The 223,966-nt window shown below is 39.2% G+C and overlaps 6 protein-coding genes and 1 long non-coding RNA gene across 9 annotated transcripts; 5 read left to right on the top strand and 2 right to left on the bottom strand.

Moving 5' to 3' along the window:
- The first annotated feature begins 3,523 nt into the window (after nucleotides 1–3,523).
- LOC146733844 (uncharacterized) lies at nucleotides 3,524–31,405 on the top strand. The gene is made up of 2 exons (XR_014926653.1): nucleotides 3,524–3,635; nucleotides 31,292–31,405. It is a non-coding gene; the product is annotated as an uncharacterized LOC146733844 (long non-coding RNA).
- Nucleotides 31,406–32,684: 1,279 nt separating this feature from the next.
- LOC100377611 (acetylcholinesterase-like) lies at nucleotides 32,685–77,579 on the top strand. Its single transcript, XM_085491006.1, has 6 exons — nucleotides 32,685–33,092; nucleotides 33,618–33,774; nucleotides 75,837–76,666; nucleotides 77,052–77,155; nucleotides 77,274–77,435; nucleotides 77,558–77,579. The coding sequence occupies exons 1-6, from the start codon at nucleotides 32,685–32,687 to the stop codon at nucleotides 77,577–77,579; spliced, it is 1,683 nt and encodes a 560-aa protein (XP_085347132.1).
- Nucleotides 77,580–89,241: 11,662 nt separating this feature from the next.
- Nucleotides 89,242–149,239, top strand: LOC100374704 (protein pelota-like). The gene is made up of 10 exons (XM_085491411.1): nucleotides 89,242–89,419; nucleotides 110,627–110,870; nucleotides 113,265–113,355; nucleotides 143,002–143,226; nucleotides 143,578–143,618; nucleotides 144,244–144,364; nucleotides 145,113–145,233; nucleotides 145,676–145,747; nucleotides 145,877–145,983; nucleotides 148,485–149,239. Exons 1-10 carry the CDS (start codon nucleotides 89,379–89,381, stop codon nucleotides 148,574–148,576), a joined length of 1,155 nt encoding a protein of 384 aa, XP_085347537.1. The 5' UTR covers nucleotides 89,242–89,378; the 3' UTR covers nucleotides 148,577–149,239.
- A 1,178-nt stretch (nucleotides 149,240–150,417) lies between these two features.
- LOC144358480 (N-lysine methyltransferase setd6-like) lies at nucleotides 150,418–169,194 on the bottom strand. Its single transcript, XM_085491410.1, has 10 exons — nucleotides 169,111–169,194; nucleotides 164,415–164,547; nucleotides 160,551–160,695; nucleotides 159,382–159,529; nucleotides 155,895–156,023; nucleotides 155,497–155,686; nucleotides 152,203–152,301; nucleotides 151,076–151,246; nucleotides 150,860–150,959; nucleotides 150,418–150,724 (listed from the first exon to the last, which is right to left on the bottom strand). The coding sequence occupies exons 2-10, from the start codon at nucleotides 164,541–164,543 to the stop codon at nucleotides 150,480–150,482; spliced, it is 1,356 nt and encodes a 451-aa protein (XP_085347536.1). The 5' UTR covers nucleotides 164,544–164,547; nucleotides 169,111–169,194; the 3' UTR covers nucleotides 150,418–150,479.
- Nucleotides 169,195–169,249: 55 nt separating this feature from the next.
- On the top strand, nucleotides 169,250–188,208 carry LOC100373679 (coronin-1C-like). Of its 3 annotated transcripts, XM_006820697.3 has the most exons (11): nucleotides 169,250–169,340; nucleotides 169,866–170,066; nucleotides 173,751–174,003; nucleotides 176,811–176,986; nucleotides 179,140–179,256; nucleotides 180,490–180,594; nucleotides 180,768–180,974; nucleotides 181,446–181,874; nucleotides 183,405–183,500; nucleotides 184,298–184,331; nucleotides 186,342–188,208. In XM_006820697.3, the coding sequence occupies exons 2-11, from the start codon at nucleotides 169,869–169,871 to the stop codon at nucleotides 186,347–186,349; spliced, it is 1,623 nt and encodes a 540-aa protein (XP_006820760.1). In that variant the 5' UTR covers nucleotides 169,250–169,340; nucleotides 169,866–169,868; the 3' UTR covers nucleotides 186,350–188,208. The 3 variants fall into 3 exon arrangements, with proteins under 3 accessions (XP_006820760.1, XP_085347533.1, XP_085347534.1); XM_085491407.1 differs by lacking the exon at nucleotides 184,298–184,331; XM_085491408.1 differs by lacking the exons at nucleotides 169,250–169,340; nucleotides 184,298–184,331 and adding an exon at nucleotides 169,581–169,602.
- Nucleotides 188,209–188,210: 2 nt separating this feature from the next.
- LOC102800713 (notchless protein homolog 1-like) lies at nucleotides 188,211–204,435 on the bottom strand. Its single transcript, XM_085491409.1, has 13 exons — nucleotides 204,330–204,435; nucleotides 196,177–196,315; nucleotides 195,620–195,837; nucleotides 194,726–194,805; nucleotides 194,499–194,575; nucleotides 193,764–193,898; nucleotides 193,258–193,413; nucleotides 191,739–191,859; nucleotides 191,603–191,649; nucleotides 190,821–191,023; nucleotides 188,699–188,741; nucleotides 188,404–188,591; nucleotides 188,211–188,294 (listed from the first exon to the last, which is right to left on the bottom strand). Exons 1-13 carry the CDS (start codon nucleotides 204,332–204,334, stop codon nucleotides 188,282–188,284), a joined length of 1,425 nt encoding a protein of 474 aa, XP_085347535.1. The 5' UTR covers nucleotides 204,335–204,435; the 3' UTR covers nucleotides 188,211–188,281.
- Nucleotides 204,436–204,639: 204 nt separating this feature from the next.
- Nucleotides 204,640–208,035, top strand: LOC100379071 (large ribosomal subunit protein uL18m-like). The gene is made up of 3 exons (XM_002738758.4): nucleotides 204,640–205,012; nucleotides 206,015–206,246; nucleotides 207,831–208,035. Exons 1-3 carry the CDS (start codon nucleotides 204,723–204,725, stop codon nucleotides 208,008–208,010), a joined length of 702 nt encoding a protein of 233 aa, XP_002738804.1. The 5' UTR covers nucleotides 204,640–204,722; the 3' UTR covers nucleotides 208,011–208,035.
- The last annotated feature ends 15,931 nt before the right edge of the window (nucleotides 208,036–223,966 follow it).

Here is a 223,966-nt window from a genome sequence, read left to right on the forward strand (position 1 = left end):
ATTACATAAATTTTGATAACACTCTGGATAAGTATTACATAAATTTTGATAACACTCTAGATAAGTATTACATAAATTCTGATAACACTCTGGATAAGTATTACATAAATTTTGATAACACTCTAGATAAGTATTACATAAATTCTGATAACACTCTGGATAAGTATTACATAAATTCTGATAACACTCTAGATAAGTATTACATAAATTTTGACAACACTCTGGATAAGTATTACATAAATTATGATAACACTCTAGATAAGTATTACATAAATTTTGATAACACTCTGGATAAGTATTACATAAATTTTGATAACACTCTAGATAAGTATTACATAAATTTTGACAACACTCTAGATAAGTATTACATAAATTTTGACAACACTCTGGATAAATATTACATAAATTTTGATAACACTCTGGATAAGTATTACATAAATTCTGATAACACTCTGGATAAGTATTACATAAATTCTGATAACACTCTAGATAAGTATTACATACATTTTGATAACACTCTGGATAAGTATTACATAAATTCTGATAACACTCTGGATAAGTATTACATAAATTCTGATAACACTCTAGATAAGTATTACATAAATTTTGACAACACTCTGGATAAGTATTACGTAAATTTTGACAACACTCTGGATAAGTATTACATAAATTTTGATAACACTCTAGATAAGTATTACATAAATTATGATAACACTCTGGATAAGTATTACATAAATTTTGATAACACTCTGGATAAGTATTACATAAATTTTGATAACACTCTGGATAAGTATTTCATACATTTTGACAACACTCTGGTTATGTATTACATAAATTCTGATAACACTCTAGATAAGTATCACATAAATTTTGATAATACTCTGGATAAGTATTACATAAATTTTGATAACACTCTAGATAAGTATTACATTAATTTTGACAACACTCTGGATAAGTATTCCATAAATTTTGATAACACTCTAGATAAGTATTACATAAATTTTGATAACACTCTAGATAAGTATTACATAAATTTTGACAACACTCTGGATAAGTATTCCATAAATTTTGATAACACTCTAGATAAGTATTACATAAATTTTGACAACACTCTGGATAAGTATTCCATAAATTTTGATAACACTCTGGATAAGTATTACATACATTTTAGCAACGCTCAGGAACATTGTTATATGAATTGTGATCCTATTTTATTTCATTTTATTTTATTTTTATTTTCTAAGCTAGCATTTATTGCACACAAAAACAAACTAGAAACAACACAATACATATTTCGCCAATGTAGACAAATAGATTACCTAATTACGACTACCTGCAACAATGCTCCATGACTCGTCGTGGAATATGGTGACGGTAATAGCCACGTGATCGTGTAACATGGTTTCCATAGGCAACAGCGTACATGTATGCACTTACCACACCTGGTATGATTATCATCATTAACGCATGACAAATGATTCTATAATCAATGTTATTGCTTTTAAACCAATTCTCAGGGGAATTAAACCACTGTTTTAGACAAAACTACTTTTCGTTTCCATAGTGATTCAGTAACTGTCGACAAATTTACTGAACGAGTGACAAAAGGTGGTCAATTTATGAAATTACATTCTCGTCATTAGCATTCATTTTGCATTTTGAATGCCGGGAAATATGTGTATATATTATATAATGAGTTAATACACATTTCGAATAAGATGAATTAAAATGTCAATCATTTTACTCGAATGTCAATTTAAAAAATGTTAAAACAAGCTTTAAGTTAAAAGAATGTATATTGATAACAGCATTTACATTTGCTTACATCCTAGTGTGATAACATATCATTCTACTCTGATGATTGTTGTAGAATTAGATACAATAAATTGTAGAGGTTAGACCAGAGGATCGCAATGTACACCAATTATTTATGATTTATACTCTTTTTACGAGAAATAACAGTAGTGTTTTACATTCAAATTTAAACACGTATGTACTAGTATACGGACTGTGTGAACTGGTTTATCTCCCTGTCTCAAAGTATTGCGCTTGGGGTTTGTCGATAACATTAGCCATTAATCGACATACGTTACGTAATTAAGAATGAACGACTTTGTTACCCGTAGCCATTGACATTTGGAGGATATATTTACTACGTTCACGTTACAGGATCACGGCACGTGCCGAAATTTTTAATCCTTTGTGGTCGCAGTTGCGTTCACGTTATTCGGGACCCACTTAGGATCGACTTGGCTCGTGCCGAAATCACGCCCTCATTCGTAGCCCAAACATGGAAAATGATACACATATGATGATAATAATAATTGCTATATTGAAATTATATCCATTTGTTGTTAAGGTATTTATTACAAGTCATCATGCACATGAACGACAAAGAAGATTCGAAACACAATTATTATTTTCACGTCAATGTAGCATTGCAAGAAAATAGCGGTTGGAGCAGCACATAAATATGCGTCGCTGACGACGGTTTGCATTCATTTCATTCATCATTACAGCATCCAACTATATACTAGTAACTATATTTCTGTCATCGTCATTTTATACTAGTATGAATCAGAATATGTTCTCTTAAATTTAAGTTTCTTTCCTAAAGATCTATGGGACCGATTTTTTTTCGGAAACTCTATCGTGAACGCCACCATAAACTTGTGCTTTCGTAAATAACTACTAAATCATTGTTGTACTATTTGAATACATTGCAATAGTTTGCTTTAAGCTAAACTATTGGAATTATTGGGAATCTCGGCAAGAATTTGTAATGCGTAATTATATCTCTATTACAAAATTACTAGTCCAAAAAACTATGGAAGTTGTTTAAAAGATCAGTTACATCTAATGACGGACGACCACCTATACAAAGAATAGATAAAAAAAGACATCATCTATTACACCACTTTACGTCACAGAGTCTCTTTGTCGCTAGAGGGCGCTACTTATATGAATGACGTAATATCAGGGGTGACGGGTCAGATGATTATATTAGCATAATCGCGAGAGTAAGTCATTCACAAAAATGAATCAACTAAATAGTCAGTTTATTTTGAAATCGATCATACGCACGCGGACACTGTGAAGTTTAGTTACGCATGAATAGTCTGCCAAGCGATGTTGAATCATCAACGTTATACGGATATATGGCATACGTTTTAGGTACCAAACTCACAACATACATCACCTGGTCAATCTTTAGACTGCGTTTTAGACGGAAAAGTAAAAATGATAGAAGAATTGTCGTTCTGACAACGTTCATCAAATTACAGTTTTGGTCAAAAATTCTAGAGTCTGACACTCACAAAACAAACAAGAGACTATAACCAAGTCTAGTTTAACCATTGTGTGTCACGGATAGTCCTGGAAGTTCGTCTGCAATTCGCCCAATCGCTATTTGCACGAAAATCGTAGCTCCGCCTACAAATCTGATTACTATGATAATTTATACCAATAAAGAGTTCGGATTCTATAAACTCTTTACTCGTGACTAGTAATCCCCACTCTGTGTTGCGCATTGCAAAAGGGTAGACAAGTGACTGATCAAGATTAAAAGTGTCAGCAAACTAATTTCGCATCGAGCAGTGTACGAAACGGTTGGATAGAAGACGGATTTCAGAATGGTAAGTTTAGTTTCCTGTTCATCTAACTTATCAGTCACTTTTCAATTAAACCCGTTCACATAATTACATTCTTGACACAAACACATAGCGGCACGGGTATTTTACGCTGTATTCAATAACAATGTGTTCTGTATCATTTGCTTATCGATATCAACTAAATAGTCTTTGTCCAAAATGACAAAAACAGGCCCTGTTGATTTTCATTCATTTCAAATACAAGTCATAACAACCAGCATATGTATATGACGAAACTATTTGAACATTTGGTTTGAGTCTTTATTACTAATGACGTCACAGGAAAATGTATCAACTGTCTTCGACACATTCCTCAGTAATTTAATAAAGTTAGGAAGCAGTGTTTTTGTTAATTTACAAAAACAAACGGCACCACAACTACGACATACATCAGTGTCATTTGTTGCTCTTTGTATTCAGACTTGTATCAGGCTTACCTTACTTATTATAAATTAAAATATGAGGCATCTTCATTATGAAAGATGAAACCAGTCGAAATATGTTCGGATAGATTGTTCATATCCCTTAGGTTGTTTGGCAAATTGCGACGAGATGTAATACTTTTCAGCTATGGTTCTCCGCCTGATCACTTATGTAGAGTACCATCAGCTTTGAACAAATAAGATATTATCGTTTCTTGTAATTATTGAACTTGCCTGTGTGTGATTGTCTCATCTAATATTAAGATTGACTGAAGATTATATCTTCTATTATGAGGCATGCATGCTTGTTTTTTAGTTTTGTTTTTTTTGCAACATTAACAATAAAGCAACCAACTTAAGTATGGTTTCACAGGTAGTGTGTAGTTAGTTAGTTAGTTACTAATTGTATTATATAGTACTATTAATTGTATTTGTTAGTCACACTCAACAAAATTTATCGCATTTGTTTCATTTTTCGAGTTATTCCACTGCTTCACACTGATTCGCAAAAGTAAATTGTTGTATCACCACACTATTTACATAAATGCTAAAATGAAGAATAGCAAGGCAGCTGCTCGGGATATTCAGCCATGGCGACGATTGTATAAGGAACTTTAATATTTCATTGGACTTCAGTGAGTATTTTAGTTTAGCAGACTAAATGTTTGATATTAAAAATACTCTCATAAAATTTGTGAATGTGATGGGATTCATGTTGAATTGTACACTTACTTACAAACGTTGATTTTTATAGTATAGAGTATAGAATTTGTTTGATAGAATTCAATTGTGAAAATCCGCGAGTCCCTCATTAATACGTACAAGTAATTCAAAACGCATGCGCAGTTTCGTAGTTCAATTTTTCATCTAATAGTAACGAATTACTATTAAATTATTAGCAATTAAAATACTGAGAGTGTTTCACATAAATTGGCGTGTCTTGTACACGATGCCTTTCTGTACAAGTCCCCGTGGTCACGCGAATATCTACTAAGGAGCTGACGAATTGGAAAAGTGCATGTTTTTTACGTCGTACAGTCGTACAGTGTCACAGAAGCACCTGTATAACTTGTGTACCAGACCGCTAACCCACTAACACTTCACGTGAAAAACAATTTCAATGATGTTTTTCGCAATAATGTTTCTACAAATCCTGGAAGTAGAAATCAATGTATATTCACAAATCAAGCCTGTCTGTCTGTGTACTCGTACTTTCATCATGTATTACTAATCGCAAATGGGTTTTAATTTCCTGTGAGGTAAATCTGCCATCTGCTCCGGTAGAAATATAATGCCGTAGAAAATCACCGGTTGTAATAACTACCATCTTTCGCTTGTTTTTTAAATCACCAGTAAAAATCAAATATTCATTTGACTGGAAATGTGTATTTTTGTTTTTGGTGCTTTAATGTTAGACAGGATATCCCGACATATTTTTAAGCAGACACAAAATAAGGAACCAATGTATCGCTACGATAACAATTTATCGACGTTATTTTTATAATCAGGGGCGTCTTCAAAAATATCTGTAATTGTTGTATAAAGTGGGATTTATCAATAGTCACGTGGCTGCTGTTGAGAAAAGTCAGCGTCGATTTGTCTAACATGGTGAATTAATGAATGAATGAATAAATGAATGAATGAATGAACGAATGAATGAAAGAATGAATGAATGAATGAATGAAGGAATAAATGAATGAATGAATGAATGAATGAATGAATGAATGAAAACCATCCGATAAGTTTGGTGTAAACGCACATTTTAACAATGTAAGATAGACAACCCAACCGCAACCCCAACACAACTCAGTAAACCAATCCCATACTTGTCCCGCTCCTAGAGCTTCTTCTTCTACTAAGCAACTGCACCAATCAGCGTATCCCTCAAGCTTTTTGGGGAGCCATTCAAACGGGTTATGTTATGAATAGAGTTCCGCGGATATAACAGATGAACAAGAAAACGGTCAAATGATTATAGCTCTGTTCACACTCGACACAACTAAACAGCTTCAGTTCGATCCATAATCAGTTCAGCTGTCTTCACTTGAGCTTAATTAAGTTCAAATCCGCGTAAATAATTATGGTCGAAGCCAAGGTTTCTTTCGAACCGAATTAACTAATCCGGATTACCTTACGTAGTTTATTGTTCTGAATCAAACCATTTCATCCACATGACACCATCAATAGCTGCGCTTCCGGTATACCTGGCCGCGTAGTGTGCGCGCGCATTGTTACGTCCATTTTTGGACGAGCACGTCATGACGAGCACCGTAGACGTCGTGCCCTTCACAACGTTAACTGTGAATCCGTTGTCAGTTTTTATCATGACAGTCAAAACCCGTTCTGGAGTGAACACAGTGGTGCTTCGTGACATGTACCGATGAAGGCGCCTAGGATGAATTAGGATCTAAAAAGCAAGTGTGTTTGAATCGAGATAACGTTTATGAAAATACAGGGAATCCGTATGGAACTCAACTGGGTTAACGCGGACTCGATTTCGTTCCAGTGTGGACAGAGCATGTGTTGACAATGAATAAATTAACTTCATATTAGTTCTTTTTTATGATTTTTACTTGTGAATATTTTGCCAGTTTAAAATTATGCTTGAAGACAAACGAAAAAAGCGGTATAACCATAATACAAGCAAGATCCTCAAATGAAAACACCATTCAGCAAAATGTGCGTGACGATATCTTTATATCTATTCATTTGACTTGTTATCAACGTTATATAAAAGCTATCAAATGTAAGGGAAAATTTCAAAAGCGTCAGTTCATGCATGGATACATCTAGTAAAATATCACTATAGTGCAATCTCACTCAAGATTATACATTAAGGAATAAGTAATTTTATTTTTGAGTGGGCAGACCGTGAATACTACTTTCGGATATATTATAATATCCTGTGTTTCTCAACTCTGACAGACGATTCAGTCGAATAATTTACATAAAATTACAAAAGTGCTTCAGAAGTCTGCCATTGAAATTTACATTTATTGATATCTCCTATTCCAGTTATATTTCAATATATCGTTAAGTTACATTTGGAATTTGAAATATCTAACAAAAGGTTTTCTGTTTGTGTTGTGTTTTTGTTGCATACAATATTATAGTACTTGCTTGGAAACTGACATTTTTAAATAAAATAATATGTAGTATTGTTAAATCCAGGTAGTATTACCAAGAGTCGTATTTCTTTTTTTCTGTTTATGATAAACACAAAGACTTCTTTCGTTAACATATATATAGCATTTTACCACTTAAAATCATATTTATTAATGTTCATACAGCTTTTGTACAAACTGCATAATTTGGAATTTCATTCAGCTTTTTCAGTCGTAATATAAAACACTTAAAATACAATAATATATTATCTTTTTTTGTAATATTCGAGCGTAATTGATTTTTATGAAAATTATCATCGGTGTGCATATGGAATTTATTTCATTATAAATAATAATAATAATTTTTCAGATTGCCCCTCCCAAACGAAAGAACTTCAAAATATCGAAAACGGAAAGTGTTTATTGAAGTAGTGTTGATATTAATCTGAACGCTACTATCAGTAATGAACATTACTACTATGTGCGACTGTGTGATATTCAGCAAACCAATGCATGTTGTTCTCACGTGAAAGTGCGAATACGCCATTAACGGCCAGAGAAAATCTAAAATGATAAAAAATTGTACGTGGGCCAGACACTACTTAAAAAGTCTTGAATATTCTGTTCGCTTTTCATGCAAGCCTGGGATATCGTAAAAACAGAGTGTACAACGATTTTGATCGTAAAAACAGAGGGTACAACGATTTTGATCGTAACAACAGAGGGTACAACGATTTTGATCGTAAAAACAGAGGGTACAACGATTTTGATCGTAAAAACAGAGGGTACAACGATTTTGATCGTAAAAACAGAGGGTACAACGATTTTGATCGTAAAAACAGAGGGTACAACGATTTTGATCGTAAAAACATAGGGTACAACGATTTTGATCGTAAAAACAGAGGGTACAACGATTTTGATTATCAAACATTTTTACTTCCTCAACGTTCGCTGTGTAACTAATTATGAGTGTACGTTCTGTTACTATGGCTACTATAATGTATTGACAGTCTGATATATGTCACTATAAGAGTTATTATGATGCCAATATATTTATAAGTTAATATTAATATTTGTCTTAAAATATTATGGTTAATTGATATATCAGACTATCATTAGTTTAATAGTAATTGCTATCCAAATTTGTATACAATTTTAAAATCATAGTCTTACTCTCGTTACAAAATAGCTTGGTTATAACAGTGAATAACTACTGAAGAATCATAGTCTTACTCTCGTTACTAAATAGCTTGGTTATAACAGTGAATAACTACTGAAGAATCATAATCTTACTCTCGTTACAAAATAGCTCGGTTATAACAGTGAATAACTACTGAAGAATCATAGTCTTACTCTCGTTACAAAATAGCTTGGTTATAACAGTGAATAACTACTGAAGAATCATAGTCTTACTCTCGTTACAAAATAGCTCGGTTATAACAGTGAATAACTACTGAAGAATCATAGACTTACTCTCGTTACAAAATAGCTCGGTTATAACAGTGAATAACTACCGAAGAATCATAGTCTTACTCTCGTTACAAAATAGCTCGGTTATAACAGTGAATAACTACTGAAGAATCATAGTCTTACTCTCGTTACAAAATAGCTTGGTTATAACAATGAATAACTACTGAAGAATCATAGTCTTACTCACGTTACAAAATAGCTCGGTTATAACAGTGAATAACTACTGAAGAATCATAGTCTTACTCTCGTTACTAAATAGCTTGGTTATAACAGTGAATAACTACTGAAGAATCATAATCTTACTCTCGTTACAAAATAGCTCGGTTATAACAGTGAATAACTACTGAAGAATCATAGTCTTACTCTCGTTACAAAATAGCTTGGTTATAACAGTGAATAACTACTGAAGAATTATAGTCTTACTCTCGTTACTAAATAGCTTGGTTATAACAGTGAATAACTACTGAAGAATCATAATCTTACTCTCGTTACAAAATAGCTCGGTTATAACAGTGAATAACTACTGAAGAATCATAGTCTTACTCTCGTTACAAAATAGCTTGGTTATAACAGTGAATAACTACTGAAGAATCATAGTCTTACTCTCGTTACAAAATAGCTCGGTTATAACAGTGAATAACTACTGAAGAATCATAGTCTTACTCTCGTTACAAAATAACTCGGTTATAACAGTGAATAACTACCGAAGAATCATAGTCTTACTCTCGTTACAAAATAGCTCGGTTATAACAGTGAATAACTACTGAAGAATCATAGTCTTACTCTCGTTACAAAATAGCTTGGTTATAACAGTGAATAACTACTGAAGAATCATAGTCTTACTCTCGTTACAAAATAGCTTGGTTATAACAGTGAATAACTACTGAAGAATCATAGTCTTACTCTCGTTACAAAATACCTCGGTTATAACAGTGAATAACTACTGAAGAATCATAGTCTTACTCTCGTTACAAAATAGCTCGGTTATAACAGTGAATAACTACCGAAGAATCATAGTCTTACTCTCGTTATAAAATAGCTCGGTTATAACAGTGAATAACTACTGAAGAATCATAGTCTTACTCTCGTTACAAAATAGCTTGGTTATAACAGTGAATAACTACTGAAGAATCATAGTCTTACTCTCGTTACAAAATAGCTTGGTTATAACAGTGAATAACTACTGAAGAATCATAGTCTTACTCTCGTTACAAAATAGCTTGGTTATAACAGTGAATAACTACTGAAGAATCATAGTCTTACTCTCGTTACAAAATAGCTTGGTTATTACAGTGAATAACTACTGAAGAATCATAGTCTTACTCTCGTTACAAAATAGCTTGGTTATTACAGTGAATAACTACTGAAGAATCATAGTCTTACTCTCGTTACAAAATAGCTTGGTTATAACAGTGAATAACTACTGAAGAATCATAGTCTTACTCTCGTTATAAAATAGCTTGGTTATAACAGTAAATAAATACTGAAGAATCATAGTCTTACTCTCGTTACAAAATAGCTTGGTTATAACAGTGAATAACTACTGAAGAATCATAGTCTTACTCTCGTTACAAAATAACTCGGTTATAACAGTGAATAACTACTGAAGAATCATATTCTTACTCTCGTTACAAAATAGCTTGGTTATTACAGTGAATAACTACTGAAGAATCATAGTCTTACTCTCGTTACAAAATAGCTAGGTTATTACAGTGAATAACTACTGAAGAATCATAGTCTTACTCTCGTTACAAAATAGCTTGGTTATTACAGTGAATAACTACTGAAGAATCATAGTCTTACTCTCGTTACAAAATAGCTTGGTTATAACAGTGAATAACTACTGAAGAATCATAGTCTTACTCTCGTTACAAAATAGCTTGGTTATAACAGTGAATAACTACTGAAGAATCATAGTCTTACTCTCGTTACAAAATAGCTTGGTTATAACAGTGAATAACTACAGAAGAATCATAGTCTTACTCTCGTTACAAAATAGCTTGGTTATTACAGTGAATAACTACTGAAGAATCATAGTCTTACTCTCGTTACAAAATAGCATGTTTATAACAGTGAATAACTACTGAAGAATCATAATCTTTTTCTCGTTACAAAATAGCTTGGTTATTACAGTGAATAACTACTGAAGAATCATAGTCTTACTCTCGTTACAAAATAGCTTGGTTATAACAGTGGATAACTACTGAAGAATCATAGTCTAACTCTCGTTACAAAATAGCTTGGTTATAACAGTGAATAAATACTGAAGAATCATAGTCTTACTCTCGTTACAAAATAGCTCGGTTATAACAGTGAATAACTACTGAAGAATCATAGTCTTACTCTCGTTACAAAATAGCTTGGTTATAACAGTGAATAACTACTGAATAATCATAATCTTACTCTCGTTATAAAATAGCTTGGTTATTACAGTGAATAACTACTGAAGAATCATAGTCTTACTCTCGTTACAAAATAGCTCGGTTATAACAGTGAATAACTACTGAAGAATCATAATCTTACTCTCGTTACAAAATAGCTCGGTTATAACAGTGAATTACTACTGAAGAATCATAGTCTTACTCTCGTTGCAAAATAGCTCGGTTATAACAGTGAATAACTACTGAAGAATCATAGTCTTACTCTCGTTACAAAATAGCTCGGTTATAACAGTGAATAACTACTGAAGAATCATAGTCTTACTCTCGTTACAAAATAGCTTGGTTATAACAGTGAATAACTACTGAAGAATCATAATCTTACTCTCGTTACAAAATATCTCGGTTATAACAGTGAATAACTACTGAAGAATCATAGTCTTACTCTCGTTACAAAATAGCTTGGTTATAACAGTGAATAACTACTGAAGAATCATAGTCTTACTCTCGTTACAAAATAGCTTGGTTATAACAGTGAATAACTACCGAAGAATCATAGTCTTACTCTCATTACAAAATAGCTCGGTTATAACAGTGTATAACTACTGAAGAATCATAGTCTTACTCTCGTTACAAAATAGCTCGGGTAGAACAGTGAATAACTACTAAGGAATCATAATCTTACTCTCGTTACAAAATAGCTCGGTTATAACAGTGAATAACTACTGAAGAATCATAATCTTACTCTCGTTACAAAATAGCTTGGTTATAACAGTGAATAACTACTGAAGAATCATAGTCTTACTCTCGTTACAAAATAGCTTGGTTATAACAGTGAATAACTACTGAAGAATCATAGTCTTACTCTCGTTACAAAATAGCTTGGTTATAACAGTGAATAACTACTGAAGAATCATAGTCTTACTCTCGTTACAAAATAGCTTGGTTATAACAGTGAATAACTACTGAAGAATCATAGTCTTACTCTTGTTACAAAATAGCTTGGTTATAACAGTGAATAACTACTGAAGAATCATAATCTTACTCTCGTTACAAAATAGCTCGGTTATAACAGTGAATAACTACTGAGGAATCATAATCCTACTCTCGTTACAATATAGCTCGGTTATAACAGTGAATAACTACTGAAGAATCATAATCTTACTCTCGTTACAAAATAGCTTGGTTATAACAGTGAATAATTACTGAAGAATCATAGTCTTACTCTCGTTACAAAATAGCTTGGTTATAACAGTGAATAACTACTGAAGAATCATAGTCTTACTCTCGTTACAAAATAGCTTGGTTATAACAGTGAATAACTACTGAAGAATCATAGTCTTACTCTCGTTACAAAATAGCTTGGTTATAACAGTGAATAACTACTGAAGAATCATAGTCTTACTCTCGTTACAAAATAGCTTGGTTATAACAGTGAATAACAACCGAAGAATCATAGTCTTACTCTCATTACAAAATAGCTCGGTTATAACAGTGTATAACTACTGAAGAATCATAGTCTTACTCTCGTTACAAAATAGCTCGGTTAGAAAAGTGAATAACTACTAAGGAATCATAATCTTACTCTCGTTACAAAATAGCTCGGTTATAACAGTGAATAACTACTGAAGAATCATAATCTTACTCTCGTTACAAAATAGCTTGGTTATAACAGTGAATAACTACTGAAGAATCATAGTCTTACTCTCGTTACAAAATAGCTTGGTTATAACAGCAAATAACTACTGAAGAATCATAGTCTTACTCTCGTTACAAAATAGCTTGGTTATAACAGTGAATAACTACTGAAGAATCATAGTCTTACTCTCGTTACAAAATAGCTTGGTTATAACAGCGAATAACTACTGAAGAATCATAGTCTTACTCTCGTTACAAAATAGCTCGGTTATAACAGTGAATAACTACTGAGGAATCATAATCTTACTCTCGTTACAATATAGCTCGGTTATAACAGTGAATAACTACTGAAGAATCATAATCTTACTCTCGTTACAAAATAGCTTGGTTATAACAGTGAATAACTACTGAAGAATCATAGTCTTACTCTCGTTACAAAATAGCTTGGTTATAACTGTGAATAACTACTGAAGAATCATAGTCTTACTCTCGTTACAAAATAGCTTGGTTATAACAGTGAATAACTACTGAAGAATCATAGTCTTACTCTTGTTACAAAATAGCTTGGTTATAACAGTGAATAACTACTGAAGAATCATAGTCTTACTCTCGTTACAAAATAGCTTGGTTATAACAGTGAATAACTACTGAAGAATCATAGTCTTACTCTCGTTACAAAATAGCTTGGTTATAACAGTGAATAACTACTGAAAAATCATAGTCTTACTCTCGTTACTAAATAGCTTGGTTATAACAGTGAATAACTACTGAAGAATCATAGTCTTACTCTCGTTACTAAATAGCTCGGTTATAACAGTGAATAACTACTGAAGAATCATAATCTTACTCTCGTTACAAAATAGCTTGGTTATAACAGTGAATAACTACTGAAGAATCATAGTATTACTCTCGTTACAAAATAGCTTGGTTATAACAGTGAATAACTACTGAAGAATCATAGTCTTACTCTCGTTACAAAATAGCTTGGTTATAACAGTGAATAACTACTGAAGAATCATAGTCTTACTCTCGTTACAAAATAGCTTGGTTATAACAGTGAATAACTACTGAAGAATCATAGTCTTACTCTCGTTACAAAATAGCTTGGTTATAACAGTGAATAACTACTGAAGAATCATAGTCTTACTCTCGTTGCAAAATAGCTCGGTTATAACAGTGAATAACTACTGAAGAATCATAGTCTTACTCTCGTTACAAAATAGCTCGGTTATAACAGTGAATAACTACTGAAGAATCATAGTCTTACTCTCGTTACAAAATAGCTTGGTTATAACAGTGAATAACTACTGAAGAATCATAATCTTACTCTCGTTACAAAATATCTCGGTTATAACAGTGAATAACTACTGAAGAATCATAGTCTTACTCTCGTTACAAAATAGCTTGGTTATAACAGTGAATAACTACTGAAGAATCATAGTCTTACTCTCGTTACAAAATAGCTTGGTTATAACAGTGAATAACTACCGAAGAATCATAGTCTTACTCTCATTACAAAATAGCTCGGTTATAACAGTGTATAACTACTGAAGAATCATAGTCTTACTCTCGTTACAAAATAGCTCGGGTAGAACAGTGAATAACTACTAAGGAATCATAATCTTACTCTCGTTACAAAATAGCTCGGTTATAACAGTGAATAACTACTGAAGAATCATAATCTTACTCTCGTTACAAAATAGCTTGGTTATAACAGTGAATAACTACTGAAGAATCATAGTCTTACTCTCGTTACAAAATAGCTTGGTTATAACAGTGAATAACTACTGAAGAATCATAGTCTTACTCTCGTTACAAAATAGCTTGGTTATAACAGTGAATAACTACTGAAGAATCATAGTCTTACTCTCGTTACAAAATAGCTTGGTTATAACAGTGAATAACTACTGAAGAATCATAGTCTTACTCTCCTTACAAAATAGCTTGGTTATAACAGTGAATAACTACTGAAGAATCATAATCTTACTCTCGTTACAAAATAGCTCGGTTATAACAGTGAATAACTACTGAGGAATCATAATCTTACTCTCGTTACAATATAGCTCGGTTATAACAGTGAATAACTACTGAAGAATCATAATCTTACTCTCGTTACAAAATAGCTTGGTTATAACAGTGAATAATTACTGAAGAATCATAGTCTTACTCTCGTTACAAAATAGCTTGGTTATAACAGTGAATAACTACTGAAGAATCATAGTCTTACTCTCGTTACAAAATAGCTTGGTTATAACAGTGAATAACTACTGAAGAATCATAGTCTTACTCTCGTTACAAAATAGCTTGGTTATAACAGTGAATAACTACTGAAGAATCATAGTCTTACTCTCGTTACAAAATAGCTTGGTTATAACAGTGAATAACAACCGAAGAATCATAGTCTTACTCTCATTACAAAATAGCTCGGTTATAACAGTGTATAACTACTGAAGAATCATAGTCTTACTCTCGTTACAAAATAGCTCGGTTAGAAAAGTGAATAACTACTAAGGAATCATAATCTTACTCTCGTTACAAAATAGCTCGGTTATAACAGTGAATAACTACTGAAGAATCATAATCTTACTCTCGTTACAAAATAGCTTGGTTATAACAGTGAATAACTACTGAAGAATCATAGTCTTACTCTCGTTACAAAATAGCTTGGTTATAACAGTGAATAACTACTGAAGAATCATAGTCTTACTCTCGTTACAAAATAGCTTGGTTATAACAGTGAATAACTACTGAAGAATCATAGTCTTACTCTCGTTACAAAATAGCTTGGTTATAACAGCGAATAACTACTGAAGAATCATAGTCTTACTCTCGTTACAAAATAGCTCGGTTATAACAGTGAATAACTACTGAGGAATCATAATCTTACTCTCGTTACAATATAGCTCGGTTATAACAGTGAATAACTACTGAAGAATCATAATCTTACTCTCGTTACAAAATAGCTTGGTTATAACAGTGAATAACTACTGAAGAATCATAGTCTTACTCTCGTTACAAAATAGCTTGGTTATAACTGTGAATAACTACTGAAGAATCATAGTCTTACTCTCGTTACAAAATAGCTTGGTTATAACAGTGAATAACTACTGAAGAATCATAGTCTTACTCTTGTTACAAAATAGCTTGGTTATAACAGTGAATAACTACTGAAGAATCATAGTCTTACTCTCGTTACAAAATAGCTTGGTTATAACAGTGAATAACTACTGAAGAATCATAGTCTTACTCTCGTTACAAAATAGCTTGGTTATAACAGTGAATAACTACTGAAAAATCATAGTCTTACTCTCGTTACTAAATAGCTTGGTTATAACAGTGAATAACTACTGAAGAATCATAGTCTTACTCTCGTTATTAAATAGCTCGGTTATAACAGTGAATAACTACTGAAGAATCATAATCTTACTCTCGTTACAAAATAGCTTGGTTATAACAGTGAATAACTACTGAAGAATCATAGTCTTACTCTCGTTACAAAATAGCTTGGTTATAACAGTGAATAACTACTGAAGAATCATAGTCTTACTCTCGTTACAAAATAGCTTGGTTATAACAGTGAATAACTACTGAAGAATCATAGTCTTACTCTCGTTACAAAATAGCTTGGTTATAACAGTGAATAACTACTGAAGAATCATAGTCTTACTCTCGTTACAAAATAGCTTGGTTATAACAGTGAATAACTACTGAAGAATCATAGTCTTACTCTCGTTACAAAATAGCTTGGTTATAACAGTGAATAACTACTGAAGAATCATAGTCTTACTCTCGTTACTAAATAGCTTGGTTATAACAGTGAATAACTACTGAAGAATCATAGTCTTACTCTCGTTACTAAATAGCTCGGTTATTACAGTGAATAACTACTGAAGAATCATAGTCTTACTCTCGTTACAAAATAGCTTGGTTATAACAGTGAATAACTACTGAAGAATCATAGTCTTACTCTCGTTACAAAATAGCTTGGTTATAATAGTGAATAACTACTGAAGAATCATAGTCTTACTCTCGTTACAAAATAGCTTGGTTATAACAGTGAATAACTACTGAAGAATCATAGTCTTACTCTCGTTACAAAATAGCTTGGTTATAACAGTGAATAACTACCGAAGAATCATAGTCTTACTCTCGTTACAAAATAGCTCGGTTATAACAGTGAATAACTACTGAAGAATCATAGTCTTACTCTCGTTACAAAATAGCTCGGTTATAACAGTGAATAACTACTGAGGAATCATAATCTTACTCTCGTTACAAAATAGCTCGGTTATAACAGTGAATAACTACTGAAGAATCATAATCTTACTCTCGTTACAAAATAGCTTGGTTATAACAGTGAATAACTACTGAAGAATCATAGTCTTACTCTCGTTACAAAATAGCTTGGTTATAACAGTGAATAACTACTGAAGAATCATAGTCTTACTCTCGTTACAAAATAGCTTGGTTATAACAGTGAATAACTACTGAAGAATCATAGTCTTACTCTCGTTACAAAATAGCTTGGTTATAACAGTGAATAACTACTGAAGAATCATAGTCTTACTCTCGTTACAAAATAGCTTGGTTATAACAGTGAATAACTACTGAAGAATCATAGTCTTACTCTCATTACAAAATAGCTTGGTTATAACAGTGAATAACTACTGAAAAATCATAATCTTACTCTCGTTACAAAATAGCTCGGTTATACCAGTGAATAACTACTGAAGAATCATAGTCTTACTCTCGTTACAAAATAGCTTTTTTATAACAGTGAATAACTACTGAAGAATCATAATATTACTCTCGTTACAAAATAGCTTGGTTATAACAGTGAATAACTACTGAAGAATCATAGTCTTACTCTCGTTACTAAATAGCTCGGTTATAACAGTGAATAACTACTGAAGAATCATAGTCTTACTCTCGTTACAAAATAGCTTGGTTATAACAGTGAATAACTACTGAAGAATCATAGTCTTACTCTCGTTACAAAATAGCTTGGTTATAACAGTGAATAACTACTGAAGAATCATAGTCTTACTCTCGTTACAAAATAGCTTGGTTATTACAGTGAATAACTACTGAAGAATCATAGTCTTACTCTCGTTACAAAATAGCTCGGTTATTACAGTGAATAACTACTGAAGAATCATAATCTTACTCTCGTTACAAAATAGCTTGGTTATAACAGTGAATAACTACTGAAGGAATTATTAGTTTAAAATAAAGTTTTACGTAACATTGCCGCACGCCGTGAATAAATGCCCCCTAATTCATATAAATACATATCTTTCAATTATTTAATACTAAGTATATTTAAATGTTTTATGCAAGTAAATCTTCTGACCAATTACAGCTGTGCTGTTTTTTCTGTTAATACTTTTAATAATAATAATAATAATAACTTTATTACACTACTAAAAAACCTTCAGAGGGTTTTTGTATGGTAAGGAACATAAATACATACAATACATAAGAGATAAAAAAATAAAATGTTAGTAAAATAAAATAAATTAATTACTTTCTGTGGTTTTAAAAATTGTGCTCTTTAAGTATTTTGCTAAAGCTATTTTATTCTCCATAATCTTTTTAAATATGGAATTCACATCCATTGTGTAAATATTTATTGAACACTCATCAAACAGTTTTTTTCTTTGTTCTATATAGCCAGTACAAAATAGCAGGAAATGTTTTTCATCTCCTAATGCTTTAGTGTTACATTTATTACAGTGTCTATTTTCTAATTCTATTTTGGGCTTTGTTCTTCTACCTAATTCTATTTCTAAGTTGTGGTCACTCAGACGGAATTTTGAAAGCATTTTCCTGAGACTGAAATTTGAAATGTTTTGCAAATAATTTTCCATATTATAGCTTACTTTGAATAGTTTGTATGTTCTCAGTTTTGTTCCCCTATTTTCATTGGTTTCACTGAAATTTAGTTTTTCTCTCCATCTTTGAATATAAAACTCAGATAGTCTGAGTTTTACTTTTTTTAGTATTTGATTCCAATTTTCCATATTGTGATCATTTTTTATTTTAATTAGATCATGTCCCAGTGTAGCATTAATAGTCCTTACCCAGTTTGAATTAATTTTTATCATTTCATCCAGGGCTAATTTTAAAATGTGATTATCTGGCAGACTATATAGTCTATGGCAGTATTTAATTTGAGCCAAATTAATTTTTAATTTTACTGGTAACCTACCAAGTTCTGCTTTCAAACCACTAATTGGCGTCATTTTACTCACTCCTAGGATAAACCTGTAAAAATGACTGCAAACTTGCTCTAAACTGTTACTGTCAGTTGTGATTTCATTGGCCCAGATTTCTGCACCATACATGAGTATAGGTGAAATTAATTGGTCGAAAATTTTCAAACTAAGTGCTGGTGAAATTATTTTGTGGTTTAAGACTGTTTGTCTGATGCTGAAAAGAGCCTTCATTGATTTATTTTTTAACATAGATAAGTTTGTTTTAAATTTCCCATTTGGAGTAAATATTGCCCCTAAATAGCAAAACTCGCTAACAGCTGTTATGTCTTGGTTGTTGATTTTAAAATTCATGTTTTTAATCAGTCTGTTGCTGCAATTAAATACCATGACTTTAGTTTTCTTTACGTTTACTTCTAAATTCCAATTTATACAATAGTCATTTAATTTGTTCAGACAGCTTTGTAGGCCGTCTTCCGTTTCTGAAATAAGTGCAAGGTCATCTGCATATTGGATGCAATTTATAGGTTTCTCGCCCATTAGAACTGGTTTATCAATTTGATCCCCAAATAATTCTGGCAGATCGTTCAGAAAAATGTTAAATAAAGTTGGTGATAAATTGCAGCCTTGCTTAACTCCACAGGTAGACTGAAATCCATCAGTTATACCCTCTGACAATTTAATTTTATATTTAATATCCTTATACATAGATTTTATTATTTCATAAAAGTTCCCCGTGATACCACTGTTTTGTAACTTCAGAAAGAGTGCATCCCTCCAGATGCTGTCGAAAGCCTTTCTAAAGTCAACAAAACATGTGTATAACCGTCTTCCAGAACTGCTGCTTTTATTTTTATTATAAATTGTTTTTTCAACTGCTGTTTTTAACAGGAAAATTGCGTCTGTCGTTCTCCTGTCTTTCCTAAAGCCAAACTGCATGTCGGTAAATAAATTATTTTCTTCCAAGTATGTGGTCAATCTTTGATTCATTATGCCAGTAAATAGTTTTGAGAGACAACTTGTTAATGCAATAGCTCTATAATTACCAAGATTTAATTTGTCGCCTGATTTGTGTAGTGGAACAAGAATCGTAGATTTCCAGGTTGCAGGAAATTTTCCACTATCTAGAATACAGTTGAAAAGTTTCTGTAAACATCTTATCATTAACTTATTTTTGGTTTTCAACATTTCATTGGCAATGCTGTCATCAGCAGCTGATTTATTGTTTTTTAGTTTGCTAACAGCGCTAAGAATTTCTTTGTATGTGATATTTGAGTTTAATATGGAATAATGGAATAATTTAATATGGAATAATGCAATTTATTTTACTTATTTATTTATTTTTATTTATTTATTTTATTGAAATATGGAATAATTTAATATGGAATAATGCAATTTATTTTACGAGCACACGCAAAACAAAATATTGCACAGATATACAGGTTTAAATATGTGTTTTCGGTTTCACGGAAATGGAAAACAAAGATTAACTCTAAAATCGTTTGAAAAACGTCACATGCTGTTAAGTATCTATTTTATGTTCTTAATTAACTAATAAATAAAATATGATATATAAGAGATGCACCAGACATCCAATAACGCGACGTGTTACAGTATGTTGTGCCAGACATCCAATAATGTGATGGGTTATAGTAAGTTGCACCAGACATCCAATAACGCGATGTGTTATAGTAAATTGCACCAGACATCCAATAACGCGACGTGTTACAGTAAATTGCACCAGACATCCAATAACGCGACGTGTTATTGTAAATTGCACCAGACATCCAATAACGCGACGTGTTATAGTAAGTTGCACCAGACATCCAATAACGCGACGTGTTACAGTAAATAGCACCAGACATCCAATAACGCGACGTGTTACAGTAAATTGCACCAGACATCCAATAACGCGACGTGTTATAGTAAATTGCACCAGACATCCAATAACGCGACCTGTTATAGTAAATTGCACCAGACATTCAATAACGCGACGTGTTACAGTAAATTGCACCAGACATCCAATAACGCGACCTGTTATAGTAAATTGCACCAGACAATCAATAACGCGACGTGTTACAGTAAATTGCACCAGACATCCAATAACGCGATGTGTTACAGTACATTACACCAGACATCCAATAACGCGACGTGTTACAGTAAATTGCACCAGACATCCAATAACGCGACGTGTTATAGTAAATTGCACCAGACATCCAATAACGCGACGTGTTATAGTAAATTGCACCAGACATCCAATAACGCGACGTGTTATAGTAAATTGCACCAGACATCCAATAACGCGACGTGTTATAGTAAATTGCATCAGACATCCAATAACGCGACGTGTTACAGTAAATTGCACCAGACATCCAAAAACGCGACGTGTTATAGTAAATTGCATCAGACATCCAATAACGCGACGTGTTACAGTAAATTGCACCAGACATCCAAAAACGCGACGTGTTATAGTAAATTGCACCAGACATCCAATAACGCGACGTGTTATAGTAAATTGCACCAGACATCCAAAAACGCGACGTGTTACAGTAAATTGCATCAGACATCCAATAACGCGACGTGTTATAGTAAATTGCACCAGACATCCAATAACGCGACGTGTTATAGTAAATTGCACCAGACATCCAATAACGCGATGTGTTACAGTACATTACACCAGACATCCAATAACGCGACGTGTTACAGTAAATTGCACCAGACATCCAAAAACGCGACGTGTTATAGTAAATTGCACCAGACATCCAATAACGCGACGTGTTATAGTAAATTGCACCAGACATCCAAAAACGCGACGTGTTATAGTAAATTGCACCAGACATCCAATAACGCGACGTGTTATAGTAAATTGCACCAGACATCCAAAAACGCGACGTGTTATAGTAAATTGCACCAGACATCCAATAACGCGACGTGTTACAGTAAATTGCACCAGACATCCAAAAACGCGACGTGTTATAGTAAATTGCACCAGGCATCCAATAACGCGACGTGTTATAGTAAATTGCACCAGACATCCAATAACGCGACGTGTTATAGTAAATTGCACCAGACATCCAATAACGCGACGTGTTACAGTAAATTGCACCAGACATCCAATAACGCGACGTGTTACAGTAAGTTGCACAAGAAATCCAGCATAGTCACTAACATGAATTGACAATGACGTGTTTTCAGATATTTACTGCCATTGGGCAATAGAGATGTTGCTTTTTCTGCCATTTCGCAAGGGATAGGGAATTTGTTAACCACATTTCTCAATACGAACATTGAGAGAATTCGGATAACATCGCTAAAACCTGATTTAGGAATAACGTGATGGGAAAGGGGGTTGTAAGTAAGACTTTTCTGACTACAAAGCGCAATGAAATTCTGAGAAAACATGCAACCTCTTATTTATGCGTTAAATAGACACTACATACGAAATGTAACACTCAATTGATTATAGGCTAAATACAGAAACCCCCAGATTACAATATTGTTAGATGAAAATACATTCTCGACAGTAACTTTAACTAACCCTCATTAGCTATGTGCTATAAGACAGCAAAACCGTTCTTACTTATATCACCAGAAATAAAAACAACCCCAATAATTGCGGCCAAGGATAACTGATTCAATTCCATACCTCATGTTTCATTCAATCGAAGGCAGTTTATTTTTTTCGCGGCAATATAACTTCAAGTTTCAGTCGACCAATAGTAATGTGAAATTCCATACATAATGTCACGGCAACAAAAACGACACTCAAAATGCTGTACTTTGTGCACAGACAATTCAGTAAATGGGAAATCAGAATGCATCATGGGAACTTGACGAAGGTGATTTAAGATGAACAACTCACCCAGGTCATTCTTATATCGTTTCGACACGTATTGTTTATGAAGACAAATTTTCAAGTTCAATTCTCGGTTGAAATTAGCCTCCTCTCTTATTTTATTAGACTGCTCGATAACAAAAATACAAAATATGTTGAAAAAGACAGATGTGATTTAAATGATTGAAAGATAAAAGCAGTGGTTAGACATGATGTATATATTTCTGCTCAGTAATCTGTCATCTCCAATACCATGAGTTGATGAATTCAGTTCTCATCGATCAATAAAATCATTGCCTATGATGCTAGTAGGGCATACACATGGGAGGACATATTGCTTATTTCATGTTTGCATGCCACCCGAAGGAAAACGTGGATGGCACAACTGACCTTTGACTTTCCAGTATTAGAAAGATGTCGGCCTTCTTCTGAATGCGTAACTACTCTGCGTCGTGTGAGTCAACTGGGAATACATATCCAAAGACACAAACATGTTTCGTTTCAATAAATCCGTCATTCACATATCGTAAAAGCAAGAGCCGTAACGTCTAATGTTTGTTCAGAAACTCGAAGATATTTTAATTGTTATGGCTATCTGGCACATATAGTACCATGGAGGTATATTACCTTCATGATAGTACGGACCGAATTTAGTGACATTAGGATCAGTAATGTTGTACGCACTGCTGCTTCAACGTCGCATACGTAGTAGTTGACGTTGTTCATAATGGCCGCACTAAAACGCTTAACATACAAAGTCACGTCTCATTTAACAAATTCAGATATTTTTACGTTATAAAGCGGTCAAAATAGTCACATTTGCTTTATTGAAATGTACCAATCCCATCACACATTGATGATTATATAGTTGTCCTGCCCAGTCTATGCCAGCTGTCCTGCCTAGTCTATGCCAGCTGTCCTGCCCAGTCTATGCCAGCTGTCAGTCTATGCCAGCTGTCCTGCCCAGTCTGTGCCAGCTGTCCTGTTCAGTCTATGCCAGCTGTCCTGCCCAGTCTATGCCAGCTGTCCTGCCCAGTCTATGCCGACTGTCCTGCCCAGTCTATGCCAGCTGTCCTGCCCAGTCTATGCCAGCTGTCCTGCCCAGTCCATGCCAGCTGTCCTGCCCAGTCTATCCCAGCTGTCCTGCCCAGTCTATCCCAGCTGTCCTGCCCAGTCTAAGCCAGCTGTCCGGCCCATTCTTTGTCGGTTAATTCTGCCAAGTGTTCGTCCACTTATCCTGCCCGAGATATTTAAAAAAACAGTCCTTTGCCTAACTTGTACCGAAATAAATGTATGGGAACAATAAACACGATTTCTAATCTATAAAAATAGGTAGCTGGCAATGCCCGGTGAGCCATTGACCGGAAGAGCGACTTTGTTTTTGAAACTGTTCGGGTATGTAGATTTCTTCCATACATAAACATTATAGCACGCTTGGTCAGCAGCTCTTGGGCACTATCACTGTGATCGCTATTACCTAGTTCAATGTTTCAGAGTATTTATAGCCCCGATATTTTCTCAAATTTCCTATCGATTAACCAATCCCACCTATGGTTGACAGATGACCTAGGAACGGGCATGAGAGTACATAGCCCGCTAGAGTATCACATACTGGAATGAACCATTTATCAACGATGGATGCCGTGTGAAATAGCTAAATAGCTAAATATTTAAATAGCTATACCAGTATACTGTATTTTAGTAAATGAAGCAATACGAATGTGGTTAGTCTTGTAGTGTTTACAATCTATTTTGACTGAGTGATATATCATAATTACCATTGTTTGAACTTGTAATAGGTGATTTTATATGTCATCAATGCCGCCTATCTGGTGTAGGGTTTATAATCTACGTTGTATATAATGGCAGGTAGCATATGGAACGAAGCGTGTTCTTCTTTCAAAACATCTGACACCACCTCTTGCTATATACCTTTCGCTTTCACTGTTTTGACCATGTTTTGTAATATTATGTAATGTCTACGTACTATTCAAAATCTTGAGTGTTTTTAGTATGCGACTTTCGATTATTGATCTATGAATCACATTACTCGGGAGAATTGAAATAGACCAAGAATGGTTCATTGTGTGCGGTGTGAGTGAATAGTAAAATAGATCAAGAATGGTTCATTGTGTGCGGTGTGAGTGAATAGTGAAATAGACCAAGAATGTTTCATTGTGTGCGGTGTGAGTGAATAGTAAAATAGACCAAGAATGGTTCATTGTGTGCGGTGTGAGTGAATAGTGAAATAGACCAAGAATGGTTCATTGTGTGCGGTGTGAGTGAATAGTGAAATAGACCAAGAATGGTTCATTGTGTGCGGTGTGAGTGAATAGTGAAATAGACCAAGAATGGTACATTGTGTGCGGTGTGAGTGAATAGTAAAATAGACCAAGAATGGTACATTATGTGCGGTGTGAGTGAATAGTAAAATAGACCAAGAATGGTTCATTGTGTGCGGTGTGAGTGAATAGTAAAATAGACCAAGAATGGTTCATTGTGTGCGGTGTGGGTGAATAGTGAAATAGACCAAGAATGGTACATTGTGTGCGGTGTGAGTGAATAGTAAAATAGACCAAGAATGGTTCATTGTGTGCGGTGTGAGTGAATAGTGAAATAGACCAAGAATGGTACATTGAATGCGGTGCGAGTGAATAGTAAAATAGACCAAGAATGGTACATTGTGTGCGGTGTGAGTGAATAGTAAAATAGACCAAGAATGGTACATTGTGTGCGGTGTGAGTGAATAGTAAAATAGACCAAGAATAGTACATTGAGTGCGGTGTGAGTGAATAGTAAAATAGACCAAGAATGGTTCATTGTGTGCGGTGTGAGTGAATAGTAAAATAGACCAAGAATAGTACATTGAGTGCGGTGTGAGTGAATAGTAAAATAGACCAAGAATGGTACATTGAGTGCGGTGCGAGTGAATAGTAAAATAGACCAAGAATGGTACATTGTGTGCGGTGTGAGTGAATAGTAAAATAGACCAAGAATGGTTCATTGTGTGCGGTGTGAGTGAATAGTAAAATAGACCAAGAATGGTTCATTGTGTGCGGTGAGAGTGAATAGTGAAATAGACCAAGAATGGTACATTGTGTGCGGTGTGAGTGAATAGTAAAATAGACCAAGAATGGTTCATTGTGTGCGGTGAGAGTGAATAGTGAAATAGACCAAGAATGGTTCATTGTGTGCGGTGTGAGTGAATAGTGAAATAGACCAAGAATGGTACATTGTGTGCGGTGTGAGTGAATAGTGAAATAGACCAAGAATGGTACATTGCGTGCGGTGTGAGTGAATAGTGAAATAGACCAAGAATGGTACATTGTGTGCGATGTGGGTGAATAGTAAAATAGACCAAGAATGGTTCATTGTGTGCGGTGTGAGTGAATAGTAAAATAGACCAAGAATGGTTCATTGTCTGCGGTGAGAGTGAATAGTGAAATAGACCAAGAATGGTACATTGTGTGCGGTGTGAGTGAATAGTAAAATAGACCAAGAATGGTTCATTGTGTGCGGTGAGAGTGAATAGTGAAATAGACCAAGAATGGTTCATTGTGTGCGGTGTGAGTGAATAGTGAAATAGACCAAGAATGGTACATTGTGTGCGGTGTGAGTGAATAGTGAAATAGACCAAGAATGGTACATTGTGTGCGGTGTGAGTGAATAGTGAAATAGACCAAGAATGGTACATTGTGTGCGGTGTGGGTGAATAGTAAAATAGACCAAGAATGGTTCATTGTGTGCGGTGTGAGTGAATAGTAAAATAGACCAAGAATGGTTCATTGTGTGCGGTGTGAGTGAATAGTGAAATAGACCAAGAATGGTACATTGTGTGCAGTGTGAGTGAATAGAGAAATAGACCAAGAATGGTACATTATGTGCGGTGTGAGTGAATAGTGAAATAGACCAAGAATGGTACATTGTGTGCGGTGTGAGTGAATAGTAAAATAGACCAAGAATGGTTCATTGTGTGCGGTGTGAGTGAATAGTGAAATAGACCAAGAATGGTTCATTGTGTGCGGTGTGAGTGAATAGTAAAATAGACCAAGAATGGTTCATTGTGTGCGGTGTGAGTGAATAGTGAAATAGACCAAGAATGGTACATTGTGTGCGGTGTGAGTGAATAGTAAAATAGACCAAGAATGGTTCATTGTGTGCGGTGTGAGTGAATTGTGAAATAGACCAAGAATGGTACATTGTGTGCGGTGTGAGTGAATAGTAAAATAGACCAAGAATGGTACATTATGTGCGGTGTGAGTGAATAGTGAAATAGACCAAGAATGGTACATTGTGTGCGGTGTGAGTGAATAGTAAAATAGACCAAGAATGGTTCATTGTGTGCAGTGTGAGTGAATAGTAAAATAGACCAAGAATGGTTCATTGTGTGCGGTGTGAGTGCATAGTGAAATAGACCAAGAATGGTTCATTGTGTACGGTGTGAGTGAAAAGTGAAATAGACCAAGAATGGTTCATTGTGTCCGGTGTGAGTGAATAGTGAAATAGACTAGGAATGGTACATTATGTGCGGTGTGAGTGAATAGTAAAATAGACCAAGAATGGTTCATTGTGTGCGGTGTGAGTGAATAGTAAAATAGACCAAGAATGGTTCATTGTGTGCGGTGTGAGTGAATAGTGAAATAGACCAAGAATGGTATATTGAATGCGGTGCGAGTGAATAGTAAAATAGACCAAGAATGGTACATTGTGTGCGGTGTGAGTGAATAGTAAAATAGACCAAGAATGGTTCATTGTGTGCGGTGTGAGTGAATAGTGAAATAGACCAAGAATGGTACATTGAATGCGGTGCGAGTGAATAGTAAAATAGACCAAGAATGGTACATTGTGTGCGGTGTGAGTGAATAGTAAAATAGACCAAGAATGGTACATTGTGTGCGGTGTGAGTGAATAGTAAAATAGACCAAGAATAGTACATTGAGTGCGGTGTGAGTGAATAGTAAAATAGGCCAAGAATGGTTCATTGTGTGCGGTGTGAGTGAATAGTAAAATAGACCAAGAATAGTACATTGAGTGCGGTGTGAGTGAATAGTAAAATAGACCAAGAATGGTACATTGAGTGCGGTGCGAGTGAATAGTAAAATAGAGCAAGAATGGTTCATTGTGTGCGGTTAGAGTGAATAGTGAAATAGACCAAGAATGGTACATTGTGTGCGGTGTGAGTGAATAGTAAAATAGACCAAGAATGGTTCATTGTGTGCGGTGAGAGTGAATAGTGAAATAGACCAAGAATGGTTCATTGTGTGCGGTGTGAGTGAATAGTGAAATAGACCAAGAATGGTACATTGTGTGCGGTGTGAGTGAATAGTGAAATAGACCAAGAATGGTACATTGTGTGCGGTGTGAGTGAATAGTAAAATAGACCAAGAATGGTTCATTGTGTGCGGTGTGAGTGAAGCATGTATCTCAGATGACGCTGTGAATTGTCACAAAGTTACACTGTGAATACCTAATAAAGTACAGCGGGGAAAGGCTACCATGTGTAAACTACGCTTGTTATGAATGAGAAGCTTATACTACTACTAAGTATTAATTCATTACTTAAACATATCCATCAGTCTGTCCAACTTTGAATAATATTGAGAAATGTCTGAGATTAAATTAAATCCTTTGGCAAGATTTTGTTTTTAATATGCTCCGAGGGGGGTATTTATGTAACCATGCGTTAACTAAGCTTTAGAAATGCTAGGGCATCAATCTTTTAACAAATCCCTCTTAAATAACAAAAATATGCGATTTTGTCATAAATTACTACGTTTCTTAGCAATAACAAAACAACGTAGTCTGTACGCAGTCGGCTATAATCACTAGTTATCACTAACATGGCGAATGTCACAGAGAAAACATGTCTACAGATACAGTAAACTAAATTTTCAACAGATTGGCCGATTCGAGAAATTGTTTTTAAAAAAAGTGGATTCTATTTCACAACTTTGACTACACAATACATTGGATATATACTCCCAGGTGAATACGAACACTACAACACATAATTGTATCGAATGTAGTACTGACATAAAATAAACTTTGTTGACCTCGTAATATGCAAAAGTATTATAATTTTAGAGCGAAATATTGTTTTTTGTTTTGTTTTCTTCATATGTCAGGAAAACTCCATTGAGACGCTTAGTTACTTCGTCGTACCGACAGTGGCACGATTTTATCTGAGTATAGCAAATTTACAACATTTCATATTTAAATCTGTCTGAGTTGGTGAGAAATGGTGAGATAGGCGCCAACCGTCAGCGTATCGTTCCTAAGCAACTGATAAACTCATCATTTATCTTATATGTCAAACAACGTAGGATTTACAGAATCCGATAATCGGATTTCACTTTTTACGGATAAAAAGAAACCCATCTGGATTTCAACACATTTTGTTGATTATGATGACTGTTGACATTTCGATCTCCCCAGTTATTACGTACTTATGTCACTCTCAATGAACTCAATCGAGGTTGAAGATGTTCACATGTAAAGTTAGTTCGGTTTCTTTCAACCCTGGTATTGGGGTTTCAGAAAACACGGGTTTCAATAAACCAAAAGGAATTATTGGCGAGTCTCTTTGCAACGTTTTTTTTCATCCTTTGGTCATGTTTTATTTTCAAGTCTATTTAATCTAGAAAATAGAAAATACTGTTATTAGGGCGGAACATTATATACATGCCAGATTGTATAGTTGTCGTGTACTTCATGTAGTGTAATGATAGTTTCAGTTCCTATAAACAATGACGTGCAGCTGGACTATGTTTTTACGCTATTTTAAATATTATTAACGAAATGAATCATTCTACGTTTTTTATTTTGTGTCCCATGGGTGACCGCTGATTGATCTAAGGTCTTTTCTATCTACGACGCCATTATGGCAGATAGAGCAGCTAATTTTTGAGCAATTATCGAAGTAATGGAGGTCTCTGGGATTAACAATTGGCATTCTTAAGAGAGTTAAATTTTCGAGCGACGTCATTTGTTCACGGATTATTATCCAATTATGATCACGATTTGTTCTTTTACTGTAGAAAGGCGCCGTTGTTGTAAACGGATCCTTTGGTGACGTCACTATAGGACCTGTGACATCACTGTTCATGCGACGTGGGAGTGTGTAATGGCATGTTTAGTTGTGTGTAAGCAATTTAATACAAGAACACAGTGCACAATTAATACTAATGGATTTGAGGTAGTTCATGCTTGGGGCGCTGTAAACGCCAGAATGCTATAATTAGAATCTATCACAAGAACACCTCGATAAGCAATGGAACAATCATAAATTGTAAGGAAAGTGTACATCGTTCCAGTGATATTCATTATTTAGTTGTGGTTAAAGTTCCTGTTTAGTGATACACTTTTTTGAAGTTAACACGAGCTGTGGAAAATTTGTTCAGTAATTTAGAACAATGGTGTACAAAGCTTATTCAGGCATTGTGTTTATAAGATACGTACGTGACCAATTTAATTATAAATACAATACAGCTCAAAACTCTAAAGTATTGTTATCATTTTAGGTGGATATATAACTGTAGAGAAAGTATTAACATTTGTGGTGGGTTTACAACTACTGTGGAAGTATTGTTAACATGTGTGGTGGGTTTACAGCTACAGTGAAAGTATTGGTAACATTTGTGGTGGGTTTACAACTGTAGTGCTAGTATTGTTACCATTTTTGGTGGGTTTACAGCTTAAGTGGAAGTATTGTTAACATTTGTGGGGGGTTTACAACTACAGTGGAAGTATTGTTAACATTTGTGGTGGGTTTACAACTATAGTGCTCGTATTGTTACCATTTGAGGTGGGTTTACAACTATAGTGCTAGTATTGCTACCTATTATGGTGGGTTTACAACTGTATTGCTAGTATTGTTACCATTTGTGGTGTGTTTACAACTATAGTACTAGTACTGTTACCTATTATGGTGGGTTTACAACTATAATGCTAGTATTGTTACCATTTGTGGTGGGTTTACAACTATAATGCTAGTATTGTTACCATTTGTGGTGGGTTTACAGCTATAGTGCTAGTACTGTTACCATTTGTGATAGGTTTACAACTGTAGTGCTAGTATTGTTACCATCTGTGGTGTGTTTACAACTATAGTGCTAGTAATGTTACCTATTGTGGTGGGTTTACAACTGTACTGCTAGTATTGTTACCTTTTGTGGTGTGTTTACAACTATAGTGCTAGTAATGTTACCATTTGTGGTGGGTTTACAACTATAGTGCTATTAATGTTACCTATTGTGGTGGGTTTACAACTAAAGTGCTAGTATTTTTGCATATTGTTGTGGGTTTACAACTATAGTGCTAGTATTTTTACATATTGTTGTGGGTTTACAACTATACTACGTACACTAGTATTCAGTGTTACTATACTGAGTTACTGAGTTATTGTCAGGTACATTGATTTGCAGGAAATATTAACATGCTGCTTGTTGGTGTCAAGGTAAAGACACGCTAATGTGGTATTGTAGCAGTATATCTGATATTGTCCTTGAAGATGGTTGTATGAGCTTGAAAAGTGAGTTCATATTGTCAAATACCTTATATTCTTTCCTTCTTTCTTTCAGAGGCTAGATGTGATTATAATGTTTATTTGTTTGGTCGGCTGTTGCACTCTTCTTCAAGGGTCACTAGCTCATTCAGGTACGAGAGCTTTTACAATATGGAATAAATTAATCATCTCCATACGCTCCAGAGTTCGTGTATCTAGAATAGCTAACGCACAAGGTATAGCATATTTCCACTTATAGGAAACAATTAGCAAACATACTCGTCATCTTTGCTTATGCATTGTGTCACAGTGTAAAGCCTGCTTATTGATGTTGAGGGGGACACCCTCAACTCACATAGGACAGGGGGTTCTTTCACTGCTAGAAAGGGGATAGACAAGACAATAGTACTGGAAATAAAATACACATACACCAACATATCACAGAAACAAAACACAGAATAATACAATGCATAAATTCACTAAAAATAGGGGATTGTCTAGTGAACTGTGCATTGGTGATATATCAGGGGGGAATTATTTTCTTCGGGGTTCTCCACACGTGTCAGGGGGAAATCTTGTCTCGTCTCTATATCGCGTCCCCTTGAGGTACGGGATCGGGAAAGTCACTTAAACTTTACAGTCAAATAAGACGCACACAACGAAATACGTTTCAACTCTCGTCTTAGACGGTCAGTCGAGCACTCTATAAGACACAGTGCCCTGGGGAAAATCCCCAAAACTATCGCAAGGCTGACCCAAGACTCTGTCCAAGACTGTGTCAAGACTCGCCCCAAGACTCTCCAGGACTGCGTCTCTCGTGGTGTACTCGCCAAGACCAACTAAAAACTCTTTATTCGCTTTCAAAACATTAACCAATTACAAAGCAGTAAAAAGACGTAACCTTCAAACATACAGCCAACCACACTAAGTACTGAACACGTCATATCTTTTGATTAATCGTTCACTACATTAATAATTGCGAATACTAACTGTCAGAAATAGTAGTCCGAATAGCGACGGTTGTCTCGTAATTAGTTCCAAATCACTGAACCAAGTTCCGTCCAGAACCTCGAATGGCCTAAACGGTGCCAGACATAACACATCCATTCACTAGTAATCAGCTAATTAAGTTGATTAACAGATACGCGTAAAAAATTCATCATAGATAACTCATAGTTCCAGGATGTAGAAATTTATGACAACGAAGAAATGCAGGGTTCTTGCTTGCAGAGAAACACTGTTATTCTGGAGGGCATCACTGATAGCAGGAGATAGCAGAACAGTTCACACAAGTTTTACAGAATGATGGTTGAAGCCTGTATCACTTGTCTCACACTATCGCAGCAATAAATCATAGAGTACTCAATTGAAAAGGTGGTCCACAACTGTCGCCTAGTTATAGGCATATATGGCCCAGTTGCAGATACACCACCTGGGTTCCCATGGTTGCTACATATAATGACGTAATTATGTCAGTAGCGCCATCACAAAATAGCAAAAAAAAATTCTCGTATTCATTTCATATTTATATCACTTATATTTTAGAAAATCCTGAAATTAAGACACGGTATGGGAAAGTTCGCGGCAAAACTATGGGTTTGCCTGATGGTCGGGGCAATGTATACGCTTTTCTGGGAATACCTTTCGCTGAGCCGCCAGTTGGAGATCTTCGTTTTCGTGAGCCTGTCCCAATATCGAAGTGGAATGGTGTTTATGACGCCACTAATTATGGAAATTCCTGCATGCAGCAAAGGGACGATTATTTTCCTGGTTTTCGAGGTGCAGAGATGTGGAACGCCAATACACCAGTTAGCGAAGACTGTCTATATTTAAATGTGTGGACTCCTGTACCAACACCACGAAAAGCTGCAGTCATGGTAGGTTTTTATAAGATTAAAACATGTTGCGTGTGTTGAGTCGGTTCACTGCTTTGTTTAAACTTCATATTAAACACAAATTATAATTTATATTAAACATGAAAATTAAGAAGCCAAAATACACATGAGCATTAGTCATTTGGTTAAAAAGCTTTGATATTTTGTTCTGTTTGCTCTGAACTTTGGTGTGTTTATCTACAAAATACGTGTTATTATAAACATTATATACAAAAACAATGTTGAATTGAATGTCTACCTTAAATGGCAACATTCTCAGATGTGAACAAAATACACTATCCACAATTCAAGACGTTAATTTTGTATGAATTGTAGAAGGTTGATTTATAACAAAGATTGTCCAATCATTTTACCGAGTATCAAAGAATTATATCATCAGAAAAAGCACATATTGTACAAATGAAAACAAATTATATATTATAAATTGACAATGTGTCTATATATCCCAACCTATTTGATGCCAGATTATCAAACAAAATTAACCGTTAGATGTTCATTTAAACACAGGTTTGGATATATGGTGGTGGGTTTTATAGTGGCACAGCTTCTCTTGATGTCTACGATGGCAAATACCTTGCAGGAACTCAGAATATTATCATGGTATCAATGAACTATCGTGTTGGTTCATTTGGTTACTTAGCAACTGGAGACCAAAGAGCTACAGGTAAGGATAGCATCACCTCGGTCATTTTGTTCAGTATTTGTGTTCATGAACTGACATGATATTGCAAAGATACAGAGGATGGCTTCATGGCAGCAATTTTGGAGTGTGCTATCTATGAACTACGTGTTAGCTTCTTAGGTCACTTTGGTCAACTTGGAGATCAAAGAGATACATGATATGATGGCTTTCTTGCGGTCATTTGGTTCTGTCATTCCACGTGTGGATTTCTGTGGTTATTTGGCAACTGGAGACACATGTATAATTAGCCTCGCAGCGGCCATTTTGTCATAGATGACAGCTGATATATTAATATGTACGTCGCACAAGTATCAATAGTTCATATTGGCGTCATGGGCTTATTTTACGTTCATTGCAAAATACAATGAATTATTTTATTTCACTCAACGCTATTAAATGGTGCCTTTGTGTTGATTAACAAAACTGTATATGGCAGAAATAGTTGTTAAGTGTGTAATAACTTATGTTGACACGCGTAGTGATGGTATGGGTTTATGTGTGTTTGTATGTGTGACTCTAGTAGAATGGATAGCATGTGTTTATATTGTGGTGATATGGGTGTTTATGTGTTGACTCTGGTGGTATGGTTTAGTATGTGTTGTCTCTGGTGGTATGGTTTAGTATGTGTTGTCTCTGGTGGTATGGTTTCGTATGTGTTGACTCTTGTGGTATGGTTTAGTATGTGTTGACTTTGGTGGTATGGGTTAGTTTGTGTTGTCTCTGGTGGTATGGTTTAGTATGTGTTGTCTCTGGTGGTATGGTTTAGTATGTGTTGACTCTTGTGGTATGGTTTAGTATGTGTTGACTTTGGTGGTATGGATTAGTTTGTGTTGTCTCTGGTGGTATGGTTTAGTATGTGTTGACTCTTGTAGTATGGTTTAGTATGTGTTGTCTCTGGTGGTATGGTTTAGTATGTGTTGTCTCTGGTGGTATGGTTTAGTATGTGTTGAATCTTGTGGTATGGTTTAGTATGTGTTGACTTTGGTGGTATGGGTTAGTTTGTGTTGTCTCTGGTGGTATGGTTTAGTATGTGTTGACTCTTGTGGTATGGTTTAGTATGTGTTGTCTCTGGTGGTATGGTTTAGTATGTGTTGACTCTTGTGGTATGGTTTAGTATGTGTTGACTTTGGTGGTATGGGTTAGTTTGTGTTGTCTCTGGTGGTATGGTTTAGTATGTGTTGACTCTTGTGGTATGGTTTAGTATCTGTTGTCTCTGGTGGTATGGTTTAGTATGTGTTGACCCTTGTGGTATGGTTTAGTATGTGTTGACTTTGGTGGTATGGTTTAGTCTGTGTTGACTCTGGTGGTATGGGTTAGTTTGTGTTGACTCTGATGGTATGGTTTAGTATGTGTTGACTCTTGTGGTATGGTTTAGTCTGTGTTGACTCTGGTGGTATGGTTTAGTATGTGTTGATTCTGGTGGTATGGGTTAGTTTGTGTTGACTTTGGTGGTATGGGTTTGTATGTGTTGACTCTTGTGGCATGGCTTAGTCTGTGTTGACTCTGGTGGTATGGGCTAGTTTGTGTTGACTTTGGTGGTATGGGTTAGTTTGTGTTGTCTCTGGTGGTATGGTTTAGTATGTGTTGACTCTTGTGGTATGGTTTAGTATGTGTTGTCTCTGGTGGTATGGTTTAGTATGTGTTGACTCTTGTGGTATGGTTTAGTATGTGTTGACTTTGGTGGTATGGGTTAGTTTGTGTTGTCTCTGGTGGTATGGTTTAGTATGTGTTGACTCTTGTGGTATGGTTTAGTATGTGTTGTCTCTGGTGGTATGGTTTAGTATGTGTTGACTCTGGTGGTATGGGTTAGTTTGTGTTGACTCTAGTGGTATGGGTTAGTATGTGTTGACTCTGGTGGTATGGTTTAGTATGTGTTGACTCTTGTGGTATGGTTTAGTATGTGTTGTCTCTGGTGGTATGGTTTAGTATGTGTTGACTCTTGTGGTATGGTTTAGTATGTGTTGACTTTGGTGGTATGGGTTAGTTTGTGTTGTCTCTGGTGGTATGGTTTAGTATGTGTTGACTCTTGTGGTATGGTTTAGTATCTGTTGTCTCTGGTGGTATGGTTTAGTATGTGTTGACCCTTGTGGTATGGTTTAGTATGTGTTGACTTTGGTGGTATGGTTTAGTCTGTGTTGACTCTGGTGGTATGGGTTAGTTTGTGTTGACTCTGATGGTATGGTTTAGTATGTGTTGACTCTTGTGGTATGGTTTAGTCTGTGTTGACTCTGGTGGTATGGTTTAGTATGTGTTGATTCTGGTGGTATGGGTTAGTTTGTGTTGACTTTGGTGGTATGGGTTTGTATGTGTTGACTCTTGTGGCATGGCTTAGTCTGTGTTGACTCTGGTGGTATGGGCTAGTTTGTGTTGACTTTGGTGGTATGGGTTAGTTTGTGTTGTCTCTGGTGGTATGGTTTAGTATGTGTTGACTCTTGTGGTATGGTTTAGTATGTGTTGTCTCTGGTGGTATGGTTTAGTATGTGTTGACTCTTGTGGTATGGTTTAGTATGTGTTGACTTTGGTGGTATGGGTTAGTTTGTGTTGTCTCTGGTGGTATGGTTTAGTATGTGTTGACTCTTGTGGTATGGTTTAGTATGTGTTGTTTCTGGTGGTATGGTTTAGTATGTGTTGACTCTTGTGGTATGGTTTAGTATGTGTTGACTTTGGTGGTATGGGTTAGTTTGTGTTGTCTCTGGTGGTATGGTTTAGTATGTGTTGACTCTTGTGGTATGGTTTAGTCTGTGTTGACTCTGGTGGTATGGGTTAGTTTGTGTTGACTTTGGTGGTATGGGTTAGTATGTGTTGACTCTGGTGGTATGGGTTAGTTTGTGTTGTCTCTGGTGGTATGGGTTAGTATGTGTTGACTCTAGTGGTATGGGTTAGTATGTGTTGACTCTGGTGGTATGGGTTAGTTTGTGTTGACTCTGGTGGTATGGGTTAGTTTGTGTTGACACTGATGGTATGGGTTAATATGTGTTGACTCTGGTAGTATGGGTTAGTATGTGTTAACTCCAGTGGTATGGGTTAGTATGTGTTGACTCTGGTGGTATGGTTTAGTATGTGTTGACTTTGGTGGTATGGGTTAGTTTGTGTTGTCTCTGGTGGTATGGTTTAGTATGTGTTGTCTCTGGTGGTATGGTTTAGTATGTGTTGACTCTTGTGGTATGGTTTAGTATGTGTTGACTTTGGTGGTATGGATTAGTTTGTGTTGTCTCTGGTGGTATGGTTTAGTATGTGTTGACTCTTGTGGTATGGTTTAGTATGTGTTGTCTCTGGTGGTATGGTTTAGTATGTGTTGTCTCTGGTGGTATGGTTTAGTATGTGTTGAATCTTGTGGTATGGTTTAGTATGTGTTGACTTTGGTGGTATGGGTTAGTTTGTGTTGTCTCTGGTGGTATGGTTTAGTATGTGTTGACTCTTGTGGTATGGTTTAGTATGTGTTGTCTCTGGTGGTATGGTTTAGTATGTGTTGACTCTTGTGGTATGGTTTAGTATGTGTTGACTTTGGTGGTATGGGTTAGTTTGTGTTGTCTCTGGTGGTATGGTTTAGTATGTGTTGACTCTTGTGGTGTGGTTTAGTATCTGTTGTCTCTGGTGGTATGGTTTAGTATGTGTTGACCCTTGTGGTATGGTTTAGTATGTGTTGACTTTGGTGGTATGGTTTAGTCTGTGTTGACTCTGGTGGTATGGGTTAGTTTGTGTTGACTCTGATGGTATGGTTTAGTATGTGTTGACTCTTGTGGTATGGTTTAGTCTGTGTTGACTCTGGTGGTATGGTTTAGTATGTGTTGATTCTGGTGGTATGGGTTAGTTTGTGTTGACTTTGGTGGTATGGGTTTGTATGTGTTGACTCTTGTGGCATGGCTTAGTCTGTGTTGACTCTGGTGGTATGGGCTAGTTTGTGTTGACTTTGGTGGTATGGGTTAGTTTGTGTTGTCTCTGGTGGTATGGTTTAGTATGTGTTGACTCTTGTGGTATGGTTTAGTATGTGTTGTCTCTGGTGGTATGGTTTAGTATGTGTTGACTCTTGTGGTATGGTTTAGTATGTGTTGACTTTGGTGGTATGGGTTAGTTTGTGTTGTCTCTGGTGGTATGGTTTAGTATGTGTTGACTCTTGTGGTGTGGTTTAGTATCTGTTGTCTCTGGTGGTATGGTTTAGTATGTGTTGACCCTTGTGGTATGGTTTAGTATGTGTTGACTTTGGTGGTATGGTTTAGTCTGTGTTGACTCTGGTGGTATGGGTTAGTTTGTGTTGACTCTGATGGTATGGTTTAGTATGTGTTGACTCTTGTGGTATGGTTTAGTCTGTGTTGACTCTGGTGGTATGGTTTAGTATGTGTTGATTCTGGTGGTATGGGTTAGTTTGTGTTGACTTTGGTGGTATGGGTTTGTATGTGTTGACTCTTGTGGCATGGCTTACTCTGTGTTGACTCTGGTGGTATGGGCTAGTTTGTGTTGACTTTGGTGGTATGGGTTAGTTTGTGTTGTCTCTGGTGGTATGGTTTAGTATGTGTTGACTCTTGTGGTATGGTTTAGTATGTGTTGTCTCTGGTGGTATGGTTTAGTATGTGTTGACTCTTGTGGTATGGTTTAGTATGTGTTGACTTTGGTGGTATGGGTTAGTTTGTGTTGTCTCTGGTGGTATGGTTTAGTATGTGTTGACTCTTGTGGTATGGTTTAGTATGTGTTGATTCTGGTGGTATGGGTTAGTTTGTGTTGACTTTGGTGGTATGGGTTTGTATGTGTTGACTCTTGTGGCATGGCTTAGTCTGTGTTGACTCTGGTGGTATGGGCTAGTTTGTGTTGACTTTGGTGGTATGGGTTAGTTTGTGTTGTCTCTGGTGGTATGGTTTAGTATGTGTTGACTCTTGTGGTATGGTTTAGTATGTGTTGTCTCTGGTGGTATGGTTTAGTATGTGTTGACTCTTGTGGTATGGTTTAGTATGTGTTGACTTTGGTGGTATGGGTTAGTTTGTGTTGTCTCTGGTGGTATGGTTTAGTATGTGTTGACTCTTGTGGTATGGTTTAGTATGTGTTGTCTCTGGTGGTATGGTTTAGTATGTGTTGACTCTTGTGGTATGGTTTAGTATGTGTTGACTTTGGTGGTATGGGTTAGTTTGTGTTGTCTCTGGTGGTATGGTTTAGTATGTGTTGACTCTTGTGGTATGGTTTAGTCTGTGTTGACTCTGGTGGTATGGGTTAGTTTGTGTTGACTTTGGTGGTATGGGTTAGTATGTGTTGACTCTGGTGGTATGGGTTAGTTTGTGTTGTCTCTGGTGGTATGGGTTAGTATGTGTTGACTCTAGTGGTATGGGTTAGTATGTGTTGACTCTAGTGGTATGGGTTAGTATGTGTTGACTTTGGTGGTATGAGTTAGTATGTGTTGACTCTGGTGGCATGGTTGACTCTTGTGGTATGGGTTAGTATGTGTTGACTCTGGTGGTATGGTTAGTATGTGTTGACTCTTGTGGTATGGGTTAGTTTGTGTTGACTCTGGTGGTATGGGTTAGTATGTGTTGACTCTGGTGGTATGGGTTAGTATGTGTTGACTCTTGTGGTATGAGTTAGTATGTGTTGACTCTGGTGGTATGGGTTAGTATGTGTTGACTCTGGTGGTATGGGTTAGTATGTGTTGACTCTGGTGGTATGGGTTAGTATGTGTTGACTCTGGTGGTATGGGTTAGTATGTGTTGATTCTGGTGGTATGGGTTAGTATGTGTTGACTCTGGTGGTATGTGTTAGTCTGTGTTGACTCTGGTAGTATGGGTTAGTTTGTGTTGACTCTGGTGGTATGGGTTAGTATGTGTTGACTCTAGTGGTATGGGTTAGTATGTGTTGACTCTGGTGGTATGGGTTAGTTTGTGTTGACTGGTGGTATGGGTTAGTCTGTGTTGACTCTTGTGGTATGGGTTAGTATGTGTTGACTCTGGTGGTATGGGTTAGTATGTGTTGACTCTGGTAGTATGGGTTAGTTTGTGTTGACTCTGGTTGTATGGTTTAGTCTGTGTTGACTCTTGTGGTATGGGTTAGTATGTGTTGACTCTGGTGGTATGGGTTAGTATGTGTTGACTCTAGTGGTATGGGTTAGTATGTGTTGACTCTTGTGATATGGGTTAGTATGTGTTGACTCTGGTGGTATGGGTTAGTATGTGTTGACTCTGGTGGTATGGGTTAGTATGTGTTGACTCTAGTGGTATGGGTTAGTATGTGTTGACTCTGGTGGTATGGGTTAGTATGTGTTGACTCTGGTGGTATGGGTTAGTATGTGTTGACTCTGGTGGTATGGTTTAGTATGTGTTGACTCTGGTGGTATGGGTTAGTATGTGTTGACTCTAGTGGTATGGGTTAGTATGTGTTGACTCTGGTGGTATGGGTTAGTATGTGTTGACTCTAGTGGTATGGGTTAGTATGTGTTGAGTGGTGGTATGGGTTAGTATGTGTTGACTCTGGTGGTATGGGTTAGTATGTGTTGACTCTAGTGGTATGGGTTAGTATGTGTTGACTCTGGTGGTATGGGTTAGTATGTGTTGACTCTGATGGTATGGGTTAGTATGTGTTGACTCTTGTGGTATGGGTTAGTTTGTGTTGACTCTGGTGGTATGGGTTAGTATGTGTTGACTCTGGTGGTATGGATTAGTATGTGTTGACTCTTGTGGTATGAGTTAGTATGTGTTGACTCTGGTAGTATGGGTTAGTTTGTGTTGACTCTGGTTGTATGGTTTAGTCTGTGTTGACTCTTGTGGTATGGGTTAGTATGTGTTGACTCTGGTGGTATGGGTTAGTATGTGTTGACTCTAGTGGTATGGGTTAGTATGTGTTGACTCTTGTGGTATGGGTTAGTATGTGTTGACTCTGGTGGTATGGGTTAGTATGTGTTGACTCAGGTGGTATGGGTTAGTATGTGTTGACTCTAGTGGTATGGGTTAGTATGTGTTGATTCTGGTGGTATGGGTTAGTATGTGTTGACTCTGGTGGTATGGGTTAGTACGTGTTGACTCTGGTGGTATGGTTTAGTATGTGTTGACTCTGGTGGTATGGGTTAATATGTGTTGACTCTAGTGGTATGGGTTAGTATGTGTTGACTCTGGTGGTATGGGTTAGTATGTGTTGACTCTAGTGGTATGGGTTAGTATGTGTTGACTGGTGGTATGGGTTAGTATGTGTTGACTCTGGTGGTATGGGTTAGTATGTGTTGACTCTAGTGGTATGGGTTAGTATGTGTTGACTCTGGTGGTATGGGTTAGTATGTGTTGACTCTGATGGTATGGGTTAGTATGTGTTGACTCTTGTGGTATGGGTTAGTATGTGTTGACTCTTGTGGTATGAGTTAGTATGTGTTGACTCTGGTGGTATGGGTTAGTATGTGTTGACTCTGGTGGTATGGGTTAGTATGTGTTGACTCTGGTGGTATGGGTTAGTATGTGTTGACTCTGGTGGTATGGGTTAGTATGTGTTGACTCTGGTGGTATGGGTTAGTATGTGTTGACTCTGGTGGTATGGGTTAGTCTGTGTTGACTCTGGTAGTATGGGTTAGTTTGTGTTGACTCTGGTGGTATGGGTTAGTATGTGTTGACTCTAGTGGTATGGGTTAGTATGTGTTGACTCTGGTGGTATGGGTTAGTTTGTGTTGACTCTGGTGGTATGGGTTAGTCTGTGTTGACTCTTGTGGTATGGGTTAGTATGTGTTGACTCTGGTGGTATGGGTTAGTATGTGTTGACTCTGGTAGTATGGGTTAGTTTGTGTTGACTCTGGTTGTATGGTTTAGTCTGTGTTGACTCTTGTGGTATGGGTTAGTATGTGTTGACTCTGGTGGTATGGGTTAGTATGTGTTGACTCTAGTGGTATGGGTTAGTATGTGTTGACTCTTGTGGTATGGGTTAGTATGTGTTGACTCTGGTGGTATGGGTTAGTATGTGTTGACTCTGGTGGTATGGGTTAGTATGTGTTGACTCTAGTGGTATGGGTTAGTATGTGTTGACTCTGGTGGTATGGGTTAGTATGTGTTGACTCTGGTGGTATGGGTTAGTATGTGTTGACTCTGGTGGTATGGTTTAGTATGTGTTGACTCTGGTGGTATGGGTTAGTATGTGTTGACTCTAGTGGTATGGGTTAGTATGTGTTGACTCTGGTGGTATGGGTTAGTATGTGTTGACTCTAGTGGTATGGGTTAGTATGTGTTGACTGGTGGTATGGGTTAGTATGTGTTGACTCTGGTGGTATGGGTTAGTATGTGTTGACTCTAGTGGTATGGGTTAGTATGTGTTGACTCTGGTGGTATGGGTTAGTATGTGTTGACTCTGATGGTATGGGTTAGTATGTGTTGACTCTGGTGGTATGGGTTAGTTTGTGTTGACTCTGGTGGTATGGGTTAGTATGTGTTGACTCTAGTGGTATGGGTTAGTATGTGTTGACTGGTGGTATGGGTTAGTATGTGTTGACTCTAGTGGTATGGGTTAGTATGTGTTGACTCTTGTGGTATGGGTTTGTATGTGTTGACTCTGGTGGTATGGGTTTGTATGTGTTGACTCTTGTGGTATGGGTGAGTATGTGTTGACTCTTGTGGTATGGGTTAGTATGTGTTGACTGGTGGTATGGGTTAGTATGTGTTGACTCTTGTGGTCTGGGTTAGTATGTGTTGACTCTGGTGGTATGGGTTAGTATGTGTTGACTCTAGTGGTATGGGTTAGTATGTGTTGACTCTTGTGGTATGGGTTTGTATGTGTTGACTCTTGTGGTATGGGTTTGTATGTGTTGACTCTGGTGGTATGGGTTTGTATGTGTTGACTCTGGTGGTATGTGTTAGTATGTGTTGACTCTTGTGGTATGGGTTAGTATGTGTTGACTCTTGTGGTATGGGTTAGTATGTGTTGACTCTGGTGGTATGGGTTAGTATGTGTTGACTCTAGTGGTATGGGTTAGTATGTGTTGACTGGTGGTATGGGTTAGTATGTGTTGACTCTTGTGGTCTGGGTTAGTATGTGTTGACTCTGGTGGTATGGGTTAGTATGTGTTGACTCTGATGGTATGGGTTAGTATGTGTTGACTCTGGTGGTATGGGTTAGTATGTGTTGACTCTGGTGGTATGGGTTAGTATGTGTTGACTCTAGTGGTATGGGTTAGTGTGTGTTGACTGGTGGTATGGGTTAGTATGTGTTGACTCTGGTGGTATGGGTTTGTATGTGTTGACTCTTGTGGTATGGGTTTGTATGTGTTGACTCTGGTGGTATGGGTTTGTATGTGTTGACTCTGGTGGTATGTGTTAGTATGTGTTGACTCTTGTGGTATGGGTTAGTATGTGTTGACTCTTGTGGTATGGGTTAGTATGTGTTGACTCTGGTGGTATGGGTTAGTATGTGTTGACTCTAGTGGTATGGGTTAGTATGTGTTGACTGGTGGTATGGGTTAGTATGTGTTGACTCTTGTGGTCTGGGTTAGTATGTGTTGACTCTGGTGGTATGGGTTAGTATGTGTTGACTCTGATGGTATGGGTTAGTATGTGTTGACTCTGGTGGTATGGGTTAGTATGTGTTGACTCTGGTGGTATGGGTTAGTATGTGTTGACTCTAGTGGTATGGGTTAGTGTGTGTTGACTGGTGGTATGGGTTAGTATGTGTTGACTCTGGTGGTATGGGTTAGTATGTGTTGACTCTGATGGTATGGGTTAGTATGTGTTGACTCTGGTGGTATGGGTTAGTATGTGTTGACTCTGGTGGTATGGGTTAGTATGTGTTGACTCTTGTGGTATGGGTTAGTATGTGTTGACTCTGGTGGTATGGGTTAGTTTGTGTTGACTCTGGTGGTATGGGTTAGTATATGTTGTCTCTGGTGGTATGGGTTAGTATGTGTTGACTCTGATGGTATGGTTTAGTATGTGTTGACCCTGGTGGTATGGGTTAGTCTGTGTTGACTGGTGGTATGGGTTAGTATGTGTTGACTCTGGTGGTATGGGTTAGTATGTGTTGACTCTTGTGGTATGGGTTAGTATGTGTTGACTCTGGTGGTATGGGTTAGTATGTGTTGACTTTGGTGGTATGGTTTAGTATGTGTTGACTGATGGTATGGGTTAGTCTGTGTTGACTCTTGTGGTATGGGTTAGTATGTGTTGACTCTGGTGGTATGGGTTAGTATGTGTTGACTCTGGTGGTATGGGTTAGTTTGTGTTGACTCTGGTGGTATGGGTTAGTATGTGTTGTCTCTGGTGGTATGGGTTAGTATGTGTTGTCTCTGGTGGTATGGGTTAGTATGTGTTGACTCTGGTGGTATGGGTTAGTATGTGTTGACTCTGGTGGTATGGTTTAGTCTGTGTTGACTGGTGGTATGGGTTAGTATGTGTTGACTCTGGTAGTATGGGTTAGTATGTGTTGACTCTTGTGGTATGGGTTAGTATGTGTTGACTCTGGTGGTATGGGTTAGTATGTGTTGACTTTGGTGGTATGGGTTAGTTTGTTATGACTTTGGTGGTATGGGTTAGTTTGTGTTGACTCTGGTGGTATGGGTTAGTATGTGTTGACTCTGGTGGTATGGGTTAGTATGTGTTGACTCTGGTGGTATGGGTTAGTCTGTGTTGACTCTTGTGGTATGGGTTAGTATGTGTTGACTCTGGTGGTATGGGTTAGTATGTGTTGACTCTGATGGTATGGTTTAGTATGTGTTGACTCTGGTGGTATGGGTTAGTATGTGTTGAATCTGATGGTATGGTTTAGTATGTGTTGACCCTGGTGGTATGGGTTAGTCTGTGTTGACTGGTGGTATGGGTTAGTATGTGTTGACTCTGGTGGTATGGGTTAGTATGTGTTGACTCTTGTGGTATGGGTTAGTATGTGTTGACTCTGGTGGTATGGGTTAGTATGTGTTGACTTTGGTGGTATGGTTTAGTATGTGTTGACTGGTGGTATGGGTTAGTCTGTGTTGACTCTTGTGGTATGGGTTAGTATGTGTTGACTCTAGTGGTATGGGTTAGTATGTGTTGACTCTGGTGGTATGGGTTAGTATGTGTTGACTCTGATGGTATGGGTTAGTATGTGTTGACTTTGGTGGTATGGGTTTGTATGTGTTGACTCTGGTGGTATGGGTTAGTATGTGTTGACTCTAGTGGTATGGGTTAGTGTGTGTTGACTGGTGGTATGGGTTAGTATGTGTTGACTCTTGTGGTCTGGGTTAGTATGTGTTGACTCTGGTGGTATGGGTTAGTATGTGTTGACTCTAGTGGTATGGGTTAGTATGTGTTGACTCTTGTGGTATGGGTTTGTATGTGTTGACTCTTGTGGTATGGGTTTGTATGTGTTGACTCTGGTGGTATGGGTTTGTATGTGTTGACTCTGGTGGTATGTGTTAGTATGTGTTGACTCTTGTGGTATGGGTTAGTATGTGTTGACTCTTGTGGTATGGGTTAGTATGTGTTGACTCTGGTGGTATGGGTTAGTATGTGTTGACTCTAGTGGTATGGGTTAGTATGTGTTGACTGGTGGTATGGGTTAGTATGTGTTGACTCTTGTGGTCTGGGTTAGTATGTGTTGACTCTGGTGGTATGGGTTAGTATGTGTTGACTCTGATGGTATGGGTTAGTATGTGTTGACTCTGGTGGTATGGGTTAGTATGTGTTGACTCTGGTGGTATGGGTTAGTATGTGTTGACTCTAGTGGTATGGGTTAGTGTGTGTTGACTGGTGGTATGGGTTAGTATGTGTTGACTCTGGTGGTATGGGTTAGTATGTGTTGACTCTGATGGTATGGGTTAGTATGTGTTGACTCTGGTGGTATGGGTTAGTATGTGTTGACTCTGGTGGTATGGGTTAGTATGTGTTGACTCTTGTGGTATGGGTTAGTATGTGTTGACTCTGGTGGTATGGGTTAGTTTGTGTTGACTCTGGTGGTATGGGTTAGTATATGTTGTCTCTGGTGGTATGGGTTAGTATGTGTTGACTCTGATGGTATGGGTTAGTATGTGTTGACTCTGGTGGTATGGGTTAGTATGTGTTGACTCTAGTGGTATGGGTTAGTATGTGTTGACTCTGATGGTATGGGTTAGTATGTGTTGACTCTGGTGGTATGGGTTAGTTATGTGTTGACTCTTGTGGTATGGGTTAGTATGTGTTGACTCTGGTGGTATGGGTTAGTATGTGTTGACTCTGGTGGTATGGGTTAGTATGTGTTGACTCTGGTGGTATGGGTTAGTTTGTGTTGACTCTGGTGGTATGGGTTAGTATGTGTTGTCTCTGGTGGTATGGGTTAGTATGTGTTGTCTCTGGTGGTATGGGTTAGTATGTGTTGACTCTGGTGGTATGGGTTAGTATGTGTTGACTCTGGTGGTATGGTTTAGTCTGTGTTGACTGGTGGTATGGGTTAGTATGTGTTGACTCTGGTAGTATGGGTTAGTATGTGTTGACTCTTGTGGTATGGGTTAGTATGTGTTGACTCTGGTGGTATGGGTTAGTATGTGTTGACTTTGGTGGTATGGGTTAGTTTGTTATGACATTGGTGGTATGGGTTAGTTTGTGTTGACTCTGGTGGTATGGGTTAGTATGTGTTGACTCTGGTGGTATGGGTTAGTATGTGTTGACTCTGGTGGTATGGGTTAGTCTGTGTTGACTCTTGTGGTATGGGTTAGTATGTGTTGACTCTGGTGGTATGGGTTAGTATGTGTTGACTCTGATGGTATGGTTTAGTATGTGTTGACTCTGGTGGTATGGGTTAGTATGTGTTGAATCTGATGGTATGGTTTAGTATGTGTTGACCCTGGTGGTATGGGTTAGTCTGTGTTGACTGGTGGTATGGTTAGTATGTGTTGACTCTGGTGGTATGGGTTAGTATGTGTTGACTCTTGTGGTATGGGTTAGTATGTGTTGACTCTGGTGGTATGGGTTAGTATGTGTTGACTTTGGTGGTATGGTTTAGTATGTGTTGACTGGTGGTATGGGTTAGTCTGTGTTGACTCTTGTGGTATGGGTTAGTATGTGTTGACTCTAGTGGTATGGGTTAGTATGTGTTGACTCTGGTGGTATGGGTTAGTATGTGTTGACTCTGGTGGTATGGGTTAGTATGTGTTGACTCTGGTGGTATGGTTTAGTATGTGTTGACTCTGGTGGTATGGGCTAGTATGTGTTGACTCTAGTGGTATGGGATAGTATGTGTTGACTCTGGTGGTATGGGTTAGTATGTGTTGACTCTAGTTGTATGGGTTAGTATGTGTTGACTGGTGGTATGGGTTAGTATGTGTTGACTCTGGTGGTATGGGTTAGTATGTGTTGACTCTAGTGGTATGGGTTAGTATGTGTTGACTCTGGTGGTATGGGTTAGTATGTGTTGACTCTGATGGTATGGGTTTGTATGTGTTGACTCTGGTGGTATGGGTTAGTTTGTGTTGACTCTGGTGGTATGGCTTAGTATGTGTTGACTCTAGTGGTATGGGTTAGTATGTGTTGACTGGTGGTATGGGTTAGTATGTGTTGACTCTAGTGGTATGGGTTAGTATGTGTTGACTCTTGTGGTATGGGTTTGTATGTGTTGACTCTGGTGGTATGGGTTTGTATGTGTTGACTCTTGTGGTATGGGTTAGTATGTGTTGACTCTTGTGGTATGGGTTTGTATGTGTTGACTCTTGTGGTATGGGTTTGTATGTGTTGACTCTGGTGGTATGGGTTAGTATGTGTTACTCTTGTGGTATGGGTTAGTATGTGTTGACTCTTGTGGTATGGGTTAGTATGTGTTGACTCTGGTGGTATGGGTTAGTATGTGTTGACTCTAGTGGTATGGGTTAGCATGTGTTGACTGGTGGTATGGGTTAGTATGTGTTGACTCTTGTGGTCTGGGTTAGTATGTTTTGACTCTGGTGGTATGGGTTAGTATGTGTTGACTCTGGTGGTATGGGTTAGTATGTGTTGACTCTGGTGGTATGGGTTAGTATGTGTTGACTCTGGTGGTATGGGTTAGTATATGTTGACTCTTGTGGTATGGGTTAGTATGTGTTGACTCTGGTGGTATGGGTTAGTTTGTGTTGACTCTGGTGGTATGGGTTAGTATGTGTTGACTCTTGTGGTATGGGTTAGTATGTGTTGACTCTGATGGTATGGGTTAGTATGTGTTGACTTTGGTGGTATGGGTTTGTATGTGTTGACTCTGGTGGTATGGGTTAGTATGTGTTGACTCTAGTGGTATGGGTTAGTGTGTGTTGACTGGTGGTATGGGTTAGTATGTGTTGACTCTGGTGGTATGGGTTAGTATGTGTTGACTCTGATGGTATGGGTTAGTATGTGTTGACTCTGGTGGTATGGGTTAGTATGTGTTGACTCTGGTGGTATGAGTTAGTATGTGTTGACTCTTGTGGTATGGGTTAGTATGTGTTGACTCTGGTGGTATGGGTTAGTTTGTGTTGACTCTGGTGGTATGGGTTAGTATATGTTGTCTCTGGTGGTATGGGTTAGTATGTGTTGACTCTGATGGTATGGGTTAGTATGTGTTGACTCTGGTGGTATGGGTTAGTATGTGTTGACTCTAGTGGTATGGGTTAGTATGTGTTGACTCTGATGGTATGGGTTAGTATGTGTTGACTCTGGTGGTATGGTTTAGTCTGTGTTGACTGGTGGTATGGGTTAGTATGTGTTGACTCTGGTAGTATGGGTTAGTATGTGTTGACTCTTGTGGTATGGGTTAGTATGTGTTGACTCTGGTGGTATGGGTTAGTATGTGTTGACTTTGGTGGTATGGGTTAGTTTGTTATGACTTTGGTGGTATGGGTTAGTTTGTGTTGACTCTGGTGGTATGGGTTAGTATGTGTTGACTCTGGTGGTATGGGTTAGTATGTGTTGACTCTGGTGGTATGGTTTAGTCTGTGTTGACTGGTGGTATGGGTTAGTATGTGTTGACTCTGGTAGTATGGGTTAGTATGTGTTGACTCTTGTGGTATGGGTTAGTATGTGTTGACTCTGGTGGTATGGGTTAGTATGTGTTGACTTTGGTGGTATGGGTTAGTTTGTTATGACTTTGGTGGTATGGGTTAGTTTGTGTTGACTCTGGTGGTATGGGTTAGTATGTGTTGACTCTGGTGGTATGGGTTAGTATGTGTTGACTCTGGTGGTATGGGTTAGTCTGTGTTGACTCTTGTGGTATGGGTTAGTATGTGTTGACTCTGGTGGTATGGGTTAGTATGTGTTGACTCTGATGGTATGGTTTAGTATGTGTTGACTCTGGTGGTATGGGTTAGTATGTGTTGAATCTGATGGTATGGTTTAGTATGTGTTGACCCTGGTGGTATGGGTTAGTCTGTGTTGACTGGTGGTATGGGTTAGTATGTGTTGACTCTGGTGGTATGGGTTAGTATGTGTTGACTCTTGTGGTATGGGTTAGTATGTGTTGACTCTGGTGGTATGGGTTAGTATGTGTTGACTTTGGTGGTATGGTTTAGTATGTGTTGACTGGTGGTATGGGTTAGTCTGTGTTGACTCTTGTGGTATGGGTTAGTATGTGTTGACTCTAGTGGTATGGGTTAGTATGTGTTGACTCTGGTGGTATGGGTTAGTATGTGTTGACTCTGGTGGTATGGGTTAGTATGTGTTGACTCTGGTGGTATGGTTTAGTATGTGTTGACTCTGGTGGTATGGGTTAGTATGTGTTGACTCTAGTGGTATGGGTTAGTATGTGTTGACTCTGGTGGTATGGGTTAGTATGTGTTGACTCTAGTTGTATGGGTTAGTATGTGTTGACTGGTGGTATGGGTTAGTATGTGTTGACTCTGGTGGTATGGGTTAGTATGTGTTGACTCTAGTGGTATGGGTTAGTATGTGTTGACTCTGGTGGTATGGGTTAGTATGTGTTGACTCTGATGGTATGGGTTTGTATGTGTTGACTCTGGTGGTATGGGTTAGTTTGTGTTGACTCTGGTGGTATGGGTTAGTATGTGTTGACTCTAGTGGTATGGGTTAGTATGTGTTGACTGGTGGTATGGGTTAGTATGTGTTGACTCTAGTGGTATGGGTTAGTATGTGTTGACTCTTGTGGTATGGGTTTGTATGTGTTGACTCTGGTGGTATGGGTTTGTATGTGTTGACTCTTGTGGTATGGGTTAGTATGTGTTGACTCTTGTGGTATGGGTTTGTATGTGTTGACTCTTGTGGTATGGGTTTGTATGTGTTGACTCTGGTGGTATGGGTTAGTATGTGTTGACTCTTGTGGTATGGGTTAGTATGTGTTGACTCTTGTGGTATGGGTTAGTATGTGTTGACTCTGGTGGTATGGGTTAGTATGTGTTGACTCTAGTGGTATGGGTTAGTATGTGTTGACTGGTGGTATGGGTTAGTATGTGTTGACTCTTGTGGTCTGGGTTAGTATGTTTTGACTCTGGTGGTATGGGTTAGTATGTGTTGACTCTGGTGGTATGGGTTAGTATGTGTTGACTCTGGTGGTATGGGTTAGTATGTGTTGACTCTGGTGGTATGGGTTAGTATATGTTGACTCTTGTGGTATGGGTTAGTATGTGTTGACTCTGGTGGTATGGGTTAGTTTGTGTTGACTCTGGTGGTATGGGTTAGTATGTGTTGACTCTTGTGGTATGGGTTAGTATGTGTTGACTCTGATGGTATGGGTTAGTATGTGTTGACTTTGGTGGTATGGGTTTGTATGTGTTGACTCTGGTGGTATGGGTAAGTATGTGTTGACTCTAGTGGTATGGGTTAGTGTGTGTTGACTGGTGGTATGGGTTAGTATGTGTTGACTCTGGTGGTATGGGTTAGTATGTGTTGACTCTGATGGTATGGGTTAGTATGTGTTGACTCTGGTGGTATGGGTTAGTATGTGTTGACTCTGGTGGTATGGGTTAGTATGTGTTGACTCTTGTGGTATGGGTTAGTATGTGTTGACTCTGGTGGTATGGGTTAGTTTGTGTTGACTCTGGTGGTATGGGTTAGTATATGTTGTCTCTGGTGGTATGGGTTAGTATGTGTTGACTCTGATGGTATGGGTTAGTATGTGTTGACTCTGGTGGTATGGGTTAGTATGTGTTGACTCTAGTGGTATGGGTTAGTATGTGTTGACTCTGATGGTATGGGTTAGTATGTGTTGACTCTGGTGGTATGGTTTAGTCTGTGTTGACTGGTGGTATGGGTTAGTATGTGTTGACTCTGGTAGTATGGGTTAGTATGTGTTGACTTTGGTGGTATGGGTTAGTTTGTTATGACTTTGGTGGTATGGGTTAGTTTGTGTTGACTCTGGTGGTATGGGTTAGTTTGTGTTGACTCTGGTGGTATGGGTTAGTATGTGTTGACTCTAGTGGTATGGGTTAGTATGTGTTGACTGGTGGTATGGGTTAGTATGTGTTGACTCTAGTGGTATGGGTTAGTATGTGTTGACTCTTGTGGTATGGGTTTGTATGTGTTGACTCTGGTGGTATGGGTTTGTATGTGTTGACTCTTGTGGTATGGGTTAGTATGTGTTGACTCTTGTGGTATGGGTTTGTATGTGTTGACTCTTGTGGTATGGGTTTGTATGTGTTGACTCTGGTGGTATGGGTTAGTATGTGTTGACTCTTGTGGTATGGGTTAGTATGTGTTGACTCTTGTGGTATGGGTTAGTATGTGTTGACTCTGGTGGTATGGGTTAGTATGTGTTGACTCTAGTGGTATGGGTTAGTATGTGTTGACTGGTGGTATGGGTTAGTATGTGTTGACTCTTGTGGTCTGGGTTAGTATGTTTTGACTCTGGTGGTATGGGTTAGTATGTGTTGACTCTGGTGGTATGGGTTAGTATGTGTTGACTCTGGTGGTATGGGTTAGTATGTGTTGACTCTGGTGGTATGGGTTAGTATATGTTGACTCTTGTGGTATGGGTTAGTATGTGTTGACTCTGGTGGTATGGGTTAGTTTGTGTTGACTCTGGTGGTATGGGTTAGTATGTGTTGACTCTTGTGGTATGGGTTAGTATGTGTTGACTCTGATGGTATGGGTTAGTATGTGTTGACTTTGGTGGTATGGGTTTGTATGTGTTGACTCTGGTGGTATGGGTTAGTATGTGTTGACTCTAGTGGTATGGGTTAGTGTGTGTTGACTGGTGGTATGGGTTAGTATGTGTTGACTCTGGTGGTATGGGTTAGTATGTGTTGACTCTGATGGTATGGGTTAGTATGTGTTGACTCTGGTGGTATGGGTTAGTATGTGTTGACTCTGGTGGTATGGGTTAGTATGTGTTGACTCTTGTGGTATGGGTTAGTATGTGTTGACTCTGGTGGTATGGGTTAGTTTGTGTTGACTCTGGTGGTATGGGTTAGTATATGTTGTCTCTGGTGGTATGGGTTAGTATGTGTTGACTCTGATGGTATGGGTTAGTATGTGTTGACTCTGGTGGTATGGGTTAGTATGTGTTGACTCTAGTGGTATGGGTTAGTATGTGTTGACTCTGATGGTATGGGTTAGTATGTGTTGACTCTGGTGGTATGGTTTAGTCTGTGTTGACTGGTGGTATGGGTTAGTATGTGTTGACTCTGGTAGTATGGGTTAGTATGTGTTGACTCTTGTGGTATGGGTTAGTATGTGTTGACTCTGGTGGTATGGGTTAGTATGTGTTGACTTTGGTGGTATGGGTTAGTTTGTTATGACTTTGGTGGTATGGGTTAGTTTGTGTTGACTCTGGTGGTATGGGTTAGTATGTGTTGACTCTGGTGGTATGGGTTAGTATGTGTTGACTCTGGTGGTATGGGTTAGTCTGTGTTGACTCTTGTGGTATGGGTTAGTATGTGTTGACTCTGGTGGTATGGGTTAGTATGTGTTGACTCTGATGGTATGGTTTAGTATGTGTTGACTCTGGTGGTGTGGGTTAGTATGTATTGACTCTGATGGTATGGTTTAGTATGTGTTGACCCTGGTGGTATGGGTTAGTCTGTGTTGACTGGTGGTATGGGTTAGTATGTGTTGACTCTGGTGGTATGGGTTAGTATGTGTTGACTCTTGTGGTATGGGTTAGTATGTGTTGACTCTGGTGGTATGGGTTAGTATGTGTTGACTTTGGTGGTATGGTTTAGTATGTGTTGACTGATGGTATGGGTTAGTCTGTGTTGACTCTTGTGGTATGGGTAGTATGTGTTGACTCTGGTGGTATGGGTTAGTATGTGTTGACTCTGGTGGTATGGGTTAGTATGTGTTGACTCTGGTGGTATGGTTTAGTATGTGTTGACTCTGGTGGTATGGGTTAGTATGCGTTGACTCTAGTGGTATGGGTTAGTATGTGTTGACTCTGGTGGTATGGGTTAGTATGTGTTGACTCTAGTGGTATGGGTTAGTATGTGTTGACTGGTGGTATGGGTTAGTATGTGTTGACTCTGGTGGTATGGGTTAGTATGTGTTGACTCTAGTGGTATGGGTTAGTATGTGTTGACTCTGGTGGTATGGGTTAGTATGTGTTGACTCTGATGGTATGGGTTAGTATGTGTTGACTCTGGTGGTATGGGTTAGTTTGTGTTGACTCTGGTGGTATGGGTTAGTATGTGTTGACTCTAGTGGTATGGGTTAGTATGTGTTGACTGGTGGTATGGGTTAGTATGTGTTGACTCTAGTGGTATGGGTTAGTATGTGTTGACTCTTGTGGTATGGGTTTGTATGTGTTGACTCTGGTGGTATGGGTTTGTATGTGTTGACTCTTGTGGTATGGGTTAGTATGTGTTGACTCTTGTGGTATGGGTTTGTATGTGTTGACTCTTGTGGTATGGGTTTGTATGTGTTGACTCTGGTGGTATTGGTTAGTATGTGTTGACTCTTGTGGTATGGGTTAGTATGTGTTGACTCTTGTGGTATGGGTTAGTATGTGTTAACTCTGGTGGTATGGGTTAGTATGTGTTGACTCTAGTGGTATGGGTTAGTATGTGTTGACTGGTGGTATGGGTTAGTATGTGTTGACTCTTGTGGTCTGGGTTAGTATGTGTTGACTCTGGTGGTATGGGTTAGTATGTGTTGACTCTGGTGGTATGGGTTAGTATGTGTTGACTCTGGTGGTATGGGTTAGTATGTGTTGACTCTGGTGGTATGGGTTAGTATATGTTGACTCTTGTGGTATGGGTTAGTATGTGTTGACTCTGGTGGTATGGGTTAGTTTGTGTTGACTCTGGTGGTATGGGTTAGTATGTGTTGACTCTTGTGGTATGGGTTAGTATGTGTTGACTCTGATGGTATGGGTTAGTATGTGTTGACTCTGGTGGTATGGGTTTGTATGTGTTGACTCTGGTGGTATGGGTTAGTATGTGTTGACTCTAGTGGTATGGGTTAGTGTGTGTTGACTCTAGTGGTATGGGTTAGTATGTGTTGACTCTGGTGGTATGGGTTAGTATGTGTTGACTCTGATGGTATGGGTTAGTATGTGTTGACTCTGGTGGTATGGGTTAGTTTGTGTTGACTCTGGTGGTATGGGTTAGTATGTGTTGACTCTAGTGGTATGGGTTAGTATGTGTTGACTGGTGGTATGGGTTAGTATGTGTTGACTCTAGTGGTATGGGTTAGTATGTGATGACTCTAGTTGTATGGGTTAGTATGTGTTGACTGGTGGTATGGGTTAGTATGTGTTGACTCTGGTGGTATGGGTTAGTATGTGTTGACTCTAGTGGTATGGGTTAGTATGTGTTGACTCTGGTGGTATGGGTTAGTATGTGTTGACTCTGATGGTATGGGTTAGTATGTGTTGACTCTGATGGTATGGGTTAGTATGTGTTGACTCTAGTGGTATGGGTTAGTATGTGTTGACTGGTGGTATGGGTTAGTATGTGTTGACTCTGGTGGTATGGGTTAGTATGTGTTGACTCTTGTGGTATGGGTTTGTATGTGTTGACTCTGGTGGTATGGGTTTGTATGTGTTGACTCTTGTGGTATGGGTTAGTATGTGTTGACTCTTGTGGTATGGGTTAGTTTGTGTTGACTCTGGTGGTATGGGTTAGTATGTGTTGACTCTAGTGGTATGGGTTAGTATGTGTTGACTGGTGGTATGGGTTAGTATGTGTTGACTCTAGTGGTATGGGTTAGTATGTGTTGACTCTTGTGGTATGGGTTTGTATGTGTTGACTCTGGTGGTATGGGTTTGTATGTGTTGACTCTTGTGGTATGGGTTAGTATGTGTTGACTCTTGTGGTATGGGTTTGTATGTGTTGACTCTGGTGGTATGGGTTAGTATGTGTTGACTCTGGTGGTATGGGTTAGTATGTGTTGACTCTGGTGGTATGGGTTAGTATATGTTGACTCTTGTGGTATGGGTTAGTATGTGTTGACTCTGGTGGTATGGGTTAGTTTGTGTTGACTCTGGTGGTATGGGTTAGTATGTGTTGACTCTTGTGGTATGGGTTAGTATGTGTTGACTCTGATGGTATGGGTTAGTATGTGTTGACTTTGGTGGTATGGGTTTGTATGTGTTGACTCTGGTGGTATGGGTTAGTATGTGTTGACTCTAGTGGTATGGGTTAGTGTGTGTTGACTGGTGGTATGGGTTAGTATGTGTTGACTCTGGTGGTATGGGTTAGTATGTGTTGACTCTGATGGTATGGGTTAGTATGTGTTGACTCTGGTGGTATGGGTTAGTATGTGTTGACTCTGGTGGTATGGGTTAGTATGTGTTGACTCTTGTGGTATGGGTTAGTATGTGTTGACTCTGGTGGTATGGGTTAGTTTGTGTTGACTCTGGTGGTATGGGTTAGTATGTGTTGACTCTGATGGTATGGGTTAGTATGTGTTGACTCTGGTGGTATGGGTTAGTATGTGTTGACTCTAGTGGTATGGGTTAGTATGTGTTGACTCTGATGGTATGGGTTAGTATGTGTTGACTCTGGTGGTATGGTTTAGTCTGTGTTGACTGGTGGTATGGGTTAGTATGTGTTGACTCTAGTGGTATGGGTTAGTATGTGTTGACTGGTGGTATGGGTTAGTATGTGTTGACTCTAGTGGTATGGGTTAGTATGTGTTGACTCTTGTGGTATGGGTTTGTATGTGTTGACTCTGGTGGTATGGGTTTGTATGTGTTGACTCTTGTGGTATGGGTTAGTATGTGTTGACTCTTGTGGTATGGGTTTGTATGTGTTGACTCTTGTGGTATGGGTTTGTATGTGTTGACTCTGGTGGTATGGGTTAGTATGTGTTGACTCTGGTGGTATGGGTTAGTATATGTTGACTCTTGTGGTATGGGTTAGTATGTGTTGACTCTAGTGGTATGGGTTAGTGTGTGTTGACTGGTGGTATGGGTTAGTATGTGTTGACTCTTGTGGTCTGGGTTAGTATGTGTTGACTCTGGTGGTATGGGTTAGTATGTGTTGACTCTAGTGGTATGGGTTAGTATGTGTTGACTCTTGTGGTATGGGTTTGTATGTGTTGACTCTTGTGGTATGGGTTTGTATGTGTTGACTCTGGTGGTATGGGTTTGTATGTGTTGACTCTGGTGGTATGGTTTAGTCTGTGTTGACTGGTGGTATGGGTTAGTATGTGTTGACTCTAGTGGTATGGGTTAGTATGTGTTGACTGGTGGTATGGGTTAGTATGTGTTGACTCTAGTGGTATGGGTTAGTATGTGTTGACTCTTGTGGTATGGGTTTGTATGTGTTGACTCTAGTGGTATGGGTTAGTATGTGTTGACTCTGATGGTATGGGTTAGTATGTGTTGACTCTGGTGGTATGGTTTAGTCTGTGTTGACTGGTGGTATGGGTTAGTATGTGTTGACTCTAGTGGTATGGGTTAGTATGTGTTGACTGGTGGTATGGGTTAGTATGTGTTGACTCTAGTGGTATGGGTTAGTATGTGTTGACTCTTGTGGTATGGGTTTGTATGTGTTGACTCTGGTGGTATGGGTTTGTATGTGTTGACTCTTGTGGTATGGGTTAGTATGTGTTGACTCTTGTGGTATGGGTTTGTATGTGTTGACTCTTGTGGTATGGGTTAGTATGTGTTGACTCTTGTGGTATGGGTTTGTATGTGTTGACTCTGGTGGTATGGGTTAGTATGTGTTGACTCTGGTGGTATGGGTTAGTATATGTTGACTCTTGTGGTATGGGTTAGTATGTGTTGACTCTAGTGGTATGGGTTAGTGTGTGTTGACTGGTGGTATGGGTTAGTATGTGTTGACTCTTGTGGTCTGGGTTAGTATGTGTTGACTCTGGTGGTATGGGTTAGTATGTGTTGACTCTAGTGGTATGGGTTAGTATGTGTTGACTCTTGTGGTATGGGTTTGTATGTGTTGACTCTTGTGGTATGGGTTTGTATGTGTTGACTCTGGTGGTATGGGTTTGTATGTGTTGACTCTGGTGGTATGTGTTAGTATGTGTTGACTCTTGTGGTATGGGTTAGTATGTGTTGACTCTTGTGGTATGGGTTAGTATGTGTTGACTCTGGTGGTATGGGTTAGTATGTGTTGACTCTAGTGGTATGGGTTAGTATGTGTTGACTGGTGGTATGGGTTAGTATGTGTTGACTCTTGTGGTCTGGGTTAGTATGTGTTGACTCTGGTGGTATGGGTTAGTATGTGTTGACTCTGATGGTATGGGTTAGTATGTGTTGACTCTGGTGGTATGGGTTAGTATGTGTTGACTCTGGTGGTATGGGTTAGTATGTGTTGACTCTAGTGGTATGGGTTAGTGTGTGTTGACTGGTGGTATGGGTTAGTATGTGTTGACTCTGGTGGTATGGGTTAGTATGTGTTGACTCTGATGGTATGGGTTAGTATGTGTTGACTCTGGTGGTATGGGTTAGTATGTGTTGACTCTGGTGGTATGGGTTAGTATGTGTTGACTCTTGTGGTATGGGTTAGTATGTGTTGACTCTGGTGGTATGGGTTAGTTTGTGTTGACTCTGGTGGTATGGGTTAGTATATGTTGTCTCTGGTGGTATGGGTTAGTATGTGTTGACTCTGATGGTATGGGTTAGTATGTGTTGACTCTGGTGGTATGGGTTAGTATGTGTTGACTCTAGTGGTATGAGTTAGTATGTGTTGACTCTGATGGTATGGGTTAGTATGTGTTGACTCTGGTGGTATGGGTTAGTTATGTGTTGACTCTTGTGGTATGGGTTAGTATGTGTTGACTCTGGTGGTATGGGTTAGTATGTGTTGACTCTGGTGGTATGGGTTAGTATGTGTTGACTCTGGTGGTATGGGTTAGTTTGTGTTGACTCTGGTGGTATGTGTTAGTATGTGTTGTCTCTGGTGGTATGGGTTAGTATGTGTTGTCTCTGGTGGTATGGGTTAGTATGTGTTGACTCTGGTGGTATGGGTTAGTATGTGTTGACTCTGGTGGTATGGTTTAGTCTGTGTTGACTGGTGGTATGGGTTAGTATGTGTTGACTCTGGTAGTATGGGTTAGTATGTGTTGACTCTTGTGGTATGGGTTAGTATGTGTTGACTCTGGTGGTATGGGTTAGTATGTGTTGACTTTGGTGGTATGGGTTAGTTTGTTATGACTTTGGTGGTATGGGTTAGTTTGTGTTGACTCTGGTGGTATGGGTTAGTATGTGTTGACTCTGGTGGTATGGGTTAGTATGTGTTGACTGGTGGTATGGGTTAGTCTGTGTTGACTCTTGTGGTATGGGTTAGTATGTTTTGACTCTGGTGGTATGGGTTAGTATGTGTTGACTCTGATGGTATGGTTTAGTATGTGTTGACTCTGGTGGTATGGGTTAGTATGTGTTGAATCTGATGGTATGGTTTAGTATGTGTTGACCCTGGTGGTATGGGTTAGTCTGTGTTGACTGGTGGTATGGGTTAGTATGTGTTGACTCTGGTGGTATGGGTTAGTATGTGTTGACTCTTGTGGTATGGGTTAGTATGTGTTGACTCTGGTGGTATGGGTTAGTATGTGTTGACTTTGGTGGTATGGTTTAGTATGTGTTGACTGGTGGTATGGGTTAGTCTGTGTTGACTCTTGTGGTATGGGTTAGTATGTGTTGACTCTAGTGGTATGGGTTAGTATGTGTTGACTCTGGTGGTATGGGTTAGTATGTGTTGACTCTGGTGGTATGGGTTAGTATGTGTTGACTCTGGTGGTATGGTTTAGTATGTGTTGACTCTGGTGGTATGGGTTAGTATGTGTTGACTCTAGTGGTATGGGTTAGTATGTGTTGACTCTGGTGGTATGGGTTAGTATGTGTTGACTCTAGTTGTATGGGTTAGTATGTGTTGACTGGTTGTATGGGTTAGTATGTGTTGACTCTGGTGGTATGGGTTAGTATGTGTTGACTCTAGTGGTATGGGTTAGTATGTGTTGACTCTGGTGGTATGGGTTAGTATGTGTTGACTCTGATGGTATGGGTTTGTATGTGTTGACTCTGGTGGTATGGGTTAGTTTGTGTTGACTCTGGTGGTATGGGTTAGTATGTGTTGACTCTAGTGGTATGGGTTAGTATGTGTTGACTGGTGGTATGGGTTAGTATGTGTTGACTCTAGTGGTATGGGTTAGTATGTGTTGACTCTTGTGGTATGGGTTTGTATGTGTTGACTCTGGTGGTATGGGTTTGTATGTGTTGACTCTTGTGGTATGGGTTAGTATGTGTTGACTCTTGTGGTATGGGTTTGTATGTGTTGACTCTTGTGGTATGGGTTTGTATGTGTTGACTCTGGTGGTATGGGTTAGTATGTGTTGACTCTTGTGGTATGGGTTAGTATGTGTTGACTCTTGTGGTATGGGTTAGTATGTGTTGACTCTGGTGGTATGGGTTAGTATGTGTTGACTAGTGGTATGCGTTAGTATGTGTTGACTGGTGGTATGGGTTAGTATGTGTTGACTCTTGTGGTCTGGGTTAGTATGTTTTGACTCTGGTGGTATGGGTTAGTATGTGTTGACTCTGGTGGTATGGGTTAGTATGTGTTGACTCTGGTGGTATGGGTTAGTATGTGTTGACTCTGGTGGTATGGGTTAGTATATGTTGACTCTTGTGGTATGGGTTAGTATGTGTTGACTCTGGTGGTATGGGTTAGTTTGTGTTGACTCTGGTGGTATGGGTTAGTATGTGTTGACTCTTGTGGTATGGGTTAGTATGTGTTGACTCTGATGGTATGGGTTAGTATGTGTTGACTTTGGTGGTATGGGTTTGTATGTGTTGACTCTGGTGGTATGGGTTAGTATGTGTTGACTCTAGTGGTATGGGTTAGTGTGTGTTGACTGGTGGTATGGGTTAGTATGTGTTGACTCTGGTGGTATGGGTTAGTATGTGTTGACTCTGATGGTATGGGTTAGTATGTGTTGACTCTGGTGGTATGGGTTAGTATGTGTTGACTCTGGTGGTATGGGTTAGTATGTGTTGACTCTTGTGGTATGGGTTAGTATGTGTTGACTCTGGTGGTATGGGTTAGTTTGTGTTGACTCTGGTGGTATGGGTTAGTATATGTTGTCTCTGGTGGTATGGGTTAGTATGTGTTGACTCTGATGGTATGGGTTAGTATGTGTTGACTCTGGTGGTATGGGTTAGTATGTGTTGACTCTAGTGGTATGGGTTAGTATGTGTTGACTCTGATGGTATGGGTTAGTATGTGTTGACTCTGGTGGTATGGTTTAGTCTGTGTTGACTGGTGGTATGGGTTAGTATGTGTTGACTCTGGTAGTATGGGTTAGTATGTGTTGACTCTTGTGGTATGGTTTAGTATGTGTTGACTCTGGTGGTATGGGTTAGTATGTGTTGACTTTGGTGGTATGGGTTAGTTTGTTATGACTTTGGTGGTATGGGTTAGTTTGTGTTGACTCTGGTGGTATGGGTTAGTATGTGTTGACTCTGGTGGTATGGGTTAGTATGTGTTGACTCTGGTGGTATGGGTTAGTCTGTGTTAACTCTTGTGGTATGGGTTAGTATGTGTTGACTCTGGTGGTATGGGTTAGTATGTGTTGACTCTGATGGTATGGTTTAGTATGTGTTGACTCTGGTGGTGTGGGTTAGTATGTGTTGACTCTGATGGTATGGTTTAGTATGTGTTGACCCTGGTGGTATGGGTTAGTCTGTGTTGACTGGTGGTATGGGTTAGTATGTGTTGACTCTGGTGGTATGGGTTAGTATGTGTTGACTCTTGTGGTATGGGTTAGTATGTGTTGACTCTGGTGGTATGGGTTAGTATGTGTTGACTTTGGTGGTATGGTTTAGTATGTGTTGACTGATGGTATGGGTTAGTCTGTGTTGACTCTTGTGGTATGGGTTAGTATGTGTTGACTCTTGTGGTATGGGTTAGTATGTGTTGACTCTAATGGTATGGGTAGTATGTGTTGACTCTGGTGGTATGGGTTAGTATGTGTTGACTCTGGTGGTATGGGTTAGTATGTGTTGACTCTGGTGGTATGGTTTAGTATGTGTTGACTCTGGTGGTATGGGTTAGTATGTGTTGACTCTAGTGGTATGGGTTAGTATGTGTTGACTCTGGTGGTATGGGTTAGTATGTGTTGACTCTAGTGGTATGGGTTAGTATGTGTTGACTGGTGGTATGGGTTAGTATGTGTTGACTCTGGTGGTATGGGTTAGTATGTGTTGACTCTAGTGGTATGGGTTAGTATGTGTTGACTCTGGTGGTATGGGTTAGTATGTGTTGACTCTGATGGTATGGGTTAGTATGTGTTGACTCTGGTGGTATGGGTTAGTTTGTGTTGACTCTGGTGGTATGGGTTAGTATGTGTTGACTCTAGTGGTATGGGTTAGTATGTGTTGACTGGTGGTATGGGTTAGTATGTGTTGACTCTAGTGGTATGGGTTAGTATGTGTTGACTCTTGTGGTATGGGTTTGTATGTGTTGACTCTGGTGGTATGGGTTTGTATGTGTTGACTCTTGTGGTATGGGTTAGTATGTGTTGACTCTTGTGGTATGGGTTTGTATGTGTTGACTCTTGTGGTATGGGTTTGTATGTGTTGACTCTGGTGGTATTGGTTAGTATGTGTTGACTCTTGTGGTATGGGTTAGTATGTGTTGACTCTTGTGGTATGGGTTAGTATGTGTTAACTCTGGTGGTATGGGTTAGTATGTGTTGACTCTAGTGGTATGGGTTAGTATGTGTTGACTGGTGGTATGGGTTAGTATGTGTTGACTCTTGTGGTCTGGGTTAGTATGTGTTGACTCTGGTGGTATGGGTTAGTATGTGTTGACTCTGGTAGTATGGGTTAGTATGTGTTGACTCTGGTGGTATGGGTTAGTATGTGTTGACTCTGGTGGTATGGGTTAGTATATGTTGACTCTTGTGGTATGGGTTAGTATGTGTTGACTCTGGTGGTATGGGTTAGTTTGTGTTGACTCTGGTGGTATGGGTTAGTATGTGTTGACTCTTGTGGTATGGGTTAGTATGTGTTGACTCTGATGGTATGGGTTAGTATGTGTTGACTCTGGTGGTATGGGTTTGTATGTGTTGACTCTGGTGGTATGGGTTAGTATGTGTTGACTCTAGTGGTATGGGTTAGTGTGTGTTGACTCTAGTGGTATGGGTTAGTATGTGTTGACTCTGGTGGTATGGGTTAGTATGTGTTGACTCTGATGGTATGGGTTAGTATGTGTTGACTCTGGTGGTATGGGTTAGTTTGTGTTGACTCTGGTGGTATGGGTTAGTATGTGTTGACTCTAGTGGTATGGGTTAGTATGTGTTGACTGGTGGTATGGGTTAGTATGTGTTGACTCTAGTGGTATGGGTTAGTATGTGTTGACTCTAGTTGTATGGGTTAGTATGTGTTGACTGGTAGTATGGGTTAGTATGTGTTGACTCTGGTGGTATGGGTTAATATGTGTTGACTCTAGTGGTATGGGTTAGTATGTGTTGACTCTGGTGGTATGGGTTAGTATGTGTTGACTCTGATGGTATGGGTTAGTATGTGTTGACTCTGGTGGTATGGGTTAGTTTGTGTTGACTCTGGTGGTATGGGTTAGTATGTGTTGACTCTAGTGGTATGGGTTAGTATGTGTTGACTGGTGGTATGGGTTAGTATGTGTTGACTCTGGTGGTATGGGTTAGTATGTGTTGACTCTTGTGGTATGGGTTTGTATGTGTTGACTCTGGTGGTATGGGTTTGTATGTGTTGACTCTTGTGGTATGGGTTAGTATGTGTTGACTCTTGTGGTATGGGTTTGTATGTGTTGACTCTTGTGGTATGGGTTTGTATGTGTTGACTCTGGTGGTATGGGTTAGTATGTGTTGACTCTTGTGGTATGGGTTAGTATGTGTTGACTCTGGTGGTATGGGTTAGTATGTGTTGACTCTAGTGGTATGGGTTAGTATGTGTTGACTGGTGGTATGGGTTAGTATGTGTTGACTCTTGTGGTCTGGGTTAGTATGTTTTGACTCTGGTGGTATGGGTTAGTATGTGTTGACTCTGGTGGTATGGGTTAGTATGTGTTGACTCTGGTGGTATGGGTTAGTATGTGTTGACTCTGGTGGTATGGGTTAGTATATGTTGACTCTTGTGGTATGGGTTAGTATGTGTTGACTCTGGTGGTATGGGTTAGTTTGTGTTGACTCTGGTGGTATGGGTTAGTATGTGTTGACTCTTGTGGTATGGGTTAGTATGTGTTGACTCTGATGGTATGGGTTAGTATGTGTTGACTTTGGTGGTATGGGTTTGTATGTGTTGACTCTGGTGGTATGGGTTAGTATGTGTTGACTCTAGTGGTATGGGTTAGTGTGTGTTGACTGGTGGTATGGGTTAGTATGTGTTGACTCTGGTGGTATGGGTTAGTATGTGTTGACTCTGATGGTATGGGTTAGTATGTGTTGACTCTGGTGGTATGGGTTAGTATGTGTTGACTCTGGTGGTATGGGTTAGTATGTGTTGACTCTTGTGGTATGGGTTAGTATGTGTTGACTCTGGTGGTATGGGTTAGTTTGTGTTGACTCTGGTGGTATGGGTTAGTATATGTTGTCTCTGGTGGTATGGGTTAGTATGTGTTGACTCTGATGGTATGGGTTAGTATGTGTTGACTCTGGTGGTATGGGTTAGTATGTGTTGACTCTAGTGGTATGGGTTAGTATGTGTTGACTCTGATGGTATGGGTTAGTATGTGTTGACTCTGGTGGTATGGTTTAGTCTGTGTTGACTGGTGGTATGGGTTAGTATGTGTTGACTCTAGTGGTATGGGTTAGTATGTGTTGACTGGTGGTATGGGTTAGTATGTGTTGACTCTAGTGGTATGGGTTAGTATGTGTTGACTCTTGTGGTATGGGTTTGTATGTGTTGACTCTGGTGGTATGGGTTTGTATGTGTTGACTCTTGTGGTATGGGTTAGTATGTGTTGACTCTTGTGGTATGGGTTTGTATGTGTTGACTCTTGTGGTATGGGTTTGTATGTGTTGACTCTGGTGGTATGGGTTAGTATGTGTTGACTCTGGTGGTATGGGTTAGTATGTGTTGACTCTAGTGGTATGGGTTAGTATGTGTTGACTCTGGTGGTATGGGTTAGTATGTGTTGACTCTGATGGTATGGGTTAGTATGTGTTGACTCTAGTGGTATGGGTTAGTATGTGTTGACTGGTGGTATGGGTTAGTATGTGTTGACTCTAGTGGTATGGGTTAGTATGTGTTGACTCTTGTGGTATGGGTTTGTATGTGTTGACTCTGGTGGTATGGGTTTATATGTGTTGACTCTTGTGGTATGGGTTAGTATGTGTTGACTCTTGTGGTATGGGTTTGTATGTGTTGACTCTTGTGGTATGGGTTTGTATGTGTTGACTCTGGTGGTATGGGTTAGTATGTGTTGACTCTTGTGGTATGGGTTAGTATGTGTTGACTCTTGTGGTATGGGTTAGTATGTGTTAACTCTGGTGGTATGGGTTAGTATGTGTTGACTCTAGTGGTATGGGTTAGTATGTGTTGACTGGTGGTATGGGTTAGTATGTGTTGACTCTTGTGGTCTGGGTTAGTATGTGTTGACTCTGGTGGTATGGGTTAGTATGTGTTGACTCTGGTGGTATGGGTTAGTATGTGTTGACTCTGGTGGTATGGGTTAGTATGTGTTGACTCTGGTGGTATGGGTTAGTATATGTTGACTCTGGTGGTATGGGTTTGTATGTGTTGACTCTGGTGGTATGGGTTAGTATGTGTTGACTCTAGTGGTATGGGTTAGTGTGTGTTGACTCTAGTGGTATGGGTTAGTATGTGTTGACTCTGGTGGTATGGGTTAGTATGTGTTGACTCTGATGGTATGGGTTAGTATGTGTTGACTCTGGTGGTATGGGTTAGTTTGTGTTGACTCTGGTGGTATGGGTTAGTATGTGTTGACTCTAGTGGTATGGGTTAGTATGTGTTGAATGGTGGTATGGGTTAGTATGTGTTGACTCTAGTGGTATGGGTTAGTATGTGTTGACTCTAGTTGTATGGGTTAGTATGTGTTGACTGGTGGTATGGGTTAGTATGTGTTGACTCTGGTGGTATGGGTTAGTATGTGTTGACTCTAGTGGTATGGGTTAGTATGTGTTGACTCTGGTGGTATGGGTTAGTATGTGTTGACTCTGATGGTATGGGTTAGTATGTGTTGACTCTGGTGGTATGGGTTAGTTTGTGTTGACTCTGGTGGTATGGGTTAGTATGTGTTGACTCTAGTGGTATGGGTTAGTATGTGTTGACTGGTGGTATGGGTTAGTATGTGTTGACTCTGGTGGTATGGGTTAGTATGTGTTGACTCTTGTGGTATGGGTTTGTATGTGTTGACTCTGGTGGTATGGGTTTGTATGTGTTGACTCTTGTGGTATGGGTTAGTATGTGTTGACTCTTGTGGTATGGGTTTGTATGTGTTGACTCTTGTGGTATGGGTTTGTATGTGTTGACTCTGGTGGTATGGGTTAGTATGTGTTGACTCTTGTGGTATGGGTTAGTATGTGTTGACTCTGATGGTATGGGTTAGTATGTGTTGACTCTAGTGGTATGGGTTAGTATGTGTTGACTGGTGGTATGGGTTAGTATGTGTTGACTCTTGTGGTCTGGGTTAGTATGTTTTGACTCTGGTGGTATGGGTTAGTATGTGTTGACTCTGGTGGTATGGGTTAGTATGTGTTGACTCTGGTGGTATGGGTTAGTATGTGTTGACTCTGGTGGTATGGGTTAGTATATGTTGACTCTTGTGGTATGGGTTAGTATGTGTTGACTCTGGTGGTATGGGTTAGTTTGTGTTGACTGGTGGTATGGGTTAGTATGTGTTGACTCTTGTGGTATGGGTTAGTATGTGTTGACTCTGATGGTATGGGTTAGTATGTGTTGACTTTGGTGGTATGGGTTTGTATGTGTTGACTCTGGTGGTATGGGTTAGTATGTGTTGACTCTAGTGGTATGGGTTAGTGTGTGTTGACTGGTGGTATGGGTTAGTATGTGTTGACTCTGGTGGTATGGGTTAGTATGTGTTGACTCTGATGGTATGGGTTAGTATGTGTTGACTCTGGTGGTATGGGTTAGTATGTGTTGACTCTGGTGGTATGGGTTAGTATGTGTTGACTCTTGTGGAATGGGTTAGTATGTGTTGACTCTGGTGGTATGGGTTAGTTTGTGTTGACTCTGGTGGTATGGGTTAGTATATGTTGTCTCTGGTGGTATGGGTTAGTATGTGTTGACTCTGATGGTATGGGTTAGTATGTGTTGACTCTGGTGGTATGGGTTAGTATGTGTTGACTCTAGTGGTATGGGTTAGTATGTGTTGACTCTGGTGGTATGGGTTAGTATATGTTGTCTCTGGTGGTATGGGTTAGTATGTGTTGACTCTGATGGTATGGGTTAGTATGTGTTGACTCTGGTGGTATGGGTTAGTATGTGTTGACTCTAGTGGTATGGGTTAGTATGTGTTGACTCTGATGGTATGGGTTAGTATGTGTTGACTCTGGTGGTATGGTTTAGTCTGTGTTGACTGGTGGTATGGGTTAGTATGTGTTGACTCTAGTGGTATGGGTTAGTATGTGTTGACTGGTGGTATGGGTTAGTATGTGTTGACTCTAGTGGTATGGGTTAGTATGTGTTGACTCTTGTGGTATGGGTTTGTATGTGTTGACTCTGGTGGTATGGGTTTGTATGTGTTGACTCTTGTGGTATGGGTTAGTATGTGTTGACTCTTGTGGTATGGGTTTGTATGTGTTGACTCTTGTGGTATGGGTTTGTATGTGTTGACTCTGGTGGTATGGGTTAGTATGTGTTGACTCTGGTGGTATGGGTTAGTATGTGTTGACTCTAGTGGTATGGGTTAGTATGTGTTGACTCTGGTGGTATGGGTTAGTATGTGTTGACTCTGATGGTATGGGTTAGTATGTGTTGACTCTAGTGGTATGGGTTAGTATGTGTTGACTGGTGGTATGGGTTAGTATGTGTTGACTCTAGTGGTATGGGTTAGTATGTGTTGACTCTTGTGGTATGGGTTTGTATGTGTTGACTCTGGTGGTATGGGTTTATATGTGTTGACTCTTGTGGTATGGGTTAGTATGTGTTGACTCTTGTGGTATGGGTTTGTATGTGTTGACTCTTGTGGTATGGGTTTGTATGTGTTGACTCTGGTGGTATGGGTTAGTATGTGTTGACTCTTGTGGTATGGGTTAGTATGTGTTGACTCTTGTGGTATGGGTTAGTATGTGTTAACTCTGGTGGTATGGGTTAGTATGTGTTGACTCTAGTGGTATGGGTTAGTATGTGTTGACTGGTGGTATGGGTTAGTATGTGTTGACTCTTGTGGTCTGGGTTAGTATGTGTTGACTCTGGTGGTATGGGTTAGTATGTGTTGACTCTGGTGGTATGGGTTAGTATGTGTTGACTCTGGTGGTATGGGTTAGTATGTGTTGACTCTGGTGGTATGGGTTAGTATATGTTGACTCTGGTGGTATGGGTTTGTATGTGTTGACTCTGGTGGTATGGGTTAGTATGTGTTGACTCTAGTGGTATGGGTTAGTGTGTGTTGACTCTAGTGGTATGGGTTAGTATGTGTTGACTCTGGTGGTATGGGTTAGTATGTGTTGACTCTGATGGTATGGGTTAGTATGTGTTGACTCTGGTGGTATGGGTTAGTTTGTGTTGACTCTGGTGGTATGGGTTAGTATGTGTTGACTCTAGTGGTATGGGTTAGTATGTGTTGAATGGTGGTATGGGTTAGTATGTGTTGACTCTAGTGGTATGGGTTAGTATGTGTTGACTCTAGTTGTATGGGTTAGTATGTGTTGACTGGTGGTATGGGTTAGTATGTGTTGACTCTGGTGGTATGGGTTAGTATGTGTTGACTCTAGTGGTATGGGTTAGTATGTGTTGACTCTGGTGGTATGGGTTAGTATGTGTTGACTCTGATGGTATGGGTTAGTATGTGTTGACTCTGGTGGTATGGGTTAGTTTGTGTTGACTCTGGTGGTATGGGTTAGTATGTGTTGACTCTAGTGGTATGGGTTAGTATGTGTTGACTGGTGGTATGGGTTAGTATGTGTTGACTCTGGTGGTATGGGTTAGTATGTGTTGACTCTTGTGGTATGGGTTTGTATGTGTTGACTCTGGTGGTATGGGTTTGTATGTGTTGACTCTTGTGGTATGGGTTAGTATGTGTTGACTCTTGTGGTATGGGTTTGTATGTGTTGACTCTTGTGGTATGGGTTTGTATGTGTTGACTCTGGTGGTATGGGTTAGTATGTGTTGACTCTTGTGGTATGGGTTAGTATGTGTTGACTCTGATGGTATGGGTTAGTATGTGTTGACTCTAGTGGTATGGGTTAGTATGTGTTGACTGGTGGTATGGGTTAGTATGTGTTGACTCTTGTGGTCTGGGTTAGTATGTTTTGACTCTGGTGGTATGGGTTAGTATGTGTTGACTCTGGTGGTATGGGTTAGTATGTGTTGACTCTGGTGGTATGGGTTAGTATGTGTTGACTCTGGTGGTATGGGTTAGTATATGTTGACTCTTGTGGTATGGGTTAGTATGTGTTGACTCTGGTGGTATGGGTTAGTTTGTGTTGACTGGTGGTATGGGTTAGTATGTGTTGACTCTTGTGGTATGGGTTAGTATGTGTTGACTCTGATGGTATGGGTTAGTATGTGTTGACTTTGGTGGTATGGGTTTGTATGTGTTGACTCTGGTGGTATGGGTTAGTATGTGTTGACTCTAGTGGTATGGGTTAGTGTGTGTTGACTGGTGGTATGGGTTAGTATGTGTTGACTCTGGTGGTATGGGTTAGTATGTGTTGACTCTGATGGTATGGGTTAGTATGTGTTGACTCTGGTGGTATGGGTTAGTATGTGTTGACTCTGGTGGTATGGGTTAGTATGTGTTGACTCTTGTGGAATGGGTTAGTATGTGTTGACTCTGGTGGTATGGGTTAGTTTGTGTTGACTCTGGTGGTATGGGTTAGTATATGTTGTCTCTGGTGGTATGGGTTAGTATGTGTTGACTCTGATGGTATGGGTTAGTATGTGTTGACTCTGGTGGTATGGGTTAGTATGTGTTGACTCTAGTGGTATGGGTTAGTATGTGTTGACTCTGATGGTATGGGTTAGTATGTGTTGACTCTGGTGGTATGGTTTAGTCTGTGTTGACTGGTGGTATGGGTTAGTATGTGTTGACTCTGGTAGTATGGGTTAGTATGTGTTGACTCTTGTGGTATGGGTTAGTATGTGTTGACTCTGGTGGTATGGGTTAGTATGTGTTGACTTTGGTGGTATGGGTTAGTTTGTTATGACTTTGGTGGTATGGGTTAGTTTGTGTTGACTCTGGTGGTATGGGTTAGTATGTGTTGACTCTGGTGGTATGGGTTAGTATGTGTTGACTCTGGTGGTATGGGTTAGTCTGTGTTAACTCTTGTGGTATGGGTTAGTATGTGTTGACTCTGGTGGTATGGGTTAGTATGTGTTGACTCTGATGGTATGGTTTAGTATGTGTTGACTCTGGTGGTATGGGTTAGTATGTGTTGACTCTGATGGTATGGTTTAGTATGTGTTGACCCTGGTGGTATGGGTTAGTCTGTGTTGACTGGTGGTATGGGTTAGTATGTGTTGACTCTGGTGGTATGGGTTAGTATGTGTTGACTCTTGTGGTATGGGTTAGTATGTGTTGACTCTGGTGGTATGGGTTAGTATGTGTTGACTTTGGTGGTATGGTTTAGTATGTGTTGACTGATGGTATGGGTTAGTCTGTGTTGACTCTTGTGGTATGGGTTAGTATGTGTTGACTCTAATGGTATGGGTTAGTATGTGTTGACTCTGGTGGTATGGGTTAGTATGTGTTGACTCTGGTGGTATGGGTTAGTATGTGTTGACTCTGGTGGTATGGTTTAGTATGTGTTGACTCTGGTGGTATGGGTTAGTATGTGTTGACTCTAGTGGTATGGGTTAGTATGTGTTGACTCTGGTGGTATGGGTTAGTATGTGTTGACTCTAGTGGTATGGGTTAGTATGTGTTGACTGGTGGTATGGGTTAGTATGTGTTGACTCTGGTGGTATGGGTTAGTATGTGTTGACTCTAGTGGTATGGGTTAGTATGTGTTGACTCTGGTGGTATGGGTTAGTTTGTGTTGACTCTGATGGTATGGGTTAGTATGTGTTGACTCTGGTGGTATGGGTTAGTTTGTGTTGACTCTGGTGGTATGGGTTAGTATGTGTTGACTCTTGTGGTATGGGTTAGTATGTGTTGACTCTGGTGGTATGGGTTAGTATGTGTTGACTTTGGTGGTATGGTTTAGTATGTGTTGACTGATGGTATGGGTTAGTCTGTGTTGACTCTTGTGGTATGGGTTAGTATGTGTTGACTCTAATGGTATGGGTTAGTATGTGTTGACTCTGGTGGTATGGGTTAGTATGTGTTGACTCTGGTGGTATGGGTTAGTATGTGTTGACTCTGGTGGTATGGTTTAGTATGTGTTGACTCTGGTGGTATGGGTTAGTATGTGTTGACTCTAGTGGTATGGGTTAGTATGTGTTGACTCTGGTGGTATGGGTTAGTATGTGTTGACTCTAGTGGTATGGGTTAGTATGTGTTGACTGGTGGTATGGGTTAGTATGTGTTGACTCTGGTGGTATGGGTTAGTATGTGTTGACTCTAGTGGTATGGGTTAGTATGTGTTGACTCTGGTGGTATGGGTTAGTTTGTGTTGACTCTGATGGTATGGGTTAGTATGTGTTGACTCTGGTGGTATGGGTTAGTTTGTGTTGACTCTGGTGGTATGGGTTAGTATGTGTTGACTCTAGTGGTATGGGTTAGTATGTGTTGACTGGTGGTATGGGTTAGTATGTGTTGACTCTAGTGGTATGGGTTAGTATGTGTTGACTCTTGTGGTATGGGTTTGTATGTGTTGACTCTGGTGGTATGGGTTTGTATGTGTTGACTCTTGTGGTATGGGTTAGTATGTGTTGACTCTTGTGGTATAGGTTTGTATGTGTTGACTCTTGTGGTATGGGTTTGTATGTGTTGACTCTGGTGGTATGGGTTAGTATGTGTTGACTCTTGTGGTATGGGTTAGTATGTGTTGACTCTTGTGGTATGGGTTAGTATGTGTTAACTCTGGTGGTATGGGTTAGTATGTGTTGACTCTAGTGGTATGGGTTAGTATGTGTTGACTGGTGGTATGGGTTAGTATGTGTTGACTCTTGTGGTCTGGGTTAATATGTGTTGACTCTGGTGGTATGGGTTAGTATGTGTTGACTCTGGTGGTATGGGTTAGTATGTGTTGACTCTGGTGGTATGGGTTAGTATGTGTTGACTCTGGTGGTATGGGTTAGTATATGTTGACTCTTGTGGTATGGGTTAGTATGTGTTGACTCTGGTGGTATGGGTTAGTTTGTGTTGACTCTGGTGGTATGGGTTAGTATGTGTTGACTCTTGTGGTATGGGTTAGTATGTGTTGACTCTGATGGTATGGGTTAGTATGTGTTGACTCTGGTGGTATGGGTTTGTATGTGTTGACTCTGGTGGTATGGGTTAGTATGTGTTGACTCTAGTGGTATGGGTTAGTGTGTGTTGACTGGTGGTATGGGTTAGTATGTGTTGACTCTGGTGGTATGGGTTAGTATGTGTTGACTCTGATGGTATGGGTTAGTATGTGTTGACTCTGGTGGTATGGGTTAGTATGTGTTGACTCTGGTGGTATGGGTTAGTATGTGTTGACTCTTGTGGTATGGGTTAGTATGTGTTGACTCTGGTGGTATGGGTTAGTTTGTGTTGACTCTGGTGGTATGGGTTAGTATATGTTGTCTCTGGTGGTATGGGTTAGTATGTGTTGACTCTGGTGGTATGGGTTAGTTTGTGTTGACTCTGGTGGTATGGGTTAGTATGTGTTGACTCTTGTGGTATGGGTTAGTATGTGTTGACTCTGATGGTATGGGTTAGTATGTGTTGACTTTGGTGGTATGGGTTTGTATGTGTTGACTCTGGTGGTATGGGTTAGTATGTGTTGACTCTAGTGGTATGGGTTAGTGTGTGTTGACTGGTGGTATGGGTTAGTATGTGTTGACTCTGGTGGTATGGGTTAGTATGTGTTGACTCTGATGGTATGGGTTAGTATGTGTTGACTCTGGTGGTATGGGTTAGTATGTGTTGACTCTGGTGGTATGGGTTAGTATGTGTTGACTCTTGTGGTATGGGTTAGTATGTGTTGACTCTGGTGGTATGGGTTAGTTTGTGTTGACTCTGGTGGTATGGGTTAGTATATGTTGTCTCTGGTGGTATGGGTTAGTATGTGTTGACTCTGATGGTATGGGTTAGTATGTGTTGACTCTGGTGGTATGGGTTAGTATGTGTTGACTCTAGTGGTATGGGTTAGTATGTGTTGACTCTGATGGTATGGGTTAGTATGTGTTGACTCTGGTGGTATGGTTTAGTCTGTGTTGACTGGTGGTATGGGTTAGTATGTGTTGACTCTGGTAGTATGGGTTAGTATGTGTTGACTCTTGTGGTATGGGTTAGTATGTGTTGACTCTGGTGGTATGGGTTAGTATGTGTTGACTTTGGTGGTATGGGTTAGTTTGTTATGACTTTGGTGGTATGGGTTAGTTTGTGTTGACTCTGGTGGTATGGGTTAGTATGTGTTGACTCTGGTGGTATGGGTTAGTATGTGTTGACTCTGGTGGTATGGGTTAGTCTGTGTTAACTCCTGTGGTATGGGTTAGTATGTGTTGACTCTGGTGGTATGGGTTAGTATGTGTTGACTCTGATGGTATGGTTTAGTATGTGTTGACTCTGGTGGTATGGGTTAGTATGTGTTGACTCTGATGGTATGGTTTAGTATGTGTTGACCCTGGTGGTATGGGTTAGTCTGTGTTGACTGGTGGTATGGGTTAGTATGTGTTGACTCTGGTGGTATGGGTTAGTATGTGTTGACTCTTGTGGTATGGGTTAGTATGTGTTGACTCTGGTGGTATGGGTTAGTATGTGTTGACTTTGGTGGTATGGTTTAGTATGTGTTGACTGATGGTATGGGTTAGTCTGTGTTGACTCTTGTGGTATGGGTTAGTATGTGTTGACTCTAATGGTATGGGTTAGTATGTGTTGACTCTGGTGGTATGGGTTAGTATGTGTTGACTCTGGTGGTATGGGTTAGTATGTGTTGACTCTGGTGGTATGGTTTAGTATGTGTTGACTCTGGTGGTATGGGTTAGTATGTGTTGACTCTAGTGGTATGGGTTAGTATGTGTTGACTCTGGTGGTATGGGTTAGTATGTGTTGACTCTAGTGGTATGGGTTAGTATGTGTTGACTGGTGGTATGGGTTAGTATGTGTTGACTCTGGTGGTATGGGTTAGTATGTGTTGACTCTAGTGGTATGGGTTAGTATGTGTTGACTCTGGTGGTATGGGTTAGTATGTGTTGACTCTGATGGTATGGGTTAGTATGTGTTGACTCTGGTGGTATGGGTTAGTTTGTGTTGACTCTGGTGGTATGGGTTAGTATGTGTTGACTCTAGTGGTATGGGTTAGTATGTGTTGACTGGTGGTATGGGTTAGTATGTGTTGACTCTAGTGGTATGGGTTAGTATGTGTTGACTCTTGTGGTATGGGTTTGTATGTGTTGACTCTGGTGGTATGGGTTTGTATGTGTTGACTCTTGTGGTATGGGTTAGTATGTGTTGACTCTTGTGGTATGGGTTTGTATGTGTTGACTCTTGTGGTATGGGTTTGTATGTGTTGACTCTGGTGGTATGGGTTAGTATGTGTTGACTCTTGTGGTATGGGTTAGTATGTGTTGACTCTTGTGGTATGGGTTAGTATGTGTTAACTCTGGTGGTATGGGTTAGTATGTGTTGACTCTAGTGGTATGGGTTAGTATGTGTTGACTGGTGGTATGGGTTAGTATGTGTTGACTCTTGTGGTCTGGGTTAGTATGTGTTGACTCTGGTGGTATGGGTTAGTATGTGTTGACTCTGGTGGTATGGGTTAGTATGTGTTGACTGTGGTGGTATGGGTTAGTATGTGTTGACTCTGGTGGTATGGGTTAGTATATGTTGACTCTTGTGGTATGGGTTAGTATGTGTTGACTCTGGTGGTATGGGTTAGTTTGTGTTGACTCTGGTGGTATGGGTTAGTATGTGTTGACTCTTGTGGTATGGGTTAGTATGTGTTGACTCTGATGGTATGGGTTAGTATGTGTTGACTCTGGTGGTATGGGTTTGTATGTGTTGACTCTGGTGGTATGGGTTAGTATGTGTTGACTCTAGTGGTATGGGTTAGTGTGTGTTGACTGGTGGTATGGGTTAGTATGTGTTGACTCTGGTGGTATGGGTTAGTATGTGTTGACTCTGATGGTATGGGTTAGTATGTGTTGACTCTGGTGGTATGGGTTAGTATGTGTTGACTCTGGTGGTATGGGTTAGTATGTGTTGACTCTTGTGGTATGGGTTAGTATGTGTTGACTCTGGTGGTATGGGTTAGTTTGTGTTGACTCTGGTGGTATGGGTTAGTATATGTTGTCTCTGGTGGTATGGGTTAGTATGTGTTGACTCTGATGGTATGGGTTAGTATGTGTTGACTCTGGTGGTATGGGTTAGTATGTGTTGACTCTAGTGGTATGGGTTAGTATGTGTTGACTCTGATGGTATGGGTTAGTATGTGTTGACTCTGGTGGTATGGGTTAGTTATGTGTTGACTCTTGTGGTATGGGTTAGTATGTGTTGACTCTGGTGGTATGGGTTAGTATGTGTTGACTCTGGTGGTATGGGTTAGTTTGTGTTGACTCTGGTGGTATGGGTTAGTATGTGTTGTCTCTGGTGGTATGGGTTAGTATGTGTTGTCTCTGGTGGTATGGGTTAGTATGTGTTGACTCTGGTGGTATGGGTTAGTATGTGTTGACTCTGGTGGTATGGTTTAGTCTGTGTTGACTGGTGGTATGGGTTAGTATGTGTTGACTCTGGTAGTATGGGTTAGTATGTGTTGACTCTTGTGGTATGGGTTAGTATGTGTTGACTCTGGTGGTATGGGTTAGTATGTGTTGACTTTGGTGGTATGGGTTAGTTTGTTATGACTTTGGTGGTATGGGTTAGTTTGTGTTGACTCTGGTGGTATGGGTTAGTATGTGTTGACTCTGGTGGTATGGGTTAGTATGTGTTGACTCTGGTGGTATGGGTTAGTCTGTGTTGACTCTTGTGGTATGGGTTAGTATGTGTTGACTCTGGTGGTATGGGTTAGTATGTGTTGACTCTGATGGTATGGTTTAGTATGTGTTGACTCTGGTGGTATGGGTTAGTATGTGTTGACTCTGATGGTATGGTTTAGTATGTGTTGACCCTGGTGGTATGGGTTAGTCTGTGTTGACTCTTGTGGTATGGGTTAGTATGTGTTGACTCTGGTGGTATGGGTTAGTATGTGTAGACTTTGGTGGTATGGTTTAGTATGTGTTGACTGGTGGTATGGGTTAGTCTGTGTTGACTCTTGTGGTATGGGTTAGTATGTGTTGACTCTGGTGGTATGGGTTAATATGTGTTGACTCTGATGGTATGGGTTAGTATGTGTTGACTCTGGTGGTATGGGTTATTATGTGTTGACTCTGGTAGTATGGGTTAGTTTGTGTTGACTCTTGTGGTATGGTTTAGTCTGTGTTTACTCTGTGGGGATATGTGTTAGTATGTTAGTGTGTGTCAACTTGAACTGAATTCTATCATAATATTCTCAACATGTGTGTACAACGCACAACACCAATGAAATGACATTTGTTTCTGTTACGTATTTTAAAAGGAAACTATGGAATGTATGACCAAGTTCTTGCCTTGAAATGGGTGAAATCTAACATTGGTGCTTTTGGAGGAGATCCCAACATGGTGACCATTTTTGGAGAAAGCGCTGGAGCAGCAAGTGTAGGCCTACATCTACTTTCACCATTGAGTGAGCCATTATTCAATCGCGCCATATTGCAGAGTGGTGCGCCTGATGCCAACTGGGCAGTAATGACTCATGCACAGTCCAGGCAGAGATCTGAAACTCTAGGCCTATCTCATGGCTGTGATGATTTCGAAGATAGGGACTTCGTCGATTGTCTTCGTTGTATTCCTGCTGATACATTGAGTGCTAACGAATGGGTAACTGGTAATTTTAACGAGTTCCCATGGGTTCCCGTCGTTGATAACAAGTTTCTAACGGACGAACCAAAAAGGTTGATTCGCAACGGCCACTTCAAGAAAGCCAGTATCATGGCAGGCGTTAATGGAGATGAAGGCACGTATTTTATTCTGTACCAAATACCAGGATATGAAATAGACACACCCAGTTATCAGACATATGATAACTACCTAGGCAACGTTGATGTTGTGAACTATGATTTGAATATGTGTTCAAGATCTGCCATCAAAGACCACTACTCTCACTGGAATATGCTCTACGACAGTGTGGCTAACCGTGATGCCTTAGACGATGTCGTTGGCGACCGTCAGTTCATATGTCCAACAGTTGATTTTGCTCATAAATACGCACAGGAAAATGTAAACGTGTACACATATAAGCTGGATATCAGAGACAGTCAGAATCCATGGCCACAATGGATGGGGATAATGCATGGTGATGATATCCAGGTAAGACAATCTCATTTCACAGAATTTAACACACTTTGTGAATGTTCGAACTGCCGTATACACCATACACGTGACTGTTACCCAGTACTTAATAGGTAGGCTCGGTGTCTAAGATAATAATGAATTACTAGATAGCATCTGTTGACTATCTATCTGTGTATGAGTTGAGCCATGTTGTTGTACCTGCAACACTACCTTGCCTGCTTTAATACATTTGGAGTCATGTTTGGGCTATTGTATTTTGAAATGTTCGCCTTTAATTTTAGGAAAGGACTCGGTTTAACACCGTCCAGGGGACGCTGGTCTAAACAATGAAATCCCGCATATAATATCAGTCGGCTTTACTTATTTATAACTATTAATTGTGACTTACTTTATGTTTCAGTTCGTTTTTGGCATGCCCCTGAATCCTGCAAACGGGTATACTGATGAAGAGGTTGAATTATCGGAAAACATAATGGCTTATTGGGCGAATTTCGCTAAATCAGGGTAAGGGTCACGTGATAACTTCAAAAATTGGAAAGTGCTAATAAAAATAGGAGTTGCTATGAACATAATAATCGATTATTTGATTTAATTATACAAATACTATATTTGACCATTTTAGGAATCCAAACAAGGGACAGTTAGTACCATATTGGCCACGGCAGACGGCACAGGGACGTCAGTACCTAAGGTTTCCCACCTTTGAATCTGATTCTGGACTACGAAAAGAAGATTGTCAACTGTGGAGTGAATTAATACCACTATTGGAAAGAGACGAGAGATGGTAAGTTTCGTCATGGTAGACATTTCTGTGGTTTTAATGTATCACATTTTGTAAACCTATATGTGTAGATTCACTGAAGACTGAATGCATAACTACATATATATTTCTGTTTTTATTTGCAGTTATCAAGAGACAACCAAATAATCATCTGATTTTTGAAGACGAATAATTATTTCACATTGATATTCAGATTTTAGATTTGTTGTTGTACACGTCACGATATTAGTATTACTCCATATGTTAATTTATTCACATACTTATTTCAAAGAATTGCATGTGTGATTATCATCTACTTCAGATGATTTCAATTACACATTGTTATAATAATAATTCTGACAGTCTTTCAAAAAATAATGACGTCATGTTTCCGTTATCGATGAAAGGCATATATTATGTACACTTTTTCACACTCACTGCATGTATATACTTTAATTAATCTCTTAACATTTCAAACAAGTACCTTGAAATGGTTTAGTTCTGTATATGTGGAGGCTGTTCACGTGTCAAATATAACATCTGTGGCTTGGAAAGGTGTCAAATTCTATGTATGAATGGTTTAGTTCTGTATATGTGGAGGTTGTTCACATGTCAAATATAACATCTGTGGCTTGGAAAGGTGTCAAATTCTATGTATGAATGGTTTAGTTCTGTATATGTGGAGGCTGTTCACGTGTCAAATATAACATCTGTGGCTTGGAAAGGTGTCAAATTCTATGTATGAATGGCTTAGTTCTGTATATGTGGAGGCTGTTCACGTGTCAAATATAACATCTGTGGCTTGGAAAGGTGCCAAATTCTATGTATGAATGGCTTAGTTCTGTATATGTGGAGGCTGTTCACGTGTCAAATATAACACCTGTGGCTTGGAAAGGTGCCAAATTCTATGTATGAATGGCTTAGTTCTGTATATGTGGAGGCTGTTCACGTGTCAAATATAACATCTGTGGCTTGGAAAGGTGTCAAATTCTATGTATGAATGGCTTAGTTCTGTATATGTAGAGGCTGTTCACGTGACAAATATAACATCTGTGGCTTGGAAAGGTGTCAAATTCTATGTATGAATGGTTTAGTTCTGTATATGTGGAGGTTGTTCACGTGTCAAATATAACATCTGTGGCTTGGAAAGGTGTCAAATTCTATGTATGAATGGCTTAGTTCTGTATATGTGGAGGCTGTTCACGTGTCAAATATAACATCTGTGGCTTGGAAAGGTGTCAAATTCTATGTATGAATGGCTTAGTTCTGTATATGTGGAGGCTGTTCACGTGACAAATATAACATCTGTGGCTTGGAAAGGTGCCAAATTCTATGTATGAATGGCTTAGTTCTGTATATGTGGAGGCTGTTCACGTGTCAAATATAACATCTGTGGCTTGGAAAGGTGCCAAATTCTATGTATGAATGGCTTAGTTCTGTATATGTGGAGGCTGTTCACGTGTCAAATATAACATCTGTGGCTTGGAAAGGTGTCAAATTCTATGTATGAATGGCTTAGTTCTGTATATGTAGAGGCTGTTCACGTGTCAAATATAACATCTGTGGCTTGGAAAGGTGTCAAATTCTATGTATGAATGGCTTAGGTCTGTATATGTAGAGGCTGTTCACGTGTCAAATATAACATATGTGGCTTGGAAAGGTGTCAAATTCTATGTATGAATGGCTTAGTTCTGTATATGTGGAGGCTGTTCACGTGTCAAATATAACATCTGTGGCTTGGAAAGGTGTAAAATTCTATGTATGAATGGTTTAGTTCTGTATATGTGGAGGCTGTTCACGTGTCAAATATAACATCTGTGGCTTGGAAAGGTGTAAAATTCTATGTATGAATGGCTTAGTTCTGTATATTTGGAGGCTGTTCACGTGTCAAATATAACATCTGTGGCTTGGAAAGGTGTCAAATTCTATGTATGAATGGCTTAGTTCTGTATATGTGGAGGCTGTTCACGTGTCAAATATAACATCTGTGGCTTGGAAAGGTGTCAAATTCTATGTATGAATGGCTTAGTTCTGTATATGTGGAGGCTGTTCACGTGTCAAATATAACATCTGTGGCTTGGAAAGGTGCCAAATTCTATGTATGAATGGCTTAGTTCTGTATATGTGGAGGCTGTTCACGTGTCAAATATAACATCTGTGGCTTGGAAAGGTGCCAAATTCTATGTATGAATGGCTTAGTTCTGTATATGTGGAGGCTGTTCACGTGTCAAATATAACATCTGTGGCTTGGAAAGGTGCCAAATTCTATGTATGAATGGCTTAGTTCTGTATATGTGGAGGCTGTTTACGTGTCAAATATAACATCTATGGCTTGGAAAGGCGTCAAATTCTATGTATGAATGGTTTAGTTCTGTATATGTGGAGGTTGTTCACGTGTCAAATATAACATCTGTGGCTTGGAAAGGTGTCAAATTCTATGTATGAATGGCTTAGTTCTGTATATGTGGAGGCTGTTCACGTGTCAAATATAACATCTGTGGCTTGGAAAGGTGTCAAATTCTATGTATGAATGGCTTAGTTCTGTATATGTGGAGGCTGTTCACGTGTCAAATATAACATCTGTGGCTTGGAAAGGTGCCAAATTCTATGTATGAATGGCTTAGTTCTGTATATGTGGAGGCTGTTCACGTGTCAAATATAACATCTGTGGCTTGGAAAGGTGCCAAATTCTATGTATGAATGGCTTAGTTCTGTATATGTGGAGGCTGTTCACGTGTCAAATATAACATCTGTGGCTTGGAAAGGTGTCAAATTCTATGTATGAATGGCTTAGTTCTGTATATGTAGAGGCTGTTCACGTGTCAAATATAACATCTGTGGCTTGGAAAGGTGTCAAATTCTATGTATGAATGGCTTAGTTCTGTATATGTGGAGGCTGTTCACGTGTCAAATATAACATCTGTGGCTTGGAAAGGTGTCAAATTCTATGTATGAATGGCTTAGTTCTGTATATGTGGAGGCTGTTCACGTGTCAAATATAACATCTGTGGCTTGGAAAGGTGTCAAATTCTATGTATGAATGGCTTAGTTCTGTATATGTGGAGGCTGTTCACGTGTCAAATATAACATCTGTGGCTTGGAAAGGTGTCAAATTCTATGTATGTATGAATGGCTTAGTTCTGTATATGTGGAGGCTGTTCACGTGTCAAATATAACATCTGTGGCTTGGGAAGGTGCCAAATTCTATGTATGAATGGCTTAGTTCTGTATATGTGGAGGCTGTTCACGTGTCAAATATAACATCTGTGGCTTGGAAAGGTGTAAAATTCTATGTATGAATGGTTTAGTTCTGTATATGTGGAGGCTGTTCACGTGTCAAATATAACGTCTGTGGCTTGGAAAGGTGCCAAATTCTATGTATGAATGGTTTAGTTCTGTATATGTGGAGGCTGTTCACGTGTCAAATATAACATCTGTGGCTTGGAAAGGTGTCAAATTCTATGTATGAATGGCTTAGTTCTGTATATGTGGAGGCTGTTCACGTGTCAAATATAACATCTGTGGCTTGGAAAGGTGCCAAATTCTATGTATGAATGGCTTAGTTCTGTATATGTGGAGGCTGTTCACGTGTCAAATATAACATCTGTGGCTTGGAAAGGTGCCAAATTCTATGTATGAATGGCTTAGTTCTGTATATGTGGAGGCTGTTCACGTGTCAAATATAACATCTGTGGCTTGGAAAGGTGCCAAATTCTATGTATGAATGGCTTAGTTCTGTATATGTGGAGGCTGTTTACGTGTCAAATATAACATCTATGGCTTGGAAAGGCGTCAAATTCTATGTATGAATGGTTTAGTTCTGTATATGTGGAGGCTGTTCACGTGTCAAATATAACATCTGTGGCTTGGAAAGGTGTCAAATTCTATATATGAATGGCTTAGTTCTGTATATGTAGAGGCTGTTCACGTGTCAAATATAACATCTGTGGCTTGGAAAGGTGTCAAATTCTATGTATGGATGGCTTAGTTCTGTATATGTAGAGGCTGTTCACGTGTCAAATATAACATATGTGGCTTGGAAAGGTGTCAAATTCTATGTATGAATGGCTTAGTTCTGTATATGTGGAGGCTGTTCACGTGTCAAATATAACATCTGTGGCTTGGAAAGGTGTAAAATTCTATGTATGAATGGTTTAGTTGTGTATATGAGGAGGCTGTTCACGTGTCAAATATAACATCTGTGGCTTGGAAAGGTGTCAAATTCTATGTATGAATGGCTTAGTTCTGTATATGTGGAGGCTGTTCACGTGTCAAATATAACATCTGTGGCTTGGAAAGGTGTCAAATTCTATGTATGAATGGCTTAGTTCTGTATATGTGGAGGCTGTTCACGTGTCAAATATAACATCTGTGGCTTGGAAAGGTGTAAAATTCTATGTATGAATGGTTTAGTTCTGTATATGTGGAGGCTGTTCACGTGTCAAATATAACGTCTGTGGCTTGGAAAGGTGCCAAATTTTATGTATGAATGGCTTAGTTCTGTATATGTGGAGGCTGTTCACGTGTCAAATATAACATCTGTGGCTTGGAAAGGTGTCAAATTCTATGTATGAATGGCTTAGTTCTGTATATGTGGAGGCTGTTCACGTGTCAAATATAACATCTGTGGCTTGGAAAGGTGTCAAATTCTATGTATGAATGGCTTAGTTCTGTATATGTGGAGGCTGTTCACCTGTCAAATATAACATCTGTGGCTTGGAAAGGTGTCAAATTCTATGTATGAATGGTTTAGTTCTGTACATGTGGAGGCTGTTCACGTGTCAAATATAACATCTGTGGCTTGGAAAGGTGTCAAATTCTATGTATGAATGGCTTAGTTCTGTATATGTGGAGGCTGTTCACGTGTCAAATATAACATCTGTGGCTTGGAAAGGTGCCAAATTCTATGTATGAATGGCTTAGTTCTGTATATGTAGAGGCTGTTCACGTGTCAAATATAATATCTGTGGCTTGGAAAGGTGTCAAATTCTATGTATGAATGGCTTAGTTCTGTATATGTAGAGGCTGTTCACGTGTCAAATATAACATCTGTGGCTTGGAAAGGTGTCAAATTCTATGTATGAATGGCTTAGTTCTGTATATGTGGAGGCTGTTCACGTGTCAAATATAACATATGTGGCTTGGAAAGGTGTCAAATTCTATGTATTTTGTTTAGTTCTGTATATGTGGAGGCTGTTCACGTGTCAAATATAACATCTGTGGCTTGGAAAGGTGTCAAATTCTATGTATGAATGGCTTAGTTCTGTATATGTGGAGGCTGTTCACGTGTCAAATATAACATCTGTGGCTTGGAAAGGTGTCAAATTCTATGTATGAATGGCTTAGTTCTGTATATGTAGAGGCTGTTCACGTGTCAAATATAACATCTGTGGCTTGGAAAGGTGTCAAATTCTATGTATGAATGGCTTAGTTCTGTATATGTGGAGGCTGTTCACGTGTCAAATATAACATCTGTGGCTTGGAAAGGTGTCAAATTCTATGTATGAATGGCTTAGTTCTGTATATGTGGAGGCTGTTCACGTGTCAAATATAACATCTGTGGCTTGGAAAGGTGTCAAATTCTATGTATGAATGGCTTAGTTCTGTATATGTGGAGGCTGTTCACGTGTCAAATATAACATCTGTGGCTTGGAAAGGTGCCAAATTCTATGTATGAATGGCTTAGTTCTGTATATGTGGAGGCTGTTCACGTGTCAAATATAACATCTGTGGCTTGGAAAGGTGTAAAATTCTATGTATGAATGGTTTAGTTCTGTATATGTGGAGGCTGTTCACGTGTCAAATATAACGTCTGTGGCTTGGAAAGGTGCCAAATTCTATGTATGAATGGCTTAGTTCTGTATATGTGGAGGCTGTTCACGTGTCAAATATAACATCTGTGGCTTGGAAAGGTGTCAAATTCGTTGTATGAATGGCTTAGTTCTGTATATGTGGAGGCTGTTCACGTGTCAAATATAACATCTGTGGCTTGGAAAGGTGTCAAATTATATGTATGAATGGCTTAGTTCTGTATATGTGGAGGCTGTTCACGTGTCAAATATAACATCTGTGGCTTGGAAAGGTGTCAAATTCTATGCATGAATGGTTTAGTTCTGTATATGTGGAGGCTGTTCACGTGTCAAATATAACATCTGTGGCTTGGAAAGGTGTAAAATTCTATGTATGAATGGCTTAGTTCTGTATATGTGGAGGCTGTTCACGTGTCAAATATAACATCTGTGGCTTGGAAAGGTGTCAAATTCTATGTATGAATGGCTTAGTTCTGTATATGTAGAGGCTGTTCACGTGTCAAATATAACATCTTTGGCTTGGAAAGGTGTCAAATTCTATGTTTGAATGGCTTAGTTCTGTATATGTGGAGGCTGTTCACGTGTCAAATATAACATCTGTGGCTCGGAAAGGTGTCAAATTCTATGTATGAATGGCTTAGTTCTGTATATGTGGAGGCTGTTCACGTGTCAAATATAACATCTGTGGCTTGGAAAGGTGTCAAATTCTATGTATGAATGGCTTAGTTCTGTATATGTGGAGGCTGTTCACGTGTCAAATATAACATCTGTGGCTTGGAAAGGTGTCAAATTCTATGTATGAATGGCTTAGTTCTGTATATGTGGAGGCTGTTCACGTGTCAAATATAACATCTGTGGCTTGGAAAGGTGCCAAAGTCTATGTATGAATGGCTTAGTTCTGTATATGTGGAGGCTGTTCACGTGTCAAATATAACATCTGTGGCTTGGAAAGGTGTAAAATTCTATGTATGAATGGTTTAGTTCTGTATATGTGGAGGCTGTTCACGTGTCAAATATAACATCTGTGGCTTGGAAAGGTGTAAAATTCTATGTATGAATGGTTTAGTTCTGTATATGTGGAGGCTGTTCACGTGTCAAATATAACATCTGTGGCTTGGAAGGGTGCCAAATTCTATGTATGAATGGCTTAGTTCTGTATATGTGGAGGCTGTTCAAGTGTCAAATATAACATCTGTGGCTTGGAAAGGTGTCAAATTCTATGTATGAATGGCTTAGTTCTGTATATGTGGAGGCTGTTCACGTGTCAAATATAACATCTGTGGCTTGGAAAGGTGTCAAATTCTATGTATTAATGGCTTAGTTCTGTATATGTGGAGGCTGTTCACGTGTCAAATATAACATCTATGGCTTGGAAAGGTGTCAAATTCTATGTATGAATGGTTTAGTTCTGTATATGTGGAGGCTGTTCACGTGTCAAATATAACATCTGTGGCTTGGAAAGGTGTCAAATTCTATGTATGAATGGCTTAGTTCTGTATATGTGGAGGCTGTTCACATGTCAAATATAACATCTGTGGCTTGGAAAGGTGTCAAATTCTATGTATGAATGGCTTAGTTATGTATATGTGGAGGCTGTTCACGTGTCAAATATAACATCTGTGGCTTGGAAAGGTGTCAAATTCTATGTATGAATGGCTTAGTTCTGTATATGTGGAGGCTGTTCACGTGTCAAATATAACATCTGTGGCTTGGAAAGGTGTCAAATTCTATGTATGAATGGCTTAGTTCTGTATATTTGGAGGCTATTCACGTGTCAAATATAACATCTGTGGCTTGGAAAGGTGTCAAATTCTACGTATGAATGGCTTAGTTCTGTATATGTGGAGGTTGTTCACGTGTCAAATATAACATCTGTGGCTTGGAAAGGTTCCAAATTCTATGTATGAATGGCTTAGTTCTGTATATGTGGAGGCTGTTCACGTGTCAAATATAACATCTGTGGCTTGGAAAGATGCCAAATTCTATGTATGAATGGCTTAGTTCTGTATATGTGGAGGTTGTTCACGTGTCAAATATAACATCTGTGGCTTGGAAAGGTGTCAAATTCTATGTATGAATGGCTTAGTTCTGTATATGTGGAGGATGTTCACGTGTCAAATATAACATCTGTGGCTTGGAAAGGTGCCAAATTCTATGTATGAATGGCTTAGTTCTGTATATGTGGAGGCTGTTCACGTGTCAAATATAACATCTGTGGCTTGGAAAGGTGCCAAATTCTATGTATGAATGGTTTAGTTCTGTATATGTGGAGGTTGTTCACGTGTCAAATATAACATCTGTGGCTTGGAAAGGTGTCAAATTCTATGTATGAATGGCTTAGTTCTGTATATGTGGAGGCTGTTCATGTGTCAAATACAACATCTGTGGCTTGGAAAGGTGTCAAATTCTATGTATGAATGGCTTAGTTCTGTATATGTGGAGGTTGTTCATGTGTCAAATATAACATATGTGGCTTGGAAAGGTGTCAAATTCTATGTATGAATGGCTTAGTTCTGTATATGTGGAGGTTGTTCACGTGTCAAATATAACATCTGTGGCTTGGAAAGGTGTCAAATTCTATGTATGAATGGTTTAGTTCTGTATATGTGGAGGCTGTTCACGTGTCAAATATAACATCTGTGGCTTGGAAAGGTGTCAAATTCTATGTATGAATGGCTTAGTTCTGTATATGTGGAGGTTGTTCACGTGTCAAATATAACATCTGTGGCTTGGAAAGGTGTCAAATTCTATGTATGAATGGCTTAGTTCTGTATATGTGGAGGCTGTTCACGTGTCAAATATAACATCTGTGGCTTGGAAAGGTGTCAAATTCTATGTATGAATGGCTTAGTTCTGTATCTGTGGAGGCTGTTCACGTGTCAAATATAACATCTGTGGCTTGGAAAGGTGTCAAATTCTATGTATGAATGGTTTAGTTCTGTATATGTGGAGGCTGTTCACGTGTCAAATATAACATCTGTGGCTTGGAAAGGTGTCAAATTCTATGTATGAATGGCTTAGTTCTGTATATGTGGAGGTTGTTCACGTGTCAAATATAACATCTGTGGCTTGGAAAGGTGTCAAATTCTATGTATGAATGGCTTAGTTCTGTATATGTGGAGGCTGTTCACGTGTCAAATTCTATGTATGAATGGCTTTCCTGTTTTCAGTTTGTAATTACAATTGTTATAACAAGTATTGCAATCAAGTACAATGTTTGAATTAATCAATGACACTCTGATTAATATTTAAATTATTATTCAATTGAATTCATAATATAATATACAACAGTGTTCACGTATTCTTATAAACATTCTGCGACGGGTATGTCAATAAATAATTTATATAGCTATATTACCAATACATAAATTTAATTTCTTCATGTATTGTTGAAACAAAGCATCATATACACGTAATCACTGTTATTTAATTTTAATAGTTCCATGTACATACATTTATAAGGCCATTGTGTTATTGCAATGACAGTAAATATGTGAAACATGTGCAAATAAAATAGTGTAAGTCTTAGAAAACGTCTGAACTGGTGTGCGTGTCTATGTTACTTTGTGTGAAAATATGCATATTACTTACACCATGTCTTCGGTCAAAAATTACACATTGCATGGAGAAATAAAACATGTAGGTAAATCACACAAGGTTTTTGTAAATTTCATAATTTTAAGGAATGATATAGATAGCTGTTATGGTTTGTAGTCACGTGACTGTCAGCCGTCCTTTTCAATTCAAAGTATTTATTATATGAAAGCAATGTAAAATGTATTGTTTTTCTGAAAAAAACGCACAAATTAATAACAAATGATATGAATATTCAATTTTAAAATAATTACATGAAGAACAGACGCGTTCACTTCATTCAATATCATTTTCCTGTCCGTTACTATTCAGAGACAATGGAACAAGCTAGACATGTCACCACTCAGTAACACACAAGTGGTACAGCATAAAATAACATTTACTAGGATACCTTATTTTAAACGTGTTTAATATTCCCACCCACTATTTCACGCATCTCTTTACATAAACACTTCTAAATATTTTGTAACATATCCTAGCATATTTCCCAGCATATCACAGTTTGGAGAATGCTAGATGTAGCATTATTTCAATTGATTCGTATTTGTGTCATCTATTTTTTTAATGGCCTAAAGTAGTTCATTCAATTTTCTCGTGTGTTTGCATAGACCAAATAGCGACTATTAACACTGGGTAAGAAATTTAGTAGCACAGGACCAAGTTAAGTGACAGGAAAACATCACTCCAAGATACTTGCCTAAACTAGATCAACTTGTTTCTCTTTATATGCGCATCTTTCTGTACTAGAAAAACAATAACCTTAGAATCTCACCTAAATCTTGTGACTGCTGTATCACCTAAAGCCTGTAATGTAAAACGTAATTCATTTATGAAAAAGGAGAAAAGAAGTGACTCAACATACACCAATATGGCAATCTAAAAGCTAGATGCGACCAGTCAATGTTTTGACACGTGATCTAAAAGCTACATGCGACCATTCAATGTTTTGACACGTGATCTAAAAGCTACATGCGACCCATTCAATGTTTTGACACGTGATCTAAAAGCTATATGCGATCATTCAATGTTTTGACACGTGGTTTGCTGTCAGAGTAAATGCTAAATAGCACTCAAAGTTTTTTGCCTTGATGTCGCCGTCATGATGTCAATAAAAATGTATCACAACATTTGAAAGCTCCACAATTGGGAATTGTGCAAACCATGCTAAAATTTCACTATCTCTTTCTTTGACAGAAATGTCTGCACCCCATGAAAATGGCTTGAGTGGAAGTGAAAAATCTATAAAATACTTGGCACGGTGAATGAACCATGTTAGTAAAAAAAGTTGAAATAATACCTTGAGACCACCCCTACGGGAAAAAACACATACATTGTATTAGGGTATATAGTCACAGGACGCTTGGGAAAATTCACTTATTGGGCAGACCAGTCCACAGTCATAGGATAGTTTAATTTGGCAGTTGTACCTAATATGATATCGTCCACGTTAGACAATAGAGCTTTATAATCTTTACAAGCTCTCAAAGTAATTGTACTTAACATCGGTCTGAATATGAGAGTTTATAGGGTTGACGAATAAAGAGAAATTTTGGTCAAATTAAAATGCCATATTATGGGTAAAATGTTCATGTAACTTACATAATGCATGTTATTATGTCGCCAGATATTCAATGATAAAAAAAACTCATATTTTTCCCCGGAGAATATAAAATGGTCATAAAAAACAAAACAAACAAACAAACAAACAAAAAAAACAGAAAAAGAAAACTAACACAAAACTTCAAACTAATTTTTAAATGCACTGGCCCTAATCAAGCTGAACCCCTTTGTGTTTTTGTGTCGATGCGACACAGTTGAAGAGAAATGCTTCTCATAGTGTAGGGAATAGCGTTTCAGAGGGTCTAGCTTTCAACATTTTTCCGGAGGAACATTCCCCTGGGCCCCAGTAAAGTCGTGCTTTCGGCACGAGGGATGGCGTGCAGATCTCGTTCCCCCCCCCCCCCCCCATGCAAAATATTGTGCCGCCACCTCTGTTACATTTATCCTTTTATAATTTATTTGATAAATTACTGAATCTAACAAAAGACCATGAAAAATGCTATATCCCTGGACATTTAAGGGATAAATTACCCCTTTTCCCAGATTATGGTTTATTTTACAGTACAAACCTTTCCATTCAACATTTGTTGTGGCTTGAACTAAACGCTAAATTATTTTGCTCAAAGAGGGTTCCCAATCCATACACTTTTGATGAAAAAGGGACCCGTTATGTACAACTGGAATACGCGCACAAATTAATGATAGCTAGTCTAGACACAGAAATATATGATCGAATACGTACAGTATACAGCAAGATACAGTACAGTCAAAGGGACTCTAACGTACAGTTGTCAATAGCGCCCTCAGTTGTCAATAACTTACGGTAAGGGTCACCATAGGTCAGAACAAAGGTTGTACTTCCTCTTTCTAAGGTAAATGGCGTATTGCAACATTGGGTTGAAATACGATGGGAAACTACAGCTGTCTTTGTCAACAATTACATACTAGTATGGATGGTTAACATATCTCACACTTGAAGATTAAACTGTGGAATTAACACAAAATGAAACTCATACGCAAAGATGTCGAAAAAGACATGGCGGGGTAAGTGAAATTTTCCGTATCTGCATGAACAACTAAAAATTCCACAAATAATGGAGGTATGTAAGGGTGCCAGTTGCGAGTGGTGAGTTGCGAGTAGCAAGTAGCAAAATTTTTCAGTTGCGAGCGCTCGAAAGTGGCAGTTGCTAGCGCTCGAAAATGGCAGTTGCTAGTGCTAAAAATAGCAGTTGCTAGTAGCGATTTGTATGTAGTTGCGAGTGCTAGCTACATCGGCATTGTGTGAAATAAAATTAAGTCCGACGTCCTAGCCACTTGTTTTCAAGTTACATGTGTTGAATGTATCGAATTTCTGAATGTCTACGATGCTATCTGTGCGTGTGTGGTACGTACACTAAACCACCGTCCCTCATGTGTTGAGGGGCGGTGACTAAACGTAGCAGTTGCAAGCGAGTCAGACTCGGCTGAAGCTAGCAGACACTCCCAGCAGACAGTGGAAGCTAGCAGACACACTAGCAGCCACAGTCTATCAGGCATAATAATGCTTTGAATCAAGGTTTATCACATCTTTTTGCATCACGTAATCACAGTTTGACATCAATATATTAATGTAAATGGCTAATATTCATTTAAACAGAGAAATTCTAACAAATGTACTCACTCCCCCTGAAAGTGTATCTCTATGTAAGTGTATATAAACACGATTCCCAATATTTTTTGGGAAATATTGAGTGTGCACCTTATCGACTTATATGGTATGAAACATACATGTATTGATTACAATTTGTGATAGGTGACATTTAATAATTAGCAGACAATTTTAAAATATGGAAATCATAATTATGGTAGAACTGCTCTTTTTGCTAGCAGACACTAATTAAATCACAAATTACAGTTAAAATATTGAGTGTGCACATTAATCACCTATGTGGTATGGAACATACATGTATTGACAACAATTTGTGATAGGTGACATTTAATAATTAGCAGACAATTTTAAAATATGGAAATCATAATTGTGGTGGAACTGCTCTTTTTGCTAGCAGACACTAATTAAGTCACTAATTACAGTAAAAATATTGAGTGTGCACCTTAACCACCTATGTGGTATGAAACATACATGTATGGACTACAATTTGTGATAGGTGACATTTAATAATTAGCAGACAATTTTAAAATATGGAAATCATAATTGTGGTAGAACTGCCCTATCTATTTGCTAGCAGACACTAATTAAGTCACTAATTACAGTAAAAATATTGGGTGTGCACCTTAACCACCTATGTGGTATGAAACATACATGTATGGACTACAATTTGTGATAGGTGACATTTAATAATTAGCAGACAATTTTAAAATATGGAAATCATAATTATGGTAGAACTGCTCTTTTTGCTAGCAGACATTATGATTTCCATATTTTAAAATTGTCTGCTAATTATTAAATGTCACCTATCACAAATTGTAGTCAATACATGTATGTTTCATATAACATAAGTGGTTAAGGTGCACACTCAATATTTTTACTGTAATTGGTGACTTAATTAGTGTCTGCTAGCATATAGATAGGGCAGTTCCACTACAATTATGATTTTCATATTTTAAAATTGTCTGCTAATTATTAAATGTCACCTTTTACAAATTGTTGTCAATACATGTATGTTTCAAACCAGATAAGTGGTTAAGGTGCACACTCAATATTTTAACTGTAATTTGTGACTTAATTGGTGTCTGCTAGCAAAAAGAGCAGTTCCACCACAATTATGATTTCCATATTTTAAAATTCTTTGCTAATTATTAAATGTCACCTATCACAAATTGTAATCAATACATGTATGTTTCATACCACATAGGTGGTTAAGGTGCACACTCAATATTTTAACTGTAATTTGTGACTTAATTGGTGTCTGCTAGCAAAAAGAGCAGTTCCACCACAATTATGATTTCCATATTTTAAAATTCTCTGCTAATTATTAAATGTCACCTATCACAAATTGTAATCAATACATGTATGTTTCATACCACATAGGTGGTTAAGGTGCACACTCAATATTTTAACTGTAATTTGTGACTTAATTGGTGTCTGCTAGCAAAAAGAGCAGTTCCACCACAATTATGATTTCCATATTTTAAAATTGTCTGCTAATTATTAAATGTCACCTATCACAAATTGTAATCAATACATGTATGTTCCATACCACATAGGTGGTTAAGGTGCACACTCAATATTTTAACTGTAATTTGTGATTTAATTAGTGTCTGCTAGCAAAAAGAGCAGTTCTACCATAATTATGATTTCCATATTTTAAAATTGTCTGCTAATTATTAAATGTCACCTATCACAAATTGTAATCAATACATGTATGTTCCATACCACATAGGTGGTTAAGGTGCACACTCAATATTTTAACTGTAATTTGTGATTTAATTAGTGTCTGCTAGCAAAAAGAGCAGTTCTACCATAATTATGATTTCCATATTTTAAAATTGTCTGCTAATTATTAAATGTCACCTATCACAAATTGTAATCAATACATGTATGTTCCATACCACATAGGTGGTTAAGGTGCACACTCAATATTTTAACTGTAATTTGTGATTTAATTAGTGTCTGCTAGCAAAAAGAGCAGTTTCACCATAATTATGATTTCCATATTTTAAAATTGTCTGCTAATTATTAAATGTCACCTATCACAAATTGTAGTCAATACATGTATGTTTCATATAACATAAGTGGTTAAGGTGCACACTCAATATTTTTACTGTAATTGGTGACTTAATTAGTGTCTGCTAGCATATAGATAGGGCAGTTCCACTACAATTATGATTTCCATATTTTAAAATTGTCTGCTAATTATTAAATGTCACCTTTTACAAATTGTTGTCAATACATGTATGTTTCAAACCAGATAAGTGGTTAAGGTGCACACTCAATATTTTAACTGTAATTTGTGACTTAATTGGTGTCTGCTAGCAAAAAGAGCAGTTCCACCACAATTATGATTTCCATATTTTAAAATTCTCTGCTAATTATTAAATGTCACTTATCACAAATTGTAATCAATACATGTATGTTTCATACCACATAGGTGGTTAAGGTGCACACTCAATATTTTAACTGTAATTTGTGACTTAATTGGTGTCTGCTAGCAAAAAGAGCAGTTCCACCACAATTATGATTTCCATATTTTAAAATTGTCTGCTAATTATTAAATGTCACCTATCACAAATTGTAATCAATACATGTATGTTTCATACCACATAGGTGGTTAAGGTGCACACTCAATATTTTAACTGTAATTTGTGACTTAATTGGTGTCTGCTAGCAAAAAGAGCAGTTCCACCACAATTATGATTTCCATATTTTAAAATTGTCTGCTAATTATTAAATGTCACCTATCACAAATTGTAATCAATACATGTATGTTTCATACCACATAGGTGGTTAAGGTGCACACTCAATATTTTAACTGTAATTTGTGACTTAATTGGTGTCTGCTAGCAAAAAGAGCAGTTCCACCACAATTATGATTTCCATATTTTAAAATTCTCTGCTAATTATTAAATGTCACCTATCACAAATTGTAGTCAATACATGTATGTTTCATACCACATAGGTGGTTAAGGTGCACACTCAATATTTTAACTGTAATTTGTGACTTAATTGGTGTCTGCTAGCAAAAAGAGCAGTTCCACCACAATTATGATTTCCATATTTTAAAATTCTCTGCTAATTATTAAATGTCACCTATCACAAATTGTAATCAATACATGTATGTTTCATACCACATAGGTGGTTAAGGTGCACACTCAATATTTTAACTGTAATTTGTGACTTAATTGGTGTCTGCTAGCAAAAAGAGCAGTTCCACCACAATTATGATTTCCATATTTTAAAATTGTCTGCTAATTATTAAATGTCACCTATCACAAATTGTAATCAATACATGTATGTTTCATACCACATAGGTGGTTAAGGTGCACACTCAATATTTTAACTGTAATTTGTGACTTAATTGGTGTCTGCTAGCAAAAAGAGCAGTTCCACCACAATTATGATTTCCATATTTTAAAATTCTCTGCTAATTATTAAATGTCACCTATCACAAATTGTAGTCAATACATGTATGTTTCATACCACATAGGTGGTTAAGGTGCACACTCAATATTTTAACTGTAATTTGTGACTTAATTGGTGTCTGCTAGCAAAAAGAGCAGTTCCACCACAATTATGATTTCCATATTTTAAAATTCTCTGCTAATTATTAAATGTCACCTATCACAAATTGTAATCAATACATGTATGTTTCATGCCATATAAGTGGATAAGGTGCACACTCAATATTTCCCAACAAATATTGGGAATAGTGTTTATATACACTCACATAGAGATACACTTTCAGGGGGAGTGAGTACATTTGTTAGAATTTCTCTGTTTAAATGAATATTAGCCATTTACATTAATATATTGATGTCAAACTATGATTACGTGATGCAAAAAGATGTGATAAACTTTGATTCAAAGCATTATTATGCCTTATAGACTGTGGCTGCTAGTGTGTCTGCTAGCTTCCACTGTCTGCTGGGAGTGTCTGCTAGCTTCAGCCGAGTGCGAGTCAGTCCGCTTGAACTGTGTGAATAATAAAAATAAGTCCTCACCTCCGATGTTTTAGGATTTAAAGCGTACTTGTCTGAGATTGTTTGTGGAAAAAACAAATCTTCACTCGAGATCTTTGTACTCTCGTTCCCGTAATCTCCGTTTTTTAACCGAGAAAAATACAAAATCACTGTAAACAGCGTCATATCGTCGGTTCATTCGAAATATCAAATTGACCTTTGTTTGAGTTTTATGTACAGCGGACGGTACAATGCTCTGATTTTAGGTAACAGTGATATTTGTTAGTACATCCATGTTCTCACTAACAGTCTTATTTTGCAATAAAGTGACTGGTTGAATGTCATTTTTATGTCCGAAACGAATCGTTGGAATGCAATTTTATGGCGGCCCTGTTACACATTCAGAACGTAGGTATGTGTCATGTTCGGGAAAATATAACAGATAAAACTGATCCCATGTTAGTCCCTTGGTGTGGTATTAAACGCATCCTGGTCTGAGGTCGCGAAACGACGAGACCGATGGCATTTTATCTTGGACCAGCATGCACATTATTGATGAAGCCGCTATGGGTCTTTATTGTTTGTCAATAGTTGACGCCTTCACAAAAGATTAAAGTGGCAATCGGTTAAATGCTGAATAAAGCTAATTGTAAACAGCACAACAATAACTAACACAATGTGCTGTCAATCTCTGCCCGCGCTTCACCTGCAAAATTTTGCATGAAGTGACTGACGACTCATTAAACTTTAGGAATAAACATTAAACTCCAATTGTTGCAGTAAAAATAACGCGAGGTGTTTTTGAATACAATTTATATACATGCATATTTATCACACATAATTTTGCTTTTGGGAGTGGACCTACCACAACGGGAAACAATCGTACCACATTGCGTTTTCTTTTATGTACATGTATGCCCCTTTTGTAATTGAGTACTTTGTTTTGCCAGGGCTCGATTTGTACTGTGTATATAAACAAAGAATATTATTTTGACACACTTGAAGTAAAACATCAAAGAGTGGCATACTCTAAACAACGACAGTGGATTACTTGATTACGCTTCATTGTGTTCAATATATATTTTCGCCGGTCATTGTATTCAATCATGGTCCTACATATTTTTGTGACAACATTATTTTCTGTTAACGAGTTGAACTTGCCATACTCCATTGTATACAGTCGATAATTATTCTCTTTCAACAACTGAAGCCGTCCACGCCCCATTGTATTTATTCGACAAATGCTTTCTATCAACAAGTGTGTATTCTCACACACTTGTTAAATGCTTTAAAGTTTCCATAAAACCACTGAAAAAAACATGCATAATTTCATTTATATTACTGTCATCCTACCGACGACCCACTTGGACTTGGCAACATCGACGCAAATCGCACGAACTAAACGCATTTATTTATTATTCATTGTCTGTTTCTGTCCTATAGACACAGGCGCCACGGCTTGGCGATCAGGTCATGGGACTGCTATTTCTATTCTGTGAAGACATTCACATTGACCGCGCATGGGCACACATTCAAGATGTGTTTTATACACCTTTGTGAGACTCCATCAGTTCGCTGTAGTTAGTTTTTTTTTTTCTTGTCGTCTCAAGATTGTTGCGAGTTTACAATTATCAAAACGCTTATATTATTGGTTTAACCATCAGAGTTTGCGCTAGTGTCTTGGCAAGACGAGTCCCACTTACAAAATTTTAAGAAATAGAAATTTTATACTGGATAACCTTATTAGAGATTGGACCCCAGCTTGCCTGAAAAACCAGGTCCCTCTTCAATAATTGGAGTCCGGGAAGCCAAATATGGGGTTAACGCAATCCCTGACCATTTAGCTCCATGGTTTAACCGGATGCGTGTAGTCTCGATGAATGGAGACACTAGGATTTCACACCTACATTTGTAGAGTTGGCTTCACCCTCATCCCAACCGACCTCGTGATTTAGACAAAACATATTGACTCAGTTCCAGTAGGAATTACATATAATTCCCTCACTTTAATACTTGAAGACGCAATTCAGAATTTCCATGTAACTGCCGAAAACCTGAACACAGTCGCCTGACCGACTTATAGCATGTCGGGGCTATCGGCGATTTCGGGAACTGGACATCTCAACCCCCCAAAATCTCGACCCATTTTTCGTTGGACATCTCGACCCACCTACATGTACACCTTTAGCCAAAACAAAGTCAGCTTGAACATTCAGTTGTGATACGTGGCAAAACAATCGCCGCTAGTGATATATTTCAAAATAAATGCAATCAAAGGCGCCGACCACGCGTGTTGGAAATAAATAGAACACGTTGTGACACAGTCCCACCAGCCTCTTTCGCTCATGCAAACGCACAGACACACGTGCTATTTTCGTATATTAAATATTATGGCAAGGGAAAAGAAACACCGGGAAAGACAAGTTTAAATCATGTTTGTATTAACACAACAAGAAAGCAACAGTCTACCAGTGAATGTGTATTTATCAATCATCAAACTAAACATTCAATGTTATATAGTATAGTATATTTTATTTGACTCAAATTAATGAACTGGAAATACATTAACCATGGTCAATAATCATACACAAAAAAACACAATAACAAGAAATACAGATATAAAAAATAAAAATAAAATGTTAAAACAGATAACACTAACAACTGTTAGGTATTACATTGTAAAATTATGTTGATATACATGAAGCGGACTGTGGCGGTTATGTACTTTCATTGTTCATTTCACAGCACGCACACCTTGAACATTTTTGGATTGATCCATTGCACTGGATTGCTTTCTGTAGCCGGTGTTTCAAATCAATAGATGTCGATCAACTTTGAACTAAATAGAGGTTTGCGACGCCACATTGAGATAGGGTTGCGTCAATGCGAAGGGTCGAGATGTCCAGGGTGTCTGTGTCGAGATGACCAATTTGAGACAAAGTGTCTTGGGTCGAGAAATGTTTGGGTCGAGATGTCTAGAAATCGACGATGATTGACGATTTCAATGATAGAGATTTAGAATACCAATACATGTCAACACTGGCAACAAGAAAATATGCCGCTAAGACATCGGAGGCGAGGACTTATTTTTATTATTTCACACAGTTCTAGCAGACTGACTCGCTCGCAACTGCTACGTTAGTACGTCTATGGTTTTATTTCACACAATGTCAATGTAGCTCGCACTCGCAACTACATACAAATCGCCACTAGCAACTGCTATTTTTAGTGCTGGCAACTGCCATTTTGGAGCGCTAGCAACTGCCACTTTTGAGCGCTCGCAACTGACACATTTTGCTACTCACAACTCACCACTCGCAACTGGCGTATTTATGCACCCTTACATACCTCAATAATGTCAACAACTTGAACAAGCAACTGCGTCCTACTTATCAATGCTAGGACTGTCCGTTATTATCTAAGTCTGCCCGGGCGGAAAACACTGTATTACGTCAACATGTATATTTGGGCAGAAGGATTATGGCGTTGATGTTGACAATCTAACAAGTGACATTGTCCGTACATTTTCTTGTTTATATTTGTCATATTGTTTTGGAAACCAAACCGGCAACTATTTCAAACTGTAAGTTGGTGACTGGTTTGTACGTGTGACTCGAGAAAAGACAAAATATATCACTGCGCGCATCAAATTTGTAGATTCAATGATGTTCAACACATCGTCTGCCGAAAGCCTCCAATAAATAACCAAGATGAACAGAAGTAAAACTGTGTCAGCAGACAATGTGTTAACATACTACATGAATACATGTATAGACTCATTCGTTTGCTGTGGAATTTCTGCATGTTTCTGATGTACATTTACAAATTTCTAGAATTTTTTTGTTTTGATTTGTGAAAACACATAAGCTTGTTTATTTATTGTATTGTATCAAGGAATATTTGAATAACAAACTATTTTTTAGCACATAGAATGAAAATAATAAGTTTGGTAGTAGGGTGATGTCATAATTATGTTTTATGCATTTATGTCATTGTCTGGAGATCCACATATTATGTATAATAACAACCTTTATTGATATCGTATCCCTTCTGGGATCTAGATTAGAATACAATAAGGATATAAGGAACAATAAAATACATAAGTAATAATAATAATAAAAAAGAAATAAATAGTAATACTGTGAAAATATTATTATATAAATATTTTTATGGTGTTATTTTGAGGCAGCTGGTAAATTGCTTTTCATGAAATTCTCTCTTTTATTGAAACAGTCGCTGATAAACTTGGCAATTGCTTGGACGGTTTCAGAATTTTTGTTATTGAGAAGTGCTTTCAGATTACCGGATAAGTTTACGTTTTCAAACAAAGCATCTCTTTCAAATTTGTACTGGTTACAATTGAAGAGGAAGTGTTCTTCATCTTCAATTTCATTGGAGTCACAGACAGGGCATGTTCTATTTAAGACATCTATGTTGTGATATCGCCCAACTTCAATCTGAAGTATGTGGGCACTTATCCTCAGTTTAGTCATAGATGATCTGTGGATGGGGTTTTTAATAATTTCAAGGTATTTTTCAAGTGCAAAATCAGTTTTCAGCTGTCTGTACGAAGTTTATTTTTGTGATTAGTGCCTATATTGTCATTATGCATTGTTTCTGTGCAGTGTTTCTCAAACATATTTTTTAGTTTTTTTGTAGCTAATGGGATAATACTGGTTTTTTCGCAAACATCACTAATTTCCAAAAGGTTCAGTAATTTTTTTATGCCTGTGGTCCAATTACTGACGTTTTCTTTGTCCAAATTGGTGCCAAGTTTGTAGGCCTCAGAGATCAGAGTGGTTTCATCCATATGTTTTATTTTCAGCCAGTAGTTAATCATACGTTTGATGCTTGAGATGATAAGTGGATATCTTCCCAGTTCAAGTAAACATGCCAAGTTTGTGGCTTTACAGTTTACTTGTAGTAGGTACTTGCACATTTTGTGATGTAATTTTTCCATAGGCAAGGATTGTTTAAACAAGTCTGTTGAGTGCATATTAATAATATCGCTTGCCCTGATTTCGCTACAGTAGAGTAAAATTGGTTTGACCATAGCATCAAACATTTCAGATGTGTTTTGATTGGAATATTTGGGTCTGCATAGAGTAATTGTTTTAGTTTAAAAAGTGCCTTCATTGCTCTGTGACTAAGGTCTTCTTGAGCTCTGTTCAGTTTACCAGTAGCATTGATTTTAACACCAAGGTAGGAGTATGATGAGACGTTTTCCAATTTTTGGCTATTGATTTGAAATCTGAACTTACTTAATATTTTACCTTGCTTGTTGAAAATGATAATCTTTGATTTTGACACATTGATATCTAGTTTCCATTGTTTGCAGTATGTTTCCACTGTGCGTATTGCATTTTGCAGACCATTTTTAGATTGTGATAGGAGGAGGAGGTCATCTGCATACATCAAACATGACAAATGATTGTTTACAAGTAAAGGGGGTTCATTATTGGATGATTCTATCTGGCATTTGATATCATTAATGAAAAGATTGAAAAGGAGTGGGCTTAAACCATCTCCCTGTCTGATACCCCTTTGAACTGGAAAGCTAGCAGTCAAACCACCTTTTAGTTTAACACAGCCAGTGGCATTCTGATAAATAGATTTAATTATGTTGTGAAATTTTCCTGAGATTTTGTTTTTGTGAAGTTTATATAAAAGACCGAGGTGCCAAATGGAATCAAACGCCTTCTTAAAGTCGATGAAACATGCAAATAAATAGTTTCCTTTATTAAGATATTTTGTTATTAGCTGTTTGAGAACAAAGATATGGTCCGCTGTGCTGAATTTTGGAAGAAAACCAATTTGCTCTTTAATTATGATATTATTGCTTTTTACATGTTTGGTCAACCTTTGTTTCAATACGGCTGTGAAGAGCTTGCTAAGACTGTTTAAGAGAGTTATCCCTCTGTAGTTGCCTGGATCAGATTTTTCCCCTTTTTTAAATATTGGAGTGATAATGCCCAAATTCCAAGAGCTAGGGAAATGGCCACTCGTTAGGATGAGATTGAACATTTTTTGTAGAGGTTTGATGAGCACATTTCTCCCTGTTTTAATCATCTCATTTCTAATATTATCAATGCCTGGAGATTTTTTATTTTTCAAGTTGCTAATTGCAGTTTGTATTTCTAACTGTGAAATATTTTGGTCTAGCTCAGTAATAGGTTTAATTTCCTTTTCAAGCTTAGCAATCTCTTCGTTTAAAGTGCTTTCATCAGTATTATTTATTGCATTTAATTGTCTGAAATGTTCATACCATTTTTGGTCTTCAATGTTTTCACTGTCATTATTAATTTGACCATTTCTAAGCTCCTTGATCAAATTCCAATATTCCTTTGGAGAAGAATTACCCATCTCTTCAAGTTTATTTAGTATATTTTTTTTATAGTTTCTTTTCGTTTTCTTAACCATTTGTTTGTATTTCTTTTTCAGACTATAGCAGTTGTTTCTCAGATCATTATTGTATGGGTCCGAACTTAATTTCCTGGATATTTTCTGGACATCTTTTTTAAGATTGCCAAGATCATTGGAGTATCATTTTGGTTTAATTTTTTGATGTTTTTTGTTTTTTCTAATAAAGTTTTTTTTAAGACTTTTACCAGCTGCCTCATGGTAAATATTTGAGAGTAAATGTTCTGCTTCATCAACTGCCTGTTGTGTGTCATCAAAGTTTGCATTGGAGAAATTATTGATTAGCTTACAAATCTCTTTGCTGTGTAAAGCATCATTATAAAGAAGTTTGGAATTATCATGCCAAGAATAAAAGTATTTCGGGCCATGAATTGTAGTATAATTATTTTGATTAGTTTTAGCAGTTTCACAATTCGTTACAGCATTTGTTTGAAGAAGAAAAGACATTTGACAGTGATCCGAAAGTGTCAAATTAAGTGGATGTATTTGATAAAAGGAAATGTGTTTAAATAAGTTGCTACTAACAATACTATAATCTACAATACTACGTCCTTTGCTTTGATAGCAGGTAAATTTGCCAGTGAGGTCCCCTATGCACCTTCCATTTAGTATAATTAGGTCTGCACCAATACACAGTTCTATCAGTTGGTTACCATACTGGTTTTTAACTGTTAGATCTTGTGTTGTTCTTTCTCTGTATGGGTTTTTAGTATTTCCAGACTGCTGGTAAATAGGGTTGTCGAAAGATGCCACATCTTTTTCATTTTTTATACGTGCATTAAAGTCTCCTGTAAGCATTACTGAGCCAAATTGAGAATATCTTGTGATATCATTTTCCAGTAGTTCAAATAGGTTAGAATTTTTCCAACGAAAAATGCTGGATGACTGAGGACTCAAGTATAATGCACACAGAAATATATCTTCATCTAGTTGAAAGAATTCTTTATCTAGGCGAGCCCAGATAAAGTCATCACTGCTACTTGCCATTTGTTTTACACCCTGTTTATACAAGTTTTTAAAATACATAACAATCCCACCAGAGTTGGTACGAGCATTTTTATGTTTTTCCCTCCTAAAGGAATGAAAGTGGCAATAGTTGGGGATTTTAATCTTTGAACCAAAATTAGTTTTGGTTTCAACTAAACTAACAAAATCAAAATCACTAATACTATTTAAAAAATCTACGTCATTAATTTTCTGGACTAGACTGCCATAAATATTCCAAGTCGAAAATTTTAAACTGGACTTCATTGTGGAATGGCAGATAAAAAACAAAAACAAAAAAAACAGTAAGTAAGAGCAGATAAAGAGTGTTAAATACACTATTCTAGGTCAAATGTAAATATGTAAAAGTTACCTATTTCAGTGTAACATGCAGACAACTGGATTCAATTGTGGATAATGTTCATAATGCTGGTGAGTAAGTTCTCTATATGTTTATTTCTCGAGTTTCTTTGGTTACTTTTATAGTGTTTGTTGTCTTGTCTATATACCTGGCGTTGAGTGTTTTTTACTCTGAGATCTGGATTTTGCATTGAGTGAGTGTTGGATGGCTTGCCTCCAGGTTGCGAAGTTATGGTTCTGTATACATATCGTTTTATATTGCTTGCAATGAATCTGGTTCCTCTGTGGTTGGGGTGTACTTTGTCTTCAAATAGATATGTTTTGATGTTATTTTCGTTGTCAAGGAAGTTATGGTGAATATAATATACCTCAGTCTTCTGTTTGCTGAAGAGTTGTAATGATGTGTTGAACCTTGCTGCTGCTTCATTAAAGATATCTTTATCCAGTCTAGGGATGACACTGGATATGAATATTCTGCTTGTTGGATACATGCCACGTGTTACGTCAATTAAATCTTCATACTGGTCACAGCATTCTTGTAGGGGGATGCCGTTGTCAATATCGTTAGAGGCAATGTGTAGCACTATGTTTTTTGGATCTTTAAATTTAGATTGCTTAATGAATGAGGATACATGATTTATCCCTTTACCATTCATTACTTTAACACAAGTTTTCCGTACTGTTGAAAATTTTTCAGGTATAATATGCTTCATTGTGGAATCTCCCACAATAACAGTGTTGTAACTACCTTTGTTTTGAAAGCTGGGATCAGATTTGCTATTGTTGATCTGATTTTTACTGCGGATGTTGTTGTTTCTATGCCTGGGGTGAGTAATTGTGCTACTGGATGCCAATTGATCATTGTCTGGAGTGACATCGGTAGATGAACAGCTCTGTTGTATATCGGTTGATTTTGGAGTATCTTCTAGAGAACTGTAGTAATTGTTGGTTGGTACATTTACTATGAATTCTTTTGCTTCTGCATTAAGAGCAAGTGTTTGTTGTTGCTGTACATTTGAAGCAGTACTTATATCAGACTCATGCATGTAACTACCTGGATTTGAATTTTCCATTTTCTCTGTTTGCGAAGCGGTGCTTGTAGTAGTTGGTGCTCTCAAATTGTTTTTTGGACTCTGGATTTCTTTTAGGATGTTCATAATTATGTTTTGGGTATCATGTATTTTGTTGATGGATCTTTTCATGCTGGTAACTTCAGAGTTAGTTTTGTTCAGTGATGAGGTTATCCCTTCCAGTTGCTCTTTAATTTCAACTTGCCATGTGGCAGTCAATTTATTGTGGTTGTTAAGTTTCGTCAAGGTATTCAATTTTTCTTGCTGGATGTCATTATACTTGCTTGACATTTCAATATATTTAGTTTCAAGTTCCTCTATTGTCTCCAAAAAGTTGTTTTCCTTGTTTAAAACAATGTTTCTAGCTTTCTCCAAGAGACTGGCTTTTAGTGGTGACTGTGGTAAAACGTCAGTTTGGTTAGTTATTTTGCAATTCATACTTTCAAGAGGTTGAACTATTTCTGGTGATTTTATTGGCAATGAGTCGCATGTGCAAGACAATGGTTGATCAATCTGTTGATACTGGGTCATTTCCCCGGGATTAGTGTTTACGTCGGCGCCATCTTGGATTACTTGTTCACTCGCGTTTTCGGAAAGATCGGAATGTTGCGCTGACAATTCACAAATTTCGACAGAGTTCGCTGAGTTCGCAGACAGACTGTTGGTCCTTGATCTCAAAATAGGATATTCTGTATCCACCCAATTACGAATAAATTTCCCCTGGATAAATATTACTCCCGTCGTGTAGTAGAAACACACGGTTACCTGCTTGCTGTTGTCAATGTCGTCGCGTTTTTTGTCAACCCATTTTAGCTGTATTCCACCTGAAACGTCACACCACTGTATGTTAATGTTATTTTCCTCTAAAAATGATTGATTATATCGGTCTTTAGCAGCAACAATCCATATTTTTATCTTACTTGAAGTCGTTCTAAAACAGATATCGTTTACTTCCGGTTTGTCGCTTTTGTCATATCGCCAGTGAGTAACAGTATCAACTTCGTCAGGTTTCAGATCTTTCCCTTTACGTTGCTGTTGTGGTAATGATTTTGTGGCCGAGTCAGATGCAACCATAGTTATGTTAGCGTCATAAATAAAATCGTTGTCCTTGGTTGAGTGAGTGATTCGTTTACTTGTTTGTTGTAAGTCGTTGTCCATTCCTTTGTTCACTGTAGTGTTCTCCGCCATCTTGATGCGTTGTTTGTCAACAAAGACGATCGATTGCACAAAAAAGGGGATTCAAAATTCGCGGCAAAATGCGATTGTTGAGCAATTTGCAGGTGTTCCAGCCAATCCCTGGTAACTTGTATATAATATGTCATATAATAAATACCTAGAATAGCATTTCAACACGCAATTATCTACTCATATTGAGGAGCGAAATAAGAGCGTGTCATATCACGTGTCATCACATTGTAATACACATATGTGCATTGTGAACAATAGAGCTATCACAGCTGAGAGGCTGCTTGTTTTGTGTGCAATATTAACCATAGATAAAATCTAAGTACTACATACATGTACTTTACATATGCATGTGGTACATGTATGTAGCTATTCACTACGTTCAATTACCCATTATAGACTCCGGTCAGTCAAAATGACTATTTTGAACTGTAGGCATTAATCAGCGATTCTGCCGGTGACGGAGAGATAGAATCTAGGTCAGGGGAAGCCCCATGACCTCAAGATTCTTTTACCCCTTATGTCACGAACCCACGTGACCGAGGCCACATGGCAACGCCACAGGTAGCCGTCCTTCACTCTTAATTTCTCTCCGCCTCGAGTGGAGATGAAATCTAGCGAGCTCTGCTGGATCGCCTGCCTTTTTTCCTGTCCGGATTTATGGCTTGGGTTGTTGCCGCTGCTCGGCATCCGACATTGTATTGTAGCTGGTAGGATAAGTTTTCCTTGTCATTTTTACCCTTGTGTCGTTTTCCCCTTTGTGTGTAGTATTTTTCACAGCAAAAAATCAAAATCCGGCGCCACTACGTAACCAGTTGGTTTTACAACTGTAATTCGTTTCCCTCATGCATGTTGTCTTTTATTTTCAATATATTTAGCAATATATAGATGTAATGACAGCACCAGGGCTCGCTGGCGTTTTCTTTCCGGTCTCCTCGTGTTTCGAGTCGACCGTGCAGTGGTTATATTCAGAATTTACCAGCATAGAACCCGCATCCGAGATACTTTGTTGTAGCTACGTGCGGGTTTCGGGGTTTTTGCGTAAAAGCGTGTTTTTTCACTGGAGTTCTGAGGCCTGAGATTTTCTTTCAGAGCCATCAAAATCGCTGAGACTGACCACGTCACAGCAAGGTCGCGCGTCCAGTAAACAGATCGGTTAAAGTGAGTTGCGTGTTTGGCATGAGTGGAAAGTCCTCACGCTCGGCTACCGGTACTTCATGTACTGGGACGTCGAGTAAGAGGCCCGACGGCGGAGGTACCGATATTTTTCTCGGTCTCCCCCCCCGCTGATCGGAGGGCATCCTCACAGTCTGTTTTTTCAGGCGGTGTTTTACCCGATTTTACCGGCTGCAGCGAGGCTGTGCCCCTGGAGGCTTTCCTCCTATGGGGCCCGTTGCGGGTCTCTTTGTGGACCCTTCCTCGCACGGCGCCGGATTTGCCTCCGAGTTGAGGGCTTTGGTCGAAGGACTGGCGGGGCAATTGCGTCCCTGGCAGGCCGGGTAGATCAGACGCAGTCGGAGCGAGCTGTCTCCACTGTGTCCCCTCGGTGGGCAAGCAGGAAGAGACACGAAAGCATGTTTGCATTCAAACACGTCTCTTCCGGGGAACCCCTGTTCCCAGGCACGGCTCTCCCACTATTTTGGGGGGTGGCCGAGGCTCAGGCTAATTGCACCGGTCCTTCTCTGGATCCTCGGGCACTGAATGCCAACGGGGTGCTGGCAGCCAAGTCTCCGATCTCGGGGCAGGGCTTTCAGGGCAGGGCACACATTGACCCCCCCTACTTTCAGCCAGCTAGGGTTCGTCACGCGGTAACGGTACAACGCTAATGAATTTTTCCTTGTGTCCGGTCCCCGCTGTGGGTTTTGACTCCTTTCTTCCGACCCACGGGCGTCCCCAGAGGAAACCGACCCTGTCATGAGACGCACAGTTGAATACGCTCCCTCTCACATATTTAAAGTGAAAGGAGATGCAGTTCGCTCGCGTCGGATACAGCCGGTACTACGGGCAGTCCCTCAGAGTCTTCCATCTATATGACTCGGTGAGCCACGCTTTGGGGTGAGGCGGAGTATCATCGATCCCAGTGATACGATGTATATACCCCCACCCTTGATCCTAGAGCGACCACCTAAGGTTGCTTCAACGCTTATGGGATCACAGGCGTCGGGATCCAAAGCAACCCCGTCGGCAAGTCTCTCCCTGTCCACCTGAGTGCGCAAACGGTGTTGATAGGCGGCATTGGTCAGCCGCGGAGGATGTAATGCTTAAGGCCCCCGGGTGGGGATAACATTAGGCAACACTTCCCACTGGACCAAATGCTACCCGGTCGGTGTGGTTTCGGGATCAGACCCCATAGCGTGGGATGAGACCAAAATGCCCCCAACCGGATTCCAAGGCTCCTTCCCCAGACCCCGGTACCACGAATTTGGCAAACCGGGCAAAGGGAGATAGCCACGTTCCATGGGTGTCTTTGCCAATTGAAGACGACCCATCCAGCCCTGAGGGCAGAGTTGCTTGAGCACATTATTATGTGTGACCAGCACTCTGGAGACCTTGGAGGCAGAACGCACCAGCCTCCTAGACCAGGCGACATTTTTAATGGTGGGTCACCGCACATCTAGCATGCGACACCCTCTAGTGTCGCCTGGCTCTCTTGGCCATGGCCACTACCTTGCTACAGGACGCGGCCTTAGACGCACGTGTTTTTGCTGACAAGCTGTGCCGGGGTACGTCATTCACCTCAGTGACGTAGACTGGACATCCTCCACCCTCTTAGTTCAGGGAATGGTGGGTACAGTCTCGGAGCTTTGGAGTGCAATGAACCAGAGGGTTCAGATCGAATCCGCTAGCCAGTTGGTCCTGCCATGGGCAAACGGAGGGCACCCCAAGCACAGAAAACACAACGCCCTAGGACGTCGTCCGCTCGCCAGAGTCAGCCAGGAGGCAAGCGCTTATACCCTTCCATGGGAGGGGAGGGTAGGGGCGTGCCCCCAGGGAGGTAAGAGCCAGGTGGTGGCTCCTCACCCTCCCTGGGCGGATGTCTACCCTGCAGCAGGGGAGGCATGTTTGACGCTCACCTCTGCAACCGGGGGGGGGGGGGGGGGGGACAGGCATGTGTTCGGTGAATGGCCAGGTCACGACTTAGTGACTACTTCAGGCCATGGGGAACTCACCTCATGGGGGAAGGGAGCCCCCCCCCTCACAACTGCCGAACACATGGCCACATATCCCTGTCGTACACAGATTGCGCCGGTGTAGTCCGGTTTGGAGACGGTGGATGACCGATTTCTGGACCTTTCCAGGTGGTGACATCCATTTACGAGATACCGCTGAAATCTCCATTTCCCCCCGTCAGTGTCCCCCCTGTTGGGCACTGCCAGGGGACTCCCGCAAGGCCGAAGCAATCAGACAGGAAGTAGCTGGGGAAAGACGCCATACACAGGGTACATCAGCCGGAACTAAGGCCAGGCTTCTACCCTGTTCGTAGTACCAAATCTACAAGTGGCAGGTGTCCAGTTTTCGACCTCGGCAGACTGAATCAGTACGTGCTCCTCGATCGGTTCCACATGGAGACACCATTCAGGGTTCTTCTCTCCATCCGCCGTTTTGACGAGCTAGCCCTGCTGGACTTAAGTGGGGCCTACCGGCACGTACCGATGCACCCAGTGAGTTGCCATCTCCTTTGAATCGCCCAGCTAGGCCAAGTATTCAAATTTCGGGTGCCCCCCATTCGGGTTAGGCACAGCGCCCTACATGTTCACCAGAGTGATGAAACAGGTAGTGCTGCTGCTTCACCAGATGTCGGTATACCTTAATCCGTACCCAGACTCCCGGTTACGAACAACCCGGGCAAGGGGTAATAGCCAAACGCGTCAGGCTAACACAGGATTTACTCCACCAGTTGGGCTCATTAGTAAATCGACAAGTCCCACCTCGACCCAACGTACAGTTGGTGTCCCTGGGCATGGAGTTTTGACACAGAGGTAAGCTTGGCTTAGCTATTTCAAGCGTATTGCTTAGCGCTAAGCAGCCTAGCCGAATGCCTAGTCAGCGCTCCCTCGGTGTCCCTCCGTGAACTAATACGGATCATCGAAATGATGACCTCGGTTCGAAGGGTCGTTCCCCAGGCCGCACTATGCAGCCGCCCGGTATAACGCTTGTTATAATGCCGAGCTCTCCTATGGGAACTAGATGGCGGGTTTCGATCTCGGACCAAGTGAAGGAAGCCCTGCCCTGGTGGTGGTCACTGGCCAACCTCGGACAGGGGAGCCCCTTGGGCCCGCTCGCCGTAGGTATGGCTCTGGTAACAGATACCTCTCCCTAGAGTTGGGGAGCACATCTATTGGGCCAACAAGCCCAAGGATATGGCCCCCGCATTAGTTTCAGGACTACCATATCAACCGGCTCGAACTGAGAGCAGTGCACTTAGCACTACCATGCTTTCTACCCGTAGTTCGAGACCACAGAGTCCTGCTCCGCACAGGCAACGCAGCGGTGGTCTCCATCAAGAAGGAGGGGGGGACGCATTCCCCATCGTTGTCAGTCCTAGCGGAGCAAAATCTTCCTTTGGTGCCTGGAATACAATGTGGAGCTAGCCGCACACCACCTTCGAGGGGTGAGGAACAGTCTGGTGACGCCCTTTCAGGGCAGCTCCGTCTCCAGAACACGGAGTAGCTGATACCCCTGTGAGTAGCCTCTAGGCTGTTTCGGCCGTGGGACGGTCCAAGGTTGGACCGTTTTGCCGCACCCCGGAACGCAAAGCTCCGGACGTACGTAACACTCCTGAGGACTCCAGGAGCCTGGGCCAGGGTCGCTTTGCTAGCCCCGTGGACCCACTTACTTGTGTACGCCTTTCCTCCCTTCCCGCTAGTTCACGGAGCACCAGAGAAAACTTCGACAGGGGCATACATGTACCCGTATATTATCATGGGTTGCACCCAATTGGCCAAGCAAGGCCTAGTTTCCACTTCTGTTGGAAATGCTAGTCGAAGCGTCAGCAGTGCTTCCGGACCTGCCGTCCCAACCAGACGGCGCACTACCAACAAGCCCAGCAGGTATCACTTATACGCATAGAGGCTCTCAGTAGACCCGCACATACGAAAGCCTTATCTGAGCGGGCTGCCAACGTCCTGGCCAGGGCGAACAGGGATTACACCTACGCAGCCTACATTTCTAGGCTGCAAGCATACACTGATTGGTGTAGCGGAAGGGAGATTGATCCATACCATCCCTCTATTGGCCAGGTAGCAGGCTCCTTCGTCCACCTGTTTGACGAAGTGGGTTTGTCCTACGCAGCGAGCGTTGGCTACAGGTCGGCCTTGTCCCCCTCCACTCAGAACGTACGGGAACAAGACTAGCCGATTGTCCTATTATTAGGAGACTATTTACTGCTTTCCAGACGCCAGGACCCCATACAAGGGAGCTGCCCAACTGGGACTCGTCGGCTGTGTTGTCTGCTCTAAGCAGACCGCCCTTTGAGGCTCTCCAATCAGCACCACTCAAATTTTTGATGTGGAAAATAGTCTTCCTACTGGCCCTTGCCTCAGGTAGGCGCCGGTCAGAGCTAGGCGCGCACTGTCCTTCGCGGACGGTTGTGCCACTTTTATAGACGATCAAGTTGTACTAAAGACACGAATCGGGTTTCTCGCCAAGAACCAAATCCCAGGACACGATCATCAACCGATCGTCATCCCCCGGCTGGCAATTATTGTCAGTCCGGAGGATCAGGAGGAATTGCTTCTCTGCTCGGTCCGAGCGCTGAGTTGCCACGAGAACCGTACCAGGTTTTCTAGATTACTGCGACTGTACTGGAGGTCTATAATACGCTATCCTCCTCAACACAGACCTTGCAGAGACACCAAGTACGAGAACATGAGGTCCGTGCGATTGCTAACTCACTAGCGCTAGCATCAGGTGCCCCCTCAAACACATTCTGAAGGCAGGCTTCTGGAGAACGCGGAACGTCTTCATCAACTGCTACCTAAGACACACCCAATCTATTGGGCAGGGTCTCTTCAGGTTAGGCCCCATCGTAGGGGGTCAGGCCTTGTTTGCTGACCCAGCCCGAACGACCGCAGGGGCCTCTGCACATAGGCGATAAGTCAGTCTCGGCATCTTTGCGGGCAGATTGTCTGTTCCACTAGCCCTTCCTGGAAGCTCCCAGATTTCGCTTCTGCAGACCTACGCCCTCATGCGAACTGTTTCGGTCCTACTTCAAGCTTATCACCCCCGAATTCCGCTTGGGTTAGCTTTCTCGGGCACACCGAACCCTGTCACCACAGCAGCATTGGCTTCTTGCTTCGGGGACAGCACAGGCAAGGTAAGACACCACCTTTCTTGGGTGTTAACTTAGGTTTTTGGGTTTGTTTTTCATCCCGCACTGGGGAAAAGTCTTTCATCATTCTCCTTTTTTTTCTGTTTGCTCAGAAAAACCCGCCACCTAAGAGACGCTAATTTCTATGTATGGTTTCATATATATTTTCAGACAAGTGACACTAATTCCTATGTATGGTTTCATATATATTTTCAGACAAGAGACACTAATTGCTATGTATGGTTTCATATATATTTTCAGACAAGAGACGCTAATTCCTATTCATGGTTTCATATATATTTTCAGACAAGTGACGCTAATTCCGGAGGAATCTGAAGACATGTGGCATGCTTATAATCTAGTTGCAACTGGTGATAGCTTACGATCGACAACCGTACGTAAAGTTCAAACCGAGTCAGCAACAGGAAGTAGTAGTAGCAGTAGAGTGCGTACCATGCTGACGATATGTGTTGAAGATATTTACTTTGATACACAAGCATGTGTTCTAAGAGTTAAAGGACGAAATATTCAGGAGAACCAATATGTGAAGGTGAGTATTCAAGCTTAGTGCTTTGAATAATACTGTCAGGAATCCAAAGTTTAATTTATTTCCAAGTATTACGCCCTCCCTGTTAGGCTTATACCGTACTCGACCGCGTTAGCGCCCATGCCCGGGCAAGCGCCCACCCCCCACTTTTGTGCAATTTTTATATTTGGGGTCACTTTCGACAAAGCGCCCACCCCTTCAAAATGCAACTAATTTAAAACTTGGTCTTGCGTAACGAATCTTGGTAATCGTTTTTATATGATACAGCGTGGATATCGATCACTGTGAACATGTGAATGCGTAGAACACTGTAATCGTGCGTAAACTTCGCTTCGACAATGACTTGTTAATACTAGTAAAATGCGATAAATATTTCATGCCATATTCAGTTTACCTCTCAAAAATGGCTAGTTACTAGTTTTTTCGGAAAAACCATGTCGTTTATTCACTGAAATCAATCCCAACAGATCGTACTTCGACATCGATTATTCACTTCCGCATTGCGTTACCGGAAAGTCTTCGGGAATTTCCGAAGAATTGCGTGGGTACAAGACAGCATTCTGATTAGTTAATAACCAACTTGACCCATTAGGTCAAAGGACGCTGCTGTAGGTCAAATCTGCAATTGCATCATGGCGGAAAGTGATTTTCATCGAGAGTTTGCATACGATCCAACAACTTCGTCAGTGGAAATAATATGACAATTTTGACTTCGACTGTGTTCCAACAGACTCAAATGTTTTTAATTCTGTAAATTATGGTGGTACGTAATTAATATTGTAATAACATGTGCGTATTTTTTGTGATCATTTCTGTTTCTTCAGTGTGAAAATCAATAACGACGCAACTAATTTTTAGACGTAATCTGTCACTTGATGAATCAAAATTTTCATTTGCACTCTTTTTCGAGGGGGGTGCTCGGGTAAGCGCCCACCCCTACAAAATCGTGATTTTCTGAGTTGAGGCCCCTGGGCGCTAACGCGGTCGAGTACGGTACATGTAAGCTATTACGTGATTTACATAGAAAGGGGAATACTTTGTGACTTGTTATAGGTGGAGAAATAAAGAAATACTTAATACATATATTGCATGCACGAATTGTTACATTCTTCGCAAGGAGAGCAGCCTGATTGGACGACAAAGAATTTACCTTGGGTGAGATTTGTCTCCAAATACTATGGTACCGAAGACTTGATTCCCGAGAATCAGAATGAATTTGAGGTTAATAAACTTTGGTGAATTTGGTTAGACAGGTCAACAAACTCGGTTTTGCATTTCTGTCAGTTTGCAATTCTTCTGGTTTCGACCAATTAGAAATGAGCAGTGTAAACAAAGGGGTGTCATCTTGATATACATAATTTTATGTTCCCCAATAAATTGAACAAGAAAGCGTGCCTTGGTGGGCATGTTGGACGATCCACCAGAAGTACGGTATAACACAGATAACGTCACCATTGAACTCCGGATTGAGAATTCACTCTCTGGTCGACCTGGTGTCAGCTATAGTACTGTACAGCGTCCTCGTGATATGAGCCACCTATGGAAACAAGCCGTTTGAAGTTTGTCGCCACGTTTGTTGCTTCAGTTTGACGTCGTTACGTCCGGTAAAGTACATCTGCTTTACACGCACAAACAGCCAGGTTTAATTTTCCCCCTGCCTTACCTGCATATTTCGACCGCGGTTACGTTTATCGGATCCGTCTAAAATATTTAGGCAATGCAGTAATATTTAATTAGCCGATTTTGTGAAGCTATTTGTGTATTTATTGTCAAACTTTTGTTCTTTGTATTAAAGTGTGCATACGCACAATGCAGTTAATTCAAATTTGGTGTCATTTAGTGCTATGCGTGTATGATGAATGTGTTCGTTCCCTTATTTAAAAAATCTCTATGGTTCTTAGATGTCTAATTGTTATTGGCCTGAGATCATTGTCGTCTTGTAACGATAACCTTCTTAATGATTTCCAATGCCTTTATGGCCCGTGAAAAGAACCCACAACAAGTGTGATCTATATAGTTTAAGTTATACGAATCACTGTTTGGCATTCCCATTTTCCCATTCGCTTTGTATGAATTATTTCAGATTTAATACAAATATATATATAGACCTCTTGACAAATACTGTAAATCAATGAATTTTTGTCATTTGATGTTTTTATGGCTTTCATGAAAACAAAATTTTGTGGAAATCCCTGACATGTCTCAGTGAACTTTGTCGCCGGTGAAATTGAAGCATGATCATGTGTGTCGTGGTTCAATATGAACCTATCCATGATTTTAGCAACCGAAAACAGTTTGCTTGGGTTAAACAATTTACTGGTTCACATGTGACTACTTAAAATTAATTAAATATTTCATATTGATGACATTTATTTTTCTTATTTTTGTGTTAACTAGATGGGTGCTTATCACACAATAGATTTAGAACTGAATCGTAAATTTACGCTAGCCAAGGCAAAATGGGATATTATACAGCTAGACAGAATAGGTAAGTATAGGTCAGTAGATTATGCATCTTTGAGAACAAATTATTCATCATTTTTAGTCTGTGTGTCTGTGCATGAATCATTTTTTGTATCTTTGAGATACAATCGATCACATTCAAACATCACACGTACATCTTACATATACATCATCTGTGTTCAAACTTGGTACATACATTAAACACATTTGCTTACAGAATGGTGGAAATAAGTTACAGCCTGCCGTAATTTTGCAGTATTTTACATTGTATTTTCATTCCACCTTATGAGGAAATGGGAATTCGAAATATGGTTGCAAACTGACTGCCACGGCGCAAACTGAATACCAGGGTCACAAACTGACTGCCATGACAGCAAACTGACTGCCATGACAGCAAACTGACTGCCATGACAGCAAACTGACTGCCATGACAGCAAACTGACTGCCATGACGGCAAACTGACTGCCATGACGGCAAACTGACTGCCATGACGGCAAACTGACTGCCATGACGGCAAACTGACTGCCATGACGGCAAACTGACTGCCATGACGGCAAACTGACTGCCATGACGGCAAACTGACTGCCATGACACCAAACTGACTGCCATGACACCAAACTGACTGCCATGACACCAAACTGACTGCCATGACACCAAACTGACTGCCATGACAGCAAACTGACTGCCATGACACCAAACTGACTGCAATGACAGCAAACTGACTGCCATGACACCAAACTGACTGCCATGACACCAAACTGACTGCAATGACAGCAAACTGACTGCCATGACACCAAACTGACTGCCATGACACCAATCTGACTGCCAAGACAGCAAACTGACTGCAATGACAGCAAACTGACTGCCATTACAGCAAACTGACTACCATGACACCAAACTGACTGCCATGACACCAAACTGACTGCCATGACACCAAACTGACTGCCGTGACACCAAACTGACTGCCGTGACACCAAACTGACTGCCATGACACCAAACTGACTGCCATGACACCAAACTGACTACCATGACACCAAACTGACTGCCGTGACACCAAACTGACTGCCATGACACCAAACTGACTGCCATGACACCAAACTGACTGCCATGACACCAAACTGACTGCCGTGACACCAAACTGACTGCCATGACACCAAACTGACTGCCATGACAGCAAACTGACTGCCATGACACCAAACTGACTGCCATGACACCAAACTGACTGCCATGACACCAATCTGACTGCCATGACAGCAAACTGACTGCAATGACACCAAACTGACTGCCATGACACCAATCTGACTGCCATGACACCAATCTGACTGCCATGACACCAATCTGACTGCAATGACAGCAAACTGACTGCCATGACACCAATCTGACTGCCATGACACCAAACTGACTGCCATTATACCAAACTGACTGCCATGACACCAAACTGACTACCATGACACCAAACTGACTGCCGTGACACCAAACTGACTGCCATGACACCAAACTGACTGCCATGACACCAAACTGACTGCCGTGACACCAAACTGACTGCCATGACAGCAAACTGACTGCCATGACAGCAAACTGACTGCCATGACAGTAAACTGATTGCCATGACACCAAACTGACTACCATGACACCATACTGACTACCATGACAGCAAACTGGCTGCAATGACAGCAAACTGACTGCCATGACAGCAAACTGACTGCCATGATAGCAAATTGACTGCCATGACACCAAACTGACTGCCATGACACCAATCTGACTGCCATGACAGCAAACTGACTGCCATGACACCAATCTGACTGCCATGACAGCAAACTGACTGCCATGACAGCAAACTGACTGCCATGACAGCAAACTGACTGCCATGACAGCAAACTGACTGCCATGACAGCGAACTGACTGCAATGACACCAAACTGACTGCCATAACACCAAACTGACTGCCATGACACCAAACTGACTGCCATGACACCAATCTGACTGCCATGACACCAAACTGACTGCCATGACACCAATCTGACTGCCATGACACCAAACTGACTGCCATGACACCAAACTGACTGCCGTGACACCAAACTGACTGCCGTGACACCAAACTGACTGCCATGACAGCAAACTGACTGCCATGACACCAAACTGACTGCCATGACAGCAAACTGACTGCCATGACACCAAACTGACTGCCATGACAGCAAACTGACTGCCATGACACCAAACTGACCGCCATGACACCAAACTGACTGCCATGACAGCAAACTGACTGCAATGACAGCAAACTGGCTGCCATGACAGCAAACTGACTGCAATGACAGCAAACTGACTGCAATGACACCAAACTTGACTGCAATGACAGCAAACTGACTGCAATGACAGCAAACTGACTGCCATGACACCAATCTGACTGCCATGACACCAAACTGACTGCCATGACACCAAACTGACTGCCATGACACCAAACTGACTGCCGTGACACCAAACTGACTGCCATGACACCAAACTGACTGCTATTATACCAAACTGACTGCCATGACACCAAACTGACTACCATGACACCAAACTGACTGCCGTGACACCAAACTGACTGCCATGACACCAAACTGACTGCCATGACACCAAACTGACTGCCGTGACACCAAACTGACTGCCATGACAGCAAACTGACTGCCATGACAGCAAACTGACTGCCATGACAGCAAACTGACTGCCATGACAGCAAACTGACTGCCATGACACCAAACTGACTGCCATGACACCAAACTGACTGCCATGACACCAATCTGACTGCCATGACAGCAAACTGACTGCCATGACACCAAACTGACTGCCATGACACCAATCTGACTGCCATGACACCAATCTGACTGCCATGACACCAATCTGACTGCAATGACAGCAAACTGACTGCCATGACACCAAACTGACTGCCATGACACCAATCTAACTGCCATGACACCAATCTGACTGCCATGACACCAAACTGACTGCCGTGACACCAAACTGACTGCCATGACACCAAACTGACTACCATGACACCAAACTGACTGCCGTGACACCAAACTGACTGCCATGACACCAAACTGACTGCCGTGACACCAAACTGACTGCCATGACAGCAAACTGACTGCCATGACAGCAAACTGACTGCCATGACAGCAAACTGACTGCCATGACACCAAACTGACTACCATGACACCATACTGACTACCATGACAGCAAACTGGCTGCAATGACAGCAAACTGACTGCCATGACAGCAAACTGACTGCCATGATAGCAAATTGACTGCCATGACACCAAACTGACTGCCATGATACCAATCTGACTGCCATGACAGCAAACTGACTGCCATGACACCAATCTGACTGCCATGACAGCAAACTGACTGCCATGACAGCAAACTGACTGCCATGACAGCGAACTGACTGCAATGACAGCAAACTGACTGCCATGACACCAAACTGACTGCCATGACACCAAACTGACTGCCATGACACCAAACTGACTGCCATGACACCAAACTGACTGCCGTGACACCAAACTGACTGCCATGACAGCAAACTGACTGCCATGACACCAAACTGACTGCCATGACACCAAACTGACTGCCATGACACCAAACTGACTGCAATGACACCAAACTGACTGCCATGACAGCGAACTGACTGCAATAACAGCAAACTGACTGCCATGACACCAAGCTGACTGTAATGACAGCAAACTAACTGCCATGACAGCAAACTGACTGCCATGACACCAAAATGACTGCTATTACACCAAACTGACTGCTATTATACCAAACTGACTGCCATGACATCAAACTGACTGCCATGACAGCAAATTGACGCCATGACAGCAAACTGACTGCCACTGTCGCAAACTGACTGCCATGACAGCAAACTGACTGCAATGACAGCAAACTGACTGCCATGACCCCAACTGACTGCAATGACAGCAAACTGACTGCCATGACACCAAACTGACTGCCATGACACCAAACTGACTGCCATGACACCAAACTGACTGCCATGACAGCAAACTGACTGCCATGACACCAAACTGACTGCCATGACACCAAACTGACTGCCATGACAGCAAACTGACTGCAATGACAGCAAACTGACTGCCATGACAGCGAACTGACTGCAATGACAGCAAACTGACTGCCATGACACCAAACTGACTGCCAGGACACCAAACTGACTGCCATGACACCAAACTGACTTCCATGACAGCAAACTGACTGCCATGACAGCAAACTGACTGCCATGACACCAAACTGACTGCCATGACAGCAAACTGACTGCCATGACAGCAAACTGACTGCCATGACACCTAACTGACTGCCATGACACCAAACTGACTGCCATGACAGCAAACTGACTGCCATGACAGCAAACTGACTGCCATGACAGCAAACTGACTGCCATGACAGCAAACTGACTGCCATGACACCAAACTGACTGCCATGACACCAAACTGACTGCCATGACACCAAACTGACTGCCATGACAGCAAACTGACTGCCATGACACCAAACTGACTGCCATGACACCAAACTGACTGCCATGACACCAAACTGACTGCCATGACACCAAACTGATTGCCATGACACCAAACTGACTGCCATGACACCAAACTGACTACCATGACACCAAACTGACTGCCATGACACCAAACTGACTGCCATGACACCAAACTGACTGCCATGACACCAATCTGACTGCCATGACACCAAACTGACTGCCATGACACCAATCTGACTGCCATGACACCAAACTGACTGCCGTGACACCAAACTGACTGCCGTGACACCAAACTGACTGCCATGACAGCAAACTGACTGCCATGACACCAAACTGACTGCCATGACAGCAAACTGACTGCCATGACACCAAACTGATTACCATGACAGCAAACTGGCTGCAATGACAGCAAACTGACTGCCATGACAGCAAACTGACTGCCATGACAGCAAACTGACTGCCATGACCGCAAACTGACTGCCATGACACCAAACTGACCGCCATGACACCAAACTGACTGCCATGACAGCAAACTGACTGCAATGACAGCAAACTGGCTGCCATGACAGCAAACTGACTGCAATGACAGCAAACTGACTGCAATGACACCAAGCTGACTGTAATGACAGCAAACTAACTGCCATGACAGCAAACTGACTGCCATGACACCAAAATGACTGCTATTACACCAAACTGACTGCTATTATACCAAACTGACTGCCATGACATCAAATTGACTGCCATGACAGCAAATTGACTGCCATGACAGCAAACTGACTGCCACTGTCGCAAACTGACTGCCATGACAGCAAACTGACTGCAATGACAGCAAACTGACTGCCATGACCCCAACTGACTGCAATGACAGCAAACTGACTGCCATGACAGCAAACTGACTGCAACAACAGCAAACTGGCTGCCATGACAGCAAACTGACTGCCATGACAGCAAACTGACTGCCATGACACCAAACTGACTTCCATGACAGCAAACTGACTGCCATGACACCAAACTGACTGCCATGACAGCAAACTGACTGCCATGACAGCAAACTGACTGCCATGACACCAAACTGACTGCCATGACACCAAACTGACTGCCATGACACCAAACTGACTGCCATGACAGCAAACTGACTGCCATGACACCAAACTGACTGCCATGACAGCAAACTGACTGCAATGACAGCAAATTGACTGCCATGACAGCAAACTGACTGCCATGACACCAAACTGACTGCCATGACACCAAACTGACTTCCATAACAGCAAACTGACTGCCATGACAGCAAACTGACTGCCATGACACGAAACTGACTGCCATGACAGCAAACTGACTGCCATGACAGCAAACTGACTGCCATGACACCTAACTGACTGCCATGACACCAAACTGACTGCCATGACAGCAAACTGACTGCCATGACAGCAAACTGACTGCCATGACAGCAAACTGACTGCCATGACAGCAAACTGACTGCCATGACACCAAACTGACTGCCATGACCCCAAAACTGACTGCCATGACACCAAACTGACTGCCATGACACCAAACTGACTGCCATGACAGCAAACTGACTGCCATGACACCAAACTGACTGCCATAACAGCAAACTGACTGCCATGACAGCAAACTGACTGCCATGACAGCAAACTGACTGCCATGACACCAAACTGACTTCCATAACAGCAAACTGACTGCCATGACAGCAAACTGACTGCCATGACACCAAACTGACTGCCATGACAGCAAACTGACTGCCATGACAGCAAACTGACTGCCATGACACCTAACTGACTGCCATGACACCAAACTGACTGCCATGACACCAAACTGACTGTCATGACAGCAAACTGACTGCCATGACAGCAAACTGACTGCCATGACAGCAAACTGTCTGCCATGACACCAAACTGACTGCCATGACACCAAACTGACTGCCATGACACCAAACTGACTGCCATGACTCCAAACTGACTGCCATGACTCCAAACTGACTGCCATGACACCAAACTGACTGCCATGACACCAAACTGACTGCCATGACAGCAAACTGACTGCCATGACACCAAACTGACTGCCATGACACCAAACTGACTGCCATGACAGCAAACTGACTGCCATGACACCAAACTGACTGCCATAACAGCAAACTGACTGCCATGACAGCAAACTGACTGCCATGACAGCAAACTGACTGCCATGACACCAAACTGACTGCCATGACACCAAACTGACTGCCATGACAGCAAACTGACTGCCATGACAGCAAACTGACTGCCATGACACCTAACTGACTGCCATGACACCAAACTGACTGCCATGACAGCAAACTGACTGCCATGACAGCAAACTGACTGCCATGACAGCAAACTGACTGCCATGACAGCAAACTGACTGCCATGACACCAAACTGACTGCCATGACACCAAACTGACTGCCATGACACCAAACTGACTGCCATGACAGCAAACTGACTGCCATGACACCAAACTGACTGCCATGACCGCAAACTGACTGCCATGACACCAAACTGACCGCCATGACACCAAACTGACTGCCATGACAGCAAACTGACTGCAATGACAGCAAACTGACTGCCATGACACCAAAATGACTGCTATTACACCAAACTGACTGCTATTATACCAAACTGACTGCCATGACATCAAACTGACTGCCATGACAGCAAATTGACGCCATGACAGCAAACTGACTGCCACTGTCGCAAACTGACTGCCATGACAGCAAACTGACTGCAATGACAGCAAACTGACTGCCATGACCCCAACTGACTGCAATGACAGCAAACTGACTGCCATGACACCAAACTGACTGCCATGACACCAAACTGACTGCCATGACACCAAACTGACTGCCATGACAGCAAACTGACTGCCATGACACCAAACTGACTGCCATGACACCAAACTGACTGCCATGACAGCAAACTGACTGCAATGACAGCAAACTGACTGCCATGACAGCGAACTGACTGCAATGACAGCAAACTGACTGCCATGACACCAAACTGACTGCCATGACACCAAACTGACTGCCATGACACCAAACTGACTTCCATGACAGCAAACTGACTGCCATGACAGCAAACTGACTGCCATGACACCAAACTGACTGCCATGACAGCAAACTGACTGCCATGACAGCAAACTGACTGCCATGACACCTAACTGACTGCCATGACACCAAACTGACTGCCATGACAGCAAACTGACTGCCATGACAGCAAACTGACTGCCATGACAGCAAACTGACTGCCATGACAGCAAACTGACTGCCATGACACCAAACTGACTGCCATGACACCAAACTGACTGCCATGACACCAAACTGACTGCCATGACAGCAAACTGACTGCCATGACACCAAACTGACTGCCATGACACCAAACTGACTGCCATGACACCAAACTGACTGCCATGACACCAAACTGATTGCCATGACACCAAACTGACTGCCATGACACCAAACTGACTACCATGACACCAAACTGACTGCCATGACACCAAACTGACTGCCATGACACCAAACTGACTGCCATGACACCAATCTGACTGCCATGACACCAAACTGACTGCCATGACACCAATCTGACTGCCATGACACCAAACTGACTGCCGTGACACCAAACTGACTGCCGTGACACCAAACTGACTGCCATGACAGCAAACTGACTGCCATGACACCAAACTGACTGCCATGACAGCAAACTGACTGCCATGACACCAAACTGATTACCATGACAGCAAACTGGCTGCAATGACAGCAAACTGACTGCCATGACAGCAAACTGACTGCCATGACAGCAAACTGACTGCCATGACCGCAAACTGACTGCCATGACACCAAACTGACCGCCATGACACCAAACTGACTGCCATGACAGCAAACTGACTGCAATGACAGCAAACTGGCTGCCATGACAGCAAACTGACTGCAATGACAGCAAACTGACTGCAATGACACCAAGCTGACTGTAATGACAGCAAACTAACTGCCATGACAGCAAACTGACTGCCATGACACCAAAATGACTGCTATTACACCAAACTGACTGCTATTATACCAAACTGACTGCCATGACATCAAATTGACTGCCATGACAGCAAATTGACTGCCATGACAGCAAACTGACTGCCACTGTCGCAAACTGACTGCCATGACAGCAAACTGACTGCAATGACAGCAAACTGACTGCCATGACCCCAACTGACTGCAATGACAGCAAACTGACTGCCATGACAGCAAACTGACTGCAACAACAGCAAACTGGCTGCCATGACAGCAAACTGACTGCCATGACAGCAAACTGACTGCCATGACACCAAACTGACTTCCATGACAGCAAACTGACTGCCATGACACCAAACTGACTGCCATGACAGCAAACTGACTGCCATGACAGCAAACTGACTGCTATGACACCAAACTGACTGCCATGACACCAAACTGACTGCCATGACACCAAACTGACTGCCATGACAGCAAACTGACTGCCATGACACCAAACTGACTGCCATGACAGCAAACTGACTGCAATGACAGCAAATTGACTGCCATGACAGCAAACTGACTGCCATGACACCAAACTGACTGCCATGACAGCAAACTGACTTCCATAACAGCAAACTGACTGCCATGACAGCAAACTGACTGCCATGACACGAAACTGACTGCCATGACAGCAAACTGACTGCCATGACAGCAAACTGACTGCCATGACACCTAACTGACTGCCATGACACCAAACTGACTGCCATGACAGCAAACTGACTGCCATGACAGCAAACTGACTGCCATGACAGCAAACTGACTGCCATGACAGCAAACTGACTGCCATGACACCAAACTGACTGCCATGACCCCAAAACTGACTGCCATGACACCAAACTGACTGCCATGACACCAAACTGACTGCCATGACAGCAAACTGACTGCCATGACACCAAACTGACTGCCATAACAGCAAACTGACTGCCATGACAGCAAACTGACTGCCATGACAGCAAACTGACTGCCATGACACCAAACTGACTTCCATAACAGCAAACTGACTGCCATGACAGCAAACTGACTGCCATGACACCAAACTGACTGCCATGACAGCAAACTGACTGCCATGACAGCAAACTGACTGCCATGACACCTAACTGACTGCCATGACACCAAACTGACTGCCATGACACCAAACTGACTGTCATGACAGCAAACTGACTGCCATGACAGCAAACTGACTGCCATGACAGCAAACTGTCTGCCATGACACCAAACTGACTGCCATGACACCAAACTGACTGCCATGACACCAAACTGACTGCCATGACTCCAAACTGACTGCCATGACTCCAAACTGACTGCCATGACACCAAACTGACTGCCATGACACCAAACTGACTGCCATGACAGCAAACTGACTGCCATGACACCAAACTGACTGCCATGACACCAAACTGACTGCCATGACAGCAAACTGACTGCCATGACACCAAACTGACTGCCATAACAGCAAACTGACTGCCATGACAGCAAACTGACTGCCATGACAGCAAACTGACTGCCATGACACCAAACTGACTGCCATGACACCAAACTGACTGCCATGACAGCAAACTGACTGCCATGACAGCAAACTGACTGCCATGACACCTAACTGACTGCCATGACACCAAACTGACTGCCATGACAGCAAACTGACTGCCATGACAGCAAACTGACTGCCATGACAGCAAACTGACTGCCATGACAGCAAACTGACTGCCATGACACCAAACTGACTGTCATGACACCAAACTGACTGCCATGACACCAAACTGACTGCCATGACAGCAAACTGACTGCCATGACACCAAACTGACTGCCATGACACCAAACTGACTGCCATGACACCAAACTGACTGCCATGACACCAAACTGATTGCCATGACACCAAACTGACTGCCATGACACCAAACTGACTACCATGACACCAAACTGACTGCCATGACACCAAACTGACTGCCATGACACCAAACTGACTGCCATGACACCAATCTGACTGCCATGACACCAAACTGACTGCCATGACACCAATCTGACTGCCATGACACCAAACTGACTGCCGTGACACCAAACTGACTGCCGTGACACCAAACTGACTGCCATGACAGCAAACTGACTGCCATGACACCAAACTGACTGCCATGACAGCAAACTGACTGCCATGACACCAAACTGATTACCATGACAGCAAACTGGCTGCAATGACAGCAAACTGACTGCCATGACAGCAAACTGACTGCCATGACAGCAAACTGACTGCCATGACCGCAAACTGACTGCCATGACACCAAACTGACCGCCATGACACCAAACTGACTGCCATGACAGCAAACTGACTGCAATGACAGCAAACTGGCTGCCATGACAGCAAACTGACTGCAATGACAGCAAACTGACTGCAATGACACCAAACTTGACTGCAATGACAGCAAACTGACTGCAATGACAGCAAACTGACTGCCATGACACCAATCTGACTGCCATGACACCAAACTGACTGCCATGACACCAAACTGACTGCCATGACACCAAACTGACTGCCATGACACCAAACTGACTGCCACGACACCAAACTGACTGCCATGACACCAAACTGACTGCAATGACACCAAACTGACTGCCATGACAGCGAACTGACTGCCATGACACCAAGCTGACTGTAATGACAGCAAACTAACTGCCATGACAGCAAACTGACTGCCATGACACCAAAATGACTGCTATTACACCAAACTGACTGCTATTATACCAAACTGACTGCCATGACATCAAATTGACTGCCATGACAGCAAATTGACTGCCATGACAGCAAACTGACTGCCACTGTCGCAAACTGACTGCCATGACAGCAAACTGACTGCAATGACAGCAAACTGACTGCCATGACCCCAACTGACTGCAATGACAGCAAACTGACTGCCATGACAGCAAACTGACTGCAACAACAGCAAACTGGCTGCCATGACAGCAAACTGGCTGCCATGACAGCAAACTGACTGCCATGACAGCAAACTGACTGCCATGACACCAAACTGACTTCCATGACAGCAAACTGACTGCCATGACACCAAACTGACTGCCATGACAGCAAACTGACTGCCATGACAGCAAACTGACTGCCATGACACCAAACTGACTGCCATGACACCAAACTGACTGCCATGACACCAAACTGACTGCCATGACAGCAAACTGACTGCCATGACACCAAACTGACTGCCATGACAGCAAACTGACTGCAATGACAGCAAATTGACTGCCATGACAGCAAACTGACTGCCATGACACCAAACTGACTGCCATGACACCAAACTGACTTCCATAACAGCAAACTGACTGCCATGACACCAAACTGACTGCCATGACACGAAACTGACTGCCATGACAGCAAACTGACTGCCATGACAGCAAACTGACTGCCATGACACCTAACTGACTGCCATGACACCAAACTGACTGCCATGACAGCAAACTGACTGCCATGACAGCAAACTGACTGCCATGACAGCAAACTGACTGCCATGACAGCAAACTGACTGCCATGACACCAAACTGACTGCCATGACCCCAAAACTGACTGCCATGACACCAAACTGACTGCCATGACACCAAACTGACTGCCATGACAGCAAACTGACTGCCATGACACCAAACTGATTACCATGACAGCAAACTGGCTGCAATGACAGCAAACTGGCTGCAATGACAGCAAACTGACTGCCATGACAGCAAACTGACTGCCATGACAGCAAACTGACTGCCATGACCGCAAACTGACTGCCATGACACCAAACTGACCGCCATGACACCAAACTGACTGCCATAACAGCAAACTGACTGCCATGACAGCAAACTGACTGCCATGACAGCAAACTGACTGCCATGACACCAAACTGACTGCCATGACACCAAACTGACTTCCATAACAGCAAACTGACTGCCATGACAGCAAACTGACTGCCATGACACCAAACTGACTGCCATGACAGCAAACTGACTGCCATGACAGCAAACTGACTGCCATGACACCTAACTGACTGCCATGACACCAAACTGACTGCCATGACACCAAACTGACTGTCATGACAGCAAACTGACTGCCATGACAGCAAACTGACTGCCATGACAGCAAACTGTCTGCCATGACACCAAACTGACTGCCATGACACCAAACTGACTGCCATGACACCAAACTGACTGCCATGACTCCAAACTGACTGCCATGACTCCAAACTGACTGCCATGACACCAAACTGACTGCCATGACACCAAACTGACTGCCATGACACCAAACTGACTGCCATGACACCAAACTGACTGCCATGACACCAAACTGACTGCCATGACACCAAACTGACTGCCATGACACCAAACTGACTGCCATAACAGCAAACTGACTGCCATGACAGCAAACTGACTGCCATGACAGCAAACTGACTGCCATGACACCAAACTGACTGCCATGACACCAAACTGACTTCCATAACAGCAAACTGACTGCCATGACACCAAACTGACTGCCATGACAGCAAACTGACTGCCATGACAGCAAACTGACTGCCATGACAGCAAACTGACTGCCATGACACCTAACTGACTGCCATGACACCAAACTGACTGCCATGACAGCAAACTGACTGCAATGACAGCAAACTGACTGCCATGACAGCGAACTGACTGCAATGACAGCAAACTGACTGCCATGACACCAAACTGACTGCCATGACACCAAACTGACTGCCATGACACCAAACTGACTTCCATGACAGCAAACTGACTGCCATGACAGCAAACTGACTGCCATGACACCAAACTGACTGCCATGACAGCAAACTGACTGCCATGACAGCAAACTGACTGCCATGACACCTAACTGACTGCCATGACACCAAACTGACTGCCATGACAGCAAACTGACTGCCATGACAGCAAACTGACTGCCATGACAGCAAACTGACTGCCATGACACCAAACTGACTGCCATGACACCAAACTGACTGCCATGACACCAAACTGACTGCCATGACACCAAACTGACTGCCATGACACCAAACTGACTGCCATGACACCAAACTGACTGCCATGACACCAAACTGATTGCCATGACACCAAACTGACTACCATGACACCAAACTGACTGCCATGACACCAAACTGACTGCCATGACACCAAACTGACTGCCATGACACCAATCTGACTGCCATGACACCAAACTGACTGCCATGACACCAATCTGACTGCCATGACACCAAACTGACTGCCGTGACACCAAACTGACTGCCGTGACACCAAACTGACTGCCATGACACCAAACTGACTGCCATGACAGCAAACTGACTGCCATGACACCAAACTGACTGCCATGACACCAAACTGACTGCCATGACAGCAAACTGACTGCCATGACACCAAACTGATTACCATGACAGCAAACTGGCTGCAATGACAGCAAACTGGCTGCAATGACAGCAAACTGACTGCCATGACAGCAAACTGACTGCCATGACAGCAAACTGACTGCCATGACCGCAAACTGACTGCCATGACACCAAACTGACCGCCATGACACCAAACTGACTGCCATGACAGCAAACTGACTGCAATGACAGCAAACTGGCTGCAATGACAGCAAACTGACTGCAATGACAGCAAACTGACTGCAATGACACCAAACTTGACTGCAATGACAGCAAACTGACTGCAATGACAGCAAACTGACTGCCATGACACCAATCTGACTGCCATGACACCAAACTGACTGCCATGACACCAAACTGACTGCCATGACACCAAACTGACTGCCACGACACCAAACTGACTGCCACGACACCAAACTGACTGCAATGACACCAAACTGACTGCCATGACAGCGAACTGACTGCCATGACACCAAGCTGACTGCCATGACACCAAGCTGACTGTAATGACAGCAAACTAACTGCCATGACAGCAAACTGACTGCCATGACACCAAAATGACTGCTATTACACCAAACTGACTGCTATTATACCAAACTGACTGCCATGACATCAAATTGACTGCCATGACAGCAAATTGACTGCCATGACAGCAAACTGACTGCCACTGTCGCAAACTGACTGCCATGACAGCAAACTGACTGCAATGACAGCAAACTGACTGCCATGACCCCAACTGACTGCAATGACAGCAAACTGACTGCCATGACAGCAAACTGACTGCAACAACAGCAAACTGGCTGCCATGACAGCAAACTGGCTGCCATGACAGCAAACTGACTGCCATGACAGCAAACTGACTGCCATGACACCAAACTGACTTCCATGACAGCAAACTGACTGCCATGACACCAAACTGACTGCCATGACAGCAAACTGACTGCCATGACACCAAACTGACTGCCATGACACCAAACTGACTGCCATGACACCAAACTGACTGCCATGACAGCAAACTGACTGCCATGACACCAAACTGACTGCCATGACAGCAAACTGACTGCAATGACAGCAAATTGACTGCCATGACAGCAAACTGACTGCCATGACACCAAACTGACTGCCATGACACCAAACTGACTTCCATAACAGCAAACTGACTGCCATGACAGCAAACTGACTGCCATGACACGAAACTGACTGCCATGACAGCAAACTGACTGCCATGACAGCAAACTGACTGCCATGACACCTAACTGACTGCCATGACACCAAACTGACTGCCATGACAGCAAACTGACTGCCATGACAGCAAACTGACTGCCATGACAGCAAACTGACTGCCATGACAGCAAACTGTCTGCCATGACACCAAACTGACTGCCATGACACCAAACTGACTGCCATGACACCAAACTGACTGCCATGACTCCAAACTGACTGCCATGACTCCAAACTGACTGCCATGACACCAAACTGACTGCCATGACACCAAACTGACTGCCATGACAGCAAACTGACTGCCATGACAGCAAACTGACTGCCATGACACCAAACTGACTGCCATGACACCAAACTGACTGCCATGACAGCAAACTGACTGCCATGACACCAAACTGACTGCCATGACAGCAAACTGACTGCCATGACAGCAAACTGACTGCCATGACAGCAAACTGACTGCCATGACACCAAACTGACTGCCATGACACCAAACTGACTGCCATGACAGCAAACTGACTGCCATGACAGCAAACTGACTGCCATGACACCAAACTGACTGCCATGACAGCAAACTGACTGCCATGACAGCAAACTGACTGCCATGACACCTAACTGACTGCCATGACACCAAACTGACTGCCATGACAGCAAACTGACTGCAATGACAGCAAACTGACTGCCATGACAGCGAACTGACTGCAATGACAGCAAACTGACTGCCATGACACCAAACTGACTGCCATGACACCAAACTGACTGCCATGACACCAAACTGACTGCCATGACAGCAAACTGACTGCCATGACAGCAAACTGACTGCCATGACACCAAACTGACTGCCATGACACCAAACTGACTGCCATGACACCAAACTGACTGCCATGACAGCAAACTGACTGCCACTGTCGCAAACTGACTGCCATGACAGCAAACTGACTGCAATGACAGCAAACTGACTGCCATGACCCCAACTGACTGCCATGACAGCAAACTGACTGCCATGACAGCAAACTGACTGCAACAACAGCAAACTGGCTGCCATGACAGCAAACTGGCTGCCATGACAGCAAACTGACTGCCATGACACCAAACTGACTGCCATGACACCAAACTGACTTCCATGACAGCAAACTGACTGCCATGACACCAAACTGACTGCCATGACAGCAAACTGACTGCCATGACAGCAAACTGACTACCATGACACCAAACTGACTGCCATGACACCAAACTGACTGCCATGACACCAAACTGACTGCCATGACAGCAAACTGACTGCCATGACACCAAACTGACTGCCATGACTGCAAACTGACTGCAATGACAGCAAATTGACTGCCATGACAGCAAACTGACTGCCATGACACCAAACTGACTGCCATGACACCAAACTGACTTCCATAACAGCAAACTGACTGCCATGACAGCAAACTGACTGCCATGACACGAAACTGACTGCCATGACAGCAAACTGACTGCCATGACAGCAAACTGACTGCCATGACACCTAACTGACTGCCATGACACCAAACTGACTGCCATGACAGCAAACTGACTGCCATGACAGCAAACTGACTGCCATGACAGCAAACTGACTGCCATGACAGCAAACTGTCTGCCATGACACCAAACTGACTGCCATGACACCAAACTGACTGCCATGACACCAAACTGACTGCCATGACTCCAAACTGACTGCCATGACTCCAAACTGACTGCCATGACACCAAACTGACTGCCATGACACCAAACTGACTGCCATGACAGCAAACTGACTGCCATGACACCAAACTGACTGCCATGACACCAAACTGACTGCCATGACAGCAAACTGACTGCCATGACACCAAACTGACTGCCATAACAGCAAACTGACTGCCATGACAGCAAACTGACTGCCATGACAGCAAACTGACTGCCATGACACCAAACTGACTGCCATGACACCAAACTGACTTCCATAACAGCAAACTGACTGCCATGACAGCAAACTGACTGCCATGACAGCAAACTGACTGCCATGACACCAAACTGACTGCCATGACAGCAAACTGACTGCCATGACAGCAAACTGACTGCCATGACACCTAACTGACTGCCATGACACCAAACTGACTGCCATGACAGCAAACTGACTGCAATGACAGCAAACTGACTGCCATGACAGCGAACTGACTGCAATGACAGCAAACTGACTGCCATGACACCAAACTGACTGCCATGACACCAAACTGACTGCCATGACACCAAACTGACTTCCATGACAGCAAACTGACTGCCATGACAGCAAACTGACTGCCATGACACCAAACTGACTGCCATGACAGCAAACTGACTGCCATGACAGCAAACTGACTGCCATGACACCTAACTGACTGCCATGACACCAAACTGACTGCCATGACAGCAAACTGACTGCCATGACAGCAAACTGACTGCCATGACAGCAAACTGACTGCCATGACACCAAACTGACTGCCATGACACCAAACTGACTGCCATGACACCAAACTGACTGCCATGACACCAAACTGACTGCCATGACACCAAACTGACTGCCATGACACCAAACTGACTGCCATGACACCAAACTGACTGCCATGACACCAAACTGATTGCCATGACACCAAACTGACTGCCATGACACCAAACTGACTACCATGACACCAAACTGACTGCCATGACACCAAACTGACTGCCATGACACCAATCTGACTGCCATGACACCAAACTGACTGCCATGACACCAATCTGACTGCCGTGACACCAAACTGACTGCCGTGACACCAAACTGACTGCCGTGACACCAAACTGACTGCCATGACAGCAAACTGACTGCATGACACCAAACTGACTGCCATGACAGCAAACTGACTGCCATGACACCAAACTGATTACCATGACAGCAAACTGGCTGCAATGACAGCAAACTGGCTGCAATGACAGCAAACTGACTGCCATGACAGCAAACTGACTGCCATGACAGCAAACTGACTGCCATGACCGCAAACTGACTGCCATGACACCAAACTGACCGCCATGACACCAAACTGACTGCCATGACAGCAAACTGACTGCAATGACAGCAAACTGGCTGCCATGACAGCAAACTGACTGCAATGACAGCAAACTGACTGCAATGACACCAAACTTGACTGCAATGACAGCAAACTGACTGCAATGACAGCAAACTGACTGCCATGACATCAATCTGACTGCCATGACACCAAACTGACTGCCATGACACCAAACTGACTGCCATGACACCAAACTGACTGCCATGACACCAAACTGACTGCCACGACACCAAACTGACTGCCACGACACCAAACTGACTGCAATGACACCAAACTGACTGCCATGACAGCGAACTGACTGCCATGACACCAAGCTGACTGTAATGACAGCAAACTAACTGCCATGACAGCAAACTGACTGCCATGACACCAAAATGACTGCTATTACACCAAACTGACTGCTATTATACCAAACTGACTGCCATGACATCAAATTGACTGCCATGACAGCAAATTGACTGCCATGACAGCAAACTGACTGCCACTGTCGCAAACTGACTGCCATGACAGCAAACTGACTGCAATGACAGCAAACTGACTGCCATGACCCCAACTGACTGCAATGACAGCAAACTGACTGCCATGACAGCAAACTGACTGCAACAACAGCAAACTGGCTGCCATGACAGCAAACTGGCTGCCATGACAGCAAACTGACTGCCATGACAGCAAACTGACTGCCATGACACCAAACTGACTTCCATGACAGCAAACTGACTGCCATGACACCAAACTGACTGCCATGACAGCAAACTGACTGCCATGACAGCAAACTGACTGCCATGACACCAAACTGACTGCCATGACACCAAACTGACTGCCATGACACCAACTGACTGCCATGACACCAAACTGACTGCCATGACACCAAACTGACTGCCATGACAGCAAACTGACTGCAATGACAGCAAATTGACTGCCATGACAGCAAACTGACTGCCATGACACCAAACTGACTGCCATGACACCAAACTGACTTCCATAACAGCAAACTGACTGCCATGACAGCAAACTGACTGCCATGACACGAAACTGACTGCCATGACAGCAAACTGACTGCCATGACAGCAAACTGACTGCCATGACACCTAACTGACTGCCATGACACCAAACTGACTGCCATGACAGCAAACTGACTGCCATGACAGCAAACTGACTGCCATGACAGCAAACTGACTGCCATGACACCAAACTGACTGCCATGACCCCAAAACTGACTGCCATGACACCAAACTGACTGCCATGACACCAAACTGACTGCCATGACAGCAAACTGACTGCCATGACACCAAACTGACTGCCATAACAGCAAACTGACTGCCATGACAGCAAACTGACTGCCATGACAGCAAACTGACTGCCATGACACCAAACTGACTGCCATGACACCAAACTGACTTCCATAACAGCAAACTGACTGCCATGACAGCAAACTGACTGCCATGACACCAAACTGACTGCCATGACAGCAAACTGACTGCCATGACAGCAAACTGACTGCCATGACACCTAACTGACTGCCATGACACCAAACTGACTGCCATGACACCAAACTGACTGCCATGACAGCAAACTGACTGCCATGACAGGAAACTGTCTGCCATGACACCAAACTGACTGCCATGACACCAAACTGACTGCCATGACACCAAACTGACTGCCATGACTCCAAACTGACTGCCATGACTCCAAACTGACTGCCATGACACCAAACTGACTGCCATGACACCAAACTGACTGCCATGACAGCAAACTGACTGCCATGACACCAAACTGACTGCCATGACACCAAACTGACTGCCATGACAGCAAACTGACTGCCATGACACCAAACTGACTGCCATAACAGCAAACTGACTGCCATGACAGCAAACTGACTGCCATGACACCAAACTGACTGCCATGACACCAAACTGACTTCCATAACAGCAAACTGACTGCCATGACAGCAAACTGACTGCCATGACACCAAACTGACTGCCATGACAGCAAACTGACTGCCATGACAGCAAACTGACTGCCATGACACCTAACTGACTGCCATGACACCAAACTGACTGCCATGACACCAAACTGACTGCCATGACAGCAAACTGACTGCCATGACACCAAACTGACTGCCATGACACCAAACTGACTGCCATGACACCAAACTGACTGCCATGACACCAAACTGACTGCCATGACACCAAACTGACTGCCATGACACCAAACTGACTGCCATGACAGCAAACTGACTTCCATAACAGCAAACTGACTGCCATGACAGCAAACTGACTGCCATGACACCAAACTGGCTGCCATGACACCAAACTGACTGCCATGACAGCAAACTGACTGCCATGACAGCAAACTGACTGCCATGACACCAAACTGACTGCCATGACACCAAACTGACTGCCATGACAGCAAACTGACTGCCATGACACCAAACTGACTGCCATGACAGCAAACTGACTGCCATGACACCAAACTGACTGCCATGACACCAAACTGACTGCCATGACACCAAACTGACTGCCATGACACCAAACTGACTGCCATGACACCAAACTGACTACCATGACACCAAACTGACTGTCATGACACCAAACTGACTACCATGACACCAAACTGACTGCCATGGCACCAAACTGACTGCCATGACAGCAAACTGACTTCCATAACAGCAAACTGACTGCCATGACAGCAAACTGACTGCCATAACAGCAAACTGGCTGCCATGACACCAAACTGACTGCCATGACACCAAACTGACTGCCATGACAGGAAACTGTCTGCCATGACACCAAACTGACTGCCATGACACCAAACTGACTGCCATGACACCAAACTGACTGCCATGACTCCAAACTGACTGCCATGACTCCAAACTGACTGCCATGACACCAAACTGACTGCCATGACAGCAAACTGACTGCCATGACACAAAACTGACTGCAACGACAGCAAACTGACTGCCATGACAGCAAACTGACTGCCATGACACCAAACTGACTGCCGTGACACCAAACTGACTGCCATGACAGCAAACTGACTGCCATGACAGCAAACTGACTGCCATGACTCCAAACTGACTACAATGACACCAAACTGACTGCCATGACACCAAACTGACTACCATGACACCAAACTGACTGCTATTACACCAAACTGACTGCTATTATACCAAACTGACTGCCATGACATCAAACTGACTGCCATGACAGCAAACTGACTGCCATGACACCAAACTGACTGCCATGACACCAAACTGACTGCCATGACACCAAACTGACTGCCATGACACCAAACTGACTGCCATGACAGCAAACTGACTGCCATGACACAAAACTGACTGCCATGACACAAAACTGACTGCCATGACACAAAACTGACTACCATGACACCAAACTGGCTGCCATGACACCAAACTGACTGCCATGACACAAAACTGACTGCCATGACACCAAACTGACTGCCATGACACCAAACTGACTGCCATGACAGCAAACTGACTGCCATGACAGCAAACTGACAGCCATGACAGCAAACTGACTGCCATGACACCAAACTGACTGCCATGACACCAAACTGACTTCCATGACAGGAAACTGACTGCAATGACAGCAAACTGACTGCCATGACAGCGAACTGACTGCAATGACAGCAAACTGACTGCCATGACACCAAACTGACTGCCATGACACCAAACTGACTGCCATGACACCAAACTGACTGCCATGACAGCAAACTGACTGCCATGACAGCAAACTGACTGCCATGACACCAAACTGACTGCCATGACACCAAACTGACTGCCATGACAGCAAACTGACTGCCACTGTCGCAAACTGACTGCCATGACAGCAAACTGACTGCAATGACAGCAAACTGACTGCCATGACCCCAACTGACTGCCATGACAGCAAACTGACTGCCATGACAGCAAACTGACTGCAACAACAGCAAACTGGCTGCCATGACAGCAAACTGGCTGCCATGACAGCAAACTGACTGCCATGACACCAAACTGACTGCCATGACACCAAACTGACTTCCATGACAGCAAACTGACTGCCATGACACCAAACTGACTGCCATGACAGCAAACTGACTGCCATGACAGCAAACTGACTTCCATGACACCAAACTGACTGCCATGACACCAAACTGACTGCCATGACACCAAACTGACTGCCATGACAGCAAACTGACTGCCATGACACCAAACTGACTGCCATGACTGCAAACTGACTGCAATGACAGCAAATTGACTGCCATGACAGCAAACTGACTGCCATGACACCAAACTGACTGCCATGACACCAAACTGACTTCCATAACAGCAAACTGACTGCCATGACAGCAAACTGACTGCCATGACACGAAACTGACTGCCATGACATCAAACTGACTGCCATGACAGCAAACTGACTGCCATGACACCTAACTGACTGCCATGACACCAAACTGACTGCCATGACAGCAAACTGACTGCCATGACACCAAACTGACTGCCATGACAGCAAACTGACTGCCATGACAGCAAACTGTCTGCCATGACACCAAACTGACTGCCATGACACCAAACTGACTGCCATGACACCAAACTGACTGCCATGACTCCAAACTGACTGCCATGACTCCAAACTGACTGCCATGACACCAAACTGACTGCCATGACACCAAACTGACTGCCATGACAGCAAACTGACTGCCATGACACCAAACTGACTGCCATGACACCAAACTGACTGCCATGACAGCAAACTGACTGCCATGACACCAAACTGACTGCCATAACAGCAAACTGACTGCCATGACAGCAAACTGACTGCCATGACAGCAAACTGACTGCCATGACACCAAACTGACTGCCATGACACCAAACTGACTTCCATAACAGCAAACTGACTGCCATGACAGCAAACTGACTGCCATGACAGCAAACTGACTGCCATGACACCAAACTGACTGCCATGACAGCAAACTGACTGCCATGACAGCAAACTGACTGCCATGACACCTAACTGACTGCCATGACACCAAACTGACTGCCATGACAGCAAACTGACTGCAATGACAGCAAACTGACTGCCATGACAGCGAACTGACTGCAATGACAGCAAACTGACTGCCATGACACCAAACTGACTGCCATGACACCAAACTGACTGCCATGACACCAAACTGACTTCCATGACAGCAAACTGACTGCCATGACAGCAAACTGACTGCCATGACACCAAACTGACTGCCATGACAGCAAACTGACTGCCATGACAGCAAACTGACTGCCATGACACCTAACTGACTGCCATGACACCAAACTGACTGCCATGACAGCAAACTGACTGCCATGACAGCAAACTGACTGCCATGACAGCAAACTGACTGCCATGACACCAAACTGACTGCCATGACACCAAACTGACTGCCATGACACCAAACTGACTGCCATGACACCAAACTGACTGCCATGACACCAAACTGACTGCCATGACACCAAACTGACTGCCATGACACCAAACTGACTGCCATGACACCAAACTGATTGCCATGACACCAAACTGACTGCCATGACACCAAACTGACTACCATGACACCAAACTGACTGCCATGACACCAAACTGACTGCCATGACACCAAACTGACTGCCATGACACCAATCTGACTGCCATGACACCAAACTGACTGCCATGACACCAATCTGACTGCCGTGACACCAAACTGACTGCCGTGACACCAAACTGACTGCCGTGACACCAAACTGACTGCCATGACAGCAAACTGACTGCCATGACACCAAACTGACTGCCATGACAGCAAACTGACTGCCATGACACCAAACTGATTACCATGACAGCAAACTGGCTGCAATGACAGCAAACTGGCTGCAATGACAGCAAACTGACTGCCATGACAGCAAACTGACTGCCATGACAGCAAACTGACTGCCATGACCGCAAACTGACTGCCATGACACCAAACTGACCGCCATGACACCAAACTGACTGCCATGACAGCAAACTGACTGCAATGACAGCAAACTGGCTGCCATGACAGCAAACTGACTGCAATGACAGCAAACTGACTGCAATGACACCAAACTTGACTGCAATGACAGCAAACTGACTGCAATGACAGCAAACTGACTGCCATGACATCAATCTGACTGCCATGACACCAAACTGACTGCCATGACACCAAACTGACTGCCATGACACCAAACTGACTGCCATGACACCAAACTGACTGCCACGACACCAAACTGACTGCCACGACACCAAACTGACTGCAATGACACCAAACTGACTGCCATGACAGCGAACTGACTGCCATGACACCAAGCTGACTGTAATGACAGCAAACTAACTGCCATGACAGCAAACTGACTGCCATGACACCAAAATGACTGCTATTACACCAAACTGACTGCTATTATACCAAACTGACTGCCATGACATCAAATTGACTGCCATGACAGCAAATTGACTGCCATGACAGCAAACTGACTGCCACTGTCGCAAACTGACTGCCATGACAGCAAACTGACTGCAATGACAGCAAACTGACTGCCATGACCCCAACTGACTGCAATGACAGCAAACTGACTGCCATGACAGCAAACTGACTGCAACAACAGCAAACTGGCTGCCATGACAGCAAACTGGCTGCCATGACAGCAAACTGACTGCCATGACAGCAAACTGACTGCCATGACACCAAACTGACTTCCATGACAGCAAACTGACTGCCATGACACCAAACTGACTGCCATGACAGCAAACTGACTGCCATGACAGCAAACTGACTGCCATGACACCAAACTGACTGCCATGACACCAAACTGACTGCCATGACACCAACTGACTGCCATGACACCAAACTGACTGCCATGACACCAAACTGACTGCCATGACAGCAAACTGACTGCAATGACAGCAAATTGACTGCCATGACAGCAAACTGACTGCCATGACACCAAACTGACTGCCATGACACCAAACTGACTTCCATAACAGCAAACTGACTGCCATGACAGCAAACTGACTGCCATGACACGAAACTGACTGCCATGACAGCAAACTGACTGCCATGACAGCAAACTGACTGCCATGACACCTAACTGACTGCCATGACACCAAACTGACTGCCATGACAGCAAACTGACTGCCATGACAGCAAACTGACTGCCATGACAGCAAACTGACTGCCATGACACCAAACTGACTGCCATGACCCCAAAACTGACTGCCATGACACCAAACTGACTGCCATGACACCAAACTGACTGCCATGACAGCAAACTGACTGCCATGACACCAAACTGACTGCCATAACAGCAAACTGACTGCCATGACAGCAAACTGACTGCCATGACAGCAAACTGACTGCCATGACACCAAACTGACTGCCATGACACCAAACTGACTTCCATAACAGCAAACTGACTGCCATGACAGCAAACTGACTGCCATGACACCAAACTGACTGCCATGACAGCAAACTGACTGCCATGACAGCAAACTGACTGCCATGACACCTAACTGACTGCCATGACACCAAACTGACTGCCATGACACCAAACTGACTGCCATGACAGCAAACTGACTGCCATGACAGGAAACTGTCTGCCATGACACCAAACTGACTGCCATGACACCAAACTGACTGCCATGACACCAAACTGACTGCCATGACTCCAAACTGACTGCCATGACTCCAAACTGACTGCCATGACACCAAACTGACTGCCATGACACCAAACTGACTGCCATGACAGCAAACTGACTGCCATGACACCAAACTGACTGCCATGACACCAAACTGACTGCCATGACAGCAAACTGACTGCCATGACACCAAACTGACTGCCATAACAGCAAACTGACTGCCATGACAGCAAACTGACTGCCATGACACCAAACTGACTGCCATGACACCAAACTGACTTCCATAACAGCAAACTGACTGCCATGACAGCAAACTGACTGCCATGACACCAAACTGACTGCCATGACAGCAAACTGACTGCCATGACAGCAAACTGACTGCCATGACACCTAACTGACTGCCATGACACCAAACTGACTGCCATGACACCAAACTGACTGCCATGACAGCAAACTGACTGCCATGACACCAAACTGACTGCCATGACACCAAACTGACTGCCATGACACCAAACTGACTGCCATGACACCAAACTGACTGCCATGACACCAAACTGACTGCCATGACACCAAACTGACTGCCATGACAGCAAACTGACTTCCATAACAGCAAACTGACTGCCATGACAGCAAACTGACTGCCATGACACCAAACTGGCTGCCATGACACCAAACTGACTGCCATGACAGCAAACTGACTGCCATGACAGCAAACTGACTGCCATGACACCAAACTGACTGCCATGACACCAAACTGACTGCCATGACAGCAAACTGACTGCCATGACACCAAACTGACTGCCATGACAGCAAACTGACTGCCATGACACCAAACTGACTGCCATGACACCAAACTGACTGCCATGACACCAAACTGACTGCCATGACACCAAACTGACTGCCATGACACCAAACTGACTACCATGACACCAAACTGACTGTCATGACACCAAACTGACTACCATGACACCAAACTGACTGCCATGGCACCAAACTGACTGCCATGACAGCAAACTGACTTCCATAACAGCAAACTGACTGCCATGACAGCAAACTGACTGCCATAACAGCAAACTGGCTGCCATGACACCAAACTGACTGCCATGACACCAAACTGACTGCCATGACAGGAAACTGTCTGCCATGACACCAAACTGACTGCCATGACACCAAACTGACTGCCATGACACCAAACTGACTGCCATGACTCCAAACTGACTGCCATGACTCCAAACTGACTGCCATGACACCAAACTGACTGCCATGACAGCAAACTGACTGCCATGACACAAAACTGACTGCAACGACAGCAAACTGACTGCCATGACAGCAAACTGACTGCCATGACACCAAACTGACTGCCGTGACACCAAACTGACTGCCATGACAGCAAACTGACTGCCATGACAGCAAACTGACTGCCATGACTCCAAACTGACTACAATGACACCAAACTGACTGCCATGACACCAAACTGACTACCATGACACCAAACTGACTGCTATTACACCAAACTGACTGCTATTATACCAAACTGACTGCCATGACATCAAACTGACTGCCATGACAGCAAACTGACTGCCATGACACCAAACTGACTGCCATGACACCAAACTGACTGCCATGACACCAAACTGACTGCCATGACACCAAACTGACTGCCATGACAGCAAACTGACTGCCATGACACAAAACTGACTGCCATGACACAAAACTGACTGCCATGACACAAAACTGACTACCATGACACCAAACTGGCTGCCATGACACCAAACTGACTGCCATGACACAAAACTGACTGCCATGACACCAAACTGACTGCCATGACACCAAACTGACTGCCATGACAGCAAACTGACTGCCATGACAGCAAACTGACAGCCATGACAGCAAACTGACTGCCATGACACCAAACTGACTGCCATGACACCAAACTGACTTCCATGACAGGAAACTGACTGCCATGACACCAAACTGACTGCCGTGACAGCAAACTGACTGCAATGACAGCAAACTGAATGCCATGACACCAAACTGACTACCATGACACCAAACTAACTGCCATGACAGCAAACTGACTGCCATGACAGCAAACTGACTGCCATGACAGCAAACTGACTGCCATGACACCAAACTGACTGCCATGACACCAAACTGACTGCCATGACACCAAACTGGCTGCCATGACACCAAACTGACTGCCATGACACAAAACTGACTGCCATGACAGCAAGCTGACTGCCATGACACCAATCTGACTGCCATGACACCAACCTGACTGTAATGACAGCAAACTGACTGCCATGACAGCAAACTGACTGCCATGACAGTGAACTGACTGCCATGACAGCAAACTGACTGCCATGACAGCAAACTGACTGCCATGACAGCAAACTGACTGCCATGACAGCAAACTGACTGCCATAACTGGCTGTCATGACAGCAAACTGACTGCAATGACACCAAACTTGACTGCAATGACAGCAAACTGACTGCCATGACACCAAAATGACTGCTATTACACCAAACTGACTGCTATTATACCAAACTGACTGCCATGACATCAAATTGACTGCCATGACAGCAAATTGACTGCCATGACAGCAAACTGACTGCCATTGTCGCAAACTGACTGCCATGACAGCAAACTGACTGCAATGACAGCAAACTGACTGCCATGACCCCAACTGACTGCAATGACAGCAAACTGACTGCCATGACAGCAAACTGGCTGCCATGACAGCAAACTGACTGCCATGACAGCAAACTGACTGCCATGACACCAAACTGACTGCCATGACAGCAAACTGACTGCAATGACACCAAACTGACTGCCATGACACCAAACTGACTGCCATGACACCAAACTGACTGCCATGACAGCAAACTGACTGCCATGACACCAAACTGACTGCCATGACACCAAACTGACTGCAATGACACCAAACTGACTGCCATGACACGAAACTGACTGCCATGACACCAAACTGACTGCCATGACACCAAACTGACTGCCATGACACCAAACTGACTACCATGACACCAAACTGACTGCCATGACAGCAAACTGACTGCCATGACACCAAACTGACTGCCATGACACCAAACTGACTTCCATGACAGCAAACTGACTTCCATAACAGCAAACTGACTGCCATGACAGCAAACTGACTGCCATGACACCAAACTGACTGCCATGACACCAAACTGACTGCCATGACACCAAACTGACTGCCATGACACCAAACTGACTGCCATGACACCAAACTGACTGCCATGACACCAAACTGACTACCATGACACCAAACTGACTGCCATGACACCAAACTGACTGCCATGACAGCAAACTGACTACCATGACAGCAAACTGACTGCAATGACAGCAATCTGACTGCCATGACAGCAAACTGACTGCCATGACACCAAACTGACTGCCATGACACCAAACTGACTGCCATGACACCAAACTGACTGCCATGACACCAAACTGACTGCCATGACACCAAACTGACTGCCATGACACCAAACTGACTGCCATGACACCAAAACTGACTGCCATGACAGCAAACTGACTGCCATGACACAAAACTGACTGCCATGACACCAAACTGACTGCCATGACAGCAATGACAGCAAACTGGACAGAACTGTTGTCTGGCACGAAAAACATAATAAAAAAAGATTGTTTTCTATTTTCTGCTTTGGTATACAGATACAGCTTGTGACCCAAACCAGAATGCAGATGTAGCTGCTATTGTGATGCAAGAAGGATTGGCACATGTGTGCTTAGTACTGTCCAGTATGACTATAGTCAGAGCCAAGATTGAAAACAACATCCCAAGAAAACGTAAAGGAATGTGTTCACAACATGACAAGGGGTTGCTCAAATTTTATGATTCTTTGATGCAAGCCATACTTAGACATATTAACTTTGATGGTTAGTTTTATGTTTTTTGGCAATTAATTGTATGATTTCTTTATGTAAGCAATACTAATACAAAACAAATGTTGACGGTATAAAGTATTTTGAGTAGAGTTGTCAATCCAATCTAAGACGGCCACTGGTGGGGGAAATAATTCTATTATTGATTAACTTCAGTTTTGAGTCCATTCATATCATTTGAGGTTTATATATATCACTGGTCTACCACTGATTGATGCATACAATTCTAATCTTCAAACAAGATTATTTGTGAAGTCAATTTTCCTCTGTCGAACATACCAGTAACTTGATGGTAATCACATTTTGATTTTATTTAAAACATGTATCATTTCTTTTTTTCAACAGTTGTCAAGTGCATTCTGGTGGGAAGCCCTGGATTTGTCAAGGTACTGTTTGTTTCATTCACTTATTTTACTAAAAGCAGCATAAGTAAATATACTACATGTAATGCTTCATCATTGCTTATCCTACCTACATGAACATAAAACATTTGTAATAAAACAGCTATCAATAAACTGGGACTACTGCTAAACCTGTTAATGTATCCATGTCCTATTAAGTTGGTGCATAATACAATTGCTTAGTTCAAATTATGGGAACTCTGCACATGCCGAAATTCTTCATCCTTTGTGTTTGCAGAAGGATTACAGTATTATTTGCATTCACGCTTGGCTGCCAAAATCATGCCCTCATTCTATGATTGTTTATTTGGCCCAAACATGGAAAATGATATGCATATAATAATAATTGCTATATTGAAATTATATCCATTGATGGAGCATTGCAATAAAAAAACACTTCCAGCGTGCAGCACATAAATATGCCTCGCTGACAATCAAGTTTTTTTGGGTTTGGTTGAGTCTTAGCACATACCAAGATCTCTAATGTGAATGACACTGATGTAACCATAGTTAGTTAGAATCAAGCTAGTATTTTAAACCCATCTCACATGTGAAGACAAGGTATTTTTAGCCTAATTTTTGTTCTTTCAATCTAATGTACTTTTACTAGGATCAATTTTATGACTACATGTTCAATCAAGCTGTGAAAAATGACATCAAACTTTTACTGGAGAATAAATCTAAATTTTTGTTGGTCCACGCTTCTTCAGGATTCAAACATGCATTAAAAGGTAAGTCTGTGTTTGTTGTGTATTACATAATGATTCTGTTGACAAATATGTAACTACATTTTTATCTAAAATTTAATGCTACAATTTAAAGTCAAAACAGTACTGATATTTTTATACATATGTGTAGTGAGAAATGCTACTGTTATCTTGGGCTTATTTTTGCTGTCAATACTGTGATAAAAAATGACATCTGCAACAGACTTCAAACAATTTATATTCGGTATAATAAAACATCCCATGATTTACTCTATGGGTCATTAAAGCTGAATATCTACAGTGGAGCTAAATTAATGCACTGTGGAATACTTTATTTTCGCTGGAATTAATTTTCGCTGAAAAGGCTTTTTGGGCGTTTTGTATGGAATTTATTTTCACTGATTTTTGATGAGTTTAATGTGAAATATAGGAAAAAAAGTATATTCACTGGATTTTATTTTCACGGAATCATCCCTCCAGCGAAAATAGCAAAAATAAATTCCAAGCGAAAATAAAGTATTTTACAGTATTCTTTATTTGTTTATACAATACAAGTACATGTATATGCAATGCAGCTTGTACTTCAGATACTTAAATAATATGTGTTAATTATATTCAAAGAACATTAAAATTGATGCTCTGGTCTTGAATGTCTTTTACGATATTCACATAAACATATATTATGTCACATACTTCATACTACTATGAACTTGACCTGCATGTACCGGGACAATGAGATTAAGGGTCACCTTGTTTATTTCTTTTGTTACAGAAATTCTATCTGACCCAGCTGTAAATGCACGTCTTACAGAAACTAAAGCTAGCAGTGAAGTGAAAGCCTTAGAATCATTTTATCAAATGCTGCAAACTGAGCCAGATAGAGCTTTCTACGGGTAAGTCATGTATTAAAATTATTAATCTTACCCCTCCTTACATCAAACTAAGGTACTAGTCAAATTACAATATCCATCCATGTATTTATTCTATAACAAATTTTTATATTTAGCAGATATTTTAAGTATATAATGTTACCTTGGTTTATATTTTATCGTGTTTGTTCATTTTGTGACAAGCTGATTAGATTCACTCACATTATGCAAATTTTTGCTAAAATAAGGTAAAGCTTATGTAGCTCATACTTGGTTTCTTCATTCAATATCTCAACTAATTTTATGTGGGTGTGTCCCTAACATGCACACCCATTTTTCTAGTAACCACACAGAAACCAGCATTTTCATACATTAGTATTAAAATGATCCATCATAATGATCAGTGAGCAACTAACAGACCATTTGTTTTACAATCAAAGAGGATAAACTGTACTTTTTTTTACAGGATTAAACATGTTGAGAAAGCTAACGAAGCCAGTGCAATTGAGACATTGTTAGTGAGTGACGAACTATTCAGGTTAGTACATACAAACAAACATAGCCTTGGCAAAATATGTATTTTCTGAAAGCTGGGAATGACTCAAGAATAGCATACAGAATGAATAGATATTCAGATGGTTTATTGTTTTTCTTTATCTCCCACTAGATCACAGGATATTGCTAAAAGACAAAGATATGTAGCGTTAGTAGAGAGTGTCAGAGATGGCGGTGGAGAGGTTAAAATTTTTTCAAGTCTTCACGTATCTGGAGAACGTGAGTAAATTTTATAAATTAGTATTTTCTGTGATTTCATCTATTGCCCTGTATGCTAATTTCTGTGACTTTCACCTATTGCCCTGTATGCTAATTTCTGTGACTTCCATCTATTGCCCTGTATGCTAATTTCTGTGACTTTTCACCTATTGCCCAGTATGCTAATTTCTGTGACTTCCATCTATTGCCCAGTATGCTAATTTCTGTGACTTCCATTTATTGCCCAGTATGCTAATTTCTGTGACTTCCATCTATTGCCCAGTATGCTAATTTCTGTGACTTTTACCTATTGCCCAGTATGCTAATTTCTGTGACTTTTACCTATTGCCCAGTATGCTAATTTCTGTGACTTTTACCAATTGCCCTGTATGCTAATTTCTGTGACTTTTACCTATTGCCCAGTATGCTAATTTCTGTGACTTTTACCTATTGCCCAGTATGCTAATTTCTGTGACTTTTACCTATTGCCCAGTATGCTAATTTCTGTGACTTTCACCTATTGCCCTGTATGCTAATTTCTGTGACTTCCATCTATTGCCCTGTATGCTAATTTCTGTGACTTCCATCTATTGCCCTGTATGCTAATTTCTGTGACTTTCATCTATTGCCCTGTATGCTAATTTCTGTGACTTTTCACCTATTGCCCAGTATGTTAATTTCTGTGACTTCCATCTATTGCCCAGTATGCTAATTTCTGTGACTTCCATCTATTGCCCAGTATGCTAATTTCTGTGACTTCCATCTATTGCCCAGTATGCTAATTTTTGTGACTTTTACCTATTGCCCAGTATGCTAATTTCTGTGACTTCCATCTATTGCCCTGTATGCTAATTTCTGTGACTTTCATCTATTGCCCTGTATGCTAATTTCTGTGACTTCCATCTATTGCCCAGTATGCTAATTTCTGTGACTTCCATCTATTGCCCAGTATGCTAATTTCTGTGACTTCCATCTATTGCCCAGTATGCTAATTTCTGTGACTTCCATCTATTGCCCTGTATGCTAATTTCTGTGACTTTCATCTATTGCCCTGTATGCTAATTTCTGTGACTTTTCACCTATTGCCCAGTATGCTAATTTCTGTGACTTCCATCTATTGCCCAGTATGCTAATTTCTGTGACTTCCATCTATTGCCCAGTATGCTAATTTCTGTGACTTCCATCTATTGCCCAGTATGCTAATTTCTGTGACTTTTACCTATTGCCCAGTATGCTAATTTCTGTGACTTCCATCTATTGCCCAGTATGCTAATTTCTGTGACTTCCATTTATTGCCCAGTATGCTAATTTCTGTGACTTCCATCTATTGCCCAGTATGCTAATTTCTGTGACTTTTACCTATTGCCCAGTATGCTAATTTCTGTGACTTTTACCTATTGCCCAGTATGCTAATTTCTGTGACTTTTACCAATTGCCCTGTATGCTAATTTCTGTGACTTTTACCTATTGCCCAGTATGCTAATTTCTGTGACTTTTACCTATTGCCCAGTATGCTAATTTCTGTGACTTTTACCTATTGCCCAGTATGCTAATTTCTGTGACTTTCACCTATTGCCCTGTATGCTAATTTCTGTGACTTCCATCTATTGCCCTGTATGCTAATTTCTGTGACTTCCATCTATTGCCCTGTATGCTAATTTCTGTGACTTTCATCTATTGCCCTGTATGCTAATTTCTGTGACTTTCATCTATTGCCCTGTATGCTAATTTCTGTGACTTTTCACCTATTGCCCAGTATGTTAATTTCTGTGACTTTTCACCTATTGCCCAGTATGTTAATTTCTGTGACTTCCATCTATTGCCCAGTATGCTAATTTCTGTGACTTCCATCTATTGCCCAGTATGCTAATTTTTGTGACTTTTACCTATTGCCCAGTATGCTAATTTCTGTGACTTCCATCTATTGCCCTGTATGCTAATTTCTGTGACTTTCATCTATTGCCCTGTATGCTAATTTCTGTGACTTCCATCTATTGCCCAGTATGCCAATTTCTGTGACTTCCATCTATTGCCCAGTATGCTAATTTCTGTGACTTCCATCTATTGCCCAGTATGCTAATTTCTGTGACTTTCATCTATTGCCCAGTATGCTAATTTCTGTGACTTCCATCTATTGCCCTGTATGCTAATTTCTGTGACTTTCATCTATTGCCCTGTATGCTAATTTCTGTGACTTTTCACCTATTGCCCAGTATGCTAATTTCTGTGACTTCCATCTATTGCCCAGTATGCTAATTTCTGTGACTTCCATCTATTGCCCAGTATGCTAATTTCTGTGACTTCCATCTATTGCCCAGTATGCTAATTTCTGTGACTTTTACCTATTGCCCAGTATGCTAATTTCTGTGACTTTCATCTATTGCCCAGTATGCTAATTTCTGTGACTTTTACCTATTGCCCAGTATGCTAATTTCTGTGACTTTCATCTATTGCCCTGTATGCTAATTTCTGTGAAGCTTCACAATGCAGATCTCATTGGTGCTCCATGTTTACAATTTCAGAACTGAATCAGTTGAGTGGTGTGTGTGCTCTTTTACGATTCCCACTTCCAGAGATCTCAGATGAAGAAGGTTCTAGTTCAGATGAAGATTAAATTCAGCTTCTTAGATTACCAGGAATGTGTGATAAATTTACACTAATTTAATTATTTTGCATACATACTGATGAAAGTATTGTTACACATACTTGGCATGAAAACCATGTGTCATGTGCAGGTAATAGTTTTTGTTGCATTGCTATCAAATCTATATCCGAGACAAAAAGAAAAATTGTAATCATTTATTTTGATAGAATGTGCTGCAATATCATTTTAATAATTATAATACTATGTTCGCAAGTCAAAAAAAGCTGTGAACATTTCCTTATTAGTATTTTTAAGGATTGTGCAATACAGTTTCATTTTGGATTCCTTTCATCAAATGTATCACAGTGTAAAACCATAGAAAATTCTATTGTATTCAGAAGACGTTTGAAATATAACTTGAATGCAGCTTCTACATCACAAATTTTTGTAAGTGGATGCAGAAAATGAATTCCATTATTTATAAGAGAATGTTCTTTTGGTCCCCACTCCCTCATTGTCCTGATACATGTATATTTAAATGTGCTGTATTGTTTTAATTTTTTTTTTAAGAGAAGTGAAAGATTTGTCTAAGCGAATATATTGTATGAAATGTCCTCTTCCCTGTATACACAGACCCTTTGCAACCACTGGTATATTGATGTTTAAAATAAAACATCTTCATAGCCTTAAAAACTATTTTTTGTTCTTAATTGATTGTATATGCATGCATTCCCCTTAATTGCAACAGAGACTTGCATCAATAATATAACTAAATCCCCAATAGCTCAGTTGTTTGAAGCACTATAATTGCCGTTGTTGAGATGGCAACCAGTCTCATCTGGTCAACATAAAACCAATGTAGGTTTTCAAGTAGACTGTCAACAGTCCTCAGGCCTAATGTAATTGTGTATCCTAGAAATTCAAATGCCGAAGGCGTTTGATGTTTGATGGGAAATGCAAAGCATTTCAGACAAGGGACATTAGTCCCAAAAGACTATCCCCGTCTTTTAGTTGATATGAATAATTCATAGTTGATGCTGACGTCACAAAATAAATTATATTACCATTATGTATACAATTTGTTCTAAATGGCTGACCTCCTGAATGTGTTGGTTATGAACACAATGAATAGTTACTCCAACCAAAATAACAAAGAAAACAACGTGCATTCGTTTGTGGCAGTCAAATAAAAAACCAGAGATTTTTGCGGGATCAAAAGAACTATGACATGCGAAGAAATCAAATTTGTCGTGGCAGAGATGATCGATCTACATCTTGCCAGCTCGTATGCATGCAGAAAATGTGGACTGAGAGCGTCGACTCTGCATAAAAACATGGATGAGTTCAGGAAGAAATTCAACAAACTAAGCGAGAGTTATTGGAAAAGTTGCAGAGAACGGCAAATGGATCCCTGGTTTCGAAATGAGTTCTTTTTGACAAGACGAATGTCAACACAACACACTAACCCCCCCCCCCCCTCTGTGTAGTTTGCGATAGTGTCTTGCTAGTATTCATTGTAAGAAATATCATGGTAGTCTAAACATTCCAGCACTTTTATAATGCATTCGTCAAGATTTGTTTGTGTCATGATTTCAAAAACTGCTGTGGAAAGTGTCCCGATTGCGTATAGTACAGTACAGTCAAAACAAACTTCGTGTAAGTCGTTAGCGATCCTGGTATCCAGCGACCCCTGACCTTTTTCACGATTGGCCATAATAAAATGACATCTTCGCGACTATTTCATTTTCACATGAAAGTATCGGACCTGGTAGGAAATCTTACCAGTGAATTGCAGCCCAAGACAGACAGTCGGCCGTGCCTAACGGCATTCCATACTTCCTGTCCGATGTTTGCAGTTTATTCACACATACTACATTTATACACAATATTTATTAATAATAACAGAGTAATATTATGTACGACAGTCTAGTTTTCAAGTCTTGCATCCAGAGTTTTGTTTTGTGTTTGCTTTGTTGTTACAACATTCAGCTATATTTCTTAATATTGATTGTTGACCATATCTGATGTGCAATGAATATCTCTTCCTAGATGTGAGGAATGCATCCTTTTTTAACAGTTCATGATTATCTTCATATGAAGTGTTGTAGGTTTCTAATTGTTTCTCCACCATTGTATAAATTAATTGTTGCCATGTGTCAGGAGCTTGCCTCAAGTCATCTGCATAGAAACAATGAACAAAAAGATTAATTTTTTTTTCTTTGTTGAAAACTTGAAATCAAAATTTAAGTTTCAAATTGTGTCTGTATTGTTTACCAAGACATGAAGAAGGGAACTTTGTGATCATTTAACTACCTTTTGACAGTGTTGCAATGGCTTCTTCATCTTCATCATCACTCTCATCAATTAAGTCTTTTTTTAATGTTTTAAATTCTTTGTTATCAGACAATAGGACCTGAAATTTAAATATAACAAAAATAATGCCATTATGAAATCTTTGCAACATTGTATCTTGTTGCATTATTAGTTAGCAACTTAGTGTATCATGTTTATTATTCTATGAATACAGACCTTTATTATAGCCATCATATGTAAGCCATGTATACCATGTCTGTCTATAGATATCTTATCACTGTCTTCCACTATTTCCTGTCGTTTTAACCATTTCCATTTTTTCTCAATATTGTTAAAGTGACCTATGGTTTTTGCTGATTCATACATCAAAGATATGTCAACTTCAACCTAACAGCAAAAAACAACTTATTTTAAAACAAGTTATTTCATAACATGAAATAATCCCCATTGTAAAATCAGATATCTACAAAACAAAATGATGCTCAATGCATGCAATTAAGTTTGGCAATCAAAACAGACAGACAGACAGATGAAGGCCAATCCATAAATCCTTTGAACTGTAATCAAATGGTGACTTACAAAGCTGTAATTGCTGTACTTGAAAAAACGGCATATAACTGTAATTGAATGCATATCCAAATCCAGTCCTAACCTTTTCTAGTCCTCGTTTTTTAGTCTGTGCATTCATGTGTGTGTGTGCATGCATTTGTCTGGAGCTGTATCTCGGACACCCTTGGCTCAATTCACTTCAAACCTCCCACATACACAAATGCAGTAATTTTGTGATTCAGTCAAAGATGGCTGAATGACAGACATTTTAGTCATGAAAATGGATCAAATTAAATTAGATATTTTGACATGATCTCTGGCATGTGTTGTCTGATTTTCTTTGGTCAAAGAATTAACCATTATGGTTAGCTGATGCATGTAACATTCAATTCAATTTAAGATGGCCAACTGGTGGCCATTTTGTTTTTGACAAATTGTATGTTAGACATATATCTCATACATGCTTTGAGCAATTCACTTCAAACTTCATCACATATATATGCACATACAAAAATGTCCAAATGCTGACCAATTTTGTTGTAAAAAAGCATTAAAATTAGCTAAATTGACATGTTCAGAACCAGATCTTGGGTACGTCCTAATTGATTTTCTTCAAACTAGGTGTAATCATTAACCATTGTGGATAATTGATGCATGTCACTTCAATTTGACTCAAATTAGCTATTTTGACATGTCCAGTCCAAAATTCACAATCAAATTCTAGTACCCTAGACACAGTGACTTTAAATTACAATATAGTGGTGCAAATTGCAAATATATTCAAATATACTTACCCTATCAAATGTGTTTTTTTGGTAAGATTCAGCAAAGCCATACATGTGTAATAACTGCCAGTTTGGTAAATCACCATATGTATTGTAAACCTCTTCTCCCTATAGGAATCAATGTACAACTAAACAGTTTGGTAAATCACTATATGTATTGTAAACCTCTTCTCCCTATAGGAATCAATGTACAACTAAACAGTTTGGTAAATCACCATATGTATTGTAAACCTCTTCTCCCTATAGGAATCAATGTACAACTAAACAGTTTGGTAAATCACCATATGTATTGTAAACCTCTTCTCCCTATAGAAATCAATGTACAACTAAACAGTTTGGTAAATCACCATATGTATTTAAACCTCTTCTCCCTATAGGAATCAATGTACAACTAAACAGTTTGGTAAATCACCATATGTATTGTAAACCTCTTCTCCCTATAGGAATCAATGTACAACTAAACAGTTTGGTAAATCACTATATGTATTACAAACCTCTTCTCCCTATAGGAATCAATGTACAACTAAACAGTTTGGTAAATCACTATATGTATTACAAACCTCTTCTCCCTATAGGAATCAATGTACAACTAAACAGTTTGGTAAATCACTATATGTATTACAAACCTCTTCTCCCTATAGGAATCAATGTACAACTAAACAGTTTGGTAAATCACTATATGTATTACAAACCTCTTCTCCCTATAGGAATCAATGTACAACTAAACAGTTTGGTAAATCACTATATGTATTTAAACCTCTTCTCCCTATAGGAATCAATGTACAACTAAACAGTTTGGTAAATCACCATATGTATTTAAACCTCTTCTCCCTATAGAAATCAATGTACAACTAAACTGTTTGGTAAATCACCATATGTATTACAAACCTCTTCTCCCTATAGGAATCAATGTACAACTAAACAGTTTGGTAAATCACCATATGTATTTAAACCTCTTCTCCCTATAGAAATCAATGTACAACTAAACAGTTTGGTAAATCACTATATGTATTTAAACCTCTTCTCCCTATAGGAATCAATGTACAACTAAACAGTTTGGTAAATCACCATATGTATTGTAAACCTCTTCTCCCTATAGGAATCAATGTACAACTAAACAGTTTGGTAAATCACTATATGTATTTAAACCTCTTCTCCCTATAGGAATCAATGTACAACTAAACAGTTTGGTAAATCACCATATGTATTTAAACCTCTTCTCCCTATAGAAATCAATGTACAACTAAACTGTTTCGTAAATCACCATATGTATTACAAACCTCTTCTCCCTATAGGAATCAATGTACAACTAAACAGTTTGGTAAATCACCATATGTATTTAAACCTCTTCTCCCTATAGAAATCAATGTACAACTAAACAGTTTGGTAAATCACTATATGTATTTAAACCTCTTCTCCCTATAGGAATCAATGTACAACTAAACAGTTTGGTAAATCACCATATGTATTGTAAACCTCTTCTCCCTATAGGAATCAATGTACAACTAAACAGTTTGGTAAATCACTATATGTATTTAAACCTCTTCTCCCTATAGGAATCAATGTACAACTAAACAATTTGGTAAATCACCATATGTATTGTAAACCTCTTCTCCCTATAGGAATCAATGTACAACTAAACAGTTTGGTAAATCACTATATGTATTACAAACCTCTTCTCCCTATAGGAATCAATGTACAACTAAACAGTTTGGTAAATCACTATATGTATTTAAACCTCTTCTCCCCATAGGAATCAATGTACAACTAAACAGTTTGGTAAATCACTATATGTATTTAAACCTCATCTCCCTATAGGAATCAATGTACAACTAAACAGTTTGGTAAATCACCATATGTATTGTAAACCTCTTCTCCCTATAGGAATCAATGTACAACTAAACAGTTTGGTAAATCACTATATGTATTACAAACCTCTTCTCCCTATAGGAATCAATGTACAACTAAACAGTTTGGTAAATCACTATATGTATTTAAACCTCTTCTCCCTATAGGAATCAATGTACAACTAAACAGTTTGGTAAATCACTATATGTATTTAAACCTCTTCTCCCTATAGGAATCAATGTACAACTAAACGGTTTGGTAAATCACCATATGTATTTAAACCTCTTCTCCCTATAGGAATCAATGTACAACTAAACAGTTTGGTAAATCACCATATGTATTGTAAACCTCTTCTCCCTATAGGAATCAATGTACAACTAAACAGTTTGGTAAATCACTATATGTATTTAAACCTCTTCTCCCTATAGGAATCAATGTACAACTAAACAGTTTGGTAAATCACCATATGTATTTAAACCTCTTCTCCCTATAGAAATCAATGTACAACTAAACAGTTTGGTAAATCACTATATGTATTTAAACCTCTTCTCCCTATAGGAATCAATGTACAACTAAACAGTTTGGTAAATCACCATATGTATTTAAACCTCTTCTCCCTATAGGAATCAATGTACAACTAAACAGTTTGGTAAATCACCATATGTATTGTAAACCTCTTCTCCCTATAGGAATCAATGTACAACTAAACCACTATATGTATTTAAACCTCTTCTCCCTATAGGAATCAATGTACAACTAAACAGTTTGGTAAATCACCATATGTATTTAAACCTCTTCTCCCTATAGGAATCAATGTACAACTAAACAGTTTGGTAAATCACCATATGTATTTAAACCTCTTCTCCCTATAGGAATCAATGTACAACTAAACAGTTTGGTAAATCACTATATGTATTTAAACCTCTTCTCCCTATAGGAATCAATGTACAACTAAACAATTTGGTAAATCACCATATGTATTGTAAACCTCTTCTCCCTATAGGAATCAATGTACAACTAAACAGTTTGGTAAATCACCATATGTATTGTAAACCTCTTCTCCCTATAGGAATCAATGTACAACTAAACAGTTTGGTAAATCACTATATGTATTTAAACCTCTTCTCCCTATAGGAATCAATGTACAACTAAACAGTTTGGTAAATCACCATATGTATTGTAAACCTCTTCTCCCTATAGGAATCAATGTACAACTAAACAGTTTGGTAAATCACACTTGTCTACATTTAAGTACATTTGTTGTTGGTAAGCCAAGCAGCTAACATGGTACACTCAGTTGACAATATAATCTACTAGTATTATTAATGTTTAATAATAATATATGCCCACTTAAATTAACCTCTCAACAGTTTACATCAATTATAAAGTTGCTGAGATATTGACGGTAGAACAAATGTTCATAAACACATTTACCAAAAGTTAGTGAAAATGTACCTGTTTTATTGGCTGTGTTGTCACCATACGTAGACTGCCATCACCAAATTTTAGATGTGCATTATTAGAAGACACATGGTTGAGTATGTCTGCGAGTGGAACCATGATAGGAATGCTGTATTCAGTAAAACTATACGCCATGATAAAAGCCACCATCTTAGTGTATAAATCTAATGTATGTATTTCTAAACTATAAGTAAAATAAATTTACATTACATGAAAAACATAGCAATACATTGGCAGCAATTTAAAATGATAAAATACAGGTGTGCAAAGTTTCTCCTTCTGAACTTAAAAAGAGTCAATCACAAAGAATAATTTAAGAATGTTTCAAGATATTACTGTCACAAAATGTTTTATCTACCCATTCACATTATGCTTTTAACACACATTCTTACCTCCAATAATTACAATGTTGCTTTATAAATGGCATAGCTATATCACTGTATTCATTTTGTATATTAATTCTGTCTCTCTCTACGCACTCAGGAATTCCTGTTCCTTTAAGTTCTTCCTCAACCTCTTCCCTGTGAGATAATTGCCAGTCTTTTGTCAACTATGTGTTTTATTTGTAAAATATTCATGAAAGCAAAGTAGATTTTTAATATGGCAAGTTTATGGAGGTTTGCCAAATCATTGAGCTTGAATTTAGAGATTCAACCGAAACATGTATGTACATGTAGCTCTGCTGTTACAGTGTATGCATATCAAAACCTCTTTTTTTCATAAATACCGTAGCGTCTAGTGCCTACCACAGTTTTTTACATTAGCACAGACAATACCATTGGTAATTGTGGTAAACACCATTTGATTCAGGTGAATTATCCACCCCGTAACCAAGAGCCTGGAGATCTACTAAAGTGCAGTGAACCAAGTAAAAAGCTAGTATGCTTGTTCTACAAGGCTAGTATGGTACTTTTTCCAAGTATTGCATTCATGAAATTATGGGACTCTTAATGTAGAATTCTGTGTACCAACTTTGCACGTCTAAGAAATGGTTAAAGAAAATAAAACCAACATGGCCACCAGACAGAGTTTTTGAATCAAATCATTAACAAACTGATGTGCATTGGTATATATTATATTATATAACATATTCTTGCTAAGTGTGGCGAATGATTATTGATAAATCGTGTCATTTCAAATTAATTTCATCAATAATGGAACAGTTCACTTGAGGGGTCGCAGTCCGCAAGCGTCAGAAATAAATCACTCCAGTATTTCACATCAATGTCGTTTATTCACTGGTCACTGGTTCGCAAAGGTCACTCCAGTGTCAAGGTTCATTGAACTCGTGGAGAGAATTACAAATTCACGTAAAACTAGAAAAACAAAGAAATACAAAAATACTAAGTAATAATGTAAACAAGTATAAAGTTACTCGAGCAAAGGCATATCCGGTAAACCAGTCCACTATCAATACATGTACATAGACTCATATACTGCCCAATCAACACTTCACTGGCATATCAAAATACAAGGACGTAATCCCATCACACCGACGTTCTACAACTGCCGTTTCATAGCCGATAAACAAGTACACTTCAAGTTCAGTGCAAATATTCAGTACATGTAAATTAGCAATGGCGTCATGTTGTTATGTGCACTCGGCAATGCGTTTTTACTTTCTCGATGATATAACTCTAAATTGTACTCAAAATCACATAAAAAGCATATCAAAATGAACTACAGTAACTTATAATCACAAAGCGTACCTCTATTCCGGGGATCGGTGCTAAATACAACTAAAACTTTGTTGTTTTATCTTCGTCAATCAAATCCGACTAACTTTCTCTTCAAGATGGCATGTCCCGGTCTGTTTGTTCGTTAACTACAGAGGGCGCTATACAAGTAAAATCACTAAACTACATAGAATAGCGTTATCGCTATTAAAACAACGCCGACAGTCGTTACACTAAGTTTGAATAGAATTCACCCATCTGTTGACATTTTGTGTTTTTTTGACATAAATGGGCACCAGTCAGTTAAATGCCTAAATGTGCAACACATTATATCTTGCATTTGTAGTAAATTTAAACAAAGTTCGAAAAGTGTATCTGAAAAATAGGTATGATGGTTGTCAGTTATTTGATTATGTCAACATGGAATGCATGCGTGAATTGAAAAATAGGTATGATGGTTGTCAGTTATTTGATTATGTCAACATGGAATGCATGCATGAATTGAAAAATAGGTATGATGTTTGTCAGTTATTTGATTATGTCAACATGGAATGCATGCATGAATTGAAAAATAGGTATGATGGTTGTCAGTTATTTGATTATGTCAACATGGAATGCATGCATGAATTGAAAAATAGGTATGATGTTTGTCAGTTATTTGATTATGTCAACATGGAATGCATGCATGAATTGAAAAATAGGTATGATGGTTGTCAGTTATTTGATTATGTCAACATGGAATGCATGCATGAATTGAAAAATAGGTATGATGGTTGTCAGTTATTTGATTATGTCAACATGGAATGCATGCATGAATTGAAAAATAGGTATGATGGTTGTCAGTTATTTGATTATGTCAACATGGAATGCATGCATGAATTGAAAAATAGGTATGATGGTTGTCAGTTATTTGATTATGTCAACATGGAATGTATGCATGAATTGAAAAATAGGTATGATGGTTGTCAGTTATTTGATTATGTCAACATGGAATGCATGCATGAATTGAAAAATAGGTATGATGGTTGTCAGTTATTTGATTATGTCAACATGGAATGTATGCATGAATTGAAAAATAGGTATAATGGTTGTCAGTTATTTGATTATGTCAACATGGAATGTATGCATGAATTGAAAAATAGGTATAATGGTTGTCAGTTATTTGATTATGTCAACATGGAATGCATGCATGAATTGAAAAATAGGTATGATGGTTGTCAGTTATTTGATTATGTCAACATGGAATGTATGCATGAATTGAAAAATAGGTACAATGGTTGTCAGTTATTTGATTATGTCAACATGGAATGTATGCATGAATTGAAAAATAGGTATGATGGTTGTCAGTTATTTGATTATGTCAACATGGAATGTATGCATGAATTGAAAAATAGGTATGATGGTTGTCAGTTATTTGATTATGTCAACACGGAATGCATGCATGAATTGAAAAATAGGTATGATCGTTGTCAGTTATTTGATTATGTCAACATGGAATGCATGCATGAATTGAAAAATAGGTATGATGTTTGTCAGTTATTTGATTATGTCAACATGGAATGCATGCATGAATTGAAAAATAGGTATGATGGTTGTCAGTTATTTGATTATGTCAGCATGGAATGCATGCATGAATTGAAAAATAGGTATGATGGTTGTCAGTTATTTGATTATGTCAACATGGAATGTATGCATGAATTGAAAAATAGGTATGATGGTTGTCAGTTATTTGATTATGTCAACATGGAATGTATGCATGAATTGAAAAATAGGTATGATGGTTGTCAGTTATTTGATTATGTCAACATGGAATGTATGCATGAATTGAAAAATAGGTATGATGGTTGTCAGTTATTTGATTATGTCAACATGGAATGTATGCATGAATTGAAAAATGAACAGACTGATATATAGACAGTGGATGGACAGAAGCCGAAATATAAGTTCCTGTTTTGAAATTGTGCGATGATTTACAAAAAAGAAGCACATTCTCTTACTTTATTCCAGTTAGTGACTCATCATGTTGTATTCAATGATTATGAAGGTAAGTATTTTTGATAAAAAAAAACACAAAAATATCTATGGATTGAATAAATGGCTTTCAAAACATACATATTGAAACAAAATAAAAATAGCTAAACTAATTATGTTGACTTCATAATTAATTACCAAATTAAATTAAGATAAGATTCAAAATTCATACCTTGTCCAAAACATTGGGTGGTCCAACACATTAAAATCAGGACACGCATCTAAATATGGTCGCCATAGTGATGTTGGATTTGTATATTCATACATCAATGCTAGAATAATGGTAACCCAGCCACTATTGCTCTCAAGGCGATGTGATTCTACAGGCAGAGATTTAGTTTAGCTGTGTACATCCAGATATGCAAGCAATTTAAATGTAAAATTTGAGATTATCAAAATGGATACAATCAAACAAAGAAGGAATTCCTGTGTAAAAATAATTTAGGCAAATAATCCGAAATTTCAAAAAAAACTGAATTACAGCCATTCTGAGAATTATTGGGACAGTCGGTTAGGAATGTATCTTGATGGAATATGACTTGATGGTGCCGTTGTATTGGCACGCCCACAATTGGGATCATTCCATTATCTTGCTAAATGCGAGTAAAACACTGTTTTTTTTTAAACGACACACGTTGGTTACCATATTTAACAGGTTATATGTTTTAAATTGTTATAACTGTCCACCTGACATAGCACAATTTACAAAACAACTCCTGAGTGTTGAGTATCCCCAGGTATTAATGAACTTGTCGTTGGGGGCAAGGCTCAAAGCACAGTTCATCAAGGGAGGGAGGGACTGTGGTCAAATCAAAAGTGCCTTTCTTGAGCGAATCACTTTTTCAACTGCAGTTTGAAAATGATGAGGGTATGACGACCCATTATTATGTCTAGTCCAATTTTGTAACGGGTACAACTGACTAAAAAAAGTGAGGGGTTGACACTTTTTGACAACTTGCGATTTTTAAAATTACTGAAAATAAAAAAAACAATATAAAAAATAGAGAATGGTTGTTGTAATGCATGATAGATAATACTTTCAATTCACCATGCCGACAACCTGTATGAAATAGTTAATCCTTAACCATGTGCGCGTCAATCAAGTGACGCCGACAAGTCTAGGTTGGGCAAAGACTATGAAAGTGTTTTGCAAAGTTGCAAGTCATCTTGCTAACTGACTGTCCAAATAATTCTCAGAACAGCTGTAAGTTTTTTGATTATCCTAGAGCATCTAAGTTCCATTGAAATCTTGGATTAGTTATTATTGAGCAAATTTACTAACTGATATTTAACAGTGCGATTGAAGTAGAATAGAAAAAAAGGTAATTTGTATTCATGTACCAGATTGGATGATGTCCGCAACACAAGAGTTCTCAACATTCAGTAAAACATTCCTTGGTATTTCAAATAAACATTCAGCTTCGTCCAAATCGCCCACAGCAATCATTCCATACTCAGAACAGGAACCATGACGACCAACACGAACCTGGTAATCAGATAACAAAGACAATCAAAGAAAGCTTAGAAAGAACTCCCATGTGCTGAGAGTATTGGAGACACATTAAATATAATTCAAAATTACTTGTCAGAGATAGTGATATAGTGATGGAAAAGCCGAAAACTAATAATGCAAATCAGAAAATTAATATGAACAGATTTTAATGGAAAACTAATGAGGTCTGCACAATGTAACAGACCATCTATGTACCAAGTTTTATTGAAATGTGATTGGAACCAAAAAAAATTATAAATTATTATGCTAATTAGGGAATTAATATAAACAGATTTTAACCCCAAATTAATCAGGTTTATACATTGTCCTAGAGCATCTTTGCACTAAGTTTCATTGAAATGGAATAATTAATACTTTAGATATCAGTGTGATAGCTAAAAAGTGGTTAATTATGTAAATTATTAATTAATATGTACAGATTTTAACCCACAATTATCCAGGTCTGTCTATTGTCCTACAGCATCCATGTACAAAGTTTCATTGACATGTGATGATTGGTACTGAAAATTAATTAATTATGCAAATTAGGTAATTAATATGCACAAATATTTATCCCAAAACAATAAAGTTTCATTGAAATGTAATACTTACTACTTGAAACATCAAAAGCTGAAAATTGATTAATTATGCAAATTAGGTAATTAATATGCACAAATATTTATCCTAAATCAATCTGCATAGTCCTTGAGTATCTATGTACCAAGTTTCATTGAAATGTAATACTTACTACTTGAAACATCAAAAGCTGAAAATTGATTAATTATGCAAATTAGGTAATTAATATGCACAAATATTTATCCTAAATCAATCTCTGCATAGTCCTTGAGTATCTATGTACCAAGTTTCATTGAAATGTAATGCTTACTACTTGAAACATCAAAAGCTGAAAATTAATTAATTATGCAAAGTAGGTAATTAATATGCACTGACATTACCCTAAAACTATCAGGTCTGTGCAGTGTCCTATGATATCTATGTACCAAGTTTTATTGAAATGTGATGATTAGTACATCAATGGAAGAACCGAAAATTGACTAATCATTATGCAAATTAGGTAATTAGTAATTAGGTTATTTTTACCAAAAACTAATCAAAACCAAGCATTAGTTCAGAGCATCCATGTACTAAGTTTCATCCAAATCCAATAAGTGGTTCTTTAGATATCAATGGAACAGTCATGGAACAGCTAAAAATTAGCCTATTATCATGCAAATTAGGTAATTAATATGCATGAAATTTTACCAAAACCTAACATGGGAGTCAAAAAGGAAAAAATTATATTATATATTTTGTAGATCGCATAACACTAAACCAGGGCTTTACTGTGAACCAATATAGGGCTACACTATGGTCCAATGTGGCACTGAACTAATACAGGGCTACACTATGGTCTAATGTGGCACTGAACCAATACAGGGCTACACAATAAACCAATGTGGCACTGAACCAATATAGGGCTACACTATGGTCTAATGTGGCACTGAACTAATACAGGGCTACACTATGGTCTAATGTGGCACTGAACCAATACAGGGCTACACAATAAACCAATGTGGCACTGAACCAATATAGGGCTACACAATGAACCAATGTGGAACTGAACCAATACAGGGCTACACAATAAACCAATGTGGCACTGAACTAATACAGGGCTACACTATGGTCTAATGTGGCACTGAACTAATATAGGGCTACACCATGGTCTAATGTGGCACTGAACTAATATAGGGCTACACTATGGTCTAATGTGGCACTGAACTAATACAGGGCTACACTATGGTCTAATGTGGCACTGAACCAATACAGGGCTACACAATAAGCCAATGTGGCACTGAACCAATATAGGGCTACACAATGAACCAATGTGGCACTGAACTAATACAACTAAAAAGGGAAAAATTATATTATATATTTTGTAGATTGCATAACACTAAACCAGGGTTTTACTGTGAACCAATATAGGGCTACACTATGGTCCAATGTGGCACTGAACTAATACAGGGCTACACTATGGTCTAATGTGGCACTGAACTAATATAGGGCTACACCATGGTCTAATGTGGCACTGAACTAATATAGGGCTACACTATGGTCTAATGTGGCACTGAACTAATACAGGGCTACACTATGGTCTAATGTGGCACTGAACCAATACAGGGCTACACAATAAACCAATGTGGCACTGAACCAATATAGGGCTACACAATGAACCAATGTGGCACTGAACCAATATAGGGCTACACAATGAACCAATGTGGAACTGAACCAATACAGGGCTACACAATAAACCAATGTGGCACTGAACTAATACAGGGCTACACTATGGTCTAATGTGGCACTGAACTAATATAGGGCTACACCATGGTCTAATGTGGCACTGAACTAATATAGGGCTACACTATGGTCTAATGTGGCACTGAACTAATACAGGGCTACACAATAAACCAATGTGGCACTGAACCAATATAGGGCTACACAACGAACCAATGTGGCACTGAACCAATATAGGGCTACACAATGAACCAATGTGGCACTGAACCAATATAGGGCTACACAATGAACCAATGTGGCACTAAACCAATACAGGGCTAAAATAGGGTCCAATATGGCACTAAACCAATACAGGGCTAAAATAGGGTCCAATATGGCACTAAACCAATACAGGGCTAAAATAGGGTAAAATATGGCACTGAACCAATACAGGGCTAAAATAAGGTCTAATTTGGCACTGAACCAATACAGGGCTACACAATGAACCAATATGGCACTGAACCAATACAGGGCTAAAATAGGGTCAACTATGGCTCTGAACCAATACAGGGCTAAAATAAGGTCCAATATGGCACTAAACCAATACAGGGCTAAAATAGGGTCCAATATGGCACTAAACCAATACAGGGCTAAAATAGGGTCCAATATGGCACTAAAGCAATACAGGGCTAAAATAGGGTCCAACATGGCACTAAACCAATACAGGGCTAAAATAGGGTCCAATATGGCACTGAACCAATACAGGGCTAAAATAAGGTCCAATATGGCACTAAACCAATACAGGGCTAAAATAGGGTCCAATATGGCACTAAACCAATACAGGGCTAAAATAGGGTCCAATATGGCACTAAACCAATACAGGGCTAAAATAGGGTCAAATATGGCTTTGAACCAAGACAGGGCTAAAATAGGGTCCAATATGGCACTAAACCAATACAGGGCTAAAATAGGGTCCAATATGGCACTAAACCAATACAGGGCTAAAATAGGGTCCAATATGGCACTAAACCAAGACAGGGCTAAAATAAGGTCAAATATGGCACTGAACCAGTACAAGGCAACAATATGCACCAATGTGACACTGAACAAATACAGGGCTAAAATAGGGTTCAATAAGGCACTGAACCAATACAATTTTTTCACTTAAAAAGAATATTTTATGTTTATAAACAAAAAATTAATAATATTGAAATGTAAATAAATAATTTTAGGTCAGAACGTAGCAGGCATTTCACAGGCACTTTAACTAGTAGTAACAACTAAAAGAAATTGCAGTGACTCAAATGTGTCTCTAAATTTCATATCTCATATTTTTTCTGTGCACAAGTCAATAAAATGTGGTTTACAATTGAGGTTGTTGTTTGTTTTTAGAATTAAATTTTACGTATTTATAACAGGATGAGTAAAGAATGTATATTAACCTTCTTGTTTATGTTGAAGTGGTTGTCATGACACCAACCAAGAAATTTTTGAAGTTTGTGATCATTGCTGTCATCTTGTTCTGCTGAAACATGTACTACTTTTAGTTTCTTGTTTGGTCCTGCCATCATTTCACTAAGTTGGAAAATAAAACAAAAAGCTAAGTCAAATAGTATACGCAATGTGTCATACTGTGCTATCACTAAAAACCATCTTGTACAGAAGTTTCACTAAGATTTGAAGTATGTGAATATAGATTTAGAAAGTAGGAATAAATACCACACTTTTCTACAAGTTTTAAAAATTCATATCTGGCTGAACAAGCCAATATATATTTAACTGGGAGCCGCCTCTTAACAAAATCCCTGATCTAGTGACATACCAGGTATGAATGTCAGCTTGCTGATATCTTATTTTTTTTTTTAAATTTTATTTAATGAAATAACAGTAGTCATTATGCCACACATGTGTAAGATTTGATTTCTCCACAACCCAATGTGCTTACTTGATGGCAATCGTTATTGTAAGTTTTGATCTAGTTGTAATGTACACTGAATGCCGACTTTAATGTGTTCTAAGAATCCCAGGAAGTAAGTACATAAATAGTGTGTAATCTGCACAATAATCAAACTTGCCAAGCTGATATGCTAATGACATTGTGATTCTTTCCAAATCTAAAGATGATTTACAACATGGACTATATACTTATAATCTATCAGTGCATGTATTGTATCATTGATTCAAACTTGAAATCTAAAAATACCTCAAAGATATTTATCTGTAGTGAGCTTGAGAGATATATTAAGGACTGTCATTTCAAAAATAACACATATCAAGTGTATATCTTTACAAAACTTTTAACTAACATCAATAATAAAATGAAACAATTCCTGATACAAAAGCAAAGGGAATTAATAAATGATGACAATTAACATTAATAGTAAAAATAAAATAAACATACAAAAAAAAATAAAAAAATTTGACATAAGCATTGAATATGAAAATCACCTCATGAATATTAATAATACAACCCACAAACATGTAGCATGTGCACAAAATTTAGACTCAACAACCAATCTCTGAAAATTGTAACTGACAATCACTAAATTTAATTCCATGTTGATGGGAGAATTTTGTGGGAGATTCCAAATAAATTTAAGACAAAAACATTTTGTGATGTCCTACAAACAAACAAAGAATTAAGTTTTTCCCATTGGGCCATTCCAGTTTATATCTGCACCCCCCCCCCCCCCCCTCCTGGTTGATGTGGTCGGATTTCCAGCACTGTATGATGGGGAAAATACCCCGGAATTCCAACTGTATATGGAGAAACAGAATCTGGAAATCCAGACGAGTATGGAAAAAAAATTCCTGGAAATCCAGGTAGTTATGGCTACTAAATACAATATGGCCTAGTTTATCTCGCCATATACCGGTTGATGAGGTTGGATTTCCAACAGTATGACTAAAAAAACTTGGAATTCTGACTGTATATGGTAACAAAATTGGGCCAGTATGAAATAGTTATTACTGAAATTAGACAAGGATGGTGGCACGAATGAGCTCATCAACACCGTGAATCAGGACTAGTTTGGATTTCCATTATCAAATATAAAATTTTGATCTTGGTAAATTAGCATATGATGAGAGTTATATTTGGAAATCCTACTCTGTATGGTGGCACAATGGAACTCATCAACACCATAAGTAGGAACTATAGTTTTGGATTTCCATTACTGTATGGTGAATGGTGATTTGGAAATAAAACTTTGTATGACTTATACACCCATGGAAATTATACCCTGCATGAAGTAAACACACAAGCTCATCAACAGGGGGTGCAGATATAAACTGGAATGGCCCATTGAAGCTAAGAAACAAGTAAAACATTTCTTAGTAAAGAATGAAAATACAAGTCATTGTCAATGACATGTCCCCGTTCCGTTCATATTTGAGTGACATATACATTCAAAGCAGATCATGACCAAATGCACCTGCATATGTACAACACATTGTACTAAATCTGAACAAAATCCATCCATGCATGACTGAGATCTGGTTCCGGAATTGTGAAAATACGTGATTTTAATGCATTTTCAGTCTTAAAATGGCCATCATTCAGCTATTGTTAAGCGGATCATGAAACAAATGCACATATCTATTTGTGACATGATGCACCATGTGTGTGTGAAGTTTGAACTTGATCAATCCAGACATGTCTTGGATACGGATCCAGAACTGAATTCTTTAAGAAAATGGCCGCCAGTCGGCCATTTCGAACTTGATCCGGAAAAAAAAATGACGTGCATCAAGGTCCTATTATGTTTAATGTAAGTACCAAATTTGAATGAAATCCGTCCATGCATAACTGAGATCCGGGTTCGGAATGGTGAAAATGTGCGATTTCAATGCATTTTCGGCCTTAAAGCGGCCACCATTTGGCTATCGTTAATGGGATCATGAAACAAATGCACATACATATTTGTGACATGATGTACCTTGTGTGTGTGAAGTTTGAACTTGATCAATCCAGACATGTCTCGGATACGGATCCAGAACTGAATTCTTTAAAACAAAATGGCCGCCAGTCGGCCATTTCGAACTTGATCTGAAAAAAAAAATGACATGCATCAAGGTCCTATTATGTTTAATGTATGTACCAAATTTGAATGAAATCCGTCCATGCATAACTGAGATCTGGGTCCGGAATGGTGTAAATGTGCGATTTCAATGCATTTTCGGCCTTAAAATGGCCGCTATTCGGCTATCGTTAATCGGATCATGAAAAAAATGCATGTGCATATGTCCCATATAATGTGTGATGTATGAGTGAAGTTTGTACATAATCGGTCCATGCATGTTCGAGATACAGGTGATCACGGACGGACGCACGGACGGACGGACGGACGGACGGACGGACGGACGCACACAGGGCAAAACATAAGTCCCCGTTTTCGGACTCCGTCCGAACGGGGACTAAAAATATTTATTGTTATTACTGGTACGCGAAATAAGAATTAGTCCATCCCTCTTACTGACACTTGTTTTGACAACATCTATATACCCAAATAAATAAGAGTTTATATATTCAGATATTTAATAATGATTGGCATGAGTGCTCTATATTTGCTACGTCCCCAAACATCATGCAACTATGACAACCTGCATATTCAAATGAATAGAAAATGAAGAGCACTTCCTTCGTAATGTGGTCTTTATAAAAAAGAAAGAAATGAGCTTCTCAAAAATTAGCTGCTACCTTCCAAACTTTCTGACAAAGAAAAAATAGTTGCAATACAAAACAATGGTGGTAAAAAATTAGTTCCTCAAATTGATAAGTACATACATGATTGTTTTAAAATCTAAGAGAACAACTTGAAAAAGGTAATACCAGCTGCCTCAAAATAAATAAAAACATTTATTATAATTTACAGCGAAAATCTACCCAGCTCGACAGTTTGACGCGAGGCACGTGCAACTTCTTGTTTATTTTGTTGCTTAATTACTGAATCTATGAATTGAATCTTATCAAAAGCGGCGCCGATAAGATTGTAGCAACAAGTATCTGTTGTGACACCTGTGGCACGTGTTTATCAACACCAGACAGTGACCGTAATGAACACATCCAATTATACAAAACACGTTTTATTCGACCTGAGCGTGGTCATTATACATTTTAGCAGTTTCGCAACAAGCGAACTATCGAGAAAAACATCGAAGCAAATACTGTTTGTGAAATGATACAGTAGTGATAAACAACAAGCAATGTACATGTAGTCAGTATTCGCTGTATTATATTTTATTAATAACTTAATTCGTTTTATACTCTTTTAATTTCATTTTTGTTCATTGCTATACCTTTATTGTATTTTATAATCAAAGTCTCATAGAGGATATGATAACAATAAAGATTATTATTATTATTTCAAAATGAAAGGCTTGCTGATTGGATGATATTGAACTAGCTTATAAATATATTATTAGATTATGTGATAATGTTGCCATATCGATTCTGAATTTGAATTCTACCAGTCATTTTGATTTATAAAAATTGATTTTTTATAAAACATTTACAACAACCCCAGCTTTAAGCCCTTCAGTATAGTCATTTAAAGACATATTTTACTTTTCATTTCATCATTATAAATATTTATAAATTTCAAAATTTGAACTGAAATGAGAGTTTCTATTGGCTGATTGAATAACATTGGAACGTTGAAGAGTAGTATTCTTGATGCAACAACATAATTCTTTCATCACTATAAATATAAACGGCCTAGAGAAATCTCATGTTTTACTCTTGGTGCAACAGCGGCATTCTCTTCATCTTTATGAATTATAGGTCAAAATGGCCAACTGATTGATTCTATTTATGAGTATAAATGAATAAATTTCACAATTAAAACCAAAACATTTTAAAATCATGTAATTGCACACTGTGTTGCGTTATTGGCTGGCTTGATTCAATTGCCATTTAATTTTATAAATATTCATAAATACTGCACTAATACAAATTGCATATATTGAAGAGGGGGGTTCTTTACTTGGAGCAAACACACACATAGACACTGCTGTCTATGTGTGTCGTGAGTGTTGATAGTGAGTTTTCCATTTTAATAATATACCACAGTTTGTGCAGATAGTAATAATTATCATAATCATAACTGTGCAGATGTACAGATATAATATCACACATACCTTTCACGATATATTAATGTTATGATGAGTGCACAGAAATGTGAAATACTGAGAAAGTACGCGAAATCACAGTGACATAAGCACCTTCAGAATATCAAACAAGAAAACCACGTGTTCCGAAGGTCAAAGTTCGTACTTCCGGTTATGGGTTTCCGGTCTCACCCAAGAAGGTTCGTTAGACAGGAAAAAAGCCGATTTGTAGTTTTGTCTAATCTTCGCACACATATCAGGTATTTATATACATATTGCAGCCAGTAGCACCTTAGAACAAATTTTGTACTTTATTTTTACCGATTAACGTGAAAATTATTGATTATTTTTCGCTGTGTTCATTTTATGTTTGTCAAGTCCAACAAGCTTTGAAGTCCACGCCCGGCGCACACGCACCACGCACGGCGTTATTAAGAATACTCCCCTAGTTAAACAAAAAAAACACGGAATAATCATTTATTGTACGTAAATCGGTCTGTTGCTTCAAGTACGCGAAGTAAGGTAACGTAGCCTACATGGAATACGGTCATTTATTTGCAATACTATTTAAAACGAGAACTATAACGTGGTCTGTCGTTTGAAGACTTGAATGACAATGCTGCAGTTCTGTAGCTCGCTTGGTTTCGCTGTCGGTTATTTTGTTCGAAACCAAGCGAGCTACAGAACTGCAGCTAGAATGACTAGTGAATCCTTTCTAAAGCAGTGCTAAGTTGCGCACCTATATTCAGAACAATATCAACACATTTCCCCTCGATCTGTTGCAGAACATGTCGGTTCGTGTGGTAAGGCAGAGTAAATACCGTCACATTTTCGGTAAAGTGCTGAAGAAGGAGAATTGCTATGATGGTGTACGAGTAACTCGTTCTTCTCAAGATGGTACTTTTTGTTCCGCAAACTCTAAGTTTGTTGCCATTTGTATCGAGGCTGCAGGTGGCGGTGCTTTCCTCGTCTTGAAAACAACTGGGGTAAGATTTTTTTCTTTCAAACTTTTATCTGAAAATATTTTCGAACTTTATAACTTCCTGCATGATATTATTTTGGCCAACATGCGGTGGATACTCTGTATCCTTTTTATGAAGACACCGAGTAAACTGGCTGCACAAATATTCTTTGAACATGGCTAATTAAGTTTAATTAATTAGTATTACTGCAACCTTAGTTAAATTATAATTGTATTTATCAATTTTGTAGATTTTTTTCAAAATATTGTTGTTAATGTTGATGCCCTCATTTTGTGAATGGGTGTGTCTGTCAACATTTACCTGTGTTGTTGTGTACATATCACAGTCTGTTGGAGGAATGACTCAGTTCACAACTATAATAGACATGCCCTTATAAGGAGTTTCCCTAAAGCACTGGGTCATCAGTAAAATACTTTATTTGTATCATAATTATTTTCTCTGTTACTTTAACAAAATTGCAGAGCTTCTGAAAATATTTGAATGGGATATATTGACTAGGGGATTAATTTCAGCATATTTTTCTATGTCCTCTGAAGTTTTTGTGTGTGGTTTTGTGAAGAAAACAATACATTAATAATTTCACATGGTTTTAATTGGGGGAATATTGCTATTGATGAAAAGGAGAGAATACAACCCAATGACTTAAACAAACATGACAAAAAGTTAAAAAATCATTGCATGCTTGAATTGGCTTTAAAATTGTGCTTTTAGACTTTGCAGGAAAATTTAATTTTCATTTTATTTTTAATTTTTTGACAAAAATGATAGGATATTTTTTGTGAGATTTTAAGAAGGTATTATGTCTATGACTGCCTACAGTCAGTATATTTACCACACATCATGTATAATAACCAACCAGAATTTGACACAGTGCTGTTTTTCAGGATTTTATTACCTGTAAATAATGTTACAAGTTAATTTAAGCTGAGGTTTATTGCCTGTACTTCAATGGTTATCCGCATTCCCTTGCAAATTCTAACAGAATATACATTTACAAATATTCCCAAATTTGGAAATATTATATTTTACTTGGATGTTAATGGAATATTACATTAAGGTGTCAAATTTGAGAATTTGTTGTGATTGAAGAAAGTAAAAACTAAAATGACTAAATAATGTGAAAGAATGGGTAAAATGGGACTAATTTTAAAAACTAATTTTTGTCTGGTCTATGTAAATAAAATACTGGTATTTGCAAAAAAAAGTTTTGTAAGATGGTCTACTTCCTCGTACCAAGCGGATCTGTTTACCAGGAAGTATCTCAAATGGGTGTATGTGAATGATAAGAATAATGTCAAGAGAATTAAATGGTGTGGTTCCTATAACCTACCTACCCTATTTTCACTTCCCAACCCTAAACTTTTTTTTAGTTAATATTGCAATATAGTCTTCAAAGCAGTAAATCTTAGTTTTGCAGGAAAAAAACTACAGTGGATTTATTCTAAATTTTTGATTGGTCCATTAGTTATAGTCAGTCTAGAACATTTCAATGGCACTACACTATACAATGTTTGCATTCAATCCTAATATGCCTGAAACAGTTTAAGATCGCCATTCCTCAATTGATTTAAAATTGGTAGATTGACAAGAAATTGTATTGCAAACAATGTTTTGTTGTGTCTTAACCATTATTGATAGATTATATTAAAACTTGGTGAATTGGACAGCCTGGGGGGTAATTTCTACATGGCAATTGATCTGCTTGCTGTTTCACAAAATGTTGTCTTATAAAAAGGCGGTCATCTGGTAGCCATTTTGCTTTTTAATATTCATTTGCTTAGTTGGTTGTGGAAACTTAACAATAAAGCATGCTAAATGCTTTTGTTGCACAAAGTTGTGTTTTCTTTGTCATATTGTCCCTATCTGATGTAAAGCCATTCATGAATTCCTAGGCAGTATGCAAGTGTTAATGCCTGTTTTTTCCAAAATATCTCCTCACGGTCACCTACCGGGGTATATAACTTTGCAAACAGAGCAGAACAAGGCAAATTCAATGTTTGGCATTCTTTCATTACACCAAATATAGATTTGCTGGAATCCTAGGTATTCTGATTTCATTGTTATGATTACATCTAAGCAATAGATGTTTTATTCAAGTTTCATTTTTTTTTTTTGTAAAACTACAAAAATAATATTTTATATCATTTTGTATGCCATCAAAAGAAATCCTATTTTGTCTCTTTTTAAAAGTTAGTTTCTGTTTCTTCAAAATTGTAAATACTGGTAACAAGTTTTATCATAAAAATGTTATAACTAATCAGTGGAATTTAAAAACATGAAAACTTGTGTAGTACATGTACTCAAGTAAGTGAAAAAACAAACAAACAAAAATAAGTAAAAGGTTTAAAACTGGTGTTCCTCACAGTCCTATAAAATATTTTGAAATAGTTACATGCCATTTTGCCAGATTATGAGAATAGACTTCTTGAATCTTAAAATTAGTGAAAATATAATTTAGTAACTAAAATAGCATGCTATTACACAGTACCCAGGGCATTGCATGCTGGAGCTTTTTTATATACCGGTAATAGATATTGTCAATATCTTGACCATTTGTGGTGGCCTTCTGCAGTCTACTGATATAATATGTTGATACCAGGTACTTTAACTAGTCGCTTATCTGACAAAAACATTTTTTTTGTTACCTGAATACTGTCAATTGCTAAGAATGTATTGTGGAAGTGAATTTTATCAAAGTTGTACTACAATCCTTCGGCATTGTTTTTTTGCTGGAAAACTGCATGATGTTATTTTTCAAAAAAAAGCGATAACCAATCGCAATTCTTAATGAGTTTCAGATAACAGTACAAATGTATTTGACCAACTGTTGTAATAAAATATGCGAAGGGTTTTCCATTTTGTTGTGAATCTTTGGTTGGTAATGAAACATTGTGTGTGAATATGTTTTGACAGAAATTTTCACTTTTCCACCAACTAATGATGTACCTTGCTCAATATAGAGTATACATATGTAGTCTTTGATTTGTATCAATGATTTATACATGTATAAGGTATACAAAATGTATGATATCTTAGATGACCACAAAAACATACATTTCTTGAAATGATTGTGCAATAAGTGAGTCACTAATAATAGAACTGATTACTGTTTTTGGTAGCTTGCATATTTGCAGATGTAAAATGTATATTTGCATATTTCATTTCAGTGATAATCTCACTTATTTGTCCTTATGTAATAAAACATTATCAATAATCCATTAGGGCCTTCTCTAGGTTGCTAAGACTTTTAGCCAAACTGGTCATCAAGTCACTGTCATCAACTTCAGGCCTACCATACATGAATAATGCAGTAAAGCATTAGGGCAAATTTGTTTTTGAGTCACTTAATAAATAAATAATTCAATAAATTTAGCCTTTTGGACAATTAGCAAGCCATTGTACATGTATACTGTGTTCTGTGACAGTATTGGTTGGAAATAATTTCAATTTGACAAGCATTAAATAGGGTCACATTCAAATGATAGCATATCATGGCAGTTTGTTTTTCATGAGATCTTCAAATGCTAACATATCATGGTAGTTCGTTTTTCACAAGTACTTCAAATGATAGCATATCATGGTACAATGTAGTTCGTTTTTCATGAAATCTTCATCACATTGCTGTGCATGGTTGTGAAAGTTGTATATCCTTATTTTATAAATCTTTGAATATATTATTTGTTATAGGGTGGTCGTATTGATATGAATGCAGCCCGTGTATGCGGCCATAAAGCAGAGGTCCTGGATTTGGCATGGTGTCCATTCAATGATAACATCATTGCTAGTTCGTCAGAAGACTGTTCTATCAAACTTTGGGAGATTCCAGACGAAGGTTTAACTGAAAATCTGACTGAGTATTTAGTAGATCTCCAATACCATCAAAGAAGAGTCACTCAAATCCTCTGGCATCCATCAGCTTTGAATATATTACTCAGTGTGGGTAAGTTTATGTCAACCTTTTTGACCCCACAATTGCCAAGTGTGGGTAAGTTTATGTCAACCTCTTTGACCCCACAATTGCCAAGTATGGGTAAGTTTATGTCAACCTCTTTGACCCCACAATTGCCAAGTATGGGTAAGTTTTCACATCAACCTTTTCGACCCCACAATTGCCAAGTATGGGTAAGTTTATGTCAACCTTTTTGACCCCACAATTGCCAAGTGTGGGTAAGTTTATGTCAACCTCTTTGACCCCACAATTGCCAAGTATGGGTAAGTTTATGTCAACCTCTTTGACCCCACAATTGCCAAGTATGGGTAAGTTTTCACATCAACCTTTTCGACCCCACAATTGCCAAGTATGGGTAAGTTTATGTCAACCTCTTTGACCCCACAATTGCCAAGTGTGGGTAAGTTTATGTCAACCTCTTTGACCCCACAATTGCCAAGTATGGGTAAGTTTTCACATCAACCTTTTCGACCCCACAATTGCCAAGTATGGGTAAGTTTATGTCAACCTCTTTGACCCCACAATTGCCAAGTATGGGTAAGTTTTCACATCAACCTTTTCGACCCCACAATTGCCAAGTTTGGGTAAGTTTATGTCAACCTTTTTGACCCCACAATTGCCAAGTATGGGTAAGTTTTCACATCAACCTTTTCGATCCCACAATTGCCAAGTATGGGTAAGTTTTCACATCAACCTTTTCGACCCCACAATTGCTAAGTATGGGTAAGTTTTCACATCAACCTTTTCGATCCCACAATTGCCAAGTATGGGTAAGTTTTCACATCAACCTTTTCGACCCCACAATTGCTAAGTATGGGTAAGTTTTCACATCAACCTTTTCGACCCCACAATTGCCAAGTATGGGCAAGTTTTCACATCAACCTTTTCGATCCCACAATTACCAAGTATGGGTAAGTTTTCACATCAACCTTTTCGACCCCACAATTGCCAAGTATGGGTAAGTTTTCACATCAGTGTTCTCCCCAGGATGTAAACAGCGTGGCGGTCCCGCCACAGTGCTTCGATTTGCCGCCACACCGGTATGACACCGCCACGGTGATTAGCAAGACCGCCACAGTGCTTTTTTCATTGGGGATCTCGTCACGCTGGTCGGCCGGACCGGCACTCAAAATTAGCAACCACCACGGAAACGCGTCCGACTATTGTCATATTGTTATTATACTTACGTACCGACCGACAAGCATCCTGCCAGTCGTGGATAATAATTTGTAAACAATAGACATAGTCGTGCGATGTGGTATCGGCTTTAAACAGTACAAGTCAATTTTGTAAAATTAGCACCTCTTTGTAAGTAAATATTTTCTGACAATAGATGCAGTCTTTAGATTGATAGCTAAAATTCATTCAAAATCAATTCCACCCCGATGTAACATGGGCAAAGCGGAGTTCACGATCAGTTTACGCTACTCAAGAAAAAAAAACGTGTTTATTACGTGATTGGGTAAAATACATTTGAACTGTTATCATCGTGAATCATGTAAAAATTCTTCTTTCAATACTTCTTTTACCTTTCAAAATGTTGCTAATCACCTTTTTTGAAAACCATCATGCAGTTTTCATCTGAAATCCATACCAACACATCGTGCTACGACATCGCTTTACTTCCGCAATGTAATTTTTTATGATCACGATCATTCGGAAAACTTCGGGTTTTACCGGCAATTACCATGCAGCATTCTGATTGGTTAATGGCGTTTTTGACCCACCGGGTCAAAGGACACATGCGGTCAACTAACGCGTCACAGCTATCATGGCGGGTCTGTGTTTTTCACGAAGTGATCGAGTGATCAAAAATAATTTCTCTCGATAAAACTAGTTCAAATTTTACGTTTTTTTCATATAAAAAAAGAAGTATTTAATTTTTGCATGGCATCATGACTGAGTAAGCGAAATTATTGGTATAACCGATGTATAACATCGCTAAGTAAGTTATGTCACGTCGTAACTTTGATGATTGTTTGGAAGTGTTATTTCTTCGTTCATTTACTGTAAATGTAAAATGCCCAAAATAAAAGTGTTTATAACACTGTGTAAAGCAAATAAATATCTGCCACTTTGTTTTTGAAAATATATGTTGTTTATTGTGTGGGTGTAAATGCGCTTTGATCAATTTCTATTATTATGTAAATGATATGCAAATTAGGCCACCACAGTGGTTTAAATTCCTGGGGAGAACACTGCACATCAACCTTTTCGACCCCACAATTGCCAAGTTTGGGTAAGTTTTCACATCAACCTTTTCAACCCCACAATTGCCAAGTATGGGCAAGTTTTCACATCAACCTTTTCGACCCCACAATTGCCAAGTATGGGTAAGTTTTCACATCAACCTTTTCGACCCCACAATTGCCAAGTATGGGTAAGTTTTCACATCAACCTTTTCGACCCCACAATTGCCAAGTATGGGTAAGTTTTCACATCAACCTTTTCGATCCCACAATTGCCAAGTATGGGTAAGTTTTCACATCAACCTTTTCGACCCCACAATTGCCAAGTTTGGGTAAGTTTTCACATCAACCTTTTCGACCCCACAATTGCCAAGTATGGGTAAGTTTTCACATCAACCTTTTCGACCCCACAATTGCTAAGTATGGGTAAGTTTTCACATCAACCTTTTCGACCCCACAATTGCCAAGTTTGGGTAAGTTTTCACATCAACCTTTTCGACCCCACAATTGCCAAGTATGGGAATGTTTTCACATCAATTCATTAAAAATATGTTTAAAGATTGATAAGTCTATAAAGTGAGTGCGCTACTAATGATGCTGTTTTTGTAGGTCAAGATGATAAAATACTAATATGGAATGTATCCACTGCGGAAATTCTGGTAGAGGTTAATATGGAATCAAATATCTTCTGTGCTTCCTGGAACTATAATGGCAGTCTCTTTGCAACCACATCAAAAGACAAGAAATTACGTGTACATGATGCAAGAAGTGGGGAAGTAAAACAGGTTAGAGTAATTGAATACTATTATAATATGACCAGTATGAATCTAGCCATCTGATTAGCTGAAGCCATGGTTTATATCTGGCAATATATGACTCAGGCCCTGTTTGATGAATAATTAATAAAATAAAAACTGGAATAAACTGGATTGAAATATGATAAATATTGTCGTCTGCAAGTCACTAGCGACATTTTCAGAACATAGTAATTATGTCAGACTACGAGCCTCAGATCAATTTTGATCTCAATTTCAAATGGGACCAGCTGGATGAAACTGACGCTACCGATGAAGAACATCTTCAAGCTACAATTGAATGGTAGCAACAGAACGCCGGCGGTAATAATGAGCCAGATCGACAAATGCCGGTGTCTACCGAAGGACAAAGATTCCCAGAATTTTCAGAAGAAATGGTCGAAAACTTGGCAGCAAAGAAAAATGAAGTGAATACTAACGCCTCCACCTCCGACCGTGACCTGGTGTCCCTTTTACATTTGGTGTGGTTTTATGTACTGTTTTTCTTTTGCCGAAGGGGACGGGAGGGTCTTTGGGATTTACACAAAGAAAGTTTTGTTTTAAAGAAAGATGACAGGGGACGGGATTCTATCATTTTGGCCTATTTGAAAGCAACCAAAACCACCTCGGGGGATTTGAAGGATGACTTTAAATCAGAGAAACTGATGTACAAAACAGACTTCCCACTTTGTCCTGTTACGGCCATTCTAAATTATACAAGTAAGCTTCACCCAAGCAATAATGCTTTTTTCCAGCGGCCTATTAGTAACTTTACAGGTAGGGAAACAACTTGGTACACAAACGCTCCTTTGGATCACAATACTTTGGGGGAAATGATGAAAAAAATATCAGCGGCCGCAGAGTTGAGCATGCTGTACACTAACCACTTTGTGAGAGCAACCACTCTTAAATTAATGAATGATGCTGGAATACCAACACGGATAATCATGAATTTAAGTGGCCATCGGAATGAAGGGAGTATCGGGAGTTACTGTCGTGACAGTTCTAGTGAACAAAAACGTCAGTGTAGTGTAATTTCAGTGTCAAAAGTTGGTGTTCCTACCGTTGATGAGAGTGTTAAAAATTACCTTCCAATGGCCCCCCAGTTCCAGCATCATTCGGCCGTCAACATCGGTCATGGCTCAAGTACAGTGTCAGAGAAATATCTCCACAAGTGAAACGGTATGCTCAAGCTCAGTCGCCACAGAAAACCTGTTCAAAAACTGCACTTTCGGAGGCTCTGTCTATGTGTATATTTCTCCAAAACCGAACTAAAATCCTTGAAAACGACAACTTGAAAAATTTCAAACCGCCACGTTCAAATTTACCACTCTTAACAAATGTTAATGTATTAATCCGCGATATTTATAATGTCGATTCATCTGTATATTTTTTCTGTTTTAATATTTGTATAAACCTTTCTATTTATTGACGATGTATTTTAAGTAATAAACTTGAAATTTTCAAATTAGCATTTGAAACTTAGCATATTTGGGTTAAATATCCGCTACCAAATACCCTCGCGTGTCGTTTATAACCTCTAACTATTTAGACTATTACACCTTCTACTGTCTCATTCTTTTGGTCAATCTCTTGTATATCACCTGTTAAATTCATCATCTGCCATACGAAAATATCACATTGAACTAGAAACTAAATACTTACAGTTGTGCGAGTACACCCCATTTGTGAACTAACTCATTTGAGGTTTGTTGTTGTACATCATCATTTTGGTGTCTCTTCAATGAGTCTGAGGCACAATCACCAAAGATACAGTGGTTTTGGCATCTCCACTGAATCTGTGGTGCAATCACCAAGGATACATACAATGGCTTTGGCCTCCCAATCGAGTCTGTGGCAAACTCACCTGGGATACAGTTGCTTTGGCCTCCCCACTGAGTCAGTGACAAACTCATCCATGGTATAGTGGCTTTGGCCTTTCCATTGAGACCGACATACTCAAGGGCTCAGATGCCTTTGCCTCACCAATGAGACTGTGGCACACTCACAGAATGTACAGAGGCTTTTGACTTCTCAGGACCCCATTTTGATGTTTATTATCTAGATCTACAGGTATGGGGTTTGGTGCAACAAACACTATGCTTGCAACCTGTGTTTTTATACAATGTTTCTTTTGATTTCAGGAAGGTAATGGACATGAAGGTGCCAAGCCACAGCGTGTTGTATTCTTGAAAGACAATAAGATAATCACAACTGGGTTCTCAAAAATGAGCGAACGTCAATATGCTCTCTGGGATGCTGTAAGTATACACTATTCTAACAAAGAATGTCTTTACTCTCTGATAAAATCCTCCTGAAATAAAACATTGATTGCATTGCTTAATTAATCATTTCAATGACCCGGCTTTTACATAATTAGCCCCTGTTCGAACAAAGTTTGAAAACGGGGACTTATAATTCGGTCTCCTTGCGTCCGTCTGTTCGTCCGTTCGTTCGTGTGTGCGTCCATCCGTCCGGAGTCATATTTCAGAATCTGTCAAACCAATTCTATTCATTCTTTGCATGTACCTAGTACTTTATGTGGGACATATGCACATGCAGTGGTTTAGTGATTCGATTCAAAATGGCCGACTGGCAGCCATCTTGTTTTTTGAAAATGGCGTATTTTGGACATGCTTTGTCAGTTTTCATTCAAATTTGGCACATACTTTATACATGTTAGGATACATGTCCATGAAAATTTGTTTTAAAATCGGATCAATGATGGTCGATTGACAGCCATCTGACTTTTTGGCATTAGTACTATATTTCCAAGATTTATGTACCATTTTCATTCATATTTGGCACATACATCATACATGTCACTTTGTTTCATAATCAAGTCGAAGATGGACGAATAACGGCTGTTTTTATTTTTGGCCATATTACATATCTCTGTCACCCATGTATCATTTTCATTGATATTTAGCATGTCATAAATGGATACATGTACATGTCAAATCAATTTGATCAAATATGGCTGACTGGCAGCCATCTTGTTTGTTTAAAATGTGATAACTTGGACATGCTTTCACTTGTGATCTTTTGTTTTTTTTGCTATGTCTTAAACTGGAGGGGTCGTCACACAACATGTGTTCTAATTTGATGTAAATGTATACGCCACTTTGGTCTCAAGTTTCAAGGACATGCTCGCAACAACCCCTCCACTTTAATATGACAAGCACAAAGAGAACTTTCACAAATTTTACGAGGACTGTGTCATTTTGAATGACTTGTTTAAGTTTAATGTTCATTTTTATTTGAGATGTGTTTCTAATATTGTACATGGGTTGGTGCTAGGTGCTGTCATAGTTTTGAAATGTCTCACAAAGTATGTACTGTATTATTCATGGAAACTATCACTTCTTGTGTATGAAGTGTGGACATTTAATGAACAAATGAGACAGAACCCCCCCCCCCCCCCATCTCTTCACACCATGTATAATTAAATAAAATGCATGGTATTAATAATTACAATTATCTTTTATTTTCAGGATGATTTGAGTAATCCTGTAATCCTGGAAAATTTAGATACAAGTAATGGAACAATGTTTCCATTTTACGATCAAGACTGCAGTGTACTTTATCTTGCAGGCAAGGTGAGGACCTGACATATTTTATATCTACTCTAATTTACTTTATATCATGAGAAGAAGGGTCTTATAATCATTATTTTGAATAAGGAATGGATTTGTTCTTGTTTTCATGTCATAAGTTCTGATATCAGAGGTGGGTATTGTTTTCATGTTTGGTGCTATTATTAATTCTCTAGGGAGATGGAAGCATTCGTTACTTTGAAATCAGCGATGAACCTCCATTTATTCACTACCTCAATACGTACACTTCGTCATCACCGCAGCGTGGTTTAGGTTTCATGAATAAACGAGGGTGTCTGGTCAATTCTTGTGAAATTGCCAGGTTTTATAAACTACACCAGAAAGGAGTATGTGAACCTATTTCTATGATTGTTCCAAGAAAGGCAAGTTCTTTTCCTAAAACTTTAAATAGATATTTTCCAACCTAAAATTCAGTGATACATTTTCACGTTTTGTAAAATAGTCACTTAATTTCAACATCATTTTGGTTCATTTTGAGGAACATTTTGCTACTGTTAGTCTTAACTGGGTTTATAGACTATATATACATGTAGAAACCAAAAACTGTCAACTGTTGGATGCTATAGTACACAAATGAGTAAAACATGCAGGTTTGGCACAGTTTATACTTTTGATTTTATTTTACTCAAATTGAAGAAATAAATATCTGCCCAAATATTATGACAAAATTGTGCAATTGGCCAAAAAATCGAATTTCGTAATTTTTTTTTCCCCTTTATTTTTGTACAATGTGCGATCTAAAATAAACTTTTTAATTTCTCCACAAATATAAGGTAGATAAGATTACTGAAAACACAGGATTTATTTTATTTGATCATTTTGTCTGTAAACAGAGTGATTTATTTCAATCGGATATTTTCCCGGATACTGTGTCAGATGAACCAGCAATTACTGCTGAAGATTGGTCAGAAGGCAAGGATGCAGATCCAAATACAATGTCGATGAAAACATTCTATCATGAAACAGAGAGGGAAACCAAGATGGCCACCAAACCAAAAGCCAATCTGTTAGCCAAGAAAGTTACTGTCAAATCTAAGGTGGAGGAGCCACCCAAAGAGGTAGAAAAACCTAAACCAAAGAAAGTTGTTATTGCTGCGTCCACTCCTGTTAAGACTGAGGAAAGACATCCTCCCAAAAAAGAAGAGACTCCAAGACCAGAACCGTCAAAACCATCATGGGTTAGAGACCACCATGATGATGTACCAAAACAAGAAGTCAAACCACAGTCTACTAATGCTGCATCAGCACCACCTTCCGTCAGTGTGAGTACTTACAGTGCATACAAACAGAAAATCTGGTTAATTTTGTCACAAGTCACCATTTTTTACCCTTTTTGAAACTTTTTTGAAACAGGATTTGATAAAAAAGCTGAATTTAATCTTTGAACAAGGTTTGATTATGTAAATTGTGTTTGAGATAAAATATATGCACCAATAAACCATCAGTGTTGCTGTTCATATTTTTATATTATTGGAGGTATTTTTTCAAAATTTAGTTGCTTTTCATGCTTTTATTTTTACATCGGTTAATCTTGTAACACCATAAATGTTGCATGTTTTTTTTTTATAACACAATTTAACATCAAAACAAAATGTAGATTTTAGGGCCCATTGATCGTAATTAAAAGTCCAAATATGGGTTATAATTTAAATATTTTAAATGAAAATAATTTTACTTGATTCAGTAAATGCTACATAATCTATTCCAAGTCCGATGTAGGTATAGGCTTTTAAAATTGTTATTGTTAGCTCCGTTGTCTACTTTGTCGAGCGGTGCTTATCATACGAGTGATTGTCCGTCGTTGTCCGTGCCAATGTTTTACTTTTTTGACTTCTTCTTGAAAACTATAAGCCTCAATGCTTTGATACTTGGTGTTTATGTAACTTGGGTAGACCTCTCTCAGATTTGTTCATTTTGTAATATCTTTAATTCTCTAATTTTGGTGAATATTTTTGGTAAAAAGTGATATTTTCGACTTCTTGTTAAAAACCACAAGTCTGATTGCTTAGATATTACATATATAGATACTACATGTGGACCTCACTCAGATTTGTTCATTTCATGATGATATCTTCAATTTTCTAATTTTGATGAATATTTTTGTCATTTTTGGTAAAAAGTGATATTTGCGACTTCTTGTTAAAAACCGCAAGTCCAATTGCTTTGATAATACATATATAGATACATGTGGACCACTCTCAGATTTGTTCATTTCGTGATGATATCTTCAATTCTTTAATTTTGATGTATATTTTTGTCATTTTCGGTAAAAAGTGATATTTTTGACTTTTTGTGGAAAACCGCAAGTCTGATTGCTTTTGTATTACACATATAGGTACTACATGTGGACCTCTTTCAGATTTGTTAATTTCGTGGTGATATCTTCAATTATCTAATTTTGATGATTATTTTTGTCATTTTTGGTGAAAAGTGATATTTTTGAATTCTTGTTAAAACAGCAAGTCCCATTGCTTTGATACTTTACATATTGTTCATTTTCTAATGATATCTTCTGTTCTTTAATTGAAATGTGCATTGCTAACATCAGAGCTGTCTCAGCCAATAGGCTGCTTATTGTTTTTTTTATGAAAATCGTTTTGGTTATACTTTATTATTAAATTTTATATGTATTGTATCTTGGGCTATGACATAAAAAAAATAACAATAAAAATAATGTATATAAAAATTGAAAAAAAATGAAGCCTATACCTACATTTGAATTTTAATCAGATTTATCTATTCAATAAACTGGATTTCATTAATGATTGTCTTTATTTTTGTTATAATTTCAGAATGCTAAGTTTGATGAGTTGATGCAAGAAATGAAGCGATTGAAAGCGACTGTGGCGGAACATGAAGAAAGAATCAAGACGTTGGAAGAACAAGGTGTCAGTACTTATAAATAAATCTACTCTTCTACTCACTTTTTTTTTCTAAGAAAGCTTGCTAATCAAACAAATTGTTTAACACGCAGTCTTTCATGATAAAAAGAAAGTAACACTTTTTAATTTGTAAATTATCCACCATGTTTTAGCATTTTGCTGCAGAGAACACTGTTTCTGTAATTCCTTCCATGAACCTAATGGTGGACAACTAACCAACCCACAATTCATTGTGCACATTAACACAATGCCATCCAGTTGTAAGCTTCCATGGATAGTTAAAATAAATGGAATTGTCAGCAGATGATATATTAAGAAGTATTTGACTATGACACTGAACGACGATGACAACAACATAATTTACAACTATTGGAAATTTACCTAGATTAGCTCCAACATGACACTAAAATGATATTCAGAGAACTAAGAACAAATTTAAAAAGTTTGTGGTCATATCTTTTTTTACAAAATAATGCCTCTTATTTTATAGTGTATTTTCCCTGAAAATAAGTTGTTTTCTTAAAATATTGACAGTAAAAAAGAACCTGTGTTATGCAGTTTTAATGGATATACGTGATAACCGAGATACACTAGAAATTGTTGTGGATGCAACCATGATTTGATGAAATCTAAAATTTGATATTTTCTAATTTCATGTTCCCCTATACACACATACCATAAGGTGATTAACTTCACTTCACTCAATACTCTAAGTGTCAATAACATGGTTTTGGGCATAGTAGATGAATTGTGTGTTTTATAGTGTGTGTCTTTAATTGTACTCATACTTTATTGTTTCCTAGGTGACATCAAACAAACAAATAAATGACTCTGAAGGTAAAATGTCCTCAAGTGGAGTTTTTCATAATCATGCTTTTATATCTGAACTATGCATTTGAGAAAATTATAATTCATTTTGTAAATTAAATTTTCCAACTGCGCATTATCCTTACTTTAATTTGCTTGTACCCACTAATGGCATGTCGCAATACATGCGATTTACTGAGTACTCAGGTCAAAGGTCAAGTTGAGCTTTAATCTAAGACACTTAATTCTTTACTTCTAGGTTGGGGAAGATTAGTCATTTTTACTATGAATGTCTTTAATTATGACATTGACAGCTAGTTCAGGGTAAAGGGAATATGAATTAGTACAATTTGATTGGGGTCTATAGTTTAGTCTCGGACAAATACACGTATACCATGGATGCTCTATTACCGGTAGTGGCTTATCTCAAATAAAGCTGTTTACAGAATCATTAAAATATTACTTATTTGACCATAGCAACACCTCTGTAATTTACTCAAGCTTATGTGATACCATAGCAACACCTCTGTAATTTATGTAATCATATGCACTACTAATAGAGCAAATATGGTTTTTACCCCGAACTATGGGACAGCAAATCTGAACCATTGGAAGTCAAATAACCTTCATTCATAGGCCAGCTTAAATGCAGCAAATGCTTACTTCCCAGAAGATTAAGGTCATTGGCTGACCATGACTTTGTTCATTTGGTGCATGTATTGTAGGAGACTTTTGTCAAATGCTTTGAGCACCAGGTGTTTGCCAAAACATTGCAATAGTATAGGAGTCTGTTGCATGTTGAGATATCCTGTACTGCTTAATTCATAATGCACTTAAAGTATAAAAATTGTTATGAATATAATCTAGTTTTAGATAAAAAAGCTCTTCAATTTTCGTAATTGTTTTAGTTATAATCAATAAAAGATTATTAAACCAAGTATACGTCTCAGACAGTAAACAAATAATGTGTGCATTGCCAAATTATATCTAATAAATAATCACAAAAATTAATATAATCACATGCATGTAAATAAGTTCATATTAATCAAACTTTAGTTTCATGTATAACATTGGTAAGCAGGTTATATAAATAATAAATTGAATTATCACTTGATAACATATAGAGAATGCAAACCTTAAATGTACCACTAGTATTTGTTTGCATGGTAACCATTAATGACCATGTGATTTTAAATGAATAATATTGGCCGGGAAAGATGATTTTGACCTTGCATTTGATCAGTGCTTCTGATGTCATAAACAAAATAGTTTGCCAAATTTTGATATTCTTTTTTTACCTTGAAACACTCAAAAATGGCAATTTATGATATTTTCCTACAGGTCATTGCACCACGCCTACCGATAGTCTAATATATACGTAGTGTATCAACATTATTTGATTCCTCACTGCAGGGATTTAAATTCAGCATAATTTACTACACAGAATTGATAGAAAATTACTTATTATAAATATTTAAAATGTTACATTGCTGTTTGGTTTAGGATACATGTGTGTATTTGTGATGTAATTTGGTTGTCTGTATAAGTAACTCACTCAATTAGTCTTTAGGTGATCACAGATGTTTGTTGCTCTTATGATCCAAGTTTAGGCTATACCATTAAACAAAATCATAATTGCATCTCAATAAATTGAATGATGTGGAGGACAGTGCCATGCATATGCTATGATTGTGCAATAGTCTTGCATCAGCCGTTCCTTGTAGTGTGTGCGTGTTTGCCTAGTCTGTACTCTGTACGTTTTCCCCCCTCACTGCTCTCCAGATTTCTTCCTACTTTTATATGATTAGTGTAAAATGCATATCTATCACCATTGCCAAGTGCTTTCCAGAAAATACATTTTGCACTAATTTATAACAACAAAGTTTGTATTTTATGAGAGGAGACAATTTGATAACTGATTCTATTTTTTTGCTGCAAATTGTTGTAAATCTTACATGTTAATAGGAATTTTTCAGAAGCACCTATCTCAGTATTTCAATGAATTTTGACATTTTTCTTTTCCTTTTTAACTGTTTACAGAAGATTAAAGAAGACAGCTTGACGAAAGAAATTCGATCACTTACTCGAACTATCAAGAAACACGAAGAACGTCTCAGAGTTCTGGAGGAGCTTCAAGATATCTAGAAAACAAAGAATTATATTTGCCATATAAGCAGTTTCAATTTCTACAACAGACCTGACTTATGTAGACAGCCATATAAATAGGATCTTTCAGATAGTAATTGAGTTGTGTTTTCAATACAACAAATTATAATTTTGCATTATAGGAGCGAGATGCAATACATCCTGATTCCACTGCAAAATGTTTGGCAATATTTTTGGCTTCCATTGCAAGTTTTCTCTTTTGACTTCCTACTTTGGCTGTTGTTTAAGTCTTGAATTAAAAAAAAAGAGATGCTTTTTTTTTTTTTAACACTTCTGTGCAAGCCGTAATTGACCCCTAAACTCTATTAACTCAAGCTGTATTCTTGGTTTAATTTCTCTTGGAAAATTCACTTTTTATTCTGGTTATATCTTATTAAGCATGATTTCTCTTGTGTGTGTATATATATACTATCAGCTGTTAAAAATAATACAGAATTATAAGTTGAGAAATAAATACATAAACCTTGCCTTTTAATAACTTTGTGTACTGTTTTTTTCAAATAGAACTAATGAAAAATAATTTTATACAGTATGATTTTGCAGATTTGATGTCAAAGTTCTGTTTAGATATTTAACATTTATTGATTTACCTGTGTTGTTGAAGAATTATGATGTTCCTTGGACAGTGGTTTACGGTATAATGATCTGATAAATACCGGTATATATTAAAACTTGGACAAAAATCTGAAGGTTATGGCAGACATATTGCGCCGTTTATCAACCAATAAATCCTGTCATGCATTGCTTCCAAATTTGTTAATACTAGTCTTATAAATTCAAATGCGTTGCCTTAATCATGGCAGATATCTTGGCTGCGACTTTTATTATAGTATGCATGTCAAAAAAAATTGTCGACATTTCAACTTCGACACTCAATCATTCCAGTGCTCCCTGATCAAGATATTTTCATTGTGACAAATTTCTGGTACCAGGCTGAATTTCAATGTTTGCTTGCATTAAATATTTTCAACTCTTGTTAGCATTTCCTGTAGAATGTCTAAAAGATGTATGTCAGTGGTCACAGAAATCTTGTGTACTTTATTAGATTCAGAGTGCCAAGTTCTTGTGTACAGGCGTTTCAACTGTGTAAAATGTGGTGGGTTTAATCTCTGTATATATAGGGATGTTTCTGCAGGTACGTTTTATTTGCATACATCTATTTCAGTATTAAGAGCTGTCTGTCCTGTAGTATATATATTTCATTGCATTTAGAGCATAGCAATGATAACCAATTACTGTAAAATGACTAATTTTCACTGGGTTTAAATTTCACTGATTTAACGTTTCAGGCATATTTAGTGGGTTTAAAATTCAGTTTTATCATTTGTATAATGTGTTCCATGCTCAATTTTACATATTCACTGGGTTTTAATTTAGCGCATTTTCCAGTCAGTGAAAAAAGCCAAATTAAAACCCAGTGAATAATTAACCCCTTTACAGTATCAGATTTCAATGAAACTTGGTACATAGATGTGTTGGATATTGCATATCTTGATCACTGCTCGCAGCTGTATTTGTCAATTAGAAACTCGTACTTCTGATATTCAGTATTCCTTATTTGTACTTAATGCCTCCAACACAAGTTTTTTTTAAGCAAATTAAAAGAATTTTTGGTGAACTATGCTTTCTTTCTGCTTTGACAGGAAATCTTACAATTAATGTGCATAGTTATGTTGAAATTGTACCGGTAGTATACAAACCCTTTCTCTGTTTTAAAAAAAATAAAATCATCACAATCACACATTTTTTTTTCTCCTCAGTGATTTATTAAATATTGTCCAATTTAAAATCCTGAATATTTGATTGGTGGGTCTTTACTTCCTCCATCTGAAAGAAAATATAAAATTATTTGGTATCTTGGGTACATTTGAATTGCAGCAATCTTTCATGTAATTTATTATTTGTATCTTGTCCTCAACACAAGGGTTTGACTCACATTTTCAGTAGTTTATCTTTGCCTCCACTGGCAACTCTTTGACCATCCGGACTCCAATCTACAGCATACACCTCATCAGCATGGCCAGGTAAATCTACTGATATTTTTTTGGTTGTAATATCCCAGACTTTCAATGTACTGTCAGAGCTACCACTAACTAATAATCGACTATCAGCTGACCAGGCAATCTGTCAAGATTAACCAGGATATAATAATCGTAACAAGTGATTCACATAATAAATTTTACTGTTTTACAATATTTATTTATTGTGAGAGGCATTTAGATGGTCTTTACCTGGTACACAGAATTAACATGTCCTCTCAAAGATGATAGGTATCTAGAAAAAAATAATTTGCCATTATACATACATCTGATTTTGTTCCATTAACAAGTAAAATCAGTAAGTGTGTTGTACTACTTTTTAGGATGTTTGTTCCAACTATCAAATGATACTACTGTACTATACAATATTTCTTTACTCTATTAGTAGTTGCATGGCTTATTTTGACCACATAATTAGTCCCCGTTCGGACGGAGTCCGAAAACGGGGACTTATGTTTTGCCCTGTGTGCGTCCGTCCGTGCGTCCGTGATCACCTGTATCTCGAACATGCATGGACCGATTATGTTCAAACTTCACTCATACATCACACATTATATGGGACATATGCACATGCATTTTTTTCATGATCCGATTAACGATAGCCGAATAGCGGCCATTTTAAGGCCGAAAATGCATCAAAATGGCACATTTTCACCATTCCGGACCCGGATCTCAGTTATGCATGGACGGATTTCGTTCAAATTTGGTACATACATTAAACATAATAGGACCTTGATGCACGTCATTTTTTTTTTCGGATCAAGTTCGAAATGGCAGACTGGCGGCCATTTTGTTTTAAAGAATTCAGTTCTGGATCCGTATCAGAGACATGTCTGGATTGATCAAGTTCAAACTTCACACACACAAGGTACATCATGTCACAAATATGTATGTGCATTTGTTTCATGATCCCATTAACGATAGCCAAATGGCGGCCGCTTTAAGGCCGAAAATGCATTGAAATCGCACATTTTCACCATTCCGGACCCAGATCTCAGTTATGCATGGACGGATTTCATTCAAATTTGGTACATACATTAAACATAATAGGACCTTGATGCACGTCATTTTTTTTTTCAGATCAAGTTCGAAATGGCCGACTGGCGGCCATTTTGTTTTAAAGAATTCAGTTCTGGATCTGTATCCGAGACATGTCTGGATTGATCAAGTTCAAACTTCACACACACAAGGTACATCATGTCACAAATATGTATGTGCATTTGTTTCATGATCCCATTAACGATAGCCAAATGGCGGCCGCTTTAAGGTCGAAAATGCATTGAAATCGCACATTTTCACCATTCCGGACCCAGATCTCAGTTATGCATGGACGGATTTCATTCAAATTTGGTACATACATTAAACATAATAGGACCTTGATGCACGTCATTTTTTTTTTCAGATCAAGTTCGAAATGGCCGACTGGCGGCCATTTTGTTTTAAAGAATTCAGTTCTGGATCCGTATCCGAGACATGTCTGGATTGATCAAGTTCAAACTTCACACACACAAGGTACATCATGTCACAAATATGTATGTGCATTTGTTTCATGATCCCATTAACGATAGCCAAATGGCGGCCGCTTTAAGGCCGAAAATGCATTGAAATCGCACATTTTCACCATTCCGAACCCGGATCTCAGTTATGCATGGACAGATTTTGTTCAAATTCGGTACTTACATTAAACATAATAGGACCTTGATGCACGTCATTTTTTTTTTCGGATCAAGTTCGAAATGGCCGACTGGCGGCCATTTTCTTAAAGAATTCAGTTCTGGATCCGTATCCAAGACATGTCTGGATTGATCAAGTTCAAACTTCACACACACATGGTGCATCATGTCACAAATAGATATGTGCATTTGTTTCATGATCCGCTTAGCAATAGCTGAATGATGGCCATTTTAAGGCCGAAAATGCATTAAAATCACGTATTTTCACAATTCCAGAACCGGATCTCAGTCATGCATGCATGGATTTTGTTCAGATTTAGTACAATGTGTTGTACATATGCAGGAGCATTTCGGTCATGATCTGCTTTGAATGTATATGTCACTCAAATATGAACGGAACGGGGACGTGTCATTGACAATGACTTGTTCAAATTTAAGTTTGGCATACAATACAAGATAGTTAATTGCACATATGCTCAATTCTGGCAACTGGTGATTCAGAAATAACCAGTGTTTTTGAATGTACCTAGAATAGGTTGAATTAAGACACAAAGCATGTAAATTGACTGTGCATGGCCATTTAAAGTTTCCACAACAAATACTCTGTCATACATACATGTAGGATTATTTCAACAACTTACTTCCCTGTCTTTCCATCCCATAATTTTACTGATTTATCAAAAGAAGCGCTTGCAATTATTCTGGTGTCCGGTGAGAATAAGACTTCATTTATTAACTGTTGATGTCCAGTCATTCGACATATTGACTTTTTATCTTCAGATGGCTGCCATAGATACATAGTGAAATCATCTGACCCAGAAACTAATCTTTCAGGTCCTGAACCCTGTTATAAAAACAAATACTGATATTGATCAATGAACATAATATACTATGGGATATCTGGCTGAGATCATTACTTCAGTTGTTAACTGGTCACCTGATACAGGGGAGAAAACTCTGAAATTTGAAAAAAGGAAAGTAATTCATATTCACCGGTTTTGCAAGTCTGACAATGTACACTAATCTAAATGTTTTTTTTTTTCCGACAATTTTGTTTGATATACAAAAAAAAACACATGTGCATATATTAACTTAAGCTGCTGATTGTATTTAATTATTCACTGGATTTTTATTTTCACTAATAAGTGTAATCTGCTAAATAAAATCCATCTGAACATGTTAAATAAGAAAAGAACTCATTATTTTCCTGGTAATTTATAACTTACAACCAAGTGAATAACAAAATAGAATTGGTTTAATTAGTTAGAATGAAATATGACGAGCTATAGAGATCACAAAATACTTTTAATTATCAATATACGTGTAATGTAACTCATAATTTTAGCTGAAAACTCAAATATCACAAATTAAATCTGCCATGAACATTAAATGTTTTATCCAGTGATTAGTAAAACTGAAATACCTTCGCTGAATTATATCTGTCCTCTGCCAGTTGTGCGACATCCTCCTCTGAAAACAGGTGTAGAATATAAAGTTAGTTCAATATATAAACCTGGTCAACCGCAGTGTCAACTCAAAGTTATCAATGTTTACAATACCTTGGTGTGATGTTGATGACTTGGATGGATCATATGCCCCTGTTCTAAGCACATAATCTGTACTTAATGCTAAAGTATTGACCCAGTGACCATGACCTTGTAATGTACGGCAAAGAACTCCCTGCATTTCAAAACAAACAATATATTCAAAAGTTCATTATGAATTCATTTGCTATGTTCACACGGCAGCATTCTATCAGAGCCGAACTACTGCTCCTCCCACGGATTAACAGGAGATTATCTCCAATGCGTTCATATGGCCGGGAGCCGTACGAGAGCCAAGATCTGCCAGAGTTCGATTCAGTTCGTTCAGAGCCGAATGGAACAGTGCCCTCGAATAATTAGTGACTGAAAACGATTTTACTGTCGTGCTTGTGTTTTTTCTTTACATGGCATGATGCTGTTGAGCTAGGAGAAAAAAGAGCCTGAGCATGGAGGTAGAAAAGACAATGACTGGTATTATGATTTAGGTACTAGTATCTCGAATAAACAGGAAACATGGCAGCTAAAATGCGTTTAATACAGCCTATTCGCTTAAGTTATTGTCATGCAAAATAACTATTTCGTAACTATTCAATTGTAGTGATATCTAAACTACTAGGAAGAATCACAGATTCTCTCTATCTATCATAGAGGGACTATAGAATAATCTAAACCTACCAAGAACACGTCACCGCACCATGATCACTTATACGGTTTTTATCTTTAGTGTCTTTAAAAAGTTTCCATTCAGTCGTTCTTTCATGTTTTTGCTGCATAATTTTGTACGCCATTTTTTGTTTCCCATTGAACTATCAATCTATCGCAATAATTTTATACTATATATATTTAAATATATATTAGGACGCGTATCTCTTCGTCAAGCTGGAAATTGCGTGAAATTAATGATTGAAATGAGAGGTTACTCAAAGAAGACAATTGAGGGCGTGATTTTGGCTCTGATAACTGGGCCCCGGTGATCGTTTACACATCCATTTTTGCTGGCTCGAGCCGTTGGGCTCCGATAAAATGCTGTGGTGTGAACGTAGCAATTGTGCAGTATGCAGTTACTCTGTAAAAAGTGTTATTATTCTTATTAGAAATGTAAAACTTTCTACACTGTTGGAATAATGTTTCTATTATCACAACAGATCAAATTGAACCATAAGTCCAAACTGTCATAAAAAGTACTTTATTGATGAGAGAAGCATTTAATAAGAAATGTACACTTTCGGAGTTATTTACAGCATTTCTGGTTGATATGGCCTCACTTTCACTATCAAGGGAAGGATTCATAATACAAATGTGTATTTATAAAATAATCTCTACATACAGCATTTCTGGTTGATATGGCCTCACTTTCACTATCAAGGAAAGGATTTCATAATACAAATGTGTATTTATAAAATAATCTCTACATACAGCATTTCTGGTTGATATGGATTCATAATACAATTGTGTATTTAGTTGTTTGCGTTTCTTATCATACAATGCATATACCAACATGAACAAAATCAAGTACAAGTCACAATATACTTACATCTTCAGCTCGCCAAACTTTTATAGTTCTGTCTTGTGACGATGTATATATCAATCCACTACCTCCCCATTTAACACATGTAACACTGTGTGTATGACCTGACAATATCAGTTTAGTCTGGCATAACACAACATCCCATATTCTCACTGTACAATCCTAATAACGAAAGCAAACTCTCTTGCTCGATGCCATAAACAATTCAAAATTATAGTACATGATGGCATAGATTTGTTGGGTTGCACGAGCAGGTGTGCTTTACGATTGGCGGATTGTGTTCGATCACAGTTTGATTCAATCAAAACTATAATGCACTACATATATATTTTGGAATTGCGATATGACCTATGTTGGGTTCAAACAAAGTTGTCTTTGGTGCTAAAACGGTTACAGTAAGTTTTAGCTGTTTTGAAAAGCAGATCCTGACATGTCATTGTAGCTGGCAACAAATATTTAGGTTTATTTTGTGAAAAATAACAAAAGTTGTAATTAACAGTTAATGAACTTACTTTAGATGCACTTGCTAAATGTCTACATTGTGAGTTGAGATGTAGTGGCTGCCAACATAACCATGTGATCCATTGTCTATGCCCAGTTAATGTCTTTCCCAACTGTTTACCTGTCTCAGGATCCCAAATACATATCTATATCAACAATTATATTAAGGTTGATCAGTGAACTAATACTGGTAAAGTTATGCTGTAAATAAATATTTCATCTTTATACATGTACACATAGAATTTATCCTTTTTTATTGTGAATTGTTCTTGTGTTTGGGCAACCAGTCAAGTTCAAAACAGAACAGAGCATGTGACCATTACTGACATAATTTCAATATTGTATGGAATATTAAAATATACAATAAAGAAATTAGTTATTCACTAGGTTTTATCATCGATAAGTGAAATAAAATAAATTCATATGCTCATAATATTGGAACAATAAAATTAAATGCCATGCAGTTAAAATAAATGTTTTGACAGTATTAGATTTACTAACATTCTTGATGAAGCTCATGAGCATGGAAACTCGTAACATATCAAGTCAAACTTGAAACCATGGAAACTCATAAACATATCAAGTCAAACTTGAAACCATGGAAACTCATAAACATATCAAGTCAAACTTGAAACCATGAAACTCATAAACATATCAAGTCAAACTTGAAACCATGGAAACTCATAAACATATCAAGTCAAACTTGAAACCATTTATTAATTCATTCACATGTGGTGGCGGCTTACCTGACTATTTTTACAACCTGACGCTAACTTTTTACCATCTGGCGACCAGGATATACTTAATACCCAGTGTTTATGACCTAGAAATATAAATTTGCGATTATAATTATGATTTTGATTATGAAGTGATTTTCCTATTTTCATAATTTGCATCCAAATATTTCTTTCCAGTAAATAAAAGGGTTGTCATAAATGTAACTGTATAAATAAACAGTAAAAATTTGACATACCTCGGCAAGTGTGTTGTGGAGTTTCTGTATAAATATCCCAAAATCTTACTGTTGTGTCACCAGAACCACTCGCTAGATACCTAGACAACGAAAAGCTCATCTTAACACTCTTCTACAACAGTATCATGTAAGTAAAATTTACAAGTATAAATACAACATCTACTACTACTACTAGTAGTACACAGTACACCAGTATGCAATACACTCATCTGTTGCATGTACAGAACACGCACGCACCAATCATAACTTAATATTTAGCTACCTATAAGATGGATTACATAGTCCACTCACATGGTTTCACATTCGTACATCCCTCTCTCCATTCATGGTCTATTCATAAACATGTTTGTTGTAGGTAATATTTGATTGGGAGCAAGAAATCTGCCAATCAGAGATGCTGTTACAACAATTTAAAAACATTTTATTTTGAGGTGTTTCCAGCTTAAACTTTCACCATTGTTTCCATCCACTGCAAAATCCAGTTATGTGTGAAATCCAATGTCAAAACAGGACAGAACAGAACAGAACAGAAATGAGTGGCTCAGCACACTTACCTTCCATTAGGACTGAATGCTACAGAGAAGACTGCCTCAGCACACTTACCTTCCATTAGGACTGAATGCTACAGAGATGACTGCCTCAGCACACTTACCTCCCATTAGGACTGAATGCTACAGAGATGACTGCCTCAGCACATTTACCTTCCATTAAGACTGATTGCTACAGAGATGACTGCCTCAACATGGCCTTCTATTAGGACTGAATGCTACAGAGATGACTGCCTCAGCACACTTACCTTCCATTAGGACTGAATGCTACAGAGATGACTGCCTCAGCACACTTACCTTCCATTAGGACTGAATGCTACAGAGAAGACTGCCTCAGCACACTTACCTTCCATTAGGACTGAATGCTACAGAGATGACTGCCTCAGCATGGCCTTCTATACTACTTGTACATCTTGTAACAGCTCTAACTTTAAACACAGCTTGTGGTTGGTATATAATCTCTAACACTTTTTCTGTTTCTTGTTTTTCTTTATCTAAAACCTCTTCTAAAGTTGAGGTTATTTCATTATCATTGATGAAAAATGAATATGGGTTTTTTTCTTCCTGTGAAATAATGAAAATATGAACTGACTATTATTTCAAAATCCAAAACAAACATAGCATATATTTTCTTATCTATACAGAATATAACATTGTATACTGCTGCATGTGTTACCCAATACCACAGGAATGCAAGAAATTACAAATGATAAATACAAAATTATATTCTGAATTTAAATGTGGCAGGACATGTATATTCTATATAGTACAGTAAAGCATCACAGACTTATAAAGCGCCCTCAACAGTTTTTCCCTGGCACGGAACTGAAGTAATAACAAGGTTGGATTGAGACCTAGAGAAAACCATTTACCGTAATATTACAACATGATTGTAATGCATACCTTTTGCAATACTGCATTACAGACTAATTGCAATTTTTCTCTATTTATGTTTATCGGCAAGTCAAATGGTGTACCCGTTATTTCACCATCTTCACTCACAAACTGAGCTAAAAGACGCTGACCATTCTCTTCTGTGGAACTTTGAACAAGAGTAAAAGATAAAATTAAAACATTTCCCATTAGGGATATTGTTCATTACTCTACTGGGGTACTGGGCAGAATTGACACACAATGAGATAATAGTGACATGGGGTACTGGGCAGAATTGACATACAATGAGATAATAGTGACATGGGGTACTGGGCAGAATTGACACACAATGAGATAATAGTGACATGGGGTACTGGGCAGAATTGACACACAATGAGATAATAGTGACATGGGGTACTGGGCAGAATTGACACACAATGAGATAATAGTGACATGGGGTACTGGGCAGAATTGACACACAATGAGATAATAGTGATATGGGGTACTGGGCAGAATTGACACACAATGAGATAATAGTGACATGGGGTACTGGGCAGAATTGACACACAATGAGATAATAGTGATATGGGGTACTGGGCAGAATTGACATACAATGAGATAATAGTGACATGGGGTACTGGGCAGAATTGACACACAATGAGATAATAGTGACATGGGGTACTGGGCAGAATTGACACACAATGAGATAATAGTGACATGGGGTACTGGGCAGAATTGACACACAATGAGATAATAGTGACATGGGGTACTGGGCAGAATTGACACACAATGAGATAATAGTGATATGGGGTACTGGGCAGAATTGACACACAATGAGATAATAGTGACATGGGGTACTGGGCAGAATTGACACACAATGAGATAATAGTGACATGGGGTACTGGGCAGAATTGACACACAATGAGATAATAGTGACATGGGGTACTGGGCAGAATTGACACACAATGAGATAATAGTGACATGGGGTACTGGGCAGAATTGACACACAATGAGATAATAGTGATATGGGGTACTGGGCAGAATTGACACACAATGAGATAATAGTGACATGGGGTACTGGGCAGAATTGACACACAATGAGATAATAGTGACATGGGGTACTGGGCAGAATTGACACACAATGAGATAATAGTGACATGGGGTACTGGGCAGAATTGACACACAATGAGATAATAGTGACATGGGGTACTGGGCAGAATTGACATACAATGAGATAATAGTGACATGGGGTACTGGGCAGAATTGACACACAATGAGATAATAGTGACATGGGGTACTGGGCAGAATTGACACACAATGAGATAATAGTGACATGGGGTACTGGGCAGAATTGACACACAATGAGATAATAGTGACATGGGGTACTGGGCAGAATTGACACACAATGAGATAATAGTGACATGGGGTACTGGGCAGAATTGACACACAATGAGATAATAGTGACATGGGGTACTGGGCAGAATTGACATACAATGAGATAATAGTGACATGGGGTACTGGGCAGAATTGACACACAATGAGATAATAGTGACATGGGGTACTGGGCAGAATTGACACACAATGAGATAATAGTGACATGGGGTACTGGGCAGAATTGACACACAATGAGATAATAGTGACATGGGGTACTGGGCAGAATTGACACACAATGAGATAATAGTGACATGGGGTACTGGGCAGAATTGACATACAATGAGATAATAGTGACATGGGGTACTGGGCAGAATTGACACACAATGAGATAATAGTGACATGGAGGTACTGGGCAGAATTGACACACAATGAGATAATAGTGACATGGGGTACTGGGCAGAATTGACACACAATGAGATAATAGTGACATGGAGGTACTGGGCAGAATTGACATACAATGAGATAATAGTGACATGGGGTACTGGGCAGAATTGACATACAATGAGATAATAGTGACATGGGGTACTGGGCAGAATTGACATACAATGAGATAATAGTGACATGGGGTACTGGGCAGAATTGACATACAATGAGATAATAGTGACATGGGGTACTGGGCAGAATTGACATACAATGAGATAATAGTGACATGGGGTACTGGGCAGAATTGACATACAATGAGATAATAGTGACATGGGGTACTGGGCAGAATTGACATACAATGAGATAATAGTGACATGGGGTACTGGGCAGAATTGACACACAATGAGATAATAGTGACATGGGGTACTGGGCAGAATTGACACACAATGAGATAATAGTGACATGGAGGTACTGGGCAGAATTGACATACAATGAGATAATAGTGACATGGGGTACTGGGCAGAATTGACATACAATGAGATAATAGTGACATGGGGTACTGGGCAGAATTGACATACAATGAGATAATAGTGACATGGGGTACTGGGCAGAATTGACATACAATGAGATAATAGTGACATGGGGTACTGGGCAGAATTGACATACAATGAGATAATAGTGACATGGGGTACTGGGCAGAATTGACATACAATGAGATAATAGTGACATGGGGTACTGGGCAGAATTGACATACAATGAGATAATAGTGACATGGGGTACTGGGCAGAATTGACATACAATGAGATAATAGTGACATGGGGTACTGGGCAGAATTGACATACAATGAGATAATAGTGACATGGGGTACTGGGCAGAATTGACATACAATGAGATAATAGTGACATGGGGTACTGGGCAGAATTGACATACAATGAGATAATAGTGACATGGGGTACTGGGCAGAATTGACATACAATGAGATAATAGTGACATGGGGTACTGGGCAGAATTGACACACAATGAGATAATAGTGACATGGGGTACTGGGCAGAATTGACACACAATGAGATAATAGTGACATGGAGGTACTGGGCAGAATTGACATACAATGAGATAATAGTGACATGGGGTACTGGGCAGAATTGACATACAATGAGATAATAGTGACATGGGGTACTGGGCAGAATTGACATACAATGAGATAATAGTGACATGGGGTACTGGGCAGAATTGACATACAATGAGATAATAGTGACATGGGGTACTGGGCAGAATTGACATACAATGAGATAATAGTGACATGGGGTACTGGGCAGAATTGACATACAATGAGATAATAGTGACATGGGGTACTGGGCAGAATTGACATACAATGAGATAATAGTGACATGGGGTACTGGGCAGAATTGACATACAATGAGATAATAGTGACATGGGGTACTGGGCAGAATTGACATACAATGAGATAATAGTGACATGGGGTACTGGGCAGAATTGACATACAATGAGATAATAGTGACATGGAGGTACTGGGCAGAATTGACATACAATGAGATAATAGTGACATGGGGTACTGGGCAGAATTGACATACAATGAGATAATAGTGACATGGGGTACTGGGCAGAATTGACATACAATGAGATAATAGTGACATGGGGTACTGGGCAGAATTGACATACAATGAGATAATAGTGACATGGGGTACTGGGCAGAATTGACATACAATGAGATAATAGTGACATGGGGTACTGGGCAGAATTGACATACAATGAGATAATAGTGACATGGGGTACTGGGCAGAATTGACATACAATGAGATAATAGTGACATGGGGTACTGGGCAGAATTGACATACAATGAGATAATAGTGACATGGGGTACTGGGCAGAATTGACATACAATGAGATAATAGTGACATGGGGTACTGGGCAGAATTGACATACAATGAGATAATAGTGACATGGGGTACTGGGCAGAATTGACACACAATGAGATAATAGTGACATGGGGTACTGGGCAGAATTGACACACAATGAGATAATAGTGACATGGGGTACTGGGCAGAATTGACATACAATGAGATAATAGTGACATGGGGTACTGGGCAGAATTGACATACAATGAGATAATAGTGACATGGGGTACTGGGCAGAATTGACATACAATGAGATAATAGTGACATGGGGTACTGGGCAGAATTGACATACAATGAGATAATAGTGACATGGGGTACTGGGCAGAATTGACATACAATGAGATAATAGTGACATGGGGTACTGGGCAGAATTGACATACAATGAGATAATAGTGACATGGGGTACTGGGCAGAATTGACATACAATGAGATAATAGTGACATGGGGTACTGGGCAGAATTGACATACAATGAGATAATAGTGACATGGGGTACTGGGCAGAATTGACATACAATGAGATAATAGTGACATGGGGTACTGGGCAGAATTGACATACAATGAGATAATAGTGACATGGGGTACTGGGCAGAATTGACACACAATGAGATAATAGTGACATGGGGTACTGGGCAGAATTGACACACAATGAGATAATAGTGACATGGGGTACTGGGCAGAATTGACATACAATGAGATAATAGTGACATGGAGGTACTGGGCAGAATTGACACACAATGAGATAATAGTGACATGGGGTACTGGGCAGAATTGACACACAATGAGATAATAGTGACATGGGGTACTGGGCAGAATTGACATACAATGAGATAATAGTGACATGGAGGTACTGGGCAGAATTGACATACAATGAGATAATAGTGACATGGGGTACTGGGCAGAATTGACATACAATGAGATAATAGTGACATGGGGTACTGGGCAGAATTGACATACAATGAGATAATAGTGACATGGGGTACTGGGCAGAATTGACATACAATGAGATAATAGTGACATGGGGTACTGGGCAGAATTGACATACAATGAGATAATAGTGACATGGGGTACTGGGCAGAATTGACATACAATGAGATAATAGTGACATGGGGTACTGGGCAGAATTGACATACAATGAGATAATAGTGACATGGGGTACTGGGCAGAATTGACATACAATGAGATAATAGTGACATGGGGTACTGGGCAGAATTGACATACAATGAGATAATAGTGACATGGGGTACTGGGCAGAATTGACACACAATGAGATAATAGTGACATGGGGTACTGGGCAGAATTGACACACAATGAGATAATAGTGACATGGGGTACTGGGCAGAATTGACATACAATGAGATAATAGTGACATGGAGGTACTGGGCAGAATTGACACACAATGAGATAATAGTGACATGGGGTACTGGGCAGAATTGACACACAATGAGATAATAGTGACATGGGGTACTGGGCAGAATTGACATACAATGAGATAATAGTGACATGGGGTACTGGGCAGAATTGACACACAATGAGATAATAGTGACATGGAGGTACTGGGCAGAATTGACACACAATGAGATAATAGTGACATGGAGGTACTGGGCAGAATTGACACACAATGAGATAATAGTGACATGGGGTACTGGGCAGAATTGACATACAATGAGATAATAGTGACATGGGGTACTGGGCAGAATTGACATACAATGAGATAATAGTGACATGGGGTACTGGGCAGAATTGACACACAATGAGATAATAGTGACATGGAGGTATGGGCTTTACATAATCACATGATATTACTCTACTGGGGTACTGGGCAGAATTGACATACAATGAGATAATAGTGACATGGAGGTACTGGGCAGAATTGACATACAATGAGATAATAGTGACATGGAGGTACTGGGCAGAATTGACACACAATGAGATAATAGTGACATGGGGTACTGGGCAGAATTGACACACAATGAGATAATAGTGACATGGGGTACTGGGCAGAATTGACATACAATGAGATAATAGTGACATGGGGTACTGGGCAGAATTGACACACAATGAGATAATAGTGACATGGAGGTACTGGGCAGAATTGACACACAATGAGATAATAGTGACATGGAGGTACTGGGCAGAATTGACACACAATGAGATAATAGTGACATGGGGTACTGGACAGAATTGACATACAATGAGATAATAGTGACATGGGGTACTGGGCAGAATTGACATACAATGAGATAATAGTGACATGGGGTACTGGGCAGAATTGACACACAATGAGATAATAGTGACATGGAGGTATGGGCTTTACATAATCACATGATATTACTCTACTGGGGTACTGGGCAGAATTGACATACAATGAGATAATAGTGACATGGAGGTATGGGCTTTACATAATCACATGATAATGTACAACTGTAAATGTCTATATGCAAGTAATTACATTTCAACAAAAAGCCCCCAGTTCAATTCTGATGATGGTGGTTTATAACTATAATAATGAATCCCCTTCAGTATTATATTAGATTCAAAGAAGGGTCTAGATGCAATAATGTGTTTCACTTTGCCTCAGTCAAACATTATATTGCCACAGACCTTTTTACTCATCCAATATGGTAACGTGGCGAATTCATTACTAGTATTGTTTAAACAAGGGACTTGGGATATTGACATGGGTTTATAGTGATATGGGTTTATTTATAGTGACATGGGCTGATAGGTTACATGGATATAGAGGATACATGGGCTGAAAAATTAATATATTGTTATGAATATTATTTCTTGTATCGGTAAATTTAAATTATCTGATTAACATTGAGATTATGTATTATGTGGCATACACGGTTGTCCTACAAGAAAATACCTAACAATATGTATACATGGAAAATTCACTTAAAAAAAATTATATATATTTTTAAAGTTTCAATAGCAATTCAGTTCAACCAGCCAATCAATGAGCATTGTGTCTGTGATGTCATTTGAAAACCTTTCAATGCTATTCTACTGTCCAATAAATATTTATAGAAATGAATGGGATTTATTGAGTTAATACTAACTGATACAAAACATACTTCACTGTATGTTGATGAGGTAATAAATGTCACATATATGGAATATTGTAACCTTTAACCTCCTCCAGTAGGTTGTTATGAGTTAATAAAATAAATAAATAAAAATTATTCGACATTTGACTACTGATAAATGTTGGAGAAGCAAAGTTTTTGGAAACAGGAAGTAAAGACCTGTGTAGTTATATTCATTGGGACCTTATCAGCACTCCACATACTAATTAAACAATGTTAGTGAGTCTTGTGATTGATCTTATGCATCTACTATGCTGATCAATGTAAAAAATAAAAATGAAATGTCACATACATGTACCAATCCTCACATCACGTGGGTTATCTTGGTGTGAATACTTTAACGTAATTACGTGATAAAAATCAGAGCCATTATAGTGTACATTGCAACGTGAAATAATAAAGATAATAATAAAGATAATTTATTGCATCCTTAGAAATACAGTGTTTCCATCAGTTTATAGCAACAAAAGTAAGATATTAAAAAACAAAATAACAAAATAACTATAGCAAATAATAAATGATAGATTTTAGTGTTTTTGTTAAGTATCTTTCTCGTTTCTCATTAAGAACGAGCTGTGTATAAATTCTCCAACAAGTTTGATTACATTTGTGTTAGAATTTTTCATTAAGTATGTAAATTTCTGTTGGTCAGTTTTTGTTTCATCAGGAAACTGTATATTTGAGAATATATCCATTCGCAGTGTGTGATATTTTGGGCATTTGATGAGGAGATGCATTTCATCTTCTATGTCTGCTAAAGTACATTGTTTACAAATCCTGTTTTCCAAAGAAATTTTAGGTTGGGTATGTCTACCCTTTTCTATTGCTAGGCTGTGATTACTTGTTCGGAATCTAGAGACAGAAATTCTATGTTTTAGATTCAGTATAATTAAGTAACTTTCAAAGTTGTAGTTTGTTTTGAATTGAGTATATGTTCTCAACTTAGGTTTATCCAGAATTGTCTCCTTCCAGAATTCAATATATTTTTGTTTAATATTGTTTCCTATTCTCTTTATATTTTGTTTTGTTGCATTCAATTTGTCATTGATATTCTTTATATCTAATGTGTTATCTTCCTTATTTAACTCTTGAAATGAAATGAATACTTAAACGTGCATACCGACTGTAGCAGCACACGTTTAGCGATACCATGGTCATATTTTGACCCTTGCGCCGCGGATCCAACAATATCAAAGAATAAAGTCAGAATTGTCATGAGTGCATGTTTCCAATGAACAGCCCGAACGAAAATATTATTATACTATGACGATTTCTATCTAGTAATTACCTTCAATGCTAGATTAATAATAAGCACTCAATAGAAATGTTGAGTCAACATTTCTAAATACGTAAATACGACCTGTCGACATAAACAACTCACCTCATATTCACCCTCTTAGTTCTATGTACGTACAGTAAAAAACTCACATGGCAATTAACTGCACGAGAATACAAATCTCAACAAACAGATGCTTCTTTTACCACCTAACTTATTATATTTTTCGGACATTACCTTTTAATTGTATTTACTCTATCTAAACGCTTTAAATTTGTTGTCGATACTTACATGTAAATTGTAATAAATTATGAAGAAAATATCAATTATATTTAATGGTGTACACTATATTTAAGCTGCGCCTGTCTAGAGTGTTTTTTTTAAAAAGTTAAAAGGTCAAAGGTTAAAAGGTCCTTTAGCTACATTGAAATTATCTTTGTTCGTGGTTGTTGGATCTGGGGGATTTTGGCACATCTTTAGCTTACAAGTTATGTTGCTATGGCATTAAATTACGTTATATCATCTCTGAGACTTTGGCGCGCAGTGTGTGGAAGTGTGTGTCGACAGGGATGTCAGACATCTTGTTTCGTTGGATCAAGTATAAAATACAACTCAACTAATGCTGCCATGTTAGTCGCTGAGAGTGATGAAGACATGAAATTATCAGAAAATGATGAAGTAACAAAAAACTTCGTGAACAGAAATCCACGCAACCTGGAAAGAATGGCGCTACAACATAAAGATAAAGGATGGAAGTTAAGCCACCCAAGAAAAGACTACTGGCATAAGTATGTTAATTCTATTCATGGAGGCTGGGGCATCAAGTTCTAGAAAGGACTACTGGCATAAGTAGATTCTATTCATGGAGGCTGGGGCATCAATTTCTAGAAAGGACTACTGGCACAAGTAGATTCTATTCATGGAGGCTGGGGCATCAAGTTCTAGAAAGGACTACTGGCATAAGTAGATTCTATTCATGGAGGCTGGGGCATCAATTTCTAGAAAGGACTACTGGCACAAGTAGATTCTATTCATGGAGGCTGTGGCATCAAGTTCTAGAAAGGACTACTGGCACAAGTAGATTCTATTCATGGAGGCTGGGGCATCAATTTCTAGAAAGGACTACTGGCACAAGTAGATTCTGTTCATGGGCAAGTGTATCTTGATTGGGATGAATATTCTTATATATTATATATTGATCAGAATATTAGGTTCTAAAACCACACTAAGCGAAGACTCATTCAGGACTTTTGACTAACCCCATTATGGGCCATATCAGGATAAAAATAGAAACTATTATTATACATCTGTCATCGTAACGCCATAACTGTTTTATGGGGTATGTGAATTTCAAATGTGGAATGATTACGTGCATAAGCATTTTCCAATAATAAAAACAAACATGGCTGCCACTAGGGTTTGACCGGACTCCACACAAAGAAGTTCGCTGATTCTGTTCCAAACTTTTTGGATTTCAACACTCCCAAGATGTATCATTGGGAGGAAAAGATGTATAATAATAAGGTTATTATGAGGATAACGCAAAGTATGCACTCAGATAGTACGCCATCGCATCGACCTCCGCTTCATGCATACTTTTCGGTATTCTCGAAATAACTTTAAATATTTTGATGGAATCTCAGGCAACTAATAAACAGACCGACAAGGCTATTTTTTAGAGGTGTAAATCGGCCTAATCCTTGGTGAACGTAGCACACTGTTGCTTAATTATGCTCCAATTGGTACATTGGTACAAGTCTGTATAAAATTCCATATTTTTCTTTCTATAGGCTGATTTTAGTTAAAACTAATAGGCATGTGTCTGCATATGTAGAACACATAACTGGCCATGTACCAGTGTCTGCATCAAGTAAAGAATGGGCAATTAAGAAGTATCTGTATTCATGTGGAGATGTAGTGGCTGTATACAATGTTGGTAGAGTGCTAGCACAGAGATGTCTACAAGCTGGTATTGGACATGTACACTGGCATGTTACACCACAGTTCTTTAACACTGAGAAGGTAAAGGAAAATTAACACAGAATCTCACAAATGAGAGGTTGTTACTATAGGTTCCCATATTTTAATTATGCAAAACAGTTCATGTATAACTTAGTTCCCAAAACTTGCTCTCAGCTGGCTTTGTCTTTTCATTTGAGCTTGAAATTAATTACGTACGATTCTAATATGAGACATAGTAGACAGATTACTCTGTACAACTGAGATGGAAAGCAAGCTAAGCTAGCTGCTTAATTTGCATCAACACTATACTGCATGTCACAAATTAAATAACATCAGTGAAAGTTTATGCACTTAATCTGTTGCATATGTTTTTGTTTCATCACTTTGAATTGCAAAGTAGCAACAAGAAGACTGTCACAGGTTTAATGTTTGATTACATGCTACTTGTGGCGTAATATTAGATATGAGAAAGATTGTGAATCATCAATGAAATTTGTAATGCATTATACACATTATATAAGTTTTGAGAGAATTATGTTTTTAGCTTCGCTGTTTACTTTGTCGAGCAGAGCTTATCATATAAGTGATTGTCCGTCGTTGTCCGTGTCAATGTTTTACTTTATCAACTTCTTCTTGAAAACTACAAGCCTGATCGCTTTGATACTTGGTGTATATGTACCTTGGGTAGACCTCTCTCAGATTTGTTCATTTCATGATCATATCTTCAATTCTCTAATTTTGGTGAATATTTTTGTCATTTTTGGTAAAAAGTGATATTTTCGACTTCTTGTTAAAAACAACAAGTTTAATTGCTTTGATATTATTACATATATAGGTACTACATGTGGACCACTCTCAAATTTGTTCATTTTGTAATGATATCGTCAATTCTCTAATTTTGGTGAATATTTTTGTCATTTTTGGTAAAAAGTGATATTTTCGACTTCTTGTTAAAAACAACAAGTCTAATTGCTTTGATATTATTACATATATAGGTACTACATGTGGACCTCTCTCAGATTTGTTCATTTTGTAATGATATCTTTAATTATCTAATTTTGGTGAATTTTTTTGTCATTTTTGGTAAAAAGTGATATTTTCTTCTTGTTAAAAACCACAATCATTTATGGTGAAAAATGATATTTTTGAATTCTTGTTGAAAACAGCAAGTCCCATTGCATTGATACTATGCATATTGTTCATTTTCTAATGATATCTTCCGTTCTTTAATTGAAATGTGCATTGCTAACAGCGGAGCTATCTCAGCCGACAGCCTGCTTGTTTTAAGTTTCTGTGACAATTGAGGCACTTTTGTATGTATTACTTTGTGATTCTGATTTTAATTTTACCCTTTAACTATCAAATTTGTACTTGCTGTCACCGTAACTTTCATAAAATTAAATTGAACCAAGTAGAACATGCCATTGCTCATACTTTTTATCCTCAATCAATAATTGTATGCAAATAATTGTATTTATATTATATTGATAGTAACATTGGTCTATGCATGTATATATTTCAGGACTAACACTTGTGTACAGTCATGTATGAAAACAGTCACAACGCCTTAAATAATTAATAAGTGTGCAATACCACAGTCACACAATGTTGACAGTTTATCCCAATACTTGTTTATGTTTTTAGACCCAGAAGTTTGTGGAAGCTATGAAGGAAGGTGGTGTTGTCCTGAATGAACCCAAATCTATATTTGATTTCCGTGAGCCTATTGAATACTTTCCCGATATTGACCATGATCCTACACCACCAAAGAGAAAGATGACAAGAAAAGAAGCCAGAAGAAAACGTTTATCTTTAGATTTTTAAATAAAACGAAACCCCTTAGTCTTAATGTACTTGCTTACGTAAATGTTGTGCATGTCTGTGGCTAAAAATAGTCATATTCACTATGTTTAATAACCCATCATAGACTCCGGTCAGTCAAAATGACTATTTTGAACTGTAGGCATTAGTCTGTGATTCAGCCAATGACGGAGAGAGAAATCTAGGTCAGGAGAAGCCCCATGACCTCAGAGATTTTCTTTCACATCACAAACCACATGACCGAGGCAATGAGGGTGACGCCATATTTCTGTTTTTTTGTGAAAAACAGTGCGTTTCAGTCATCCAGATTTTTTCCTGTCCAGGTTTTTGGTCTGGCTAGATGTCAACTGTGTGACAGTCGTTGCTGTTCCAGGTAGGTTTAGTCTTATTATTATTTTTCCCCCCATGCCGCCTTTTTGTGTGCATTGCTTACAAGAAAGAAAAAACTTGAGTGACGCAAATTTGCCCACGTTGTTGGATCTCTTTGTGTCACCTTTTAACTAATTTTTTTCCTCTTGTGTCTTGTTCATTTTCACCATTGTTCATTTATGTGTTTTTAGAAATGGAAAGGAAGAAAGGGAAACGCGGCAGAAGCTCCTCACCTCCTGTTTTGTCGTCCCAAAAATCGGGCGGCCGTGTGGCAGTTGCCATCAGGAAATCAGCTTGGAACCTCCATAGCAAATGCTATTTGTGTTTTGACTGTGTGCGGGGCACGGGGGTTTTGCCTAGAGAATATTTGTAACAACTGGGGTTCAAAGGCCTGCAAGAGACTGACCACGTCGCTTAGGTTTGCAGCAGTCACGTGTGCAGTAATGTGAGCGTGAGTGAGTGGAGTGCTAGCATGAGCGGAAAGTCCTCCCACTTGTCTACCAGTGCCTTGAGTACAGCAGTGATGAGTGAGAGGCCCGACAGTGAAGGTCCCAAGATTTCTCGCCCTGTCAGGTCATCAATCTCTGAGCGCGCAGACAGTGTTGATGGGCGGGCGTTGGTCACCTGCGGAAGAGGTGACGCCTAAGGCCCCCGGCCGGGGCAGTCTTATGCAGAACTTCTTGAGCTTCCTTGGACATTTTCGGCAGCTCAATCTGAAATTATCCATCACCCCCTGATGGCAGAGTTACGACCCATTAACTTCTTAGAGTATGTGGCCGGCACGCTGCAGCACACTATTGTGCATGCTCAGGACTCTGAGATCTCGGAGGTAGAACGCACCAGCCTCCGAGACCAGGCGTCACAGCTCTTAGTAGGACACCACACAGCTATGTGCTACATCCTCCAGTGTCACCTGGCTCTCTTGGCCGGGGCTACTGCTGTACAGTGGGATGCTGTCTTGGAGGCGCGTGTTTTCGCTGGCAAACTGAGTCAGGGGGTACGCCACTGCCTCACTTACGCAGACTGGACCTCTTCCACACTCTTTGATGGGGAGATGGAGGGTGCAATCTTGGAGCTTCAGGAGGCCACCGATCAGATGGTTTAGGTCGAGTTCGATAGCCAGCTGGCTGCTGCCAAAGGCAAACGGAAAGCGCCCCAAGCACAGAAAACACAAAATCCAAAGGCGGCTTTCACTGGCCAGAGTCAGTGAGGAGGCAAGCGCCCCCACTCGGAGAGAGGCCAGGCCTGAACTTACTGAATACTTCAAGCCTCGTAGAGACTTAACCTCGGCAGAGGAGAGGTCACCCCCAATATACAGCTGCCTAACCCACCGCCACATATCCCTGTCACAGACAGATTGCGCCTGTGACGGTCCAAATATAGACCTGTTTGCCACATCCCGGAATGCAAAGCTCCTGGGCCATGGATATAATTCACTGGGTACTGGAGAAACTTTGACAGGAGCGCGCACCTGCATTTTGATGCTGGTGGTGCCGAACTGGCCTGGTTTCCACTGCTGTTGGAAATGCTAGTCAAAACACCAGTAGTGCTTCCGGACTTACCAGACCTGCTGTACCAACCGGATGGCGCACTACCAATGAGCCCAGCAGTGTATCACTTGCACGCATGGAGGCTCTCAGTACAGACGGAAGGTTTATCTGAGTGGGCTGTCAACTATGTCTGGTACATGCATTACCATTTACTGTTAACATAGTAAAGATCTTGAAGACATGGAGCACATACAATGCATAACCTGTCTGGTACATGCATTGCCATTTGCTGTCAACATAGTAAAGGTCCTGAAGACATGGAGCACATACAATGCATAACCTGTCTGGTACATGCATTACCATTTTCTGTCAACATAGTAAAGATCTTGAACACATGGATCACATACAATGCATAACCTGTCTGGTACATGCATTGCCATTTGCTGTCAACATAGTAAAGGTCCTGAAGACATGGAGCACATACAATGCATAACCTGTCTGCTACATACATTACCATTTTCTGTCAACATGGTAAAGGTCCCGAAGATATGGAGCACATACAATGCATAACCTGTCTGGTACATGCATTACCATTTACTGTTAACATAGTAAAGATCTTGAAGACATTGATCACACACATTGCATAACCTGTCTGGTACATGCATTACCATTTACTGTTAACATAGTAAAGATCTTGAAGACATGGAGCACATACAATGCATAACCTGTCTGGTACATGCATTACCATTTACTGTTATCATAGTAAAGATCTTGAACACATGGAGCACTTATAATGCATAACCTGTCTGGTAAATGCACTACCATTTACTGTTAACATAGTAAAGGTCTTGAAGACATTGATCTCACACAATGCATAACCTGTCTGGTACATGCATTACCATTTACTGTTAACATAGTAAAGATCTTGAAGACTTGGAGCACATACAATGCATAACCTGTCTGGTACATGCATTACCATTTACTGTTATCATAGTAAAGATCTTGAAGACATGGATCACATACAATGCATAACCTGTCTGGTACATGCATTACCATTTACTGTCAACATAGTAAAGATCTTGAAGACCTGGAGCACATACAATGCATAACCTGTCTGGTGCATGCATTACCATTTACTGTTAACATAGTAAAGATCTTGAAGACATGGAGCACATACAATGCATAACCTGTCTGGTACATGCATTACCATTTACTGTTAAAATAGTAAAGATCTTGAAGACATAGAGCACTTATAATGCATAACCTGTCTGGTACATGCACTACCATTTACTGTTGACATAGTAAAGTTTTAGAAGACATGATGCACATACAATGGTCAGTTGCAAGTTGTAAGGACCTTTCATTATTGTGCCATTCAAAACATGTTCCATTTATTCAACCATGGTTAGTTACAAGTAGTAAGGTGATATGCACCTTTCTTTATTGTGCCATTCAAAACATGTGCCATTTATTTAACCATGGTTAGTTGCAAGTGGTAAGGTGATATACACCTTTCTTTATTGTGCCATTCAAAACATGTGCCATGTATTCAACCATGGACAGTTGCAAGTTGTAGGGAGATATGCACCTTTCTTTATTGTGCCATTCAAAACATATGCCATGTATTCAACCATGGTTAGTTGCAAGTGGCAAGGTGATATGCACCTTTCTTTATTGTGCCATTCAAATCATGTGCCATGTATTTAACCATGGGTAGTTGCAAGTTGTAGGGAGATATGCACCTTTCTTTATTGTGCCATTCAAAACATGTTCCACGTATTCAACCATGGTTAGATGCAAGTAGTCGGGAGATATGCACCTTTCTTTATTGTGTCATTCAAAACATGTGCCATGTATTCAACCATGGTTAGTTGCAAGTAGTTAGGAGATATGCACCTTTCTTTATTGTGCCATTCAAAACATGTGCCATGTATTTAACCATGGTTAGTTGCAAGTTGTAGGGAATTATGCACCTTTATTTATTGTGCCATTCAAAACATGTGCCATGTATTCAACCATGGTCAGTTGCAAGTGGTAAGGTGATATATGCCTTTCTTTATTGTGCGATTCAAATCATGTGCCATGTATTTAACCATGGTTAGTTGCAAGTTGTAGGGAGATATAAACCTTTCTTTATTGTGCCATTCAAAACATGTTCCATTAATTCAACCATGGTAAGTTGCAAGTAGTCGGGAGATATGCACCTTTCTTTATTGTGCCATTCAAAACATGTTCCATTTATTCAACCATGGTTAGTTGCAAGTTGTAGGGAGATATAAACCTTTCTTTATTGTGCCATTCAAAACATGTGCCATTTATTCAACCATGGTTAGTTACAACTTGTTCGGAGATATAAACCTTTCGTTATTGTGCCATTCAAAACATGTTCCATTTATTCAACCATGGTTAGTTGCAAGTAGTTAGGAGATATGCACCTTTCTTTATTGTGCCATTTAAAAAATATTCCATGTATTCAACCATGGTTAGTTGCGAGTAGTTAGGAGATATGCACCTTTCTTTATTGTGCCATTCAAAACATGTGCTATGTATTTAACCATGGTTAGTTGCAAGTTGTAGGGAGATATGCACCTTTCATTATTGTGCCATTCAAAACATGTTCCATGCATTCAACCATGGTTAGATGCAAGCAGTCAGGAGATATGCACCTTTCTTTATTGTGCCATTCAAAACATGTTCCATTTATTCAACCATGGTTAGTTGCAAGTAGTCAGAAGATATGCACAATTATTTATTGTGCCATTCAAAACATGTGCTATGTATTCAACCATGGTTAGATGCAAGTAGTCAGGAGATATGCACCTTTCTTTATTGTGCCATTCAAAACATGTTCCATTTATTCAACCATGGTTAGTTGCAAGTAGTCAGAAGATATGCACAATTATTTATTGTGCCATTCAAAACATGTGCTATTTATTCAACCATGGTTAGATGCAAGTAGTCAGGATATATGCACCTTTCTTTATTGTGCCATTCAAAACATGTTCCATTTATTCAACCATGGTTAGATGCAAGTAGTCAGGAGATATGCACCTTTGTTTATTGTGCCATTCAAAACATGTTCCATTTATTCAACCATGGTTAGTTGCAAGTAGTCAGAAGATATGCACAATTATTTATTGTGCCATTCAAAACATGTGCTATGTATTTAACCATGGTTAGTTGCAAGTTGTAGGGAGATATGCACCTTTCATTATTGTGCCATTCAAAACATGTTCCATGCATTCAACCATGGTTAGATGCAAGCAGTCAGGAGATATGCACCTTTCTTTATTGTGCCATTCAAAACATGTTCCATTTATTCAACCATGGTTAGTTGCAAGTAGTCAGAAGATATGCACAATTATTTATTGTGCCATTCAAAACATGTGCTATGTATTCAACCATGGTTAGATGCAAGTAGTCAGGAGATATGCACCTTTCTTTATTGTGCCATTCAAAACATGTTCCATTTATTCAACCATGGTTAGTTGCAAGTTGTAGGGAATTATGCACCTTTCTTCATTGTGCCATTGAAAAGATGTGCTATATATTCAACCATGGTTAGTTGCAAGTAATTAGGAGATATGCACCTTTCTTTATTGTGCCATTCAATACATGTTCCATTTATTCAACCTTGGTTAGATGCAAGTAGTCGGGAGATATACACCTTTCTTCATTGTGCCATTCAAAACATGTTCCATTTATTCAACCATGGTTAGATGCAAGTAGTCAGGAGATATGCACCTTTCATTATTGTGCCATTCAAAACATGTTCCATTTATTCAACCATGGTTAGATGCAAGTAGTCAGGAGATATGCATCTTTCTTTATTGTGCCATTCAAAACATGTTCCATTTATTCAACCTTGGTTAGATGCAAATAGTCGGGAGATATGCACCTTTCTTCATTGTGCCATTGAAAACATGTGCTATGTATTCAACCATGGTTAGTTGCAAGTAATTAGGAGATATGCACCTTTCTTTATTGTGCCATTCAAAACATGTTTCATTTATTCAACCATGGTTAGATGCAAGTAGTTAGGAGATATGCACCTTTCTTTATTGTGCCATTCAAAACATATTCAATTTATTCAACCATGGTAAGTTGCAAGTTGTAAGGAGATATGCACCTTTCTTTATTGTGCCATTCAATACATGTTCCATTTATTCAACATTCGTTAGATGCAAATAGTCGGGAGATATGCACCTTTCTTCATTGTGCCATTGAAAAGATGTGCTATATATTCAACCATGGTTAGTTGCAAGTAATTAGGAGATATGCACCTTTCTTTATTGTGCCATGCAATACATGTTCCATTTATTCAACCTTGGTTAGATGCAAGTAGTCGGGAGATATACACCTTTCTTCATTGTGCCATTCAAAACATGTTCCATTTATTCAACCATGGTTAGATGCAAGTAGTTAGGAGATATGCACCTTTCTTTATTGTGCCATTCAAAACATGTGCCATGTATTCAACCATGGTTAGATGCAAGTAGTCAGGAGATATGCACCTTTGTTTATTGTGCCATTCAAAACATGTGCCATTTATTCAACAATGGTTAGATACAAGTTGAAGGGAGATATACATCTTTCTTTATTGTGTCATTCAAAACATGTGCCACTTATTCAACCATGGAGATATGCTCCTTTGTTTATTCAATTTATTCAACCATGGTTAGTTGCAAGTTGTAAGGAGATATGCACCTTTCTTTATTGTGCCATTCAAAACACGTTCCATTTATTCAACCATGGTTAGTTGCAAGTTGTAAGTAGATGTGCACCTTTCTGTATTGTGCCATTCAAAACATGTGCCATTTATTCAACCATGGTTAGTTGCAATTTGTAAGGAGATGTGCACCTTTCTGTATTGTGCCATTCAAAACATGTTCCATTTATTCAACCATGGTTAGTTGCAAGTTGTAAGGAGATATGCACCTTTCTGTATTGTGCCATTCAAAACATGTTCCATTTATTCAACGCCGGTTAGTTGCAAGTTGTAAGGAGATGTGCACCTTTCTGTATTGTGCCATTCAAAACATGTGCCATTTATTCAACCATGGTTAGTTGCAAGTTGTAAGGAGATGTGCACCTTTCTGTATTGTGCCATTCAAAACATGTGCCATTTATTCAACCATGGTTAGTTGCAAGTTGTAAGGAGATGTGCACCTTTCTGTATTGTGCCATTCAAAACATGTTCCATTTATTCAACCATGGTTAGATGCAAGTAGTCAGGAGATATGCACCTTTCTTTATTGTGTCATTCAATACATGTTCCATTTATTCAACCTTCGTTAGATGCAAATAGTCGGGAGATATGCACCTTTCTTCATTGTGCCATTGAAAACATGTGCTATGTATTCAACCATGGTTAGTTGCAAGTAATTAGGAGATATGCACCTTTCTTTATTGTGCCATTCAAAACATGTTCCATTTATTCAACCATGGTTAGATGCAAGTAGTTAGGAGATATGCACCTTTCTTTATTGTGCCATTCAAAACATATTCAATTTATTCAACCATGGTAAGATGCAAGTTGTAAGGAGATATGCACCTTTCTTTATTGTGCCATTCAATACATGTTCCATTTATTCAACATTCGTTAGATGCAAATAGTCGGGAGATATGCACCTTTCTTCATTGTGCCATTGAAAAGATGTGCTATATATTCAACCATGGTTAGTTGCAAGTAATTAGGAGATATGCACCTTTCTTTATTGTGCCATTCAATACATGTTCCATTTATTCAACCTTGGTTAGATGCAAGTAGTCGGGAGATATACACCTTTCTTCATTGTGCCATTCAAAACATGTTCCATTTATTCAACCATGGTTAGATGCAAGTAGTTAGGAGATATGCACCTTTCTTTATTGTGCCATTCAAAACATGTGCCATGTATTCAACCATGGTTAGATGCAAGTAGTCAGGAGATATGCACCTTTATTTATTGTGCCATTCAAAACATGTGCCATGTACTCATCCATGGTTAGTTGCAAGTAGTCAGGAGATATGCACCTTTCTTTATTGTGCCATTCAAAACATATGCTATGTATACAACCATGGTTAGTTGCAAGTAATTAGGAGATATGCACCTTTCTTTATTGTGCCATTCAAAACATGTTCCATTTATTCAACCATGGTTAGTTGCAAGTAGTTAGGAGATATGCACCTTTCTGTATTGTGCCATTCAAAACATGTTCCATTTATTCAACCATGGTTAGATGCAAGTAATTAGGAGATATGCACCTTTCTTTATTGTGCCATTCAAAACATGTTCCATTTATTCAACCACGGTTAGTTGCAAGTAGTTAGGAGATATGCACCTTTCTGTATTGTGCCATTCAAAACATGTTCCATTTATTCAACCATGGTTAGTTGATAGTTGTAAGGAGATATGCACCTTTCTTTATTGTGCCATTCAAAACATGTTCCATTTATTCAACGCCGGTTAGTTGCAAGTTGTAAGGAGATGTGCACCTTTCTGTATTGTGCCATTCAAAACATGTGCCATTTATTCAACCATGGTTAGTTGCAAGTTGTAAGGAGATGTGCACCTTTCTGTATTGTGCCATTCAAAACATGTGCCATTTATTCAACCATGGTTAGTTGCAAGTTGTAAGGAGATGTGCACCTTTCTGTATTGTGCCATTCAAAACATGTTCCATTTATTCAACCATGGTTAGATGCAAGTAGTCAGGAGATATGCACCTTTCTTTATTGTGTCATTCAATACATGTTCCATTTATTCAACCTTCGTTAGATGCAAATAGTCGGGAGATATGCACCTTTCTTCATTGTGCCATTGAAAACATGTGCTATGTATTCAACCATGGTTAGTTGCAAGTAATTAGGAGATATGCACCTTTCTTTATTGTGCCATTCAAAACATGTTCCATTTATTCAACCATGGTTAGATGCAAGTAGTTAGGAGATATGCACCTTTCTTTATTGTGCCATTCAAAACATATTCAATTTATTCAACCATGGTAAGATGCAAGTTGTAAGGAGATATGCACCTTTCTTTATTGTGCCATTCAATACATGTTCCATTTATTCAACATTCGTTAGATGCAAATAGTCGGGAGATATGCACCTTTCTTCATTGTGCCATTGAAAAGATGTGCTATATATTCAACCATGGTTAGTTGCAAGTAATTAGGAGATATGCACCTTTCTTTATTGTGCCATTCAATACATGTTCCATTTATTCAACCTTGGTTAGATGCAAGTAGTCGGGAGATATACACCTTTCTTCATTGTGCCATTCAAAACATGTTCCATTTATTCAACCATGGTTAGATGCAAGTAGTTAGGAGATATGCACCTTTCTTTATTGTGCCATTCAAAACATGTGCCATGTATTCAACCATGGTTAGATGCAAGTAGTCAGGAGATATGCACCTTTATTTATTGTGCCATTCAAAACATGTGCCATGTACTCATCCATGGTTAGTTGCAAGTAGTCAGGAGATATGCACCTTTCTTTATTGTGCCATTCAAAACATATGCTATGTATACAACCATGGTTAGTTGCAAGTAATTAGGAGATATGCACCTTTCTTTATTGTGCCATTCAAAACATGTTCCATTTATTCAACCATGGTTAGTTGCAAGTAGTTAGGAGATATGCACCTTTCTGTATTGTGCCATTCAAAACATGTTCCATTTATTCAACCATGGTTAGATGCAAGTAATTAGGAGATATGCACCTTTCTTTATTGTGCCATTCAAAACATGTTCCATTTATTCAACCACGGTTAGTTGCAAGTAGTTAGGAGATATGCACCTTTCTGTATTGTGCCATTCAAAACATGTTCCATTTATTCAACCATGGTTAGTTGATAGTTGTAAGGAGATATGCACCTTTCTTTATTGTGCCATTCAAAACATGTTCCATTTATTCAACCATGGTTAGTTGCAAGTAGTCAGTAGATATAAACCCTCTGTATTGTGCCATTCAAAACATGTTCCATTTATTCAACCATGGTTAGTTGATAGTTGTAAGGAGATATGCACCTTTCTTTATTGTGCCATTCAAAACATGTGCCATGTATTCAACCATGGACAGTTGCAAGTTGTAGGGAGATATGCACCTTTCTTTATTGTGCCATTCAAAACATATGCCATGTATTCAACCATGGTTAGTTGCAAGTGGCAAGGTGATATGCACCTTTCTTTATTGTGCCATTCAAATCATGTGCCATGTATTTAACCATGGGTAGTTGCAAGTTGTAGGGAGATATGCACCTTTCTTTATTGTGCCATTCAAAACATGTTCCACGTATTCAACCTTGGTTAGATGCAAGTAGTCAGGAGATATGCACCTTTCTTTATTGTGCCATTCAAAACATGTTCCATTTATTCAACCATGGTTAGATGCAAGTAGTTAGGAGATATGCACCTTTCTTTATTGTGCCATTCAAAACATATTCAATTTATTCAACCATGGTAAGTTGCAAGTTGTAAGGAGATATGCACCTTTCTTTATTGTGCCATTCAAAACATGTACCATGTATTCAACCATGGTTAGATGCAAGTAGTTAGGAGATATGCACCTTTCTTTATTGTGCCATTCAAAACATATTCAATTTATTCAACCATGGTAAGTTGCAAGTTGTAAGGAGATATGCACCTTTCTTTATTCTGCCATTCAAAACATGTACCATGTATTCAACCATGGTTAGTTGCAAGTAGTTAGGAGATAAGCCCCTTTCTTTATTGTGCCATTTGAAACATGTGCCATGTATTCAACCATGGTTAGATGCAAGTAGTTAGGAGATATGCACCTTTCTTTATTGTGCCATTCAAAACATGTGCCATGTACTCAACCATGGTTAGTTGCAAGTAGTCAGGATATATGCACCTTACTTTATTGTGCCATTCAAAACATGTGCTATGTATTCAACCATGGATAGTTGCAAGTTGTCGGGAGATATGCACCTTTCTTTATTGTGCCATTGAAAACATGTGCTATGTATTCAACCATGGTTAGTTGCAAGTAATTAGGAGATATGCACCTTTCTTTATTGTGCCATTCAAAACATGTTCCATTTATTCAACCATGGTTAGATGCAAGTAGTTAGGAGATATGCACCTTTCTTTATTGTGCCATTCAAAACATATTCAATTTATTCAACCATGGTAAGTTGCAAGTTGTAAGGAGATATGCACCTTTCTTTATTGTGCCATTCAAAACATGTACCATGTATTCAACCATGGTTAGATGCAAGTAGTTAGGAGATATGCACCTTTCTTTATTGTGCCATTCAAAACATATTCAATTTATTCAACCATGGTAAGTTGCAAGTTGTAAGGAGATATGCACCTTTCTTTATTCTGCCATTCAAAACATGTACCATGTATTCAACCATGGTTAGTTGCAAGTAGTTAGGAGATATGCCCCTTTCTTTATTGTGCCATTTGAAACATGTGCCATGTATTCAACCATGGTTAGATGCAAGTAGTTAGGAGATATGCACCTTTCTTTATTGTGCCATTCAAAACATGTGCCATGTACTCAACCATGGTTAGTTGCAAGTAGTCAGGATATATGCACCTTTCTTTATTGTGCCATTCAAAACATGTGCTATGTATTCAACCATGGATAGTTGCAAGTTGTCGGGAGATATGCACCTTTCTTTATTGTGCCATTGAAAACATGTGCTATGTATTCAACCATGGTTAGTTGCAAGTAATTAGGAGATATGCACCTTTCTTTATTGTGCCATTCAAAACATGTTCCATTTATTCAACCATGGTTAGTTGCAAGTAGTTAGGAGATATGCACCTTTCTGTATTGTGCCATTCAAAACATGTTCCATTTATTCAACCATGGTTAGTTGCTAGTTGTAAGGAGATATGCACCTTTCTTTATTGTGCCATTGAAAACATGTGCTATGTATTCAACCATGGTTAGATGCAAGTAGTCAGGAGATATGCACCTTTCTTTATTGTGCTATTCAAAACATGTGCCATGTACTCAACCATGGTTAGTTGCACGTAGTCAGGATATATGCACCTTTCTTTGTTGTGCCATTCAAAACATGTTCCATTTATTCAACCATGGTTAGTTGCAAGTAGTCAGGAGATATGCACCTTTCTTTATTGTGCCATTCAAAACATGTTCCATTTATTCAACCATGGTTAGTTGCAAGTAGTCAGGAGATATGCACCTTTCTTTATTGTGCTATTCAAAACATATTCAATTTATTCAACCATGGTAAGTTGCAAGTTGTAAGGAGATATGCACCTTTCTTTATTGTGCCATTCAAAACATGTACCATGTATTCAACCATGGTTAGATGCAAGTAGTTAGGAGATATGCACCTTTCTTTATTGTGCCATTCAAAACATATTCAATTTATTCAACCATGGTAAGTTGCAAGTTGTAAGGAGATATGCACCTTTCTTTATTGTGCCATTCAAAACATGTACCATGTATTCAACCATGGTTAGTTGCAAGTAGTTAGGAGATATGCCCCTTTCTTTATTGTGCCATTTGAAACATGTGCCATGTATTCAACCATGGTTAGATGCAAGTAGTCAGGAGATATGCACCTTTCATTATTGTGCCATTCAAAACATGTTCCATTTATTCAACCATGGTTAGATGCAAGTAGTCAGGAGATATGCATCTTTCTTTATTGTGCCATTCAAAACATGTTCCATTTATTCAACCTTGGTTAGATGCAAATAGTCGGGAGATCTGCACCTTTTTTCATTGTGCCATTGAAAAAATGTGCTATGTATTCAACCATGGTTAGTTGCAAGTAATTAGGAGATATGCACCTTTCTTTATTGTGCCATTCAAAACATGTTCCATTTATTCAACCATGGTTAGATGCAAGTAGTTAGGAGATATGCACCTTTCTTTATTGTGCCATTCAAAACATATTCAATTTATTCAACCATGGTAAGTTGCAAGTTGTAAGGAGATATGCACCTTTCTTTATTGTGCCATTCAAAACATGTACCATGTATTCAACCATGGTTAGATGCAAGTAGTTAGGAGATATGCACCTTTCTTTATTGTGCCATTCAAAACATATTCAATTTATTCAACCATGGTAAGTTGCAAGTTGTAAGGAGATATGCACCTTTCTTTATTCTGCCATTCAAAACATGTACCATGTATTCAACCATGGTTAGTTGCAAGTAGTTAGGAGATATGCCCCTTTCTTTATTGTGCCATTTGAAACATGTGCCATGTATTCAACCATGGTTAGATGCAAGTAGTTAGGAGATATGCACCTTTCTTTATTGTGCCATTCAAAACATGTGCCATGTACTCAACCATGGTTAGTTGCAAGTAGTCAGGATATATGCACCTTTCTTTATTGTGCCATTCAAAACATGTGCTATGTATTCAACCATGGATAGTTGCAAGTTGTCGGGAGATATGCACCTTTCTTTATTGTGCCATTGAAAACATGTGCTATGTATTCAACCATGGTTAGTTGCAAGTAATTAGGAGATATGCACCTTTCTTTATTGTGCCATTCAAAACATGTTCCATTTATTCAACCATGGTTAGTTGCAAGTAGTTAGGAGATATGCACCTTTCTGTATTGTGCCATTCAAAACATGTTCCATTTATTCAACCATGGTTAGTTGCTAGTTGTAAGGAGATATGCACCTTTCTTTATTGTGCCATTGAAAACATGTGCTATGTATTCAACCATGGTTAGATGCAAGTAGTCAGGAGATATGCACCTTTCTTTATTGTGCTATTCAAAACATGTGCCATGTACTCAACCATGGTTAGTTGCACGTAGTCAGGATATATGCACCTTTCTTTGTTGTGCCATTCAAAACATGTTCCATTTATTCAACCATGGTTAGTTGCAAGTAGTCAGGAGATATGCACCTTTCTTTATTGTGCCATTCAAAACATGTTCCATTTATTCAACCATGGTTAGTTGCAAGTAGTCAGGAGATATGCACCTTTCTTTATTGTGCTATTCAAAACATATTCAATTTATTCAACCATGGTAAGTTGCAAGTTGTAAGGAGATATGCACCTTTCTTTATTGTGCCATTCAAAACATGTACCATGTATTCAACCATGGTTAGATGCAAGTAGTTAGGAGATATGCACCTTTCTTCATTGTGCCATTCAAAACATGTGCCATGTATTCAACCATGGTTAGATGCAAGTAGTTAGGAGATATGCACCTTTCTTTATTGTGCCATTCAAAACATGTGTCATGTACTCAACCATGGTTAGTTGCACGTAGTCAGGATATATGCACCTTTCTTTAATGTGCCATTCAAAACATGTTCCATTTATTCAACCATGGTTAGTTGCAAGTAGTTAGGAGATATGCACCTTTCTTTATTGTGCCATTCAAAACATGTGCCATTTATTCAACCATGGTTAGTTGCAAGTGGTAAGGTGATATACGCCTTTCTTTATTGTGTCATTCAAAACATGTGCCATGTATTCAACCATGGTTAGATGCAAGTTGTTGGGGGATATGCACCTTTCATTATTGTGCCATTCAAAACATGTTCCATTTATTCATCCATGGTTAGATGCAAGTAGTCAGGAGATATCCACCTTTCTTCATTGTGCCATTCAAAACATGTCCCATGTATTCAACCATGGTTAGATGCAAGTAGTCAGGAGATATGCACCTTTCTTTATTGTGCCATTCAAAACATGTGCCATGTACTCAACCATGGTTAGTTGCACGTAGTCAGGATATATGCACCTTTCTTTATTGTGCCATTCAAAACATGTTCCATTTATTCAACCATGGTTAGTTGCAAGTAGTTAGGAGATATGCACCTTTCTTTATTGTGCCATTCAAAACATGTGCCATTTATTCAACCATGGTTAGTTGCAAGTGGTAAGGTGATATACGCCTTTCTTTATTGTGCCATTCAAAACATGTGCCATGTATTCAACCATGGTTATATGCAAGTTGTTGGGGGATATGCACCTTTCATTATTGTGCCATTCAAAACATGTTCCATTTCTTTATCCATGGTTAGATGCAAGTAGTCAGGAGATATGCACCTTTCTTTATTGTGCCATTCAAAACATGTGCCATGTACTCAACCATGGTTAGTTGCAAGTAGTCAGGAGATATGCACCTTTCTTTATTGTGCCATTCAAAAGATATGCTATGTATACAACCATGGTTAGTTGCAAGTGATTAGGAGATATGCACCTTTCTTTATTGTGCCAATCAAAAATGTTCCATTTATTCAACCATGGTTAGTTGCAAGTAGTTAAAGTAGTTAGGAGATATGCACCTTTCTGTATTGTGCCATTCAATACACGTTCCATTTATTCAACCATGGTTAGTTGCTAGTTGTAAGGAGATATGCACCTTTCTTTATTGTGCCATTCACAACATATTCAATTTATTCAACCATGGTAAGTTGCAAGTTGTAAGGAGATATGCACCTTTCTTTATTGTGCCATTTGAAACATGTTCTATGTATTCAACCATGGTTAGATGCAAGTAGTCAGGAGATATGCACCTTTCTTTATTGTGCCATTCACAACATGTGCCGTGTATTCAACCATGGTCAGTTGCAAGTGGTATGGTGATATGCACCTTTCTTTATTGTGCCATTTAAAACATGTTCCCTGTATTCAACCATGGTTAGTTGCAAGTAGTCGGGAGATATGCACCTTTCTTTATTGTGCCATTCAAAACATGTGGCATTTATTCAGCCATGGTTAGTTGCAAGTAGTCAGGAGATATGCACCTTTCTTTATTGTGCCAATCAAAACATGTGCCATGTATTCAACCATGGTTAGTTGCAAGTAGTCAGGAGATATGCACCTTTGTTTATTGTGCCATTCAAAACATGTGCCATTTATTCAACAATGGTTAGATACAAGTTGAAGCGAGATATACATCTTTCTTTATTGTGTCATTCAAAACATGTGCCACTTATTCAACCATGGAGATATGCTCCTTTGTTTATTCAATTTATTCAACCATGGTTAGTTGCAAGTTGTAAGGAGATATGCACCTTTCTTTATTGTGCCATTCAAAACACGTTCCATTTATTCAACCATGGTTAGTTGCAAGTTGTAAGTAGATGTGCACCTTTCTGTATTGTGCCATTCAAAACATGTT

Source organism: Saccoglossus kowalevskii, chromosome 16, assembly GCF_978046115.1.
Source record: "Saccoglossus kowalevskii chromosome 16, keSacKowa6.1, whole genome shotgun sequence".
Lineage (NCBI taxonomy): Eukaryota > Metazoa > Hemichordata > Enteropneusta > Harrimaniidae > Saccoglossus > Saccoglossus kowalevskii.

Coding starts and splice junctions, on each gene's coding strand:
- LOC100377611 (XM_085491006.1), top strand. CDS start 32,685: ATGTCAGTAGCGCCATCACAAAATAGCAAAAAAAAATTCTCGTATTCA. Junction 33,093..33,617: donor CACGAAAAGCTGCAGTCATG/GTAGGTTTTTAT, acceptor ATTTAAACACAG/GTTTGGATATATGGTGGTGG. Junction 77,436..77,557: donor TTGGAAAGAGACGAGAGATG/GTAAGTTTCGTC, acceptor TTTTATTTGCAG/TTATCAAGAGACAACCAAAT.
- LOC100374704 (XM_085491411.1), top strand. CDS start 89,379: ATGAAACTCATACGCAAAGATGTCGAAAAAGACATGGCGGG. Junction 143,227..143,577: donor TAGACATATTAACTTTGATG/GTTAGTTTTATG, acceptor TTTTTTCAACAG/TTGTCAAGTGCATTCTGGTG. Junction 143,619..144,243: donor GAAGCCCTGGATTTGTCAAG/GTACTGTTTGTT, acceptor TACTTTTACTAG/GATCAATTTTATGACTACAT.
- LOC144358480 (XM_085491410.1), bottom strand. CDS start 164,543: ATGATGGCAGGACCAAACAAGAAACTAAAAGTAGTACATGTTTCAGCA. Junction 155,687..155,894: donor CAACATTGTAATTATTGGAG/GTAAGAATGTGT, acceptor TTTTACTTATAG/TTTAGAAATACATACATTAG. Junction 150,960..151,075: donor ATATGATGGCTATAATAAAG/GTCTGTATTCAT, acceptor TTTAAATTTCAG/GTCCTATTGTCTGATAACAA.
- LOC100373679 (XM_085491407.1), top strand. CDS start 169,869: ATGTCGGTTCGTGTGGTAAGGCAGAGTAAATACCGTCACATTTTCGGT. Junction 170,067..173,750: donor TCGTCTTGAAAACAACTGGG/GTAAGATTTTTT, acceptor TATTTGTTATAG/GGTGGTCGTATTGATATGAA. Junction 174,004..176,810: donor GAATATATTACTCAGTGTGG/GTAAGTTTATGT, acceptor CTGTTTTTGTAG/GTCAAGATGATAAAATACTA.
- LOC102800713 (XM_085491409.1), bottom strand. Junction 194,806..195,619: donor GCATTCAGTCCTAATGGAAG/GTAAGTGTGCTG, acceptor TTCGTTGTCTAG/GTATCTAGCGAGTGGTTCTG. Junction 188,742..190,820: donor TGGGATGGAAAGACAGGGAA/GTAAGTTGTTGA, acceptor ATTTTTTTCTAG/ATACCTATCATCTTTGAGAG.
- LOC100379071 (XM_002738758.4), top strand. CDS start 204,723: ATGGCATTAAATTACGTTATATCATCTCTGAGACTTTGGCGCGCAGTG. Junction 205,013..206,014: donor AGAAAAGACTACTGGCATAA/GTATGTTAATTC, acceptor TTCTTTCTATAG/GCTGATTTTAGTTAAAACTA. Junction 206,247..207,830: donor AGTTCTTTAACACTGAGAAG/GTAAAGGAAAAT, acceptor TTATGTTTTTAG/ACCCAGAAGTTTGTGGAAGC.